The sequence below is a fragment of the Odontesthes bonariensis genome, chromosome 7 (assembly GCF_027942865.1).
Source record: "Odontesthes bonariensis isolate fOdoBon6 chromosome 7, fOdoBon6.hap1, whole genome shotgun sequence".
NCBI lineage: Eukaryota > Metazoa > Chordata > Actinopteri > Atheriniformes > Atherinopsidae > Odontesthes > Odontesthes bonariensis.
Genome location: NC_134512.1, coordinates 26,875,924 through 27,164,281, shown reverse-complemented (window position 1 = coordinate 27,164,281; position 288,358 = coordinate 26,875,924). Strand labels below are relative to the sequence as shown.

General features: G+C 39.5%; 1 protein-coding gene across 2 annotated transcripts; it reads left to right on the top strand.

Annotated features, from left to right (window-relative positions):
- The first annotated feature begins 99,849 nt into the window (after nt 1–99,849).
- lingo1a (leucine rich repeat and Ig domain containing 1a) lies at nt 99,850–247,150 on the top strand. Of its 2 annotated transcripts, XM_075470366.1 has the most exons (3): nt 99,850–100,176; nt 175,979–176,124; nt 242,984–247,150. In XM_075470366.1, the coding sequence occupies exon 3, from the start codon at nt 242,996–242,998 to the stop codon at nt 244,841–244,843; it is 1,848 nt and encodes a 615-aa protein (XP_075326481.1). In that variant the 5' UTR covers nt 99,850–100,176; nt 175,979–176,124; nt 242,984–242,995; the 3' UTR covers nt 244,844–247,150. The 2 variants fall into 2 exon arrangements, with proteins under 2 accessions (XP_075326481.1, XP_075326480.1); XM_075470365.1 differs by lacking the exons at nt 99,850–100,176; nt 175,979–176,124 and adding an exon at nt 219,514–220,112.
- Nucleotides 247,151–288,358: the final 41,208 nt, after the last annotated feature.

The following is a 288,358-nucleotide window of genomic DNA, read 5'->3' as shown; positions in this document are numbered from 1 at the left end:
AAATCCAGTCAATTTTCCCTTCAACCTCCTGATGGAATCAGTAGCCCCTTTCACACTGCCGAATAACCCGCGTTTAATCCGCGAATTTAGCGTGTCCGCTGTTGCGTTCACACTGCCGACCCGGGCTGCCGCGTCAACTCGACTCGCCTTTCGACCCGCGTCGGACCCTAGTCTTTTTGCCGAGCCGAGTTTGGTGTGAACGCAATCGACGCGGGTCGGACGTGGGCGTGGCGTGACGTGAGGAGTTTAAAAGACAGAATGGACAGCTGATTCAGAACAACAGCGACAGGTGAGGACAAGTTTTACTCTGTTTTAGCCTACATCAAGTTCGAGACATTTTTTAATATGGTCAACTGGGGAGACAAGGAGGTCCGCGAGCTCCTCAGCCTCCGAGCAGAGGACGTTATTTACCGCCACATTTCGGGGACTATAGTGCTCTTGTATTCTCCGCATATGTTCTTCGGCGGCATCCCACGTTGTAACCATCCACACCCCGTAAAATAACATCTCCATGAACTGTATATACAATTGCAAAAACGAGTCCTCAAGGTGTATTTAACCCTACCTCCGACGCATGGCTTGTGCCTACGTCATTGTACACGCCCAGCATTTTATGTGTTTCGTGTGACGCTCTGCCACTAGGCAACGCCCTCTGAACTCGGCTTCAGGCGACACGGGTCACCAACACGCCAATCGTTCACATTGCTCGACGCGGGTCGAAGGTGCAATTTGAACCCGCTAAGGGGTCGCAGTGTGAAAGGGGCTAGTGTCTGCATTTGGGTCGTTCTCCTCTCTCCACCACCCACCCTGACATGCATTGCATTTGAATGAAAGATGAACAGATGGTAATGGCTACTACCAAGTTAAAGGTTCCATACTGTGCCTGATTTCAGCATGTTAGAAGAAGATGGCACACTGGAGTGAAGGTATAATGTGTTGTTGCACAAAGATACACAGCCCAATGACCTCAATTTTATCATGAGTGGAGTGGTTTACGGATTTTACGGGCTTTTGCTCACATTTCTGCCCAGACTCATCCAGACAGAAAACGTCAGAGCTTTAAAACCCCATTTCACATGTCTACATGTCCGCTGCAGTGCATCCTGACAGAGCACTGCCAGTATCATAAATCAACAATTTCCATTGAGAGGGAGGAGAGAGGTGCAGGGCCGTGCAGAGACCTTTGGAGGGGCAGATGCTCGAAGTCAAAAGGGGGCAAATGGAGCACAAATTTGAAACACTCCTTTTGTTTTTGTTTTAGCGTCCTCTCCTTACGAGGCATCTCTGCAGAATGAAATATGATTGATAAACTATAATCTAATGCACATAAAACACACACACACACAGTGACATTTCATACTTTTTTCAAGACATACTGTATAGCTAAAAATTTGCTCCATGGTGCTCATTCATAATCTGCCCTTTATTATTCAAAGTGCTGACAATAAAGTAAAAAGTAATGAAATTTAAATGTATTTGTGCTTGACTATCCACTTTGCGCAAGACAGCAAGGTTATAAAAGTTATGTATTTTATATTTATACATATTATATTAAATTTGTGTGTATACAAATGTTATAAAGAAGTTATGATTTGTTTAAATGAGAGGTTGAGAGAATCACAATTCAAATTCTTCTTCTTATTATTGTCATTGACGTTGTATTTTTACTAATATAGTCCAAAATTATGTGAATAAGCATGTAGGCTACATTGCATAGTTTAAGTGAAATAACCTATGCCTCATTGCCTCTAGAAACATACATGTAGGAAAACCACTGCAAATCACTTGACAGTAAAACGATAAATCTCTCTAATGCACTTTGCCCATGACAAAAGAAACATAGAAAGAAAAAGAAGCCATACATACAGGTATAGGTACAGACATACTTTTTCCCCTCAGCACGCTGTGTGTTTAATTAGCAGCTATAACTTATGAGAGTGTGTGCAGAGTCAGACGCACACACACACAGGATGCTGCTCACTTCACTAACTCCGTCAGTCATTTTGCAATAATACACTGTGGCGTGCACAAACAAATACCGCTGCAAAACCTACTCACCGGACCGTCAGTTGTGCTCTCTCCGTCTCTAGCAGTTTAGCAGCAGGGCAAGTCGTCTGGGCACGTCAGGGCAGTTAGGGCACGTCAATGTGGATCATGTGGTCGACCAAGGGTAGATCTAAATTATTATTATTTTTTTATTATTATTATTACAGTATTTTGGGCCACACAGACAGACTTTCACACTGACACTTCCAAAAAAAAAACACCTTTTGACAAAAGGGCACTTTGGCAGAAAGGGCCAAAGGGGCAATTGCTCCAACCCCCTTCTGTTCACAGTTCTACCTCTAAAAACCTCTTCCTTGAATTCATTTATGCTGTGAAAGTGAGCAGCACACCTATGAGTACAGTTACAATTTATGGAACTGTCATTTATCTACTCCTATTAACAGGAGAAGTTCAGGAGAAATTTGAATGAATTCAAATCGACAACAGACAAACATTAGTAGACTCATTAGTGAGGCTTGTGTGATGCAGGCTTTGGGTTTAATCTGTATATAAAGTGGGAAACATCCAGTCACAAGTGGTCACTACAGACATATGTGGAGACGCATTGTAATACCAGGTGTAAACTGGTGCACTTCCGCCATGCCTTATTTCCACACATTTGGTCTCTTTTATAATTCTGAGTATGGACTATGCCCCTAGTGTTCAACATGGGGAAAGTTTTTTTTCTTAAAATTTCTGATTGTGCCTCAATTTAATGGTTTCAAGTCTTTCTTGGTGACATACTTTCAAAGTTGAGCTAAGATAACCAAAATTATGTGAAGCTGGGGGGATGTTAGGAATGCCTGCTGTTGTGGGGATGGTGACATGAAAAACAAGAATAATCCCTTGGGTCTACAGTTCCTCAGATGTCAGTGGGGTTTAAAATGTTCTTTATTTGCCAACAAGGGAGCATTTGCTTGTGCTTTGCTTGTAGCTGAGTCATTATGGAGTCAATAGAAACAGCTGCTCTTTCGCCCCAATCTGTTTGTTAGCTAAGGGCTGCTGAGTGTGATCTCATGAGGTCCTATGGGTGAGCAAACTTAAATGGCACATTCATACACACTTAATTTGATTAATGAAAAAAAGGAAAAAAATAAAATATTTCCATTTTCTCACCATTTATTGACATTGAGACAAACCAAAAACATAATTATATTTCAAAATATTAAGAATTTTATGTTAATATTAGTAATATAGACTAAGATTGTAAAGGCAAATATCAATTCTGAGCACACACAAACCGACCGTCAGATAATAGAGGGTTGGATATGAAATACAGATCTTAATATTACTCTATACATCATAGATGTATATTTCCAGTGTCTGTATGATGTTTATAGATACGTTTGTAAAATAATCTGACATTCCCAATATCACTTAACAAAACTGTTAATAGTACTGCAAACCTGACTGAGTTTATCAAACTGTGCATGTTGGGGAACTGGTATTGCTTGATCTGTGCATTATATACTTTAATAGGTCAGCATTCTAGTAGTTTCTCCCAGCTGTACATCTGTCATAGAACTTGAGCGAAACATGGATGAGATTCATGTAAGACAGAGGAGCAGACACTTGTACAGCAGTCTATGTCTGAATCTCTTTTTACCTGCACACCCCCATGAAGAACACAGGAAAAGTCTGACGTATAGTGAAGGAAATAGGACATTAAGCAATACATTGATTTATTTGTATTTTTCTTTATTTTATTTTTTACCAGAATTTAAAATGTAAATCTGCTAGGCAGCATTGGGACCTGAGACCGTCTAAATAAGATCACAGGTGGTAAATTAGCCAAAAGATAAATGACTTAATCTCCATACATTTGCTTCGTCAGTATGTTTTGTTGTTACCACTCACAGAGAGGGGAATTGCCTATGCATATAGTCCAACTTGTGCTGATTAATCGCTGCTCCTATCACAGCATGGTGAGTCTCGATAGGTTTCAGTTTGCTGCCGGTATACGAACATAAAGAGATGCAAACATTGAACAAACATGACTGGTTGGGACTTCTGGCATCTGTCTGTTGATTGCATGTCTGTGTGCTGAGATTCATTAACTGGTTTGGAAAAAGAAAGATGGAGAGCTCTGATTAAACTCACTTCGCCTCTCTTTTCACCCTCTCTCTCGCCACTTCCTTTACTGAACTTTCCTCAAGAAAAATTAAGTCAGGCGCCTTTTAATTGGATTGTTTCTCACTGCATTTCTAATATGTGACTAATTAGAGGAAGACAAAAAGAAGAGGATATTGCCTAGCATTGCACCACGGGTGCAACTGAAGCTTTCTCAGAGACAGTCCAGTGGTCAGCACATACCGAAATAAGACATGAGCAGAAGAGGGCTGTTTACCAGACTCAACTCATCTACACTGATTCAGTTCAGATAGCAGTACATGCAGGAAAAGAAGACCCATCTTTATACAGGAGGCTACTTTGCAGCAGCTTTCAGCTGAATCTCCTTGTTTCTAAAATCTTTTCTGGGCTGACTACGAAGCAAAATGTTTGGGCAGGCGAGGATTTAAAAACCCCAAGAATCTGCCCAGCACGGTCTGCGTGAGATTTATTGAAAAAATATAGTATTTAATTAGGCATAGCCCGATAGATATCTACAAATAAATGGTAACAGATTTCCCAAACAACAGCTGGTGAAAACAAAAAAAAATCCTGTCATACAGGAAAAGAAACCCCATGACAACGAACAGAACTGTCTTATCAGTAAAGTGTTTGCAAAGAGACATATGTCCTTTTTTAAGAAGTTGACACAATTCCCTGAGATCTAGGTGAAATGCCTGTGACATGCTTAGGTTAAATACCAAAAAGATTTAGTACAACGCTACCCATTACAACTATGAATTTACTGCTCATTTTTATTGCAACTATTAAAAAGGGCTGAGTGAGCAACTTGTCTCCACTGCTAACCTCTCTTCCACGTGGTATGTCTTAGTGTAGATCACTCACCTTAATAATGGAGAATACTTGACAGGCAGTTTTACTCTCAAATACTTACATGTCGCCTGTCTGCAGTTCAACTATGGACAGCTAGTCCCGAAAACCCTTCGTTACAAGTGAACTGTCCCAGACTGGACGATGAAGTAATTTAGCAGCCGGCAAGCAAGTCTGCACACCACTTAAACGTCCCTTCATAATTCCTCAGTCACTTATTGGTTTCATTAATCCTGGGCTTCAACATCCCTGAATTTGTATTTAAGTATTTAGGGGTTAATGTTATACTTAGCTTTTAATTGAAATTTGTTTGTGAAATAGCAATGGTGATGCATTTAGTTACATACTGGAAATAAGAATTTCCAACTTCTGAAAAATGATTAATTACCAGCAATAGGAAGTTAAATTTCACAATTTGGATACAGAATATTAAACAAATATTATTGGCTAATTTCTTCCTCAAATGAATTGATGGCTGCCACATCATTGTGAATGCAGAATATTTTTTTTTACTTAGAAAAAAGGTAGGTAGGCTAAATATTTCTAGTATGAGCTGGCAGTGTGACTTAGATATATATACAAAGCCTGCAACTCAGAGCAGCCTACCGGATGAAGTAACGTTTTCAAACATGGGTAGCCTAAAGGGCCAGGTTTGTGTTGAATTGGTATATTTTGGTACATTTGGACTCCCAAAAAGTGCCAAATAAATGCTTTGAAGCAATGAAAAAGACACATTTGCAAAAAGACATTGTGAGCCTTCTATTCCACACATTTTAAGTAGAAGGCATTTGGTCATGGAATTAATAGTATATAATATGTTAGTAAAGGATTTGTGCAAGACATTAAAACATCCATCATACTGAAAGTACTATGAAATTTAAGCCAAATATCAATACATTATTGTGAAATATTATTGCATACTGAGTAAATCTAAAGCTAGATTTTCCTCTTCTTATTGTGCATTCATATAGCAATAATAGTTGTGAAAATCATAAGCATGTGTCGTCTTCACTGCTCCTGGTGAGGTTGTACTAATTTATTCCAGCCTTAGCTTCTGATTCTCTTGAGGGGGTTGGGTCGGCTCTGAATCAGCAGGATGTCGTTCCACCCGAAACCTCGAGCTTAACAAGCTCTCACCTTGACTAACTTCGCGTCACCCCCATCACCACTGGCTTTCATTGGAGAAACGGGGCTGCATTTCACATTACTCCAGCTGGCCCACTGTGTATTGTTGTTTTTGTTCCAGCCCTCATAATTAATTGGCCTTGATGAGTATAGCGATGATTGCTAATTGGTCGGTTAGGGATCTCTTTTACTTCAGTTTTAAACATGGGGATGACACACACCATTTTAAATGATTCAGGCTAAATAGTGTGAGTGTAGTTCCTCTGTGGTAATGATTTGTCTTTGGTTATCCTAAATATTTATTAGTCCTGAAATGTTTAATTCATTGTGGATTGAAATGTTTTGGGTATTTTTGCTTGGAAAATGGAGTCTGGGCTACTCCAATCTGGTCTTGAATGCCCAACATAGGGAACAAAAAAAAAAAAGTGGAAAAACTCAACAGATGGAGATATTTCCTCATGCATGTGCTGGATACTGGAGCTAATCATGTTTCATGTCCAGTCTCACCCAGTCTTGCTCCGTGCATTGCATGAATATAAATGCTGAGAAGGCCAAGTTGGTTCTGATTTGGGTTTTAAGACTGCAAGATCAAATGGACATTTGAGAGTTCCCCTTGAATATTTTCACTTCTGAGATACACTTTAGTCATTTCCTGGTTAGGATTAGACAACAGTTAAAATTAGGGATGATTAAGAATGGCGCTGTGAGGGTTAGAGAACGATCATGGTGAGAGCTAAACATTTCTACAACAGCTTCAGGGACACCCCCTTTTGCTGATTGCCTGAAATTTTGTCACTCGCTGGTTAGCTTTAGGTCATAACATTTGGTTCCGGTTATGAATCAAAGTATTTGGATAGTGTTAGAAAATAATCATGGTTCGTACAATAGTACAGTGCTTTTTTACAACATACAATCCATGCTCTTTAATATTCATGAAATTGATACTTATTGTCAGGATCTGGGTGTTTTTTGTAGTGTGTTATTTCTGCCATTACCCCCAACTCTTCTACGCAGTGACTTAGTTATTGGTATTATTTTTATTCGGTGCTCTTTGTGTTTTCTGTATTAGATCAGTCTTTGTTTCATCTTAGTCCTGTTCTCTTAGTATTCAGTTATGTTTAATTAATCCTTGTTCATTCTGGGTTAGGGTTAGGGTTAGTGTGCTTTCCTTCGCCCCCTGTGCCATCTCTCTCTCCTCAGTCCATCTCCTGCCCTCTGCTCTCTTCATTCTCACCTGCAACCTGTTTGTAATTAGCCACCAGCTCCTGCTTCAGTAATCACCTCCCCAGTATATATGGCTTTGTAGTTCCACCACTCCTTGCCGGATCCTCATCTGAATTTCTCATCCCATTTCCTCATCTGAGTTCCTCGTCTTATTCGTCTCACTCCCGTCCTATGTCCCTGGTCCATGGTTTTCCTCGTCAGTCCTGTCCCGCAAGTATTTCAGTCGGGTTTTGTTATTTTCTTAGTTTTATGTTTAGTTTAGTTTTTCAGTGTTCCAGCTTTGCTGCGCTTTTTGTTTATATTTAAAAATAAATCCTTTAACTTCATTTCTGGGTCTTGTCCGTGTTTGCACCTGGGTCCTCCCTTACAGCACCATGACACATATCTTTATTTATTTATTTTTTACAGCAAGCTCACTCTCACTGGTGGCAGATTTACAAAAGTTAAACAAAATAATAAGAACAATGACTAAAATCATATTTACATTTCATAGCATGGGAGAGATAAAATTGTAATCAAAGGTACACATTAAATGAGTTTGTCAATTATGAAATATATTGAAACTGAAGTGGCTGGATTAGGCATTTAACCACAAGATATTAATAGATTTTTAGACTTATTTCATATTAAATTTGAACTTTCAGTTTCAACAGCTGTTTAATGTTTAATTGCATTTTACAACGTTTTCTGTATCTTAGTAAGGGGTTAGTAGTAAGAGTTAGGAAGAGAAATATTTGACTAGATTGGGGGAAAAAAATTACTTTTATGTTGATTTTATACTGTTCACCAAATTTCAAAAATCTGTGTTTTCAATTCTTTGCATTTGCTAAAGAGACCAGAGTGGATTTTTTTTTCAAAAATACCCCACATCTATAGGGCACAAGGGGATTGAATGGTTTTAAAGACTGAGGACGAAAACGAAGTGAATACAAATCAGTCTCACTGCAAAACTTGTAAAAGTTCACAGCTAAAATGTGTTGGCTTCATAACAAAGGCTAAAAAACTTCAAATTCACTACAATTTCAAGGTGTGAAAATCATTACATACCTACATTTGCCTTTACAAAAGTGAAATGCCTACATTTTGCATTGCATGAAATTGCAGGAAAAGCCACGCTTTCAACTTTTATCATCCACCAAGCACCAATGTGGGGAATAGTGGCATTAATTTGTCAACTGGCATGCAATGTACAAGTCCAAGTCTCACCTGAGACAACTTTTTCTGAAGTTCTTTCATTATTTCCGCTTTGCCATCACTTGAGAGGTTTTGAACTTGAGGCTTCTCAAAACAATATGCATTTAAAAGAGTAATACATTTGCATCACAAAATCGTCCCTCCAGAAAAAGTCAGACCTCACATCACTTGGCGTTATTTTGCCTCCCTTCATATCAATGCTTACAGCCACCTAGCGATAGCCGCACCTGTTACGGTGTTTACTGTTCGGAAGCAGGGGACTGCTCAGTCTGCACTTCGGTCTGCACAGTTTACACAGCCCGTAGTGATATAAGGGTAGAGAGAAATAGCGTGAAACAGGCTAGAGTTACCACTCTTTCCCGGGTTTGAGTTACCTCCCTTTGTGAAACGGAAAACTCAGTTTCCCTGATTTCAAGGCAAGGCAAGGCAATTTTATTTACAGAGCACAATTCGTACACAAGGTAATTCAAAGTGCTTTACAGCTACATAAAATCACAAGAAGGCAATAAAATCATTAAAAAAATAAAAATAAAATGAAATAAAAAATGAAAAACCCATTAAAAATAATCATTAATTAATTAATTTAAAAGTGAAGAGTGCAGATAAAATACTTTCAGGTGTCATATGCACAGCTAAATAGAACTGTTTTCAGCCTGGATTTAAACAGGGTTTATAAACTCAGAGTTTTCACTAAACCTGCTTTGTGAAACGGAAAAAAAAAAAAAAATAAATACACCAGAAATGATCCTTTAAATGTAATGCGCTGCTCTGCGGTCATCTGATTCCGTCATGTCTGGTGTCTCTTTGAAGCTTTCAGTCTTGAGCACAATGTATTGGCACATATTTGATAATTCCCTGTGTATCAGCAACCAAACCTGATATTAAGAAGGGGTACCTTAAGCCAAGCCCAAAATCTCATTGGCTTATTTCAATTCTGAACTATGCAGTTTCAACACATGCATCACTTAAGACCTTCCTGTTAGCTTCAAGCAGAATTTTTAAGAAAAAATGCTGACTGAAGCATGTCTTAACTATTCCCAGAGAAGAGGACAACTGTCCTCTGAAAGAGGACACAGAAGAAAACAAGCTAAGGGACTGGTTGAAGACTGGTTAATCTTGACCAAAAGTGTGTCATAAAGTTTTTCACTCATACAACGTGTACGTAAATAACTATTGCTCAACACAGCAGATCACAGTGTAAGTTTGAGTGAACTTGTGAATTAAGCAATTTGCCCTAGAGCAAGACGGTGTTTCAAATCAGTATTTGTCCACAGAATTTAGGATTCTGAAGCCGTTTGCATCTTGAGCATTACCTCTGTAACATAAATCAGAGCAGAACACGTGTTTATACACCTACATCCTTAACTCATTGGCTGCCAGCCATTTTCAGTTCAGAGAGACCCATACTGCCAAGTGTTTTACAGTATTTTGACTGATTTTCCAAGACCCACAGAAAAGTGTCTTATGACTATGTACACACCGAAATTACCAAACGAAAGAGTAGACTCTCTTCTTTCACCAGGAAAAGAAAGTTTGTTTCTACCATTTTCAGTCCTTTAGTAATAGACAGTAGAACATAGGTTGGTTTCACCAAAAACAGCTGTTTGACCAAAAAAACGGAGAAAACAAGCTTCTTTTTTTGTGTGCAAAGTGGCACTGCTGCCACCTTGCGGGTAATTTTGCCAGTATATTCTCTGTTTAGTGTTTACAAGCCTAAGATTTAGTGACAAACTCCGCTAGATTGTCCCCCAGCCCGCTCCGTTAAAAAACGCAATTGACGTCTATAGACGTCTTTGGCAGTGTTTTTTTTTTTAAATTGACGTCTATAGACGTCAATGGCACCGAAAGAGTTAAGATGTGAATATGTGTTTATGCAGGCCCAAAATCAATTTAGAATCACCAATTAACCTAACATGCCTGTTTTTAAACCCACGCATGCACCATAAAGGCCGTGCTGTGTTCTTCATTTTCAACTTTGATGTGTTATACATGTTCTACATTGTTGTTTCTATTCATTACATTATGGTGTTATGCCTTGAAATGGTGGCTTCTAACAAAAATTTCACAACCCAAATGTTTAAAGGCCTTTTTCTTAAATATTCTTTTACTAATAAAAATCAGAAATCTCCACTGCAGTAGCTCTTATAGAACACTAAACTTTCCAGTTTTATTCCTATCTACACACTAAAGATGTTTTTACTGCGGGGTTTGTTGATATCTAATTTATAGGCTCATTTATAGCACTTTACACCAGAAATATGGTGATTATAGATGTTTTTATGAATGTTGACATGGTTTTCTCATTTGTGAAGAGATTAATAGAGACGTGCAAAATCTTTTCTGGAAAAACAAAAAAGTCTTCTTTATCGCGTTAACAGATTACAACAAGATTTTTAAAAATGCTTTGCCCACTGAAATGTATGCAAATGAAGCACCTTTTTGGATATATGATACATCATTGGCATACAGAAAAAATAATTGTCTGAATGTTAGTAATAAATTGATCAAGTTTCATGGTGATAGTTATATTTTTTTCCCTCATCCTCTGTGGTGCCCCACCACTGAGTCAGTCAATTATTGTCACATGGTTTAAGCCCCACTGACATATCGCTTTAAGAGACTAGCAGCAGGTCCTCTGTATATTTTCCTACTGTGGGAAGTGAACATGAAACACAAATTATGACTGATTGCTTTGCCCAAAAGACTCCAAAGGAAATTCTTGACCTGTTTCCTGTTGGCCCTTCAGCATTGGAATCTTTTTCAAAGAATAAAAACGGGAGAAAGTTAACTTCGTTACACGACCTGTCTGTGTCTAAGCTGTACTTTCTTGTTAGATCTTGTTAGATGAGATAGAACTAGGGCTGGGCAATGATTACATTTTTTTATCTAATTAATCACATGATTTCCCTGAATAATCACGATTAATCGCATTTCCAAATCCAAAAATGAATTCAAAAGTAGTGTATAGCTTTTAGCATTCAGTTTTATTTTAAATGTGCTGCCATATGAATGAAAGTGCCATAACATTTGTTGTGCAAACACACTTTTAACATCAGCATTTTTATGTAGTTTTTCTGTAGAAGCCTCGCTCTACTATGTGTGTTCTTGAATGACTTGCTGGTATCAAGTGTGTGTTTTGCCTTTAAGTGATATTTTAGACTGGAACTACTATGGTGATAAGACAAGTCAACTTGGCAGAGTTTACAGATGACTTTGGTTCTGTCAACTCCGCCGTCAGGAAGAACTTTAAAATAAAAATGGCCGAGTAATAGTTCCGTACCCTTCTCCATGTTTGGTGGACAGCAACAGACTTTTACAAAATAAAAGCCTTTGAGCAACAGACTTTTCCAATAATAAAATAAATAATAAAACCTGTGCTAATGCGCGATAAAATATTTATCGCCGTTAAATAATCAATGAGTTAATGTGATAATGATAAGTTCACTCGCCTAGCCCTAGATAGAACACACGTCTCTAAACAAAGTAAGATCAGAGCACGTCAATGAAATCAACAAACATTTTATGTCATGATAAAAATAATTTTTAAATGTACTTATAAGCATACTTACTTACAGAATCATAGAGCATACATCAAAACATACTTTTACCTATTTGATCCAATTGATTTCATACTAATACTGTAGCTTGAAATACAGCATATTGTTAGTGCAGATAATCTTTTCCCTACCCAGCTACTGTCAGACTCAACCTTGTATTTTGACATCCTTAACTTTGCCCATACCAGCTAACACTCCCAAGCACTGGCTTGCTTCAGATAAAGCACTTACGTTTTCTTCACTTGTCATGACTTAGATTGCTGGGGATAATTTAAATACCCTAGAATCTTGTACTCAAGCCTGTGTAAGTATTATATTTGGGGAATCTTTCTCCCTATTAGCATACTTTAGCCACCAGCTTGATGATGTGACATTTCACTTGTTTTACCTCGTCAGTCTGTCCGTCCTTAATCTATCCTTCACATTGCTGCGTTACTAGATAAACTGTGAGGGGAAGGCATTTTGTGTGGCGGCAGAGGACAGATGTTGCCCAGTGTGAAACTGACAGTTTGCAGCATCCAGAGGCAACATAATTTAGTTGGTGCCGAGTCAGATGGCAAAGAGCTGTGAATTTCCTCAGGGTTAGAGGCTTATTCAAGATGCCAGGACATCTTTTTGTTGTCTGAGCTATGGGAATATTGAACATGCTGTCGGAATAAAAAAATGTATACCTTCATCTTTTTGCAAAAGAGAAACAAAGTTATTATTTTCTGATATAGAGATCTTTCCAATTCCAAACAATTCCACCACTGACAGAGAAATAAGTAAATATTGTGACCTATGATCCTCCAGTGTGTCTGCCAAATGATTAAGCCCTAATCAACCCGTCCTTTGTTGATGAGGTTGGCACCCCAGCATTGTAAACACAGTATGTGAATTATTGATGGAAATAAATGCACTCAAACCCATTTTGGATAACCAGAATATTTTAAAAAGATGTAAGTTACTAACAACAGACTGCTCTCATGACCAGCAGAAGTCATTTTTCTGTCAAAGAAATCTAATATTCTCTAATATTGGAATGCAGAACTTCTAGAAACAACAGACTCTTTAAACTTCTTTTCTTTTCTTTTCTTTTTTTTGCATCTTAAGAACTCACAGCATGACAGATTGTACACCACGTTTTAATGTATGTAAGGTGTTCTTTTCCTTATAAGCTTTATTTCCTTATAAGGGTTTATTTAAGAAACCCATGCACTATATTCCAAAAGAGGCCCTGCTTTGGTTTCCTCTCTCCACTGAACATTATCCCAGGAAGACTTATCTGTGAGAGACTGGCTTACCTTCAAATGAATAGAGTATATTCGTGAGGCTATTAGTCACCTTTCTGGCTCCTCTAGCCTAAGTTATGCAGACTATCCAAGTTAGGATATTCAAACTTTCATAATTATTTTGAACCCCAATTGTACAAATCCACAGAAATTAGATCAATCCTATCAATTCTCTCTTTGGAGAGCTCTGGCATCAATTAGAAGGATGGCATGGGAGACAAGTCACACTATAACAGTAATCACTGGAGGTGTATCTCTGTAATTACTGGTCTGACAATGATGTAATAAATACACATCACCAACCAAATGTACAATTACCCACTCAGCAAAAGATACAACCCATTCTCTGCTGCACAATCTAAACATGATGATCACAAAACCAGTAATTAATGTGTTTCTGAATTAGCAGGTGAAGACAAAAAAGCAAAAGACATTAAATTGACAAAAGAAAAGGAAACATAAACATTTTGGTTGTACAGCAGGGTAGGGTGAGGATTAGAGTACTGATCAGAATTGTAATTTGTAAATGATTAAAGCCGCTGCCAGTTGCGATATGAGTTTTATTTGTTGAAATCTGCATATGTGGCTTTAAAAAAACACGTCAAAATTAGAATAATTAAACATAAGTGACAGATAGGCTATGCAAAATGTGAATTTAAAATCCAGATTCAGTTGCAGGAGAATATTTCTGATAATGTGTAGGTGAAAGTAATGTCCGCCACTACCCACTGCAGTAGCACAACTGATCCTTTTATAAAGGATTAACCACCCATAGTTATCGTATACACTGTACATCTCTGAGATTGTACATACAGCTCTCTTTTTTTGAAAATCTCCTTTGCACCACCTCCACTGTGAGTGGATGTTTGTGAATTCCATCAAATAACTACAGCTGCAGCCCAGGGTTTACAATACAGAGAGACCTTGATAACCTCATACTTTATGTAGGCTACTGACAGACTTGAGCTTTGTACTCTTTTTTTTTTTTTTTCCTCTCAAAACCAGGGGAGTCCCTGTGGATACAGCCTTCCAACCGAAGATACATTTTGATAATTCAATGATTGTTCTCACGATAAAACAGGAAAAACTTCAATTACCTTTGGTATAATTTTGGTCTATTGACAATCCACATCAATGAATATTTCATTGACTTTTTTTTCTCCCAAAACATCTTAAGAATGAAATATATATTGTTTAAGATTTTGAATAAGTTCAATTACATATCCAGTTGTAACAATAATCAGGACAAGTAAAGAGTGTTAATATTCTATGAGGTTTTCAGCAATTTCAGTTCCTCTGATCACTTACTTCAAATAATTTCATTTACATCTTATTATCTGGTACCTCTGATATCATAAAGATAATAAATATGATATTTAACCGTAAACAGCTTAGTCAATTTTAGGGTCTCGGTAGCAGCAGGGAGGGAGAGATGCCTGGGCCTCCATGTCTCCAGTCACCTCCTCCACCTCCTCCTGGGGTTCATCAGCTGCTCTCAGGCCAACTGGGAGATATAATCCCTCCAGCGAGTTATAGATCGACCTTGCAACCTCCCCCTTGAATTGAGAGCTTTGCCTTACGGCTAAGCTCCCTGTTCACAGCTGGGGTATGGTCGAGCTTTTTTTTTTTGTCAATTTGACCCACCAGCAGACACAGAAACAATAACAACCACAGCAATGTTACTCTAATCACCAAGAGCTATTTCTTAAAGATACCTGAAACTATTGCTGTAGTTTACCTTATGTACAGTATAGTATGATACATTTTAGCAGGTATTTTTTTGTCATAAACTGCAATTAATTCATTAATTATTTTTACCATTATTTTACAAGCCTACTAATGATTGAATTGACCTTATTAGGAATCACAGCTATGTATTTTAACTGATTATAGGGAACTTAGACAAGAAATCCACATAGTATAGTCTGCACATAGCAGATAAGTCACGTGATATGTGTAAAATTAGTAGTTATCACAATCACAGTAATCCCAATCTTTAATGAAAGCAATTAGAAAATTGTTTGATTGAGGATACTATTGTTTTCCTGTGTGCTCAGTTCCCAGCCTGCTATTTGCTGTAAAGATCTTCTTGTTCTGATTAATGGTATTCGGACACACACGCCTTAAAGCACAACACAGAGCACTTGGAGACACTCTTTCATCAAATCAGACTCAGAAATATTGTTTGAGATTTTTGTGGCCTACGGTGACAGATTCTCAGGTAATCATGCGTGATTTATTGCCGACAGTTGTTTAATATATTGTAGCTCACAGGGATCCTGTACAAGGGCGATTAACTTAGATGTGGAACATACAGTATGTATTAACATGACAGCCTGTGCAGCCCAGTGAAACAGGACTGGATATTCTGTAGCAGTAAAATCCCCACAGAGCACCTCAGCTGCTCTGCAGATACTGTATAGTCTAATGGGCTATGGTTAAAATTCTGGGTCACTTCTCTGCCAAGGTTGACGCGAAACAATGATCACCAGAGGCTTAAGTCACAAGAGCACCAACAAGGGCTCAATAATAAACACTAATAAATCTCAGATGGTCTGTGCTGATTTAGAATAGATTTTTAGTTAGATTTTTTTTTTCTTCTATGCACATGGAAACTTTACCGGCATTTTTAGATACTTAGCCACCCAGGTATATTATGACCCATTTTAACAATGGCAGGGGGACGGACATTTAGACAGTTTGACCTGACTTACTTTTCAATGAATTCTAAGACCCACTCCAGGTGAGAATTCATGATACACGAAATGATGGAGGCACAGGAGAATATTCTGTCCAGTCTCAACAGAGTTTCCAGGGAAAACATTTCAGTGTTATTGGGGTCTACTTTCTTTGGTATTCAGAGTAACATTACATCATTCTTAAGCCTTTAAATCCCATTACTGTATGTTTCTTCCTTTGTGATGTTATCTGTCCTTTTAGTTTCATAGGCCACCTTTTAACGAGTGATAACAATGCTCTGGGGGGGAAGCTTGGAGCCGAGGTTTTTAATCCACAGCAAACCAGTGGAAAACCCTTCCAAACAGTGTTCTTAGGTTGATTAAGAAATTAAACTAACAAGAAAACAAGAGCAAATCAGAAAGGCATTGACGACGGTTAACACCGAGTTAAATCAGCCCGAAAGCAATCAGACCTAATTCCACTTGTAGTTAAGAGAGTAAAGACGGAGAACGCAACACTGATGAACCATCAATTATCAAGTAACTTGAAAAAGGTCAGCAGCCTGGCATTGCCCCCTGCACTTGAGTTTGCAGTCAATGGCAGTGAGATGATTGACTTGAGCCTTATAATGTAGTTTACTGTTATTTTACACTGCTTGGCCAAAAAAAGACAAAGAAAGAAAGAAATTTGTTTGGATAAGCTGACGCAATGTCTGTCCAGACTTGTGTTAATTTTTCATGAGCATCTTGTACTGATGATGGGAAAGTATTTGTTAAGTCCATCCCGAACATTCTCACTGCGGTTAAGGTCTGGACTCTGTACTTCTTTATGGCCCTGTCACACTGTTGCGTATGGCACTAGCGTATGCCAGCGTATGAAAATTATCACTCATACGCTGGTATACGCTGACATACGCTAGGGGAACGTTAGGCATAGGTTGTATACGTTTCAAGCACGCTGGCATACGTTGGCATACGCTGAGGCAGAAATAAATTTTTGAACATGCTCAAAACTTTTGTGCGTATGGTTAATACGCTAAGCATACGCTTGGCATACGCTGAATACGCTAGAGGTACGCTAGAGGTACGATATAGGTACGTTACTGATAGGTCAAGAACGCTGGACATAAGTTGCTATACATTGGCATGAAGGTGTACCGTACAGCTAGCGTATTTATAGCGAGATGGAGGCGGCAACTGACATATCTGAGGCAACCGGCGACGGGAGCGGTCAGGAGGAGGAGTTGGGGATCTTGATCGCTCAGAAGCATGTAACTCATCAGCCGCAGGTGCATCAGGCATTTCAGCAGGTTTGGGTGAGAATAATTCTTGTGCTTCTTTGCCTTTTCCTCGACCTCGGCCTCGGCCCAGGGCCCGGGCAAACTACGATTGCTTCTTGGGAGGCATGATCGAGATGAATGTCTCGAGAGATGTTGATAGCGCGTCGTCTACTGCAATAATGGAGCAATGTGGAAAGGCTGCTGATATAGGCGCGTTGAAACGTACGCTGGGCATGCGCAGTTCATATGCTACTCATATGCTAGTCATACGCAGAGTACGCTGGTTATACGTTGTTCATACGCTGGCCATACGCTGTCAATACGCTGAACATAAGCTACTCATACGCTACTCATAGGTTCAATACGGTAAGTATACGCACAATTCTTTATTTTCAAGGACTTTTCGTGCATATGAAAATTATATTATTAATTTTCATACGCAACTCATACGCTTCTCTCATACGCAACAGTGTGACAGGGCCATTAGATGTGTGTGAAAATGTTGTCTTACGCTCCCTGAACCACTGTGTAAAAATTGGAGCCCAATCAATCCTGCCATTGTCATCTTGGAATACACCTGTGCCCTGAGGGAAGAAAACAATCTATTAGTGGAAAAACCTGCCCATTCAGTGTATTCAGGTCACTTGACCTAATTCTTTGGAACATAATGATGATGTTGCTGAACCTAAACTTGACCTCTTCTTTTTTGTTGATTTTTTTTTTTTCCAGGCCTTGTACAAGAGCATTGAGTACACTTGTAATATCACTTAATTGGGCAATGACAGAAAATAAAATGACTCAATAGCTGAAGTTGAACAAGATTAAATTAGAGTAGATCTACTTTAGTAAAAATAGAGGCTGCACATGGAAACTTAATGCATCAAAACTTAGTATACCCGTTATTACTGAGATTGAAATATGTGTCCTAGTTTATTCCTTTATTTTCTTACATACAAGAAAATGTGTCTATGTATGTATGTTTTTATGTATTCATATATGTGTGTGTGTATTTTTTAAGAACAGACAACTTTGAAACTGCCTTAGCCTTTGAATCTTATTAAAAATGCCCTCAAGCTTTTCAATTGGATTCAAGTAAGGCTTTCCAAAAGTAATGGCTTTCAGTTTTTTTTCCTGTTTTGGAAATTTTGGAATAACCAGTCCTCCAATCAGTATGGGCATACAGGTCATTTGTTTATACTTGTAAATTTGACCCATAATGGCATCCAGTAAATCAATGGCCATGCAAGAAGAAATGATGGAAGCCCAACTCAAATCAGTGTTTCTGCATTAGAGCAGATGTCAATCTCAAGTCTTTCATTTAAGAATCCAAAAACTCCTCAAAGGAGGAAGGGGGGTGGGGGGTTAAAGATCAAAACTGCTTGGGCGGGGCTAGAAAACTATCATGGTAAGGACTTGAATACATGGAGGCTATTTTTACCCTCCACATGAAGTTGCTGTCATAACCACCATAAGTAACATATCCTTAAACGTAACTACTATAGGCCCTATATGAAAACATCTCCATGGGCACGTTTTGGGTGGAACGGGTGGGCACGTTGGAACGATTACTTTCAGGGTGTGAATCATTCTTACTTTAATCAATTTTGTGATTATTATTCCAGTTAGGTTAAGTATGAAAATGCTATTTTTGTTCCAACAGCCCAAATCTCCAAATGAACAGAAATAATCAAGAGAAAATGCATTCACAAATTTAAAAGATTGATCTGTGAAAGTTTAGGATTTTTACATGAAAATTGTCTAAAAATGGTTATTAAAAAAAGGACATTCTATGTCAAAGTAAAGCTTAAATTGGTTTCAGTTCAATTACCATGTGATGAAACATCTTACAGTGTTTTATAAGCCTTGTGACAAAAGTATCAAGCGTCAAAAGTAATTAAATTTCCCCCAAAGCAAATTGTCATTGTTCTGCCTCAGAAGAGTCCTCAATGTAAGGGCTTATTTTTGAAATGTCCCTTCTGAAGGGACACGATTCCATACAGTTCTCACTCTCTCAGGCTTCCCGGTTCCATGTTTCATCGTTAATGTCAATCAACAGACACTACTGCTTCTCTTGTACAGTGTACTGTATCAGTTCATTGATGATTTCTTGTGTGTAATTCCTGCTTCACTTGTTCAAGAAAAACATTGTGACAGGGTCTCCAGCTGTCAGCTGACATCAAAAAATTTCTTTAGAGCCGTTCGAACAATTTTAGGGTGCTGTAAAGAATTATGTTTCAAACATTCCAATAATTAGGGAAAACGCAGTAAAGAGTTTAGGTAGGTGGTACCAGGCCGACATGAATGATGGAGAGCAGGCAGTGCAGTTTCGGAAAGATGTTGCTGAGGGACTGGATAGAATAGATAAATCGGAGCTTCCAGGAAAGTTGAAGCTGTGGTGTCTGCAGTTTGGATTGTTTCCTAGGTTGATGTGGCCACTGTCTGTGTATGAGATTCCATTATCTGTTGTAGAAAAAATGGAAAGATTAGTTAGTTTTTATATTAGGAAGTGGCTAGGTGTTCCTAGATGCTTAAGTACTGTGGCACTGTATGGGAAGGGCATACTCCAGCTCCCAGTATCTAGTCTAGTAGAGGAGTTTAAATGTACTAAAGTTAGGACAGCGCTCCTGTTAGCTGGGAGTAAAGATTTGGTAGTTAGTAAGGTGGTTACAGTGGAATCCAAAAAAAAAGAAAAGATGGTTGTTGTGGTTTGAGGAGCAGTGTTGGCTAGCATTAGGGGGGTGACTCTGGGACGACAGTGGTCATTGTCTTGCCTCCTGGAGGTGTCGTGGGCCCAACTAGACAAAACACTGATGAAAAGAGGTTCCCACCTGATGACCCCAATGACATGTTGGTCAGCACTGCTCACTGATCTATATAGGGAGTATAGGGAATTATTCACTGAGTCTGTTCCATTTTTTTTCTTTAGCACAAGTTTCTTGTGTTTACCTTAAATCTAATTCTTTGCCTCTTACACATCACCAGTGAAATTGTAGTTGCACTGTTTCCTCGTGGTTCGTAAATATTCTAAGACTCGTGACATTTCCGAGAGAAAATACAATGGTACAATGTTATAAACTTACATGATTTGGCAAAAGGGCTGACGAAATTTAAGTTATTGCCACAGTAAAAAAAAACGTCACGCCGACATTTCTTTTGTGTTATGTATATTCACTGATTCTTATAAAATGATTATGATTTCCAAGAAATCCGAGAAGCCGAATTGGTCTGCGGTGTGTAACAAATGTGCCTTAAGTGTGAATTCTCCACTTGGCCAGCCTGTCTGGCCAGCCTGGATATTTTTAGCGGTGAGCTAAGGGAGCTGTGCTTGTGTGTCTCGAACCAAGGACCTTTCAGTCCATGACATGTTGACAGCATGTTGGGCATGGCTTATGACTGGCTGCAGAATATCCAGCGACCCCAAGTGCTCCTCTGCTGTCAGGTTTGGAGTTCTGCCTCCAGGCTGTCTGGAAGTCCGGAGTCTTAATGTCCTCACAAAGCTCTACCGTTTCTCACCAACTCCAAGGAAGAAGTGCAGCCCTATTATTTGCCATTTTGTTTCACCCATCGGTCAAATTCATCCAAGGCGGAATGTGCTTTACTTGGCTTTCAATAGTCATGTACACTTGTGTGTTCTTTTTTTTTTTTTTTTTTGATATCTGCAGTGTTTTTATAGATGAAAGAAATCAGAATTCTTCAAAGGAAGATTAAAGTAATTTGCGACTTCCATCAGCAAGAGGCCTCCACATGTAAGGTCAATCTGCATCGTCTCTATTCGCCTTAGAACAACCACTGAAATTAATACAAGATGTCGAGTGAGTTTTTCCTATCACACACACACACGCGCATGCTACTTAATTATACGTGTAGCTCATCAGAACTCCAAAGAGGTAATACTATACATGGAAATGCAAAACACTACACATTCTGGCTTCAGAGCAAGACTTCACAGCTCCTACAATTGAAATTTCCTGTGAAGGTATTAACTGGGTCACTGGGATGTGTTCCGTCACTCAGCTGAGGAAGATATACCGTGAAAGATGAAATTTCGTCATCAAAAAGATTTTAGGCTTTACTACAAAATCAGAAAAATGTGAAAAGAAGATATAAGCCCAGGTAATACAAGAGGAAAAATTGCACGTCGGCATAAGAAATCTCACAAAGTGACATTATGTTGATCATCAACTACCTGAAAGAAGACTTTGTGCTTCTGGAATTCTGATTCAATCTATTGACAGTGCAGAATGTGCAAGACGACACAAAGAAGGAAAAAAAGAGGCTCCAAATGTTGACTTTTTTATTTTTTATTTTTATTTTTTGATTATAATTTTTTATTTGCACTGTTAGAAGAATACGTACAAGCAAGATATGGATTAATAGTGCACACAAGAATAAACAAAAACAAAACAAAGGCAGATCAAATAAAAGGGAGGAAAAAAAAACAACAAACTAGCAGGGACATCATACCAATAGATTTCAACTGGTTAGAACGTCCTTAATTCTTGAGCAAAGTCCCTTCCATGCATTTACTGTAGATAAACTGGCGTTGTTCAGTCGAGCTGTGGTCTCCTCCAATAATGCAATGTCCAGTAAAAATGTTGACTTTTTTAAATTTTCTATTGCCGTCAAAGCAGCGCCTAGTAAAGGGGACACTATTTTGGATGCTCTCTGGCACCAGTATACATCCACAAGTCTCCCACTAAGTGTGAATGTCCGCAGGCAATCTCTCCATCTGGCAGTACTCTCCACACCAGACTGTCCCAGTCACTGCCCGTCTCTCTGTCTCTCCACGTTGCAACCCAAAGACATGCAGAGGGCAACAACTTCCCTCTTATCCAGCACCACCCACCCCAGTCTCTGCACCATCCTCTGTCCTCTGGGTCCTCGGGCTCTTTGATAGCCTCACAGGTGACATATGGGAGTCTGATTAGCATATGGCTGTGGGTTACTGCATTCCAGAGCCCACAGCGGGACCCGGTGAGGAAGGCTGCGGGGAGGGATGTAATTGATTCAGAACACTTTCTCCCTAAAGCAAGGCAGATGACAAAGGGAGCCTGAGAGAGTTGGGATATCTTTAAGGTACCTGAATTGGACTTTGTGATTCTTGAAGTGTCACAGGAATAAGATTTAGATTTAAGTGTTCATACGGTCTGTGTTTTAAACATGTATTTATTTTGATATTATATGACTTCATTTATTTGGCCCCGGCAGGTTTGATCTTGCATTCTCGCCATACACTGTACATTTTTTTCTGTGAATTCAGAGTAAAGAGGACAGCGCACAGTGAGTATGCCTCATCTAGGAAGGCAAAATTAAATGAACATTATATCCTTAAAGGCAGGGTAGGGGATCTTTTTCTGGAACATTTTTTAACATATTGCTTGAAATACTCTTCACACCCCCATTGCAACCAATTAATTAAAAGTTTTGACACAAATATGAAAAGTTTTAGTGGCCTCTAGAACGTACAATCTAGGAAAAACACTATCCAATCATTGTGAACGGTCCGTTCACAATGATTGGATTCTGATGCCGTCTATCAAACTGCAATCTGCTCCTCCCTCCCCCTCCTCCCCCCCGTGCGCGTACCCTGCTCCGTGAACGAATTACACGTCCAGAAGCTTGGCAGGAAGCTAAACTAGAGCCAGCTTGGCTAGCACCTAGCATTATTAAACGTATAGTTAGCATAAACTAACTACTAAATACTAAATACGGCAACGATCGATGCTTGCTGTCAGAACAGCGCTCGTGCACCTTCGTGCTCGTGCGCGTTCATGTACTCTAGAGGCGTGCCTTCGGGGGGAAAGTGAAGAAAAGGGTTGGGACTTTTTACCGGTGTATTTTCAAAATGCAGCTTCGCTAGTCTCAAAATCCAGGATCTCCTACCCTACCTTTAAGCACCTCTCGAAAGGCCACTCAAGAAGCAGGGTAATAAACCTGTTTTTAAATCTTTTATGCTGATTTAAAAAAAAAAGAAAAAAAAAGTGATGGCAATCAAATCTAATACTTCACTTCAAAAGGCAACAGATTGCATCTCGAGACAGGTTGTGCAATCACTTATCTTTGTCAAATGCCACCTTATAACAGCCGTCTCTCTCTTGTGGTCTTAAATCCTTTATCTTGGCAGAAAAAAACTCCAAATCACTTTTTTAAATGATGTCCCAATACAAAGAGTGGGTAAAAGGCCACTGCAAATGCAAGCAGGGCTTTTTTCAAACCAGAGTTTCTCACAAGCTCCTCTACGGTCGCCGGAGGCTTACATTAACTTTTAAAAGAAATTCTAAATAAAAATCGAGACTGCATTACACATTGATGTGTAAATGTGTTCAAATATAAGGATTAAAAAAAACACAGAATCACATTCATCCTATAAAAAACTTCTTTGTGTAAATGTGTGTAAAGGTAGCAACCATCACAGTCTCTTTTGTCATAGCCTTTTTAGATACATCATTAATAGATAACTCACATAAAATGTAGTTTGTGGCTTGATTGTGTGGATCATAAAAAATGTGCTCATTGCCAGGCAGAACCGGCAGTAAAGCGTTGCTCCTCTCAGAATGTGTTGTGTAAGATCTTTTATTGCTAAGCTGACATTGTCAAAGCAACGCGCCTTCATCTCCTGGGAAACTTACAGGGCCAGGACACGACTGTCTCTCTGAATTAATGGCCCTCTGTTTGAGTGAAAACTAGAACAGCGGCATAATTAAAATCCACTTTATATTCTACAATGACTCCCTTGCATTATCAGGTGAGCGGCGACTTGACGCTAGCTGCCCTGAGGTGAGTCCTTTCGTACAATTCCAATGGAATCCAACTGTAGTGAGATGTAGTAACAGCCTTCACATTTTACTGTGATACTCTGTATTTGTCCTGTTCCTGTAGCTCATGTGTAGTATGCCAGTTAAATCATTCATCACAAATTCAGTCAGTCATTCAAGGTTGTTGTTAGACATGTCATAAAAGGCCTAAAAATTGACATTCTTCAGAAACCAACAGACACGGAAATCAATATCCTGATATTATTAGAGGACAAAGCAGCAATTATTTTCTTCTAACATGGCTGCAATGAAGATATTTTATTCTGTGTTTTTTTTTTACCTATATTCAGCGCCTGTTTTGCCTTCAGATATGCATATACATCATCCATATTTGACTTCATTCTTACATTTATTATTCTCACTTCATTAAATAAACCTTTAACTTGTTCATGCAGCTGTAAAATGGTTTTGTTCAAACACACCAAAGTACTTTGATTCAAAGAGAGTTCCTCAACTCCAGACACCAGCAAATGCTGTTGTGGAAAAGGGTTGAACAGGTTGAACAGAAAAGGGTTGTACTCGCACTTCAAACCCCCTCGAGCCTCAAATGCCAGTTCATGGAGTAGGTAAAAGCTGTTAATTACCTGAGAATAGTGATAGGCTGCCCTCTGCCTTTCCTCTGAACTGCTGACACAGTGTGCAAGAAGCCCCAGCACGGCTTGTTAGCAAAGACATCCGAAGCCCCGGATCATGATTGTGGTACATGTTCTTTTCTGTTCTTCCCCCAATTGGCCCACACTGAGAAGCATCGGTAAAGACATATTTGCTGGTTTCTCCACCTTTCACTGTTACAACATCAAAAACAAAGGAGGTCTTAAAGATAATCTGCTGTGCAAGTTAAATACGACCTTGTCGGTTGGTGCCAATCACAGGGATTTCTTCCTGTCTGCACCAGTGAATTCCAACAAATTAGGTCAGGTCCTACAATACAGGGTTAGCACAGAATCATGAGGAGGTTAAATCCTCAATGGGCTGTATGCATTAAATAGTTAGCCAGGTGGGTCACTTCCTCTCTCCGGGTTGTTGTGCCTGGTTTGTCAAGTTTGTGAGCATACATAAAAGACAAGTGGTTAAAATTCCAACCAATCAAGAGCATGAGCTGAACACCGTTGTAATAATTAGTTTTCATACATTTGCCTTGGACCAAGAAACCAAGTAAAAACTGATTTTTGCAATAATTATTGCATTCCGTAGCTCAATTTTGGGCACAAAAGTATTTGATATTGCATTACATCAAATATCTACAGAGGCTTTTAGCTGTTCATGACCCAGCGTATAAAAGTCATTAACAGAAACCTAAAATATTAAAACAAACTGTGGGGGATTTTATCTTTATCTTCATTGGTCTGTAACATTCAGTCCTAAAAGCTATCTTCTCCATCATTGAATCCTTGTTTGAAACTGAGACTGACAGTAATGTCAGGACAGCTGTGACAGATGAGAACAGGCATGGATATCGTTGCACGAGTACAAGCTAACTTGCTAATAGCTAACATTATATGGAAAGTTACCTTCATGATAGTGAATGAAACTCAGAGTCTGAAGCTTTTCTCCTTTTTGAACACTAACAGTTGAAAGGATTCTTGAATCATGCAGCTTCCTTTGGTAACTGTGAGTCCTGATAAGTTACAGAGAAAGGTGTGTATAGACAAAGCACTAGAGGTGATCGAGCTGTGGTATCAATCAGTGTGACGAGCTGTGGTCACCCTTATCTGTTTTTTTTTCTGGTCAGTAAATCTCTTTGTGTCTTTACCCTCATGGCTTTTGCACACCTTCCGCCCCCTCTGGCAGTGCATGAGGTCATTAGAGCTTGATGGCTGTGTTGCAGAAAAGACAGGCCCCAGACTGCTGCTCTCCCTGAATGACTGACCTTCTTTGCTTCCCTGACTCTTGTTATTTCTGTCTCTATCACTCTCCCTTAGACATTCCATCCCCTGCACCTGTATCCTGTCCACCTCCTGTACGCTTCATCTCCTCCACCCACCTCTGTCTCTGACTCTGTTTGTGACTTTCTATCTCCTAAACTTCCTTTCAGACTCTCTGTCATCACCCGTATGTTTCATTGCTGGACCATGTTCGGCAGCAACAAACATCCCTGTGGACCAAAGTGCGTTATCTTGCCTCCTAATGATCTTGTTTAGCGTGGCGAGTCAGTTATGTTTTGTAGTACTGCTGGTACCAAAAACGATCCCCAGCTGTGTGTAAGTAAAAAATTATTAAATTAATTATTCTTATGTTGTGTGAATCGATAATGTCCACACAGATAACCTTTATAACTGACAAAGAGTAAAACGGTAAATCAGTGTTTAAAACTGCATTAACAATGTGTTTGCAAGGCACAATTTTACAGATAATTGCAAAGTTGATCTGTTTTTGTTTACAAAAAAAGATGAATTCAGTTGTGACTGAACACGAAGAACCACTCCATTGATTTCCCATTTTGTAAGGACAGAAACATGCTCATGTCAAAGGCACCCAACCATATATCCATTTGCTGAAACCACTTTCTGTGTTGAGGAGCACTCGGGGCTCCCTGTACACGAGTGAGAGGCATACCCTGGATACCGGGGTAGCGATTACGAACTAGTATAGAGATATGTACATATTGACAACCAAATTCACGCACACAATTGCAGCATTTAAGTTTCCAAGCCACCTAGTTCTGTACTCAGCTCGACATATTCCACATTCTTCACTATTTTTTGATTGCATGCTTAAAATGTTCAACGAACCAGATCACCATTGGCCTCCCTTCTCTTTTCACTTTGGATCTGCAAAACTTTAACTTCAAGCCCAATCGTATCTCTTCAATATCCGAGAAAAAAACAAAACAAAAAGAAAACGTGGAAAATGTTTCCGTGCAATTTTTCATTCAATTACCATTTGTGGGGTGAAAATAAAAAATAAAATGTTTTCTTTTCAGTTTGAGAAATCACTCAATAGAAAAAGAAATTGAAAAAAGTAACATGTTCTCACTTTAAGCACTTCCTACAATACTGTGAGCATCACATTGATCCACATTGGTCTCACGGCAAAAAGTGAGATAGTCACAGAAATTGAATCTTAACCAATGTCAACAAACACAATTTTTATATTCTGCAGTGAAACAGTGTCAAAGCCTTTTGTGAAATAGTCACATATTGACTATTGCATCTTTCACATCATAGACCCTCTAATATTGTATCACATGAGAATGTGCTGTACAGAGGTACCAATTGATTTTGGTACCAATACATTATTTTAAAAATCATGCTGGATGCCGTGATAGAATTTTTTTATTTTTAATTTTCTTCATCAGCAGGTATGAAGAGCTTTCTGGAATGTGACTTTTTCATATTTTTCTGTGAGATTGGGCTTGATTATCAGCTCATCACTTCCTGCTACCTCTCTTGGCTGGTGCATCATTATAAGCCACCTTGATCTTATAGATATATAATAACCAACAGGTGCACAGTCGTAACACTGAATCTGTACATTGGTCAGGTCGCAATACGTCCGCTCTGTCATCAGGTCTAAATTATTTAAAGTTAAGCCACATTAACCTGCATAAGGAGGAAATGATTCTTTCGGTACCAAGATTAATTTTAGCTATTTCCTTTATGCATCACAAACAGCAAGCCGCTGATAGATTACCTGTGCATTACAGCTGTGTGAATCGCGTCCTTACTGTTAGTTACTGATGAGTCATTGTTCCTTCACTAAACAGGTTCTGTGCGGCTGAACGCACATCCCATTGTAGCTAATCCCTGCTGTGAAAAGAGAGCAGAAAACTGGCACGATGGTTGCACTCTCAAATTTACTGTGCTGGCAGAAGGACTGTTGATTTGTGGAGTTATTTTCTGTAAGAAGCCACAGAAAGGTCAAGTGCTGTCAAAACATTATGTTAGGCAGCAATACTGCATATCTAGAGGAAGCTCTGGTATATCAGTATCAAAGGTCTTTTGCATGATGCCTGTGCTGCTGCTGAATCATCGCTATAATAGTAAGCAGGCTTGTCTCCACGGTAAGAGGCAGCGCAGAGCTTGAAAGCCTCATTTGTGCCAACAAGCCACTCACGCTCGATGCCCCATGAATTATGGCTCAGCTAAAGAGGTCATTAGTTTTCTGTCCTTTAGATAATTCAGAAATTTGTGAGGAATGTTATACAGTCACACCAATGCCGCAACATTCTTCTGTGTAGTTTAAACATTTTGACCAGAATCTAAAAGTGTGACATTACTAGAAAACACCACTTAGGAGACAAATGTAGCACGCAAGCCATTTATATTTCATACAAAGTCATTTATAATACTGGCGATGACTGGTAGAAAAATACCCCACGTTTCCTTCCATCTGTCTCTGTTCGCATTGTAATATTCCACGCTTGAATCGCTTCTTTTGAGGTTCTCTGGCACCAGCATCTAGTGAGTAACCCTATAGGCAGACAGACATTGAGCACTTGACTTCCCATCACGCTCATCTGCAGATTTGTGTCACTGGAATATAATCAGCCAGACTTGCAGGAATGGATTTTCACTCAGCCAATTCTTAGCTTGTTCTTTGCAACCAAGGCCGACATTGGTAAACATCTTGCAAACTACAGAGTAATTAGTTGAAAGATCAAATTAGCAATTGTTTTGTCAATCCTTCAAAGCTACACGATCTGCTTGTGTGGATTGTTGTAAGAGGGCATGATGATGAATAAAAACATACTATGAATGTATACATTCTCAAAGTATGAATCTTGAAAAGATTCTATGAAAGATCTGAAATATGAAAGCTTTTGAAGAGACATGCTCTAAACACGTGATTCGGTGGTGTTGATTGATTGGGAGGTTATGATTCTAAAAGGATCAGAACCACTGCTAAAAACCGCCATCGTGAAAACATATCATGACGCATGTTTTGGAATGATGGAGTTTCAACCCAGCAGTGCATGTCCATCCTTCCTGGACCCTTTCATCATCCTCAAATTCATGTGTTAATCAAAATGTAGACCAAAAACGACATTACAGAGGAGCATAGCCATGGTCAAAGTTCCAACCACTTTTCCAAAGTTAAATTTAAAGATTGTTTAAGCATTTTTAAGGTGCATTGTCAAGCTTTTCCAGCACCTTACAGTTGCCTTCATCCTTAAACAGGCTGCAAAGTAAAGGCTGAAAGTAAAAATGAATTGCACCTGCAAAATTTCATAGGTAAGTGTCCCTCAGTAAAATCACCTAAACTGCTTGGCTCTAGCCCATCCTGGCTAAAAAAAAATGTTTTCCTCATCCTCATCATCTCTGGAGTTTGTATCTACAGAGCTTCGAGGAATCTTACCCATAGAGTTGCCAGTCTTTTACTGTAAAATGAGCTGACTGGGATGCCCTCCTGAAAAAATATAAATTAAAAAATAAAAATAAGAAATGTGGTTGTGTTGTCAAAATGTATATACTTGTAAGACGCATATGTATGTATATATGTCTTTTTTGGTTGTGAATATTGCCCTCTCTTCCAGTTAAAAACAAAATTTGTAATATTTCACACTATTGAATTTTCCACCCCTTAAAATGACTTTTCAAAAGTTGCTAAATAACGCCACGGACACCGTTTTTCTATCAGTATATTATGACATTATCAATGATTGGTTTTTCAATATAATATTGTTGAATAACTGTGTGAGAATAACTATGAGTCATATGTAACTACTCACACACTTCATCGAGCATTATCAACCTTTAGTTTTCTGGAAAAGGCTGACAAAGCGATGACATCAACCAAATCATGACCAGACAAAACATTTGATCAATGATAACCTGATTGGACGAAACCTTTCATCGTACCCCCTATTGGAGGATAAAGAATGTGCATTTCTTGGTGCATATTACCTGTTTAAGGGTTAATTGCATATTCATACACGTATGTATATGTTTAAATTATTTTCTTTCTTATCACAATAAATCAGATGTCATTGTACAATTACGGATAAGATTTATATCCTGGTAGTATTCAGCAACAGCTCGCCTGCATCACTGGCTACTATAACTACACTAGAGCGCTTTTGTCCATATTAGCATTTGGTTCCTCCATCCGGCGCCCCACAGTTCGATGAACAGACAGCTTACCACTGAAGGTGTCATGTCTAAGAACGTTAAGTTATGTTTAGTTTTTGTCTTGAGTCTATGTTGTCTCGTGGCTTCCTGTTTTATTTTGACATTTAACTCTCCTCTTGTTTCGGGTACAGGGCCAGAGTGGGACTTATTTCCAGCCCTGCCTCAGACCAGCCCACTTTAGATCACAACCTGTTATTAAAATCATGTAATCATAACCTTACTTATTAAGTCTACAATAGCGCACTGTTCTGTAAAGCCTTGTGATTTAGTGTATTTTTCTAAAATATTAAAAATATTAAAAATGGTCATAGTTCAGGTCAGTTTCATTAATGTAGTGCTGAACCATCTATCATCTCAGGGGCCTTTTCATATTGAGTAGGTCTACACCATACTTTTCATGATATTAATTCTAATAATTTCCACTCAGTGAGTAATCCTACCTGCCCTCTCTGGACTTGTGGGCTCATGGCTGGTGCTTGCTGCTTTATCTTGCTTCTGACTCCGAGGGGATACAAGGCAAAGTTTCCCAGTTATGTGGCATTGAATCATACTATTATTTAAATGATATAACGTTGTGTTATATGCCACAACGCCACACAATTCATTGACTTGATAATTAACGAACTTGAACGGTGGTTTGCAGGCAGAGTTCAACATATTGCCTCACCCGTTTCATCGCCCTCATTTGACGTTACAAACCGGGAGCTCGTTTTCCTGAAAAAATTGCCTACTTTTGCATTTAGCTGCGTCTGTTTCCAGAGCTTTCCTCTTTTTAATTCTAGCCTTCTCTGCGCCACCCTTTCTCTTTCTACTTTCCATATTTCAAACACCACTGATCGAGTGAACCGACGTGTTACGTCAGTAAAAAAAAACCCAAAAAAACCCGAGAGCTGCCAGTGGCGGAGGCGGCCCAGGGACAGCGGTAGCAGCGTATGTAATCAACCCACTGCCATGCCTGAACACCGGCCCACCGGTCCTCCCGATTAGCCACTCTGGGCCCGTTCAGGTAACTTGCCCCTTCCCCTTGTGTTTCCCATTGGTCTGATTGTCTGCCCCGCTCTGATGGTTTCCACCTGTTTCCCATTCCCTCGTGTGTGTGTGTGTGTGTGTGTGCGCGTGTGAGTATATATAGTTTGTTTTCCCTTTGTCCTGTGCCAGTTCGTCTTGTCTTATTAAGTCAGAGAACCTACGCCAGCCCATGCAACGTTTCATGTTGAATCAGGCTTTGTATTCTTTGTTACTGAACTTTGTTCATTTCCATAGTCCTGACTCATGTTATTTTAATACTTAGTCTTCCTCAAAGGAATGATTTTCCGTTTACACTTTATCATTAAAGATTATTTATTTGTACTTTGTCCTCTGAGTTGTGCACTTAGGTTCAAGTCCTAGTTCAGTCGTGACAGAAGGATCTGAGCAAATGCTCTTAGTAGTGTAGTTAAGCTTAATAGTTTAAGTTATCTGGGTAAACTGGCCCTTTAAATTTTAGGAGGAGAGGTACCACTGTGAATTTTAGTGGAAAAGATTCACTTCAGTGAAGCCTGGAGTCCCACAACACAACAGACCCAAAACAATTCATTTCCAATCATCAGCACAAATCTGCTGTCTGTGCTGTTCACAAAAGGATTTTATCATCTTTATTTATGATTTAGGAAGCTTTAAAATCTCCTTCCATGTGTAATGATTATTTACCTCTCTGCACCATACATTCCACACAGCAGAAGGTGTTTGTTTAGTCACTGTTCCCAGGTACATGGCTATCATGTCCAGCATGCTGGTTTAATAACTTGAAGTTGTATCCTAAAGAGTCTGTCCTCTTCGCATAAAACTGACCAAACAGAAAAACTAAAACCAAAGCAAGAAAAAAGAAGTGTTTAGTAAAGGGGTCAGATTTGAACTAAAGACTAAAACTGTCCCCACAGCTGTGACAGAGCTCAGGACTCAAACTAAGGACAGTGGCAGAGTAGCAAATGATTTAACACAAAACTGTCACTCTGTGTGACAGCTCACCTGTTTGATGAGCACAGAAGTACAAATTGTGATTTACAGCTTGGTCCCGAGCACTCCTGTCTGTGTGTCAAATCAAGTTTTGTTCTAAATAGCTAATAGATTAAATTACCATGTTGTGCCATCAGCATAAATGCACACAACTCTCTTGCTTTGGGGACACTCATATGGATCATGCTGTTGCAGCAGGAGAACAGCTGGAAGCTATAAACATAACATTATCATTATGTTAATGTTTTGGCAATAGCGAATCTTTGTTGGCAAGTGTTTGTCACACGGTAGAATTTTTGTCTTGTTTTGCATGCTTATTTGCTGTTAAATTCTTAATAATTTCAATTCGATGTTGCATGAATTGTCTTTTCCTTCTTTTTTGTTTTACCATGATGTACATTTGGAACCTAGTGAAAGAAAGACAACTGACCTAGATGACTGACAGTTCAACTAACTAGTCCAAAAGCAGTACCTATCCGTAGCTTGAAAGATTCAAGTTAGAAGTGCACTCTTAAACCAGGGGAAAGGCTACCAGTTTACTTGGGATCAACTTCTGCTCCTGACTGCCTGGATATTGGTGGAGGAGAAGTTAGACACAGCAGGTTCTACTTTTCTAAGATGTGGTCAAGTGCCAGGGATTTCTGGGGCGCAACTGTAAAGATTAGTATCTCTGCCATTTCGTCTGTTGAGACTGGAGCCTGTGTGAAGTGATCTGGCCAATGTCTCTCCTCTGGGGCTGACAGGGAAAGCACAGGATGCTTCTGTAGCCTGCACTGGACTGTTTTCAAGCTTTCAGTTTGTAACATTGTTCTATTCTTTTTTTAAAGCGGCCGACATTTCTTAACCCCGACCCCCCCACCCTGAGAAGTGAGCAGTGTAAGAAATTGCAAATACCTGTTTGTTTTTTCGTTTATACATATAATTCATACATCTGGCCTCTGGTTCAAGTAAAAAATTAACATGTAACATGAAAAACATTAATTTCAAATCTTTTACAAAATTCCCTTATTGTCCCTGCGTGAAAAGCTGCCACTCATTTCTGATAACTATACAGAGGGCTGCTCAAGGATTTGGTCCTTTTTCTTCAATAATGATGTATACTTGGCATATTGGCCACTGCTCATTAAAAAGCTAACTCCCAGGATTTCCCAAGTATAAAAGAAAAAGCTGACTGATCACACTTTTAACGACATGTGCTCAGGGTGTCAAGCAAGGCTCGAGCAGATCTATGTTCATTTTATGTGAAAGGCATAAGAAAATGGGGTCTCAGTCAGGAAGGGATTTATTATGAAAGTGAGGCATTGATGGTTTCAAGCAGTTCCAAGCCCTTTAATGAGAGTCCAGATAACAATAAACACTTGTTTGGAACCTATGCAATAGGTCAGCAAAAGCAATGTAAATCTTTGTATATAAAAATATAAATAAAGATGAAATGCCCCTTTAATTTATAAGCCATCACATGTTTTCAGTTTTTCATAACCCTGCATCGGATTTTGAGCCAGAACAAATGTAAAATAAGATAAATAAATTAAACGCCAACAAATTGGAAATCCTCAAATTGCCAGACAGTAACGGTAGAGTATTAATCCAGAGCGTTGGACATGTCTGATAGAGCTTTGAGCTTTGGCTGTGTAGGACAAAAACTCGCCCAGTTGTCGGAGAGACTAAGTGCTACGGCAACACTGCTGGTCATCGATTGCCAGCAATAAGGTGGGTGCGGGTGATGCGAGCGGCACATGCCCTTTCCTGCTGAGGATTGTGCATTCCCTTCGTGTTTGGCTGTATGTGAGTGCGTATTTGTGAGAGTAAATGGAAATATATTTGAAGCTCTAACAAGAAATGAGGAGTACAATCATCCTTGCTTGTATAGAACATTGTTGCAGCTGAAGTGCTGCACTGATGCTTGATTTCAACATGCTTTTTCCTCTTGGCCTGTTGTCCATCTTGATCTTGTTGTGGCTGGTTGACTCCCGTAGAGACCAACCAGCCAGAAAATGTATTCACTCCTTGGCAGTGTAAGGTGTCTGGACGAACTGGATATTTAGTCCTCATGCCGATCCCTGCAATTTAGATTTTCAAACATGTGCAGCTTTCCTAATACTTCAAATCTGTAACCTTCAAACAATAACAAATAACACATATCTCTGAGTACATGTGCTTTGTTAGTCAGTCAGCAAATGGAGAAAAAAGATGGTGAAGTGCCAATGGACCATGTCTTTTCAATTCAATTCAATTCAAAAATACTTTATTTATCCCAGAGGGAAATTAAATGTTGATGTAGCTCAATTAAATCAAGGAGTTATTATAGATGCTGATGGCTGTGGGCAGGAATGATTTCCTGTAGCGGTCCGTTTTGCATCCAAACTGAAGAAGCCTTTGACTGAAGAGACTCTGTTTTCCGATAACAGTCTCATGGAGAGGATGTTCAGGGTTGTCCATAATTCTCTTGATTTTATGCAAAATCCTTCTTTGCATTATTGTCTCCAGAGGTTCCACAGTCGTCCCCAGAACAGAACCAGCCTTCCTTATCAGGTTGTTGAGTCTTTTTAGGTCCCTGGTTCTGATGCTGCTGCCCCAACAGATGACGCAAGAGGAAATGACGCTCTCAACAACAGACTTGTAGAAGATCTGCAACATCTTGTTGCAAACCTTGAAGGACCTTAGCTTCCTCAAGAAGTACAGTCTGCTCTGTCCTTTCTTGTAGATTGCTTCACTGTTGTGTCTCCAGTCCAGTCTGTTGTCCACATGAACACCAACAGACCCGGCGGCAGAGACAAGCTATTGGACGGGCATTTAAATGAGTAGGGGGGGCCCCCTACCGGGGGGTCTGGGGGTCCTCCCCCATAAAATTTGGTATTTCTTAGATGCAATTTTCTGCATTTTAACCGAATTGTGGGCCCCGTTTCAGCCCAATAAGGAACTGTCCTTTTGTTACTAAATACGTAATGATTCCATTATTTCAAGGGACAGTTGGCAACTCGTTTAGGCAGCCCTGGCAAACACATCACGCTTCCTTTAAAGTAGGCATTCGGAGACATCTCGAATAGCCTGCACAGTTTAATCCACTCTGTATAATCATCGGTGCATAAACTGAACGCAAAGCCCAGATCACGTTTGCCCCTTTCTAGTCGCCATTAATACTATACACACAACGAGCAAACAGGAGCGCAACAACAACAGCAACGCCCATGCACGGCCACAGTGAATTCAGACTGGCGCTGAGCCGACATCAGAATGCATTTGAACATGTAGTTCAGGGTCGGACTGGGAAAAAAAATCGGCCCTGGCAATTTTCCCCGGGACCAGCCCCCCCTCAGTATTAATTAGTATCTCCAATCTAATTAAATAAAAATAAAAAACGAGCACAGACCGCTCAGTCAATGGCATGTACCCATAGAAAAAATACACACCCAACACACAACCTGACTATCGGCTAACAACCATGATCAGTAACCCACACAAACCCAGACACATAATGGCTCGGCGGCCAGCAATCGGATAAACCAATGAAGTGAATCAATCCTGTGAAAGAATGAAAACAAGTGAATGAAACCTGCACTCACTCATTATGAAGTTAACTCTGCCAGCCCCATAATCTTGCCCCTGCTCAGCCAACTCCTTGACGTCGGGTATGGTTGGTAACGTTACGGCGGCTAGCATTAGCAACTAGGCTGCTAGGCATGCTAAATCGGTAAGCATTAGGCTACTGAAGAAAGCTAGTCTTTTTAGTTACATTATATTATCATCTTTCTTCTCGGCTATAAGTTAACCTTTGTTTACGGCCACTGGCCCTAACCTGACGCGTTAGCTTAGCTGTCAAATCACCGGAAGTTTTCACCGGAAGTACTGGCGCACACACAAAAGCTCTCTCCAGACATATCTTTCTTTCATTCCGCCCAGATGAAATTTAATGCCACTCTTTGAAAATCAGAGAAATTTAAGACATTTTAAGACCTTAAAAAAAGTATTTTTTATTTAAGACTTTTAGATCGTGTCCCCTCATGCACTGCAGTGTTTGAGGCAATCTCCGGTCAAACGTCAAAGTGAACCCAGGGGGGGCACACCGGCGTGGATGGGGGGGCAATGCCCGCGAGTGCCCCCCCGTGGCGCCGGCGCTGAACACCAAGGTATTTATATTCCTCAACCACCTCCACTTCTTCTCCCATGATGGAAACAGGGTTTGATCTGACCCTGTTTCTCCTGAAATCTACAATCATCTCCTTTGTTTTGTTAACATTCAAGATGAGATGATTGTTCCCACACCATGCCACAAAGCGGTCCACCAGCTCTCTGTACTCAGCTTCTTGTCCATCTCTGATACACCCGACAACTGCAGAGTCATCTGAATATTTCTGTAGATGACAGGAGTCTGACTTGTACTGGAAGTCTGAAGTGTACAGAGTGAAAAGGAATGGTGAGAGTACAGTCCCCTGTGGTGCTCCTGTGCTGCTGATCACCTGGTTAGACACACAATTCTTTAGTCTGACAAACTGTGGTCTGTTTGTCAGGTAGTCATTAATCCAGGTGATTGTTGAGGCCTCCACCTGAGTCTTCTGGAGTTTATGACGAAGCAGATCAGGCTGGATTGTGTTAAATGCACTAGAGAAATCAAAGAACATGATCCTCACAGTGCTGCCTGCTTTGTCCAGATGACAGTGGGTTTGTTGAAGCAGGTGTATGATAGCGTCTTCAACTCCAACTCCATGGCGATAAGCAAACTGCAGGGGGTCCTGATATGTGCTGGTTTGCTTACACAGGTGGGTCAACAGGAGTCTCTCCAGGACCTTCATGATGTGGGATGTCAGGGCAACAGGTCTGTAGTCATTGATGTCTGAAGGGTGAGTTTTCTTTGGTACCAGAACCAGACAGGATGTCTTCCACAACAGTGGTACCTTCTCTTGGGTCAAGCTAAGGTTGAAAAGGTGTTGCAGAATCCCACAGAGCTGCTCTGCACAGGCCTTCAGGACTCGGGGGCTGACACCATCTGGACCTGCAGCCTTGTTCCGGTTCAGTCTCTCCAACTGCCTCTTCACCTGACTTCTAGAAACAGAAAAGTGGGAGGGGGAGGCAAAGGGGACAGCAGCATCTCCTGATTGGGTTGAAGACAAACTAGTGGAAGCAGAAGAATCCATGACTGAGGTGGAGGTGGAGATGTTACAGGAAAGCTGTGAGTCAGAGGAGGGTGGGATGTCTCTTTGGCTGGGAACAGGAGGGGAGGATGGTGAGCTTGTTCCTGAACTGAACCTGTTGAAGAATGTGTTCAGCTCATTTGCTCTGTCCAGACTTCCATCCATCCGATCCTCCCTCTGCTTGAGGCCTGTGATCTTCTTCATTCCTGACCACACATCTCTGATATTGTTCCTCTGCAGTTTACTCTCAAGTTTCTTTCTATACACCTCCTTGCTCTCTCTGATCTTGACTTTGAGCTGCTTCTGTATACTCCTCAGTAACTCCCTGTCTCGCTCCCTAAAGGCTCTTTTTTTCTTGTTCAATAGTTCCTTTAGCTCACTGGTGATCCAGGGTTTGTTATTAGGGAAGCATCTCACTGTTCTGGTGGGGATGGTGTTGTCCACACAGAAGTTTATATAGTCAGTCACACACTCAGTCATGGCATTAATCTCCTCTCCATGTGGCTTACAAAGAGAAATCCAATCGGTTGCATCAAAACAACCCTGTAAGGCTTCTTCAGGTTCATGTGACCACTTTCTAACAGTCTTTTTTGTGACAGGTAGTCTCTGGACAAGGGGTTTATATGCTGAACAGAGAAAAACAAGGTTGTGATCTGATTTACCCAGGGGAGGTCTTGATTTCGAAATGTATGAATCCTTGACGTTTGTGTAAAACAAATCCAATGTCTTGTTTTCTCTGGTAGAGCAGCTGACAAACTGTTGAAAAGTTGGCAGTGTAGCAGAGAGTGAAGCATGATTAAAATCACCTGATATTGCCACAAAAGAATTGGGGTGTTGTGCCTGTATCTTAGCAACAACGGAACTGATGACATCACATGCAGTGTCGGCAACAGCTGAGGGTGGAATGTAAACAGCCACCAAAACAACACTGGTGAACTCTCTTGGCAAATAATATGGACGAAAACTTACTGCCAATAGTTCAATGTCAGGACAGCAGAGACGACTCTTCACAGTAACATGTCCTGGGTGACACCATCTGTTGTTGACAAGCACTGCCAATCCACCCCCTTTCCTTTTCCTGCTACTCTTTAAATCTCGATCTGCTCGTACAGTCAGGAAGCCCGGCAGAGAGACGCTGGAGTTGGGGATATGATCCTGTAGCCATGTCTCAGTAAAACACATAATACTACATTCCCGATATTCTTGCTGAGTCCTTGTCAAGGTTAGAAGTTCATCCAACTTGTTAGCTAATGATCTTACATTGCCCATGATGACGGATGGCAGAGATGGTTTGAACTTCTTCTTTCTTTCTCTCCTCTTTGCTCCTGCTCTGCATCCACGACGCCTCCTTTTCAATTCCAGTGGGATTTCTGGCTTCAGTTGTCGAATTATTTCTGCTTTTCCAATGTTAATCAGCTGCTCCCTGTTGTAAACCACCTTGTTGCTATGGTTATGCATCATAACAAAAGAGTAAAATATACAAAAGTATTGGGAAAAATTAATCCAGCTGCACAGCATCCAAGGCAGGAAGGAACAGTTGTCCAAAAAATGCAATTTCTTCCAAGAAATAACAGGAATGAAATTTAGAAAAAAGAAAAATCTCAATGTGAGGTACAGAGCTACTCCAACGTGCTGCCACCTTCAGCAGCGCATTCTAGCGTATTTCAGTGTATTTTCAATTTGATAGCTGTAGTTGACCATCTGTTAATATATTTTGGAGTGTTGCTTGAGCTCATAAACTTTAACAAAGTGATTCTCTGCTATTTTCACCAAACCCAACTGAAAACAAAAAAAAAATAATTCATTACTTCCTCGTCTCTTAGTCCTTAAAGGTGATAGAGAAAGGTTGAATGGGGCATTAATCCTTGTTCTGTGATGTGATATGTAGCCCAAAAAAAATTGGTTGGGTCTGTAATGGCTCAGAACCTCCCTAAAAGGCTCTCTGAAACAGCTATGTTACTATGCTGGGTTTAGAATGCGTCGTTTGCCCTTATTGGCGTCGTTTCAGAGCTTATCTGGCAACCTCATTATGAAATGCAGGTAGGTGTTGGCGCTATTCGGTTGCCGTTGCTTGATTGGCTGCCCTTGCTTTCACTGAAAACAGAGCTATAGAATAATACACTGACTGAAAAGAAAGCTCATCAGAATCAGAATTCGTTTTATTGCCATTGTTAGTGAACAGTGTTCACTAACTAGGAATTTGCTGCTGCGTAAGGTGCAAACATGTAACATAGGATATAATAATAAAAAATAAAGAATAAAAATACATGAATATAAAATGTACAAGGTGTGTACAACAATACACAGTATCCAATATACAGAGCAACAACAGTGCAGCTTCATTAGTGCAATTTTAATGATGGTAAAGTGACTGGGGCAGGTTATGAGGTGATTATGAAGTGTTCATAAGTTCAACTGCAAGAGGGAAAAAACTGTTTTTGTGACGGGAGGTTCTGGTCCGAATGGACCGAAGCCTCCTGCCCGAGGGGAGTGGTGCAAATAGAGAAGGGTCAGCTGTGATCTGACCTGCTCGCCCCATAGTCCTGGAGACGTGCAGGTCATGGATAGATGGGAGGCTGCAGCCGATCACCTTCTCAGCGGAGCGCACAGCTGCAGTCTGTGTCTGTCCCTGTCGGAACTGACCCTCTACTGATCAAAATTCCGACTGAAGCCTGCTCGGAATCGTGCAAGGTTTGTGAAACTGTACTCCGTGAAATGCGCAGAGCAAAGGAAAAGTCGGCGGTTGTATGTACTGGGGATGCTGTTAAAAATAAATAAAAGCCATTGATCGCGAACATTGCTTTCCGGGATCGTAGTCCGCTTTCACAGCCTTGGAAGGCACACCAGTTTCTGTTTCTTGCCGAAGGGGCGTGTCTGAAACGGGGTGACTGTGGATTTGGGTGTGTGTGTGTGTGTGTGTGTGTGGGGGGGGGGGGGGGGTTGCTGAAAAAGTGACGTCACTTTTTCACAAAAACGGATTGACACTTTTTCTGGGGGATATTCAAAAAAGGGGAGTACTTGAAACAGAGGTTCTGACACTTGCTGGCACTTCATGTGTACTCCCCACAGCGGGAAGACTCAGAACTAACGTGAAACGTGAAAAAGATGATTTAGATTCTCTATCCCCTTTTAAGGAAAAGACAAAAACATTGGAGCCCATCGAGAAGAATGTAATTTTAACTATCAGAGTAGGTATCTTGCTCATAACTGTCCTAAACTGCACGCATACACAGCAAAGTGTAACAAACTCACGCTTGGTCAGGGCATCACTTCCTATTGGGGTTAGCAGGAAAACAAGAACAAAAATATACGACAGGTATCTTTGTTCATCTTTGGGGCTGATCGCAGAGCTGCCTGCAAACGTGACAGTCTCGCCTGTTACCATTCAAATCCAGCTCCACAGTTAATCTGATGGGGGGGAAATGACTCAGCATGTAGTTCCAGGGAGTGATAATCTGAGAGGAACCAAAGAAACTTTACTTTTACATATGGGCCATACTGTGTAGATTAAATGAGTGTTTACCACATCTTTCACAGAACCAGTTAAATAACAGCCTTCTAATTTATTAAAAGACATGCAGTGAGATCTAAAACTCACAATGTGTAATTTAAATGTGTTATGTGGAGCTTTACACATATTTCTCCTTTTGTAAATATCTGCATTAAAGTGTAATTAGTGGGAAGTGTAAGTACTGGGTTACTCTCTGACGCTTCAGCTCTGAGCTTTTCTTGAATTCCCAGCGTTAATGTCCATCCCTTAATTGACTTACCTACTTACTGTAAGTAATGCGCGCATGGTTGGACTCCCAAGGGCAAACAACCCTGTAGTTAAACGTAAATCACCATCTCTGCTTTATTTCAGCATGGTCTGTAAAGGAAATCCCACTCCTGTACACTGCACAGTAAATGTATATTTATGGGCTCAAGCAATAGGCGCTCTTCACGTTCAGTGTTTTGGTAACCATAGCAACAAGACTTTTGCTGCTTGCTTCTACAAAATGGTGACCGAGGCTGAGTTAATAACACTGGATATTCTAGATTGTTCCAGCATCACTTCAAAGCTCGCTGCCTTCACACTGATCAGTTTAAAGGCTCTGATGAACTGCTGTCACAGCCTCAGTCTTTACTTTCCCTCTGGATATTGAGCACATCCTATACTGTAAAATGCATACAATGGGGCCTCTAAAGAGAAATTCCTATTCAATTTGTCAAAATCTATGAAGCATTTAAGGTGCACTCTTGTGACAATTCAGTCTAGGCTAAAGTAAAGGCACTGTACACCCCTTAGGGAAGCACAGCAATCGGCTGGCTGACGAAGGAGAAACTCTCCTTGCCAGCATAGCTTCTGGCTTTAACCCAATGTGTGTAACTGACAGTGAGTGTCTATGGGTGGTATGTCAATAAGGGATCTTTCATTCTAAACATTAGTAACTCTTTTTGTTGTGTTCTAGATTATGCTGCTGCTCCATTCGATCTGTTGTCATTGGGCCAACACAAGCCAGGTCTTGGACTCCAGTCCATGTCTGGTTTGAAGCGTTTACACTCTTAAAAGGCCAAAAACAGCAGACGACCCCATCCAGCATGTCTGTCTCCAGCAGTCCAGTGAGGAAGCAGCTGGAAATACAAAGAAGGCTGCAGGTCCAGATGGTGTTAGCCCCAGAATCCTGAAGGCCTGTGCGGGGCAGCTATTTGGGATTGTACAGCACCTCTTCAACTTTATCTTTAAAATCCCATGCATTTGCCTTGTTGTGGAGAAAAATGAGTCGGACGCGCCGTGGTCAGCCTCTTATGGGGAATTTATTGAACAGACCGTCACAGAGACATGTACATTTCAGAATGCCCGGAAATTCCCTTTGACCTCAGTTTGTGACAATCTTTTATACACTCCTGAATAATTCAATGCGTACGTGGCCCAAACCCAATCTCTCTTCGCACCTGCTGTCCGAGGCCGGCGCCTCATTTTCGCCATTATCTAGACAGAGCTCATCCTAACCTCAAACAATATGCATGATTCGGACAACAACAAGGCACAATGTGTTATTAGGACAAGGTGTCAGAGCCTAAAGTGACCTTGGGAGACCTTTATTGCCTCACCTCAGTCGGCAAGTGATCACCTTTCAAGACCCTATAGTTTGCTAATCTACCTAGGGTTGTTGTTGTAAATGCCATCATGTACCTGGTTCAGCAAGCCCACTCTCATCTGGACAAAGAAAGCAACACAGTGAGGATCATGTTCTTTGATTTCTCCAGTGCTTTAAACACAATTCAGCCTGCGCTGTACTCTCCCTGTTTATCTTCACTCTGTACATCTCAGCCTCCCATTACAACTCAGAGTGCTGTTATCTCCAGATATACTCAGATGGCTGCAGTTGTTGGGTGTATCAGTGATGATAAAGAGGCTGAGTACAGGAACTGGTGTAAGAACAATCACCTCATCTTGAACACAAACAAAACAAAAGAGATGATTGTGAATTTTAGTAGGACCAGGAATAAGCTAAACACTGCCTCCATCCAAGTTGAAAAGGTGGAGGTGGTTGAGAAGATACCTGGGAGTCTACCTGGACAGGAAATGCAACACAGAGGCTGTCTTCAAGAAGGAACAGAACAGACTGTACTTCTTAATTTAGCTTAGGTTCTTAAATGTCTGCACCAAGATGCTGGATATCTTCTACAAGTCTGTGATGGAGAGTGCAATCTGCAAACTTAACAAACTGACAAAGAAGGCTGGCTGTGCGCTGGAGACTGTTTTGGAGCTGATTGTACAAAGAGCAATGCTGGACAAGTTAATAAACATCAAGAGCAACTGCTCACTGTTTAAATAAGATGGTGCTGAAACAACAAAGTGTGTTCAGCAAGAGACTTCATCAGCTCCTCTGCAACACAGAACGATACAGGAGGTCGTTCCTGCCATCGGTAATCACTGTGCATTATGGAAGCTTGAAATCACAATAACTTCCATTTGGGATAAATCAAATAATTTTCCATTTATCTTCATGAAAATCACTTTATGATACAGTAACCACAGCAGGTACAAATAAAGGTAACAATATAAAAAAAATTACAATATTGAGGCAACTCACCTAAAAAGCCTCCAGCAACCCACTGATTCATATTGTCCAGACAAAACATGTTTGTTTTCATTGACAAAAGTCCAGACCGTCCAGTTCAGTAGAATTTATCCTTAAGAATTGTTTCTTCAATAATGTCTGAGAGATTGCTGTTGCATAATTTCCAATGAGCCAAATGCGCCTTATTGTTTAATATGTTCTCTCCTATGAATAGAGTTTTGCAGCAAACTTCCTTAATATGTGATTTCAAAACATGGCCAGTGTTGTCAACTTTTTATTTACCATCAACTTGAGCTTATAGAAGCTTCCATGTGTCTACAAGCCAAGAGACATACCTTTAGTAGAACTTCAGCTGCATAAAACATTCATTATTTGTTCTTTTGTTATCAAACTCGGGCTAGTACAAGGTTAGACTCAAATTTACAGAGATGTGCTTTTTTTTCAGATTTGACAAGATCTGAAAGCCAAATACATATTTTTAATATCATGCATTTACCACTTTTATTAACGATCATATTCTGAATGAAGCACTGCAGACCCACTCAAAAGTCTTGAGAACGTAAGTATTTTTTTTTTTTTTTAAAGTTTACGTGTAAAAGCCAACTTTTTGACTGAAACCAGGAGAATATTAAAGGAAAACAGCAGCTTTGATAAATATAGTCATGGGCTGTGTTCGAAACCGGATACTACATACTACATACTTGCATACGGCATACTCATCGATCAGTCAGTATGCAGAGCGTTTACCCACAATGCATTTTGCTCATACCCGAGTCGAAATCAGCCGGCCTGAAGCTGATTTCGCTAAAGCTCTAAACTCTGTAAACTTTAGCAACATTTGAAACATTTTCAGGCGAGAAAGTAGTTGTTTAGATCCCCAACGTGTTGAAAACCTGCCAAAATACCGTTTTTTACAATTTTGTTCCGACGAATTCGGTGCTACTAAAGCTAGCCGCAGTGAGCAACGCACTTCCGGTTATTTTCACAAAATAAAATACCCATTGCCTTTTATCATAGGGAAAGCCATTACGATACAATTGGTGCTTTTGTTTTGAAAACAGGAAGTGAACCTACCCTCGTTATAGCTAGCTTGAAACTGCCGTTTTGACAGGAAATGACGATTGGCGACGTCAAGTTACGATGCATCTTGGGTAGTTTGAGTATGAGCAGTAACCTCATGATGCACACCCAACATTTCGGCGAATCTAGTATACATTCGGGAAAAAAAGTCAGTATGAGTAGTAGGAGTAGTAGGAGAAGTATGCGGTTTCGAACACAGCCATGGTGTGATGTAGAGTGACTGTCAGTCACCACATTCAGGGGGTTGTGGGAAAATGCAGGGGAGTGCTCCCTTAACTAAGGACTCATCCATCATGGTTGACAATACAAGCTGGGTTTCCTCTGGAGTTCTTACAAATTGTACAGAATTTACTCAGTGTGAGGGTTATATACGTCCTAAATCAGTATCTAACAACAGTGCTGCTGATTTAAATTTCTGATTGAAAAACATACCTCCATTTATGCTTCATTTCAATGGGGGGCAGCTGTTAACAATTCTGGTCAATTTTACAGGCTTAAAGAAGAGTAAGAGATTCCTTCCTTACTACATATTAAACTTTAATTTGTCCTCCAGGAGTGCACCAAAGGTGGTTGATAATAACTTCTGATTGTGTCATTTTAGTCACAGGGTGCCAATAAGGTTTGTATTGTACTCTGCTGAACTGAAGTGTCATGGGGTTATTGTGCAAAAGGGTAAATGCAATCACTCTTCTCCTTTTTCGCACTGCCACAGTCTCCCAGTAATTTTCATTAACAAAAACAAATGATAATCAGAGAAAATAAACAGGAATATTTGCTTGTACAACTCCTAGAAGTGGTAACAGCTCTTGTTTTCTTCATATCAAGTATCGTTATTTAATTTGGATAAACATCAAGATACAGTAGATCTTAAGGAGGCAAATTAAGAATAAAAGATGTTCCTGGACTGTTGAGACAAACAGTGGGCCATGTTAGAGATCTTATCATTTAATTGAGGTGGTATTAAATATCAGCATACAAGGTTTACCTTATCATCCATAATAAAGTTAGACAAAATGCCAGGACTTTGACTCCCAACAGTGCCAGGATCAGCCAATTCTTACAGCAGCCTTAAATGATGACGAGACAAAAATGTAAGTGAACAATCTGTTCCTCCGGCTGATTAAGAAGCTGCCTACTGTGAGCAGCCAGGTGTTTTTGTGTCCTAAAATATGCTTGCTATAATCCCCACAGCATTCACTCTATATGTTGTTAAATATGTAATGATAGTCTAAAGATAATGCGGTCATTTGCAATGTTTTCTTTTTTCCATTTTACACGAATTATATCTAAAATATTAAAGTTGCTCTCTGAAACATCCTTTCAGTTGTGAGTTTTAATATGAATAAATGACACGTTCAGACAAAAAGTACATAACAATAAATAATGGCTTATTGATAGCCGGATTGCATATTGAAAGCTAGTATTAAAAATGCAAAGTCAGACTGTTGACATCGCTTTTTGTGAGTCTGAATATAAGACATGTTGTTCTCAGGGCCTAACTTAATAAGGCTTCATATTGCTGAGAAGAGCAAGGACTGCTCACTGGCTCAAAGGCATCGGTTTGGTTCCCTCCAGAGCCAGCCTGCAGAAAATATAAACATCGAGTCAGTGATATGCATACAAGTTCTTATTTCTCTGGATGGACACGCTCCTTCTATGGTTTGCAGCGTCATTAATGAAAAAGGCTATTTCTCAAAGGTCTCAACTCAGCCACTGGGTCAACTCACAACTTTGCAACCGTGCAGGATAATATGGGTGATCACATTTGTCTGTGTGCCTTCTACTTTAAAAAGAAGATGTAATTATTATGATTTACAGCCAGAAAATATGGCCAGAAACACTAAAAAGTAAAAGCACACTACACATTCTGAAGAGCAATGTCAAACACAGCCAACTGAGCCTGATTCCATTTATAATGAAATCGTCCAGCATCATGCAGTACTAACCTTTATATTGATCCCAGTCTATTAAGTAAAGGTAAATATATGATATACAAAAATATAATTATTTCTTTCATAAATGGCCTGCATGAAGGCCTTACCTGAAGCGGAGTGTCTACTTTCTTGACTTTACGCATGCAAAGTCAGTGATTAAATCTGAAAAGTCCATTCCAAGCAATGCACATAGTAACCTGGGTTCAATCTTCACTCTTGTAAGTTAAGAGCAGAATCTGTCACCCCCGGTGCTACACGGAACACGAGTGCAACGAACACGCTTTGAAATGCACAGCAGTCTGTAGCTCAGTTTCTGTGAAGATTTGCAGCGTCTCCTCTGGTAAAAGGTTTGGCTCTACTGGCACAAAATTCTTGAACTGAAAAAGTTAATCTCCAAAGACTTTGTCCATGTCACCTGAATATGTGGAGAAGAGAGCAGCAGCGCATTTACACACACCTTCAAAGTCCGTGTCGGAATAGATCAGCGCACCTGCTGCGTGTCAGGGTGACAGAGCCTGCTTTTCACATCCTAAATGGCCTTTTCAAACTGAGAAATTGATCTTAAAGTGGTGCCACAAGCAAATACAGTTTGAGTTTGTGTCACACTTTAACGAAATACAAAAAAAAAGATGGGAGAGGCTTTTTTTCCCGGCTTTCTTCTGCCCAGTGGGTTTATCCTCAAAGTAAAACATGTGGTAAATGAATGTCATTCCAGTCATAATGTTAAAGGAGGTAATTGTTGCAAACTGAATATTTCAAAATACCAAATGCACATCTTAAACATTTTCATGAAAAAAAATAAAATAAGAATACACACTCAAGGCCTTTCCAAGAGCTCTGCTTTTGTTGGTTTTTAATTAAATTCTTTTTTAATGTGGAGCCAGCTGAGATGTTTTTTGATGCTGCAGCAATAACACAAGCAGAAAATATGAGTTATATCTACAAGGTTAATGCAGTAGGTTTTTCAATGTTGACATGGTTTTGTAGTGATTGATTGGAGTTTGTTACACTTGTATCTTTTACTTCAATTCAGACTGTGAAAATGATTATAACCTTTTTGTTTTTTATTGGGGTTATGTGTAGTAAACAACTGAACAACCAGGATAACAAGTCAAAAATCCATCCAAATTATATAGTGGTTTGAGCTCATGACATTATAGATACAGTTATTTCACACACCAACTGTAATGCTGTGGTATTTTGCATTAGTCCTTACAGCCAAACCGGCTGGTGAACATGTAGGTTCCTCTCAATTCATGATGTTTTTGTCTTATTTGGAACAACTCTTGAATGTTGTGGGGCAATGAATGGTTTCTTGCTCTACACATACAAAATGTTTTCAACCAAAGGATGTCCCAAATATAAAAATCGATTGTAGTTTCTTTGTTCAAACCCCTAGTGAAAGGGTTGAAGTTGAGTTTAATGTGCCAAGTTTTTTCCCCTGTTTCAAGCAGCAGTCATCTTAGATCCACCATCAGGAATGCTCCAAACTCAGCGCTGAGCGCATTGACTGGTCTCTACTCTCGGTAAAGCAGTAACTAAGCGGAAATGCTTTCTTTTTGGGAAATATCAGTTAGTTTAGTTATTATTTCCTGTTTTTTTTTTTTTTAACAAATAAACTGTTTACATGTCATAACTGACATAAATTAAAAAAAATACCAGGAATGGCCAAAAATAGTCATGACCCCAGGCAAAAAATGTCTCCACTCCACCTTATTTAATACAGTATTATTTTTTACTTTAAATGTGACTCTTTGTACAAATAGAAAAAAAAGAATGGAAAAACAGTCTCAAATAGTATAACATCAAATGAAGACCGAGATTGTGGGATTAGCAGGATCAGATGGTGTTTTTGTGTTTGCATGGTGAATGGTTCACACTTTTATGCAGGCACAGCAGTGAACTTATCATTAATGCTGGGTACACTGATGGGTATATTGTTCATAAAGATGTTTGGAGGTCATTTCTGAGTTTGAAAAGAGGTTATTTTACCAGCTAACAATTCCGTCAAATGTTGAAATTCTGACCCCCTGCGTAGTCATTTCTACACCATTACATAAAAGGGGTTGAACCGCAATCAAATTTAAACATGACCTTTAATTTGCATGATTGGGAGGCTTCCATGTTCTTGTTGAACTTAACTTGGGACAACTGACAATAATGCTTATCAAATGATGGAGAGGCTCATTTAAATGGACGCTCACAATACAAATCAGAAGAAACACAAATCCACACACACCAGTAACAATGCCTATAATGGGGGAGAACAAAGTCAGGGTGCTCTGTTCAACTTTTTCCACATTCATTTATTGTTTTTTGCCCATGCAATGTTCACTTGTTTTCCCACTCTTTTATTACCCTTGTGTTCGGTGGGCCCAAACACTGTTTGTTGCTTAAATGTGCTGTGGGATGCAAAGGGAACACTCATTAAAAATGTGGTTGTCATTCACAGAAAAAGAGCCAAGGCCAGCAAGCCTCAGGTTGAAAAAGTAATTAATTCAATCTTCTTTTTTTTTCTGTAGAAAAACACTGAAAACAGGTCAGCGAGACCCTAGCACCATAGAAGAATTAAATAAAATACAAGAAAGACTTCAGACAGCAAATTATGGACTGCACCTTTAAATTTCAATTTGTCTTTAAGGATGGAGCAGTTCCATTCAGATGCCTTGTCTCACTCAGCAGGAAACATAAAAAACAGTTATCAGGAGGGGGCTTTGCAATTCATTTAAGGCAAACCTTTTAGTGACACACTTGGTATTTCTCATCTCATTATTGTGGCTGATTATAATTCATAGGCTTTATTAAATGTCATAGAAAGGCCAGGGATTGTTATGCAAATTTTAAAAATAAATGTGTTCTTTCATTCAGATTTATTTTTTTTCAATCTCTTTTGCTGGCTGAAAAAAATGAAACACAAATAACAACTGGACAGTTTGGTTAAAATGAGAAGACTTTCCTCATACACTATTATCTGTTAAATGCTCGGCTGTATGAATGGAATATAGATGGTGCTCAGCACAATGTGGTCAGCCTCCCACTGTCGATACTGAATGCAAACATCAAACTGTGCAATCTGAAATTCGGCTCGATGCATCTCAAATTTAATGGCATAGCTTAACGGTTACACGATGTGTAAAGTGGAGGGTCAGGGTGCATGTGGGGAAACTGAGTGACCGCCGCTCAGACCAGTGTGGACAGCCACATAGATCTGTCATCAAAGTTAACCAGCCATGAGAAGATTCTGTCAGACTCTACTCCAACAGCAAGACAGGGAGTCTAGATTAGCGTTGACAGTCACGTCCTTTTTCCTTTTCTTTCATCTCTATTTTCCAATTTATTTTCAGCCCAGTCTCACCAGAAAAACGTGTAGTACATGTTTGTCCCCTCGGTCAAACCGTTGCAGTCTGTCACAATCCATGGTTGTGAATTCTAAGATGGTAACGTATCCCTGGGCTGTTGTCTTCTGTCAGGCAGGGTTCACAAACCATGACATATGAGTGAAAAATTGTGGAAGCAATAATCCGTTAGTTTTTTATAAATGATCAAACCATGAACTTTGTAACATCTACGCCGAACCACACGCATTAGTTCTAGCTCTTACCATGTACTTTCAAAACGTAAAACCTACTTAGGAAAAGGCAGAGAGGGCAGTAACTGCTGAAAACATTGTGCAGAACCAACCTTGAACTGGTGATGTCTTGCACTTGTTACAAGCATCCATTTAAAAGCACCTTCCATAAAATGTTTTGCTTGGTTCAAATCCTCCTTTTTTAACCTTTCAGTGTCGTGGGTGAAAACATACACAATGAAAATACAAACTCTCAAGCTAGTTACATACAACTGGAGGCTAATAAAAAAAATCTTAATTTTACATGGAATAATTGATGATGAAATGTTCACTCTTCTCACCAGACGATGCATAAAAGGTTTCTTTATATGATATCCCTTCATTAAAAGGTGATTAGAAACTAGTACAATTACCACCTCAAGATTTAAAAAGGCACTTACTTAGAAAACAGGACACGAGACGTGTTTCATCCAAAAATACATTTTATTTCCCAGATATTACCTTAGGCCAGTGGTTCCCAACCTTTTTTGGCCTGAGTACCCCTCACACATACAACGCGTGCGATGATTCTCCAAAAGTAGAGCAACACAGTGGTTATTACATGAAAATCATTTTATTTAATATCCTTAACTTGAACATAAAATTCTCAGGCTTTCTCTCTCTTTTTTTTAACCTCAGTTGAATTCAACATAAGAATAAAAAACATTTTCTTGAAATATGAATAATTAACCAAAATAGCATAAATACTAAATCAAAATAATCTTCCTTTGTTATCTAACTTAAACAAGTATAATTTCTCTTTTTTTTTAAAGAATACATGAACATAACTCATTTCTCTCTCTTTTTAAGAATACATGAACAGGCCTAACTCATGTAACATTCATCACAAAACTGGAGTCTCCTTCATAAACAGTCCTCCATAAAAGTGTGACGCCTTAATAAATAATTTTTATTTTTTATTTAAACTCCCCGTGCGCCGCGTACCCCCTGCAGTACCTCCGCGTACCACTAGGGGTACGCGTACCACAGTTTGGGAACCACTCCCTTAGCCTTACCAGTGGGGAGGCAGGTTAAGGGATAGAAGGCATCTCAAAGTACCCCACAGCCCACGCACCACACCCTCAAGCACACAGCTGTGCAACAGGAAATCCAAAGGTGCAAAACACACACCACACGGGACGGAGACGTCGCCACCAGCAAAACCCCGACCTTATAAAAGAACGAGGATAACAGGGAGCCCTTCACGCTACTGATCAACACTAAACACTGTGGTGGTCAACAGCTCAGGAAAGGCCTCCCGCCAACAGTGAAACAAACAAATTAAAAGAAATGTAGACAAAATAATATGTCGATTAAATCACATAAGACACCAGACAATCTGTTAAAGAGACAACTGAGTGCCGGGGTAGATTACATTTCTCTTTCCAAAGGTTTAAAATCAAATCATTCTCCACCCTCAAACAGGCCCAGGATACAGATCAGGCAGTGACTGATCTGATGGTAATTAAATGCTTACAATAAGCAAATTTTACAGAGCGACTAAATTAACAAAACATCACGGACACTCATACCTGCAAGAGCAACGGAAGTCAGATAACAGGGCGTGCGCTCATCACTGGAGGGGAGCTCAAAGCATGACAGATACGTAAACTGCCATCTAGCGTTTATGTAGCAGAGACCTGATTGGTCAGCAATTACAGCAATCAGGAAACTCAATACATTTCCTGCCAAATTTTTATCCATTCTATTCTATTTCCTTATGAGAGAACAAAGAGAAAAGTGAGAAATTGTGAATGAAAGTAATATAAAAAATTCCCAGGACTGTGGAAAAGTTTGTGAGGAGCAGGTTATGCAACTGCAAGTGACTGATCCGAAGACTGGGTGGCTTTCAGCTTTTCAGTTTTCCAGTCATATCAACTCTGTATTACACAAAGCCCAGTGTATTTATGGCCGTTACCAGTAGCATTAAACCATTGTGCAGGGTGTAGCCGCGCTGTAGAACCGCAGCAGTAAACAGGTTGGTGGTGTTACTTCTCACACACAACCCCGACTCAGATGCCACGTTCCCGCTGTGAAGCTGCCGCATTGAGGAGAAAACAGAAAACTTGGACTTCATTAGCAAGACGCTTAGACATCAAGTTTTCCTGAAATGCAGTATTGTCAATTGTGCCTTTTTTAAAACGTTTTATTCTGGTGAGACACTTCCCATCATTTTAACACTGTCCCAGCACTGAAACAAACAGCTGCATCAGTGCTGATAACATGTGGCTTCTTACAAAGCTGCGTACTAATATGAGCACTTACCCCGCACAGAAAGGCTGTGGGGTAAAAATATCTGGAAATGTAACTGGAGGTAAGGCATCTGGGTCATATATACATGCCTTTTTCAGGACTTCCTAAGCATCTATGCTTTCCACTGTGCTCTTTGTTTTTTTTCACACGCCTGGAGGCATTTTGTCTCTATTGGCGCTTCTTTTTTCCAAACTGATTTAGACCACAGTGAGATGGTAGGTACACTTTACAGAAGCATATCTGTAAGCAAATTCTGTGCTTTTTTGGGGGTCCAGGCTTTACACTGCGATGTCGCTCTGGGTTGTGATATTGCCTGCTTTTGTTAGCTTGAATATTTGATGTAAGTGTGTTATAAAAAGTCACTCTTTTTTCGCAACTTGATGGTTTGATAAAATCAAACTTGATAAATATTATTTTAAGTCTTCAGTCTAGTCGCATGCAAATAGTTGAGCTTAATCTAAAAAAATACCGTCAACATTAAATCAAATCAAATTTATTTATGTAGCACATTTCATGTACAAACAATTCAAAGTGCTTTACATAAAATAAAAGCATTGCCGTATTCAGCAACGTGCTTCTTTTTTTTGTTTATTTTCTTACCAATCCCACACATATCTTTGGACAAAGGCTGCGATCTTTTTCCATGAAGCTTTCTCCATTTAGCTTTAGATTAGTGAATAGCGACCCTGCGAGATCTTCATACCACAGTCTTTTTATGTTCAGATTGTCAAAAATGCTTTTTTTTTTTTCAGTTCAAAGTCTTTTCAAATTCTTCTAGAGTGTGAGAGGCTTGAAATGCTGTGTTTTAACATTTGCAGCTCAATCATGATACTTAAACATGCTGAAAGCGTGTACATATTCGTTATTGCATATGTACAGTTTTCAGTTCAACCATCTCCATCTACCCACTTCCACAAAATGAAAAGTGATAAATCTGACAAACAGCTTTTTTAACATCTGTTTTTACCTTGATATGATCCACCATTTTCCTTTAGTGAAGGAGAAAAAAAAAAGGAAAACAACATATGACTTCACTCACTTACATAACAAGGATGCATATTGAAGCAGATATTACATAATGCTTTCACTATTGTGTTCTAATTGTAATTTTGGCATTTGAGGCAGTGCCAAGTTCACTGGTTGAACACAGTTCTTGATAATTAGGCCTGCGGAAACTGAAGAGGCAGGGATGACTAATCTGCTCCTGATCTGATACTTGATTAAAAGCAAGGCGGGGGCTAATTCAGTGGCCTTTAATTCCGGCGGCAGGCTCATTACCCTTAAGGGGGGCGCCAGAAGTCACAAAGGTTTACAGGCATTGTTTGACTGGCAAAGAATGATAATGTTCCAATGGTATGTTTTTTTTTTCCCTTCTTAGCATTATCATGAAAGCTTAATAGTGCCCTGTTGAACTATGAAAGCTTTGGTAGATTTCCATTCAGTGCAAGGTATTGTAAAGGTCTTAGTATTGCTTTTAACAACCAGCTGCCTCTTAATGGCTAAGGTGGGGATAAACAGCAAAATAAAACTCTTGGAAAAATGTTACGATAACATCAAAGAGAGATTTAGCTGTGACCGTGGCTGTAAAAGCCTAATATACAAACAGGGAGCCTGAAAGTAGCATCTGGTGCATTAATACTGACCACCACACAAGTCTTCTCGAGAGAAGTGCAGTAACAGGTATCAACAAATTCCGTAAGCCGATTCAAACTGTATTCCTTGACCTTTGCTAAACTACTTTGAGCTTCATCTCTTTGCTTGATGAAATAAATACACCATCCTAATGTGTAAAAGATTTAGAAATGTGACACAAGCAGAAATGCAGACAATCTAGTTCATGCTGAATAGTAATTCACCACTCATATGTGTGAGATCATTCATCTAAGAAAATGCTAAACAGTAGCTCCTTGTCAATTTTGTCCTCATGACTGTGATGCTGCATTAAAGCCATTCTACAGCTGTCTCAGCTTTAAATTACCATTGGATTTGTGATGATGGCAGTAATTAGCAAACCGCACAGATGCCAAAACGTGTATGCAATGGGTGCATTGAAAAGCATCATGAAAATTATTCTCAGCCAGATGTTAGCTTCTCCTAAATTGGCTGATACGCTCATGTATCCCCACGAGGAGCTACATTGTTGATAACCCAACAGATGAGTGCGAAAAATAGCTTGTAAGTAGAGGATTCTGGCACCAGGTAACCATCAAAATGACCTTCTTTCAAACAGGAGCCTGCAGAAAGATACTTGTAATGCACTTACTGTCGAAGAACTATCAGGCAACATTTTTACATGGAGTAAGTTTCTGTTATAGCTGTTGAGAAAATGTCCTGGATATACAAGCCAGCAAAGCTTTTATTAGCATTTATTAGTCGACTATTTTTTTCTTTTTTATCCTGATCAAGCTATTCTTTCACCAGGAAGCTGATCTGGATCGTCAACTCAGTGATTATTTTAAATTCCTAAACTTCTCTGAACACCACAGAATCACGTTTCCATCAATGATTAAGTTGAGCTGCAATACACCATTGCAAGAAGTTCTTAGTACCTAAAATGTTAGAAACAGATTAAAACGGTGTTGTCTTGTGGTATCTGGCACCAAAGAGTTGAAAGTGGACTGAGGGCCCTTTGGGTGATAGGGTATTGATTGAGCTTGTTCCGATGTAACCTGTGAAATGCTGGTTCACATTTGGACCTGGAATTCTAGAGGCCAACACCTTGGTCACTTTGTTCTGTTCTTTGAGACATTCCCAGCTTGTTTTTGTAGCTTGGCAGATATGTCATCCTGCTTGGACTGTGCTGTGTGAGCGATAGTTCTGTTAAAGTCCACATTAACATTTTCCAGCGGATCATTGCATTGTAATGGGATGATCGATGTTGAAAGAACGGAGGAGAACAGAAATAAGTAATTTTGTGCACTGAAAGATAGCAGACATCTAGAGGACTCAATGTCATTCAGAATTCAAGAAACACATTTCACAGTTTTTATTGTAAATACTGAAGAATAAATTGACATTATTTCTGCTGTTGTCAGTTATATGTCAGCCATCACCTCACTAAAAAAAGGCTCCACCTCCATACAAATCACAATTTATCTGCTGGATACGTCTCGCTTGAACTTTTGTCTTTCACTCATTTCATCTGTACACAGAGTCGCTTTGGGTCACCAGTAATGAGTCTGAATTACCATTTACTGTGGACCGCAGCACCTGATGCCATATATTTGAATGAGTACAAGCAACTATGAGTAATTCTTTTGTCCACATGTATAGGGCTTTTTTTTTTTTTTTGTAGTTATGATAAAGAATTAAAAAAAATAAGGTCTGACAAAAAAACAAACAGCAAAACCCACATTTCATTTTAGAATTCTTGGAATACACGAATCTATCAATCATCCATCAAAATCTAAATAAGTATCAGGTACGCTATATTCTGGCCTAGATTGGGAACAGCTATGTATCTGATTGTCATCATAACCTTTGTGCAGGTGAGGTAAGCACTTGCTTCATTTGGAGGAGACATGCTCTGCTGTTTACAGATAGCTCTTGTAAGAGACACGCTGTCATATTCCAGAATAACACTGTAACAGCTGTTGGTCTTCGATATCTAAAATGTTAATGGTTAGGGTTATATATAGTGACAATAACAATTGTTGGGGTAAGGTATTAAAAACTAAATCATGAGGAAAATATATATTTTGTACTTGGACTATATTATATCATAGGCTGTATGAATTAGGCAACAGATAACAATTCCATAGCCCTAAAGGCCGGCGCACACCTTTACGATGTCATCGTTGCATCGTTTGTAGGGTGGTCGGCATAACCATTCGGACCGTATTTGACACGCTTGCACGTCCACGCACACACTTGCGAACCTACGATTTTTTTGACCGAATGTTTTCACATGACCGAAATAGGAAGCCACAAATCACGTGACTTTCAAACTGAAAATGGCGATCGATTTTCCCCGGCTTGCATTATTTATCATAATTCTACTGCGTCGATTACGCCGTAATCGTGCCATTGAGACAGGGCTGGACTGGGACCAAAAAATGGCCCGGGCATTTTTGGCCATGGCGGCCCACCATGAATATCACTTTCTGTGAAAAATGCAATTAAATCCTAACACAAATGTATTCATTTAAATAAATCTCCTCACCTTACAAAAGCATTTTTTTTATTAAATCCCTCTTCTCTGCCACTCTGTCAATCACTGTGTCAGTATCAAGGGACACAAGAACATCTTTCACAGTGGCCATCAACATAAAGGCTTCCAGTTTGCTGGCAGAAAGGGAACTCCTCAGTCTGTGTTTGATGTAGCGGAGGATTGAAAATGACCGAAAATGACCGAGGCAGGAATATTAATTTCGTATTTGTCCGGTTTCCTACCAATCCATTTCAGCAAAGCAATGTTTCACTAATATTACATGGGCAACTGTAACCTGTAACACCTGCAAAAAATATAGTTATCACAAGCTAAAATAACACTGATATCACTTTTTTTTTTTTTTTTTTTTACATTAATAAAAAAAAAAAAAAAAAAAAAAAAAAAACGAGATCACCGGCCCTCGAGGGGCGTCGGCCCACCGGGAAAATGCCCGGTATGCCAGACTGTCAGTCCAGCCCTGCTCCTTCCTGATGTAGGCTACGGATCGATCAGTGTCAGAATGTGATCAAAAGTTTCGGGCTGCATGCGGAGAAACCTGCGAAAGCCCTCCTTATCCTCATGCCGGAGTTCATGCTGGAGATTTCTGACAACACCAAGTGTCTCCCGCCTTCGTAACCAACTTTGTGACCACAACTTTCTCTTCTCCCTGTTCTCTACATTCATGAGAAAATCTATTTCTCCGGAGGAGCGGTTGTCAATCACCCTTCGCTTTCTAGCAACCGGTAAGGAGTTTATCATATTATGGAAAAATCATAATGAATTCAGATACATTATTGCATGGAGCCATGATTATTGTAATACGATATTACACTGACGGCTAAGGAGTTGAGACATCTATTACATCTCCCTGAGCTGACGAATCCTTGTTGTTATGCAATTTGAATATGCATTTTACTATATAAGAATAATGCAGGAAAGACTGATTTTGTACTGACTGATATAGTTTCTTAGTACCAGTAGTGTGAGAAGACTTGTTTAAACGTTATATAGCACTCTGATGTGGGGTTTTCATAAGTATTAATAGCATTTAGATCTATAGGATCTTTGATTGAACTGGAGAACATACTTATTCATTACAATGACATAAAATATCTCTCTCTCTCTCTCTCTCTTTGGTGTATTTCAGGTGAATCATTTCGAAGTCTATCCTTTCTGTACAGAGTTGGAGAGCGCACAATATCAGAAATTGTAAAGGAAACCACTGTTGCTATTGTGGACTGCATGAAGGAACAATATCTGAAGGTAAACTTTTACACTGATAACATTTTATTCAGACTCACAAACATCAAAACATTTTAATGTTACCAATCCTGAAACTGGACTAGAAAAAGACACTAGTACAAATATGCAAATTAACATAAATATGTAGTGTTAGACACAGATTTCTAACTCAAATATTGCAACAATATCAGAAATGATAAGGGAAACCACTGTTGCCATTACTTCTTTCAACATTGACATGTATTTCAAACTCCCATATTGACTTTTCCCCTTCAAATTAACTATAGTGAAAATGGAGTAGAACAGCATGTATTAAACATAAAAACTTAATTCTTATCCTTTTCAAAACTGGACTTGCAAAAATCAGTACCTTACCCTATCAAAAACAAAAATTGACCTTCTGAAAATGTATACATGAGTATAAACAAGACTAGTATAGGGAGATTTTTTTTTTAACTTAAAAACTTCTTCACTTTATCAAAAATATAGTATCTGCTTTGCAAGTCATAATGAACCATCTATTGCACAAGCTCGCACAGCTGTTAGCACCTGAGATGAAAAATAAAAAGTTTTTTTTTAGTTTAATAAAGATTAAAGAAAGAAGATAAAGAACAAAGAATTATCCATCAACCATTCTAAAGTAACATGATCAGGATAGTATTGCCATTTAATGATTCAACATGTGTAAAAAAACACCCGAATTTGTTGGATCATTCTGTGAGTATGACTGCATCATTTGCTGGGTATGGGGAGCTTGGTAATGTTGGCCAGGCAGCACGCCCATTTGGGCCTTGAATATTACATTTTGCACCTCATGCTTGACAATATTTCTGGTTGTTTTGTCCATTTGTTTCATGCTTGTGTGGATATATTTACAAAAATATGATGCATCATCATCTTCCTCCTTTGGGGGATCACCTGCTGCAACTGAAGCATTCAGAGAACCTGATAATGTTTGTAACAACTGAAGCTCGCATTCGTCACGCTTCTTTTTTATCTACTTTGGATTTAGGGGCCTTCGTTTTGGTTCAAGTGGCCGTTTTGTTGAGCAAGTGGGTTTGGGTGTACCTGTGGATGAAGCTCTATTGTGGCCTACTAGACACATCAGATGATGCATCAGTAGCAGCATCATCCACATCTCAATTCTCTTCTTCTTCATCATCAATGTCAACGTCATCATTGTGACCATTAGAAAACACCAAAAGCAGAAATCCAAAATAGACAGCAAAATTGCAGCGTGACTCTTTAAATAACTACTTCAGTAATGTTGGTGCCATTCCATGACAAAAAGAAATGATTGCATAACTCAATTCCTGATTTAAAATGCATAGGCTACATATAGTATCTTGGATAAACTTTTCTTTTTATGTATTTCTAGGTTTAATTTAATCTTAGCCTGCATGATGATTTGCGAACTGACATTTATTAAAATCTTCTTTAAAATGTATACATACATCAAGTGTTGATGTGGTCTGTCTGATGGTGATAAAAGGTCTGAGAAACTGCATTTTTTCGAGGATCCATGCTTCTTTCCTGGTGAGTTTCTTGCTCTCACTGCCTGATGGTGATGCTTTCTGCAGCTTTGCAAACTGTGTGTGGAGACTCGCCATCCTCACTTTAATTCTCTGGACTGGAAAATTAATATTTCATTGGAGATTAACAGCAGATCAGACAGTGCATGAATAAACAAGTTATATATGAAATCAGACATACCTGGCATATTCAGCATTGTCGATATTTCGGAGAGTGCACATGCCCGCCGGTCGCGCTTACTGTAATCCATACACGCTGTGTCATACAGACAAGGCCATGACGACCATGTTGTTATCAATTCTTCCTCCAGCTCGGGAGTCGATGCACGCTCACTGGAGGCAGCCATGTTTGTGTCGTAGTCGTCCAACGTGACTAAGTGCGCTATTCTCATTGGCTGTTTAAATAATCCTGCGCGATGACATCGGAACAGAGACCCCACACACATACGATTGTATTCGGCACAAGGAAAATCTGTACGGAAATATCAAACATGTTTGATTTGATCCGAATGAAACGACAAACGACAAAATCGTTTGTCGGCTGCTACCGCACACCTTTACGATTCCCATGCGAAGTCATCGGGCCGACAAAATCGTACACGAATCGTAAAGGTGTGCGCCGTCCTTTACTGTGATACTTCTACAGTTTTGTTTTGTGTACCACCATAGCATTTACAGTTTCTGGAGTGAGACTGAGTGCCTCTTGGTCAAGTCAAGGTTTTTCTTTCATCTGTTCCTCACGAGGTCTTGGAATTAGATAAATACATCCTTAAAGTAAAACAAAACATGACATATTACACTGTCATTGTCTATTTTTTAACAACGAACAAGCCTAAATGCAGAAGCAGTTTATGGAAAGCAAAGAAGTCCACCGACAGCTTCCATAAGAATAAAGGGGCTAAGAAGAAGACAGGTGCCGCTACTCAAAAAGTGTCAGCACCTCTATAAAAGCAGCTGATCTGAGCCGTGTGCTGACACTCAAACTATTTGCTCTCCAGTATTCTACAGTGTAAAAGACAAGTGGAAAACATTCAAGACAGTTAATCAGTCGAGACTGTTAATCTTCCCAGGAAGGGATAATCGGCCAAAAATAAATTAAACACAGCACATCAGCACAGACTCTTCACACAAACTGTCGAGCGCGGTGGTGGAAGGCCGATGAGTTTGGCTCGTTGTGCAGCCACAGGTCTGGACAGCCTGCTGTCGTTGAGTTGACCGTGAACTCCTCTGTACACCAAAGTATTCTAGGGTCAAATGTGTTCCTATAAGCTACTGATTCATCAGCTTAGTTTTTTTACACACTGTTTCTGCATTTTGGCGTGTGTCATATTATTATGACACCCACTCTTTAGTGTGGAAGTCTTTAACTTTGGTGTGGTGTAGATAACACTTTAATACTGTATTTGTGTTCCAGGCCTCATTTTTAAATTTCCAGCAGACTACTACGAATGTTAGTGCTGCTGTTTTCAAAATGTTTGTAACCATGTAACCTTGTGAAACATTACAAAATCCTTAGCATCTTTCACTCATGCTTGGTACAGCACACATTTGCAAAGCCATTTGGGCACGAGAGATTCGACTACATCATTTTTAATAATGATGGACATGGACTGACTGCAGTTCTTGTCTGATGAACACGGACATGGACTGACTGCAGTCTCTTTACATCTATTCCAGTGACTATATTCCCTGTTTATCAGTGACCCATGTCGGCCTGACATGAAAAAGCAATTTGATGGTAGTTAAAAAACCAAGCAGTCAAAAGTTGAAGATTAAATCCAATGACTGCTTGAACATGGCCATATCTCCCAGCTCTCCGAATAATCTTTGATGTCTAAGCCCCTTTTTTGGGTACAAAGAGGAATTCCGAACAGTCTCAGAACTCTGCTGTTTACTTCAATATGGTGATAGGGAGAGGGAGTAAATTATTTTAGGGGGAAAAAAGCCCGTAAGCAACACTTTTCTGGAAAGTCAATTCAAGTGGAACTAAAAAAAATGACTGATCAAACGGAGAATAAAGGTTGTGGTGCAAGACATTGAAAAAGATAGCCACAAGTTAAACCTAATTAAATGCTGCTTTTCTTCTAGCTAACAATTTTTCCCCAAAACGTTCCAAGAATGTTTGGGTTTTTTTGGTTTAAGCAATATGGTTAAGATTTGGTTGTTATATGGTTCACCGATAACATTAGTTGTATAGTTGTATGATGGTGGGGAACCTTAGCAGAATGTTACAGCATGTTTTTCAAGCTACATTAACCTTTACATTGCAGTCAAACTTTGAAAAAAAGAATGTTTGGTTTTCTAAACCTTAGGGAAATACAAATTTTTGCCTTCACAGTGTGCCCTATCAGAGCGCTCATTTTGCCAGAGGTAAACTTCCACTCCTGCATGCCGGAGCTGTTTTAGCTAAACTTGTTCATATTTGTACAAGGTTCCAGAAACATTGCCTCACAATTGTATTCAGAAATGCCCAAAAAATTCTACCAATTAAGAATCTTGTGTAAAAAGCACAATGCAACCCCTAAACGTTTAAGTAATGTTTTTACTTCTGCATTACCTTTTCAAAACTTTAGTTTCTGGTTCTTTTTCATTCAATCCACAGGCTAAGTCCTGCACTTGCTGGGTTAAAGCCTTTCCAAAGAGAACATCTTTCTTGGAATCCCCTCGAATGTTTAATATTATTAGCAGCATTTCTGTTGTTAGGCTGAGGGAAAACAAATCCTTGGCATGGTGAACTCAGCTTCAAACTCCCTCAGAGAGACCAAGGTAAGGCTGCAGTTCCTGCTTACTTGCCTTCAGTGTCTTTGTCAGCATAACAAGCTCTGACATTCAACTTTACTCCTTCAGCTGACATGATAGCTGTGTCACTGTGATTAGCTTTGACCTCCAGTGGTTCAGACCCCTTGTTACAACTGGTTATGAGTACAAGAATCTCAACTGTTACAGCCAGCTGTAAGTGGCAGGTTACAAACACATTCAACTGTCAGTCTTAGCAGCTCAGGATAAATGACCTACCGATAAGTCTCCATTTGAATTCAACCGGTTAACAGATTGTCAGTTAGCCACCTGGGTCAAAACTACCTGGTGATAATTGAGAACTTATTTTTTCTAGTTTTTACAAATGTTTTGATAGCCTAAGATGATTCTGTTACTCCCCCCGAGCACATAATTTGAAATGGATATGTTGTCATTTTCCAGGCTAAATTAGTGTTTACTTTGCTGAACAAGTTGTGAGTCTGCACTTTGCTTTTCCATCTTATTAAATTATCTTTTTCCTTTGGCCTCACACCAGGAACTACTGCTAGATTTTCCTTGGCACAAATTTGCAAAATAGTTTTCAGTGTGTCAAAGTGTATCACAAAATCATTAATCTAATCTTGTGAACAGATGCTGAACATATGGTACTGTGAAAAAGTCTTAAACCACTCCTCATTTCTTTGTGTTTTGCTTCCATGGAGCCAGATTTTCTTGAAATCTTAAAAAAGTATTGTCTCTTTAGGCGTTTTGCTACTAGCAGCCTGTCGCAAAGATTCGTTCATTTGTTGCCATTTCTTTTGTTGCATCTGTGAAAAATATCAAAGATAACACAGTTTGACAGGCATGAAATGATGTTTTTTGCACAAAGAAGGTGATTCCCAAAGAGCAATTCCCTGGAATTCTGCCAAGCCTAGGAATAGTGTGCTGTGTGTCCTTATACATGTTAGAAAACTGAATGATCACACCAGAGTGGATGACCAGTCTGTATGTGGTCAGGTATAGTATATGACGTGGAGTCACTCCTTTTTATTCATGGCATTACCCAACAAACTTGATACCTGCCAAGGCTGCAAAACAAATCTGTCCTCCATATAAGTTTGACATTATTCATGGCCTTTTCCCGCTGAACCTGTTGCCTCCGTGACCCAACTTCGGAAAAGGGAAAGACAATGGATGGATGGATTATTCGTGGAGAACCATTCCTTTCCATTCTTACTTATAAATCAAAACCAAATGTTTTTCATATAAAGCCGCTATACTATTTTATATATGGACAGGGCTGTTACTGGCCCAGTTGTGTGATAGCAACTGGACTTTCATTGCAGCACCTGAGAGCAGAAAGAAGAACGGGTGCACACAGCAGACCACAGTGCTGCATCCAACTAAGCGGAGATAAGTTGTGGCAAAGCCAGGGCTGGACTGGCTATCTGGCCGTTCGGGCATATCCCGAACGGCCCTCCCGGGATTTGGGCCCTCCGGGCCCTCCGAGGGCTGTAAATAAAATATACATATATATATTATATTTTTTATTGACTGCGACGGTAAAAAATTGACACGTTGGGGCCCATTGGATGTTTCTCCTGAGGCACAGAGCACTAGTCCAATGAGAATGCCTAACGTTGTCAAAGGCCCGCCCCTCCCTACAGGGCCACTTGACCCAAGTCATCATCATCATCATTATAACCCCAAGTTTAGCTGACTTGGCTATATTCGGCTAAAGCTCTGGTGGATAAAGAGGACGCGAAATGGAGAAACAAAAGAGTGGCCATGACAAGCGTAAGGAAAAGAGAAAACTAAAAGACGACGCAGTAAAATGCGCTAAAATCACTGACATGTTTAAAAGTACAAGCTCGAGCTCAGGTTTGGTTAGTGGGGCCGCCGGTACATCAACGAGCGCACAGGTGGTGGAGAATGAACAGGAGGAGGAGTTGGAGGAGATGGTTGTTCCAGCTGGGGAACCAGAGGAGGAGGAGACGGAGATAGGAGACGTGATCCAGCAGGGACAGATTGAGGTTAGAATTCATCTCAACACACCCGCTAGCTAGCCAATGCAGTGTAGCTATTGGGTGCTTCGGTGTTTCGTTTCCCATTGCCTCAAAGTTTGAAACCGAGACCAAGTTGTTATCCTGACTTCAGCAAATCAGTCACAAACATACCCATTTGGTTTATTTTCATGCATTCTCTTGTAATGTTGCGTAAGCATATATAAATCTTCCATTTCTCTTGACCAGGCTGTCAGCTGTCACAAGGACGACCTGTGCTGTAATTGCTAGTGCGTGTTAGTTATGGCATCCCCCCTTTCACTTTCTCAAATCCAACACATTTCTTATTTCTACTCTACTGCTTGTCGTGTCTTGTTGTGCAACTATGATTTTAGAAAGAATGTATTTTGTATTATTTTCCTTCTGTAATGGCATGCCACGTCATTATCAAGACATCTCGTACTATCTTAAGTCTTTGTATGGTAGAGGGATAGGCAAGAAGCCGACTAGCCGTGGTGTGCTACTGTTCGGGAATCGCTGATAGCTACGCCACAGACCTAGATGGTGAGCTACGCGCTCACTCAAATTTATTGCATGACCTGCTGTAAAAACATGGTAGATTAACTTTGTTGTTGGCAATGTGTATCTGATATTTTAATAGTGTCTTTATGAGTTGAATTTTCCTGTGGTGGTCACGGCGGATAGGCTATCCTACCATGCAAACACGTTTTGTTCTGGTGGAAAGAATTAAAGCAATGGATGTTTCAATTTCTTCATGGTTGAGGCAACGCTGTTTGATTTCAAGGCGTATTGTACACGGAACTTCCACAAGTTATGTTGGAAGCCTAAGCAATAAGAAGCGGTCACTTGGTTTTGCTGTGGTGAAAAAAATCACGTGTCCGAGAAAAAAAAACACACAGACATAAGCACTATCTTAGGCTCTTTTGATCAGTCTCAAGCTGCATTACAGTTTATGCCTGGGGGGCGGGGGTTAACATTCCATTCAGTAAGCTCACTGACAGTATCTGTGGACTGGAGCAATTTTGAGCAATAAATAAAATAATTTAACCCAGGAAATTATTACTACATGTTTAATTTGATTCAGTAAGACTTAGAACATACAATAGTGTGTGTGTGGTGCTGATGCTCATTTTCTATACAGTGTTGTGTGTGTTGGTGAAATATTGCAATCTTCTTTAGTATATGCTTGCAGACATCGTATGTGTGTGTGTGTGTGTGTGTGTGTGTGTGTGTGTGTGTGTGTGTATGTATGTATGTATATATATATATATATATATATAAATATATATATATATATATACATACATATATATACACTGGGCCCTCAGTGATCAAAAAGTGCCCGGGCCCTTTTCAGATGCCAGTCCAGCCCTGGGCAAAGCTACCAAACTGAGAGAAACACCCAATAATGATGGAATTTGAAAATGTCAACATTTGATTGTCGAAGCTTTAAGAATGCACAGCAGTTCTGGGGGAAAAGAGGTGACGTCTACGATGTCCATCAGATCCCACCTGAGAGTGTGTTCTAAAGCTGGTGCTGCCACTGACTAGCCATTAGCGCTTGGCAGCCTTGCCTTCAGCATTTCAATGTAAAACTGACATTTAGAAGAGAGCAGATGACGCTATTGACACTTGGATAGGCAGTAATTAGTTCCCCTTTTAGCATTCATTGTGTGAGGCGTTTCATCACTAAATGTCAATTATCATGGCAGCTCTATTCAGAAAGTAACCTTCAGTTATCACTGTAAGCATTAAAGGGAAGGGTGCCTTTAAGATTAAGCTGACTTTATCCCCATGCTGACAGGTCTCTTTGACTGCTCTTAGTGATATGGAATATTGTAACATTCAGATGTCAGTGGGGATTATACCTGCAGCAGGTGTTAACTGTGAAATGGTATCAATGCCTTTGAAAGAAATGTATCGAAAAATATGCAAATTTAATAGTTAGACAGTACAGCTAAAGGACAATGACCAAAATAAAATATGGGTTTCTGCCCTGAAAGGTAGGTATGTGTCTTTATTCTTCTTTAAACACTTCCATGTGGTTTTTCAAAGCGGTTCACTGGAAGTTTGAACTGGCCAAGTTTTCCATGGATTCATGCTTTATCTGTTGCCTCTGTCTCTTTGTGTAATTCAGACTGAACAGTGTTAAGATAATGGATTTTTGTGGGCCATACCATTACATGGGTATGTCACTACAATAAAAGAAATTGTACCACAGAATTTATCTTTAAAGTCATCAAACAACAACTGTGAGCTTTAAAGGCTCTTTTGAAGGCACTAGTTTGAGTTCGACTTGGTAAAAAGTGACGAAAACATTAGCGGCCGCTACACTCTGCGTGGGGAGAAAGTTTTTATCTACAGTGAAAAATTCCACCTCAATTCGGAGCAAGCACCGAGCAAGCTGGCACAGGAAAGTGAAACTCAATGAGAAACCCCTGGATCCCCCCACTGACATGACCGCTGCGGCTACCACATCCAATTCCACCGGGCAAACCTCCAATGACCCCTTCTCCTGCTAAACAGGTACGAATAGACTTAAGAGCACTTCATTTGATTAAATTCTATATGATGGAATATGCAGAAACAATAGAATTAGGCTGAAAGGTCTATTGCCTTATAGCGTACTCTTGTTTTTGAAAAATAACTAAGTAATTATTAAAGCAAATAATTACTTTTGAAAATAAGTCATCAGTAAAGTAACTGGATTATTTTCTTTGAGAAGTAATCAGTAACTAATTACTGTTTCCAAGTAACTTGACCAACACTGGTCAGTACAAAGGAAAAACATGTCCATTAACACTTGGGATACTCAGATATTTTAGTTCTCACCTAATATATCCCATCTGAAGACGCATGTTTTTAGACAGTGGAAGGAAGCCGGAATACCCGGAGAGGAACCACCCACGCACGCATTGGGAGAACATGGAACCTCCACACAGGAAGGCCCTGGCCATGATTTCAACTAACCCTGCCCAAATTAACTGTTTGTTAACCGAAAGAAAAATGTACAGTTTTGATTGAGCAGATACAAAAATGTCCATTTTTGTATGTCAAGCTTATTATTTCTCACTTTTTTTCTGGTAAGGATGAGAAAATGTAGTGTGTCTCAGGAAGTGTCTCTTATCCACTGAGCCGAGAACTGTTAAATTTGCTCTTAAAGTTTTAAAGCTGTTGTTGACTTTTTTTTTTTTTTGCTTTAAGTTATACAAAATAATCTACAGCTTAATGGAAACATATTTCAATTGATCTAGTATCTGCAGTAGGACTGCAAGTCATTTTTTAATCCCTACAGTAGGTTGAATAAGAGTTTCCTTCGCGGTAAAGTGGCGGCAGCTGCAAACACTGCTCTTTTTGCACAGTGGTTGTGCCACAGAGCTACAGTTACAGCTTGACTTGGCCATTTAAGTTTACCACCGTTCTTGTCCAAGTATACTTGCACAGGAGGTGCTTGAAATGGCTGACGTGTAGAAGCCAAAATCCTTAGTGATTGATAGCTGACAGCAGTTCATTCTGGGCAGAAACTTCTACTGTATATCTGGCATCAGGACACCAGTGTACGAGTCAGTTGGACCAACAGTGACGTAGTACTGACTGTGCACTGTTAGTCTTCTTTAAATAGTTAATCTTTTCCCCCTCCCTTTCTGGCAAAGTAAAACATACTTCGATAACCTTGTGTGATATAGCCATGAGACCAGCTGATCTTTTGCGTTACGCTCTTATTTTGGTCCTTTATCAGTAAGCAACCACCTCCATCTTTGTTGAACTCTGATATGTGGTGGCAAACACAACAGCATTATGGCAAAACATTAGTAATTATTAGCTAATGTTGCTATCTCACCTACACATCTTCTCGCTTCTCAACTAGTTCTCCTCAAACCACAAATATTTCTCCTGAACCTTGTCCCTTCCTGGTCTTTTTGATGCCCATAAGGCTCATGATTACATTTTAAGACAATGGGTTTGGCCATGTACAATGATGAATTCTTCAGTCTCAAAAGTCTGTGTGGATCTATGTTTTATTCTATTGATAAACTTGTCCCATCTTGGCTGCCCTCCTTCTTGCTGTAAATATCACAATTATGTCACAGAATATGTGCCAGTTGTTAAATCCCCAAATCCCAAAACAGATTTGGCATTTACAAGTTCAAGTAATCATACTAAAAGTGCGATTTATAAACCATACGATAAGTGATGGAGCTTAATCTAGTCTTACAACCTAATTTCAATTAACTTCAGTACTTTGTCTATGCGCTTAAAATACAGGCAAAAACAGAGCTGAAACTAAAACAGCGATAACAATCCTAGTGCTTTGTAAAGTCATTCTACTTAAAGCAGTTTTTGATGAATAATCAGGCTGCTTAGATTTAAGTGGAGACCCCGCTATAAAGCAGAGGTGAGCCAATCTTTCAAAGCCTACACACTCATTTAGGGCGTATTCACACCTACCTCGTTTGGTCCAGACCAAACGACCAAACGGACCAGATTTCCGTTGGTTCGGACCTTTTGGGATGGTCTGAATACAAACCACTGAACTCTGGTCCGGACCAAACAAGCGGACCGAGACCGAGCTGAAAGGTCGGACTCGGTCCGGATCAAACGAACCCTGGTGCGGATCTTTTGGAGGTGTGAAAGCAGACCGGACCTAATCCCAGACTTTTTGCTTTTTTGTACCTCGGGAGCATCCGTCGTTTGTCTGCTGCTAGGTAACAGAACAGAGCGTTGTTCTTCTAATTACTAGACCGGCTGTGGTAAAGCTAACGAAAGACCGAAAATAATATTTCTAGACCGAAAATGAGTAGGGGACAAACGTGGGCCGAAGAGGAGACCCGTGCTCTTGTGGACGTTTGGGCAGATGCCCACATATCATATACGTTGAAAAAACATATAGTTTTGATTATATTAAAAGCAATAACGGCACGGAAAGCGTCCATGACTACATTCACTTTTGAACTTAGCACTTTGTGTCGATTCTGACCAATAGCCGAACGACTTCAGGGCGCGTGGCTTTGATGACATATTTTGGTCCGTTTACTGAAATGTACAGTCTGAAAGCGAACCGCACCAAAATGAAAAAAAAAAGGTTCGGACCAAAGCAAGTGAACTATCGGACTTTCCTGGTCTGAATACGCCCTTACAATCACAAACCAATCAAGTCTAAAATTGGAACACAAGTAAAGTTTCATTCCATCCAACTATCCAACAATAGACCACAGGGAATCTTATGAACCTGGAAAGGAATTAGTCAAAACCAATTATCCATTCATCTGGATCCATTAATATATTCTTTGTTGAGTTGTATTTGTGCTTGTAATTGTGTCTTCGTTCATATTTGTGCTACACAAACCAATATTGAAGCTCAGGAAGACATCAATTGAAATGACTCAATGCATCCCTGTGGAAACACGTGCGTACACACAGTGGAATCCCAGAGGTTGACATGGCTGTGGCGCAGTAGTATGAACACTGGGGCCACTTTGACCAGCCCTCGTGGTGAAGCCCTCTGCATGACCTTCTTACTTCAGTAAAAATTTGTGCAGCTCCCTCAGACTTTCTGCTCTACTCAGTCAGAGGTTTCTGCTTTGGAATCAAGTCTGGTCTCAACACTTTGAATGTAAACACAACTGGACAACTGAAATCAAACGGTTGCTTCACATGAGTATCTTCTTATGCTCAAGCCTAAGCTGTATTTGATGTAAACAAAAATAGTCCATGAATATCTTATTGGATGGATCATTTTAGGGTCCTCGTGTCATTAAAAAGGGACGTTTAAAAGATCCACTTCAAGCTCCATCGTTAATAAAGGTAAACAAAATATTGCTGTTGTTTTCCTGCACGGAATATATAGAAAGAATACATTTTTATGTGTTTTCCAACATGGAACTGGAAAAGAATTCTGCTGGGGATTGATGCGAATGGTAGGAATAAGAATATGTCAACAGAGAGGCTCACTTTTGCTGGAGTATGAATATGTATTATTAGTAAAACAGCAGCAGCTAAATAAGGCAATCGCCTGGAGGTAAAATGAAGTAGTGAGGCTAATAAATGAGGAGCACTTCAAGAAGAAAGTTGACAAATAACATCTAATAACCATGCAATACACACGTTGATGCTTTGACATGTCCCAGATACATCTCATCACATCATGTTAAGTGTGGATATAAATGTGGTGAGCTATCCTCACTCAAATGAGGTAATATCATGCAGAGTTGTGTGAGAGCCTTCATTACTATGATATTACTAGTTCCTGGTGGCAAACTGATAACAAAAAGTAGAAAATGAGGATAGTGGTGTTGCCATCATGCCTGTAATGATGTCTCATTCATACAGAAATACCACTGCTATCTCTTCTATGAAAAACTAACAGCACACATAACTGAAAATAAGAAAGATCCGTGTGTTGAGACATATTGACAAAAAAGAGGGAACAGAATACACAATGTATCACAATACTTGAGTCACAAATGCAGTATACTGAGCAAAGGACTTGAGCCATTGCCCATTCTTTAAAACATTTTAGATAGATATTTAAACTTATAAATGGAAATACAGTAACCAAGGACAGTTTGTACAATTCTAATGAGCTTTAAAGTCAACATTTGGTATGAGCACCTTTATTCTATAACACAGCCTGAACCCTCTTAGACAAGCTTTCTTGTCATTTCTTAAAATACTCTTCAGGAATAGTTATTCAGGCTTCTTGAAGGACATTCCAAAGCTCTTCTTTGAATATTGGCTTCCTTTTGTTCTGTTCTCTGCCGAGAGGTTCCTACACGGCTTCAATAACGTTGAAGTCTGGGCTCTGGGGAGGATTCATCACTTCGTAGGACCCGTTGCCTCTGATTCTCCGTCAAGTTTTTCAGCCTTTTCTCCCTGTTTCTTATCCTTAAGAATAGCTTATTGACAGCCACCTTCGATGGAGACCATTTCTGACGAGGCTTCAGTGAACAGTAGATGGATCACCTCATGGTCCAGATGCATCGCTCAGGTCTTTGCTGGATTTCTCCCATTTCTTAAGAACACTTATGGTCACTTTCAGGTTCATCTGCAGTATCATGTTTTTTTTTTGTTTTTTTTAGACCTGTCACTTCTTCTTTTACCCTCCACTTGTCCATTTTCCTAAACGTTTGTAAGGGCAGACTGCACACCATGCTGAGATATGCCAAGTTTTCAGCTTATAACTCTTACTTTTGGAATTAGCTTGTTTGGTGAAAAAAAAAAGCTGTCTGTCTGGGTCATCTTTTACATAGATGCAACTACATAAATGAGAATAAATTATGCATTTTTGTGATAGGCTGCGAGTAACAAAGTGCAAAAAGATATAATCTAAAATCGGTTCTTTGCTAAGTTGTCATCCCTGGTTCATTCCTCGATTTAGGGGCATTTTTTGTGCCTACCTGATTCATAATTCAGTGTTACGTGACTCACAAAAAACAAAAACAAATTCCTCTGAGAAGGGTCAGGTAAAAGGACTGGACTGAAAATGAGTTAAAAAGCAGCAATTGCCTAAAGAAAGCCTGAAGAACAATTGCTCAAGAAACTTAAAATAAAAGATGCCAAGAAAGTTTGACCCTTTGAATGCAAAATATGAAGAACAGAGGGGTAACTGTTGCACAGTTCTGTGCATCCAACAAAAACTGTTAAAGTAAATGATAATTTTTCAATGTCAAAAGTTCATTTTGTGATTACCCAGCTGAGAAACATATTTTACAAACATGCAATAGAATTGTCTGATTTCCAATTCAAACCTCGCTTTGTTGCTGTTGCTCCCATCCGTCAACCATTGCTCTCCACTGAGTTAACACTGGAATGTAACAGATTGCATGCACTCAAAAACCTATCAAGTTTACATGTGTTTTTGATCACACATCATAGGAATAAGCATTAAGATCACTGAGACCCAGTATATGATTAAATTTTCATCACATAACACGATTACACTACAATCTTGAAGCCGCTACGAACCATCTTAAAACATGCACAAGCTGTTTTCAATGAGGCTATTGAGGCACTAACAGTAGGATGGGGTCTTAAGTTTTTCATGATCACTTCAACATTTATGACTTTTCATTTACAATATTCATGGGGTCACACAACTTAAAGTCCACAAGAAAAAAACTGAACAGATGGAGGAAAGTTTTTCAGCAGGTAGCCCCATCTTATGAGCCTGAAAGGACTGGTGGACGCTGATAGCTGGCTGACAGGGTGAAAATGGCTTTTTCTAGTAATTTGACATCTTGACATTTTCTGTCAAGAGATCGTAAGAGATTGAGATGACTTTTTGTCTGTTTGGTACATAAGTGCTAGATTATTTAATACCATTACAAAAAAGCTGGAGTAAAGAGTCTGATATTATGTCGATAAATTGAAGATTTATCTATGCTACGTACATAATAAGGCAGGGGTGTCTGTAGCTTGAGAAAACATTCGGGGCTGTAGCCCAGACATGAAAATAATTTTTAACGGGGGTCCGGGGGTTTCTCCCGGGAAAAAAAATTAAAAAAGGGGGTGTTAAAATGAAAATTTATCACACTTCATGACCAGCTGCTACACAATTAAGAAACTGATATTATGCCTTTAATTTAGTAGTAGGCTCTACTATCTATGTCTTTGCGGTGTGCATAGACAACGCTGTGTATATTCATACCCTTGTCTCTACTAGGTATTTTATGTAGTGTCATGCTGGACATTTCTGATGTGTGTTCGGCGAGTTTCTTTTAGCTATAGCCCTTATCCATCAGATTCTAAAGCGAATTAGCTTTGTTTTGTAGCGAAGTAAGGTGCGCCTTGTTGGCTTTTAATCAACAGGACGATTATAGCGAAATATTCTTTTACATTCATCATGACATATCAAATTGCTTTCTTTTTCCTTTTAAATTGGCATTAGGAAAACAAAACAACTTCCCCTTAAATATATGTCTATATATATCGGCATAAAATAAAAGACTCAATACACACAAGTTCCAAAATATCACACCATTAACAACCTCAGTTCACTCTCATAGACTTTTATATCACCACAACTTTCTTTAGCACACCGAGAAACAACAGAAAAATAGCCTCAGAGCAGCTAAAAAGACAAGTTTCTCACCGTTGCTCTCTGTATTTCAAAGTACGCCGAGCTTGCAGCGGCTCTACAGATGACAGGTGAGTGGTTAGCCTATTAGCCACAGAGCTTGCAGCGGCTCTACAGGTGAGTGTTAGCACAGATTCTATAATACTACAGATTCGCAACTCACGGTGCATTTCCGGTTTCCAACGAAGCGATTTTGGTTGCAGTTCCACCCTCTTTCCACGTGGGGCGCTCAATTTTTGGAGACCAGAATGAATGGAGTCCTATGGAGCTATACGCCCTAGCGTGCCCTTATCTCAAGATATAATTTTTTCTCTAGTAATTCGAATGTTGTGTTCGAAAGAGGATGTTTAGAAAATACCCATGGCTGAGTTTTAGATTTTTAGAGCCACTCATTTGCTTAAAAAAAAAGGATTTTAAGTGTATATGACGTCATACATAGCTTACGACCGGAGATTTACGGCAACAATCCTGCTTGTTGTTGGTCTCAAAGGCAGCAGCGTTTTCAAGGAAGAGCTGTAGTAAGAGAGAATCTGTGGTAACATCACAGATTCTTAGGCTGTGGTAATATAAGCGGAAAAAGTCCATCTTAATTCTGTTGTCGCTTGGTATGGAGCCAGCCGTCAAGCGGTGCCTCTGGTTGTAATTCATTCTTTCGCCGGTCGACCAGCTGTCATTAGCACAATGCTAGCGCTTTGTGGACAACAAGAAGCCAACCTGTAAGAAATCAAAGGGATATATGTACTCGTTCAGTAGATTTTTGACTTGAAACCCATGTTGAGCTCTCAGAAACTACATTCAAATCTGAGCGCTCTTGAGGAGACTTAGGTGAAACTGACCATTTGTAGCATCTAGCTCTATTGGGCCCAATTCATTCTGGTCTCCACCGACGCGCCCACTGGAATTCTGGTGGAACTGCAGCCAAAAAGCCAGTACAATGGGGCTCAATAGTAAGTGGCAAGGCTGTTAGATAGATAGGCTGTGGTGTTAGCCTGTTAGACACAGAGCTAGCATTAGCATGGACGACGGTAAGCGTTAACAAGCCTTTATTTTGATAACTGACTCGTCTTACCGACGTACTTGTCTCCGGACTTCCAATCGGTATGTGCTCTGACTTTCTTTCAGTGTAACTCGGGATTTTTCTCCTTTTTCTGTCCTTTTCACAAGTAGCTGCGCTGGTTAAGGTCAGAAAATAACGTAAAAATCGCGCGCCTGCAGTTCACCTTCGAGCTGAGAGGCTGAACGTGGCCTGCGTAGCCCCTGATTGGCTGTTGAGGCACTCCCCACGTGGGGTCATACAAACTGTGCGGTGCATTCAAATGCAACAGGAACATTAAACTTTACCGATGCAAACATAAAATAAATCCTCTCCCGCTTCTTTTATTGGTCTCTGTCAGTCCAGAGAGATTCGGGGTTGAAGCCCCGAATGACCAGGTATCTCGACGCCCCTGTAATAAGGAATATGCATAAATTCTCAAACCACCCAAAGATAAACCTAAACAAAGCCACAACACATTTTATTAAACCTAAAATTCTTTTTAGAACCAAACTCATGAGGGAATGGTTTGATATTTCAGTACATACAGCCTAAAATCTGGCAGCGCAGACACATCTAATAGTCCGTTGTCTTGCTAGATAATGAGCCCAAGAATAAACGTGAATCAAAACACCATAAACATGGAAACATAGCAGATTTTTTTTTCTTTTTCATCAAGATTCATCTGAGTGAATTAAAATTCAACCACTGGCCAGGCCTAGACCCCCCACCCTGCCCCTCTATTCATTGTTCATGATGAAGAGTACTTCTTTGGTTTTTCAATGAAGGCTATATCTCTAAAATAGCTGTAATACCGCTGCTGTGTCATTGAATGCACAATGCACCTTTGTGTGTGACACTGCCATTTTCATTTCAGTCCGTACTCTGAAAGTACTTGTTTTCGGACATAAACCATAACTGGAGTGCATTTCCACATGGAGCTGTAAGGCAATTCTTTTTCATTATTCCTTGCTCACATGTTTCCTATGTGAGCACAGTGCAAACATTTAGAAGGCCCTGTATAAAAGGTCTGTTACTGTTCATATAACAAGGAAACAACAATCTGATTTCCACAACATTTTTATTTCCATCTTTTACATTTTTGAACCAACTAAGAAGCACAACGGCCAGTTTGGACAGCTTGGATGGCAGCACCTTTTGCACCCTGCTACACTGTGAGTGATCTCCTTGTAAAATACCAGCCTCTCTCCTTATTTTTTCAAGGTGCATTCACTTTAATTCATCACGCTTATATTCTCATTTTGGATTACCATATAGAAGATTTGATGTAATTTTACGACGCTTTTTTCTTTAATGCAGGCTAATGAAATATCTAATAGCTAATAAAAATCTTTCATGATTTTATTTCTTCTTCTTCTTTATTCACTCTCATAAATTGCTGTTGTGAAGTGAAATGAGTGGGTGTGTTTGTCAGAAAATATGGTTGTATGCAGATAAATTACAGTTATCTACTTTCATTTGGTATCTATTCATTCACATTTCAATGAAGCATCAAGAAAAGTCAGCTCAAGACTTCAAGGGGAAAATAACAAAGTTCAGTACAAGTCCAATTATTTACACTCCAATGCAATTCCAATTATGTATATAGTTCAGTCCAGTTTATTGTAATCCAATTCAATTTATGCTAGGGATGGAAATTCAACTTTCTGTTGATTGTGACATAAAGAGAGGTGTTGTAAACCCACTGTAAACTAGCAGCAGCTCATCACAAAGTCCTTTGCTTCTTTTGGAGATTAATAGACTTTCCTTCAAATAGCTTAGAATTTAGCAAAATTCTTGTACTGTCCAACTACAATGACTTAAAAAAAATTCTATCCATTAACTTTCAAAGATGTTGAAGGCAGGCCATGGCAGAGCCTACTGAAGTACTGAATTGTGCATTTTAAGGTGTGTGAAACTCAAGTCAAAGTCAAAGTGAACTTTACTGTCAACCAGACCATACAACAAGCAGTGCACAGCTGAGTGATTTCTATGTTGCACCTGTTACATGAAGGTAAGTGCACACAAGGCAACAACAACAAGTAGACTCGGTAAACCGCATGGACAGAGTTGGATATTTCTATACAAACATATAGTAGTAAATTTAGCATGAGATAGAATATTAACATCTTACTAGTGATGAAGATAACATGCAAGTGGTGGCATTAATTAGCAGCATATCATCAGTGATATAAAGTGCACAGTGACGGCGTGGGTAAGAGCAAATCAACAGCTTCTGTGTTGTTAAAGCGGTCAATAGTTCACTTATTTTGTGTGTGTACGTATGTGGTACTCTGTGGGCCTCTCTGTGGCCCTTTACCCTAAATTTTCCAATGTGCCCTCATAACTGATGTCCTGGCCACACCGACAGTAAATGCTGACAGGAGACACTGAACACGTCATCATACAGTGCGTGTTAATTAACAGGTGCTCATTTGGAGGTTGGAGGGAGGCACAGCAAAGCAAGTGATGTTAAAATGCAACATTTTTTTCTTGCCAGAAAAGTTTGCCGATATTCCCATGGCTTTTCCGTCCTGACAGTGCAAATGTTCATTTGTGAACTTCTGATGCCAGTTTCTTTAGAGTCTACTAAATCCTCGGGCCTCTTGGCTTTCTCTAAACCCCGTGACTTGGCTCAGGAGGTTTCCCAGCTCTATACATACCTCGATTTGTCCTCTTCTATTCCCCGTAAACTGGCATTTCTGAGTAACATTAGACATGGAAATGCCTACCTGAAAACACTTTACTATCTTCTTACAACCTTCCCCTGCTCTGTGGGGTGCAAGGGAAGCTGCTTAGAGGAGCCCACGGCTGCTGATTATTTGGACAGGGTTTAAGTGGTGAGATTATTCATAAAGCTTTGAAATGTGCTCCTGGCCCATTTTAACTCTCATCCTGAACAAGACACAACACTAACAACATAATTAAAGTGAGAGAACCTGGTAAAAGCTGTAATCTCTTGGAAAGCCCAAACTTGTGCTTGGTGCTTCGTTTCCTTCTTTCACTCTTTTTATTGAGCAAAGCAAAAATCCTGCTGCTTTCAGAGATCAGATAATCGGCTTAACCAGTTGCAACAACAAAAAAACGATATTATGACATTATGTATATTTGGCATTGTTGTTGTCATTAACTTGTGTTTCCCGGTCTCAACAGCTATCCTTTGAACGCTGTTACAGTGTTTGTTGTCCCCTCTTTTCTGTCCTCTCAAACCCCAGCTGGTCGAGGCGGATGGTCACCCTTTCTGAGTCTGGTTCTGCCAGAGGTTTCTTCCTGTGAAAAAGTCACGTCTAATAGTTTTATCATGTTTTATGTTCCCAGTTTGTCTTTAATTTTTGCCATGTTTTCCTCAGTTTCTCCTGCCCTTCCATCAGTTTCACCCACATCACCTGTGTTTCTCCCCTCAGCTGCACTCAATCACTAATCACCCTCCTCAGGATTTAGTCTCCAGGTTTTTTCATGTTCATTGCCAGATGTTATCAGGTTTGTCCTTGGTGTCCATGTCAGGTTTATCTTTCATAGTCAGGTTTTTGTTTGATTCAAGTTTTGTTTTGTCAGGTTCAGTTTAGGTTTTTGTATTCCGGCTCAGCCGCGCTTTTATTTGGATTATTTAAATAAATCAAGTGTTTTCATTTTGAAATATCTGCATCCGGGTCCTCCTTCACCACCATGCCACACACCGTTCTGACGTTGTTGGCTCTATGTGAATTATGGTCTGGATAATGATTACAATGAATTTAAATGGAGCACCGCAGTAGTTCTGGCAGACTACGTAGTCAACGCGCCCTTTGCCTATTGGCTGATGCCGACCCAACCGTTATGGCTGTCCACAAACCAACTGCGCTTATGGTAATCAGCTGCTGCTCGCAATTGGCTGCTGGCATTTGGGGCGCTTCATTTAAACTACCAAATTTGTTTTGATGTCACTGCTCTTTTTGCTTCTGCTGCACGTCATAGCTCAGATCGATGCGAGTATTACTATTATTACTGCTGCTTACTTTGTCATCTGGCATGGATCCCCGCCTGCCAGCGGAGTCGGAGAGTCGGCCAGAGAATTCGGAGGATTCGGCTGAGATGGACGCCGTGGAGGACACCCAACCTTCAACCGTTCAGCCGAGTCGAGGTCGAGGACGAAGCCGCGGCCGGGCTCCTGCCAACCCACCCGTACAGCCTGCAGCTCCCGAACGGAAAAGCGCACAAAAACGGAAACATCCATCCCAGCCATCGCCAGCCGGGACCGCCAAACGCGCCTCCTCTCCACTCCAGAAGCAGTCAGCCACGACCACCTCTTCCGACCACGTACTCCTCGCGCTTTCCAACATTCAGTCCTCCATCGCGTCCTTTAACACCAAGATCCAGGCGTTGGAAAACCGTCCGAGCCACAAACAGCCAGTTCCCGTCTTGCTGCCCACTCCCGTTGCGTCGCCGGATCCGTTCCCACAACCAGTTCCTGCTCTGACTGCCGCGCCATCTTCCTCAGCCTACTCTCAACCAGAACCGCTGGTCTCCGACATCATTCCGCGGAGATCTCTGGCGACAGCAGTACCCGTGTCCTTAGGTGCTCCTTTCTTCACCCCCTCTGCTGCCATCTCGCACCTGCTAAGGAGCCAAATACTCGCAGGTAATGACGTGAACCTAAATCAAAATCAAATCAAATTTATTTATATAGCACATTTCATGTACAAACAGTTCAAAGTGCTTTACATAAAATAAAAGCACTGCAGCAGGGAGTGCAAGAAGCATTAAAAATACATAAAAGAATATAAAAAGAAACAAATAAAATCATTTAAATGAATTTAAAAACAGGCAACAGTCTAGATAAGTTAAAAGATATTTCATGCATAGACACATGAGAACAGAAATGTCTTTAACCTGGATTTAAAAATGTCTACATTTGCTGAAAGTTTAATCTCCACTGGCAGTTTGTTCCACTTGTTAGCAGCATAACAGCTAAATGCTGCTTCTCCATGTTTAGTCTGGACTCTGGACTGAACCAGCTGACCTGAGTCCTTGGATCTAAGAGCTCTGCTGGGTTTATATTCTCTGAACACATCACAGATGTATTTTGGGCCTAAACCGTTCTGGGATTTGTAAACCATCAGCAGGCTTTTAAAATCTATTCTGTGACTGACTGGAAGCCAGTGTAAAGATTTTAAAACTGGTGTGATGTGTTCAGATCTCTTAGTCCGGGTTAAAACTCTAGCAGCAGCGTTCTGGATGAGCTGCAGATGTTTAATGCTCTTTTTGGGAAGTCCAGTTAAAAGAGCATTACAGTAATCGAGTCTACTGGAGATGAATGCATGGATGAGTTTCTCCTGGTCTTTTTGGGAGAGGAAACCTTTAATTCTGTTGATGTTTCTGAGGTGGTAAAAAGCTGCCTTGGTGACAGCTTTGATGTGGCTGCTGAAAGTCAGATCTGAGTCTATCAACACTCCGAGGTTACGAACCTGGTCAGTGATTGTAAGGTTCCGAGTCTCAAGATATTTACCAACGCTGACCCTCTTCTCTTTGCTACCAAACAGAATGATCTCAGTTTTGTCTTCATTTAATTGTAGAAAATTCTCTCTCATCCAGGTGTTTACTTCCTCCAGACACTGACACAGTACGTCTGCTGGGCTGCAGTCGTCCGGTGACAGAGACACATAAAGTTGTGTATCGTCTGCATAACTGTGATAATTGATGTTAAAGTTCTGCAATATCTGACCCAAAGGGAGCATATACAAGTTAAACAGAAGAGGTCCAAGAATTGACCCCTGGGGGACTCCACAAGTCATGGCCACTCGCTCAGATTCATAGCTGCCAATTGTAACAAAATAACTCCGGCCTTCTAAGTAGGACCTGAACCAGTTAAGGACCGCTCCAGAAAGTCCAACCCAGTTTTCCAGCCTGTGCAACAGGATTCTGTGATCTACAGTATCAAACGCAGCGCTGAGGTCCAACAGGACCAGGACTGAAACATTACCAGAATCAGTATTCAACCTGATGTCGTTTAACACTTTGACCAGAGCTGTTTCAGTGCTGTGATGACGTCTGAAGCCTGATTGAAAGTTATCAAGACTTCCACTTTCATTCAGAAAGTCGTTGAGCTGGTTAAATACAACTTTCTCAATAATCTTAGATATAAAAGAGAGATTAGAGACAGGTCTGTAGTTGTTCATCATAGAGGCGTCTAGAGTTCTCTTCTTTAGGAGTGGCTTAATGGCAGCTGTCTTTAGTGACTTGGGAAAAATGCCTGATGCCAGTGAGCTGTTAACTATTTGTAGGAGATCACTTTCTACTGAGGTAAAAACAGTTTTTAAAAAGTCGGATGGTATTATGTCCAGAGAACAAGTTGTTGATTTCAGATGCCGAACTGTTTCCACTAGGATTTTTAAATTAACAATATTAAATTGTGACATAACGTCAGAGTTATTTCTAGGTTTTAGACACAGATTAGTTTTCTTGTTTTTCTGTGTTGCGTGAATGTTTTGTCTAATTGTTTTGATTTTTTGGCTAAAAAAGTTGGCAAATTCGTTGCATTTCTCAGTGGAAAGGAGGTCTGGGTTTGACTGTTTAGGAGGATTTGTGAGTTTTTCAACCATAGCAAACAGAGTTTGAGAATTGTTGACATTCTTATTAATCATTTCAGATAAATGCAGCTGTCTGGCCTTGCACAGCTCATTGTTATAACTACGCAGGCTTTGTTTGTACAGCTCATAGTAAATCTGAAGCTTTGTTTTCCTCCATTTACGTTCAGCTTTCCTGCATTCTCTTTTCAGGTTTTTGACCGTAGTGGTGTTTCTCCATGGTGTTTTCTGTTTGATCAAGGTGCTCTTGATTCTTATCGGTGCAACAGCTTCCATTACATTAAAAATTTTCAAGTTAAAATGATCCAGCATTCCTTCAACCGACTCTGCACTCATTGTTGGTAACATAGCTATGGCCTCCCTAAACTGAGCACTTGTTTTCTCATTGATGTGCCTCTTCTTAACTGAGAAGCTGGTTGTTTGAACATTCTGAGTAATATGTAAATCAAATAAAATACAAAAATGGTCAGACAAGGCCAAATCAGTAACAACAACAGAAGAAATATCAACACCTTTAGAAATGACCAGGTCCAGAATGTGACCTCGAAGGTGAGTTGGTTCTGTTACATGTTGCCACAAACCAAACATGTCCAGCACAGAAGAAAATTCTTTGGCATTACCATCCGTCATATTATCTATGTGAATGTTAAAATCCCCGGTCAAGATGAAATGGTTAAAATCAGTTGAAATAACAGACAATAATTCAGAAAAATCATCAATAAAACTTGCACAGTATCCTGGAGATCTGTAAATGATTAAGAACAGGATTTTAGGAACACCCTTTAAAATAAAACTCAGATATTCAAAAGAAGTGAAATCACCAAATGAGATCTCTTTACACTGGAATGTATCTTTAAATAAACCAGCTTCACCCCCACCTTTCCTACCATTTCGGCATTTATCCATAAAACTAAAGTTTGGGGGAGCTGCTTCATTAAGAACAGTAGCGCTTGTGCTCTCTGTTAACCATGTTTCTGTCAGAAAAAGAAAATCTAAATTATGTGAAATTATGAAGTCATTAACTAACAGTGACTTATTGGACAGAGATCTAATATTAAGTAAGGCTAGCTTTGTGGAGTTTACACTGGTCTCTGTTGTATTCTGAGTTGTACGTGGTACCGTTAACAAATTAGATAGATTCACCCTGGAAGTTGACTGTTTTCGATTCCTTCTTTTACTAACTAAAACAGGAAGCCTATTGGGTCCCAGCTTGTTCTCAGAACAGCTGTCAGAAGTCGGACTTCTATAGCAGGGACCCTGAACACATCATGGCATGGTATCTTTGTTTTGAACAGTACTATCTTTGTTTTGAACTCTGGATGTTGTGCTGCTCCTTGAACACCCTGCACATCCCCTTTTGTCCTGCTCTGCCAGGACAGATGATGTAAGAGGAGGAGGAGGGGGTGCCCTGCGTTTCTCGGTTGATGGTGGTCGCTGGAGTCCTGGCTGGGATAGAGACATCCTTTGGAGACCTTGGGTGATGTGGAGTAAAGAGTCTAATCAAAATTATGCTGGGCTCCGAGTTGTGCGATAGACGCACTGTTGATTGTGGCGATGTATCAGTGACTCTCAAGGACGGTGATCCCAGGCTGTCAAAATCCTTGACCCTGGCCGAGTTCAATGTGGCTTTCGGTGTATACCGTAATGTGATCTGCGAGGTTTACCCTTCGCGTAGAGCCGAACTGGACACATACCTTGCTAATATTTCCGATCTGGCCTTGTCCTATGGAGGACTATTGTTTTACGATTACCACAAGTCGTTTTCGGCTAAGGCAGCGATGTTTATCCAGCGCTTTAATCAGCGGCTGGATTGGTCCGTAATCGATCCTAGCCTCATCAGCAGGCACCTTACTGGCCATCAAACAATTGCCTGTTTGCTCTGCGGCTCCCATGCGCACTCTACCCACCTCTGCGCAAAGGCTGCGCAGCCCAAGCCGAAACCTGGCACGAGCAGTGCGTCTGATCAACAGGTGACTGCCCCCTCAAGCACCCCGTTATGTTACAACTTTAACGAGAATGTTTGCAAGTTTTATAATTGCCGTTATCTCCATGTCTGTAGCTACTGCGGGGACAGCCATCCCAAATCGGTTTGTCCAAGTCGCACACGCTTCATAAAAAAGGAGCGGAAATAAAACCGTCTACCCCAGTCAACGTTCCGAGGCTGGGGAGGGCGTTGAGAAACCATCCCAATCGCTGCTTCGTCAATTATTTAATCACTGGACTTGTCCACGGTTTCTTTGCAGGTGTCTCCGCAATGCCCAATGTATCCCTCATGTGCAAAAATCTATTGTCTGCCTCTAATGAACCGGAAGTAGTTGATGCCTTGATCGAGAAGGAAGTGAGCAAAGGGTTCATGATCGGGCCTTTTGATGACGCACCATTTCCATTATTTAGGATAAATCCCATCGGCATAGCCACCCGGAAATATTCGGGGAAAAAATGCTTAATTATTGATTTATCCGTGCCTCAAGATGTTCCAGAACAAAGCATCAACAGCCTTATCCCGGCAGCCCCATTTTCCCTGTTTTACAGCACTGTTGATGATGGCATTAAATTAATTAAATTGGCAGGTCGAGGAGCCTGGCTCGCGAAGGCAGACATAACGGATGTCTTTAAGGTCATACCATTGCATCCGTCCCAGTGGCATTTGTTCGGTATACAATGGAAAGGTAAAATGTATTTTTCAGTGAGGCTAACTTTTGGCTGTAGGAGTAGTCCAAAAATCTTCGACACGCTATCGGAAGCATTATGTTGGATACTACTCAATAACGATAAACTGCCATTCGTGCTCCATCTGCTGGATGATTTTTTACTAGTCAATTTTCCTTCAGCCAAGCCCGACCGTTGCATTACGGCACTTAGGCGCTCATTCGAGAGCTTGGGTATCCCGCTGTCTCAGGAAAAAACTGTCGGCCCTCTAATTGTGATCAAATTTCTAGGCATAACCCTCGATTCAAACCTCATGCAAGCCTCGTTGCCTTCCGAGAAATTGCAGCGCATCAGACAAATCATGCTGGAGGCGCAGCATTCTAATATCGTTACAAAACGGGACCTCCTTTCGCTACTGGGCCATCTTAACTTTGCGATGCGTATCATTCCCCAAGGGCGCTCCTTTATCTCCAGGCTTCTCGACCACGCTAAATCGTTTAAGGTCTTACAGGATGTTGTCATTATGGATGGATGGATAGTTTTCTTCTGCGATAACGAAGCCACGGTTAATATTATCAACAAAGGGCGATCCTCAGTGCCATTTATCAATAGATTCATCCGACGCCTAACCTGGTTGTCAATCGAGGGACATTTCTATTTCCGAGCAGCGCATTTACCCGGATTAAATAACGAAATCGCCGATGCTTTATCTCGTTTCCAATTTCAGAGATTCCGCCTCCTGTGTCCAGAAGCAGCACCTTACGGTCAGGAATGTCCTCCTTTCAGCCTGACTGTCCTCGATTAAACCCCAGGATATTACCTTATTTGCAAACAGCGGCCCAATACATGCGTAATGGCCTGAACACATCCACATTAAAATCTTATGACTCTGCATGGTCTCACTTTAGCTCCTTTTGCGCCGCACTGTCTACAGTGCCCATTCCTGCAAATATAGCTTGTGTTAGTGCTTTCATTGTACACTGCTTCGAGTCCGAAAAATGCAGCCCTCCTCCATCAAATGCACAGTAGCCGGCATACAATTCCACCTGCGCTGCACGGACCCATCTGCCATCAGCCTACTGGAGAACCCTTTGATTCGGCTCCTGCTCAACGGGCTCAAGAAACAGAATCCTCAAGGCAATGACCGCCGCCTCCCTATGACACTTTCTCTATTGAAAAAAATTATATCACGGTTGAGGGAAGGGTGTTTTTGTCGCTATTCTGATTTGCTGTTAGAAACCATGTTACTCACCGCTTTTTACGGGTTTCTTAGGGGTGGTGAATTTTGCACACGCACAATCAATTTTAACCCTGCTCACGACCTGACTATTTCCGATGTTGGAATCAATTCTCACCATTTTACTCTATTTCTTAAGCGTTCCAAAACTGATAGAGAAGGGAATGGCGCCTGTATTTTTGTGTCTGAAACTAACGATGGGTTTTGTCCCCTGTATTCCATGTCTGCATACATGAGGAGCCGTCCCGGGGCTGGACAGCTGGAGCCGCTGTTCCTCACACCAGAGGGGAAGCCTGCTTCCAGAGCCTGGTTTGCCACTCATCTCCGCCTGCTCTGCCAGTATTGCGGGCTGTCACCTGAGCGCTACACAGCCCATTCGCTGCGCATAGGGGCTGCGACTACTGCTGCAGCCACCACTCCAATCTCCACCCTGAAAGCCATGGGCCAATGGTCTTCCTCTGCTTATGAACGCTATCTCCGACCTGACGCACGCGCTATTCTAGACGCTCAAAAGGCCATGAGCGCTGCTTCCTAATTATGCTGCTGTTTCGCTGCTGGTGGTTAAATAGTCTGTAACGCTGGTGACTTATGCTTGCCCCAATAAAGTACTCGCATCACATTTCAGTCGTGTTCATGTGGGCCCACGGCAGTTCCACCTTTTTAACGTCTAGCATAGTCGCGGTTTAATAATAATATTTGTAATACTACTACAAATCATAATAGTTCACACGTTTGGTAGCCTAATATTTCGTTTTGAGGGGGGTTGTAGGATACCCTGGTTCCAACTAATCCAATTGGCTGTTCTGCGTTCCAGTATGGTCTGTTTGGGGGGTATGTTGCCTTTACAGCAAATGGAAGGCACTCCACCTGCTGCTGTTCCCTGTCTTGGCTTCCATGGAGCTCATGGAAAAGTCGGGAACTTCCTCCGAACAGAGCCATACCGCCAAACACAAATTGTATGCATTCAGAAATAAAGCTTCTGAAATTTATCTCTGTTCTTCGTCTCGTTTTTGACTAGAGTGGTTCTGACAGAACTTCAATTGGACTGTATAATCTAAGTGCCTTGAGATGACATTTTTTTTGTAATTTAGCGCTATATAAATAAAACGGAATTTAATTGAATTGAAAACGTTTTACAAGGATGCCTGTGTGTCAAACTGTGTGTCAATCAATCAAATGTCTTTTAGTTGGAGTTGGATTTTCTAAGAAAAAGTTTTTCATTCTTAATATTTTTTTCTGTATGAATTATTTATATATATATATATATATATATATATATATATATAAATACAAAAAGTTAAGAAAAAAAACATTAAAGTTTTAAAATGACATCATTTTTTGAGCTAGGTGACTCACCATTCTGAGGAAATAAGCACGTTTATCAGAAGCACTTTCCAGTTTTCCCCTTGAGCACAAATTTACGTGCACATTCTCACACACACACACACACACTGCAAGGAACCATGCAAGGTGCTGGCTCACCCATCAGAAGCAATTTAAACCACTTTGACATGTGTAATTGCCCCCTGTCTCACAAGAAGACGTGTAATAGGTATGTTAGTCCAAAATATAGAAGTGTCTAAATAAAGATTCAGAAACTGTGAGATTCTGTTTTTACATTGCCTGCTGTTTTGCATAAGGGAACGTTCAGGCAATCACATGTAAGCATGCATTTTTAATACTGAGCCCTTATTAACTGCGACTTAGAATAAAGTAAGGCAGAACTGTAAAAAGTTGTTAGACGTGTATTGGGTCGGATGGTATTCAAACTCGGTTGTCTGCGGAGTCACGCCACCACTCACCCCACCTTACCTTCACAAAGCATTCTGGAACATCTGCTACAGTTTCACATGATGCAAAACGTATGTCTGTTGCAATTTGCAATAGAAAACGAAAGACGATTGTGGTTGGAGAAGGTGGAAGATTTTTGAGGGCTTGGAAATTTAACAATTAGACTGTTTTTGAGCAAGCTTTGAAGTACAGAAAAACAGATTGTTGAGAGGCTGAAATACCTTAAAGGCTCTGAAACTGTACAGTATGTCGACATCTCTTCTTAAGATGGTCAAAAATCTTGCAGAAATGGTCAGGATCTGGATTTGGCAGGGGCTGAACAGTAGTCACTCACAGGTTAGTGAATGCTGGTGAGAAAATCCAAAATTTATGTCAAGCAATGAGTGTGTGCCAAAGTAAAAGATGCAGTCACACTCAACTTTAAAAGGTAGAGCACGGTAACAAACTCCTTTCAGTTCCTTGCAGCTGGCCAACGGTAGCACAGCTGCAGGAAGCACAGAAAAATAGACTCAAATGAGGGACTGATCAGACACTGATACAAATACAAACTGTATGAACACCGGGATGCAACTGAGGAACAACAATAATACTTGCTTTACAAACCACGGTTGGAAGAGGAGCAATCAATACACAGCCTGAAGCAAATAAAACAAACAGGAAAGCAGCAGTGGCTGATCTGAGAGACAAGCATGAATATGAAACGCTATATTGGACAAAGGGAACAAAAATGTATCCTGTAGCCAAAACCTCTCTTTCTGGTCTAATTCATCACAGCCTGGGCTTCTTGGACTGGATAGTTTAAGATGTTCCTTGTTTTTGAGAACCAGTATGTGCAAGGTTTGTCCTCTGTCACTCTTGAATGCCACCTGTGGTCTCTGTGATCCCCAAAGGTCTGACATGTCTGCCACGCACACTCGCATGGGCTGTGTCTACTGGAAAACAGTCCTGCGGTGAATGGTGCCAAAAAAACGGCTCTAATGGGCCCCAGGATAATGATTACTTTGAGTGATGGCATAATGAGGGCTTTATAAATATGCATGGGTCACAAGGGGTAGTAATATTGTGGATTATTAAAACTGTAGGGTAAGAGGTCAGGCTAATGAGAGGGAGCTGAGGGGGGATGCACACCCACTGACACAGGAATTAGGCAGGCCAGATGTCAGAAGTGTAGGCTGTTTTCACACTGCGGAGCAGCAAAGGTGCGCATGCCGAAGTCACCTGGGCCGTCCAAAATAAAGCGGCTGTTTTTGTTATTTCTAAAATCATTTTGAATGAAAAAAATCGCCTCAGAAGATTCCAGAAGGCTGTGGTTTTATGGGGATTTAGTTAGATACACTTGCGAGCTGTCCACATATACATACACAGCTACAAGAGATGAACAGATCATGAAATATGAATAAGGTAAATAGTTGGCAGCGACTTGCATTTTTAAACAGACTGCATGTACAATGTAAGATGCCCGAAAACGCTTGTCACCTCTGTGTTTACTGTTTCAGGGAGCTTTTCAAGGAGCTGCTGAAAAAATGAAAATGTATTTGGACTTTTTAGAAGCAGCAACGCAGAACAGTTGATTTTCTGATAGCTGATACATAAGACTCGACCATGAAACTGTACGATACTGTATTCTGCAGCCTGCGTGATGCGGTTCAAAAGAGCAAGATGTGGCTTCAAGAAAATGAGCAGTATCACGACCAGTATTTCTATTTTAACTATGAATGACATACACTATTCGTTTCCCTTGCCTTCAGAGACATGGCAGATAATTTTTGACCACTTAAGGAGATATTAGCCTGAGATCTCTTAGTCAAGCACCATTTATGCAATCTCTTTAATCCTACTTTACATAGAGAAGGACATCCAGAGTCTGCTGGTGTCACCGTTGAGGTCTAACAGAGGCAGGCATTGTATTTTCCACATTTCATGGCACCAAAAGAGGTTTATGATCTATTTTGATTTCTTTCTGATATCACCTTTCATTTGATATGAATCAATTAGTTTTTTTTTCTTTTAAATGAGAGTTTTAAGTTTAATTTAGTAAGATTTCGGCAATGTTGATGAGACATTTTTTGCTCTTTCTAAAGACGTTCTTATTTCAGTGTCCTTTTGCACTTCAAAGTTATCTTTGACCAGGATCTCTCCTTTAACTCGCATGTTAAAACGGCTTCTTTGACCATCTTCATTTACTTGTGTAATGTTGCCAAATTTAGGAACATGAATAAATAAATAACCCAAATTAGAGGCAGAGATCATATTTTTCCAATTTTGTCTTCTCTTCATTGGCGCCCGTAAACTCTAGGATTTAATTTGATTTAAAGTAAATTCCTTAATGACCAAGCTTCATTAAACTGTGAAGACTTTATAGATCCACATTTCCTCAACAAAGCAGTTTTGCTCTCAGCCCTCGTGGTTCCTGGAGATTCTAAAAGTAGAAAGGGAGGCAGAGTCTTCAGTTATCAGGCCTTTCTCATGCGGAACCAGCTCTTAGTTTGGGCTCAGACGCCAAGGCCCCCCACCTTTAGGATTAGGCTCAGATCTTTCCTTTACGATAACGCTTTCTGTGAGACTGGCTCAGATGACACCGAACCATCCTCTGAGTTCTGCTGCTATGGCCCCAGACTGCTGCAGACCTCTCATGATGAACTTTTCCTCATCCGGCGCTTAACTTTTTGCTCTCTGCGTGTGTACTTTTGTTGTCATTATTATGTTTTTCTTTACTTCCCCATGACATGTATCGCAGGCCTAAAGCATTTGTGTTTGTTTGTGTCTCAGTCTTTTCTTCTCATCCACCCCAACCGGTCAGGCAGAGGGCCATCCTTCCTGAGTCTGAACCAGTTGGAGGTCTCTTCCTGTTAAATTCGACTTTTCATCCCCGCTGTCACCCTCCAGCCCATGCATGCATGCTCAGGATTGGGGATTTTAATCTTACTAAAGGTTTCATGCATTTGTTAGTTTTCCTTTGCTAGGCAATTTTTTTTTTCATGAATTGACATTTAATGAAAACAATCTATATTAAACTCAGATGACTGAATTTGATTATAATGAACTGGATTGAATTGGAATTTAATGAGATTAAAATTAATTGGGTTCTGTTTGGATTTAATTGGCCTTGTTTGCTCTCTGTTCAGAGTGACTTTAGAGTGTTTAAAGTGGGGCTATATATTGAATGTGTAATGGACAGCAGTATTTGCTGCTGCTGGCTTTCAGGCCATTTCCATGCCTCAGGAAGCAGAGGGATGAATGAAGTGGAAAGGATTTTTACTCGGAATTGATGCAGGGGAATCAGACATGAGGCTGTCAGGGAATGAAGTGGAGGAGGGCCAGACAGTAGAACCCAAAGGTGAAAGTTCAGAGTCAAGATATCTCATCTTTTGAGGAACCTGAGCAAGAAAAAGGTGAGGGCAGCCAACGTCCATTTGTTTGCAATCTATTTACCTTGCTAGCTCGAGTAAATGATTATGTATTTGCATTGTAATGGACCTCTCTTTTTTTTCAACCCCGTTGTTCAGTGGAACGCTTTAACAGGACAATTCTGGTTACAATTACTCTCATTTTCTATTAGATTTTATGTTCACTGATTACTTTAACCAGCACATACATGACCAAAACAAACAAACAAAAAAGAAGAAAATCAAGAGTAAAAAAAATCAGAAGATGTCACTCATCTTAACATACACACTACAAACAACATGAATTCAAAAATAAATGTATATTAGAACATGTTTATTACAATCATATTACTTAGATTATGAAAAAAAAGGAATACTTGTGTCTGATGTCTAGTTTTTCTTTAGAGTTCTCCTTTGTCAGAAGTGGACCAACAGCATGCTGATAAAGTTAAGCCATCATCCAGCCTCAGTCTGCTGTGGGTGTCTCCACTTTTGGAACAATGCGTGCAGCAGTTATTCACTCCCTTTAATCACAGTGTCAATTAGCTGATTAGCGTCAGCTCATGAGGGGAACGAAGGAAACAAACACCGACAAGCTGGGAGTTAAAAACATCACAAAATAGTTAAAAAAAACTCTGACTCTTGAGTATATTAACCATCTTTCAGGTGATTGGTCTCTTCCTCTCTGACTCAAAAAACTGCTGCTCTGTTCACATTTAGTGTTCAAGTTCACAAACTTTTTTGGTTCTTATACCATGAACTGAATACAATCAGGCAGAACTTCCTTGTTTTATTGGTGGTGTATAGTTTAGTACTCGCTGTTGTTTACTATATTGTTTACACTTGCATTGCATTCTACAATGTGCGTGGTTCTTGGTTTCCTTCTCTCTATCAGAATATGAGCCTGTCTTTACGTGGGTACATGCAGACAAAATGATTAAATCACTAACATGCCTACTTTTGTTTCACTCTCCAAAAGAACGGAATGCTAAACACAAGGTTTCAGATTCTGTTGACTCACAGTCCAAAGAGTGGACACACCTTAATATCCTCTACTTCATTACTTCAGTGGCCATACAAAATGAAAGCAACAATTCTCCACATTGACTCGGGCTTGAATTTAGGACATTTTGCTTGCTGGCTCGTTTGACTGAGTATCAAACTGCACCAACTGCTAACTTGGGCATGTAATTTGCTGCTCTACTGCTTGATGGGATTTGAGTAATTTGCTGGATTATACACAACATTCCCATTGTCAGTGAGACTTATGCTGATTATAGCATTGGAACTGTCGCGCCTCGCCCTCAGTTCAATCCCTATTTTTCTTTTTTTTCCCCACAAATATGGTAATGATAACGTTAACAAAAGTAGAACAAAGATAGTTTTTAAAGGTAAGACAGCCAAAAGCATGTGCTGGCTTGTTCTGTTTCCTGAGCAAACTGCTGAGTGAGCACTGACGAGTGGTACAAATTCAAGTGTATTCGGCAATTTTTAAATGGGGTGCTTTTATTTTTGTTAAGGTATAGTCACCCAAGATGTATTTTAACTTTAAAGGCGACATACTGTATTTACTGTACCCTTTTTTTCCCAAAAAGGGTGACATTATAGACACCCTAGACAAACATCAAACAGAGTTAAAGCGATACTCCGGAGTAGATTCAACCTGGGGTCATTTGAACCGTGATATCCAGCCAAGTAGCCCACCTGCAGTTTTTTTCGATATTGGCTGAACATCAGCTGAGTTACTGAGTTATCCCGAATACTGTCACACCCAGAGAATGGAGGACGCAGATGCAGGAGGTTTTAATTCCAAGACTTTTATTTGGAGGACAGCAGATCAACCAGTTCCTCGTGAGAGAAGCTAAATGGGCTATGAAATATTAATCTAGGAATATACTTTCCAAAAGTGGAGAAGTATATCTATATAAAAATTATCCAACTCAAAATCACTCCACTAGCGGAGGAGAAAACAAAAGACCATGAAACTTTACTTATTAACTAAATGTCACTCCTACTGAGGAGGAAAAGAAAAAGCCTCTCCTAAAAATCGGAGGAAATAAGCTGTAAACGTTTAACAAACAAAAAGGCCACTCCACCCAGGAGGGAAAACAAAAAAGACTATAAACAAAATAAACACTGTATTTCTTACAGGATCTATATTATCAAACTTACTCTGGGAAAAAACAAAATCACTCTCACGAGGATAATTACCACTGGGAACCAGGAAACACGGGAACTCGGAAACGGGCTTGGCAAAACGCTAGGATGATGCACTATAAGGAGACAGATACAACACACTGGCACAAGACAGGGGAGACGCAGACTCTTAAGCACACAGGGGTAATGGGGAACAGGTGGAATCATTCATACCACAATCAGACTGGAACACGAGAGGAAGAGCAAGTGACCTGGAACGAGAGGGGAGTTAGTCTTTCAAAATAAAACAGGAAATGACAAAACAATACATGAAACGAGACAAAAACCCAACTTAACCTCACCACGATGTGACAAATAGCTGTACAAGGGTTAATGGATCCTGGCACTATCTCCAAAATGACCACACTAAAATCACATGCCATGACACCAAACTTCTACAGTAGTACAAATATGGTCTGTACTCACAAAACGATGCATTTGGAAATTTGAAACTAGTCCAGGAGTTTATTATTATCAACACAAGCCTGATAGCTTTTCTGCTGCTAAAGCTGCGTCGACGTCACTTCAGGGAGCTGGGAGCTTCAAAGTAAGATGAGGGTTGATCTACTGTAGACAACAAAGTATATGCTATATTCTACATGTTTTTTTATAAATTTTTATGTTGTAGAGTTGTGAAATTATTTTATCAATGGAGAAATTGAGTAGTTCAAATGACCCCAGGTTGAATCTACTCCGGAGTATCGCTTTAAAGCAATATTTGCGCATTTAATTTTTAAGTGAACTGTAAACCTGCAGAAGAGAAGTTTGCTGTGGATAACAAATGGAAAAGCAAGAGCAAATAAGCTTTGACTTAGCACATACGAGGTAGAAGCGAATGCAGTGTGATCTGGAGTTGATGATGGGCGGAGTTAAGGATTTGGAAGTTGGGCAACTGTAACCTGAAATCTCACTGAATGACATATCATGCAGGAGTTTTTTAGGAGTCACTTTAGACATTCAAAAAAGGCTCTCATGCACAGAAGAAGAGATTCTGTTTTTCATTTTGTGCCAGCTTTAAAGAATACATTTCATGGTTTCTTTGTTTGATGAAATAAACTCAAAAAAAGTCCATATTTCATGTGCCGATGCCCAACATATCTTCAGGCTCATGATTCCTTCTGTAAATGTGCAGACTTCTTTTTGACTCCCACTTTCAGGTACACATTCTGGCAGCATTGCAGAGAATGTACATTTTATTGAGCACAAGCTTTTTGTAATGCAGTTGAAGCAATTTGCGTGCTTACATACACACATTAGTTCCACAGTTCCCATGTAAGCTTGCGGATCTACTGGGAAATTTGGGGTCTGAACACTTCTGGTGGGTCAGAAAGGAGTTGAGAAGGAAGAAAAGCTTTCATGCATGGAGCTACAATTTTGTGCCTGCAGTACCCTGGGGACCAAACTGCAAATGCTAAACAAGGACACAAGCAAATGCCTGGATTGCAGTAAAAGCTGGGACTGTCTCATGTGTGGATGGAGGAAAACGTCCAGGTTTCGCTGGAGGTACCATTTAATAATTCATGACTGCGTATGATTGGCTGCAAGCAGCCACCCTTTTCCATAAGCCAGCAGAAGAGTCTGTTTACTTCCCAGAGAGAAAGTGCAGGTGCAACATTTCTTTGCTGTTGATTTTCATTTTTCTCAAACTTCAAGGACGGTAAGAAAGAAAAAAAAGAAAAGAACTGTGCGTAGGTCTTTCTGTGGCAGTGTGTATGTGGATATCCTCCTGAAGTCAAACATAACCACCGACTCCATGTCAAAGTTTAGCACAGTACCGACTTAAAGGGTTAGTTCGCCATTTTGCACAATAAGCCCTGTTTTTAGGTTGTCTGGGGTGAATTATAGATGTTCTGATCACAATTTGGACATTTGGTGCTGAACGGAGCATTTAGGTATCCACTGCTGCAGCCCCCCCACCTTTGCATTGAGTCAATGACCACTCAAGCAAACAATCATAAAACGGCATTAAACTTTCGTTTGCAGAGACATGAAACTCACCGTGTGGTCTGTGGTGGACAGCGATACGTTGGCTCGAAAATCACCGCGAAATACGCTTCCAGAGAAGTTATATTACCATTATTGTCCGTCTTCATTGATTTGTATTGTACACAAACAACGCACTATCGCCACCTAGTGGCTGGATGTCTTGCTGCTGCTATTCAACGGTGTCCGGAAAAAATAGGTCCACCAAATGCTAAAACAACTGTTAGAAGGCACATTTCGCTGCGATTTTCGGGTCAATTTCGGGTCAATGTCGATAAATTGACCCGAAAATCGCAGCGAAATGTGCCTTCTAACAGTTGTTTTAGCATTTGGTGGACCTATTTTTCCGGACACCGTTGAATAGCAGCAGCAAGACATCCAGCCACTAGGTGGCGATAGTGCGTTGTTTGTGTACAATACAAATCAATGAAGACGGACAATAATGGTAATATAACTTCTCTGGAAGCGTATTTCGCGGTGATTTTCGAGCCAACGTATCGCTGTCCACCACAGACCACACGGTGAGTTTCATGTCTCTGCAAACGAAAGTTTAATGCCGTTTTATGATTGTTTGCTTGAGTGGTCATTGACTCAATGCAAAGGTGGGGGGGCTGCAGCAGTGGATACCTAAATGCTCCGTTCAGCACCAAATGTCCAAATTGTGATCAGAACATCTATAATTCACCCCAGACAACCTAAAAACAGGGCTTAATGTGCAAAATGGCGAACTAACCCTTTAAGACATATATAAGGTAGATATGGTTTCCACATTATACTGACTTTCTCAGAAAGGAAGCTTACTAAGACAGTGTACAATCTCTCATTGTTGTTTTAGATTATTTTAAGATAAGATTTTCTCTCTTCAGTAGAGGGAAGTATGGAACTGCTGACCATGGGCAAAAGTTTCATTTCGATGTTGGAGGGGAAAACACACAGAAAAAGAAAGTCTCAAGAGCATTTGGTGGCAGAAAGGTTAACTTCATTCAATGTTCCTTGTGCAGAGATTTTAAGAGCCAGGCTTTCTCCCTGACAATGACCCACCCATCTCCCCCTGACTAAATATAAAGGGTGCCTCTTTGAACAGAATTATGAGGCTTGCCAAACTGAGAACTACAAAACACATTAGTAAGCAAAGCAGCAAGTTGACTGTCTTTACACTTTTACCTGTTTAAATCTGAAAGAACTTCATATTCTTAATAATAGGTGAAAAAGCTACATGTATATGGTGATATATATATACATATATATGTATTTGTTTTTAATCTATCAAAAATAGTCATTAGTCCCGAGTAATAAACAGACAGTACCTAAACTTCAACAGACCATATTATATTATGTGGTAAATATTGATCACAAATATTTTTCCCCAATGTTCATAACAGAGAACATGAGAACAAAACAAAAAGAATAAACAAAGGCTATTTTCAAAAAGCTGAATATTTAGGGTAAGTCAATCTAAAGATGAGCTTATAGTGGGAAAGATAATTGTCTTTCCATGGGGTCACACAAAAACTGTCTGATTTCTATCAATAATTATTTGCCTAAAAAAGAATAGCTCGCTTTAAGGTTACAACTATTAGAGAGTAGTTGCTGTTTATTGCTGCTTGTTTTTTTTTTTTCCATAATGGCTCACATCTCCCTACAGGTTCTTCAGTAAGTTATCATTTTCTACATTTTAGTCCTTTCCTCTGAACTTTAGTGAAGTACAAAGCATTAACTGTGAGTTCACTCCTGATTTGTTTTTCTCACTTGCTCTTTAGTAGCGATGCATTATTTTTTAGTATTGTATTGTATAGGGTTGTAAATTGTTTAAATGAAATCTGCTCACCTTAAGAAGTCCTGCAGAAATGTGTGTTACTGTTTTCAAAGACAACATTTAAACTTGGCCATTTATGCCCATTTCAGTAAGTGGTGGAGTGACAAGTGGTGGAGCTTGTGAGTGAATGAGCAAAGAGAATAGTGACTGTGAGAACAAAGCGGTGACTCAGGCTTCAGGGCTCTTATACACAAAACTTAAGAACCAACGGCAATGAGAGGTTCCCTGTTTGGTCTCCTTTCATCATCAGCGTCTGAACAAATAAAAACAGCACACGAACACAGCCCAATGTCTGAAAACTCTCTTGAGTTCCGATGATCAGTTTGTCTTTAGTTTCTTCACTCCATACGGACATGCAAGTGACAAATGAAAATAGATTTTGCGTGGTTTGTTAAATTTGCCCGTTTGCTCTGTGTCGTTACAGCCGCATCCCCCCTCGTGTGCCCCTTTGCTACATCAGACACTTGCGGTGAAATGGCGAAGAGGTGCACACATACAAAATAAAAGAGGGACAGGCATTCACAGGCAGTCCAGATGTGTCCATCTGTTTTCTACACTCACTTAACCCAGTTCAGGGTCGTGGGGTTGGGGTTAGAGCCTATCCCAACTGCCACTGGGTAGAGGGAGGGGCTAAACCCTGGACAGGTCACCGGTCCATCACAGGGCTCCAAATGCGTCCCATGGCCAATTGTCTGCCTTTTTAAGTTGACCCGAACAAAAGATGTTGTTTATGACTGCACAGCTTTTGATCTGTGAGTCCACAGGAGAGTTTTCAGGTTTGTCTTGGCCCATCTTTAATCAACTTTGGCCCAGAGAATGCGGCATCATTTCGGAATCTTGGTCATAGAGATATGTTTTTTTTTTTTTTTTCTCTGTAAAGTTTTAACTCGCATCTTTAGATGCAGCAACAGACCGCGTTCACTGACTAAAGTTCCTGAAAACGTGTTCCTGGACCCATGCAGTCATTTCCATAACTCAAGTTAATGCAGTGCAGCATGAAGGACCAGACACCACTACCATTCAGATTTAGTTTTTTAGTGCTGCATTCTGGGAATATTTCTTTTACATTATGTACCACAGATGATGAAATCTGAAAAAAAATTAACATATCCATTTGTAAATGTTATTCTTGATTGCTTAACCATTTGCCTTCTTAGTCTTATTATACAAATCTTTATATATACGTGTTAAATAACTGCCATTTTTTTGCTGACCTTTTTGAAATGTGTTTTTTTTCAGACAGAAATAAACACATGGATGGATAAATGAATACAACCAAGAATCTGCATGTTTAAACATGTTACATCTAAAATGTTTTGAAATATATTTTTCCATTTGTTAATGACACAGCATCTCTTATTCAGAAATGGTGTTGTACAACACATCCTCACAAAGCTGCCATCGCGGCTTTCTGTTGGCTTTGGAAATTTTAAGCATTTTTGATGATGCAACGGTGACAGTAACTTCAATGGGATCACACTGTTTCAAAGTATCATGTCTCATCCTGAGAGGAAAAACCAGGAAATCTAAGAGCCCCTCTTCCTCTCAGGGCAGAGGGCCTCTTAGAGTTTTAAAGACATCTACCTTAACCCAATCCTCAATTTAATGGCTTCCTTCTCAACTGTGCTTCGAGAAGTTTCGTGAAATTTGGCTCAGCAGTCTTTGAATAATCTTACTGACAAGCAGGCACACAAACAAATGGCGATGATCACTTCCCTCCGCCTCAGCTCTTGCCTTGGTGGAGGAATAAATCTTTTCACGCTGTATTAATCAGTTTCTGTCAGGTTTGTGTATAAAAGACAGTCGTGTTCATCCTGTTAGGCCGACCAAGAGCATCAACCACTGAAGGGCTCCAACTGACATGCATGGCTTTACTGAGGAATGAGATATCCTCAGAGCTCTACCCACCAGCCTCCCATCCATACACCACTGATTCTTAATCCTGTCTGTAAGCCGTTCACAGTGGGGTGTCCTGACCGCTTTTGCCACCCATACTCTTAACCCCTGCCTCGAAGGGTACGCTGGTTTAGAGAATGAATCATCAGCGTAGGATTATAGGGAGTGAGTCATACCAGCCAAGGGATGCCCGCTGCACTTTTAAAAAAATGTGTTGGCGGGAAGATTCTGCAATATACGAGGTGGTTTGGACACAACTGTAGGAAGCGTTAATGTTCTGGTAAGGAGCTAAGGATAAATTCAACATGATCATCTTTGCTCTTTGCAGGATACATGCCAAAGTACATACCTTCCAGAAAAGTAGGAACATTTAAAAAAAAAAACACAATTCAAATCTTAATCTGCAGTCTTATTTAACAGTCCATCTTAACTAACTTTATTCATTGTATTTAGGAATAAAAAAAAAAACACTTGGGATTTGATGTCAGCAACACACTCAACATAAATTGGAGTAGAGGCATGTTTACCATTGTATTGCAACACCCTTCCTTTAGATTAAACCTTTTTTTAATCTATTTGTTGTACATTTTCAGTGGAAGACTGTAGGCAAAGTCAAGCAGTCTGTATGACGAACAAGGTTTGGCATTGTTCTACTTAAATACCGTGGACCTCCAAGGAAAAGAAGTCACCTTGATGGTAGCGTATTATGTCTCTTCAAAATTCCAGTGTAAGCTTTTTCATCAATGACGCCGTGGGCACTGATGTACCGTCATTCCATCATAGATGCTGGATTTTTTTCACCTTTTCACTGATAACAGCCTGGATAAGCTTACTGATCTGTGGCAAGCAGAACCAGTTCCCCAATAAACAGCTAAAAGATAGACATATCTGACAACAGAACATCTTCTTTCTGTTCATCAAAGATGAGCTTGTACCAAAAGAGCAAGACACCATTTTATGGCCATAGTTGACATATGGTTTCCTCTTTGTGTAATACAGTTTCAGATTACATTTCTCGAGCATCAGACTGTTTTGATTGAAAAAGCCCATGTGGCTTTATTTATCACAGTAGAATGTCTGTCTCTCAAGCAGTACTGCCAGAGGGTTTAAAAGTCACTACCACCCAGCAGCAGTTACCTTTCTTGGCCATCATGTACTATTATTTTGCAAGATTCCCTGACATTGTGCTCAGTAGGCTTTTGCTTGGAAGGACGAAGCCTTTGGTGGATGCTTCTCTTACACTCAATCCTGCCACCCTCACCTGTCTTCAGTTAATCTGCTTATTTTTTAAATCTTCCGGAACTTTGTTACTTGTATATTTCACCAGATTTTCTGACTGTGTTGCTGGCATCAGATTTCAAATATGTTAATATTTTCTAAAAACAATAAAGCTAATCAGTAAATACACTGAATACCATTTTTTTTTATGACTTGTGTCTATTAAATAAAGTTTTGAGCGAAAATGTACCAAAACACACATTCAAGGTTTTATGGCATTTTCTAACATTTCGAAACTTCTCTTGTAATGACGTATGTACAAAGTTACAGACCACGAATGTACATCAAAGGGTGTCTGGATTTTCTGTGATTGTCAAAGATTTTACGCCATGTCCACAGTATATGTCCACAGACCAAATATCAGATTGTGGTCACGTGTTGCAAGCAAGTTTAGGTCCATGTGACCCCGATGAAGGGGACTCATTGTAGCCAGTAGATCCCACAGTGATACGAGCTGTTGTGATAACAACACAGTTAGCTGATATTTTATCATCGCATTCACTCTCCCACTCGGGATGTGTTAAGATACTGGTTACAGACTCATTGTTTCAAGCCCCCCTTTGCTTATCCTCTCAGTTTGTTTATCTGTTTGACTTTGTGCACAAGGAAGCAACATTACTCATCGCTCGGACACACAAACAGATCTGATTGTAACACCCTCTGTGGTTTTCCCTTTCATCCCCATATTTGGCTGTGTAACATGACCCACAGTCAGTTCACATGGAGACATAGGGAAATAATTTCATCAGCTCCCGCTGTTAGGTATGTGCATCTTACACTGCAATTCAGATTGAGGGACAAGTAAGGAGGAATGGAGAGACTCTCTCCTCCCCTCCCCTCCCCTCTCCTCTCCCAGTCCCTCATCACATACTGCAGCTCCTCCCTCCACCTTGCTCTTCTCCAGATCCCCTGCCTTCCTTGATGTGCCTCTTTCTCTCCATCTGCATCCCTCCTTCCTTGTCCCTTCAATCCTTCCTCGCTGAGACTAACAGCGGATGCACCCTCCCCATGTGTGTGGTTTTCTGTGTGAACCGTGTGTACCAGTGCGTGTACCAGTGCGTGCACACGTGTGATTTCGCAGCTGACGGAAAGGACTCATGAAGTGCCCTGGACTTGAATGACAGATCTATCTCCTTTTGCATATTTACCACATTTTTTTTTAACATCATTCGAAATTCCTCCTATTAGAGAATCTCATTTTTCTCCTCTTGGGGCAGCATCTAAATGGAATCTTCAGTCCTTTCTCCAGTATATTGGATTTAATGAGCAGCCACTGTGAATGGAAGCAGGCAGTTTCTGGATTTCCTTTAGTACAACTCTGGTAAGGTATCTTCCCTTCTCTCTTTCCCCCTTTTCACTCTCTTTCTGCGTATCTGTCTGAATTCTTGCACTTACCACCTGATTCACTTCTCAAAACAATTTGACAGGAGAATGCAGTACACACTATTGAATTCTTAGGGCAGTCAAACGAAGCAGAGTGGGCTATTTAAAGAAGGACATGAACTTGGACATGTAAGACAGTGCAGGGAAAAGGCAGTGAATAAAACCGTGTGCACACACCGGCTGTGTTGGTCATGCTGAGAGAGGGCGGTGGGGGGGGTAAACTATTGATCTGCTGTTATTTTCAGCTCTCGTCCTTTACAGACAACTTTGCCTGCTCTACGTATGAATGATTGTGTTAGTTTTGGCTGTGTGAATGCTGACAGGAAGCTCCTTTGTCATGACGAGGAGGTACATTCGGATAGGTGTGTGTCCCAAACATGCCAAGGTGTGTGTCTGCTGTGTTCACAGCAGTGGAAAAAAAAAAAAAGTGTGAATTTGGGTTTGTACGCCGTATGTATGTGCACAGTGTGCTTATGTAGGTGTGATGCAACAAAGTGATAGGATTCCTTTTTTGGACGCTTGCCTCCTGTACCGACACGTAATCTCATGGAGGCATTCGTGGCTTGACTTGGGGTGCAGAGTTGCAGCGTCTCTCTGCTAATTTGGTCTTCTGACAAAACAGCTTTTCCTTGCCAAGAGATAATTAAAGCACTGATTTTGATAGCTGATATGAAATTATTTTAGACTTTTTGTTTTGCAGATTTATAAGTCTGTTCATTGTGCATGCATTATGTTAACCACACTTGAATAAAGATGCCATTTTTGTTTGAAATTTGTCAGTTGGATGCATTGGTAGTTTGGTCTCCTCCACATTCCGGACGAGCCTCTTTCCTTTTCTTTTCTGCTGTCTGGTTTGTCTTTACTCTTGTCTTTATGAGCTCTACAGGGAAATGGGTATGGGTGAAAGATTTGGCATCTAAGAGAAAACCAGAGTGGAGTGAGTTAAAACTGGTCTTGGAAAGTAGAGAACAAATGATTGAAAACACAGCAATGAAAGATTGAAATGAAACCGGATACAGAGGAGATTGAGAAGGAGAGGGTGTGATCTAATACACCTCAGAAAGAGCTTTTAGACGGCCAAACCTCTTCCGAGGCCCTGGCTTTTGGCAGAGGGTCAGTTTACCCGCACATCCAGGCTCTCTGAGGGAAAACATGCGATAGATACCGCAGGCCAAAAGCTGCATCAAGCAGCAGCCCAGCTGCATTTCCTGCAAGGGACATCAATATTTATCTCATTTCCCCTTTCAGAGAAGAAGCCGCGATAACACCAAGAGATGGGAAAATAATAAAAGATAAATCAAATTACCCACCTTGGGTAGACCGTCATATTCTGTTTCATTCATAATACCTTCCCAAACCTAAGCCAAAGTGGGCTGATACTGCTACATATCAAAATACAGGTGACGCACAGAAACTCGTGTTTTCACTGAGTTGAATGAGGAGCTAGAGTTATATTTATAGTAGTAATAACATGCAACTGTAACACAAACAGCCTCAAAGCCCCCCCCCCCCTTAAGTCTTGCAATCTTTTAAAAAGGTATTTTTTTTCATAAATCATTCAATGATTAAAAAGAAAGCACACAACTCGACTTAAAAGAACCATATTTAAATAACCATATTTTATTCGTACCTTTAGGCACTTTGTTACTAGCAGCCAATTAAAAAAAAAACAGTCTGTTCCCATTTCCTTTGTTGGATGTATGAAAAAAGCCAAACACAGTTTGACAGACCAACAAGGGGATTCACAAAGAGCTGTTAGCTGAAAACTTGGCAAATCTCAGCATGGTGTGCAGTCTTTTAAAAAAATTTAATCTAAAAAACTATCTACAACAGAGATATCCTTGAAAAAAGATCCAGCAAGGACCTGACACAGGACCTGAGAGCTGCATCTGCTGGACCTTCAGTTGATCCATCTACTCTTCACTGAAGCCTCATCAGGGATGGTCTCCATTCCTGGGTGGCTGTCAAGAAGTCATTCTTAAGGAAGGGAAACAGGGAGAAAAGGCTGTTTATACCAAATGACACCAGAAGTGTACCGAAAATCAATTGCAACGGAACTTATGGAGGGATGAATCCTCCCCAGAGCCCAGACCTCAACATTACTGAAGCAGTGTGGGATCATCTTGACAGAGAACGGAACAAAAGGCAGCCAACATCCAAAGAAGAGCTTTGAAATGTCCTTCAAGAAGCCTAGAGAACTATTCCTGACGACTACTTAAAGAAAGGGGGTTTCAGGCTCTGTTGAAGAATAATGGTGGTCATACCAAATACTGACTTTCGAGCTTGCTATAATTGCACAAGCTCTCTTCTTGCCTTATATAGTTTATTTACATTCCCTCTTTTCCTGGTGATATATAAAGAAAGGAGGGGTGGCTTAAGGCTTTTGCACCGCACTGTTTATGCAGCCAGATTGTCTCGAATGCCGACTGTTATATTGTTGTGTCTAATTAGCATGTTACATATAGTCACTGGTTTAATCATTGGTTCGCTGAAGAAGTAAGGATGATAAAATGTGTTGATAAAGGATCAGAATGGATCCCTCTACCCTGGTTTACCCAGGATGTCCTGGTTGGTGTCTTTCCTTGATTCTGGGCTGGTCCCTTTTCCTGTTGCCCTTGGGGTTGGGGGGGCAATCCAGAGCACGGAGGTGCATGGCACTGGCCCAACACACCAGCCCCAGCTGTGATCCAGCCTGTCACTGGTTGATGCTGGGTAAGTAAAGATCAACATCACTGCTTTATATGTGGCTGCTGGAAGGCTTTATCTTTCGGTGGATAAGGGGGTTACCACAACACAAACGGCCACACATCCATCTATACGTACTACAGTACACCTTACACACACACCTGTAATGGTCTGTTTTTCTGTCTATTGTCTTTATGTGTCCTGTCCTTTTTGTGTTCCACTGTCGGCGATTCAAGTCCTCTGACGAAATCAAGGTTTTTTTAATCAATTAAGCTTGTTAGATTAGATGGTCAAAGAGGGCTGGTGAAGGACACGCTCACCAGCACTTGCACCTATGCACAAGAAAAAAATGCAAGATTAAATTGCATATATAAGAAAATTTGTTTCTTACTAGACCTTTGCATCAACCATTGATATATATGCAGACCGTGAAAAAAAGAAGAAAAAAAACCCAGAAAGACTGTATCTGATTTCAAACTCAGAACTTATTCATCACGATTTGAATCAGTAGTATTCTGCTAATTTACTGGTTTAATTGGTGATCTTTAAGCGACATCTTCCACTTTCTCACTCACAGACATACCATGTGGCTAGTCATTTTTTGCCTGGGCTGCAGTAAAAGCTTGTCATACAGAAGTTGACTTGTAATCACCACTGACTCGCACTGCCCATGAACGCCTCTCGTCTGACATCAAAGAAACACTGATACCACCCATCACCCAATAAGAAATGAACAACCAATTTCTCCTCATCTTCTAAATCAGCTATTCTCGAGGCCGCTATAGCGAAAAATGGTTATTACTGATGTGGTGTCATGATTTACCACCATGCATGAAATGAAGTTGGTAAATTAGTTCCAGTATTTCACAGCTAATGGTGTCCGTAGTGTTGGGCTTGCATTGTAAAGTTCTGCCGACTGAAGCTTCTCATACCAGCATTATCACTGGAGAAACTGTAAAAAAAAGAACACCAAATAGCTTTTTTTGTAGAGCTCTAATGTACTGGTCATCTTTCATTTAGTTATTCCAAATCAGAACAACGACAGTTTTATTGGCAAATGTAAATCTCTTTATATGAAGACTAAAACTAAATTGAATTAAACAAGCTTTAACACACTTGACAGTGGCGGAAAGGGGATAGAAATGCTGCAGGTTAGTTTGGTAAAGGTATGCTAATTGCTTTTAATATATCTAAAATCATACATAACTCACAGCCAAGATGTTAGTGAACAGAATAAATCTATGAAATTGTACTGGGGCGTCATCACTACTCAAATGACATCTCTTTATTGCAAAGGCCTGCTGGACAGTGTGAGAATCTGGTTTATGTTCAATGAAGCTTTAAAACATTATACTGCAATTATTTTTTCATGTGAAAATATTTGTTATCCACTCATTCACTACACTGCCACTAAATTAAAGGTCCATTTTTCAATAAGTGTGCGACTATTTCATTCAATCTCGAAACAGATTTATTCCGTACTTCATGATTGCCATCTGTAACATTCATGGACACCTCCGTCAATCCAAACACGGATAATTCTATACTTTTATTGTAGATTCTCTGTTACATTCAGAAGCATTTGCAGATTGTAGATATTAGACAATATCACGTAGGACCAGAACCCTGTTTGAAACTCGATCAGTTTAAACAGTGAACATGTTCTTACTCCCCTTTTGAGTAGCTCTTAAAAGGGAACTGCGGTATTTTCAACATTAGGCCTCTTTTCTAAGTCGTCTGCAATGTTTTAGAACCCCCCTCACCGCTTTTTTGATGTTTACTGCTGTCTCCGGTATTTGCCTAATTTTGATTCTTCTCAACCTGCTTCAGAATGGCAAGTCATGCGCATGTCCAAAAAGGTCCGTAAAAGCACCATAAACGTCCGTTTTCAAAATAATCAACTCACCGGAGTGGTTACTGGTGTGCACTGGTAATCCATATCAAATTTCGTTGTGAAAAGTTGCTTCTGTCGTGTTTTATTTGGCAGCTCGTTCATGCTCGCACTATTTTCTTAGCGGTGGCGGAGTAATATCAACGAACATCCAGTACAAAATGTCAAATAAAACATGACAGAAGCAACTTTTTGCACCGAAATTTGATATGGATTACCAGTGCACACCAGTAACCACTCCGGTGAGTTGATGATTTTGAAAACGGACGTTTATTGTGCTTTTACGGACCTTTCTAGACATGCACCGTACTTGCCATTCTGAAGCAGGTTGAAAAGAATCAAAATTAGGCAAATACCGGAGACAGCAGTAAACATCAAAAAAGCGGTGAGGGGGGTTCTAAAACATTGCAGACGACTCAGAAAAGAGGCTTAATGTTGAAAATACCGCAGTTCCCCTTTAACTTACCAACCTCCACTGAATTATATCCTGATTCTCCAAACTTAGAGACCTTTCAACAGCGTCCACTGCAGGTAAGACAATGGCAACTGATAAATACTTCACAAAACCCTGCTTAAAATACATTGAAATAGCCCCTCAATGTTTTTGCACACAAGGAAACATTTGTTGAAACGTTTATAGATGTGAAAATTTAACATTGTTCGAAATAGAATTGATCATTTTGGTTTTACCGCAGTTAAATAAGTAATATTTAATCAAATTAGATACAATAGATTGAAAGATTTCTAACATTATTAAGTTGTTTTTGCCCATCAAATAATCCTCCACAACCCTAAATGCACATGGCATTACATTTGGGATTAGCCAAACATTACTGTGGTCTCCTGCAGTTGGGAAAAAGGACATTACTCACCAGTTGTTTGTGAAGGACAAGGAAGCAATATTTGTTCACTTCTCCCTTCTGGGTGAGCAAATTTAAATGCTGTAAATTGGAGGATTTATGAATAATTCAGGAACTGCTTTTATCTTGTGTATTTGGATGCATTACTAGGCCAACACAGTGGTGAGTCTTGTGTGCTTCAAACTCAAGAAAGGATTCATCCCTCCCTGACCCTTTGTTGTTTGACAAAATCATATCAATATTCCTCCTCACTTGGCCTAGTTTTCATTCGAGGTGCACTGGCTTTTTGCAGACTTTGTTCAAAGAGCACATCAAATGTCACAGAGGCATTTTTGTTGCTCCTTAAGATGAAATGAACAAAGGTTCGTGAATCTGCATTAATAACTTCATCATTTGAAGCACTTGAAAAATGAATAAGAATGGTTGGACCCCGTTCAGCAGGTGAAACATCTCCGATGCCACAGTATAGATTAAAGGGAACTTTGGGCCATGCAGTGCAACAGTTTTTAGAATTACAATGAGTGGCCTGTACTGTAAAACACATGCTTGGATGAGTATGTAAATTACATGTTCCTCTTAGCTTTATATGTTATATTCCTTTCTTTTAAGTGATATCACAGAATACAGAATGTCCAATATATAGATCTGAATCATTCAGAAGATGCAGTCTGGTGCTAAAGTCACATGTCCTAAATTTGGATGAAAGACTTTTACCCATGCATGAACATCTGTCACAGTCTAACTATTGTCACTTGACTTCACTACATTCTATGTTGTAAGGAACAACAATTACAATATACATGATTAGTTTGTAGTTAGATCAATGTTTTTCAGCCTGTGGATTTCAGTAGGGTCATGATTAAATAATGAACAACCATTGAACAACAAGTATTTGCATTTTTGGCAATCCTGTAATGATTAATTTGGAGAGACAAAGTAAGCTACAGCACCTAGGCACACATGGCGAAAAAAAATCTGAGAGGCAACAAAGAGAAGCTTCTTGTGGTCCAGAGGAATTAAAAACAAGTCGCATTCAGTGAAAGGATTACATTTTTTTAAAAGAAAGTAATTAGCAACAAGGACAAACATAACGCACCGATGGAGTGGCCATGGGCAGTTGGTTATGTATTTTTTAAAAAGGAGAAGCAAACCTGGAGAGTAAAAGATTTAGCAAAGGGACAATGGCTTATCTTTGAGATAAAAAAAACAAAACAAAACACATACACATGTATAAATATATATAATCAATATCCTGTATTTATGCAATGAACTACCATCTGCTATTTTTCTAAACAATAATGCATCAAAAACAGAATGTTAATGGATTTGGACATAAATTAGAAGAAGGCCTTATGTACTATAAATCTGACAAGTCGCACCAAATTTCCATTAGTTTATATAAAATGGCCATTATTTGGTATAATTGTATGTCATAGAGGATTAAAGAAATCTAACCTCAAAAAGGTAATTCCCTACATTATCTTCAGCCATGGACCTTTTTCTGGAAAAAATATTGTCTTATTTGACAAGCTACCACAAGTTCTTGAGGTCTTAATGAGATGTCACTGACATGCTCGTTCCATTTCCTCTGTGCTACTAAAGTTTTTAGTGGCAAACATCAGGAAGTGTTCCATATGTTTGTTTTAGGAAGGTCTACCACCCCTGTACTGATGGTGCTTTCATCAACAAATGGGAAATTGGAATTTGTCATTTTCAGCTGGTATAAAATAGAATGCAAATTAGAGGTCTGATTTCCGTGTTGGGGCATAAAACGTTAAACAAAGAACCTGTAAACCATTCATTCCTTAAGTGAACTATAAAACAAATAATGACATTTGATTTTGGTATCAAAGGCATAAAACAAGAGCAGAAACGTCTCACTTCTGGGGTGATAAAGAGTAAAGAGGCTGGATTTGCTTTTGTTGAGTTACAATTGTCTTCAGACAACGTAATATGTACTTTCAAACAGAAAAAAGTAACTTTTTCATTCATATGTCCCTATCAATTCATAGCTCTGGTGAATTTCCAGAGCTGCAAAATGCTGGCTTTAATTTGTAAATGGAGGAAAGGCGCTGCTTTTAGTGCTGTATACTGCACTGTCTGCTTCCTCCTGTCACTCCACATCGTTATCAATCATCAGTTATATATGACAGGGACACAGCACTATATAACCACGACCAGCCAGATGATGTTGGGTGACTGTGCAGAAAGAAGTTCGGAACCATGAACAAATTGTACTGTAAAGTCAAAATTTTAGCTAACTTCAATCAATCTTGGCTGCAATAAGTGAACCAGTGAACCCTACCTTGCTTTGTGGTTAAACTGTGAGAGACATCCAAAGCATGCTGTTTGGGCTTTGACTGAATCACCTCAAAAGATGGTCCACAGACATGAGATCCTCTTTTGTTCTTTTGTTTCTAATTTTTTTTTATGTGCTGAAAAAGAAAAAAAAAAAAACATCCTTTATGTTGTCAATATAATCACAAATGTGATTATGAGATATACAAAACCAAAATAAATAAATACATGGTGCTAACAAAACCAAAATGTACTATTACTTTATGTACAAAGATTGTGATGTTTTTTGCTTTGTGGTTGTTTCACACTCTTCAATGACACAATGTTGAAGAAGCTGCTGTGTTTGACAAATGATCCACATTTCCTACGAAGGAATTTCCCACTGGAATGAGCTATTTGATGATTTTTAATCACTTTAGGTGGATAATTCAACACGGAAAAGCAAATTCTGCTGCTGAGCGATCGGGATATTTTTAAACCAAACACTGCACACGGTTCCATTTAGAGTTACAGCTCACAGTATCGCAATTTAGAATCATCTATGGCGTGACCAAAAAAAAAAGGTGGACAAACATATGACATGATAATCAGATCAAATGTTCGGAATAATCTAATCCCTTCTCCTTAACAAAGCCTGGCCACCGTTTTAGAAATATGCCCTGTGCTCAGTAATTACTCTGACACAACACCTAGTTCCTTTTGTCAATCATAATGTGCAGACTGTTTCTTGAAATCACCCCGAATAGCGTTTGTTTATGCTTCATGGGATCAATGTGCACCTAGAAAACGGAGTCACATAAGCCAGCACTGCTTGTGTTCATTAGAGTCACACTGGGAGAAGGAAGCTCAGATTTCTTCCTTTCATGTTGCACAGTTTTGGTACTAAACCACGGCCCATGAGGCTGCTTCCCGCAGAGAATGTTACTGAGAGGATATGCATGCACTGATGACATACACCTGAGAAAAAAGGTTTATTTGATACAGTTCTTTGAATTATAGCTTCTGTGTTGCATCTGAGATCGTACTAGTTTGTGTTGAATGTGTCAGTCAGTTTTGTTTGCAATATCATTGACATTTTGTCTGACCCACTAGTTTGGTCAAAAGGATTTGAGACAGTTAATACGAGCAGCTGAATGAAAGGTCAAATCGTGATTCTGGTTTGAGGCTCAATAGATTCTTTTTTATTCTTGGCACATGTTGCAACTTTGGTGGTAGCGAATTTAGTGTTTCTGTGTGTGTCTGCTAACAACAAACATTTTACTATCTAGGAGTTAAAATCAGTGTAGATTCTTAGTCATTCAGGTCATGCTAATCATAAGAGTTTTAGTAAGGGCAACTGGACTTTTTTTTTTTTGTTCTATTTTAGTTGCCAATTAAGGCACAATTTCTTTCAATTTAATATCAGTTCCTCTGAGTATGAGTGAATGTGAGATTTCCATAACTGATGAGAGACATAGATCAAAAATAAGTATTTGGCTTAGAATATTTTTTCAGTCTCCACGCATGATATTGTAGACATTTTCTGGTCTTGACGTGTGACACCATCTGTATGCAATATCTTGATATTTGCACATAACCTCTGAAAATCAGTGGGTCAGCATGCTGATAACTTAAAAATACAGGCTCCTAGGCTGACTTTTTGGTGGTGAAATTGGTCTCATTTCGTCCACACACGCACACTCACAGTTGGAGGTAAATTTAAAAAATGATAATATCTGTGGCTGAGACCTCTCCCTCAACCCCCTCCTAGTGTGTTTTACTCTGATGCCCTGGAAACACACTTCCTTAGAAATTTGTCTCCATGATTAATATCCAAAAAAGCAGTGACACTCACCGCTTGCTTGGGAGCATGCTAAAGAGATATAATTAAAACGACGAAAACAGTATTTATTTGTTTTAGATTCATTTCAGGCTTAAACGAGCTAGTCTGTTACATAAGCACAGCTGGCTGAGAAGGGCCTATTTCACGAGCTTCATTTCTGGATAATTTCCCAGTCCTGACTGTACTGAAGTCTACACTGTGATGAGTGTAAGAAGAGAGTGAAAACACAGGGTAAAGCAAGCTGCCGATATCTCTAATTGTCATGGATGATTCACCAGGCGGTTTATTTTTGGATCACAGTGTCAGGAGAAAGCTCCGTGTGAAAGTACTTGAGGGATATGCGTTTAATCAATATGGAACATGTTTTACCTCAGTTTTTAACTGATCACAAAACATACAAGGCATTGCACTGCGGGTACGACATAAGATCTAGAGTGTAAGAATCAGCATGACATCAAGGCCATAGGCAGCACAACAAGGGTCCATCAGAGTAGCACAAAAACGTTTAATTGTTTTTCTATTTCTGCATAAATACGGCCTATATTATGATTGGATTTTTTTTAACAGAAGTACTACAAGATGATAACACATTTGGATAAATGAGAAAAATAATAAACTTGATTGTTAATCTGTCGAGCTAAAATATCCGTTATTGTAAGTGAGTGACCCTCTAAAGATAGCATGAGTCACCACGTTTTCAAATATGGTAAGCATGTTTGAAAATAATTGCTTAGGTCAGAAATCCTGATTCAGTGATAGAATGACATATCTGTTTAAGATAATCCTATCTCTAATATCATAATGTTGTATCACCCCTATTACGGTGCATTACCCTTGAACTGACCTTAAATATCATCTATGTTTTTGACATCGTACTTGGATAACATTTTGAGGAACAACATAAGCTCCTTGTTTAGATTGATGATCAATAAGGGCAAGAATGTTTTGATTAATTTTGTAAGGATTAAAGTTGAAACGCAGCACGGAGGGCTACGTCCCTGCAGAATATCAGAGATATGCCTTTTGAATTAAAGGCCCAAACACTTTGCACTGCTGTTGTCAGGAGTGTGCACATACGTACTGGAACTACACACTGTTGACTGAATTTGTGAAAAGCCAAGTTGAAGCGCTGCATCATCGAGGTATGTGGACTCCACACCTACTCAGAGAACTCTATTACTCCTGTAATAACTCTAGTTTCTCTCAATTGAACGCTTGGTTGGTAGCCAATCAGTGGATTGATTTTGTGCTGCACAACGTAGATGGACATCTGAGGATCACCACCAACACCTGCCTCTGCAGTTACTATGTTTAACCTGGTATTTCCACAAACTTTCACAGGCAAAAGTGGGGGATGAGCTGTGAACTGCTGGCACTGCTGATCATAGCAACATTTACAATCTCCCTCTCTAACCAAAAACATATGAAATAATTGGATACTGAAGCGCGTGTTTGTGATTTTGTTTAGCCAACTTAAAATTCTGATTTCTTCCTCACAAGGTCTTAACTAATCATTAGTATTTTTGTTAGAACTGCACACTCATCTTGCTTAGCCATATTTCAAACGTGATATTTTATTTTTGTGTACACACATCTTTCAGTAATACTGAACACTGTTCTTTTTAGCAAATTGAGTCCTTATGCAAACTCCTGTATGTTTTTTTTTAGCAGGGATATCCTGGCAGAAATGTAATATATTATGCATACATATGTGTTGTTTCTGTGGAATGTCAAGGAAAATTTGATTTCTAAGGTTTTCTTTACTTTGGAGCAAGTTTTTACGAACAGCTGACACATCTTCCTCTATCAGATTATGTCTACCATATATATATGTTTCTATGATAGTGAAAGCACGGGCTTCATACATGCATATTATCATTACTGTTATTCTTTTGAATCTCGACCTATATTTCTCTTTATAATGATATTCTGGAGCAACGTTTAAATGAATCATACATAGCTAAGATTAAGAATTTACTGTAAATTGTGAACTTTGCATTTTTAGTGTATCTGGGATTGCCTATTATCTTTGAGTGCTGAATGTAGGGACCCATGTGGAGCCTGTTCAGTAGGAGTCTGTGAATATCACGGCTTTGTGTAATGCTCTTTAGTTCTTATTTCTCCTGTGCTGCTGAACATGCAAGAATATGCCACACTTACAAAGATGTGATGACCTGAAGGCCATCCAGTTGCTGAGGTCTGAAAAATGTGTTTTTCTCCATATTTCAGCCAGTGAATACCAATTGAGTTTGTGCTCCTGTCTATGATCTGGGTAACTACTGCTGCGATAGACAAAGCCAGCAGCCGAACAGACTTACAGACAGCTTTTTAAAATAAAATGATCAGATACCGAAACTATTTTAAATAATTCAGACCCAAATAATAATAAAATAATTTAAATACCAATAATCTTGACAATGGAACTCATTTTGCATACATACAAATTCATATTTAGGATGTTTTTTTTTCAAACAAGAACAGAGCTCTGACTGGTTTTTGAAAAGTGTCAGTGGTCTAGGTCTCTGGACATAAATTAAATATCCACGCAGTTGGTTTTATTCAACGTGTGTGATTGGGTCTCTATTTTTGGATTGTGTTATTGCTCAAAAGCATCTTGATTTAACATCTCCACTCTTGTCACAGTTTTTGGTTATTCTTGCCCGGGCAACTAGCAGCTGGTGTACACCTTTATTTATAAATACAAAATACATCTGTGATATGTTCAGAGAATATAAACCCAGCAAAGCTCTTAGATCCAAGAACTCAGGTCAGCTGGTTCAGTCCAGAGTCCAGACTAAACATGGAGAAGCAGCATTTAGCTGTTATGCTGCAAACAAGTGGAACAAACTGCCAGTGGAGATTAAACTTTCACCAAATGTAGACATTTTTAAATCCAGGTTAAAAACATTTCTTTTCTCATGTGTATGCATGAAATCTGCACGTTATCTTTTAATTTATCTGGACTGTTGCTCGTTTTTAAATTCATTTAAATCATTTTAATTGTTTCTCTTTATATTCTTTTATGTATTTTTAATGCTTCTTCCACTCCCTGCTGCAATGCTTTTATTTCATGTGAAGCACTTTGAATTGTTTTGTACATGAAATGTGCTATACAAATAAATTTGATTTGATTTGATATTGTTTGCGCATGGACTTGGTTCAGTCATTGCACCTGTGTCCAAAATGAGAGTAGATGCATTTTCAGCTCAGTTGGTCAGTCACCGCTTCTTAGCTCTGGTATTTATCATTCTCTTGTATGATACATTCAACTCAGTGATGTTTTAACAGTATATGAAAGATTTTATTTGCTAGTAATTTGCCAAACCAGAAATACTAAAGCAGACTACAAAATTTGAAGACAAAGAATCATGACTAGTCTGTCATATCCACTCTCACGAGATACTTTCTTTCCTTTAGAAGAGGCTCTTGAGAGATTGTCTTGATTGTTTATGTAGTCTGTGCTTGATACCAAGTGGCTAAATTATAACTACTAAAAGAGGGCTATTTCATCAACAGTCTTGTACCAGAGACACTCAACACTCATTTTTTTCTGTGATTTGTATTTGTCTAACACAGCCAGTTCTGAAAACACGTTTGGTTGTGCACCATGGCACATGTAGCTAGCATGTGTTTGTAAATGAGTGGCATCACCACCTGGGACAAGTGATGTACACAGCATGGTGTTAACGCTGCATTCCTCCTCCTCACCTGCCTCAGCAGGGAGCAAAGGCTGTCAGGAGATGCAGAAAGAAGATTTAAATGGAGTAGGTTCAGGAAATGGAAAGCTCCCTGCATGTGCAGTCTTCAGCTTTAATGACCATAATTGGGCCAGGCCCAGGTGAGCTTTCCACACTTGTGCCAAATTGGAAAAAGACCCTCAGAGCAGCAATCCAAGTGGCACTGGTGAACTGGCAGCGATCAGTCTGTGAAGGGGTTTGGGAAAGTACTATAACAGGCTGAGCTTCTTGGGGTTCAGCAAGGTTTTATACTGCAGATGTCAAATGTTGAAGATCAAGCTTAAAAAGGAATGACTTACAACTACATTATGATTGTTTATCTGTTCACATTCATGATAAAAGCAGGCAAATCAATCAGCAGTAATGGATCCTTGATTCTTTTTTTCAACCACTGCAGATGAAGTTTAAAGGAGACATATTTTGCCCTTTTCTGACAAGCTGACACAATTTCCTGATGTCTTCTCAAAATATATAATGAAATATATTTATATTGTGCTTTTCTAGTCTAGTTGACCGCTCAAACTGCAAGCCACATTCACCCATTCACCATACTCAAGGACTCCAGGTTCATACAACATTATAGGCTATGCAGTGTTTTTTTTTTTTCTTATCACACACATTCATGCACCAATGGACACATCAGAGGCAACGCAGAGTTCAGTGTCATGTCCAAGGACACTTCAACATGGGGTCCAGGGAATTCCATGATCAAACCACTGACCTTCAGATAAGCCAACAATCGCTCTCCATCCTTAACAACAGCCTCATCTATGACACACTTTGGTCAAAGTAACATGTAGAGAAACTGCACCACCTACTATTTTAATGCATTCATTTGCATCTCTAGATCTATTATTGGCTCTAATAGCCCTAACATAAAGGCAGAGAGACAGAAATTGGAAACTCAAACCTGCTGTTGAAACCTTTTGGCCTCCATAAATGGGGCACCCGCTCAACCAACTGTGCCACCCGGCACCCTAGAAATGCCCCATATACAAGTGTACCACACATTAGTGTACCTAAAGAAAAAAAAAAAAAGAACAGCAAAACCTCAGTTGAATAGATTTCATTCAACAGTCCTTTAGGGTTACAAAGTTGATGTTGAAGAAGGCCACAGCATATTGGTATTCTGTGAGGCTACCTGTTCAGCTCTCAAAACCAAAGCCGACATTTAATTTGCAACCAAAATGAAGTGAACTTTGTGTGAAGCAGGTCATTTTACTGCTGTAATGGAAGTGCCCTCTCTTTGCTCTTAATCTGACTTGCACTGTATGAGAGGACACAGCCATGCATTGGTGTCTGTGTGTGTATGGGAAAGAGTGTGTGTCGTACAACCCTTTCTAATTCAGACACTGTCCTAAAATATGCATATAATTTCCACTTTTTGGTCACTTTTATCCAAAGTGTCTGGCAGTAATGTAAGCGAAGACTTCAAATGAGGAATCAATGGGAACCCAAGTCTTTAAAGACAACTTGAAGCCACATTCAGATGGTGTCTTGGCTCAGCGATTTGAACCGTATCCTCAGTTCAAACAGAATGATGCTGGGACATAAGTGCAAAGAAATTGTCACGGTGGGAGAAGAGAGTGGATGAAACCCAATAAGTGTAAAAAGAGAAGAAGGAGGAGAGAAAGAAATAACACCGTCGTTTTATGTAGCAGCTTTCAAAGTGGAGAAGCTGCAGCGTTTCTGCAGCAGAGACCACGAGGGTTCCTTTCAGTGACTGATATGAGAAATACTGACAAAAAGCTTCCATTTGGATTACAGATCCTCATGCCCTATAATATTCCAGATGGGAAAAATGTCAGCCCAGTCTCAGCAGAAAACATCTACATGTTCAAAACATAGTAGTCCAGGGTTAGAAAATGTTAGATTACTGTGTTTAGGTAGATAGCTTTGTTGTGTAGGGAAACGGGAGTTAAGTGCGGGAAGTCGCAACATATGGGAATTAAACCGTGCAGTCTGTGGCAATGTATGGTTTTCTAACTCTATCTGTGTAGTTTGTAAGATATAAACCTTACAGTGCACTTCTAACTTCAAATGCCAACCATTTGAGGGTGGAAGCAAAGCAGAGAAGTGAAAGGACTGTGGAAAATATAGTGCAAGACAGGATTTGAGCTTCCAATCTCTCACTTGTAATACAACATGATGATGTAACTAAATTAAATCAATGCTTTCTCTGAAAACTCATTCTTGGGAAAATAACACACATTTTTACAAATTGAGTTTTAGATGCACTGCATATTATGATTTGTCAAAAATAATCACTGTTATTTGGTAAGTATAACCCAGTGTTGCTGTTCTGGAATCTGTTTTATTCTATCTCTGCTCTATTTGTTTCTAGAAATCATTGATAATGACATGTTCCTCTGATGACCTTAAATTTGACAGCCAGATTAAATCTGTGGTCAAATCCAGTTTTTTCCAGTTGAGGCAGCTGGCCAAAATTAAACCAGTCCTTCAAAAACAGCACTTTGAAATAGTAATCCACGCCTTTGTGACCACCCGGCTGGATTACTGCAACGCACTTTATATGGGGGTTAGCGGGTCCTCCATTGCTCGTCTTCAACTGGTCCAAAATGCTGCTGCTCGTCTTTTAACCAGCACACGAAAGTATGAGCACATTTCACCCATTTTAGCCTCACTCCACTGGTTGCCTGTCCATTTTAGAATTCATTTTAAAACTCTTTTATTTGCTTTTAAAGCCTTGCATGGCCTTGCCCCACATTACCTTTCTGAGCTGCTCCACCCATACACTCCCAGCCGCTCTCTCAGGTCAGCTGACCAGCTGCTCCTGACCGAGCCCAGAGCCAGGCTAAAATCTAGAGGGCAACAAGCTTTTGGCGTTACAGCTCCAAAACTTTGGAACAATTTGCCCCTTCACGTCAGACAGGCCCCGTCACTGTCTCTTTTTAAGTAGATGTGTTATGTGTGCATTATATCTTTATGTATTTTATTTTATTTTATTTTGGATTTGATTTAGTTTTTTAATGTGTTTTTTTCTGGCTGTACAGCACTTTGGAAACCTTGTGTTTGTTTAAAATGTGCTATATAAATAAAGTGGATTGGATTGGATTGGATGCAGAGTTCCTTGAGGACATTTTGGATCTGACCCAGCTGATGGTGTTTGTTCTCTCATGGCCTTTTTATCAGATTGGACAAGTATTCCTCCAGACAGTTGTTATTTTAAAGCAGAGGTCCATTCATTTAAAAAATAAATAAATAGATAGAATAAGAAAAGAAAAGAAAAGAAAAAAGTAGATAATAATTTTGAAGTGTATATGAAACTGATGTACATCCTTGAAACCTTTGATCTGTATGTATCGTACCAATTTCTGTCGATAATCAGGGTCTGATTCTCACAGCAGTGGGAAGGAAACACAATAACACGCAGCAATGCTGTACATACAGTCATGTTTCTGCACATGTTCTTCCATCTGGGGGTTTCTGAGAAGATGGAAAGCTAGCAAAATACACACACATACACATGCGCATTTAGTCTCCTTGTATAACAAGCTCAATCTGAAACATGCAACGATACATTTTGTGTAAATTCTACATGTGCAGTTTGCATGTCATTTTTCACATTGCTCTCTCTGTATCCAATATTGTTTTCTTATTATTTCAGTAGACTGTGAGCCACACCGCAGTTTTGTCTGTGACACAAGTCAGGACAGTGTTGGGCGTTAATTTATTGGCTTAAACATCAGTTACAGTCAGAGGTGTAAGTATCCAATTTATAATTATTTAATTATTCTGGTGATTGGTGTCGGATTGGATTCAAATGACTGCAAATTAATGTTTTTAAGGATAAAGATGTAGAAAGCAATAAACTTGCATATCTGCAGTCCAATTCGATGTGGATACCAGCTTTCCTCTGAGCCAGTATAGCGCTCTGCATTTTTTGTTTACACTAAATCAACTATTCTTTCGACTTTTTGCAGCTGCAGTGGCCCAATTTCCTGGTAAAAATCATCAAAGTTTCATCTCATCTCACTGGTGCTGCAAACAGATGGACTGTCTTCCACCATGGGGAGCCAGTTTAGCACACCACCAGTGTTTTCCCATCTCTGTGTTGATTTGGTTGCTAAAGAGGATGCGCTTTTAGCTGCCTGTCTCTGCTAATACCATGCATCAGGTGCTTTTTGTCGTTCTCAGTTATCTCAGTGAAATTGCAGCTGTTAGATGTGTACATTTTGACAACGCAGACAAAACCGCTGAGGGTTCTTTTGTAAATCAAGTGTTCTTCCTGTTGCTATTTTTCATTGCTCTCACCAGTCAGTATGGTTACACGCAGGTATTCTTCTAGACTGCCTTTTCACCGAGCCTTGTTTAAGGCCCTGTCACACTGTTGCGTATGAGAGAAGCGTATGAGTTGCGTATGAAAATTAATCATACGCACGAAAAGTCCTTGAAAATAAAGAATGACTAGCGTATGAGTAGCATATGAACTGCGCATGCCGAGCGTACGTTTCAACGCGCCTATTGAGAATGAGGAGTCACGTGACTCCGGTCGGCCGGTCGGCCATGTTGGCAGAAGACGCTATTGGTTGCCAGGGGCAACGCCATTAACTCAGCAGCCTTTCCACATTGCTCCATTATTGCAGTAGACGACGCGCTATCAACATCTCTCGAGACATTCATCTCGATCATGCCTCCCAAGAAGCAATCGTCGATTGCCCGGGCCCTGGGCCAAGGAAAAGGCAAAAAAACACAAGAATCATTCTCACCCAAACCTGCTGAAATGCCTGATGCACCTGCGGCTGATGAGTTACATGCTTCTGAGCGATCAAGATCCCCAACTCCTCCTCCTGACCGCTCCCATGAATCATCGGTTGCCTGCCGCCTCCATCTCCGCCCGTCTGGCGGAGATGGAGGCGGCAGACGGGCGGAGGCTATAAATACGCTAGCTGTACGGTACACCTTCATGCCAACATATGGCAATTTATGTCCAGCGTTCTCGACCTATCAGTAACGTACCTATATCGTACCTCTAGCGTATTCAGCGTATGTCTAGCGTATTAACCATACGCACAAAAGTTTTGAGCATGTTCAAAAATTTATTCCTGCCTCAACGTATGCCAACATATGCCAACGTATGCCAGCGTGCTTGAAACGTATACAACCTATGCCTAACGTTCCCCTGGCGTATGTCAGCGTATACCAGCGTATGAGTGATAATTTTCATACGATAGTGCCATACACAACAGTGTGACAGGGCCATAGCTCTGACTTTGACTCTTGACTCATTGCATCAATATATTTTCACAACTTAGTTGATGTGACCCAAACCATTCACTGGAACCAGTGGTGGAATGTAACGGAGTATTTTTACTTCGTTACTGTACTTAAGTAAATTTTTCCGTATTTGTACTTTACTTAAGTAAAAATAATAATGCATACTTTCGACTTTTACTCCATTACATTTTGCAGCTATTATCTATACTTTCTACTCCACTACATTTCTACAATATGTGTTGTTACTCGTTACATTTTATAAATGCAGTTTCGCCATAACGTTGCCTACACAAAAATAAGTTTAAACCAATCAGGTGGCTCTGTCAGCTTCAATGTTGCTTATAGTTTTTACTAACAGTGACTTCTGTAGAGGCTAAGTATTACCAGTAGCTATACCTGCATTCTCCATCAAAATGGCCTAGACATTGAAAGACAACCAATAGCGCGAGTACTTCTACTTTTAATACTTAAAGTAAATTTAAAAGTCAGTACTTATGACTTTTACTTAAAGCAATACTATGTAACATTCCTACTATAAAATAACAGCTTGAAAAAAATTGTGCGGCTAGAATGAGTTTTAATATTACGATTGGCCTGCGCTATGTAACTTTGCTGGACCGGCCCGGGAGCTGAGCGGAAGTACTTCGACTTGCTTTCTGGCACACCTACCGCAAAAACAAATAGACCCCACTCACGCTCCCTGGTACATTTGATTACTCTTACCTTCTCGGTCGACATAGCTTGCACCTTCTGACTCCTCGCCGGTTCGTCAACAAACGTGAAACATGAAAGCAAAAGGGTGTTGTATTTACGACAGTGTAACCGTACATTACTTCCAAGCCTGTAGGGGGAGCTCCATAATGGGCTTTTTGAGAAGTTACATTGTATCGCTTTAAGTACTACACTTCAGTACTTCCTCCACCACTGACTGGAATGCAATGAGTCAAATTCAGGTCTGTGTTGGGAGTATTTAGTCTATTTTTATTAGCAAATTGATTGCAGTGCAAATAAAATAAAAATCATTAATATTTGTGTAAACTGAGATCGAATCTTGACGTTATCATATGTATATCATAAACACAATACTGATGCTTTACCCACACGTGGAAAGACAACTGTGGTGGGATCAGTTGTCGTTGCTGAAAGAAAAGTTTCTGCATACAGAAGTATTTAGCTGGTGAGGGGTATTGTATGACAGCGAACGCTTTTGGATTGTCAGGACGAGTGATTTGGGCAGTGATAATGGTACCACAGGGTACACTTTGTACACGTTAAGCTATCACAGTTGAGCTGTTGCGCCGCTTGTCTTCGTGTGTTTCTCCGTGGCCAAAGATTTTTTTTGTAAATTGTGCCGTGTTGATCCTGATTTTGTTCTTCCTCTTTCTTTTTGGCAAACATGATGGAAAAAGTCTGTGAAAAATACTCGTGTTGGTGTTTACTTTGTGTGTTGACATCTGATGCGAAAGGATTTATGACACCACTGAGTCCTGATAAAACTGCTGCGTGTTATTTTTTAAAAGCGAGCCTGGACTCATTCCATCATGTTTATTTAAAAAGCTTAAAAAAAGACTTACATCAGCTCATTTGTGGGATTGCTTGAAAGCCCTTGCAAAGATGTTTCACTTCTGAGTTTGGACTTTCTTCATCGGACTAACACACTGAGCTGTTTTTTCCCAAATGGTCATGTAACGTCACGAAGCCTCAGTTCTTCCAAGATTTTACAAGGTGGTTAAAAAGACATCTGACCTTTTCATGTCCATGTCATTTCAGGTATATAACAACTTATTGTATTTAAAGCGGCACTATGCAACTTTCAGTAATACGGGGTTTGTTTACCATGCAATACACACCCCAAAGCTGTAGGGGGAGCTCCGTAGAAAATAAGGCGACAGTCTAGCCATATTATATATTACTACTCTAGAAGCTAACCGCATTCAATTTAGCCGTCGACAGCTAATGGAGAGAGGTGTGTCTTATCAGGCTCCCTGGCTCGGCTCAGAGCCCTTTACGACCTGCCGTGAAGCAGTAGTTCTCGGCTCTCGTGTGTCGCGAGACTTCCAGAGGTAAACAAAGCACGCGGCGCCATAGGCAAAGTTGCAAGCGCTGTTTCGGGCTAGGGCCACCAGATGGAGATGGAAATGTCACCGTTTTCATCAGAACGGGTCAGCCAAGCAATCTGATGATTGCCAAGCAATTTTATGACCATGAAAAAGTTGCATAGTGCCGCTTTAAGTTGCAATTGTGGCTCTGGCAGTTGCATTTTGAAATACCTTATATAAACTAAGTTATTTCCACAGGGCATAAGATGTTAGATCATTAACATAAGTTTGCTTATGTGTCCTCAGATGTTTAATTGTCGGGTTCTTGTCATCCTCCACACAATTTGACATAAAATTCACGTCTACGCTGATATTTTCAAAGCCAATGAGACATGAAAAGACTGTTAAAGGATCTCTGTGTCTTTTCAGTAGAATAAGTACATTTAGTTTGATGGAACACAAGGTTCAAACAGGGTTGTTACTCAGTCTTAACTCCCTCACTGGAGCAGTGGTCACACAGTAACCAGTGTCCCATCTGATATAATGTAGTAACAGTAAACTAACAGTAGATTTTTGTCAGTTGCATTTGCAGTATAAGAATCCTCCCCTGCTGAGTAGTTAATAGTGTTTAGTAGGAAGACCAGATTTGGGCAGTGAGTTCTCACCAAACATGTGCGTTTTGGTTTTATCGACGTGTTTACAGTAAAAAACAAAACAAAAAAAAACCTTGAATCTACATTTGACACTTCAGGAGCACAGTATGTTGGAATCTTTCCCCCACTGGGACTTTTGGCCTGGTTCCCTCTGATATGCCTCCCTGGCTCTTGTACTCCATGCTTGTATGCCACAGGTACTGACACAAGCAGCTCACTAAATATATATTTGTTTGGAGGGATAAATCATAGTGCCCCCAATGTATTTGAGATCACAAATGTTATCTCTTTTAAAAAAATGCAACTTTGCATCTAAAATACTAAAGGACCATTACAGTTACAACAGTTCATACAACAGTTATTACAAATATTACAGCTTCTTTCCAGTGAAAAATGTTTAGCTCAACACAGTCTCAGATAGATAGATAGATAGATAGATTGATAGATGGATGACTTTACTCATCCCCTAAGGGAAATTAGGTCATCATAGCAGTCCGTTATATTTGAATACAATGAAATACAGTTAAATAAAATACTGAGGTAGAAAAAATATAAAATAAAAACACAGAATGGGACAAATATTAGAATATGAATATGTAAATATAATGTGCAAAAATATAAGAATATTGTATAAATATGATATATAATATCAATATGGTTTATATGAGCACATATCACATATGATATGAAGTAAGACTTTTTTTGTTTTTTTTCACATGCTTTTCTTCCCGTCTTGATGAAACATACGACGGAAATGGCAGTTTCTGCTTCTGCCTGAATTACTCACAGCTTGAGGTGGCTCTGAGCAATCTGTTACCTGGAATATACGATGAAACAAAAATAACTTAGAGCACAAACAAAACTTGGGAGCGGAGGTCTGGAGGACAAATTCAGATCAATGGTGAGTTGTTTGCAGCTGCATCTCAACGGTATGATTGGAAATAAAATCTCCCCATCCGTTCAATGTATATAACTTTGGAAAACCAAAAGAAGAAAAAAAGAAATAAATGTCTTCACAGCATGTTAAAAGTAGAAATCCTGTCCAATTTAAGCTCACAAGACAAAGACAGCATGAACTCATCCATGAATTTACTTTGTTTCTACTGTGTCTGTTTTTAACTGTTTAAAACCCTCACCAAGGCTGTTTCTCTGTATGTGGCACAGGTGCGTGCCAGTCATTGTGTGAAACTGGGTTGTACAGGCAATAAAAATGTTGGAAGAATGTGAAGCTCTCACAGTCTCTCTCTGAAAAACAGCTACAGCCTTGTTGAATAGATATGTTGATGGCACAACTGTGGTAAAGATGGGATTTAAAGGTGCCATGGCATGAAAATAAATTGAGGCTTTTATATATTTTTATAGGCTTTAGTTTTTTCCCCAAAATACTGCCTTGGTGCAGAATTACAGCCAGTCCCAAAAATGAGCTTTCCTTAGGATCCTCAGAATGAGCTGTTTAGGGTCTGCAGCTTTAAATGCAAATTAGGAGGAGAAAGGCGGGCCAAAGATTGCTCTGGTTTGCAAAGATGCAAGTAGCGCTAGTCATTTCAATCAGGGGAAAGGCAGATATCGTGCGCGCCATAACACCAACAGCAGGACGGCTATCAAAACAACAAATAAGTACACAACACTCGCTTTACAGTAAATGAGGTGTCCACTTGCATACCTCATGCTATTTACCGTTACATTAGCGACAGTGACTGAGCTATTAGCTGCAGAGCTAACTCCACAGACAGACTGACCGTTTTGACTCTGGAACCATGAATTAATCATTAATGCACTGAATTTGCGGATTCATTGTTCTTCAGGAAGCTTGAAGTAGGGGGTTTTGGTCTAAAATGAGCGAGCTAACCATCTCATGGGCATGCAAACACCTCCAACAGCCCAGTTGGCAGAGATAAGAGCTTGCTAACATGACACACGCATACCTGATGCTATTAGCTGCATAGCAAACGATACAGACACTTTCTTGCGGTAACAAACCATGTAACTTTACTGTACATACAGGAAAGCAACACAATTATAGAGCGTTAAATTACTTACTTGTCCGAGGTCTGTAGTTGGGCAAAAGAGAGTTGGTGCTGATCCAGGGTTAATTTTCAGACGTTCGACAAGGCCAGCTCGGTATTGGCCCAAGTTCTGGAAACATTCGTCTGTGAAATATTTGGCGAACACAAACACAAATCTCTTCGGTTCTGTCGTCACTTTCCCAGAAAAAACTAAATCTGTCCACTGGCTCTTTAGAGGGTCTGATGCAGGAGCTCTAAACAGATTTTTTTACATCCATGTACAGAGCAATGAGCTGGCCAAAGAGCTGTGGGCAGGGAAAGGCAGTTTTGGCATAGCCATATATGGGCTCTGGGGGGAAATAACCTCAACGTCATATGAGGCGCCCACGTCATAAGAGGCAGCTTTCCCGATCAGGCCAACTGCATGGTCACATTACCAAAGGCGGAGAATAATTTCCAGTGCATGGTTTAGGTCTATTGTCATTTTTAGCCACTGGGGGACCGCAGGTAGGCTAGGGGAACTCATATTAATGTTAAACAACCTTAAAAAGTGAAAATTTCATGCCATGGCTCCTTTAAAGTCTTTATTTTGAAACATTCCAAATGGTTCAGCAAAGTTTAAAAGTGTCCGAAATGCAATACCACTGATGGCTCCAACAACTCATAAACACCAAGTCATTGAACTGATCCCAATAATCATTATTATGTTTTTAGCTTGTTTCTTTCCCCCAGATTAACATGCTGATAGTCATTTTTACATTAATTCCATAGTTAAATAGATAGCAGGCCTCAAAATACACTTTTTCCAACTCCTGCACTTTAGGCAAATATTGTCACCTCTGGCACTTAAAGACCAAAATGGTCAACAATCCACATGCTTTTTCTAACATTGAATTAAAGATGCATGTTCTTCATTAAAACGGCACTATATTGTTGTTATTATAGTTTATGAGCATATACCTAGAGAAAGACACCTTCCAGCACTGATTAGTAAATATAACTATGCAAATAGGCTAAGTTTAGATGTGAAACTTTAAACACTATACCTTTAAATATCAGCAGGCAGACATAATTTTTAATAAGCATGTAGTTTTGCTGGGATTATGGCTTAGTTTCAAGCATAGCTGTGCCTGAGCAACACCTGAAGGAGCGACTAACCTTTCTGCAGACTGTTTTTCTTTAGACTTAATTCATTCCCCCGTGTGTGAGTATTTTACAGTAGAAGTACACACCTGACAGTGTAGAGATTAGAAGGTTTTGACCACGAGGTATGAATGCAAAAATATGCATGTCCCATGAATACTTATGAAGGACACGTTGAGAAATCTTATAAATTATCAAGAGAAAAAAAAAAACATTCCACATTGGTTTGAGCGGGCCTGAAGATTTCTATTCACTGTTTGTTAAACATGAATGTTTTGCCAGTGTCTCTTCTTGTGATTATTAATTCAGTATGTGATAAGGGAGAAGGAAGGAATGATAGACTAATGGGATGCAGACTTTATTGACTGGAGGACACCATCACTTATCGCTGCTGTACTCTATGGTGTGTGTGATGAGCGATGCCGCTTTTCGCCACCACTATGACCAGAAGTCAGCTTCCGCCTGCCTTGGTCTCCCTGACGCTACGCTGGTGGTTGGTTTCATAGTGCTCTCTCCTTATTTATTTATGTATTTCTACTATGTTCACCTCTCACAGCACGGGCCGCTATTCGAGAGGAGAACCACCACCACCAAGGCTAAATTGATTACTTTTTTTATCCAGTTAATGCTTATCAGTGACCCCTATCTGACTTATTGATTCACGGCCATGTGACCACCGCCTTCCAGTATTTCCCCTTGATATGCTAACAGCTGAGGGTTATTTGGTGCATGATGAGAATTCTTACTACTAAAGGTGTTTGAAAGCATATGTTGTCAAAGAGATCTAATTGGAATTCATGGCCGTTCAGTTAGTTTGTTTGTAGTGAAGTCCGTCCCTCAGGTCTTGGCTGCTCTGCAGACTGCAAACCAGGAGATTTTAAAAAGTGCAGATTTCACAAACTTTTTGGCAGAGAAGCTAGATTATTAAGTCTGTCTTGTTTTTATTTTTATTTTTGAAATGCTGTTTGCACTATATGCAGGAGCTTATTCTAATCTGTTCACTTGAGGCCAAAGAAAAAATAATGAATTACCTGCATACTTGACTGGAAGTCTTGATTATGGTGGACTTATGGCAGAATGGAGGAATTTTGGTAGACTGTGGTGTATTTACCAGTGTTGAGACGCGGATGAGTACTTTGGCTGGAGTGACACACGCGCCCGGCTGTACTGAGATTGTAATCGGTCCTCCTGGAAGTGGAGCCAGGGTGGTGTCTCCCAAGTCCTGCTGCCTGGTTTCCTGGACAGCCTTTAGGTTCATCTGTCAGACAGCTCTCTGTGGGCCTTTCTCTCATGGTGTCGAGTAGGCCGTTTGTCTTTTCTCACTTCTCCATCGCACTTAAGTGACAGAGATTCAGCACTGATGTCAGCAAGAGGACGCCTCAAAAACGGACAGAGAAAGTACTGTCAAGAGTAATTTAGAAAATGTGGCAGTGGTTTTGATTGGTTTTGTTTTTTTAATCATATAAATATAAGGTGACTCTTTGAGATGGTCTGATTTGAGCCACAAAAATATTTGGCAAATATTGACAAAAATCCTACTGATTGCTTATGGGACCCAGCTCCACCACAAAAACTTCAGTTAATTCAGCAGTATGAGGGAGGCTGGGTAGCTCAACCAGTTGAGTGGGCATGTACAGAGGTTCAAAATTGTCGCCCGAGTCATGGCCTGCGGCCCTTTGCTGCATGTCACCCCCTCTGCCTGCTAAACGACAGGCTTTGTCTTCACCTTCAGGCAACAGGAGTGTTTTTTCTCGGCGATCAGATACAATGTTTTGACTTCAGGTTTAGTTTTAGCATTTGGTAAACAATGGAGCACATCTATTTTCCCCATTCTTTTATCTGAAAGCATTTTCCGATTTACACGTGCGTAATACATTTGTAAGTAACAGTATTGACAGCAATTTGATGACAAAAACTACGATGTTATGGGTTTTTGAAAACGAAATGAAAAGCTGTTGAAATGCAGATTTCAGATGAGAGTACAGAATGATTGGAGAGTGTTACTTGTTTGTTGGTGTCTGTTTTGGGCAGGATTGCATTCTCATTCAACCCCCCCACCCCTTGATCTGGGTTTGGTACGTGGGCGTCTTCAAAGACAGATTTGATGATGGGGGCCGTGGTTCGGCGTCAGTGACTCCAAGTTCAACCCATCTTTTCTTTACTCCAAGGATATTTTACCAGCAGTTGTGTATTCTCCTCTGGGCCATCTAAAACTCTGTCCATCTGTTTAACTTCTATCTGTCAAATCGGTTGATCAATAAACTCCATTAAGTGGCCTGCGATTTGTCTCATTCTGCTGGCCCAGATTGTGACAACTGGCCTCTCAAAAGTAAGACTTTGACTGCCCATAAGTAGTCCACAAAAACCCCATTTCGAAAAATATCCCCTTCATTATTCAAGTCAAAAGTCAAATTTTTTGTCAGTTCGGCTACATGTACTATTAGTATTGACAACTAAAGGCAACAAGGCATAAGCCAGGTTTAAACATACAGAACTCTGAAGTAATTGTTAGTATAGATAACAGTGTATCTGTTATCATCTCTACCACATAAAAGGAAGAAAGTGCTTATTAACCAGAATGATTTTCCAAATGTACTCATTAGAATATCTACATCATTTATCCATTACTAAAATAATGTCCTGACAGTTAACAACCATAGGTGACTATACAATAAATACCTTCAGTACCTACACACACCTGCCTATAAGTGATCACGTTATTGGTCATTGTTATAATTGCTGGGTGTATTATTTGTTCGGCAACGTGATTTGATGAGCAGATTTTGGCCAGTTCCTGTTAATAAGTCTTCATTAAAATGACATTTGCGTTTATGCTAACTTAAAGTGAGTTTCGCTTTAAAGATACTGAATAATTGTCGTGTTTGGTTTCTCATATTCGACCATGTGATCCGTCCTGCAGCTGCTCTCAGAACACAGTATGTTGTCCTGCTGCGTTCAGTGTATTACCCATATATTCACAGCAGACTACCTTTAGAGACAGAGAAATTGAGGCTTCGGTCAAATCGCACAACAATAATTGTAAAGCTTTCGGCATCCTTATTTGATAAAGTATTCTTTCAAGCTAGAGTGTGAAATTTTGGCCCCATTTGTCCAGCAGTATATGTCATTTTCACAGAAAGGTTCCCTGTTTTGTGGTCACTTTCAATTTGGGCTTAATATTGATTGGTACCCTTGACCAAACAACCAGTCTAACCCCTTCAATCAGCTAGACATCCAGTAATTGCTTTGTCATTTCTCCCCGGAATGTTTACACTCAGCAGGTTTCCTTCATTTCAGTCAGGGCACAATAAATCAACAAATCAGAGTCCACCATTTTGATTGCTTCCCTCATAATAATATCTGCCTCAAAAATACTGTTGGAGAGCAACAAGACAGACATTATTCGCCATGTGGCATATATTACTTGTAAGCAAAAGCTCACTATTTCATGAAGTCCAAATATTATTTTTCTTTTCAATGAATACACAGTTTTTTTGACTGTTTTTGGGGATTTTTTCCCCCCCTCTCTTTTAAAATCACATTTTTTCACGATATGCGTGAAATGTGGGACAATTTAGCACATGTGAAGTACATTTAGAGGCATTGTTGCATTCAAAATAAAAGGAGATAGATGGCAGTGATGAAGTAGGTCATTGATTTTTTTTCATCCTTTAATTACATCTACCTAAGTCATTTGGAAGTATCATCAAAACATCAAGTTGAAGTGACTGCTTTAAGGGCCTGGTGAGAGGTTCAGGATTAAAAATCTGGACATGTGTTTCTTTGTCCTCAGCATTTCCCGGGCTCAGTTGACGGGTCTTAGCACAAAAGGCAGACAATTAGTCGCACCTCATTCAACCGACTGACTCAAGGTTATTTGACTAATTATGTGCAGGTAGGCATACTTATGCAAATCTGACCATGTGAATGGTGGCTCTCTCAGAGCGGCAGAAAGGTCAGTGTTTGTCATCTCTGCCTAACAACGGTCCGGGGCAAAGGTGGTTGAATGATGTTCCGCAAGAGAGAATAAAGTCACATACTGGACGGATCCCTTGCCGTGTTTCAAATACAGAGGTCACGGTCAGTTTATGTAGGAAGATGAGAGCTGATGGGCAATTATGGTGCATATTTACGAGTATTGTCTTCCAATGAGACTCCTTTAATCAATTTAACATGTCTATTTGTCTTCATTTACTTTGTCTGATAGATGTAAAGAGCTAGCTCGTTATTTTCACCTACAGTTAAGCCTGAAATCACCCAATTAGATCAACACATGCAATCTGTTGATTTCCTGAGCATGCCAGCTTTTTACGATTCGCATTGTATAAATGCAATAACATTGGAATTGGAGTGAGTTGGATTAAATTGGGTTGTAATAAAATTAATTTAACTGGGTCAAATACAATTCAGTGGAATCAAACATAATTTAATTTGATTTAATATAATTTAACTTAATTGGACTAAATTAAAATTTGATTTATATTGTACTTGAACTGATTTGGAGCTATATAAAGAGACTAGAGTAATTCGATTCCAACTATTCAGGCCTTAGCACCGTATCCCTTTAATGTCTGCACTGAGAGGAAAAAAAACAAAGTAATGTCAGTAATTATCAGAATCAATGTTTATCCTTCACAATTGCTTATGAAGACATGTAATAGTAAAAGCATCAATTTCAAAAACCGAAGGCATGATATTTACTTAGTTTTAGAGATTGTTTAGGTTGGTGTATTTCCTTTTGATAAGATACAGTTTAGTCACTGAAAAATGTCCTCTATCAAATGGTAGAACAGGACACTAAATGGATTCAAACTTTTACTTTATGTACACAGCTACATACCTTAACTGCACTATTACTCAACACCAGCCTTTTGCAACACACAAACACCAAAATGACCAAGCGCTGTCTGATGCACGTCTTATGTCTAATTAGTGCAGGAAGATGTTTTTTTATTTAAAACATGTAGCCTTTATTATATGGATATACTGGTTGGATGCGCACAAACATTACCGAAGTGTAGGAATACATACTGTAGGTTTGAGTTATTTATCACAGAATTCTTAATAACATATTCATAGTATTATCAATGGAATACATATATCTGTATACAGTATATACACATGCTTACAACTAATGTAACACCATTATTGGAATATTTTCTGAGTTAAAAAAAAAGGTCATAAGTCAAAGATTGGTGCCCACTAAGATAAAGAAGTGCTGCTGTGACAAAATGTGCATGTCCAGGAAGCAGAAAATTGTACGCAAAATCAATCCCTCACAATACTAAAACTTAAACTAACAGTTTTGAGCATCTTCTTCCTTTCATCAGCATATTCACATAAGCACCTTTTTCACTGGACTTCTGTACAACAGAATTCACACTGCCTCACTTTAAAACTTAAAACAAGCAGATATATACATATTCCTTTAGATGCCTTTATTAATCTTTCTAAATTCAACAAATTGACATTTTATCCTAATTCATTTTACAAGTTTGATTTACAGCTACAAACTTTAGTTTAGATATGAGAGTTATTTTCTAAGCTCAAAATTGTACTGATCCTAATTACAGCGCACACAGTCTTTCTTGCTGATAAATGGTTACTTCTCAGTGGAATAATTTTCAAAAAGATATATATTTGAAAATGAACATCAAGCAAAGGTAAGCATCTTCCGTATTATTAGACTTTAATCAATGTTCCTCTTCTGCAGTGAATTTGTAGCAACAATGAGGTGGTATTCTTCCTCAATGCATATTGAGGCAAGGCATAACTAATGCATAAGAGTCTCATAGTGGTTACTCTCCTGCAGTAACTTACAGCCTTTGACATTGTCAAAGAAGGGACATATATTTTTATCAGCCCTAAAAACAAAAAGTACAACAGGTATCAATGGGAGTTCCAATTTTTTTGTTAAGTTTGGTACTCAGCCAATGTTAAAATAACAGGGCATAAAGTATTCTCAAAATACAAAAATAATTATTATGACATGAGCTCAACTTATAGCCAAGCGGATATTTCTTCATCTATGTTTCTTAATAAGGTCACATATTATGAGAGCATTATGGGGGGGCAGCACGGTGGTTGGCGCTGTTGCCTCACGGTAAGGTGGTTCCTGGTTTGAATCCCAGCTGGGGCCCTTCTGTGTGGAGTTTGCATGTTCTCTCCAGGTACTCCAGCTTCCTCCCACCGCCCAAAAACATGCATCTATGGTTAATTTGCAATTCTCAATTGACCCTAGGAGTGAATGTGAGCATGCATGGTTGTTTTTCTCGTTCGTCTCTGTGTGGCTCTGTGATGGAATGGCGAGTACCCCGCCTCTCGCCCAATGACAGCAGGGATAGACTTCAGCTCCCCCGCCACCCTAAATGGGATTAAGCGGTATAGAAAATGGATGGATGGACTGTACAAGTAAAGAAAAAGCCCTTGTTGCTCTCTTAAGGCCCAGGGACTCAGATATAAGAAGGACAATAAGATGCCATAAATCAATCAGAGTACAAAGGGATTTGTGTTATGCACCATACTAGAACTGTGCTCCTTCCTTGCAGTTTCGCTCTTTTAATCCAGCCAGTCCTTGCTACTGTGCTCCTTTATTGCTAGTTTGATTACACCTGAAAACACTGTGTTAATTTAGTCTCCCAGACACAGACATCAGCTTTTGAATTTTTGAGCAACCGTTGACTCACAATGTCTGCATTACCCCTCATCAAATTTTGCTTGTGCATATTCCTACTCCTCTCAGGCTTCTACCAACTGCTGTCTTTGACAAAAACAAGTGATGCCATGGCACTGTGAGCAGTCTTCCATTAATTTGGACTCTCTCTGCCTTTGTACAACTGGTTTCACTGTTCAATCAGTGCCTTGAATAGTAGCATAATAGTAGAGGTCTCTTATAAAGTAGCTACACATGGCCCTACGAGCCAGCACTGGCTTTCAAAGATTTTGCTGGTATAACATGACTATTTCATTCTTCAAATTGCTTTCTCATCCCCTTGGTTTTTGAGATTCACTGTTATTGAAGTTTGAACATCATGATCGCTGTGAAAACATTGAGAAATAAGTATTACTATTGGTAAGAACATGTATTTGGTTAATGTAATAGCTCATGGGATAATGCTCATTATTAATGTGCTATAAAGAACTGTACCATTATCACCAGAAATTTGATTAGATTGTTTGAATACTGCTAAAATTATTTGTATGTATTTTTTTTCTTTTTTGAGCCAAATTGATTTATAAAGTTTACTTACTTATGTAAATACTTTCACATGTATGTAAATGATTTCTTTTCCCACAATAGCCTTGTGTGAGTAGGAAGTCTTTGTAAGAGTGGTTTTATTTTCTTGATTACTTCCTTTACTTTTGTGTCTTTTTGAAATTACAGCACTTCACCTGAAAACTCGTGCTGTGTGAAAATATAAATCTATTTCCTTTGTTCTTCTCTTGTTTCCATGGCATCATGATAATGAACGAAGCACAGGTTGCTGGCTCTCATAAAAAAAAACACCCAAGGAAGTACCCGACCCTTTCATTATAAATGACATGTATAGTTGCAGTATATATTATATATTATATTTTGAATATGATCAGAAATACAGTTAAAAATAAAACAGATTGCAAGTTATAGAGTGCATTCTCTGTGCAACAAAAGCGAGCAAGCCAATGATTGCAGCACGAAAAACCCCACAAAAATCTGTTTTCAAACTAAGAGCAATTCCATGAAAGATTGAAAAAGGTTTCATAAAAGTGCCTGCATAGTTCTCTCAGGTTTAGAAGAAATTAAGAGATAAGAATAAGATGAGAATAGGTACAAATACAGCCACCTCTGATGGCCTGCTGCTTTATGCACGGGACATTGCCTCTCAGGTCGACTCTTCAACGTCTAAGGCTGAGATTTGCATAAAACCGCCTGCCGTTTGACTGGAAAAGCATCAGCTACTGAACATATGCTGCTGCAGCTGTGGTACAAAGCTATCGAAAAAGCTTTACCTCCTGTGACAAAAAACCCTGACATACCTGTGTAATTTAGACCAAAATTCTGAGGTTCTGTTGAAGGCGGAGTAAAACAACCCCTCCACCACAGCAACAGGAAATCTGTGGAGAAGAGTGATACTGCACATTAAATTAGTTATTACTAAGATATGATTACAGGACCCCTGCATTACAGGCGTGACTGCGAACAAAGTTTTTTTTTTCTTACACCTCTCCAGCTTTTGAATTAAATGCACCTAATCAATTAAAAACTCTCCTCCCTAACTTTTGCGCTCTGAAGGAAAACTCCTTTCCTCTTCCTGGAAATAATATCAGTAGTTTTCTAACTGCAAAAGGAGATTTGCATCAACAGCCACCCCACCTGTCATTCTATGAATTGCGAAAGAAAGCTGATAAGACGACTGAGCCACAAGTGCAGGTATGTGTGCAGTTAAGGCGCTTTTTTAAATGTGTTTTAAAGTAACATCTTGGTAGAGCTTTGCCCTTGTTCCAGGTTAAAGACCTGGGGTCCGTTTCACGTAGCAGGTTCAACCAACTCTGAGTCTATTCCTGATCTCTGAGTTGATCTACTCTGAGATAGAAATCCCTGAATTTTCGGTTCCAGAAACGCTGATTTGAGTGAGGTTAATCAACTCTGAGTAAGTTCACCTTGAGTTTAGCGCGTGCACCACAACTTTAAAAAGCCAGCATCAATGGAGCCCCGATTCGACGAGTCACCTTGGCAACGGGGAAGAGGAGGGGCTACGGTTTTCACCAACCTCGAATTGGAAATCTTAATGCGCTCATAAGGCGAGTTTCAATACGTTTTTAGAAATAAGTGCAACACCGTTGCAGCAGCAAAAGTGTAAGTTTAAATGTAGTCCTTTGCAATCACAATAATATTACAGGGAAACTGCTTGAATGGTAGCTCATTCATTTATTTCATTTAGGTGCAATCCCGCAGTAGCCTGATTAACATTGACTTTCAAATCTCTTCGAGATTCTGGTCTGACCAAGACCATAACAAATACAATTCGAAATGGCCTGGTCAACCCGCCTCCCTCGGGTTGCTACTGGTTGTGGCCAGAAAAGGCTGTGCCTAAGCTTAAGCCAATCACACCACTCTTTCCTCTGACGTATGATTTAGCTACCAGCGGGGCTAACTGGTAGATTAAACTCTTACCAAAGCCAGTATCAAGGCAAAACGTCTTTCTTGTCAAGAAATGATTCAAGGGCTGTTCTTTGCTCGATTTTTAACGAGAATCTCCCGTCAAACACTTTCATTACAGCATCTACAGCAGTGTCAAAAGCTTGACGCTGCTCCATGTTGATATTGAATGAAGCGCTTCCGTGTACAATCCATGGGTTGAGTGGCAGTTCAACCACGTCACTACCTTGATCACGCCTCTACCCTGGGCCGTTGGCGCTGCTCAAAGTTGATTGCTTCCCGACAAAGTGGGTGGAGTTCCCATTTTTTCGGGAACTCGAATCCACCTGAATGAGCAGTTTGCCTGAGTAAGTGTAGCAGAGCCGAAGGTGTTGCGTCACTGCGAGGGCGGAGCCTGGGTAATCCCGCAGGGGAGAAGCGCTCTTGGCAGCAGTTTAAGATGAAATATAAAAACATTGTTCAAACAGGTGAGACCTCGGCATGGAGGTTCCTCATTTTGATCATGTTTTACACTGTAAAATAAATATTAAGTGGCTATTTGACTGTGCAGTTATTTTATTCCCAACATAATGCTGTTTTCACACACATAAACTATGTCTTCTCATCTATATCATCCATCCATCCATTATCTATACACCGCTGAATCCGTCAGTCGGGTCGCGGGGGGGCTGGAGCCTATCCCAGCGGTCAATGGGCAAGAGGCAGGGTACACCCTGGACAGGCCGCCAGTCCATCGCAGGGCCACATAGAGACAAACGAGACAAACAACCATACACACTCACAGTCACTCAGAAGGACAATTTAGAGTCATCATCTATATCATGTTCTGTTAAATAATTAAGCCTATTTAAACTTACACAGACTTCTACTGAGCCAACAGAAAGAAGGCAGATGCCCATAAAACGGGTGGTGCCCAGCACCGCCACCTCTTACGGGAGGGCAGTGGCTGAGGGAATCCCCGGAGGGAATCCACCCCCAAGACACGAGTGCCTTTATAAAATATAATAGGCCTATAAATGTCTTTTTTAAGCCTATTCATACAAATATTTATTTGTCTTTTATGTCTTTTTTTTCTTTTGTCCCAACACATTCTGATGGTCCCGCTCAAAAAGATAATTGTCTGTAAATGCAAAAATCTATGCTGATAACCATCTCTGACGAATATTTATTTCTCTGCGCAATAATGCTGCACCTTCATCCACGGGATCGTTATCAAAAGGACATGTTCGTGAAAAAAGTCGCCTCCTACTGTGCCTAATGGACTTATAGAAGTAGAAGAACTCGCTCTGCTGAATGAATGAATGAATGAGGAAATCAAATGGCGTGTGTGGCTGAAAGAGGGCGGAGACAGAAAGAAACTCAAGGTTTCTTGAATAAAACCTGGTCCCGACCAGGTTAGGTTCAGAGAGTCTGTTACTCCGGTAACTGACCGTGAGGTTACCTCTCTTTGTGAAACAGGCTAGAGTTACCCCTCTTTCTCGGGGTTGAGTTACCTCTCTTACCTCAGGGTTTCCCTCATTTCAGGGTTAACCTACTCAGAGTTTTCACTAAACCTGCTACGTGAAACGGACCTCAGTAAAGGCATCTAAAATCAATAAAGTGCATGTAAATAATACTCATCGGGTTGTGATATGTCTTCCATACGTCTCTAATTGACAATCTCTGTCATCAATCTGCAATAACGACAGCTGTAAACTTCATTTAATGTTACAAATCTGACCCAAGGACACCATCGAGTCCTATTGGGTCAGGGAGGAGTGAAAATGTTGATACAGCACTTGCAGCTCCCATGAATCACGGTCGCATGCTGACATGCCGTGAAATCAATACGAAGTCAAATATTAAGAGCCAGCAATCAGCAGCCTCATGAATAGAAGGTTGGGCACCATCCTTTTACATAATTCTGTTGACACACAGTGGCACCCACAGCTAAAAGGGCATGTTAGATTTAGTGTAGCAATTTTATGCTGTGAGGAAAGACCTCGGTTATAGCTCAGTGTAAAGTTTTTCAGAGAGAAAGCAGCAATGTGGCACAACACATCTGCTCTCATAGCTATGTACACAGGAATCTCCTGAAAAACATAAACATATACAATTTTACACAAGCAGGAGACCAAGTCTTCAGATGTAAGACTACAAACATTGTGGAGTTATGTCATATAACATTAAGTAATGTGCTATGTCATGAAGAAAGGGAACACCAAACCGATGTATGGATTTAATCTAAAAAAAAAAAAAAACTGGTTGAAAAAGGGTCAAATCAGTTTGACACTAACATCTTAATGGACATATCACATCACCACCTTCACTTACAGCTATCTCTCTGTTTCATGGTGTTAAAACACGTTTTTCAATTTGTTTTTCACCTTCAGTGAACAAAAGGGTGAGCTTTCAAGCAGATTTGAATGATTTCTTCCATATTCTTCTCCGTCAGCCTTCATGAAAATCAGTATTTAGAGAGTCTAAGGTTATTTGAAAAAAGATCTGTTCACAGATTTCCATTGGGAGAAATATGCAATTATCAATGAATTTACTATCCTTTCAAATGAAGTGCAGCATGCGTAAAATAGTTATATGTGGTTAAGTATTTTCCAGGCTTCCACTCACAATTAAACAACAGAGCGGATTATTTCTAGATTGATTAAATATAACCACCCTGCCTTCACCAACTCTTTGAAAGCAGGGACTGTGCCCTCTTCAAAAACTATTTGTTAAGGTATTAATAGTTAAACAAGAGTTTAGTTGGGTTTCAAAACAAGCTGATTTCCATGATTTCCATTAGCTAATCTTATCAAGCTGGGATTGGCAAGTTATTTATTATTTAACTTATTTAACAAAGGCTAAAGCAGCATCATTCAACTTTTTTTCATTGATTATGATGTTGTGAAAGAGGCTGAAAACACGCCATTGTGGTAATGAAAACTAATAACGGCTAATGCTAGCAAATGTTTGCAAGGTTTACAAAAAAAACAAAACAGGGAGCAGCAGGGAGCACAATAACTCTATGATGAATTGTGGTTGGCTATGTTGAAATGAAGTTAAAGAGAACATTAACTTTAACCACAATGATAAACTTTTAAACAAAAAAGTAGGCAGCTTGTTGTATACAGGTGGCATGTTACATCATTTTTAAGGAAGTAACCGCTCACTGTGGCAGGAGGCTATGCAAAAACCAGCTGGCAGACTGGAAAAACTTTTTTAATTAATCGATTCATCAACCTCTTTTAAAATTCAGACATCAATAATGAGACTATGAGTACACGGTGGTGGTAACGATGGTGGAAACAGAACCTGCCCATAAAATAACAATAATGTTGTGCCATAAGTATCACTTCCAATCATTTCCACGAAAAAAAAAAAAAAAAGAATCGCTGTACAAAACTTCAGATCCATAAGTTGGTGAGTTTCACATCAGTAGTAATGAGAAGGGCTAACACAAGAAAGAAAGAAATTTTTTTTTTTGCCAATCTTAATTAAAGTGGCAGCAGCGAACAGCTTCTTGTTGAAATCTCAAAACCAATTTCCTATGTAGCTTCCTGCTACGAAACACAGCATGGTGTTTCTCAAATATGTTCTCAAAAGGCACAAAGGCAGAATTGGCACCGTACCAGCAATTATACCGGCACCATCCTGATGGGGGAAAAAAAAAAGATGTCCTCCAGGGCAATTTCCAGTTGTCTGGAGTGTAACTAAGCGGTGATAATCAGAGAATCGACTGAATCGCCTTATTAATGGGGATATTGAGTTTCTTTCATCCTCGTCTCACAGAAATAGTGAAATGAACAAAACCTGACACTGTCTTACATTGTGGAGACACAAGATGATATTTGAATAACACTCTACTGACTGAAGTGTATTAAGGGGACATATTCATTTCATGCGTATCGGACCACCTTGTTTGGTTACGAGGTTGCTTCTGTAAAAATGTTGGAGATTCATTCATTACAGATGAGCAGAAACTATGTAATATAAAGTATATCACCCCAAGTAAGAGTCGGGACTCAGAAGAACAGTGAATATGAAGACCAATACCAACAAATAAAACTTGGAACTAAATAACAAACCAGAGAGCTTTATGGCAGGAAATCCAAAATGTCCCTGTGCTGGAACACACGGGAAGGACCAGGCAAATAATAAAATAAATAAAGCCGCATGTGCACAGAGAGGGTCAGTTGACTGATAGAACACAGGTCGGGGGCGGTCACCTAACAAGAAAGATACACAAACGAATCAAACAGGAATGAGCATAGAGATTAGAAAAATGTACATTTAGGAGAAAGATTTGCAAAAGGACGTCGCATTTCAAAGTAACTAAAACCAAGACACTTCATCATCTGAGCGAGGGAACAGTTCATCCACTCTCTCAATGGCGCCCGCATATCATTTCAAAGCATTAAATCATACTGCTAATGTAATGCACTGTTTAAAACCACACAGATCAATAGATAAGAACTAGATATTCACCGAGTCTCTGTGTGCTTTGTGCTGATTTCTACTGAGACAGTTTTGTTTTTTGTCGTTGCTTTGGTGTGTTTATATCTTTGGACTAATTGACACACATATGTCAATCAGAGTGACTGACATATGTGTGTCGTGTGCCTGCATTTGACAGGAGTGAAGATACCCACGTTTGCTTCAGCGTGCCTTACTTGAAAAAATCATTTTGACAACAGCCATATCCCGTCTGCAGCTCGAGAGAATCTGCGAGAACACTGCGATAATGAGAGGGAGTGGGAGGGAAGGAGGAACAGTGAGAATTACGTCTCGTCTCAGATGTTGTGCCATCTCTTTATCATCCCGCCATTTCCTCTCCTCCTCCCGTCTCCCTCCTTCTCTCCTCTCTGACTTACACTTTCTTCTCTCTCAAAAAGGTCTTTCATCCTGTTCCAACCTTGCGTCTACTCACTGCGGCTGAGACTCTCCGTCTCTCCTTTTCCACCATTTCCTTCCTTGCTTCCTCTCAGATAGTCGATAATTTAGCTTTTTAGAACATGTTCAGATTAAGGCATTTTAAGAGTGTGTCATTTTGGCAAAAAAATTTCCCGCTGACTTCCCTGTTTATCAAGACTTGGCAAGACTTTATGTTACAACTGCAAATCTATTGTTCGGGGCTTAGGGGTTTGAGAATCTTACTCGCTGTGGCTTTTAAGAGGTTTCAGTAATAGCTCAGGAGCTACTGATGAAAGGGTGTAAAAAAAAAAAAAAACACAACATAAAAAGTACACTCTCTGAAAGCTTGAAAGGTGGCACCAAAAAGTTTCTTTGCAGTTTCTCCTTCAGAGATGATCCGCTATTGATACACAGCTGGGTGCTGACAGGCAAATGTAACACGGGCTTGTAAATTTTTTCACGTATAGAAGACGTTAATGCTCATGTTGACGCGAGTATCACAATCTACTTTTAAGCTTTCAAAATATGCTCGATAGCACCAGTGGTTAAGCTACTCTCAGAGTTTATGGTTTTCATGTGACATGTTACCCCTGAGATGGAATCTTCATATTCATTCAGACTCATATCAGCTTTACGTCAGAGTACCCACAGTAATGAAAAGAATTGAATATATATATTGAAAATGAGTGCCTTATTTGATATACAGTAATATAAAACATTCTACATTCATTTAAATACTGCATGTAACGGCGCATTTTAAAGTCCCACTTCAGCATGCTTTATCCACCACAGACTCATGAGTTTTTGCCTCAAAAGATTATTAAAACAATGAAAAAATGAAATTTCTTAAATATGACTACCTTTTTCTCACATTCAGTGACAGGAGAGTCTGTCAGTTCTAATATCAAGGTAATTCAGCCCTACATGATTCAACAAATAACCAATTCTAAAGAAGGGAAAGAGGGAGAAATTAAAGAAGGTTGGATGTATTAATTTTTTAACCCCTTTCGATGGAAATCTTACATTAAAAGATCATTTTAGCTTCTGGTTTGACTAAGTTATCAGCTAATGTTAGTTAAGCTCAGCTAACACTAACGTCGCATTACCTTCTGGCGAGATCAGTCAGTGGGCTAAATTACAATAAGACTGAGTTGCTCCTTATTTGAGCAAGGGTAAATATCCTTGGATATATGGCGGTGAATGAATCGACGTCGGAAAGAAACAAACAATGCGATGGAGAATGCGCCGTTGTGCATCGCGTTTGTGCAATAAGCATGCTCATCACAAACGAAATGTAGAGGGACGACTACAACAGTAATATCGTCTCCTTTGACTTCCGGGTCACGACCCCGGGAAAAAATCTCGAGCATTCGCAGAACGCAAAGTCCAATCCTTTCAACCGAGTTATCTTGGGGTCTTAATCCGATCGCGAGTAATCCAATCCGATCCAATTTCTTGTCCGATTAAGGTGTATACATGAACTTAATAACTCAGTCTTATTGTAATTTAGCCAATAATCTGATCCTTTCAGTGCCATGTAACCCCACTGAGTGTAACACGAGACTCACCGCTTAGAGCAGAAGTTGCAAAGGAGAGGTGGACAGAAAAATACATTCAAAATTAATCTTACCAGTTGATGAACATTCTTACTTAGTATAGTGGTAAAACCCAACTATTTTTGGGTTGAATTTTCAAAGCAGCTGTTGAAACGATGAAGACTTAGAATCAAGTTCTCTCTGGTGTTTTTGGAAATGGGACATTGTGATGTCACTAAAGTAAACAAAATCCACCTCTGTTGTGTCTTAACATCTTTGGTAAAACAGAATCTATAATTTCATGTCATTACGGACATAAACAGACCATGTCAGGTCAGCCAGATGGGCTACTAGACTAAGACATACAAAGTAGCTTTTCCCCTTTGATTCATCTGTCCTCTCCGCCTAGCTTGTGCTAACTCTGCACACCTTGTGCCAGCATCCCATTTCAGAGTTTCCTTACCGTGGATGGAAATAATCTGTAAAGCTCCACCCAGCAAGTAGTCGGGTTTTTTTTGCTTTTTCCAATTTTCTTTATGGAGCAAACATGCTCACTGACCTTTTCTTTCTAAGATTTCAAATTGCGCAACCAACAACAACAAAAAAAAGTCTTTTAGATGTCTGCAAAAGGTGCCCCCGGAAGTTGGCCATATGTTGTTGTGTCGGGTTCCCTTTGCGGGAGTTTCAAAATCAGAAAAGTTCGAGGGTAACCTGGGTGAGTGCTTTTATGGGTTTACATGTAAAAACACCAATAAATGCATATGTCCAAAGAAACCCATAAAAGTCCTGATAGACTCGTTAAAGAAGAATATATTAGCAGGACCAAAAGAGGATGTTCTCTTAACGTCCAATTAACGTCTCATTCCAAGAGACCGTCTTTTAAGTCAGTAACATGCTGCTAATGTCCTGCTCAGATTGTTGTAGTGGGAACTGGTAGCGGCTCTGGTGGACATCGTAAATATCATACGGACATCCTGGGGACGTGCCTTTTGCTGGGGTTTCAAATGAGAAATCCCCAGTTACAGAAGACGGTTAGTTAAAACCCACAGTTAAAATCTGTGTGTTTACAATACAATTGTTTACAATTGTTTTTTTCATTTTATGAACCTTGATAGTGATCGCTTATTACGATTTCAAACGGTTTCCACATGGTAGCTTAGGCTAAACTGGTAAGCGTACAAAGCCACCCTTAAGACATCTTAGTAAATTGAATTATGGTCACTGGAAAACAAGCTTACACACACAGCTCCTACATGTTATTGCCTTATGGTGGATGTTTTCAAGGCTATTGTGTGGGCATGTTACCCCCTGCAGTCATAGAGACGCATTATCCTCCCACTGGAACTACCTGGTAAATCCAATTTTCACCCTTTTTTTTTCTTTTTGTTTACTCTGTTTTGGTCTTTACAAATTCCTGCACAAACACCTGGATCTTACCCAAAATGTTTGAATATCTTCGGCAGAACTCTTCATTTCTCAGTCATCTTGTGCTGATATATACGGTAACTGCAATAGCAATGCATTTTACTTCATATACAGAACCTGAGATTCAATGTGCTTTCAATCAAGACACAAATGAAAGAAAACAAAGGTAAACCATGAGAAATAAAAGCAACACAGACATAGGTAGCGCATTGGTGAAATACAGAATTTCAGTCACTAAAGCATGCACCCAAAGTTTATCAAGCACACAACACAAAATTAAAAGCCCCAAATATTAACAGAATCAAATAGCAACACACGGCAAAATATTCAAAATGGTTCATTACAAACATACCAGAGCACACACACACACACACACACACATACAAAAAAGAGTGATAGTGGAAAGTTGGAAAGTTCCTAACAGCCTGCCGCTGGGAGCTGACTGAGCAGTGAGACTGAACCATAGATTTAAACACAGTTGAATCAAAACAATACACTAAAAGAAGCTAAAACTCTTAAAATGCTCTGTGGGCATTACTACGAGCAACCAGATATCTAAATCCTTTAATGAGAAACTCAGTGGTAAACATTTGCCAATAATGTCAATGAAAACAACAAACTGAAATCCAAGACTAACACTAGTATTTACAACAGAGTGTATGAAGTATAGCAAATTCACTAACAGTATTAATATAATTATAGTTTATTTTGAGATTAATAATGTGCTGCTTGTTTGGAAGTGTTTGATTTTAAGTTCCAGAGGCAGAATTGCGTACCATACACCTCGGCATTTTCAGCTGGAGACATCAATAGCTCAACGCAGTCATTGAGTTAGAGCATTGTAATCACAATATAATGAACACTCTGTCAGCATTTGAACTAAAGTGTGTCTGGAGCTAATTAAAGTTTAATCGACAAAGGTGAACATATTGGTGAGTATCAAAGTGCCTGAGCGTTCTGGCAATTTGAGACTCTCTGTGGTACACAGAGCAGTAGATGAGCAGCTACAGTTGTTTAAACTCTGCATTAGAACAGGAGAGAACATATGCAAAGGAGGTTAATATGTACCCCAGTTCTTTTAGGTCGACTAAAAACACAGTGAAAAACAGCTCTCACTTCATCAGCAGGTAAATATTGACATTTCATGCTCTCCTATTCATGTGACAATGGAAATATTTAAATGGTGAGGCACGGATTAATACTCAAAAAGGCAGTTTAACAGTTTGATAAATTTTATGAAAATGAGTTTGAATACTAGTCTGCATACTCTTTTTATTCAGAGCATTCGAAAGCATGTCGGGGGCAGCCAATCAGAACTGTATGATAACTTCTCTTAGAGCGATATAACCTTTTAATTAGAATTGTGCTCGTGTGAACATCACTTAGTTTTGACGACACAGTTTTAAATATGGGGAGACTATTGCAAAAGATCAAAGCTCCTAGCATTTCCATCACAAATGTATGCAAAAACTAACATGGACATATGCCTGCTTTAAAGTAGGCACTCTTATTGCTTTGATGGCTGTGAGCAATCCTTATGTTAATTTATAATTAAGATGAACCTTTGCTTGAAAATGATACTACATCCCTGGGGTTCTCTGTAAAGTATAAGAAATATTTAATTTAGTATATTCTGTCATCGTAGTCCTATGATTTCAAGCAAAAAGTGTACAGAGGTATGTTTGTAATTTGATGCTTAAAATGATTTTGTTTTGCTGCAACAAAATAGTGCAACACGAAACCCACAGGCTGACTTGTGGATCGCATGAAATGTTCTAAAAAGCGTAATTGATGCAAGTAGTATCGGCACCTTTTCTCAGGAGAGAATATTGTGGCTGCAATTGCAGACATTAAAAACGGCAGCTGGTTTGTACCATGATGCATTTGAAATTGAATCTTGTATCATTTTTGTGTAATTGTTCAATCGCTTCACATTCCACTGTCTAGACGTGAGGGAAAAGTAAACACAAAGCTGTCCAACAGAAGCAGGTCTAGTGAAAATGAACCGACCTTACTTATATTTGTTTATCCTGAATCACCATCATTCTTTTCCCATTTGTTCTGTTTGCTTCAATGTTATAATATAGACTGTACTCTCTTTTGTTTTGTATTTGATTTAGAAAATCAGAAATGTGTTGCCTATCTAGTCACTGTGCTTGAGCTTGACAGATCTTGACAAGAAATGTCTGGGATGTGTCAAGTTTCCCTTGGTTTGATCACTGCATTCAGTTTGATTTAGACTTAATTCTTACATGCAAAGACTTCAAACTCGGTAAACTTTCACTTATTCAACAGTAGCAGTTCATTATAACAAATGCAACGGAAAAATTCTTGGTGCCTCACATCACAGTCTGTCATGATCCGTGGGTTTTTCTGTTTTGAATTTTCTTATATTCTGGGTTTATGTTCTCGCGTTCCTTGTTGGGCTTCTTTTACTTCCTGTTTTATTTTGAAGAGATTTCCCCATGTCTATTCTGTTGAGTTTTTCCTCCTCTCCTTGACACACCTGTGTTGCTTTGCTGATTTCCACACCGGTTTTCCATTCCCTCGTTACTCCCTCTGTATGTATATACTCCTGGTTTTCAGTTGTCTTTGTCAGATCCTGTCATGCTGTTTCTTTTCACATCCCCATTGAGGTGCCGTTTGTTTCCTTGTTGTTTTTTTCAGTCATCAGTTAACAGGTCTGAAGAGAGCATCTGATGGCTACGTCTGGCTCTTCTCCATCCTGCATTTGGGTCAGCTTAATCCACTGACCCTCGCTCAGTATATTGTTTCAGATTCCCATGACAGACATATGTTAGGAATCGCACAAAGCCATTTCATTTGCCTGACCCCAGATGCCGTAAATACATGTTACTTTCCAGCCCAGTCTTCCATTTTGGGAACCCAGAAAGGTGAACAGTGGAGAGGAGGGGAAGTTTAGTCTGCACAGATTCAAAAGACTCCTCCACCAGTCAATTCACACTGTGTGAAAAGCTGTGCCCTTAATAAACAATGTGCAATAATCACCTTTCAGTAAGTAATGGCATGTCGCTGCGATAAACTATTACCATATTGACTAAGTTGGGTTTGGTCACAGTCACTCTATGACGGTGTGCAAAGTAGGACAACATAACCATCACATGTCATTGTACACTGCAAAATATGAAGGATTTTTAAAAAAAATTTAAAAGCACATTTTTTAAAGTATGTTGATTTTTAAAACCACCACCTATATGTGCATCTTTTGTTGCCAATACTGAAAGTTGCAAACAATGTGATTCAGTCTGCCTTCAATAGGTAGTGCAAAATACGTAAAAGTGTGCGTACATGAATGTTAAGAGACAACCACTTGTTTCATGCTTTCTGTCAAATACAGCAGCATCAGAAGTAAGTTTAATAGTAGCCGTGTCCAATCAAAAAAAAAATTACATTGAGTAATCTGTTTCATTGTCTTTTTAATCAGGCAAACCTTGCACGATTACACAGTACAGATGTCTCGTGTTAACCTAATTGGTCTAGGTTTTTATGATGTGATAAATAACCTGATGAATAAGGGCTGTACAAACTCAAAACTAATGGAATGGGTTGCCTTGCCTCTAAGAAATGGATAAAACGTTAGTGTTACCCTCGTGTGGCAAAGATGGATTGTGCCACAGCTTAGGGAGGAGGGCTTTGATTTGGCAGGGCTTGGATATGCAGCTGAGGAAATTCACTTGGACAAGCTGGTATTGAAAGTCAATGACTGATGTTACACGTTTCATAATTGATCAGATCTAGCAGGTTCATGGTTGGTACAAGTCACTGGAGAATTTGACATTGTTTGGCCAAATGAGGTTTCTTTTACACAGGCCCAGAGGATGTGTAAAAAAAGTTCACATTGCCCTAACGTCAAAGAAATGAAGCAGACTTAGAGGGAAGGGAATGAAGCAGCCATCCAGCTGTAACTGCTAAGGCAGTGAAGCAGCTGAAAAAAAGATGAAAGCAAGATAGTTAGCATCAGTGACATCACAGCAGGGGGAGAATTGCGTCAGTATCTTCAAACAGACCTAATAAAATACCAAAGGAGGGCTGGCTGCCTATCTTGTGATAATTGAGTGGGCCTCTGAGAATCCGTTGACAGAGAGCTTGTAATCACAGCTGTCCATAGTTTTGTCCCACAAAGCCATTCAATTCAAGCCTGCAGCTTATCAGAGAGATAAAATTGCTTCCTAAATTAACTGTTTTCTTTCACAAAAGCACTATTCAGAATCAGAAACTTTATTTTGTTTCTGAGTAAGACATAAACATCACCGAACAATTATCACAAAATGAATAAGATAACATCAGAAAAAAACATCCCACTGACAATGACAAACCCAGTGTCACAGTAAAGTCGTGAAGATTTAATCTGTTGATTTGCGTCCACATCGTCATCATTTTCCGTCTTTTTTTTTTTATTTTTTATGCTACCGACACAAATGTAACTCCACAGAGGAACACAGAGCCACAGGATTTCATGAAATATCCTAAAAAAAAAAATGTCTAAAATGACTATCGGAACGATTTTACACCTTTTAAATGTGGACTTTACATTTGGTGGCAGAAAAGTTTAGAGCTGAACAACAAAGTTCCACTCCTTATCCAAAAACTGATGTTTTAGGGTAACTTTATCTTGACACGTCATTTTAGGATTCGGTTGTTGTTTCTCAGTATTTTCAGTCACTGATTTGTTTCTGTTTTTTTCACATTACAAGCTACTTGGTTAAGTCTTATGATGATAAAACTTATAAACATTAGGCGTTAAAAACTACATGGATTTAGGTTTAGAGAACATCATGACTTGGGTTAAAACAAAACTTTGTTTTACTGGATTACTGACTGCTGGGTAAGGCTTTCATAAAGCCAGGCTGAAAAATAAGAAAATATATATTATTGAACATAATATCAAAATATAGAATATTGCAGTGATTGAAGGGGTATTGAAGCAATGATAATATTGTTTTAATATACTGAAGTTTTAATGTTTTTTTTTACATAGTTATAACAAAAAACTAGTAGCCCTCTAAAGGTTTAAAGGGATAGTTCGCCTCTTTTGACACGAAGCTGTATGACATCCCATACTAGCAATATCTTTTATGAACATTAATTTATACTATAATATGAGGGTTGATGTTGTTTTAATTTAACTCTCTTCCTGACAGTAAATATAACCCAGATAGCAAACGGACTCCGGACCGGATCCGTTCCGGATTTAGGGTAGGCTCAGGAGTCCACTTGCACACCGGAATGGATCCGGAACAGATCCAGATCACGGATCCGGGTCGGATCCGCCCCCGGACCCTATCCGCCACACCCTGTGTGGAGGCGGGGCGACCGGTTGATCAGGACGCCGAATCTGCCCGGCTTGAGGGCGGATCCGCCCCAGAGTCCACTGCTATCTAGGAAGTATATTCCCAAGGTTGCACTTCAGTATTCCTTTGGTAAGAGCTTGTGTGATTGTGTTAGAACTAAGCTTCAAGGTTAAAACCAAAGGGACCCTATTTGTTTTGGTATCTAAACTGACCCAGCATGAATAATATTCAATTTTTAAAAAATGTGTTTCAGTACGCAATGCAACAACAGAAATGTCTTGTCTTTAATCCTTATTAAACAGGCAACTTGGCTAAGAGCATATTCTTGTTTACAGCAATGGCCCAAGGGAGCTGTTGCAAGAATTCAAAGCCCTACACACATAAACATTCTCTTCTAGGAACTGACCAGTACAGTTAAGCTATTTTATCACTGGTGGGTGCTGAAATGTTCATTAACACAACTGTTTGTATCATCCTTTAAGTTAACTTTTCCTTATATACTTCTAGTCACTGATGTTACACTCATATCCCACGTAGGCAGGTAGCGTACTACCTACTGGAGCTAGTAACCTCAGTCACCCACATGAAAGGCAGCAATCTTACCACTACACTATACAGCTGCCATACCTGTTAGCTCTACTTTGATGAATGATGCTTCACATCATTCAACCTGGTAGGATAGGATGGGATGGTAACTAAGGTAAATAAAAGCTAGAGGGATTGTGGTACCTGCTGCATCCCTTTTCCTACAACTCTGTGAGCTTTGAAAAGAGGACATGAGGTAATAGTAGGAAAGTAAGGATGTGAAGTGTTTTATCTTCCGTTCTTTAAAAGCCTGCTTTACTCCTTTTAATGTTTAGATTGAACAAAGAATAACTGACAAGAAACAGCCTTAAAATGTCTGTGTCCCATTCTAAAACAAGATTATTATCAACCCGAGGTCCTGAATCACAGCAAAGCTACATTATACTTCGTTTGCTGCAGATAAGGTTTACTTTAGCTTGCTTTCCCTACCAAGAAGGTTGAAGTATCGTCAGATATGTAACACAAGACATGATAGGGGTTTGATGTTTTGTTGAAGGACACTTGAGCTTATGAGGGTATGCATATTGTAGCGTTTATACACGTGAAAATGGATTAATATGCTGGATATCAATAAAGAAGGGGGCACCACCTTTCATATGATTATGAAATCCTTTGATTTCATTTCGTTACAGTCCTGGAAGGAGAGACTATTAAAAGTTATAAGGAAAATCTCCACTGAAGCTAAGTTCTGTCTGAAGGGATATCCGACACTTAAGAATTGATGTGACGCTCTGATCATTTACAAGAACATTTATTTAAACAGTACTTCAAGATTATATGCAAACGGTTGATGAAAAGGACAGTAACAGGGATAATTTGCAGTCTTTACAATAAAATAACGGTTAAGAGAGAGGTGTAACTAGGTTGGGTATGCCTAATGGAACGGGAAATCCTGTAAAGGTTGGTGAGTCTGATACAGGTTGACAAGTCTGGCCTTCGCTACCCTGAGTTCAGTATTGGTTAATTAATCTTGACAGCACCTTAAGGCTCTAGCATGGCTGCTGCATCTGCTCGTGCGAGCGGTGTTGATGACGTCACGATTTCGTGCCCGCCATGTATAGTGGCGCAAGTCGTTGCACCAGTAGTTGCAATTTTCTCCGTCACAGAGGTGGCGCTGCTGGCTACTCTACCGCTACTCTACAACGGATACAGGTCGTTTAGGCCATTGGCGTTTAGGCCGCAGTCGTTTAGGCCCCCCTGCAGTCGTTTAGGCCGACAGAGGTGTCGTTTAGGCCAGGCTACCTGAGCAGCTGAAATCTTTATTACTGTACATTCGTAGCCTGATTAACATAGACTTTCAAATCTCTTCGAGATTCTGGTCTGACCAAGACCATAACGAATACAATTCGAAATGGCCTGGTCAACCCGCCTCCCTCGGGTTGCTACTGGTTGTGGCCAGAAAAGGCTGTGCCTAAGCTTAAGCCAATCACACCACTCTTTCCTCTGACGTATGCTTTAGCTACCAGCGGGGCTAACTGGTAGATTAAACTCTTACCAAAGCCAGTATCAAGGCAAAACGTCTTTCTTGTCAAGAAATGATTCAAGGGCTGTTCTTTGCTCGATTTTTAACGAGAATCTCCCGTCGAACACTTTCATTACAGCATCTACAGCAGTGTCAAAAGCTTGACGCTGCTCCATGTTGATATTGAATGAAGCGCTTCCGTGTACAATCCATGGGTTGAGTGGCAGTTCAACCACGTCACTACCTTGAACACGCCTCTACCCTGGGCCGTTGGCGCTGCTCAAAGTTGATTGCTTCCCGACAAAGTGGGTGGAGTTCCCATTTTTTCGGGAACTCGAATCCACCTGAATGAGCAGTTTGCCTGAGTAAGTGTAGCAGAGCCGAAGGTGTTGCGTCACTGCGAGGGCGGAGCCTGGGTAGTACATTCGTTATTATAAGATATAAGTCAGCTCTACTTGTCTGTCTGGGTAGCCTACATAACTATGGTAAATTATTTAATAACCAACTTTAGTGTGGAAACGTTTTTTTTATTTAATAAATGGTGATTTATAAATTCATAAAATTGTGGAAATAATCATCCGCATTGCCACATTCATTGGACAATAATGCTGTATAATACAAATTCGGTTAGCTTAACAATGCTAAATCGCGATCATGCTAACGAGCAGAAACGGACATTTTAAAGAGTGTAAATACACACCAGGAGCAAGAAAACACTATCAGAAAGGTAAGTAACATGTACACATTCATTTCAAATCAGTATGAACATAACTTACATCGTCAGTGACTGCCGCACCGGTGTAAACATGTCGAGTGGTGAACGTGAAGAAAGGAAGAGGAACTGCACAAACCGTCTTCAAAATAAAACGCCCACTTCAAATAATAACGAATGTACAATAATAAAGATTTCAGCTGCAGGTGGCCTGGCCTAAACGACTCCTATGTTGGCCTAAACGACTGCAGGGGGGCCTAAACGACTGCGGCCTAAACGCCAATGGCCTAAACGACCTGCTCCCCTCTACAACCACGAAAGTGGAGAAGAAAACAATGCCGCTGTCAAAAGCAAGAATACTGTAATTAATGATACTGCTGCAGTTTTCGGATCATTTTAAGTTTTTAGTTCAGTTAATAGAGGTGAAGGTTTGAAGCCCCCGGCATCAACAGAGTCTCTGCCCTCTTCTTTGCCTTCACATATCTGTCCCGTAGCTTCTTCCACACATTCTTACAGAACTCTCCCTCTTTCCCCAAAGTTCTCCCAATCTCTGTGCACCAGTTTTGGGAGTTTACGTGCTCCCTGTGCTGTTTCTCTGCAGTTTCGTACAGCTGCCTGTACAAACGCACCTCCTCACTGAGCCTGGTCTCACATCGGTCCATCCGGTTCGTTGTTCTCGGCGCCGCCAAGTTACAAAAATCGACTGGTGCACGACAACGCGCTGCGCCGTCTTTTCAAGGGAAGCGCCATGCCTGAAACGTCATTTTGACGTCACGGTCCACCACCGCCGTGACAGACGCGGCAACCATGCTAGCGCCTTTACACGGCCAACACAGCACTACATCTGAGAAGAAGATATGAGACCTTACTTGGAGGCAGAGACCCGGAGCACGTGACGTTAGCTCTTCTGGACAACAGGCTGTTAGCGGAGACTGGCGCGTTTCCTTGGCAACCAACCGTCTGAAGTTGGAAGGAGAGTTGTGACTCCCTCAGATCCTCCAACTGGTATTCGGTCAGAAAAAGGCCAACTTCTTTTCTCTGCGTGAAGGTGGTCTGAGACTGGGCCCGATGCTGTCCAAAATTAAACAAACCAACCACGAGTATCTGGACCAGACTTAATAACAAAAAGGGAAACTAGGCGAGCAGAAATGAGAGTTGGTTTCAAGTTTAGCGAAGTCAAAATGCACGTGGTGATAGTGCAAACATCAGGAATATAGTTACTTCAAGCTAAGAGTTCCAATTAAAGAAAAACGAAGAGAGCTAAGAGAAAAAAAATTTAAGCCAAGAGGGCGAATGTGGGCCGCGCCTTCCCTTTTAAGCATGAAGCCGGGGGTACGACGCTCCAGGTTTAAACCAATCAACGCTTAGTGACATCTGAGCAGAGTGGCCTGCGGGGAATGTTGGAATGTTTGGCCAATATTCTATTAAGGTGGATTCTCTCTCTTAAGCACGTAATAACATCACATTCACCAATTAGATCATATGATGTCCATAACACAAACAATAATAATAAAATAAGAATTATGCATGAAAACAAACATGAGAACAAAACAGTAATTGGCACTGAATATCTAGATATAACATAAAGAGAAAAGACACAACAGTGTGACAGTGTAAACAAAGCTTTACCTGAGATCATTTCTAATGGCCGAAGGCAGATGTAACTTTGGTTATTATATGTACATTTTAATCCAACTGGATATCACTTGTAGGCATTAAAACATTAGTCTTTCTAATTACGGGGTGATATCGTTAGAGTGTCCGTTATCCATGTCCTCTAGGTGGCACTATGGCTCCATGGAAGGATTTCTGAGATAATAATGTTTTGGCAACTTCTGTAGTGAGGCACGTACAAAGTTATGGAACGTCTTAAAATGATGAGTATGGTGTCCCAGACTGAGTTTCCACACTGTTCAGCAGTTATAGCACCAGTTTCTTGTTGTTTTATTAATCCATGTGAATCGGTTGCTGAGAGTTCTTTGTTAAATCCCAAAGGGTGGAATTTGGGTCTGGAGTCTCTGGAGTCTATCCTTGTAGGTGTCACGTTAAATTTACACCTCATAGATAACACCAGGCTGGTTGTCCTGGGACGGATGCTCCCCCACTTTGCCGAACAAAAGGGTAAGTCTTTGCATACTCCCAGCAGGTCGCTTTGGGGCATACATCTGGCATTTTACATCTTCAAATAATCCTTAGGAAAGCAAAGAAAGTTATTCCACAGGCTTTCTCAGATCGTAAATACCTTTAGCTGGTCTGGTTTTGGAAGAGGGGAGGAAGACAAAGGGGGTTTGAGTGTTTGCTCTCTCTTTCTCCAGGTTCTGAACACGCTACAATATGCATTTATGCTGTCTCCTATTATGGAACACCGGCCATCTTTTCACAAAACCACTAAAGTTATTAGGAGAATGTCCATCTTATTTCTCTGTGGCTATAGTTGTTAACTGAGAGTTGGAGAAATTCTTGTTAGGACGAATATAAACTTCTTATTTATGAGTGATTCATAAACACAAAATGTAAAGACCCCTTTTTAGAAAATCTTTGGTTTGCTGCCTGTTAATGGATTTGTTGGGCTGTGCTTTGGCATAACAGTGGTGTTTTATGAACAAAACAGTGCTATGCTAGATGAATGCCAATACTAAAAGTCACAGAAGCGTTTTTAAAAAAAGATGATGAGATATTTAATCCTGGACCATAGAGTTATTTCCAAAATTTGAAAGTACATGTCTGTAGTCTTGAAGGTCCCTTTTGGTATTGTAAATATAATCACACATGAAAACTTATTAGAGGCTGAGAACCTGTGTGGTCTCTTTTCTTTGCTATGGGAAGGTTATTTGTATGGGATTGCATACTTTCTTAAGTTGACAGAGAATCAGCTGCATTATTTGAGTGAGATATTGATCAGTTGCTCTAGTTTTTGTTCAATGGTGGCCGTCTGTTTTTGATTAAGAAGAAAAGCCTTTCGTTAAACCTGTCCAAAGGGGTATACTTTTGGAAGTTCTGCTATTGTGCTTATGCCATAACAGATGTTCCAGTGCAGCTGGAATCTGCGGTCTATACTTTGATCAATCACTCTTTGCAAATGGTCACAACACACTTTTACCTTTGGTAATAATCACTTTGCTTGTGAATTATCAAAGTGCAAAAAGGTTGCTGAATATACTCTTTTATCCGTGATAAGGCTCTATTTTGCTGTCTTCTTTCACTAGACACGGCAGCAGACAACAGTTCAGGACAGAAAGAAGACAGCTGATCTGTATCTGAACTGTACGTGAACTTCAGTTTAGTCAATAAATCTGAATATTAATTTGTAAAGTTCTGTTTTGATTCAGAAGTGTTGTTTTCACTCGCAACATGCTGAGATATGCATGTAAACACAGCTGCTGTCATATTCCTTTCTCACTTTCATTATTATAATACCATTCAAACAATAACAGCTGGGTATAATAGAGAAAGTGTGCAATGTATAGCACTTGTAAAAGTGAAATAATAAAATAGCTTGTGAGTGGAAAATAACACTAGAAAAGAGCTATAAGAATCCATTTACTGTATGGCTGTAATGCAATTAGTGTGACTGTACATTCAGACTTTAATTAAGTAAACGTCATTTTAGGGTGTGATCACAAATCCTGAACTCAATCTCATGGGTTTATTTCAAGTAGCACAACTTCTTTGGTGTATTTTGTTTGGTGCATTTCAAAGCTTATGTTGATATGGAATTCATATATATTTTTAGCATGTTTTTTACAGTATGTTGTGTAGAGACGACTGAGCAAGAAACTTTGAATACCAGAATAGAGGATCATTTTTGGTCAGCTTACTATCTGCAGCCTTCATAATTTTGAGGATAGTCAATTCTTCTTCTTCTTGAGTAGAACAATATGCTGTCTGAAGCTTGTAGGGTAATCTCCATGTGTTGTCAATGGTTGGAAAAAAAATACTATGCTCTTTACATACAGGTATTTTCACCTTATTGTAACTATAGCATTTCAAGTGTATTATATCAACTAATGTTGACTCAGACTGTTTTAATAATCCATGGTTGTCTACTCACCTGTATGTTCTTGGACGCTATTGAATGAGGATCTAATCAAACAAATTTTCAACACCCTCAAGCCCGTCTCGACGGTCAAAGTGGCTTCCCCTTTTCTCTCCATCGTCCTCTACCCTCCTTTCCATGGTGATTGGATTCTTTTTGGCTTTAATGATATTGGCTCCCAGATGGAATATGCTTTATCAGTGAACAGGAAATTAGTTTTGACTGTAGACAGGAAGTAAGAGAGAAAATTTAGGTCATCACTTCTTGCTGGTAAACAAACCAGAAAAATACATAAACCGCAATACCATCACTCTTTCACTTCTCATGAAGGTTAACGTCATTGAACAGGTTTTAGACAGTGAGCTGAAAGTACTGCTTTTTAATTTTTGAGAGCTGTGCATTTACTGGGATCCACAGACTGCTTTACAGTTGATAACAGCTTGAGGGAGTTTAAAAAAAAAAGATAATTTTGAATCCATTAAGGATGGCCATTAGGAGACCCGTGAAGGATGATAGTGTCATAATTTAGAGCAACAGGGTGGTTCGTAATTTACCAAGCAATAATTGCTCTGCAGATAATATCTAATTCTATGTTTCAGTGTTTTTTCATTTGTATACATTGTCAACTAAATTTGCCATTATAGTTTCCTGTAATAGTGTGATACGGGTCCAATAGTAAAACATGTCATGGGATGTTTAGATTGCATCATCTTCTGATGAGTTTTTAATAGATTTTAAAATACAAAGTTAGCCAAATACTATATAAATGAGTCAACAGAACCTGGGTTAATTAATTACAAGGAAATAGTTAACAAATATGGAAATATGTATATGGAAATGTAAAAGTAGTACATATGGTAGTACATATGGACAACTTATATTTTTATACATTACATATTTTTTTTTATGAATTATGTCTTGGTTTTGGGTTAAGACTTTGAAAACCGGAAGAAATCTATAGCAGGATGTCACTCCATCACTGCCATAATCCATGAAGACAAGCCACTCGCATAAGGCAACTTTTATGCTTCAGACCTTCTTTTCTTTTCTTTTTTTTTTACATTTTTGAAAAATTTAGTTGACCTTCTATTCACAAACAGTACAAAAACAAACAAAAATAATGACACTAGCTAAAGGAGAGCAATGAATGACCAAATTTAAAGCACTTTGCTTGCCCAGCAGCAACATAAGACTCATCTTTAACAAACCACAATCCTCTCAGCACAAAAGTTGCTAGTAAAAATGCCACCGTCTGATAAATGATGGCTCCTTGCATAGGGCTGAATTCCAATTACTTCTCTGTGGCTTCTTTACTGGGGCCTGTACCCATACAACTTTTAAAGGACAGAAAGGTGAATACAAAACAGCCTCTGGGATTCTCTGCAGCCTGCTTCATCCGGCTTTTGATCTCTGAAACCTTGAGTGAACACCTAGCTGTTACAGGTACGGGCTGTTTGTGCAGGTTGTGTTGTTATGTATTGTAAAATAGGATCAGACTAGGGAGCCTGAACAGGTTTGAAACTCTTACTGTCAACTTCTGACAGGCAAGCCTTTTTGGCTGTGGTGTGATGTGAATGTGTTCAATGCACTCCCGTGACAGCACATACGACATTTTTAGATCACCAGCAAGTGTTTAGAAGTCTGTAGAAAACTCAGAAAAGTGACGTACAGAGCCCATTTACATTCTCATTATTCCTTACTGGTCTCTGGCTACATAACTAAAGACTCATTAGAGCAGTGGTGAACTAATGACAAGGGTGTTTTGGAAAACTGCCTGCTGCGACAATAATGTGGAGAGCTGCGCTTTGTCCTTGGCTGTGACACTCTTTACTCTGTTTTGCTGGGTGACACAGGGCTGTCAGTCATTGTTTACAGGCTCATATATTACAGGCCCTATAATGTTACAATGTGATGTCTTGAAGTCAACGAGCCTCGTTAAATAAAGATTTCTCTTAAAAGATGGAGAAGATTAATATTTGAAAAATAAGTAAAGTTTTTCGCTTCAATTTATGTTTTCAATTGGACAAGAGGTATTGATGACAACTGTATTCCTTATTTAAAGGCTAAAAAAAGCTAACTGTTCTTTTTTACTTTTTTTTATTTTACACGTCTTGCATTACAAGCATGCAGCATATAGCTTGGACCCTAAATTCACATTGATGTTCATTATCAAGGTGCTCTCTCCTTCTAGTACCGGAGTCTGTCTTTAATTTCTCCAGTCATATTGTTCTAAGAATCCAGCAGCATTATGATACCATTTTACGGCTGCGTTGACAGCCATGTCTGTCTGTGTGGCTTGTTGACATTAGAAATCAGTCTGGTAAATGACTGAGAAAGCCTATCAAGTCCTTCCACAATGGCAGAGGCTGCCCTTCTTTGATATGTCAATCAGGTTGACAGACAGTGCTTATCTCCCAGTGAGAGAAATGGACCGAGCCCCGTGTCCCTCTGTCACTTCACCCACGCAGGCAAAGCTCACGGTCTTCCAGGAGTTCATCAGTTTCACATTACAGATAAGGCTGTTGAGATGGAAAGAGAGAAATCCGAGTGGGGCGGTCTCCTGTTCAACCCATAGTGCTTTGAACTTAAGACCTCTGTGGACACCCCATCTGAGATGTGATCAGATTTGATTTATTCAATTCAGCATGATTTTTCATGTTCAATCAAATGGAAAAAGTCAGCAAACATTCACAGACTGAGAAGTATTTAACAGCAAAGCACAGTAGTTTGTCATGTTAAATTAATTATTATTATTTTTAATTATACATAGACATATTTAGAATTTCCCTCACGGGCGATGAATAAAGTATTTTCTATTCTCTGTAAAGGCTCACAAACTTTTCCAGAAGTTCTCATGCTACTAGGATAAGTGCCACCACAAGGAGTTAAACACAAATGTGTATAACTGTACAATTAGCCTGACTGTTAGAATTAGAAGTTACCAATATTCAGTGTCAAGTCAACGGCCAATGAGACCTTGTGGATTGGGTAATACGTTATGTCACGGAAAAATACGTAGATGTTTTACAATAAAAGATGTGTGGGAGCTAGATTTTCCTGTTGCAATGTAACAATGACGACACTTGCCACACTGTCATATCGACAACAGTCCCAGATCTTCAAGCGACACGTCGCTGGTTCAAATTCTGTCTAGCACAATCTTTTGCTAAATCCACATTACTTAGTCTTTTCTGTTTCTATGCCTACCAAAACGTTGTCATCTCGCTGTGCACGTGGACGAATGCTCCCATTTCACGATTTCTGGTAAGATGGGGCTGCAGTTGCAATGGTAGATGGTCCGTTGGTTCAAGTATTTTACATGAGGGAAGATCTGAGGTCCTTGGTTTTATTTACTGTACTTGACAGCTTTCTATTTATTGTACTTTTCACTCCTCCAGTTAAAGGTGGGGTAGGGGATCTTTTTCTGGAACATTTTTTTACATATTGCTTGAAATACTCTTCACACCCTCATTGCAACCAATTAATTAAAAGTTTTGACACAAATATGAAAAGTTTTAGTGGCCTCTAGAACGTACAATCTAGGAAAAACAGTATCCAATCATTGTGAACGGTCCGTTCACAATGATTGGATACTGATGCCGTCTATCAAACTGCAATCTGCTCCTCCCTCCCCCTCCCCCTCCTTCCCCCTGTGCGCGTACCCTGCTCCGTGAACGAAGCTTGGCAGGAAGCTAAACTAGAGCCAGCTTGGCTAGCACCTAGCATTATTATTAAACGTATAGTTAACATATACTAAATACTAAATACGGCAACGATCGATGCGTGCTGTCAGAACAGCGCTCATGCACCTTCGTGCTCGTGCGTGTTCATGTACTCTAGAGGCGTGCCTTCGGGGGGAAAGTGAAGAAAAGGGTTGGGACTTTTTACCTGTGTATTTTCAAACTGCAGCTTCGCTGGACTCAAAATCCAGGATCTCCTACCCTACCTTTAAGTTAGTTAGATGTTTGAAATTTTCAAATTTTTTGTATTATGACCAATCCTTTTATTTCTTAAAACAGATAAACACATTACTTTCCCTCTGACAATTGTTTGTCACAATTTGCAGCAAACTGTTGAAAAAAACTCATTTTAAATGTATAAAGTTGTTCTCTAAATCCACCTACCTGACATGCTGCTTCTGCAGTGGGGTATCAGTTGCAATGCAGCAATGTCATAATCTACTGTTAACCACGTGTGTGGATATATGCGACCTAGCAATTACACAGACCGACACACACAATGCCGCCTACGAGTAAGAAAGTTCCCAGCTCCCATCTCAGCTAAGTTCACATGTTTTTCCCATGCATGCGTGGGTTCTATCAAGATACTTCTTCCTCCAACAGATTCTGAATTACCCCTAGGAGTGAATGCCAGTGTGCATGACTTCTTTGTCTGTGTGTTGGCCATGACATGGACCAGCAACCTGTCCAGGGTGCACCCTGCTTCTGGCTAAATGGCAGCTCAGATAGGCTTCAGCCCCCTCTCGAACCCTGATAAGGCTGAAGCAGGTGTGATATGGAAAGTGCATTAAAGAATGATCTGTACTTTCACATAAGTAGAGACTATGCACAACTGTTTGGTACCACACATGATAAAATACATATCTATGGTCTTACGTTACCTGAGAAGCTATATTAGTTGACAATTTAAGTCAAAAACAATGTCCTGTGCTCCAGCGAACAGTTCTTTAGTATCACAAGTACATTTGTCACAACTCCAGGCTAAGAAAGATATTCATTTTGAGATATGCAATGAGAACTGCACACTCATAATTCAGTCAACACTGACATTATTTTGGCCAAAGATGAGGCCTTCCTTAGTTATATCGAAATTTAAAAAAAAAAAGAAATAAAATACTAGATTACTCAGCCATTGAGAGAGACTGTACGGAAATGTGTAGGCATCATATTTTAATTATCCAAATTATTTTAATTGTAATTTTGATCCCACGCCAGTCAGGAGTTGGACGCCTTACAAAATCACAAATTTGCATTAGTCATTTATTTCAAGAAGCCTAAAATGACACCCTGTTTCACTTTGTCCCACTTTTGCTCGTGAAATACGTTTTGGCAGCATTTCTTTCTTTTTCTTTTTCTGTTAGTCATGCACTAAATCTCCGGAAGTTTCACACCAAAATTCACACCATCTGCTGTTCGTTAGTCTAACTCTTATTTGCTTTCTTGTCCTTGGGCCATTCCTATATCTATTTATCAATTACAGTTCCTGCGCAAACATTTTAATTTACTTTTCTTTCTTTATTTTTTGCCTCAGGTGCAAAATAGGAACCATAAGAAGTAATCTACTGAGCATTGGTGGGAAAATGCTGAGAGAAAATGTGCCATGCGATGTAGTTCACCATAAAATCATAATTGAAGGGCATGGGAAGGTTTGATGTGTCTCTTTTTAAAAGTTTTTTTTTTTTAATAATAGACCGGATCAGGCCAGAAATGGAAACAGAAGCCAAGAATGGCTTTAGACATGGAGTGATGGCACTTGTGATGCTGACTCGGCAGAAATCTCTGTATGCTGCTGACCTTTTTTGATGAGGATGGTTCAAGGTTAGGCCCTGTGTGGAACATCACAGCAACATCTGGCCACCAGATAAAACACAACATCCTTCATAGTGATATTTCTCTGCAGCAGTAAGGACATGTAATTTAGACAGCAGCAGCTGCTGAGATGCTGGAGAAGAATCACGAGACCGTTTCGTAAACACGTGCAAAGACACAAGCTGAAGGTGACGTATATTTGGTGCTAGTATTTGCTGACTAACAACTGTTTATACCTCTACACCTTCTCTGGTTCTGTGCAAAATAACTTGGGAAACTGAATTGAATCTAATCGGTTTTCTGTGGGTGTTTGATTTGCTAGAATATGAAGCAATAATTTTATGATGTATGTTTTGTGTTGTCATGACACTTAACCTTAAAATCTTGTTGAATGACAATTCTTCACAGCTCATTGGTTGTTGTTATTTGCCTTTTCTGACTTACAACATGATGATCATTTCAATAGTTTTCTAGTTTAAGAGCACAGGTGATTACAGCATTCAAGCTACTCTAAGTCTGAAATAATGGCCTGGTGTTACAATAAGTCTCCTTGCTCTACTGGTATCACTATTGACATTCATGACTTGGCTTCAGGCCCGTGGGTCAACATGAACAGTGCACAGTTCAGCTGTCAAGTCATCCATCAGAGCAAAACATTTTGAGCACACGCATCCCAAGTGTGTGCTTTAATGAATTATGCACCTTAATGGAGCAATCAGGTTCTCCCAAGATATATATTTTCCCAAAGCTGCATACCCCCACTTTTCTCAGAATGCCTTTTGGTTTATCTAATTCCCTGCAGTCAAAGTCAGTTATGGAAAATACAGTATAACCAACTGTATATTAAGTGTCCATCTTCTATGGCTGTTAAAGAGCCCATACTGTTTTACTGAAAAAAATTAGTTTCATATACTGAACACTGAATTTGACCCATCACCTGACCTTATATTCTGTAAGAAATACAGTATATTTTAGAATAATTTATGGTGCAATCAATCAGTCAATTTAAAAAAAAAAAAAAGACTTTTTCAAGAACAGAGTAAGCTGATGGATCAGGACATGATAGAAAATGAAAATGCAAGTTATTTTATATTATTGAAACATTTTAGCTTGTAGATTATCAGTTTGTGGAATTAACTGACGCTACGACACATCACAATATGCTTGGGACAATTAAGCCTGGCTAAACAATATTGAACCTCAAAGCCTTGACAGTGCCCTGTGATGGACTGGTGAACCATCCAGGGTGTACCCTGCCTCTCGCCCAATGACAGCTGGGAGAGGCTGCCCTGCACTGTCATGTAGTTGTTGATGTGACCTGTGAGGGGTTGTTATGTCTAAGGCTGTCATAATTGGACTGAGATTCCATTCCCTCCTGTAGTAAAATTCCTTGAAATATTAGAAAGAAAGTTTATTTTCAGGTTACTGTAAGAACAACTAAATCCATTCAGTAAAGTTCTTAAAATGATTATTGTCTATCTACAGGAAAGGACAAACCAAATCGGCCATTGCAGTAAGTGATAATATTTATCAATTCTGGGACATGACAAAGAAAAAAAAAAAGTTTGTAGTTTGTCTGGATAAAGCACTGCCATTATAATACTTCCAAACACAGTCACGGGACATGCAATGTGAATCTATAAATGTAATTATTTTACAAATGACTCATGTTGTTTTTGCAAATTTTCTGTAGTGACTAACTCACTGTTCCGGGAAATATTTTGAAAGCAGATATCTAGTATACAGGGTGTTAATTGGCTATTAGCCTTCAAAATCTGAGCAATTTATCAGGCAGTGGATGAAGCCATTTCTCTTTTTTACACTTCCCAATAATCATTTGAAAAAAGTGTGCCAATGAAATTGAGAGACGTGTGATTTACTAATTATATTACTGAATATACACAAATTATGCACATGGATAATACAGCGCGTCTTTGGATTTAAGGGTGAGCGCTGTGCATTTTAAACTCATTATGTAGTAATTAATTTAGTTAATTCAAGATGTCCAGTATCATTGTAATTCTTTTTCTGTTTAACCATATGGAAAACAATTTCTTGAGCCAATTAAGTAAACAGTTCACAACCCAATGAATTTCTGTGCTAACGTATTATGTGACAAACTTGAAAGGCTACAGACTCTTTTATGGCTGTGGACTAATTTTTATCTCAGACAGAATGATTCATGAAATCATTTTTGTATTATTGTCTGGGTTACATTGCTTCTTAATTATATTATCATTATGCACTGAAGATTAATTTGGTTGTGAGCAGCAAATTATGTGTTGTATTATCTATAAATTGGCACAGAGTGGTGGAAAAGTGGCGACATGACAGAGCAAGTCAAATGTTGATGGCCCTTTAACGCTGAAAACACAGACAGACCTAATGCAAATTCAAATCAGCAAAAAGATGAACTCTGCAATTACGAGTATATGAAGAAAACTTTTTTTTTTAACTGTCCTACTTAATGAGTAATTGATTAATTGTTTACCCATTAATCAAAGTGAACCTGCCAAGTGCCTCTTATTGGTCCCAGTTAAAGTGCTTCCTCTCAATTAGAAAATGGCACAAACATGGCTGCCAGCATTTTTAGCATCTTTTTTCCCCAATGACTCCTAAAGCCTGACAGCCACCCAAACTTTGGTCAGTTCCCCAAATAACCTTGATTGTGATGTGCTTTTTAAATTAAGTCGGAGTTCTTTTTGAGGCTAGTAGAGGGCAGGCGTTGTGAACCATGAAAACAAGTACTCAGGGAGAATATAATTACTTTTGCAGGTCAAAAGGTTTTTATATTCTCACGGGAGGTTAACTTTGGTTATCTGGACTGTGCTTTTGCACTGAGCTTGTGTGTTGCATAAAGCAGCTAAAGCAGTTGTGAAGGAGTAGGCACATGGAGCTGATGAGGATTAGAAAGTTAATTTAAAAACATCGTCTGGAATTCTGATTTTAATGATTCTCCAGTTCTTTGATAACAGCATTTTTTTTCTGAGCAAATGGACCAAACTCTGGGTGTTTGGTTGATTTGTGAGTGCGCTGCGAGCATGCTGCCAAATGGACAGATGAGTTATTAATTCCCTGATCATTTTTGGTGACTGGTAATTCATCTTATGTTCAACATGAACCCTGGAATGGAAGTAATTCACAGTACTATTACAGAGACAAGATTGTAACTGAATGTTTTGATTAATGACAGGTAACCCGGTTGTGTTCTGCACAAGTAGGACACAAGCACAACACACCTAATAATTTTCTGACTGTTGGACGAAAACGTGGTGACACACATACAATACATGTAACCATGGTAACCAGAATTTGGTTTAATGATGCTTAGGATGATCTGTTGTGCTTTCATCTTGATCTACCTCGTGCAGTATGTAATAGCTCCTGGACCAGATGTCTACATAAGTCAGACTGATTTTTTTTTTTTTTTTTACATGCATTGAAAGATGTCTCCGTGGGGAACTGAGATATAAAGACATGGTAATTCAACCATTTTGGAGCCTTTTTTTTTTTTTTTCAAACTGTGAAGTTTTGTGCAGCGAACCAATGTTGCTCCTACACACTGTCATGAAACCAGGTTAGTGGGCTCTTTGTAGTGAATCAGAAGAGCCAGCTCGCATAAAGTGAGAGCCGACTCCAAGTCTTTTTCCATTCGCTGCTTAGGTTTCACTTTCAGTGCTCAGTCCCAGCTCTGGTTACGACAGAGCTTTGTTATGATTGGCCAGCATGCGGTATTCACGTGAGAATTAAGGAGTTTGGTTCTGGTTTTGGTTCTGTTCTGTGGATTTGTTTGAAATTTTTTTGGTTCATTTGTCCAATAAAAAAGTTTAATTGAGGACATTATTAATGTTAGCTTGAGTTTGGTTCTGTTCTGTGGATTTGTTTGAAGTTTATTGTTAATTTGTGCAATAAAAAAGTTTAATTGAGGACATTATTAATGTTAGCTTGAGTTTGGTTCTGTTCTGTGGATTTGTTTGAAGTTTATTGTTAATTTGTGCAATAAAAAAGTTTAATTAAAATAAACATAAGTAAAAGTGGTTTTGTCCCAGAATAAATGCAAAGAATTAGGCAATTATAAGGTCTCTCATAAAAACACTGAAAGCAAAAGGGTTTTCAACACATAAACCATGATTTTTTTTTTTTTTTTTTTGCAAAGTTAAGGTCAAATATAGGCTACAAAAGATCCTAAATAAAGAGCCGTTCGGGAGTCGAAAGAGCCGGCTCTTCTTTGGGAGCCGAGTCAAAAGAGCCGGCTCTCGGAAAAGAGCCGAACTTCCCATCACTAGCTGGTATAATGCAGACGGAAAGAGGCAGTTCATCTGATTTTAGCAAAAGTATGAGTCTTACTCAGATGCTAATGCCAAAGTGTAATTCCAAAAAAATAGGGTGGTCGATAGGTTTCACCTTAAAAAATTCAAATTACAGTAATATTTGGAATTGTTCGGGATGTTGGTTGTGCACATCGTTTAAAATTAATGCCATGCACACAATAGTTCAAATGGAAGGGAAGTGTAGGGGAAAATATAATCTTCAATTTCCTTAATTTAGGGTTAAATCATCTATATTTCCACACTTTTCACTAATCTTCTATATTCTTAACATCAACCAGTTATTAGCCTCCTTTAATATCTATGTTTATTATTTGCATCCAGGAAATTTGGAAGTTGTGATGGTTTGAGCTTGCTGGTGTGCCCTCTTTTAGTAACAGGAGTGGAACACCAGGAATTATGTGAGAAATTAGAATGACTGGAGTGAGTTGCCTGTCATGAGTCACTTGGTTGTGGTGTGTTCTGAGTTCTAGGCGGGGTGGAGCAGGCATCCAGGAACTCCTGTCTGCACACCTGTTGTCCATCTGCCTCCATTACTGGCTGGCTTTTTCAGGAGCAGCAGGAGTTCCAGTCTCTGCCAGATTGTCTCACAGTTTCCTGTGGTAATCAAGGTCGATTTTGAGTTCTTGGCGTACTGAGTATTACTCTAAATTACAAACCTGCTTTTGTATTTTTCCAGTTGTTTTCTCCTTGAGGTGTTGCCCTTGTTTTGTGGACCTCCAGTCTCCCCTGTTACTCTTTTGCTGCCGCCTTCCGCACCTGCCTGCCCGCCACACAACAATCCCTGATCAGCCACACCACAGCCTTGGACTACCCCATCCCTCAGTTCACTCCGTCTGGATTTCTCTTTAAGCCACTACATTCTAAGTTTTGATTTCCACGGAACCCCTGAACCGCCTTTGTTGTCACTCTTTTTCTCCCCGTTGAGCACCTGAACTGGATACAAACCTCTTTGGACACACACGCCAGCCACTACTCTTAATAAACAGGTTTTTGATCTTCCAACTCAGTCTCAATCTGCATTTGGGTTCTTTTAGTGTGTACGGCCCTTTTTCGGGCTAAAGTTGCCCACGTGTGTGCAAGGTTAAAAGTATATTCGCTACCTAAATTGCCGGCTGAGATTCAAAGCCAAAATGGCTAAACATGCCATTCTAGACACCAACGCTTTTGTCTCTTTTCTGATTCTGCGATGCCATTGAATGACACGCAGAGACGTACTGAGACAACATAATGACGGGGTATTTCTTTTTAAGGCATTATGGTGGAACTGACGAGGTAAGATCCCTAAAACGTCTTGTACATTTGACTTGGACATTTGCACTCTCACATGTAGCTCCTCCAGACGATGTATAGACAATTTCAGTCTGCGCAGGTGTGAAAATTACAGTTTCCCTGCAATTTTCAGTTAACTGTAGCAGTCTCGAAATTTTCACTTCAATGTGACAGAGCTAACTGCGGGAAAATGACAACCCGAAAAACAGAATGTCAAGGCTGATGGTACTCTAATAACCTGAGCTGCTGGACTTGTGACGGTTGTCTGGCAGGACTCCATAGCTTTCAGCTTCCTCCTTACCTTTATACTTATTTGAAAAAGGACAAATTTGAGAAGAGACAAGAAAATTGGCAAAGTCTGGGACTGAAAAGGTTTAAAAACATGTTCATATTCACTTTGATGTAATAGATTGGATGAAAATAATTCAAACAAACAAGAGCTCAGCGCCTCAGCTATTGTAGTAAAGATTTTAATTTAGCGTTTTTTATTCCAGGATACAATGAATACATGAATTCTTTTTTTTTTTTTTTTTTAAATAAGAAAAACAATGGTCATGCTTTCACAGACAAATTTTCTGTCGAGTAACTAAATGAAAAAAAAAATTGGCTTACAAATCATTTTGCAGTCTACAAAATTAGGTTTTTTTTCAGTTGTCTGACACTATTACATGTATGTACATTATACAGTATTGTGCACTTTGATAAGACAAATAAATTCAAACATTTTGGCAAATAAGCTGAATGATGCAATAAGCTACATTTTACATCAGTCCATCCATCCATCTTTTCATCCATTTTCTATACCCGCTGTTCCAATTTAGGGTTGCTGGGGGCCTGGAATCTATCCCAGCTGTCATTGGGCGAGAGGCGTTAGTCCATCACAGGGCCACACAGACAAACAAGACACACAACCATGCACCCTCAAACTCACTCCTAGGAACAATTTAGAGTCATCAATTAAGCTAACATAGGTGTTTTTGGCAGAGGGAGGAAGTCGGAGCACCTGGAGAGAATCCACACATACATGGGGAGAACATGCAAACTCTACATCAGTCCAATGAATATGAATCTATACAACCTAGAAAAACTAGCTTACGTTGTTATATAGAAGTGCAAAAGGTAGCTTTGCTCTTTTTTTTTCAATACCAAGGATGGAAATACTGTCATCTGAAACGCTAAGCACATCATCGGGTTCAAAGGTTTTACGTGTAAGACAGCTAGAAGAAATATGTGTACGACCCTTTTTCAGGCGTGACAGCACAATCTGGCCATTCAGAAAATGGACCCAAGAGATCCCCTTAATACAGCTCTTTCAAAACAGGGAGAGTTACTTGGAGAACATGAAGAGGCCTTGCGTTTTTTGGGAGAGCAACAGGTCACCAGTAACCAGCGGATGGAAGAGATGTTTAAAGTGATCCGAGATATTAACACACGTTTATCTGTTTCCACTCCAGTTTCTGTTCAGCACCAGCCTCCGAATCCACCGACACCAGCGAGCCAAGCGACCCCTCCGGAACCAGTCTTTCGCGACGCAGCCTTCCCGTCCCCCCACATGTTTTCTGGTGATGTGCATAAGTGTGGAGGTTTTCTCCTTGAGTCCCCTTTAGCCATTTCATGCTCCCCTCGTTCGTTTACCACCGATTCTTCCAAGATATCCTACATAGTCGCACTCCTAAGTGGCAGGGCCTTTGACTGGGCACTAGCCTACTTTAATTTATGCCAGATTAAGTCCACGCCTTTTCCCATCCTTTTAGAGGAGTTCCGCAAGATTGATCATCAATGCCCAGACCGGGTGGCCACCTGTGATGCTTCAGGGAGTGCTAATTAATGCATTAAATGACCAGTTAAAGGACTAGTTAGCCCCTAGGGAGGAACCCACCACTTTCAAAGACCTTGTTTCTACGATCATACGTATTGAAAATAGTTTAGCAGAACATCGAAGGGAGAGGGAATCTCAACCTGTTTGTACCTGGGTGAAGGATGTTCCGCGAGTTAGGACCCCAGCCGCTATGGTACATACTTTGCCTGCTTTGCCTCGTACTGAGGAGACTACTGAACCCATGCAGGAGGGGGTAGCGAGAATGATTCCAGAGGAGCGTGGGCGGCGGATCAGGGAGAGGCTTTGTATTTACAGTGGCTTACCTAGACATTTTATCCAAGTTTGTCCCATTCGGCCAAAAGCGGGAGCCCACCAGTAGATTCCAGGTTACTGGTGGGTGGTACTCAGAGACAAGAACCATCGCGTCTCACATTACCGGTCACATTACTAACCAAGAGACTAGCACACAACCATCAAGCAATGGTAGATTTGAGGGCTGATCAAAACTTAATTGATCCAGGTTTGGCAAACCATCTTGACTTATCGCTGATACCTTTAGCTGACACCCTCATGTGAAGGCCTTGGATGGTAAGATCCTCGCCACCATTACTCAAAAGACCCTTCCAGTAACTATTATAGTGTCGGGCAATCACAGGGAGGTCATTGACTTCTTCTTGTTACCGTTAGCCAGTGCTCCTATTATTCTAGGCTATCCATGGCTAGCCTTACACAATCCAGACATACACTGGGCTAAGAGTCGGCTAGAGAGCTGGAGTCTTTTTTGCCTATCCAACTGTTTGAGATGAGTCCTTCAGTCTTCCAGTGGTCCTACTGTCAAGAGCCTCACTCCTCCCGCAAATCTGTCAATAGTACCCCCGGAGTATCACGGTGTGGGCACTGTTTTTTAGCAAACGCAAAGCCTTATCATTACCACCTCACCGCCCTTATGACTTTTCAATCAACTTCCTTCCTGGAGCCCCACTGCCAGGGAGACTGTATAACCTCTCCTGGCCTGAACGGGAGGCTATGGAGAGTTACATCCAGGACTCATTGGTGTCAGGCATCACTAGGCCATATTCATCCCCAGTAGGAGCAGGATTTTTCTTCGTCCAGAAGAAGGACAAGACTCTCCGGCCCTGCATTGATTATCGAGATCTAAGCCAGGTTACTGTAAAGAATAAGTGCCCTTTGCCCCTAATATTGTCTGCTTTTGAACCCATCCAGGGATCCACGGTTTTCACTAAACTGGATCTACGCAATGCATACCACTTGGTGAGGATACGAGAGGGAGATCAGAATCAGAATCAGAAAAGATTTTAATGTGCAAAGTAATGCGTAATTGCTCAACAATGGCAGCTTTGGCACGAGAAAACATTGCCAATAGAAGAGTTCGGAGGGAGCTTGTCTTCAGGGACCATGCTGACCTGCTGGCCAAACATCTAAATGCAATATACAGCAAAGAGCCAATTTCCTGATATAATCGAGGCAATTGGCTGCACTCTCATTGCCAGGGTAGCATCAGAAAATGAATCTGACTTTGCAAATCTGAAGCATTTTCATTCTATCAACATGCAAGTTATCTGTGATGCGCAAATATGTCTCAAAAATTTGGGGTTGGCTCCATGATCCGTGGGTCTCCTTCTATGGCTGCAACGCTCCGCCGACGCGCAGCAACCCTTCTTTATACATAAACTTTGATGTCAGACCATTTTTTCTTTATTTCAGCTCCGATGTTCAAAACCTGCTGCGTTTACAGCCTTAGTCACAGACTCCCACTCAATGTATATATATTTTTTAAGACTGACCACCAAATAAAATATTTTTTGTCTTGCCCTTTTTGACGTTCCTGGTGGAAAGCATGCCACATATTTATATTCATTTGCATCATCATTAATGGGAGGTAACAAGGTGGTCCAAGTGGCAAGTGCAGCTGTGCTCAATTTCAAGTCAAATGGGATGTATCAAGGAAAGGTGTGGAGGAACATGCACAGATTCACACATCTTAAAAATGTCCATGTTTTTTGCTCCTTTAATATAAGTCTACCGTTTTATTACCTAGAATATCAAACCACTCCATTAAGTTAGTTGTTTGATAACTCCAGCAAACAAATGAATTAGCAGCATGAGAAAAATTAGTCAAAAGTCCTTAGTGGAAAACAATTTAGATAGGGAAGTCTGAAGGACCATCATTGAGGTTGGAACTGTGTTCCCCACAGTGAAAGCCACTGTAAGGTACCCTCCCAAGGATCCCTGTTAGTTACTAAAGCCACTACATGTTCTACTGGGTGCCTGGGGGGGACGTGTACCAGGCGGGTGATGCCTTCGCCTGTCAGATGGCTTGTGGTGAGAGCTAATCCTGTTGAAAATAGAAATGTTTTCTGCCTTGAGATGGAGGGAGGGGGTGGCAGAGGGATGTGACCGGCTCCAAGGAGTCAGTCATCCATGTGCACAAGGAGAGATAGCCTAATCTTGTCACAGACACGGGGGGGAAATGAAAGTCCCCACATATCAGTTGCAAATACTTCTGCTTACGGATATGATTTTTTTAAAATATGCTTGTACACGACAGAAATTTTAGACTTTTTTTTTTCTTTGCTCACAGTTATTCTGCTGTTGATCCATGATTCACTTATGCATATGTTTACATGACTGTATGTTATTTATTATATAATACCCGAACCCTTGAAATCACTTTTTTTCACGCTTACTGGAAGGAGCTTTACATAAGTGCCCCATCATCTATCATGTGCTAGTTTTTCCTTTCTTTCGGTGCACGATTCTCCATTAGAAATGTTTAAATGTTAAATGCTGTGCAGATGGTGTTTATCAGTGACTCATCTTCTATCCCCCTGTAGCCTGTTTTCTTTACGGGGCTCACTCACTTGTAAAGCTAAATGAAATGTGCTTTCTCTTCGAGCTGTGATTATCTCAAGGTTGTGGAAGGAGAAGGTGCTGATTTGCAGTTACAGTACATCTCACAGACATCGTGTTTTTTTTCTCCTTTTGAATGCATGGGTGGCAGTAGTGGTGGTAACAGTGATATTCTGAGCGATTTAGTAAAGAGTGGCAGGAATAACTTTCTGAAGCCAGGGATAAACAATTTTAAAGTGGGGGAAACAAAGGGCCTAAAACCCTGATCAGGCACGGCTTCACTTTTGAAATACCCAGCAGCTATTAACACAGATCCACGGTTATCATCCAAGACAGACCAGGCATATTATAGTTATCCAGCAAATAATGTTGTCAAGATTTCAAGAATATGTAGATTCTTTTATGAGAATATTATAACTGATTATTTGCCTTCATGGTACAGGAGTTAATCTTCATTATCTTTTCTCATGAACTGTCGATTGTTGATTCAGCCCACAAATCTTAATGAGAGGTTATTAACAACACAAGCTTATCTTTTATGCATTGATATGGAGATTGTGTATCAAATCTTCCCAGCATTCCTACATGAGGCTGTCTTCCGACCAAAGACAATCCCATGGGGTGTTATGTGCTGCTGGGACACACGTGATTATTTGTGAAGAATATGATTTTGCTGATAGTTGTGAGAGCAACTGCAAGTGAATAGTAAAAATGGCGTCTGTGAGGGTGATGGTCGCCTTGTAAAAACAATGTTTTTCAGTCCTAATAATGATAGTTTTCTAACCCAAACCAAGTAGTTTAGATTTCTATCCCCCGTTATTAACTGAATCTAACTCAGAAGTTAAAAAAAGAGTGTTTGATGGTCTTGAGCATGCAAACCTGCTCAGATTTGGCAACTTGCATATAAGTCACGTTTCCCTCCAAATATTTGCATGGATGATACTTTACAGGACACTGTTAAGGCTTGTATTTAAGGGTGTGAATGAACGACAGATGTGGTTGTTTTGTTGCCTGGACTTTTATTAACAAGCTAATCCGACTAATCTTTATATATACAGTATATATCTATATAGTAACATAAATTTGTTCTATGCTTGTATGCAGATGTTCAATATATTTCATCAGATGTGCTGAAATTAGTCGGAATGACGCATATTCATGTTGTTATCTTGTTGCTTTTTTTTCAACGTTTTTTTCGTGTCATTTTAGTGGCTAATGCTTAATAATAATAGTTGATAGACTAGATAACACCATACAATTTGCCAGTAACAGCTCTTGAGAGTCAGAGAAAAACTAGAATCAATTGCACAAGGTTATGTTAGAAAATGTCTTCCTCTGGTGATTTGTAAATCGTTTAGGTCATTCAGTTCCATTTACATTGAGCTGTATTTCTATTTTAATGGTGGTATTTCCTGCTTTTCATATCTTTTTTTAGTTTGTATAGTCTACATGTGCTTAAATTTGTATTGGTATATATATGACAACTTTGTGTCAAGAAAACAATCTGAAACCAAACTTAATGAATTCAAACTAATTGCTTTCCCAGTAGAGAGGCAGATGAGATGTAGAACATCTTGCCGATGAAGAAAAAGATGTCTCTGTTATTGCCAACAATTCTGCAGACAAATTACACCAGCACAGATGTTCCAAAACTTTGCACTGGATCCAAGGTCTGACTTTTTCCCAGCCAGAAAAAAATCAAAGGGAAGCTACCTCCCTTCTGATTTAAATGCATCAGCCAGTTCTATACGTGTGTGTCAGAGAGTGGAAGATCAAATGTTTGCCAAGTCATTTGGCCGTTGCTTGCTGATGGAGTATTTGCAAAGGTTTTATACTGACTTTATGCAATAGATTCAACATTTTTGATGTAATGCATTCACGTCTATAGACAAAATGTGTCATGAGGCGATCCTACTGGTATCTAATCAAAAATGTTATTGGGAGCATGAATATTAATAATATCACCAGCAGCGCTGTCTTTATTTATATCATGTAATGAAGGAACAAATTAACTTCAGCATCCGCAACCTCCAAAGATCTCTTTCGCATTTTCAAATTCTGATCGTCTCTCATCCGCAGAGAAGGAAATGGAGCACGTGGTTGTAACTGGCAGCAAGTTGAGTCTTTAACATCCAACAGAAAGTCTGCAAAACTGTTGTACTATTCTGGCAGGCGCTTCTTTATTCGGATGATGTTTAAACCTCCTGTTGTCTTGCGGGTCAAAAGTGACCCACTACCATGTTTAGCTAGGGCAAGGCAAGGCAAGGCATCTTTATTTATATAGCGCATTTCATACCACAGGCAACTCAATGTGCTTTACATAAAGACGAGGCATTCAAAAGAACAGCATAAAGCAGCATAAAAACAAGCAATTTAAAGAGAAAAAAAAATAGAATAAAAATTAAAGCAATCAAAGAAGAGGGGAATAAGAAAAATATAAACTCAACCATAAGCACACCGAAAGAGAAATGTTTTTAACCTGGATTTAAAAGTGCTTATAGTTGTGGCTGATTTCAGTTCTGCTGGTAGTTTGTTCCAGTTGTGTGCAGCATAACAGCTAAAAGCTGCTTCACCGTGTCTAGTTTGAACTCTGGGCTCCACTATCTGACCTGAGTCAGTAGATCTCAGAGCTCTGCTGGGTTTATACTCTGCTAGCATGTCATTCATGTATTCTGGACCTAAACCGTTCCGTGATTTGTAGACGAGCAGCAGAACTTTAGAATCTATTCTGTATCTGACCGGGAGCCAATGTAAAGACTTGAGAACTGGGGTGATGTGATGTGATCTCTTTGTTCTGGTTAAAACTCGGGCTGCAGCATTCTGAATGAGCTGCAGCTGTTTGAGACTCTTTTGGGGGAGTCCAGTCAGAAGACCATTACAGTAGTCAAGTCTGTTAGAGATGAAAGCATGAATCAGCTTCTCCTGATCTGTTTGGGACATGAAACCCTTAATTCTGGATATGTTCTTAAGTTGATAAAAGGCTGATTTGGTGACTGATTTGATATGATTGTTGAAGGTCAGGTCTGAGTCTATCAGCACGCCGAGGTTCCGGACATGGTCTTTAGTTTCTAGAGACTCAAGATGTTTACTGACAGCAAACCTCTTCTCTTTGTTGCCAAACACAGTGACCTCAGTTTTTCCTTGATTTAACTGAAGGAAATTTTGGTTCATCCACTTTTTGACTTGCTCTAAGCAGTCGCACAATGACTCTATAGGACTGCAGTCATCTGGAGACAGTGTGAGATATATCTGTGTGTCATCTGCATAGCTGTGGTAGTTGACTTCAGAGTTCTTCAGAATTTGACCCAGAGGCAGCATGTATAGGGTGAACAGAAGGGGTCCAAGAACTGACCCCTGAGGAACTCCACATGTCATAGCCACTCGATCAGATTGATTACTTCCAATAGTCACAAAATAACTCCGCTCCTCCAAGTAGGACCTGAACCATTCTAGGACTGTCCCGCTGAGTCCTGCCCAGGTTTCCAACCTAGCTGTAGAAAAAATACCTCAAACTATCTTTTTCCAACTTGAAATATTATAACTTTTCCTAAAGGGACCCCATCATTAGAAAAAGTCATACTTTATTTTTGTTTATGTTTCCATGTGTGCTGTACACCACTAGGGTACAAAGATTGTCTTATGGGTAATTTTTGACCCGTGAATTATAAAAACATTTAAACACCAGAAAAAGGTTCACTGTTTTTTTCCCTTTCAATATAATTAATTCTGAAGTAATTACTTCACATTTATATAATAGCAATAATAAACTTTTATTATGTAAAAGAAAACTGAGAAAACAAGATAACTGTTGGTCCAACTGACAGTTGGTTTGTGGTAAAAAAACAAAAAAAGAAGTGTAATCCTGAAAACTGGTGATTGTCTTTTTGTATTGTGTAACAAAAAATAGATGATAAAAAATGTATTGAATTGAGTTGAATAGATTAATAACAGGTGGTTTCATCATACAAAATAGATTTTGGATTTAAAATTCAATTAAGTTGCTTTATTTTGGGGCTTTGGTAGGGCGGGTCATTTTTTACCCATAGGACAAGGGGAGTAAACAGAATGTTAAGACTGCACAAGGGTTAAATTAGCAGCTAACTTTGCAGTATTCATTTTTGTTTTTTATAGATCACTTTAGCTTTTTCAGTTGTGTTGGTTTTTATGGCCCATAACTTTATAGTTGGTTCTGCACTTGGTCTCAGCATCTACAGGCTGCTGCTTTCAATGAATAGCTCTTAACTAATTCTGCTCCATACCTTCAAAGCCATCCATAACCTTTCTCCCCCATACCTCTCTGATCTCCTCCACGTCCCTTCCCGGACACTTAGGTCAACCTCTTCTATCAGCCTCATTGTCCCTCCTGCCCGTTTGTCCACCATGGGGGCCAGAGCCTTCAGCCGCTCTGCCCCCCCATCTCTGGACCCCCCCCCAGCATCAGGAACATTGACTCATTCTCCACTTTCAAATCCCATCTGAAAACCCACCTTTGTAAACAGGCCTACTCCCTCTAACTCTCCTTGCTCTTAGTGATTTTAATTATTTTTTTGTCATTGTTTTTGTAAGGTGACCTTGAGTGCCATGAAAGGCGCCTGTTGATAAAATGTATTATTATTATTTAACTAAGCATAAAGCATCTTCCAGCATCCGCAACGTGTTCAATCAAAGAAATAATTGTGATAATAACAGAAAATATTTAAAAATCTAGTTTTGATAATCAATGTAGAAATAACGAGATCCTATGTTTAAATGAAATCATCAATACATCATCGTAAGCCGTTCTATTACAAGTGAAAATCCTGCATTATAAAAAACAATATTATCAGTAGTTTGAACGGTATATTGTTATGTGTGACATCATTAGATTATTAACAGTGAAGCGTCAGGTTGTTGTCTCAGAGCTATGCAGAATTTTTAATGAGGTGATAAATAAGAAAAATCAACATTCTGATACTCGAATCTGTTGTCGGTATTCATTCACAATTGTTTTTTTTTTTTTTTTTGTGAACTTTCGTTTCGTTTGTAAATTTACAGAATAGAAACTTTGCAGGGTGGGTAGAGGGGAATATCACAAACTGGTGGAGCTGTCAACAACTCATGCATATCTGAAATGCGACCCTGACTACACAATGGTTTTTGTGAGACCAAAAAGATTTGGAATCCACTGATATAATCTTTAAGAGTGTGCTGTACTTGGAAAAAAGAGATGTTCTCCAATGTAAAATAAAAAAAGATTTTCGAGTAGTAGATCGAGTGGAATAGAGGGAATTGAATTTGAATTCAATTGTATTTAGTTGAAAAAAAAAATCAAATACTCAAGTGAAGGATGAGTACCTCTAAATGGTACAGTCCAGGACTTGAGAAAACACACTTATATCTTGTCTGAGCTATCTAAGACGAGTGAGCTGGGATGTGTGGTGAGGAGTTTTGTTTAGCAGCGTACCTGCTTGGGGGAAAAACTGTTCATCTTTGTGGCAGTCCAGGGTTGAATGTACCTTTATCTTCTTCCTGAGTGCAGGGGGTCAAACAAGTGATGGGTTGGATGTGACTGGTCCCTGATGATGCTGTGAGATTGGTGCAGGCAGCGGGACGTGCAGGTTGTGGTGATGTGTTGCAGCTGGGTCCCTGTGATCCTCTCAGCATTCCTTATTACACTGTGCAGTGTTTGCCTTTGTGCAACCCGGTGAATCACACTGACACGGTCTGTTTGCACACTTTGGATGGCACAGTGATAGAAGTTCATCAGAAGTTTCTTTGCTATGTTGGGTTTCTGCAATTTCCTAAGGGAAAATAGGTGGTGCTGAGCTTTTCAAATGACTGGAGGCAGATTTGCAGCTCCAGGACTTCAGTCTAAAGGACATAGAAAATTGGCAACTTTCTCCACTGCCTTGTTATTCATAAAAATAGTGGTTAAGCTGTCCCCATTTGACACTTTTTGAGACTGTCTTACAAAGAACCCCACGGGCTGTTTGCTCATGTGGGAAATAATGACCCATGATTATGTTCAAATACTATGCAACCTCAAGTGGATGTGTGAGAAACAGAATGTGAATTGTCGAAATGGTAAGGAAGGTTCCAGTTTGTCCTCCATAGAATAAAGATATTCTTTTCAAAAGATCCCAACAAAAAAAATAAGGGCACAATCTGAGTCTTTTGTGGAGTTGAGTCTTTGTTTGTTTTGCAGTCAGAATGTTTCCTTTTTTTTTAAGGTCCCTCATTACATCTTTAAACTACTGTAAAACTAACTTTCAGTTGCACAGTAACAGATTTGTGGCTTTTCCTTCTCAAGTAGGAACTTCCCACATGTCAAACTTGATAATGTCCATTTAATCTATGACATTGCTTTCTTTTTTTTTCTGTTTTCAAACACACTGCTTGACATTTTAACATGGAGGTTTCCGTTAAGATTTCTCCTTTTGTTTGGTTCTCGCAGGAGGCCGATCAACTGAAGAGGGAATGCTGCAAGGCTATGTGGATTAGGTGGAGACAGTACCCAGCTCACACCTTCAGCCTCTCGCCTTCTGCACAGTAAGCAGATCCAGCGGCTCTTTGGAATCAGCAGGCCAGCAATTACTGCCTGTGAGTAATATTCAGGTGAATTATGAGACATTCCTGCTGATCAGCACACAGTGCACTGAATGCAGACTTCAGTGGTGAAATTGTCTCTGCCTTCATATCACTAAAGTGCTCTGGATTTGTAGGCCTTATCATGAAACCAGCCAAAAATGAGCTTAGAAAAGAGCATCATGAGAAAAAAATGCATGACATTTTTACATGCAGTGCTGTGGGGATGCAGTATAGAAACAAAACAAAGTTATCATAGTGCTGAATTTAGAAAAGACATTTGACTGCTATAATGTTATGCAACATGATATGCTAATTAATTACACTTTCTTTTTCCAATTCAAATATTTTTTTCTGATGGAACTTTGGTCTATAGATATGTAAATAATATCTGTGGATAGTTCTAAATTCTGATAGATTCTACCACCATCTTCTATAACTGGCTGTCAGCGTTGAATGTGTGCCGTGGCAATGCCCCTAAATTTATGATTCACCTTTCATTTGACTGAGAATGTGAAGCTAAATTGTGTGCTGAACAAAGCATAAATTACCTTCATTTTCTCTGGGATTTCTGTACGGCCACCATTCTTCATCGGTGTGCCTGCCTTACTCAATCAAGACGGGAAAAAGTTATTTGTTGCTGTTCCGACATAAAATCCTTTCGAACAACACTTTCTCCTAAGAACTTTTCTTCTTTGTTTTGTTTTCATTATCATTCATTCGAACCGATTTTCCCATCAAAGGCCATGTATTTTGCTTCCTGAATGAATGTTTTTTGTGAAATCCCTCTAACCAACCACAGTTATCCATAACTACTTTGTTTTAGGATCGGAGAAATACCGTGGATTTACAGGAACAACAATCTTTCCCAAACCCGAGCACTTAATACTGCTGGTGTCTAAAAATTGGACTAAAACTGAAGTCACTCTACAGTAAATGGATGTTATGCTAAACAATCGTTTGTGGCAGAAAAAAATGCTCCGAATTTTTGCTGGCTGCGTTCACTACAAAATTCCTCCCGTTTGTTAAAGTCCCCCATTACTAGAAACTTGCTTATCAAGTCTTCTTTAACGTGTTACGAGCAAAATTCGTCATCAAAGCTGTGGCTAGGGATTTGTGCTTCAAATCTACAGAGCACCACCTACAGCCTCAGAAAGGCAAGTTTAAAATACAGTATACACCATGTTCTAAATGAAATACTGGAAGAGATATCATAAATACTGGATGGGGGGGCTGGACTGCTCATTGCATGCCAATGAGCAACTGATGAAATGAAAAGCTAGTCTGCCATGACAAGAAGTTCACACAAGCAAGTGGGAAAGCCACATGGTGTGTTATCTCTTTGAATTCCTGCAATTCCTGCACTCACGCCACCGGGCAGTTACCTTCCACTGGCTCATTCCTCAAGAGGGCCGTGTGGACGCATCGACTCCCCACCGCTTTGTCTCGGTCAGTGAGATTGGGGCAGCCCTGCTGGTGTTTTGCTAAAAATGAAGCAGGTGCTGCCATGACTCAAGCCAATGAGTCTTGCGCTCAGTGAGAGCGAGTCAGCAGCCCCGAAAATCAGTTTATTGCTATTTGGTCCTGAGAGTATGAGCATAGCAGAGCTATTTTTTTGCCGATGGCAAACGCACATCAGGTTTCAGAAGAGACTGCAGAACTGGTGGGCGGAGATTTGGGCAGGGACACATTTGCATATTCACTGAATAAACAATCTTGCAGAGCTATACCCCATGCCACATTAAGAGCTTTGTTGAGAGGTTTTTTTTTTCATGGCAGATGCTTCCAATTGTACAAATTCAGAAACCAAGATGAAATGTTCAAGGGATTTATAACTTGAATGAGAATCTAATTAACAATGTTTGTGAATTGCTTTAACAAAAGAAGCTAACTGGTCAGTTTTATTTCATATCTGTGTATTTGCTATTATAATGTAGTTGTTTAGAATCATATTTACTAGAGGACTGCATTGGCTGGAAATACAGTCCTCTTTTTTTCAGGAGATTTTTAATACGCATTAGACATGTAACACTTTCTGAAAACAGAAAGATGAATTATTAATCAGAATTAAACTGTTCTTTAAACCCACTGCTATACAAGCGTCTGTGTTGACTTAAACTATGGCAGACATACAGTATATATATCCAACATCTGCCTAAGGTTTAATGTAGTGACACATAGCTGTTGTGAGATCCATCAAACCACGCTGGTTAAATGAATGAGTGCATTTGGTAAGATTATTACTCATGTCTGATCATGTGAAGATGCTATACGTTGATCACACTTCACATGACAGGTTAAACTGCTTACCTCTACAAATTGATTATAACCCTTGGAAAGCAACTGTAACTCTATCATTATCATATACTCATATATACATATATAAACCGACATCTGCATATGAGCATGCAAATTCTGGGGTCAAGGAACTAGACTTTGGTACCAGAAGCTCAAGTATTTCCATTTTGTGGTCGTGACCATTCATATCACTGAGCTTGGGTTGCATTTATGCAATTATTTTGGCCCAAAAAAATTTAACTAGAACCCATCACCTGATAACCATTTAGCTTTTTTATTAGCTATGTTTTTAAAAAAATAACCTTAATTTAAACTCTTACTGCATATCTCTTACTAATCATCCTAACATCTGGTGGCCTGAAACTGGATTGCCTGAAACATTGGCTTTCGTCCTGAAAGGCAAAGAGATGGTCGATGGATTTCCAGACTGTCATCATCATCAATCGCAAATTATTAAGGAAAAAATATAAAAGATGAAATGAAAAAGAGATTCAGCTCACTGTGAAATGCAGGCCAGTCACCTCATGATTCTGTACACATGCCTGTCTCTTTTAATGTGATCCATTATCATAGGCACTCACTTTTCATCATTACCCTACTTTCACCAGATCATTGCTTTGTCACAGCTCATCCTGATGACTTTACTGCATATTAGGTCTGCTTTGACATACTTCTTTCATTTGATTCTTTTTTTTTTGCTGTAGATTGAAAGGATATTTACTGAAATATGTTTTCTCCAATAAGCTTATTCCATCTTAGGTCCTGTCACATCAAGTGGAAGTAAGGACTAAGTAGAAAAAAATATTAGATCTCTTGGCTTCGTGTACCTCGGTCATATGTCCAGTGGACTGTAACTATCTCCCCGCAGACAACCAGATATCTCAAGCTTTTCAAGGGAGGAGCACTGAAGGAAGTACAATCGCTTCAGCTCCTCTGGGCCAATTGCTCCAAAATGGCCAATTTCCTGTCTAGGGTGTGTGTTTTCACATTTTTATCATCCCCTGCCGTAGTTATCTAGTTGCACTTAGGGCCATCAGTCATCGATGCTGTGTTTAGAGGAAGCCGGTGCGCAGTAAAACTGACGGACGGCCTTCCGCATGACTGAAGATGTATGAGGCATGCAGGCAAGCTAGTGAGGCTTGTTTTTTTTCTTATTGTATTTTCAGCATTGCCATAAAGTGACAACAGGGAAAATGGTGTTACTTACCATCCCCAAGACTGAATTAAGTATTACTGATGCAGTGACTCAAGCTTTGGTTTGACTTCCTTACATGTTTTTCCCCTTTCTTTTGTCTATGGCTGTTGTGGGGTTCGTGTCTAGTTTTCAGATACTTTTAAAAATGCAGTTTAAAACAGATGTATTGACAATATCTTAAGCGCAGTACAGAGATTTTAAGTGGAACGTCATGTGCATATTATGAACAGATATCATGTTCAATTTTGATCATCTACCTTGAATGAGCATGATCAGGAGGAAAATAATTCTTTTTTTTTTTTTTTTTTGGGGGGGGGGTATGACACCAAATGCAGTAGTTAATTTGTTCATCTCTAATAAGCTGTGCCCAGTCTGCTCTGTACTTACTTTCCAAAATATCTTACATTTAGATTAAGCCATTGAACAAAGGGATAGCATATTGCTATCCTACTACTATGGGACATTTTTTTTTTTTAAATTTATTTGTTAAATCCCACCTAAAAAAATATAAGTTATTGTAACTGATGGCCTATCTTTTCCAGTCAAGTACAGGAAAAAAAATATATCACCTTGTAATTTGCATTAAAAGAAAAACAAAAAAAACCTGCACAAGCCTAAATATGCAGATGAGTCAGCAGTTAAAACGGAGTGCTTGCCAACCATAAAAAGCTGTTGTATCTGGCTGATTGAAAGGAAACATATCCTCAACAAGAGAGCTGTCACTAGAAACAGTTAAGAATGGCAAAAATTCCATTGAAAAAAAACTAATTCAACACGCAGTGTCGCGAATATGTTGTTTTTTTTCCCAGTCAGCTGTGTCTGTAATGTGGAGAAAGTACAAACAAAACGGGAAGGTTGTAAAAGGGAAACATACAGTTCGAGCATGGAAAATGTCAGTTTCAGGACAGAAAACTTGAAGCAATTTGCTTTGCTTTTTACTTAACAAAAGAAATGAAAAGAAAGACGAGTGAATGTTTGTGACCAAACTCTAAATACAAAACAGCTGAGGGAAAAATTATTCACAAACAGAGAGGCCTAACATAAACCATCATGGACACCCTAATCGGAGACAACAAGGTTACAGTGGGATAAAGAGAAGAAGTCATGGATTGTGGACTTGTTTGGTGCAGGTCCTATGAAACGTATAAAGACAACAACAGTGAAGATGAAGAAGAAAACAAGCAAATCATTAATGTTTAATGTCAGGTCGGGACCAGGGGAGATAGCAGTCATTGCCTTTATAATAAATGTCATTTTAAGAGGTCATTTTTTTCAGGATGATAATGCATCTTTCCTCTGTGCAAAGAGTGTTCAGACTTTTCTTCCAGAATAACAACTCGATGACATGCCCAGTAAAGGGCCTGGATCTCCATCCAAATGAAACTTATGGCAGGAAAACGAACAAAAGAAAGGTCCATGACATTCCTGCTAACTGATCTGACAACTCCTATACAAGCTGGAACCTGCCTGATGAAGAATGCTGTTTTTCATTTGGAGGAACAACAAAGAACCGACAATGATTGCATGTTTTTTTTTTTTTTTTTACTCATTACTTGATCTAAAAGAATTTAGCCATCAATTACAGCAATTTTATTTTATTTTTTTGTTTGTGTTAAGTGCGGAATAAAATAACTTTGTGAGATATGATAGCTTTTTTTTGTTACTAAATAGAAAAGTCGACTGAAGATGCCTCTAAGAAGGGTGATTCTATGTCTTTGTCGGGGGCTGCACAATCACAAAGCTTACTTTGAGCCTAACCTGGTTTTCACTATGTGCTACATCTCACTGATCTTCGTCAGTTATGAACAGTTTACGTCTATAGACACCTTAGAAGCTAATAAAATCCCACATCTCAAATTCTTCTCAACGCTTGATTTTAAATCACAACAAAAATGTGCGGAAAAGCAGACACAATACCTATCAGAGGAGTAAGGTCAACCACTCTCAGTATCATTCTTATCCGCCATGTCAAAAGCTGCTCCACTTTGCCATCAGAATGGATTTTGTATTCCACCGCAAAGGATAACAATGTACAGCATCAGACATGGATTCATCCTTTGCATGAAAACAATGAAGGGACGCCTCTCAGCGAGCTTTAATAAGAAATGTTCCTGTTCAATCTTGCACTCCACCATGCATACAAAGCCCCCACGACTTGACCTTTGAATTATGAATATTCTTCACTGCATATTAAAAACCTGCATCCACGTCTACAAGGCGGAGGGAGAATGTAAAGTAAAACATCCTGAGATGCACTGAAATGCCATTTAAATTGATGTCTGCGAGTCCCTGTCCATCAGTTTTTATGTTTATAACTGAAAATTGTCCTTGACTCGCTCTACATGATAAATCCTGCGACGAGATCGTTGCCGGCCCGCTCACAGGAAGACATCCACATTCATGCTCTCAACAGTATGTTGGTAAAATTCAGCCATGTTTTTTTCATTGCAGTGATTGCACTTCAGACATCTCACCCTGTCAAATTCCGAATGCAAGATTTATCCGTGCACTCATTAGACACTGCGGCTCTCACCGTTTTTAAATTCATGAATTTTCTACTCAAAGAAAAGTTGAACGAGGCAGTTGGTTTATTTCAGCTCTGTAATTTCTTTGTCATGCCTTTGAGCAGGGTGTAATTTTTTTTTGTCTAATTAGAGACTATATCGCATCATTCTGATTACACCAAGGGACACTTTTGTGCCAGATGTTTAAAATCAAATAAAGTACAGGGGAATTTCTGCTTGTATGTTTTAGAAATCCAAACTCTATTTAAGCTGTCAAAACAAAATAGACTACAAAAGATACCAGTTTTGAGAATACACGCAAAAAAATCTTTTTTAACTCTTTGATGACGAGAAAAAAAGCCTTTTTGTCAAGTAATCTAAATTGAAGTGTACTTTGGCTGATCGTAAAGATTAAAGCAGTTTTTTTTGTCTGAGGGATTAAGATGTAGAATGAATTACCTGCACAACACAAACAGAACCCTCACTGGGATCATTTTGGATTGAAACTGACAGTCCACAAATGAGCTGCCACCACTCCTTTTATGCTTTTACTGTTTTGTAGTTTATTTAGCAGTTGTGTCCCTTATTGCTTGGCCCTGATGAGCATTATACCTGTATATATTTATTGTTTCTCTATTTTCTTGAGCTGCCCCACCAATTAACGCTTCTCGGTCAATCGGCAGTCGCAGCATCCGGCAAATAGTCATCAATTTGTTTCATTTTCATGATAGACTTTTAAGGATTCCCCACACAATGTTAGCTGCATGCAACATTTCCTTTCGGCCCCAAATGTATTATGATTTCATTGTGTGTTTGTGCTTGTATTTCAAATTGACCATTAAGTATTTCCTGCTGAGTTTTATGTAATGGAAAGGGACTGGCACTGTATTTCAGCTCCGGCTGAAACTGCTATATTGTGAGACATTTGGCACTTTTGCCTATACAAAAGAAAAAACATGAAATAAAAATACAAATTGCATGTCCCTATATGGAACATGGAAGTAACACTTTTGAACAGCTTCAATTGCTCAAACAAAATAATAATGAACTATTTTCAAGATTAAATTTGTTTTTAAAGAAATATTCTAATTTGAGAATAGCTAATCAGGCCCAAAGAATGTAGGTGCTAAAACCTTATAAATAAGCCCTAAATTTTAAGGTTTCTTAATCATATTGATGAATCTAACCATCCATCCATTTTCTATACCCGCTTAATCCAATTCAGGCTCATACAGGGGCTGGAGCCTATCCCAGCTGGCGAGATGCAGGGTGCACCCTGGACAGGTCGGCAGTCCATCGCAGATGATTTATTTTATCTTAAATCTCAAATGAATAGATAATTAGATAAATAAACAACATGTCTGACCTTTCTTTTTTGAATTGGTTGTTTTTATTTACATTTACAGTGTTTTTAGATATTTGCACTTTTTTTTTTTTTCAGCTGACAGCAGCCATCCAAACTTAGAATCCTGCTGGTTTTTCCATGCATAAGGACTTGCACTGAAACCTGATGTTCATTCGCCATCATCAGTGGGGGATTTCATGATCCTGTACTTGTCTTGTTATACAACTCCCCAAAATGGAAATAATTATATTTTTTTTATCAATTCTGGGACAATAATAATAGAGCCCACGGCAGCAGTTTATCAGTTTTGGTGATGAAATATCAACCGTTGTTGATATAACATGTTATGTTATAGTGTTATAGTGTTGCCACAGAAAACTATTGTTTTGTCTTTACATTAACTCCAAAGTAATCCGCTATATCTACTGCTGTATTGAGCTGACTTGATCAATGAGGGAGGCATGGCTGTTTGTCAGAAGTACAGTTCTCCTTTGTCTGGGTTACAACAAATGTTGTAAACACAAGGTAATGTAAGCATGTAACCAAAGGCAACTTGTATCTGGCCTTGAACAGACCCAGAAAAACATAAAAAATGTTAACCCTGTAACAAATAAAAATCTTTTCATTCATGACTTCGCCTCAGGCACTGCATATGCCAGGGTCACCATTTGTCATTTGTGTCCCATTACTCCAGCAGCTAAACTTCAGCATCATGTACGCTTTCAGGGATACATACTACCTGCTACCAGGGGTTTTCATTATCCCAATCTTTAACGGAGACAACGGGTTAAAAAGCAATATTGGTCTTAAAATTCAGATGCGGCATGTACTGTTAAAAAGTCAGAGGTTCACAGTTTTCATGTAATTCAACATATTTAACTGTAGCATAGACACCTGGCCATGAGGGAACGTGGGATTTTTAAAAAAATGTCATGTGGAAATAGCATCAGTGACATTCAGCAAAGGCGTTAAACCAACTCAGAAGTGTGTGAAAAGGCAAGAAAGTTCCTATTTGCACTATCAAGTAAAGTGCCAATATGTGGCATGTTCTCTAAGACATATATGAGAGCTCTGCTCAAAGACACGAGCTGGACTGTATCTCATCAACAAATGTGCGCCAGAATTATTCAACAAGGAAAAGAAAAGAGTCAAACAAGAACTATTGAACACATATTCTGCTAAAAATAAAGTGAGTTCCTGATCTTTTGTTGAGTATATTTAGTTAAAAGTAGCTAAACAATGCCACATTAAACATTATTTGTTTCGATTAAGAATGGAAAATGAATATGAAAAATGTTAAGAACTGTATCAGACTGCATCAAATTGAACCAAATCGGTCTATTTAAAGATTGTATCGTCCCTTAATCGTATCATACCCTTATGTTGCACATTCCATATTGAATCGTCTTATAAGGGAGAGATAAACACTCTTTTTATTTATTCCAACCCAAATGTCACCCAGCTATTCAGAGCTCATCTTAAATTCAGAGGTTCTTGGTTCGAACAACTTTGCTAGTGAAATTTTAAAAGTCCATTTTTAAAAGATAATTTAGGGAGAGGTCACTTTGTCCAAGGTTTAAGCTTTTGGATGAGTCTTTTGTTCTCACAGAACTGAATATCAGTAAGTTTCTTTGCCTTTCAGCTCGACCTACTTCTGAAAAATGATTTAAAAAAAAAGTACCTCCTTGCACAGTATTTTCCCTTTCTGTCAAAAGCCGCAGATTGAAGTTCAAAAGGGGCCTTGTTTTGCCTCCCCCCCTTTTTTTTTAAATCATAAAGCTCAGGCAAAATAGATCTCTTTCAGCAAAATGTGTTTGTGGAAGATTTCCCTTAATCCTTTTCTGCTAAGTGCAAAACAAGAATCCAAGGTCAGCTTTCTAAAGGATGCAGGGGCTATGCGTCTGTCAAGTCAGAGATGTAGCTTTGTGGTAGGTAAGTTTTCTGCGACTGCAATACCTCACAGAGACCACATATGACTGCATATTTGTTGATAAGCATGAAGACCCACAAAATGAAAATATGCTCCAAGGCACCACCCATGCACTGCTTTAGAATGTGTGTTTTGCTATGCATGCACTGTGGTTTTAAAAGTGAGTTGCATTTTTCCAGTGAAACTGTCATTGTGTGTTAAAGACATGTGAGAGTTCTGTCGGTGTATCCTGGTGAAGTCTGAAATATAGCACAGAGGAATAATCAGCCAAGCAGGCTCCGATGCTGTAAAAAAAGGAAAGCTGCGTGAGATTTCTGCATTGCACAGGTACCTTTAATACTGAGACCTGCCTGTAATGTGCTTGTAGGAAAATATTTACTTACTGTTGCTTTTGCCATGGGCTGTTGCCATGGATACAAGTGGAGCAATAATTTAAACAATGTTTGCATATAGACTTTGAAGACACAAAGCAGCTCATCTGTAATAAAAGCATAGATGGAATTTGAAGTATCATCAGAGGGAAAGTTGGCACATTCATCGTCGCTGAGCTGGAAAACATGTTTAGATATATTACACTTTCCAACATTTTAAATTATTTGTGTATATGTGTGTATGTTACATATGCCTCATTATTTGAGCGATGTCCCAGGGAATTAATCTCTATTGCATATTATTTAGGCTTTCATGGTCCCCTAAACAGAAATCCAATGATCATTTATCTTGAATATAAAATGGCTTTTGTAATTATTTCCACGTGGACCTCATTCAGAAGAACCGACAACAGGACGTGAATGAATTCTCTTAAATTAATAAACTTCCACAGTGGGGATGCCAGTCTTTCCTTTAATTTTTTTCTTGTTACATCACAACTTCAGAGTTTAAGGAGCGCAAAAGTGCTGCTGGGCTAAACAGAGTAAAGCCATCAAATATTGTAAATTCTGGCAGTTTGTTGGATTAAAGTTTAGAGTTCCTAAACAGATTTTGAGCTCAAGGGAGAGCAGCAGCCTCCTGCTGTAAAGGTTTAGTCTTATCTCCTGTATGCTGTTGTGGTGATACTCTGCTTTTAAAGTGATTGCAAAGGATCAGTGCATGAAGGTCATCACCCCTCGTACTAAAGGGGACACTCACTATCAAAGATTATAAAAAGAGTACCCAAGGTTAGCTGTAATGGTTTTGAGCTGATTCTACATCAAACATTGATGTGATTAACGTACAAGGGGTAGCTTTCATGGCTACTTCACCATGAAAAAGGAATATGAAAGGTAACTGGAACAAATTGTGAAGTTACAATGAATAGATTTGAAGAGCAAAAAATAACAAATAATTAAATGAGTCTTCTGTTTGCAAAAATCTTGCATGACTGTATGTCCAAAATAGATTGAGTACTTCATGGTTCTGTTCAGTAATTCTTATAAGAGTAATTTTTATTGAGTGTTGTTTACAAGCCCTTCTTGACACATGGTTTACATTATGGTCATTTTGTCTTTGACATTGGGCTGATGTGTTTATCGGGCTTGATTTACTCTAATTGAGTGTGCTGGATTTTTAGTTCCTCCTTCAAGGTCTATGACACTTGTGCTGGGTGTAGCAGGCGAAGGACACATGGCTGTTGTAAGTTTGATCTGGCTCATTAACCTTTAGCGATGGGTGAGTATTCCTGATTTTATAGGTCACCATGCTGTTTATGAATGGGCAGTGAGTCATCATCTTGATTGTAGCCTGTGATGAGATCATTTAAATGTGCCCGTAGGCTTCTCGCATCCAAATACTGAGCTTCCCAAAATTAATTCATGTGTGTTTTTTGTTCATGCAGGCTCATGATTACGTTTAAAGAATATGAGACCTCAAGTAATTTTGAGAGCAATGACTTTTAGTCCTCAGCGCGATTGTTGTCTAACCCTACCTAAGTAGCTTTGATTTATAATACTAGTAACATGATGTTATTTCCTAAAACAAACCAGAAATTGACATAAATTTTGCCATGCAGCATTGTGTTTTCATGTTTCACTATGACAGTGATGTAAAATTGTAAAAAGAATGTGAGTCAGCCCTAGCTATGGTCATTTTTGACCCAAACCAAGTGAGGTTACAGTCGGAAGCTTTTTGTAAGGGTTTGTAGTGTTATTGACTGAACACATGTTGGTCTCAATTTCACGTCGCCCAAAGGCTCATGATTGAAAGCACAGCTTTTATCTGCTCCGACCTCACCTTCCTACATCCCTTATAAGGACTTTGTGGCTTGTTAAATAACAGATCGAGAGAGATGACAGATGATGGAGAGTTGTATTTCCTTCCAGCCGCTTGTTGGGGTAGGACTGTTTTAGTTAGAGATCTAGTTGGGGGATATTGTAGGCTTTTTGTACATAATGGTAAGCTACTGCAAGAATAAAAAAAAATGCTCTCTTCTTCTGTGTTTTTTTTGTTATATTTTGTTATATTTTTGTTAGCTTCATTTAATGGTGCATGATAGAACCCCAGAAATCTTCGAATGATATAGCTCCAGTGACAAAGGCAGCAGTGACCCTAGAAAAACTGGTTGATCATAAAAAATTTATTTCGTCCAGTATACATTCTACATTAACTACATTCCCTTTTTAATTTTCTTCTACAGGTATATCCTTCACACAAACATAACCTCATAACCTCTTAAAAAAATAAATAAAGTGTACCTTTGTCTCTACAGTCTGTTCAAAGACATCAAAAGTATATGAAAGTAACCTCTGTATTTACTGTGAGGACCATTCCTTTTTTTTTCCTCGTTAAATTATTTGCACTATGATAATATACACAATTTCTCAAATAAACATTACATTCTTTCTGTGCTATATGGTATAGTTTTTTGTCTTACACATTCAAATTTTTTTTATCTTAACCTTCCCCCAATGCTGCACTTAGAAAATTCAACAAAATCACATTTTCATTGACCAAAGGCAAATATGCATAGCATAAATACATTGAGGTTAGTTTTTTTTTATATAATTAATTATTTTTGGATGTACACAAATCAAAAACCTATAATAATAACTTGTTGAATGAGCATAAAAAAAACAAAACCACAGGAGAAATTTTCTAATACATTGGTTTCTTTAAAAAATTTGGAAATTTTGTTTCATCAAATGAGTATGCTTTGTTTGGGTTAACATAATCTACAGTAGTTAATTAAAACCGCTCCAGTGCGCGCTGAAGGTCTTTGCTAACAGAAGCCAACAGAACCACATCATCCACAAAAAGCTGAGGTCCTCAAAGCAGATGCCCAACCTCTCCACATCTGCACCTTGAGATCCTGTCCATGAAAATGACAGAATTGGTGACATGCACTGTAAACCAGTTCGACTTAGTGCCAAGAATGGGGACACAGCTCTTGCTTTGCTTATACGTAAAAGTGGCTCCGGTACCCCATACTCCCTCAGCACAGCCCACAGAATCCCTCTGGGAACACAAACCTCGTCCACCCCTGGCAAAACATTTAACTGCCTCAATGACTTCTGCTAAGGTGTTGGACGAGTCTTCCCCCAATTCTTCAGACTCTGCCTCCTCAATGGAGGATATGCTAGCAGTATTGTGGAGATCCTCAAAGTGCTCCACCGCCCAACAATATATTTTCATTTCGGGTCAGCAGATCTCCACCCAGGTCAAGCCCAACCTGGGTAAGTCAAGTTCCTCCCACACACAAGTTTTAGCTTAAGCAACCACCAATGCTGCAGCCCTATTAGCTACTTTATACCTGTCAGCTGTTTCAGTTGACTGTTGGGACAGCCAAGTTGGATTAAGTGGGTATAGAAAATGGATGGACGGATGCTGTCTCATTTGTATCTGCGCTGGCTCTCGATAGACAGGCGACCTGTACAGATACCCTGCCTCTCACCAATGGTAGCTGGGATAGGCTCCAACCCCCCACTGAATAGGATAAAGCAGGTATGGAAAATTGATGGATGATAAACAATAGGCTTGACCTAAGTTTCTTGACCCCATATTTGTTATCCTGTGTTTGTTTTTTGTTTTTATTGAAAGGTTATAAGAGAAAATGATCCTCAGGTTAATTGACATTTGTGTTTTTGTGTTCCTAAATGCTCTTTGAATTGCTGCTGTATTTCTATGTTTCTCTTGCATTATTTCTGAGGCACGATCTCTTGCCTCCATGGTATAAATTATGCCGTTTGTAGAGATTCACCACACACACCTTCCTTTGAACATCATACTTACTCCTCCAGTGTATCACCCCCATGCATACGTCTTACCTTTCCATATGTATTGCATAAACATTAGCTGTACCATTTACATCTTATAGAAAGGAAAGTGAAAGAAAAGTAGTCACCATAAGATCCTAATAATCATAGAAATGAAAGTCTATCTAAATGTCAACTTTCCTAGATTCATAAAGGTATTATTTTCCAGACAGAACTGAAAATGAACTGAGCAGCTCTAGAGTTTGTGTCCATATGGTGCATGATCGTACATTCATTTATCACATGCTGTATATGCACTTTGTTTGTTACACCATGCAAGTCTCTATGTAATTGAGGGGGTGGGTTGTCTGTGTGTGGGTGAGCATGACAAGGTTTGACTACAGTATGTGCAGAATGTTTCTGCTTGAAATAGAACGTCATCGTCAGTATCTGATTACGTTAAGTCAACAACAGTTTTCTCTTTTAGATGCAGTTTGGTGGTAATAATGCTTTATGTGACACTTTCTTTCACATCAAAAATGTGTTACTGTAGAAAATAGCATGGCTCATGATTTCTGCTATGGCTACTACCGGGGTAAAAAAACAACGGTAATTGATGGTAAAGCACATTTTCTCTCAAAGTAGTTTCTCCAACAAATCGTTGTTTATCCATCCATCCATTTTCTATACCCGCTGAATCCGTCAGTCGGGTGGGGCGGGGGGGCTGGAGCCTATCCCAGGGGTCATCGGGCGAGAGACAGGGTACATCCTGGACAGGCCGCCAGTCGATCACAGGGCCACACAGAGACAAACGAGACAAACAACCACACACATGCTCATACTCACTCCTAAGGACTATTTTAGAGACACCAATTAACCTAACATGCATGTTTTTGGACAGTGGGAGGAAGCCGGAGTACCCGGAGAGAACCCTCGTTGTTTATCATAAAGGCATAAAACATCTAATTTTTGGTGGTGATGGAATCTGAGATGCCCGGGTTTGCTACATTAACCTAACCATGTGAAAAATGCATACAATATATGATGTTTCTGAAGTGAGTCAACACTGCAGAAAATGCTGTCAGCTGTATTCAATCTGGTTTTCTAATAAGTCTTGATTTTCTCCAGGTGACTAATCCATTTCACTTTACATAAAATGTGCACAACATACATTTGGCATTGAGAAAAAGAAATTAACGTGACATTTTGCAACAGACTTACCAAAACGTATACATTTCAAAGGAGAAGGATGTATATTCATCATTTCATTCTCATTGTGCTTGAAGTCATTTTCTGACAAGAAACGGTTGTTCACAAGAAACACACTGAGCCAAAACTTTTCTATTAGTTTAGTCAAGAATAATGATAGATATTAAACCTAAAAAAAATCCAAACTCTGCTTTTTGTCATGGAAAAGTCACAAAAGCTGTTCTTTATCATTTAGATTGATCAAATTCCTCACATTTTGCAATCTGTTCAAATTTGATCAGAATTCCCTTTTAAGAGCACAAAATCAATTTTAAGTGCACCTATATGAAGAAGAGTGGATGTAATATGTACAGTATTGTTACCGGTCTTCTAGGCAACCTGTGTGGGTTGTGGGAGCAGCTTCTTTCCTTCTTTCTGGAGTGTGTTAATATCCAGAAGGGTAGTGTATGCCGAGAGAGGTGGTTCAGTTACGCATAATCAGCCACAAAGTGTCTAGACAGGTCCAAGTTCCAGCGTAACGGTTATTAGAAAGTTGTATGGCATCTTCATACCCTCATGGAAATAAAGGTCCACTTGTTGCAAAGTTATAACAGTGTCAGCTACACACCAGACTAGAGTGAAACCATTTTTCCTCAGGGCCCCTAAAATAAGCCGACAATTGCCTGTCAGGAACGTCTGGAGCATCTGTGAACATCTGTCTCTTGTACTTTATTCTGTTGCTGAATGTTCAACAGTTCAGTGTGAGAATAAGGAAAAGAGAAGGGGGTGGTTGTCATGAGAGACAAAGCAAACGGCTAACTTAACATGTCACTAATAAGCAACACATTTCACAATAACATGGCCATTTGGAGTAAATGAAGTGAAAAACAAAAGATTCTCATGGTTCAAAAGAGACCAACTCTGTGTGATATCACCAATGCAAACACTGCTTTGCCTATTGTATAAGTATGTACGTACTGGCAGGCAGTTGGAAGTCGCTTTTGGGGTTTGTTCAAGTGCTATATTGTTCATCCAGATGCTCAATGTGAGGAGATGCAACAGGGGGCCTCACCTCTGCTGTTTACTCGTGCCAGTTTGGTGTATGAGAGCCTTAAAACGGAGGTTTCCCTTTGAGGAATAAAAAAACAATGATCTGAAAAGATAAAGGCACTGGTAAGGTCTAATGTTTTCCACTTAACAAAAAGAAAATTGATCCGTCTCAATACCAGGGATGGCTTGTGTGTGAGATGTTTCCTGAATGTACTCTGATGATAACTAAATCCATTGATTCAATGACTAAAAAGGGACTTATTTGTTATTTTTATGGCATTTTACTAAGTTGGATGAGGAATCTAAATTTAAATTCACTTGTGTTAATGGCACTAACTGTAACAGCATCAAAGTGAGACATCATTCAAGTGTTATTGTGTTGATTGTTTCTAATGGGCCTACCTAAAACAGAAACCAAGATATTTTTATTTGCTCTTATTGGAACTGGCACATATTTGACTGAAATATAATATATCCGATTTAAATATAATTACTGATACAACAACTGAGTTTCTCTGAAACTGATTATTCCCATTTACTTTAAATTTTGGGAAATTCCATCCCATGTTTCATTTCAAAAGTACGTGTATTTTTTACTGGTGACAGCTGGTGAAAATGCGATACACTGAGTGAAATTTAAACCATTTCTCTGCGTGTGTCTCACTCACTTACAAACTCAGAGAGAGACAAACAAATAACAGACAATGTTCACCCCAGCGAGCAATGCTTATTGCCTCTTTGAGCAGAAGCCCATTTCCTTTCAGAATGGTAGAAGGGTGGAAATAAGAGACAGTGATCACAGCGGTGTTTCCCCTCAAGGTCAAGAGTAGAAGTTTAAGAGAAACAGAAGTTGAAAAATTGCTTTTTCATCCCTGATGGCAAATATAAATTTGATTCCTCATATATTTTTTTACTGCCAAATTTCACTTTCTGTATGAATAGGATTGGCACTTGCTTCACAAATACACAGCTTCAAATATAAGTTCCTAGCAATGGCATTGCTACAGTGAAGGAAATGCACCAGAGATGAAATGGAAAACCTTGAGCTTCTCTTTATTCAATTTAAAGAATAATATAAATTTTCCATCCATCCATCCATCCATCCATCATCTTCCGCTTGTCCTGGGATCGGGTCGCGGGGGCAGCAGCTTGAGCAGAGAAACCCAGACGTCCCTGTCCCCGGCCACTTCCTCCAGCTCTTCTGGGGGGACCCCGAGGCGTTCTGTCAATCTCCTGCTCCATTCGTCCCTCACTCGTGAACAAGACCCGGAGATACTTGAACTCCTCCACTTGGGGAAGGATCTCCTTCCCGACCCGGAGAGGGCATTCCACCCTTTTCCGGCCGAAGACCATGGTCTCAGATTTGGAGGTGCTGATTCTCATCCCAGCCACTTCACACTCGGCTGCGAACCGCTCCAGTGAGAGTTGGAGGTCACGGCCCGACGACGCCAACAGAACCACATCATCCGCAAACAGCAGAGACCCGATTCTGAGGTCGCCAAAACGGACCCCCTCAACGCCCTGGCTGCGCCTAGAAATTCTGTCCATAAAAATTATGAACAGAATCGGTGACAAAGGGCAGCCCTGACGGAGTCCAACCCTCACAGGAAACATGTCCGACTTACTGCCGGCAATCAGTGTTAATTTCGTCAGCTTTTTTTAATTTAGTCTTAGTCATATTTAGTCGCCTTCCCAATTTAGTCTTAGTCTTAGTCACAATGTCGAAAATCAATTTTAGTCTTAGTCAAATTTTAGTAATTTTAGTCAACACTGTACATAATAGAACTTCTCCACACACTCCTATCAAAAGAACAATAACAAATACCCAAATGAATAAAGAGTAAGCTCTTTCTCTCTAATAAAGGAGTACTGAAATTACTACATCTCCATTTGCCTCTAATTCCCACTATCACAGTCCTAAACACACTTCATCTGACTTATTATTATTAAACACATAAACAACATCACAATGTAACATGGTAACATTACGTAACACTCACTGTAAACATCACACTAATGAGTCGGAGCGGCAACAACAGACATAATAACACGTGACGTGACTACACTCAATCAGAGGCAGGTGAGCTAAATGCTACAACTAGCATACACATGGCGAGTTACACATCAAAGCAACAGAAGCTACGGCTGCAGCAACCTGAATACATTACATAAACAATATATACAGCCATACTCACGTTTCATTTACGCACACACCACTTTAATCAACATTAATCAACAGCTCGATCTTCCCTCTGTCGACTCATCAGAGCACACACCTGTTCTAACCGAGCACCGACAGTTACGCTACATGACCAGCAGGGGGCCGCTCCGCTCTGAACTGACCAACACAATACATCTATAAACGTAACACATCTCAACTTTGGAGCCTTTTCTACATCAAGAAACACTTATATTAACAATTACAAATTACAAATTAATTATAAACAATTACATTTTTTAATGTCCATTCGTCCATGGCTTGTAAATTTCGTCTTGTCTTAGTCTCGTTAACGAAAATAATTTTTTATTCTCGTCATATTTTTATTTTCTGGAAGCAATTTTATGCGTCATCGTCTCGTCATTGTCACGGGAAAAAGGGCCGTTAACACTGCCGGCAATGCGGACCAAACTCTGACACCGGTCATACAGAGACCGAACAGCCCATATCAAGGAGTCCGGCACTCCATACTCCCGGAGCACCCCCCACAAGAGTCCCCGAGGGACATGGTCGAACGCCTTCTCCAAAGTCCACAAAACACATGTAGACCGGTTGGGCGAACTCCCATGCACCCTCCAGGATCCTGCCGAGGGTATAGAGCTGGTCCACTGTTCCACGGCCAATAGAAATTTTGTCTTTGGCAAATTCAAAGCAACTGATGGTTAAAAAGCTGAGTGTATCTGAATGAAGAGTATAATTGGTTCTAAAATTACTAAGTAGAGTTTTACTGAAACCTGGTCAAGTGGGCCAGTGTGACGGAAAGACATTAAGTAGGGCCTATGAGATACCCCCAATTATTCTGCTGACAGCAAAGCATGACAGGTTACAGTGATCGGTTTAATGAGCATAGGTGTCTTGGCACTGTAGATTCAGAAAGTCTGGTGAGGAAAATGATGCAGATAAAATAAATAGCAATCACACAAACAAACATGTGCCTAATTGGGATCAAATATCATATCGATATCATATCAAAATATGTACGCATTACTGAAGCTATTTTCCCAGCTGCTGTAGATTTGTTATATTCATATGATACATTTACTGTTTATAGAGAACGTTATCTTGACAACATTTAGGAAATATGTCATATTTTCATCGCATGTTTAAAAACTGAATCATCGGGGGCCCTTAGCTCGCTTCTGTACTGTTAGATGGTCTTATCATATGTGCAATGGGCCTGTAGCATTCTGTAGCATACAGTAGCACCCGGTATATTTTAACTGAGTGCCTAGTCTCCTAGATTTTGGTCATTTTAAGGAGTTGGTCTTTACAATGTAGTATTGGAGTCACCTAAAAAAAAGTACTGAAACTTTAAATGTAGAAAATTATGTCATCTGCTCCGTCAAATCCAGTTTGTAACAACATGTGTACATCCACGGGTTGCGGATCTGAAATTAAGTAGTGGTGCAACCATTCACATAACATAGTGACAAAAAGCTAACTGTTGATGACAATACTGAATGGCTTTGGCTTATACCATGAATCTGTTTGTCATAGCATATTGGCACCCCTTGATGTGGTAATGCTTGCATCTCACATGCCGTGTTCTTGCCTGAGCTCCAGACTTTCAGTATTTTGTGACACAACATTTCCTCTCTGTAGAGCAGGGGTGGCCAACCGGTCAGAGACTAAGAGCCGCATTTTTTACTGTGTTACCACAAAGAGCCACATCATTTAGAAAAATGACCGAATTCTCTCCGTTACATCTGTCTGTTCTTGACTCGCTCTCGTCTCGGTCACGTGACGCATCAACGCTGATATTAAACCCACGAACCGAACAAAATGAGTCAAAAACAGGCGTGTTTGGAAAGCTTCTTCCCAGTGAGGAGACAGAAGAAGAGGCTGTGACCACCAAGAAAAAGAAAGCTGCATTTTGAAGACATGTTTAAGCGTTACCATAGCGACCAGAGAGCGTTAGGAGGCAGAGAGTCGTTATGTCAGGAGGACACTGCTAATAAAGTTACATACAAGTACACAGTGGATTCAAGTTTATTATTATATTTACTAAATACCACAGAGTCTGTGTTGGTCGTATCATTTTATTTTGTAGGATTTATCCGCCACACCTGAAAGGCCGGTCCGTGAAAATATTGTCTGACATTAAACCGGTCCATGGAGCAAAAACGGTTGGAGACCGCTGCCGTATTGAACTCAAACGAAGCGAACGAGCACATAAAAAAACCCAACACAAACACAAATTTTGATGTGAACGTAAGAGCCGCATGAAACCAGGCAAAGAGCCGCGAATTGGCCACCCCTGCTGTAGAGCATGGAGGTGTAACCGTTGATACCCTTGTATCTGTCCATTACCAGCTAATTCAGCTAGCTGGAATCCTGCTATGTCTTTATGTTGTTTCTCCCTCTTAACAGACCCAATTTTAGGCACAATCTCATTAAAGCACTCATATTGCCACACTGTGCTCCCGTGCTAAAGGGAAAATAATTTCCTCATTACTTTAACCTATTCTGAAGTACGTCACTAGTTAATTTACACAAGGGATATTGTAGACATTGTAGGTCTATGCAATAATGCTGCTGAGATTTCACTTTAAACTTTAAATGCCAAGTTTATTCTCAGAATTATGACTTTATTCTTGAGTTAGTATTTCAACATTATTCTCAACATTTTGACTTAGTTCTTTAAACAGTGCTTCAACTATATTCTCAATAACTTATGCTTGAAATCCAAGCATAAATTTCCTCTCAGTGCCCAATTTGCTTGGTAGGTCTTCCATTATTCTCAATTTTGTAGCTGTCTATCAGAGTCTTCCAAAATTCCTTGTCAAGCAAATATTGCAGTGTGTCCTGTTACATTGACTGATGTTACCTCAAACTAGCTTAAATGCTTAAAGGGCCACGGCAGTGACTATTAAAGCTTATCTTTGCAGTTCATCAGATCTCACACTACAACTTTCAGTTAGACAAAGACACATGACGATAAACTGGGTAAAAATATTGTCTTTATTGAATAAACAAACAGAATTTAATCAAATCATACTTTATTTTTCATCAAACAGGACTCTTTTTTTTCCCTTTTTTCCTCTGAAACCCCCGCCCCCCCGCCCCGTGTCTCATCAGAGAAGCCACCCCTGGAGACATGTTCTAGGGAAAGAAACACTTAACACTATTCCTGACAAGGACGGTCTACTACTGGACTCACCCAATATCCGAGCTAATGTTTGTTTGGAACATGTCAAATGTGCCCCTATTCATTTACCTTCTCGACAGTCCCGGTTTGCCTGCCTGTATGTGCAGTGGGTGTGACAATGCTGCTTTCAATATTGTTACAGCACAATTAGCATTTATTATCATACTGTATCTTTATTTGAAGGTGTTTTATTGATGCATCTATTTTTTGCCCAGACAACTCATGGTCTGGTAACAAATGCCTCATGGCCTTGTGATGGTCTGTGGTCTTGTGATTTAGGACCTGAGATTTAGTGCACCTGCATGCAGAAGATTTATACATACGGTCTCCATGAGTGCTCAATAGCACATGGGATGTCAGAGTCTTCATCATGCCTACTCTAATGTTTAAATGAGTCTTTAATCTCTTAGTTTTTTTACTCAGGAAAACCAATCTACAAATGCAGCTTCACTGAAAGTAGGAACCAGCTGTTTGACAAATAAGCGTCTGTGGCAGCAAGTGGCAGTAACTAATGTGTGGCATGTGAGGAAAACAGCATTGATTATGAAAGAGTCATTTACTCCCTATTGAGAAGCAGTTGTTTGGTGTTGTTTTTGCACAACCTAAAGAATGGTTACTCGATACTGGAGATGCAGGTCACTGCGTGTGAAGGTGCAGCAGATGACATGCGCCACACCAAAGTTTGAGCCAAAGGTGTCAACGTGATCTGGATGAAGGAATCTTTGAAAAGAAAAAGAAAAAAAAGGAAATGAATCATTTGTAAAAAAGCATGTATCGAGGGGATCACATACCAAACCCTCAAAGCAGGGCTCCTAATCTAAACAGCTCTGAGCATATGACAGTAGGAAGGTGAAAGCAATGTTAGATAATGGCACTATCAGGGGAATTAGATTGGAACCCTCAAGACTTCAAAAAGGGTTCCTTACAAAGCCAATTATGCAGCCTGTTTGTCTCAAAGCTCTTTCACACCACAACATTATGTCAATAACCTTAAAGGGGAAGTGCTAAGTAGGACTCAAGGGGCTGTGCAAACTGTCATTGCAAGGTCACATTTAGACCTTCCTGTAATCCAAAAGCTCGTTTACAAAGGTGGCAGCAGTGCTGAATGTGTCCTGCTTTATGTGGAGAGTGGAGATTAATTACAGGGTCAAAGTCGAGATTGGCACGGGCTTTAAAAGCTTAAGTAGGTGAACAGTGCACAGTCACGGACCTCTGGAGTAAACATCTGCACTGCACATGAGCGAGCATCGGGATAAATCACATGCTCAGTCTATTAAATGCATCTGGTTTCAACTTGAGTTTCACGAGCCTGCACAGCAGACGGTTTGTTCCAATCAGCTCAACAACTGTTGGTGTCCACCGATCAAGATCACAGTTACATGAGTTATTATGAATAATTCCACCCACCTATTCTTTTTATAAGCATGCTTTGTTTCATCCTGCTGCGTGCAATTCCTGTATTGTACAAACAAACTACTTCAAAATGAAAAGTTCACTCACACCCACTGATTTAATGCCATACCACAGCGCTTGAAGCCACTTGGTGATGATTAGCAATTAATATGGTGCCAAATCATGGCATACGGTCTTCTTTTGGCTGTGGTGCTACAGTCCTTTCAAACAAATTCACACGATTATGATCGCAATAATTTCAAAATTTGATGAAAAGCAAAAGAGAAGTGTCCGAGCTTGTGATTTCTGAACAACAAAAAATGGCTGCAAACAAGGCTACTTTAAAATTACATTTCTATCTAAAATTGTTTTTTGTACAGTTAAAAACCTAAATGCCGGATTTGACCAAGTGCCGGGAAGAAGAGACGGACCTTCATCTGATGCTTGATCGTCTTTTCATTCACCAGTAAAGTACCCCTGCAGTAGGGCTAAGGTGCATTGGAGAAGGAAAAAATGTTACAAAAACAGAAAACTAAGTAAAGTAAACTATGAAATGTTCTAATCTATCTTTAACTTATAACAATAATTGCACAGCCAACATGCCTATGCCTATGCCTACGGGGCTCTAGCATATGCTGTCTTTCTAGTTCCAAGCTGCAAACTCTACAGACACCACTAGCTGACCTGTAATTCACCAACACGAGCCATATTTATTACAAAACGCTTCTGTTTTGTGAAAAAATATGACTGTGATTCCAGAAGAAGGATCATCTGCCAGTCAGAAGGTTGGTGGTTCAATACCTGGCTTCCCCAGACCACATGTTGAAGTGTCCTTGGGCAAGAAAGGGAACCCCATGTTGTCTCCAATGCGTTCATCATTGGGTGATTGTGTGTGATAGAGAAAAAGCCCTGCATAGGCTCTAATACTGTAAAGACCGAAAGGTGCCGTGCAAGTGTGTGTGAATGGTTGAATGTGGCTTGTGGTGTAACAGCACTACTGATCAAGTAGAATAAGAAAGGTTAGAGTTAATTTACAGTGCATGAGCTTATCAAAAATCCTATTTGTATATGTGTAACAGTCTTCCAAAAGAGCAATCCCACCATACCAATAGAAACTCCATGTCAGTCTCATCAGAAATAGGAACGTTAAGCCACTGATCAGGAAACTGCTTCAAAATGACATCTGGTGATTAAAACTGAATGTTCGTTGCTTGTGTTTTCTTGCAATTTGATATTGTCACCGTTAGCATGCAGCACATGGCAAACATTAATGACTTATGTGTTAGCTAAATCTAGCTTCCAATGACGATTCATTTGACTGTGTACCACATACTTATCAGAAGGCACAGGGTGACAATAAACTGATTTTTCACATTCCCCCATGACTCTCCATTATTAAACAAAGTCTAATGGCATTTTGCAAACTCAGTGTAGTCCTCCAAACTGCAGAGAGCAAAACATTTGTCACTGGAAAGTGAAGGAGCAGATGAGCAGGGAAAAGAAAAAACTTAAAATGTGGAAAATGGAAATAAATGTATATTTCTGAGCTTTTACGAGGGAGTCCTTTCCGAGCTTCTGTCCAATATTTCGGTTTACTCCAAAACAAAAATTGAACGGTTTCAGTTAATATATACTCAATTCAGTTTGACTTAGATTCTGTTTCTAAGGCACAAATCAACAGCAAGAGCCATTACAGTTCAATACAAGTGCAATGAAATGGTGCAATTCATTTTGATCATAAGAAATTTAAATGGAGAAATTTCTCCTTGTTGGACATACCATGATGATCATATCTTTACAGATAGTCAAGATACATTCTTTGATTTCTTTTTGATTCTTTTTGACTACTGGCAACCACGCTTAGGTTCTCTTGGGAGCTGTGAAACTAGTAGATTTATTCTGCCATGAAGGTGGAAAAGAGTTTGATCCAGATTCCTTTCCTTAAAAGTGAAAGATAGCTCTTTGGCCTTGACCAAAGATTGCACTGTCAGAGTGCCCTTCAGTTTATCTCTGGATTTTGAAGATTTCATAGATTCACAGGTCAATGACAAAAGTGTTTTTAGCCGAAAAACATTTTACACCTCTGCTAATGTACGGGGGACACAGCATGTATCATTGCACATGCTATGCTGAGCACACCTTGCCCTATCAATCGTTCAGGAGACCTTTTAATCCTGATACTTCCCTGTGGTACTGGCTTGTCTCCAGCTGGGAGCAGCAAATGTTTATAGGCTTTGGTATCAGTAGGATACTTGTGGTAGCCTGCCTTACCTTTAATACTGGGATTCTTGGCAATATTGTGACGAGTGCCTCTTTAACTTTAGCTGTCAGCTAGACAATTAGTATTAGTGTGAGGCTCCAAAAAAGAGTCAAGCAAAAAAACTGTCCCAGAAGGCTAAAAATGTTGTTCCCAGTGAAAGAGAAATGAAGACTCTTGATCAGCCTGTGAGGTTAAGTTTTAGAGTATTAGTGTTATTTTGTAGAGGTGATTTTTATAGGTATTTTTTTCCTACCAGTGTAGGAGAGAGATAGAATCCCCTGCCAGTGAATTAATGCTAAGTTCAGACTCTGGTAATCGGGGTTTGCAAATGTCTAAAGCAAAAGAGTTCAGTTGAAAACCAACGGCAAAGCGATGATAATGACATGCTGTTTCATGGAAAACCTGACCTTACTAGACAGCAAGCGTAACAAGATACGAAAATGTTGAATAAAAATGATATCTTGGCATGTTTTTCTTCCTGTGGACTGATGTTACAAGATTGGCTGTAAGTGGGTCAGCTTAAGGGCAGTTTTTTTTTTACTTGGCTTCTTCTTTTAACTGAAATATGCTTTTTAATTTTTTTTATGCCTAACAAAGTCATGCAGCTTTCCTTTGTTACCATGTGTAAGATGAATTTAGGAGTAACAATTTTTACTTAAAATGCTACATATTAATGCTATCAAACGTTGAAAACGAGACATTGTATTATATCATGAAAAACAGTAACTCATCTTGAATTTGATGGCAGCAAGACTTCTCAGAAAAGGGACTGTGGCAACAAAAACCGGAAGGGGGTGGTAGCAAAAAGAAGCAACTGGAGGAACATGTTGCTGACAATTAGGTTAATTGGCAACAGGTCAAAACATGATGGAATCTTTCAGAAGTAAAGTTGGGCAGAGGTTCAGATATCTGAAAAAAAATGCTCTCAAAAATTATCGAACAATGTTCCTTAAAATACAAATGCAAAGACTTTGAATATTCACTCAGAGTATGTAAAGTATTAAATATCTGAATATTACAAGAATCTGGACATCTGCATTAGATGCCTGTGGCTATTAGGCCCTCAGGCAGCCATGGATTAAAGACATGCAGATTTCTGAGATGAAAATGACTGCATGGGCGCAAGAAGACTTCCAGAAACCATTGTCCATCAACACAATTTGCCACACTATCGGCAAATGGCAGAATACCAGTATCCAGTGAGGTGAAATCCACCTTCACTGTCTGAGCCGGACCGTGCTCTGGACCACGGTGGACACGTTTTAAACAGTATTTAGGATGAAAAACTTCCGAGTACTGTTACAGTGCCCTGATATGAAGAGCGCAGGCCCCTTCTCATCACAGTAAGGGGGATCGCTCCTGACAGCAGGGTGACAAGAATCTGTAGTTTTCAATCCGTCATATAAAGCTAAACATACATTCCCTTAATAGAAATAATGAAAAGTAAATAATAAGAAAATTGTTTGCTATATTCTCTGGGCCAAAGCTACTTTAAAAGTTTAGCAGTGTTGCTGCTATCAAATTCAATATGAGCTAATCTTTTTAATGAAATAGTAAAATATCTGACTTTCAGCATTTTATATATTTTCCATATTCAATTGTGAATTAATTTTTTTGTTTTTGACATTTGCATATAACCTTGCCCTGGCCTTTGCTTTTTGCATGTACTTAACCTTCAATCATCTTCTCACTTGTCAGAGTCAACCATAATTCTATAATGGTAATGTAACACCACCTCAGTGCTGGAAGAGACACCTGCTATTTTAATAATACCTCTTCTGCGGCTAGAAACGGTTGATATGCACAAGGTCCGCCTACAATGAAAAGCTCTAATATTTAACAGCATGTACTCCTGAACTGATCCTTCAAGAATACACCAATCAGTCAGAACACTAGTACCTCTGACGGGTGTGTTGAAAGCAGTGTTAGAGTCCACCTAAAGATCGCTGCTGCCAGTGTTTTTACTGTTGTTGCTGCTTGGTGTATATACTCGCAGGTATATCATGCACTTGTGTCGGCGTCGGAGTCATACAGCTATGCATCAACAGTCACGATGAAGAAAGGTTTGATCTCTAGGACTGAAGTCTGAAGTGAAAATGTAAGGCAAAATGTTTTTCATTCTCTATGTCATTAATCAAATGCATTTTGCTGCAAAGAAAAGAGAAATGTCATACCTGATGTTTTGCCCTATCTTTATTCAGCAATATACAGTATGTTATTATAGATACAATAAAGTAATAATATGTATTTCAGTTCGAGAAGAACAAACTGAAAAATGGCATAAATATGCAATGTATGCAAACCAAATCCACAGTAAATCTGACATTTATTCACCTCACTTCTCACCAGATGCATACTCACAAACTTTTACTTGTATGTTCATTAGCTACTTAATGTATTCATTCTTTCATTCATTTGTTTATTCAACAAGTGCTTTGACCTCAGAATACGGAGAAATGGAGGCCGGTGCTCTGTTGGGTTTTCTCATAATGTATCTATCAGGTCTGTCCGTCCGTTTCTCTGGTGCATCAACTTAACTTATCTTTGCTCTGCAGTTGTGTTTGTACTTGATCTCTTAAATGTTGCTTTGTGACAAACAACACAGGCTGACATCTAAATGACACAAGAGAAAAGAAATTGATGAAAGCACATTCTGTTTACATCCCCACCGGAAGACAAAATGAATAAGCAAAAGCATCAATCACTCAGTTCATATGCATTGCTCATAAGGACAGCTGATACCCCAGCATGTGGATTGGCAACCCAGTCTAATGGCAAAATCAAAATGGCAATGCAAAGTGAATCGGATTATTCGCGTCCATAGACATGGTTTTTGCTGTTTCTTCGTGCTAAAGCACACAAAAGCAAATCCCTATAGTAATACAGTGCCACAGCATTTCATCAAATGAACATGTATTGACTGTCGTATCACAGTTGAAAGGCGAGATCAGACAGATTGGAGGATGTCAGTGGAAGCCGAGCCTGAACCCTGTCCTGACCACTACTACCATTCAGTAACTTTAATTTGGAACGTTGTTTTTTTTTGATTCAGTTGGTGCTTCCTTGTGCTTCATTGCTTTAATTTGTTTAGTCAGACTCGTTCATTACAAACTGCTTGGTTAAGCGTGTATTAAAATGAGATGGTGAGGGTTATGAAAAGTTCTTGGTTGATGTTGGGTATTTAAAACCAGGTGGCTAAGGTTAGGAAAACATTTTGGCTTGTAATAAAACTTTCCCTTGAATAACATGTTGCATCAAAATGTAATTTTTCTAGATTAGTGGCTTCCCAATCCAGACCCTTAGCTAAAAACACAAAACATGCTGAAACGAGATGTCCTATTGAAATACATTACTCTGATGCCTTGATGAAAATAAATAAATAGACAATAGGCAAGGCAAGGCAAGTTTATTTGTATAGCACAATTCAACAACAAGGGGTTTCAAAGTGCTTTACAGATACATTAAAACAGTTGAAATAAAAAGCATGATTTCAATTTTAAACAAAAAATGAATAAATAAGAACAATAGATCAAATCAGTAGTTAAAATATGATTAAGTTTTGAATCTCAAGCTTCAGATTTGGAGCTTTATTCAAATGCAGCTGAAAATAGGTGTGTCTTCAACCTGGACTTAAATACACAGAGTGTTTCAGCTGTAGCCTATTGTATGCTTTTCCTTGATACTCGGCTGGGCTGAAACAGACAGGTGGACAGCCACATAAACAGTTGTCTTTTTCTTTTTGTAGCTACATTCCACTTTTTACTTTACAGTACACAAAACTTAAATTTGACAAGACATGTTGGAGTTTTTTTCTCTGTTTAATAATGGCCCGCAATTCAAGGCAATTAAAGATGGAAAACATGCCTGGGAAGGTGAATAAACCCAGCAGAGAGTGCTCTTATTTCTGTTAATGATGGTGCGCTTAATCACTGGTTTATCTAATAAGTGACTTTAGGTGGGGTCCCCTTACCAGAAATTGCTTTCTACAACATATAATTAAGTAGTGATACTCCCATCCGCAACAGTGAGCACCACCAGGTATAATTGTCCTTCCTTCTGACATTGGGGCTGGGTGTCATCATGAGCTTCTTGCATGATTTAATCTTTTGACCCGTTTGACCTTTTGACAAATCCTGTACTTAAAATCTAAGCAGCCACTTCTGCATTTTCAATTTATATTATTTTTTTCTCACAAAAACGCTTATAATGAATTCAGTCATTTCCCTATCTCCTATTCAGTTGGACACACAAACACTGTCAACAAAGAACAAACACCACAAGGGAACGGACATGTTGCTGAGAGCTACACACCAAGAAATGGCCACAATCCTGGAAAGAATAATGGCACCCGGTGGAGGGCAAGCATTTCCCCACCTAATAATTACCCCAGAAATGGAATGGAAATAATAAGATTCTGCTAGCACAATGCAGTGGCCTGTCCAAATGCAATACATGTCGTATCCAACCTCTCTACAGTTTGCTTGCCTTGCTGTCTATATCCAAACATTTATGTATTTGGCACTTGCCTCTCCAGGAAAGGCAGGTCGCAGAGGTTAAATGGTTTTATTTGCTATTGCCTGTTTGGTCTGCTGATCTCCATGCTCCTGTGAAATTGCTGTTGTATTATAGCTGTATCTGTCCACTGAAAGAAATCTACAATGAAAGACAACAGCTGTGAAAACAGATTTTACTCAGGTGCTTTTCACTTTTGAGCATTATTACACATGCACGCCAATACAATAAAGAATGGCTCATGCTGAGGACTTGGGGGAGGACAGGAGGACAAAATTCACCCAACAGTTCACCAACAGTTATGAAACTCCTCTGTTCACATCAGCTACCTCCAGCCTTTATCCATTCATTCAAAGTCTTCTCCTATTCCGAAAGCCTAAAGTTGAGAAAGCATTGAAACTTGTGTCAAATGCTGAGTAAATTTATGCTCTATATTAGACCCCCACCTCTGATTTGCGTATAGGCACAGATGTTTAAGAAGATCATTATTCTGTTGAGATCAATTCTATTATATTGAATTGGGCTGAATGGAATGGCTGAATTAGAATATAATTTGGTTGAAATTGATTAAATTTGGTGATAATTGGATTGAACCGGACTGTATTTAAACATGTTAGAATGAACTGTACTGAATTAGATTATATCTGGATTGAATTGGACTATATTTAAGGCGTAAGCAAGGAAGCTGCAAATCCTGTCTAACCACGGAGTCAGGAGGAGCAGTATAGTTTTTCATCCACATTACGTAAAATTTACCAGATCGTTTCCCTTGAGGAGCTGCTGAGGGAGTTAAAGGAGTTTGAAAATCCAGTGCACGTGTGTTTTGTGGAATTGGAGAATAGTTATGACTGTCTCCCTTGGAGAATTCTTTAGGGGGTGTACAGGAAATATGGGGCAATGGGCTGTGTTGCGGGCTATTAGGTCTCTGTATAACCAAAGCAAGAGCGGTGTCCTCATCCTTGGCACAAATTCAAGCTCGTTTATGATTGGTTTTGGACTTTGCCAGGGCTTGCCCTCATCACTAATGTCTGTGGTGTTCATGGACAGGATGTCCAGGCATAGTTTGGGAGAGTAGGGGATATGGTTTGACAAACTAAGGGCTTCATCTCTACTCTTTGTGGATGATGTTCTTCTGTTAGTCCTTTTTCAAGCCATGACTTCCAATACAATGTGCAGCAGTTTGCAGCAGGGATGAGAGTCATCCCCTCCAAAGTCCCATAGAGTTCTTCCTATAGGTAGAGTGTGGATCTTTGTCTTGAGAAGTTTTAGTATCTTGGGATCTTGTTCACGAGTGATGGTAGGATGGGGGTTCGTTAGCAGTAATGAGAACATTGCTCCAGGCTGCTGTGGTAAAAAGGGAAAAAGTCAAAGGGCGAGGCTTTCTGTTCACTGGTTCATCTATGTTTCAATCGCCACCTGTGGTCATACGATTTGGATAGGAACTGAAAGAATGAGATTGCAGATACAAGAAATGCTGAAATTATTTTCCTTCTCAGTATGATAGGGCAGAAGTTTGATGCTGCTCCTCGAAATCAAAATGCATCAATTGAAGTGTTTCGGGCATCAGATTGAGATAAAATATCCCTTGTGGCCTGGAAATACCTTGGAAATCCATGCTAGGGAGATGGATGCCTGGGTTTTCCTCCTGGACCTGTTGAATCCACCAACAGATATTTAATAAGGGGAATTAAATAGATTCATGGACTGTATTTGTTTTAATTGAAATTAATTGGATTGTAATTTCACAGAATTAGTGTATTCGGTTAGATATAATTAGAATTAAATAGGTTTGATGTAATTCTATTAAAACTGAATTGGACTCCGTATTATTGAACTTCAATTTAACTTGTTTACTTTAACTGTGTAGTGCCCTGATATTGCTTTTGTTTTTAACTGGCATTATATAAATGAAATGAATGTAATGTAATTTAACTGGAGTGAAACTGAATCAAAAACAACAACAAAACAATGGTCATAATGTAATAATGTATTTCAACACTATAGCTTATATAGTATTCTTAAAAGCACTGGTCTCACCTTTAGAGATCGCAAATTATTTAGAATGAGAATGAGTTTATGAATAAATAAACCCCTCATGGTTAAAAAAGGAAAACTCTTGCTGTCAGTTGTACAATTTCAACTGGTTTGCATTTGAAACACATCCAGCTAATTTTGACAGATGCAGCTCCGTTTGAGTGCATTTCTGAAAGACTTTGGATCACACTGGGTTGTCCATGCTGGAACGAACTTGTTGTAAATCAAACAAGAAAGAACTGTGGATTTAGTTTTTTATTTGATTCATTGTGGTTAATAAGCCATACAACATGTGGTGCAGTGCTGAACTCTGATAGCAATTGGCACACTTTTAGCAAGGTCAGACAAATACACTGAAGGAATTCAAATTACTTTCCTGAATAATAATGAAGACGCAGCTCAGATGAGTAAACTCCAATTTAATTAAAGAATTAGAAATTTTCTATTTTTCATCATTATTAATTAAAAATTGGCAAAACCCCTATAACGGCACTCTAGGGAATTATGCTTATTCCAAATACAGTCTCATTTTATCATCTGTGTTCCATTGATTGCTGTGATGCTCACACCAGTGTTTGCAGTAAACTCTAAAAATTAATTTAAGGCCAATCAAATAGAAGTATTTGTTTTTTGGGGGGTCAACAGTGCTAGCTCTCAGAGTAGAAATAATGAAAAAGGAACATTCTTGGCCCACCTTTTTCAAATGAGGCATCAAAGGCAAACCATTAGCTTTGTGCAAAGTCAGGTATTTTTGCTTCAAAGTGATGAGGTTAGAAAAATAAGCTGTCTGTCATTTAGCTTCGAATGGAAATGTTCTGCAAAGAGAGGAGATGATGTTTAAAAAGTAATAGATTCTTCATGTCTTTGTGGAGTTCTTATGTACAACAAATGATAAACAATTTTAGCGTGTTAAAGACAGTTTTTTAAGAGGGAAATATGAATTTGGTATGATACCAGTGTGACAGGACTTTCCATTCCAGTTATTTAGTAATGTTGATTTAACAATGACATATATACATCAGTACATCCAGAATGTGTTTGGAGCATACCTGATAGTGAGATAATTATGCCTAACTGATAAATACTGGATGAGTGGGTTTGGCAAATGAGAGGAACACACAGCAGAGAATAACACTGATGGAGTCCCATAGGGGTAGTTATAAAATGTGGCTGAATAAGGAGTTATTTTTGCAGTTACAGAGGGATTTCAGCTGTATTTCTGCAATTAATCAAAAGGAATACTCAATAGATTGTAGCTGAATGCCTCTAATTTTTTTTGACAGTGCTGTCGTTGCTCTGATATAGTTCAAAGGAAATGTTAAACAGGGGATGTTTGAAAGATATGTCATCATGGTAAGCAATATCTTAACATGTTTATATAAAGATTTTCCGTGAAGTTGCCCCTTTTTATTTCTGTTATTTAAGCTAAAAATATAAATAAATTCAGCTTCTATAATTTTCCATGACTCATGTATTTTGGTGGCACCATTAAATGCATGAATACTATTAAGGCAGGCACTGGAAAATAAGCCAGAGGCATTGGGCTTCCATAAGCATTTTCATTTATATGACATCAGCAAATATAAAACATGGGGGGATTTTATCATACCATACTGTAAAACCTTTCAGAAACCTTTAGAATTTTCTGTATTTTATGAATATCACCCATATGTTCTGAAAGCAATTAAAGATAATCCATTACCACATATGAGAATAAACCATTACACTCGGTCATTTATTTATTGGGGAGACTTTATCATGTGTCTGCAAATACCAAAGTATCTGGTGTGTCCTCAATATATAGCAATAACATGAACAAAATGTTTCTTAATTGATAATCTGTCCGGGACAATAGCAGGGAGGAATTTCAGTTCATTCTTCTTTACAGAAAAGCTATCATTCCTGGATGATAGGGAGGTGTCAACACACTAACTGCTTGCTTCAGATCCCTTCGTATACTCTCCATTGGGTTTGTGTGACAACTTTTTTTTACTTGGCCATCCATAAACATTTACTTTAGCAATTCTTTGGTAAAGCAGCTTATGTGCATAGGGTCACTGCATGACCCACTTTTTCTTGAGATTTAGTCCTGAAATTTTCCCTCTGAAAGACCGGCATTATTCAGATTTCATTCTTCTATAATTGATGACACTCTTTCCTGGTCCAAATGCAGTACGCATCTGGCTAAGCCTTTGAACAATTTTTGTATGGTTACATCCAGCTACAAAACTCCCTTTTGATTTGTTCAGGTGATCCTTACAGAGAAATTGCTTTCTCCTTGCATTCCTGTCATGTCCACCATCATTGTTCATGGTACACCTCATGGTGGATTTGTTAACATAAGTATTTTCCAGGCTGAGAGAGGCCTTTTGTTGCTTAGATGTTAGATCTTAGGTTCTTTTGTAACACAAGCTATTACTCGCTTTCTTTATTACTGCTTGTTGACCACTTAAAGAGAGGATAATAGGGGACTTTATATAATATATGATAATACATAATCTCTCTGAGAGTGCATTTGTGGAGTACAAAATCTTTACAGATGGTTTTGTAACTTTATTTTTCTAATCTGATCAACATCTACTCTTTTTCTGAAATCCTAAAAAAAACTTCTAAACTCTAATTTCACCTCCAAAGGATTGGATAAAGTGGGTACAGAAAATTGATGGATGGATAAACTGCCATTCTTTTTTTTAATCATTGACAAGAATGGCATATATTTGTATAGTTTCGATCTCTTTTTTTTTTTACTTTTAGACCAGTCAGTTTGAACTTCTGATGACGTCTTCGATCTTTTCTTTGAACAAAAACAGGAACATCTGTAAGGTTTACACATTTCAAGGCACCATTATATACCATGCGACTCAGTTCAAAGATGTGAAAAGGAAAAATGCTTGTCGCAATTCCCAGTTTTTAAGACTGGACTTTCCATGTTGCTCTAAATTTAATTGTATCACATAAAATGTCTTTGCTACAAGATGGATGGTTGTACGATATACACAGAAGTACAGTGAAGACCTAAACTTAATATCTGTTCATTTACAGGCAGTCAGGGGCTGAAGAGAAAATGAGATTAGGCCTTCTGCAGCATGCAATCACTCAAAGGATCGACATGGATTGGGCTGTCAACAATTTGCTAAAGCCATGGTGGCAACTATAAAGTGATTGAAATCTCTCTCCGCTTTGAATAGTGTGGTACTAGGGAAGGAGAGGGGGAGGGGGGGCAGTGACGACCCCAAAATCTCTTGAAAAAGTGATTACTTTACCAGTGTACACTACTCCCAATAGCATGCCCCACCCTCCTTTGCTGTCTGAAAAACAAAGAGATGGGATTTGGTTCAGGTTCAGATTGGCTTTGTGTGCGTGTGTATTTGTGTGTTCATGTGTCCACACATTTGTTGGGAGTTTCATGTGCATTTCTGTGTTGCACAAAGTCCAAGGGGTTGCAACATCTTTTACAAGGAGCTCTCATGTCAGGAAGCCATTGTCTGTGCGCCAAGATGACAGGCGAGAAGCCCTGGCAATGGATGGTGCCCTGGAGTTGAAAAAAATAAATAAAAATGGAGCCATTGTTTCAGAGGCCATGAGCAGAATATCTGCTGGAGTCTGAGGCCAAAGCGCAGCTCGTAATAACCTGTCTATAGGGAAACACATTTGTCACATTTGTCTTGTTGGCAAAATGAAATCCCAAATGGCTCTTTCTGCAGGATAAAAAAGCATCTACTGTAGTTGACCACTAAATATATCTATATATTACAGAGCCAACAACATGCTGAAACCTCAACTTTGTATGGGTACGCTCACACATTTCAATAACTTTCTCCAACATTTTGAGTTTTAAGAATACCAATTATGAATACTGGACTGCATTTAAAGTCTTAGTACAGCAGAAATAAATCTACTTTCTTAGTTTGTGGCATCATAGACAAACATGTTCTTCGCCACCCAGTTAACAAGAATCAATTAAATAAAATTCAGGGTATGGAGTTCATTTTACCCGAAGCAAGCTGCTTTGACATTAAGAGATTCCATATTTCCCCTTCCAGTGCAACTTATTTACACTTTCGTGGCAGTTATGTGCAAGCTTCCGAAAACTTAAAGACTTAAATGAAATCAGAGTAACGTGAACAGGCCAGCGGGGGTGTGAGAGGTTAAGTCTAGCAGCTACATCAGTGTATTGGTGTTTCCGTTAATTCCGGCCATCTCGTATAAAAAGTTTGGTCAAGTACCAGACAAATCAGATCTGTGCCAGCCCTAAGCTCTCTAACGCTACAGCTCTGCACAAAATCAATTCCTTGGACATTCATCTGGGTAGAATGTTTCAGGGAATAGGAGCCCATATGTGTTCCACTTTATAATCACATGGTATTAGAGACAGAGGGGACAGTCATTAACAGAAAGTCTTCATAGATTCACAATTATAGAGAATTTGCTTTGTCACCCAGTGGACTGTCACAAATGTCACATTTGATCTGCTTTTTCAATAAAATAGGAAACCCAGAACCTTTCTTTCTAACCTCAAGCGGCTCAAAGTTTCTCAAATAAACTTCAAGTACTTCTATACACTTAGTACCCTCTTAAGCATGTTCTATACATTACAATTATATAATGAAGGTGATGACAGGATGAAGTGTGTAGAAAATGTTTATACTATCCCGTAAGCACAGTTCTGCTACTTGTGAAGCTGAAGGACGGCATCATTGTCCTCAAAAAAAAAGAAAGAAAAAAATCATTAAAATTGCTGTGAATATCAGGGATAATGTAGAATACAAGGAGGCAAATTGTGGAGGATTATTTGGTCTCATTTGGGCTTCGGTGATAGATTAACCCCCAGCACTGAAAGACATTGCGTTTTCTTCTAGGGTGGAAGTGACTTTGCCAAGACATTGTGAGATAAGAAGCTAACTGTTATTAGTTTAATGGGAACGATAGTCCGCCTAAAGCAGTGTGTGCAAGTGGCATGGGAGCATCATTTTTCTTTGCAGTCTTCCTCACACAGCACCGGGGTTGAGAAAAAGAGCGAGCAAATCAGACCAGTGTTTTGTGAGAAATCTAAACTACTGAAGACAAAGCGTTGCTTTTATGACCCTTGGCCAGGCAGGTCTAAGTCTAATATGTTCCATTTGGTGTATATAAGCCCTTTCTTATCACTTTGAAACTGGGGTGAGATTTCTATTAATGTCGATTGGGTCGCAAAGTGCAGTATTTATTCTTCATTATACGGCTACAGGCTACACAATACATCTGTTATTAGTTTGGGGTAATAATGATAGCACAGAAATACTTGGTTCAATTAGCAACAAATAACCTACTAAAACTATGAGTCTTTTTTATTTATTTATTTTTTGTGTCCTTTTTTCCAATAGCCCTCAAGTATTGAAACTATTGTGAAAAAGATACCTTATAATATAATTGAGGTGCGGTGGCCTGGAAAAGTTTAGACACTCCTGGTCCAAATTCCCATGAATAACTGAGTGGAGGCTGAACTTACTTCCATAAGGTATAAAGTTAAAGATAGAACATTCTTTTGAGCACTGAATTGAGAATCATGTGATATTTTGTGTTTGCATAAAGCTACTTTTTAAGTGATTGCAGAGGTGGTAAACTGTTCCCCTATACAACAACAAATTCAGTTCAGGTGTGGACCCATCACAGTTTGGATGTGTGTTGCAGCCAGCGGTATGAGAAGCATATCATTGTTAAAGGTAAAGATGAATTTAATCAAATATCAGCTAATTCTCAAAGAAAACAGTCCATCATCTTTGAAATGTGCTGAAGATTAAAACAGGTTGTTTTTTCTTCATATATATATATATATATGTGATCCTTTACGAAGCTCGAAATCCACAAAGGACTGCTTTTCAAAGTTTTACAATCAACCTCACAGCCTTCCAACCCAAACATCATCAAATGCATTTGGATAGACCTCCAAAGAGAAGGGGCATAACTGCAAACAGTTCTTACAGAACTAAAGGCATTTTATAGGAAGAGTGGACAAAAATCCTGCAAACAGGATCTGAAAGACTTTTAATTTACAAGTTGGAATACATGTCAAATGGGGAATTCGCAGTGTATCCAATTTTTTTTTGCTTTAGGACCCTTTTAAAAATCAGGTAAGATCATCAACTTGAAAAATTTCTCCCAGGTTGCCAAATCTTTTGTTGTTGACTTTTTACGAGGTAAACTGTGCAATTGGTTAGCAGCTCGTTGCGCATGTTTCTTTGTTTCTTTGTTTTTGTAACTGCCATGAATATTGTCTCCCAGTGTTCTGTCACTGTCTGAAACAGAGTTCCATTATCTTTATCATTTTAAGTTTTACACTTTAACAACGCTTGTAACTAATACAGATCCCATATCTGAAGACATCACAAAACAAAACCAAAAAACAGCCAAACTCTGTGTGCTGTCTCTGAACTTTTACATTATGAAAAGATATCATCACCATACATGTCTGCTGAATTCTGAGCCTCTTATCAGTGTGGGTAAACACCATATGTCAGTTATGACAAATCCAATTCCTTGCACATTTGATTGCAGTCTGCAAGGCCGTATTACAATGCTTATTCAGGACCTTGGCAATTCAAAACCCATTGAGTGTACTTTCCCCCCTCCAACCCCGCCAAAACCTCTGCTTTCCATTTTAACTGCACCAGTCATTTCACGTAGCAGTACAATAATACAGGTCAGGGCAAATGAGTGACGGTGAGGCTGAGAGTGAGTGACAATGAGTGAGTCCATGTATGTGTGTGAGAGCTAGTGTGGGTCAAATTGTCAAAATGATTTTTTAATATGTTCGGTTTATAAAACTGTCTTTTTTTCATTTTCATTCCTCGTTATACATGCTAGAAAAATGTACTGTATATGTCTTTTTCCACACAAAATTAAAATGACCATTTTCATTTTGACACAGAGATGAGGATGAAATGCGTCATACAGTGAAATGTTTATACATCTGAGTGCTTGGGTTCATTGAGAAAGAACAAGACAGTCAAATAAAACTCAACTGGAAAGTTCAAGAGTTCAGATATGAATATGAATATTCAGTTTAAAGGTCAGAAAGAAAGGCATGTTGCAGGATTGTGGTTAAAAAGGAAAGAGGCTTTTCAGAAGCCAGTGTTTAGAAGGCCACAAGCAGCAGACGGTTTTTACTATCTGTGTCAATGCTGAGGATGTTTTTAAAAACTGTGCTAATCTAACAAGCAGACTTCATCATGACATTTAATGCTTGCTATTCTAATTCTGCTATATCTTTTAGGGAGTTCATACGATGGCCCAACAGCGGAAGAAATATTTGTTGCCATGTGACATTAGCACACAGCCCAGTGTTCTAAGCAAATGTTTAATAATGTATGTATATTTGTCCACATGTCCAAAACATAGTCATGCCACCATGCAGACACAGAAATTGAGATTGTAACATTTTTTTATTGCTTGTTGGATTGTACGGGGCAGATGATGTGATATCTACTTGTAACTTTGCATTCATCTTGTTATCTTTTCTTACGTGGAAACCTCACGAACCACAACTGACAGCAGAGTAGAAAAGTCCATGGACAGTGTTGTCTCTAATGGGGCTCGAACTCAGTTCTGAGACATGACGGTCCATATGATATCACCACTTCCTGATACCCCAAAATGCACATTATTAAAATCACTTTTACAGTTTTATGGAATCCAAAACATAATCACGTTACATTTTACATTAGGCAGACGTAACGTTTTAGGACCCTACAAAATTAATGCATGTAGTGCAAAACATGGGGAATGTTTGAATTAATAAAGGCCGATTGTAAATGTAACGAAAACGTATTGATTGGACCGTTATTGAGCCTTTATTGTTAAACTGTGTCTTGAGCCATGGAACAATGCACTTATCACACATTCTGTGTTGAAACTGTGTCAGAGCACATCAAAGGGCAGTGATACACATCTGCAAGCAAACTTTAAGTAATGTGATATATATATATCTATACAAAATCAACACAGTATTAAGATTTTGGGCCAGTTTCATGATTGCTTTTGATATTCACTCACCAGGCATGGGTATTTTTAGCCCTGTAGGCCTTGAAAATGTTCATTTTATTGAGATAACCAAGCCAGGGTAAGAATAACCCTCTTGCACCTATGAGAAGAAAGGTTTACCTTTTGTCAGAGCTGCTTCTGCCAGTTGACCACTTGTGTTTGCTCTTTACAGAAATGAGAGAAGAATTGGGAAATTATTATCTGAAACATTTTCGCTTTGGGGCTTTTACCTTTTTGCAATAATAAGACAACACGATGTTGCCGTGACTGTGGATGTACTGACTGGAAGACATCAGACAGCACATGAAAGTAGCTCTCTCAGCATATACGGCAAAAAATATTGTTTGCCCATTGCGCTGTAGCCACCTTGTATGCGCATAAGTTTCGACAGTCTTAAATATAAAACATTTATAGAGAAAAAGTTCACAATACAAAAAAAAAAGAGGAATAACTTGGTTTTTTTTGGATAATGTGGTCTTTTTGGAAAAAATTATATCAATGGCAGGGGATTTCTACACTCTAATACCTGAATTGACCTATTGGACAATTTAGCAGCAAGTCTGGATCCAGTTTCTTCATATGTCCTTAATTCTGTGCAAAATCATACACTCACTCACTAATCTCAACTGACTACAGGGAGTTGTATGTAGAGGATTATATAGTGGACTTGTTTTCATAAAGAAAGGATGCTTTTGGTAACTGCTTTGCTGATTTTCACTGGATTACGTCACTGCTGTAGCACAATTCAAAACACTTGGTCAAATACCAGTATGCCTTCTTTGATGTAACCAGTATGTTTGAATTATCATTTTTATCTGTGATTAAAATTTAAATAAAAAAATGCCTTGAGCTTTTTATGTTGGAAAATTCAGCTATTTTCTGCAACCACAAATCTGTCATTATATACGGAGTACTTCTTACCACTTTAATATACACTGTCAATGTTTAACTTAATTCCATATTGCTAAGAGAATGGTAAACATAATTTGAATTTCTAAAAAAGGAAACAGGAAATTACTTCAATTTTTATGACAATTTGTATGTTTTTTGGAGATGCTACACATCTGCTTAACTAGAAGCCCTTTTTTTCCCTTTTTAACTTTGGCACAATACATTATTAGATTTGCTGCGTCGGAGGCCATCAGTTCACACTTATCATTCACTGTGCATAGCGGGATACTTTAAATACTCCATATACATAGAATCTCACAATACATTTGGACAGTCCTACAAAATGGCGACCCTACTATGTAGCTCACTGTGCCGTGACTAGTGAGTGATTTAAGAGCTTATGTTGTGCACCCATCTGCCTCAGTCTGTAGCTGTCCATGGTGCTGAACAGGAAAGAAAGTGGGTCTACCGCTGTGTTTCTCTGTCTTGAATTAGAGTGTTTGACACGATAGCTTTTAATCTCTACTTGCTTATAGTAAGGGAGAGAGCTCTGTTTAAAAAATATATGCTATAGAACAAAAAGTGTGTTCTGTGTTCAAATCTGCAGGTCAGCTGGTACCCTTCTGTGCGGAGTCTACATGTTCTAACTGAGCCTACCTGGGTTTTCCCCATGTTCTATAACTTCCTCCCACAATGCAAAGATATGCATGTTAGATTAAATAGTGACTCTAAACTGGTTGTAACATTGGTTGTAAATGGTTGTCTTTCTCCCTGTTAGTGGCCTTGTGAATGGTCTGGTGACCAAAACAGGGAGTACTCCGCCCCTCGCCTAATCTCAGCTCATCCTGATAACTGTGATTTGTATAAAATCTCTTCTGGTTAGATACCGTATGCAGCTACACATATACAATAATTGTGTCACTGTGAAAGAAAAAAAAAGCATGAATGTGACTGTATACACGTATATATCTCTGCCACTAGTGAGTCATTCATACAATGAAAGACACAATTACAACTTTACTCTTTAGCTTTAATTTGCTTATATTTGTCCATACAGTTGAACTACACTCATGGCAGCTGTGCAACATGAACAATACTTCTGAAGAGCAGGGAGAGTGATTCAATCATAACAAGCTTTTATTTCATTGTCATATAATCATAGACCTATTTATCTTTCAGAGTCATGAGTGTCCATGTGACAGAAACCCCTAACGCCCAACAGAACAATAGACTGAGGACAAGCATGGGGGCTACTGTTGAGGAACACAACAAAACAAATCCATTATTAATGCAATGCTCTCAAAGCCCATGGCGTCATAGGTATCCATTGTTGTACTTATGCTGCTTGCAGCTTTTAGCGTGTCAGAGATGGAGACGAGGCAGGCAGGGATGAGGACCAAAAACTTAGTCTCTCTCTTATTTCCTGTGAAGCAAATCCTGCCAAAGCTAATTTCATCTGTTTTTGGTCATATTCTAAGGGTTTTGTTCATCTAGCAACACTACAAGCAAATCTGTTCAGCACTGCAGATATATAGATGATGGTTGATATATTCATTTTACTCCTAAAGGATCACAGACCAGCTGGAGGGGGGACATACAGACTCAGTTGGGATATGTTGTCAAACTTCATAAATCCAAACTTTTATCAAGCATTTATTCTTTAATGTCGTTTTCATAGGGGAGCATAATGTCAGCTGTCGTAAAGCCTAAAGAAGCTGTCGAGGTACTTTTGCAGCAGAGTTTAGATCCAGTCAGTTCTAGTGTGCTGATCTGGAAAGAAAAAGCCTCCCTCCTTCCCTCCCTCAAGGAATGGTTTCACAGCCAGGGGTACAAGGTGCGAGGGTGCCTTGGCCATGCGTGAACTGATGCTGATGACATTCGCATGTAGCTGTGATGCCTGAATGGCTTAAGCTGCCCTAGGGGTCTGAACAGAAAGGTTTGAGGATGCAAGAAGGACATAAACACATTTTAAGAATGCTGGACAAATATTTTAGTAGCATTTTCTGTGTTGTTGGACTATGACGGATGCTATGAGTGACAACAGTGTTAGACAATGCAGACTATAGTTGAGCCATGAAATTTGGATTTTAAAATTTGTAAGTCTGCCTTTACCCTCATAACAAGAAATCAATTGAATGATTTTGTTTCTAATCAGCAAAAGTTGTACAAAATCCAGCTTTATCAGCTGAGATCGAATGACAGTTATGTGATAAATGACTATCATCTGTGCAATACCAACACATTATTGATATTTCATACTCTTAATATCATGATTATCATCAATATATTGCAACATCCAGTCCAAATGATCATGTCACACGTGGAATGGAATCCCTATTGCCTTTCAAATATTAAACAGACAAATTATTTTTAATACTAAACTCTTAACACTTTCAGTAGATTTTCTGCTCTCCCTGCAGCAGTATATCTGTGATTCAGAACTGAGACCTCCACCACTCTTAAGCTGAGGCTTGTGTGAGCAGATACCTTCAAGGAAGCCACTGACTGTCTTTTCTCCCACTGTCTTAACTAATCAATGTGCGTCAATGGCAGTGTTTACGATGGAGAGATGTCACTCAGATTATTGGAAACCAAACAATGTTAAAATGCATTTGAAACTGACTAAATTTGCTTCCATATGCTTGAGTTTATCTCAAAAGGACACGGTGACATTTAATGAAACCTTTAATGACACTTTGAAAAAGAATAATCTTTTTTTTTTTCATTTTGGCAGCACATTAAAGATAGTTAAATTAGAGGAGTGGAATGAATAATGGAATGGCGCATGGGACCACCTTTAGCAAACAAAGGAGAAATAAAAGAATCAGATATGTGTTCTACAACATTCTACAGGGAACCGCCTTATAGACGAGGCTGTCTGTTGTGAATGCTTGGGTGTGTGTTTGTCCGCTGTTATCTGAGGCCCACAGTGCCATCAGGCCCTCAAAAGAGGAACTGCTACTTTCTCACCGCCCACCCCGGCGCCCCTCCGCCCTCCCTCAAATTCAGCCTCGGAGACTTAAATCAGATTCTACTCCTTTATTTAAACCTGTTTTTCAGCATGTCGTCTGTGATACACGGCACGTTGCAAAAGTAACGCGAGCTTTTGGAAAGCGTGCCGTGCGCCTTGCGCAAATCCACGCAGATAAAGACAGGTTAACAAATAAATCAATCAACCAGCGGTCTGAATAAATAAACCAGCAAATGGACGGGCTGCTTGGTTGTTAAACACACTGGCAAACACGGCACAAGGACCCACACGAGCCAGCAGTTCCCCCCCTCCACACACATACACACACATGTACACACACTTCAGTAGGACACTGGGAAGAGTGCGTTCCGCTGATCATCTCCGTCCCTCCTTCCAGCAAGCGGATTGCTTCTGCCTCTGACGACAGCCAGTCACACAGCGCTGCTGAGAGTGTAAGGCTGAGAGGAGACTGCATCAAGGAGCTGCGCGCAGGCATCGGGAGCCGTGCGTGGGAGTTGTTCACCGTCTCTACCTGCCATCTGCATTCCCTCTTTATTCTCAGCCCTCATCGGACGGGTTCGGGCGCACTGGGAGTCCCATAGCCGAGGGAGGATAGCGCGCGCGCGCGCGTTTCGAGTGCGGGTTGGCTGTTGTCTCAGAACCGCGGTGCCGTCGCTGTGAAGAAATTCGCAGGAAATCAGCAATAAAGTGGCTGACTGGCGCCTGCCCACCCCCTCCGACTTCGTTTTTTTCCTTTAATGAAAGCTGTCTTTCAAGGCGGTGGACTTGAGATAGTGCGTCTCAATTTGAATGTTGCTGGCTGGGAGTTGCCGTCGCGGAGAAATGCGAAAGTATGCTTGGAAGCAGTGAAGGCTACAGCAGGTGAGTAGATAAAGATAAAGATTTTGTTATTGTTTTAAGGTGCTCCTTTTCACGTAAGTGTTTGTGCTAATGTCAGTGCGCTTTCCAGTGGCAAGGAGCCAAGATTATAGAGCTGTACATTTCCATAATGCAGCCAGACCTTATGTTCAATGTCCGGGCTACTTTGAAGAAAATATCCCTATGTGGATTCTATTGTGGCTATGTTAAAACTCATCAGAACTCACCGCAATGTCAAATCAGAAAAAAAAGGCTTCAAGCCTGCGATGGTCAAAGCAGAAAAGAAGACACGCAAACGAAGACTTGAGTGTGGTTAGGCGTCCTCTGCAGGTACAAGCACATCAAATCCGAGCGGCTTGAAATTGATTTATAGATTGATTATCACTTCGCATTTCGACAGCGTCATCTTTTTTTCCCCCTGACCATTTCTTTCTTTCTATGCGATCGAAAGCTTACAGCTTTAATCAAATTTAATTGTCCCGCGAATGTGAGTGTATGTCTTGCGCGTATGTGTGCGGGAAGGGGAGTGAAAATGTTATCTTAATCCAGCCTTTATTTGTCCAGATATAGGATGACATTTCTCACTGGTTTCCAAGTGCGAGGCGGTCGTGATCCTCTCCCGCATGCCATTTTATTCATCTGCAAAAAAAAAAAAAAAGATGGCTATCTGTTAAATGGGCAGCGAAAGAAAAAAAGAAGCGGGGTTCTGTTGTCAGGCATTTTAGAAAAAAAAAATCCTCAAAATCGACTTGGGACTCTTTGTTTTCAACAAGACTACAGTTAGGCTCTATATATAGCATCAGCTGCGACAATATGGGACACAGGATGAAACTTGTGCGTTCATGGTGCCACTCTCCCTCTGCTGTTTGTTAGTCGAAACAAGCAGCATTGGTAGGGAATATATAATACACAACATAACATTAGCCCCAGAATTTGTCCTTCCTAACTGTGAAGCACTGCCTCTTGCAACGTGTTTAATATTGTACATATTGCACAGAAAAAACTAGTGCAGCTGAGTATTGGTGTGTGTGAGGCTGTGCTTGCAGACATTCATAAAGTGCTGGCTCTATTGGTTATAAATAACTGGAGGGAGAGGACAGGCAGATAGAGCAGCAGCATCTTCCTGTCACTTTGAGCAGCAGCAGCACAACAGCCTCTCTGGCTTTATCTGGATCCTGTTTGATAGATAGAGGATACACTTAGAGATTTCACACACAGGCAGGGGCAAGGGTGTGGCACAGTGGGCCTCGCGGGTTGTCTGTCAGGGGTTCATTGTTTTTCTCACGTGCTCCCATCAATTATAAAGAGATTCTTTTGCTCTTCTTTCTCGGAGTGTTGAACTCTAGTGACTTTCAAGTGACCCTATCAAACTGAGAGCTTTCTTTAATCCGCCGCTGTTGCTGGCCACTTCAGGCTGTAAATCCTGTTTTCAGGTTTTCCTGGCGATTTCTTCAGTGATTGGGACTCAGCCGGCTCAATCTTGGCTGCTTTGCAACAGCCGAGAGACCGCCCAAGTGCGTGATCCGCTTTGTCCGCGCGCCCCAGCCTGCCTTCATTAAATAAATGTGTTGCAGCTGACCTTGGCTACCTTCAGTCATCAGTAGGATTCACCTTTTCGCCCCGCAGTAAGCTACGGCATATTACAAATGCCCCTCCTATTCCTCAGCATTATGCTGCTCTTGACATGCTATATTGAATTACAGTTCCTTGATCAATGTTTGCAATAACCCAAACCTCTACATAGTGGCCAATTTAATGCAGAGCATCAGATATCACAGGAAAACCGTGCTCCTTATGAGAGCATTATATTTCAGGGAGGTATGCTTACTATCTTAGTGTGTTTGTAATCGAATCAAATGTGGACAGGATGGAGGAGGAAAACAATAAGATCAGCCTTAGAGTGTGTGCTGCATTAATGATTCATGGAAGAAATCAGCTTCACCGTGGATCTGACAGCAGTCGAGACAGAGTGGGTGGCGATGGTGTGGACCACGATGATCGAGCATGGTGACTGATCACAGACTTGCCTTCTCACTGTGCTCTAGATGACCAGCAGTGGCATTAGAGAGTGGGCTAATACTGGCTTATGACGTGTTCTCATGTCTCCTAGAGACACTCATCCTGGGTGTAAAGCTGACACCTACTGCATTGACAAGGTGTTTATTAGCTCCCAGTTGTGAGGCCACGATGCCTACATAATGTTAGTATGACACAACGCTGTGAGTTTCCACACGGGACAGCAATTATGTTGTTTTTACAAGACCCAGGCACCATTCCACTTGATGCCACTGTCTTGATTCGGCTCTGACTGGGTGGCATGCGCATGGAAGGTATGTGGTAGGATCATAGTGGCTGTTTGATGGGAGGCAGAGGGAAGATCTTGTTGGCAGTTTTTCTTGGTGGGTGTCATTTAAAACAGATGAGGAAGAAGGACAGCTGCATGTGTTGTCAAAAGTTACCTGCTTGGCATTGGAGAATTGCCAAGGTGGGAGAGACTCGCAAAGTAATGGAAATGCATGAAATGGCAAAATGCTGTGTATTTCTTCTGTTTTATATAACAGCTGGTTGTCTTGCACTGAATGCGTACATCCACAGATGTACAGTATAGTACTGTGCAGTCTCGAGCCACCCATTAACTCAATATGTTGCCAGAAAAAGAGCAATGTGTGCAGTAATTTATCAAAGCAAGTGCAAACATAAATGCAAATACACCATATAAGTAAAAAACTGAATTTGTACAATTCTAATGAGCTTGAAAGTCAATATTTGGTATGACCACCTTTATTCTTCAACACAGTCTGAACCCTTAAAGGCAAGATTTCTCAAAATGTCTATGTAGTCTTCAGGAATAGTTCTCCCAAAGCTCTTCTTTGGATGTTGGCTGCGTTTTGTTCTGTTCTAGGTCCTGATGATCCCACACTGTTTCAATAATGTTGAAGTCTGGGCTCTGGGGAGGATTCATCAATCCATAGGATCTTTTTCTCCCTGTTTCCCTTCCGTAACAATGACCTCTTGACGGCCACCCTGGAGACCATTCCTGAAGAGGATTTTGTGAACAGTCGATGGATCAACTGATCTCTCTGATTCCGTGTTGAATATCTGCTGATTTATTTTTGTTTCCTATTTCTGTGGGACATCAATTTAAGTTACTGTTCATCTGCTGTAGATAGTTGTTACACAGTAACATAGTGCCTAGTTTGGATTTAAAACTGGTTCTTCGGAAAGTCATCTGTAAACAAGGGTTTTTTGCTAAGGTGACTTTCTAACGCGTTCATGATTCATAGATCAGAGTTAAATAGTTTAATTAAATAATAATAATAATGATGAAAAAAAGCAATATCCAAAGAATAACTTTTAAATATATTCAGAAAGACAATTGTTGCTTAAAACTACTTCAAAAATATTGCAAGAAGGTCTGGCTGCTTCAGAGCAAAATATCAGGAAATTATCGGCGGCACAGAACTGTACTTACTGTATGCATCGCTCATCAAAATGTGGTTTAGTTTAACTGCGCTGGTGCATACGTTGGACATTTTACGCAATTGCAGTTCTTGCAAAGGTGTGACTTAACGAATAGTTGGTTTCTGGGTAGCCAAGAATCAAAAAGCTCACGTTTTAGGCTTAAAACAAATGTGCTACTCGAACAAAGCTCTTTCGGATGTCTGTTCATGTTGACATATCACTCAGTATGTGTGCAGCATATCTTTGGTGTGATGGTATGCAACCCATGCACTGTCCTTCACTCGGCCTTTGTTATTGTGATTGCTGCTGTCAAAAAAATAAATAGATAAAAGAAAATCTCATTTGTAATTATAATTTCATTGCCCTTAATCCTATAATGTTGGACACATCAACATAATTATTGTGTACACTAATCCAGACTGCAGCTGCAACATTTATGCTAAACAGTAAAAGAGTGCTCTCCGCGGTTAAGCCTTGTGATATAATGAAGAGCTACAGAAAATATCCCCATCCTTCCGTGCAGTGTTTTTTGTTTTTTTTAGTCTATGTAACTGCATGACACTTCCTCCAAGGCTCATCCTAATTAAAAGCAGCAATGCATAGAGAAAACTTGTGAAATAAAAAGAAAACACCAGCAGTTGATTGTTATAACTGTATGAGCATTTCGGATGCTTGCTTTAACTGAAATGTATAACTGAAGTGTCGAGCCTTGTCAGAAGCAGATCAGAACATGCCCAAATGCATTCAGATTAGTCTGTCGGGTCAACTTACATTTACGGGATTAATGCGCGAAACTCGCTCAAACAAGTGCAGCTAGTCCTAATGTTTTTCAGTTCTGCATCAACACGTGTGAAAAATCAACCTGTCCACCGGGAGTGCAACAGCACGTGTACTTGTCCTGAAACAGCTATGGAAAGCAAAGGTCTATTTATCCACCTGCTCATGTGTGACTTCCACCCGCAATATTTTAGCTGTGCCATTGAGTCAGCATGTGTCCTTTAAGAATTAACGATATTAGCTAGGAAAATCTACCACTAATATTGAGACCCATTGTACGGGAACACTGTGGTTTTACCTGTTGGCTGCAGCAGAAAATAGACAAAGAGAAGTGAATCAGACAAAACCAGTATGTGGAAAAGCTCAGAACATGCAGCATCACCAGAATGTGTTGAAACAGAAACGGACTAGAAAATCAGCTCTCGTCCTTGCATCATTGCTGCAGCTTCTCTCCTGCACATAAGCACAAAAGCAATAACCAATGCTACTTTAAAGAAATTTTTATCGCTGCAGTTATGCAACCACCCTTCAATAACATACTTAATCCACAAAGACCTGAGGCGCCCACTAACCACGTGGACTGATATTTCCATAGGTTGCCTTACTGTCATCTTGTTTTAAATGATCAAACTGATACAGGCCTGCTGCAGTTCTGTCCCTGCGTTGCATAAAGCGGTTCTTGTTTGGGCATAATCAACTGCTCAGAACTGGCAAATTAACTTCCATCTTACGCTACAGCATCACTGACATTTTGTATTACCTTTCATTTTCTGATTAATAACAGGTCAGAGTTTGAGTACCTTAATAGTGACGGGGAAAAAATGATGCTATGTTAGTATAGGCGTCAACTCGCTGACAATCCGTTAAAAATGCCCAACTTCAACTCTAAACAAAATTACATCCAAATAGAGTATTCATGAAATGGATACAAAGTTGCTGGGCTTGAAGGAGTATTATTTTCTGAACCATTTGTCAGCCTTTAGATGTTGCGTCATTAAAAAAGGCACCTATGACGGACAAGGTGATGGGTCAAGGGGGGTTGGCAAAATGTTATTGTGCTCACAGAAGCTCCTCACTCAGCCTCTGGAGAGAACATTTGTATTCACTGCACAGGGACTAATGAGTGTCTATGCTGGCACTTCTGTTGCCAGGAAGATTTACTCATTCATGTTTTAGATGACTGCGTTAATGACACTCTGCTAAGCTGCTAGTGGGCTGTAAATCATATCGACCGAGGCATTTGATGGCCTCTGACTGGCAGCTTTGCACGGGAGGCTGTAGCCAACACACTTCAGTGGAAGTCACTCAAGTTAGGTTCATCGGGCCAAAACACAATCTGTAATTTCTATCCTTTACAGCTTGTAGCCATATGTTGTACATATGGTACAAGTATGTGGTTATATTGAATATTGTACAAACTTAAAGGGCACAGACAGCAATTGTTCTGTTTTACTAATGTATGGTGGATAACCTAAATCACCAAATGCAATGTTTTTTTGAGGTTTTCAATTTCATGTCCATTGTAACTTAGTGCAATAGTCCTGAGCCACCCCTCTTCTCTTTCTTTATATTTTGCTTCCGAGCAGCGTGGCATTTTTGTAATCTGTAACTGATATTTAGCAACAGTTCATCAGGCTTCCTGAAAGTCTTTCAAATTTTTTTCTGGGGCATAAGAAACTTTTTTTTCTTGCTTTTTTTTTTTCACTCAAGCATGAAAAGGGCACCTTAGGAATGAACTAGTGTTATTCCTACTTCTAACTGATTACTTTGTACACGACCAACTTGTTGCTTGAAGTCTGTTGCAAAGGAGAAAAATTTGTTCCCATTAACTTAGTTACATCAACTAAAAATATCAAAGTTAACAGTTTCGCAGACATGAAATTTAATTTTCTACAGCACCAAGGTGATTCTCATCCAAAAACTTGGCACGTCTCTGCATTGCATGCAGTGTGTCCTCAAAAGAATTTAGGAAACTGCAGTGTATCGTTTTTCCAATATGTGCACGTATATAAATCATTTCCTCCCCAAATTTATTGGCAGTATTTGAAGAAATTAGGGTTGGCTTAAGACTTTTGAACAGTGCTGCGTAACTAAAGGCTGAATAAATCATTTCACAGTGGGGGTAATAATGTGGGGAAACATGACAATATGCCGCATCTTTCTGGCTGAAAGCATCTATTCAAAACGTACTATTCAGTTGTGACTGCTGTGGGGCAACAGCAGCTCCTCTTATACAGCCACACTTATATGGAACATATGATATTTTCCATAAGTGGGAACAAGATTTGTGTTTGTTTGCCACCTCCCTGGTGTAATGGGTGTTAAAATACCCCATTGAGATTCAGAGTTCACACAGTTCAGCGTTTGGGTGCAGCACGAGTGCTCTCGACTCTCTTGCCTCTGTCTAGTGGGCTGAGTGAGGATCTACGTACAAGTGGCGTTGTCACTTAGTGTGAGCTGCAGTTGCTGAAAACATGAATATGTCTTTTTTTTATTCATTAACCAGGTGTGGGATTCTAAAATCTGCCAGTATGGGGTTAAACTAAACAACATACAGTCTCATTCAAACTGTGTCAATGAGTTTGACCGATGTCCAAACTTGTTGTTTGCTGTTGCTATTTCACGGCACTTTAAAAGTTCCATTAAAAGCCACTAATCCCATTAGAATTCATTAAGAACATAGACACCCCTGTTCAAATGCTGCCAAAGTATAGAAAGACAGTCCACCATGATACTGGGATTAGAGTGTTCTCAGATAATTCACATATTCTAATGTGCTTCAAGCCCATTATCCCTTCCTTTGGTTAGATCAGTGCAGTCGCTTTTTATCCACTGACAGTCACTTCCCATTCATCATGTAATTCAAGACAACACGGGCCTTGCTTTGACGTATAAGGGAGCAAAGGCTTTTAGTTCCCTAAAAGCTCTCTTTCCACATCTCTTCGGCGCTCTCCTTCCATGTCTCTCTTTCTTGGTTCAACTTCCCTAAAAGCTCTCACTGTCTGTCTTCTCTGGCTCCCTTCCTCCCACCCTCACTCTGGCTTTCTTTCCGTCACCCACTCGCTGTCAACGCAGAGTGAACCAGAGAGGGAGAGGAATGACAGAACGCTGCAACAAAGAACTGCTAATACTGTTGATGGAGGAGAGCGAAAGTGCCGGGAGGAAACAGGGGGTCGGATTTCAGGTTATTGACCGAACTGGGTGGCATGTAGAGATGTTAGTTTGCCCGACATGAAGAAGCAGCAATTATCCCAGCAAAAGTTAGACATGAAGCAGAGCTGTCTTGCGTCTGCATGTGTTTACATCCATGCCAGGGACCATTTTGTAATCAGAATAATTTACACGTGGGAGGAAATGCAATTTTCTTTTCGCGTATTCTTAGGTGGATGAGACACCACAGACTAAACTATTGTCTCTTTTTTTTTTTTTTTTAATGTCTGACATGTCAGAGTCCTGTAAAGAAAATGTATTCAGTGATTTCATGCTTTATGTGCATTTCTAAACAGGTGATATGTCTTTGATGACATTTTTTGTTATTACGTTAGTCATATCCTGCTTTACACTATAAAGTTGTTTTTTTTGCTGTTGACATTATTTTCTGATTTATGGAGTGATCGGAGAGCAAAAGAGATCCAAATCTCTACTGTGAAAATCTTTGACTCTTATACATGTTAACATGATAAAACAAGATGTCTGGACCTCACATTTTTAAACATAGAGATGGAAATCAGCACATACTAATAAGACAATGCCCTGTTTGCATACTCTAACACAGAATCTTAAAGAATAATTGTCCAAATCATCTTGGAAGTTTCATTGTAATATCTATTACCCTGTTCACCTGTAGTATCTTGTGAACAGGACATATTTGATTCAATCAGCCTGGCTCTGTCTTTTGTCATATATGTTCTGATATGAAGCTGATTTTCATCAATTACCTCTGCTAACTTCAGTGACACCCAGTCACATATTATGAGGGGGGGTTTGAGGCTGCCATCGAAGATGAGGAAATTAAATGGCATTTGACCTTGTAGGATGTTGGTGTGTGACGTGCTGCCACGGAAGAGGGGATGGGAGAGAGATCAGGTCTGATGTGGGGTGAGAGGAAGGTCCACACAGTTTAACCCCTCATAACTAATTTAGCAGGGGATTGAAAGGTGTAGAGATGGGCAAATTTATCATGAGGATGAAACGAGTCTGTGCCAGACAGAAAAGAAAAAAAGCTGCTTTTTGCAATGACAACACTCGCTATACAGTCATTTTTGCTTATGACATTAAGAAATGAGCTCTGTAAATTGTTGAAGCTGGTTTTATGGCGTAAAAAGAAACCCCAGGAGTTATCTCCTTCCATAACACAATCCCTCCTCACCCTGGTTCTGAACTTGCGGTACATATGCAAATGTAAAATAAATAATTCAGCTCCTTTGCATTTGCCTGTGCTTACTTCTGCCATGCTGGCAATAATGAGTATAACAGTGATAAAAAAAATGTGTAGTGTATCCTCCATTTGCTACATGCAGCTGGTCCGTCAGCCTCAGACCAGGCTTATAGGGCGGATGATAGACCGAGCGTCTTTATTCCGGGTGTTTGAGCATCACTGTCCCTGCTGTTATGCAATGAAGATATGCAATGACAGCAAAAACTAAAAATTCATTTTGATACTGATGAATCTATCATGTTCTACAAGAAAAGCTAAAAAAATAGTCAGCCTCGTCATTGGTTTTCTTTTTTTAAATCGTATTTCATAAAGTCTTAAAGCACCAAAGTTTTCTGATAAATAAAACGGATAAAAATTGCAACAAGATCCACACATTGTTTGAGATGTTTGTGTGAAAAATAGCTGTGAAAGTTAACTCATTAAGTGACTAAAGTTCCAATTGTAGCATGAAATTGTTGATTTATTTGCAATGCGAATTTTGTTCCATAGCTTTCAGGTAGGAGAGAGCTTGTTTGTTAATCTGCTTTTCCTGTTACCTTGTCTGTAGATCAGCTCTATGAATAAGAGTGTGTTAGATAATCCAGACAGAGAAAAAAAACTAAAAACCTTCTTTCAGCACCATCATTTGCATTTACGCACTGCTGTTGTACATCTCGCCAGCAAATGTCATACAAGCTACATCATAACGACAAAAAAAACATCAAGACAACAAGCGCATCGTCTGTCTGTCTACTTCAATATAGAAAATACTCTGTCTGCAGGCAGACAAAAAAAAAAGACAGACGCTTTCTTTAATTAAGTGGCGAGATGGCCTTCTGAGCTCTAGATTGAGATTGGATGGGCTTTGATATGAGCTGCACTCGTAATATAATGAGGTTTCTTTTTGTTTGTTTTTTAGCATTAACACATTAATCCACACTCGGGCTCGGCAGTATACGAACTTTTTACTCAAAACTGTCTTTTTTTCGACGAGATATCAAATCAGACGATTAGAACATGTTTTAGTAAAGTCATGCCGGTCTCCACAATCATCACCAGTCACCTCCGCTTTCCTTCTGTTTGTCAGCAGCAAGGTGAGCTGCATACTTGTTTACGTCTCTTCATTGTTGCCAACTTAGTTACTTTGTCTGCCTTTTTTTTTTCCCCTTTAAAAAGTAATGAGCATTTTGAATGTAGCATCAGGTTGGACAAACATTGACTAAATCCCGATGAAAAGTGTCGCTGGAACAGCCCCGTGAGTGCAAGCACTCACTTTTCCTCCTTTACCCCTCTCTGTCCTACAGAGGAGATGAAGCCTGGCTGGGATCTGTGCGTGTGAAATTACGTCCTGAGATATATAAATGCAGATGTTGTCAAAGGCGATCTAGTAAGACGTTGCATCTGAGTTAGCATTTAGTCCTGACAGGTGTTAATTCAGTCATTGTGCTGAAACCGAAAAGTTGTAAATGTGAACAGCATTATAAAGAATTCCTTTGGATTAAAACACAGTATATGAGAGCACGGATAAAAGGAGAGAAACAAACTGACACTGGTTGACAGTAAGAATCCAAATTCTTAGCATTGTAAGGTACGTAATCATTATTATATTCACAAGTATTCATGAAAAATGCTCGCACGTACCATGACTCTCCATTCTGTCGGAGGTATAGTTAATTGGTGATGTTGCTCAGCCTTAATCCACTCTTTATATTTTAGCTTCTCACAATAAAGGCTGTTTTATCTTTTTTTTTTTTGGCAGCAAAACTAAAAAGGATGCATTTCAAATAAGTTGTTCCGCTACTTTTTCTTAGGGGCACATGTTGACAAGGGATTTGTGGCACCTTTTCCAACGCTAAACCCATCTGGCATCCCTGTCCAGGGTCACCTTGTCATTGATCTCTGTGTATCATATGTAATACCTAGATTGTCTTTCTAAAAAGAAGATGCTACTCCTCTTTAGCTCTACTCGGATTATCATAGTGGTGGTTCTCTTGTTTTCACCATCTTCATGACCTCCTCTGTTACTACGGAGAGACAAATATAGGGAATGGGAAGATGCAAGAACAGCTTAGAAAAGTAATTTTGCCTTTAATTGCTTGACTCTCCCATGAGTGCGGTAGCTTAAGCACTCCAAAACTGTTGTTGTTTTCCTGCACGTAATCTTTGATTATATGAAGGTCAGCATTTTTTCTCTAAGCTTCTTATGAGAGAATTTGGAGCAGGTGGATTGCTCAGATAGATGAGACTGCGCCCCCCGTGCTGGAGTTTCAAGTGAGAGTGAAGTACCCGCATCTTCCATCCACTTTGCTTGCTTCACTTCACCTCAACCGACTTCAACCATCATGCTTATCTCATAAACGATTGTCTTTTTCCCCCCTCTCTTTTGTTTCTGCTTAGACCTCATTTCCCAGCCTATATCAATACCGTCATTATGTGGGGTTTTATCAGGCTAATTAAGGCTTCATCTTTCTGGGCAATCTCTCAGAGGACATGGATTAAGCTCCCCTATCTCCATGCTGGAGCCACAGTGGGGTCAGCCAGGCCTGATTGACTCCCTGTGGATTGTTAAGGCGAAAAAGCAAAAAAAGAGAGACATTTTCAGTTTTTTCTGGCAGAGAGAAGAAATATATATATATAAACTTAGATGGTAGATGCAGAAATCAAAGAATTAATTGATGAGCGGTGGTGCAGGTTTTTGGGGAAAAAATTAAGAATTCTCAGTCAAACATATCAACGCTGCATCATCAGAGTGCCCTGCTGTGTTTTTGCTTTGATTGACTTCTCTGCACCTTCGGCAAAAGCATATAAACTTGCTACTGCATGTCACAAATCCCACTGTAACTTGGAGAAGGTAAACTATTTTCACTGCTCATTTCGAGCCTATTTTATCTGGAGCGAGCCATTTGAATTGATGGCCGATTTACAGTTTGTCTATGCAAACCAAATGATGCCAGCTGATTGTTCGCATGAGTCAATGCGAACAATCAGCTGGTTAGTTCTGGTTGGAACAGCAATCTAGAGTCTGATTGCTGGTGCAGCTCCTTATGAAATTCGAACGCATTGTTGTTCTGGGTCCAGCTCTGGAAAACAACAGATGGAAGTCTGGTTCAACTCACATTATTAGATGTACATTGTGAGAGGGAAAGATTAGTAACACCAAGTAAGGTACTGTTTTGGACTTTTTTTCGCTCTGTTACAAGGATTGAACATTTTTGTTTCGTTATGGTCTATAAATGCAGTCTACCCTAAAGCCTTTGCTAAATGATGCTCCGACGGTATTTTGATTTGGTGGAGATGAATCCTAAATGAGCACATACTGTATATAAGGGTTTGTGTCTATGTGTTTGAATTCTCAAACAATAAAAAAAGAAAACTGTGTGCGAGGAATTTAATGTATGAAAGAAGTGTAATGTATTGTTTCAAGATGACTTTTTTTTTTCTCGGATCCTGCAGTTTGTCATCTTGCTGAAGGTGCGGTTACTATGGGCTTTGATGAAATATCGTCCTGTCTGTCTCTCGAGGTTCGGCTTTGCGGAAAGATGTAGGCGATTTAAAAAAAAACAGAAAAATATTACGGCTATGCCAAGGTTGCTCTAGGAAGTTGTTCTATTACTTATTTGAGTCATGTTTACACATAATAGCAAGATGTGCATGTAGAGGTGGGAGGAAAGCCTTGGGAGACTGACGCCGTGACTGCTGGTTTCAACTGTTCAATGCTACATTCTCGCTTAAGCAGGAATAACTGTTGCAATCGCAGTTTCATCGTGAGACACATTTGCATTAGGCGTTTCGGCTACTAAACTAAAGTAAATTGATAGCAAAACTCCATCTTCGGCCGAATATAAGGCAAATAGAGAGAGTTATGTGGATTCTTTAAAGATTTTTCAAAGAAAACTGTATAGATAATAAAATACTAAAAGCAAAGCAGCACAGGATCATGAGGATGACAACAATAGTGATACACTGATCAGGATGAATAATAACACCAGCCTAATACTGTGTTGGTTCCCTTTAGTGCATCCAAACTAGCTCTAACTGGGCTCATTCCTTCGGGGATGTCCTGTGGCTTCAGCGGGACATTGGCAGTGGACAGTCCTGTGGGTAGAGGGCTGGTGTGTCCATTGATATGTGGGGATTTTTGAGGCCAGGTGAAAACAGTGGGCTCTCTGTTGTGGTCCTTGAGCCTTTCCTGGACAGTTTTTCCTTGATGGAGCAGCTGCTATCAAGGGGTGCCATTGCCATGGAGTTGTTTTTTTTTTTTTTTTAAATGACTTGTCAGTGTTTCTGATGTTGTGGTTGATCGTTGCATTTTAAAGTGAAAGAGTATGATGTTGACATTTTCTGATATTTCTTTACTCAAATTTTGTTGCATTGTTTCATTTATTTTTGAGCGAGAAATGCACAGGATTCGCTTCTCATTTTTTAGTGGATAAAAAAAGGATAAATGAAAATATCCAACTTATGAGGACTGTGTATTTAGTTCAAATATCACCACAACCAAGAGTGAAAACACAAGTAGTGGTATTGATTTAGAGGTCACTGTCCTCAAAATAATATTGTAGTTAAAAAAAAAAGGTGACGGTGGATCAAAACCTGAAAGTTTAAAATCGAACGACTCTCTATCCTTTTACATATACACATAAACATAATTAATGGTTATTGTTAGATGTGTACAAACCTGCTTATCTTGCAGTTCGAAAAAAGCAACAATAACTTGTAGTAATTATAAAACTCCTCGAGAATAGTTTGATTTACAGATAAGTTCATGGTCGACCAGCAAACTGCCAAAACATCTGCTTTTATAGAGGTTGTCCCGGTTGCTGATGATCAGTTAATGAGGTGTGTTTGATTCGCAGCACCTGGCTGTTACCTACCGTCTTAATTCTTCTGGAAGCATTAAAAATGTACTTATATAGCATAGTGCAAAGTCATATGGAAACTGTACCGTATCACATCGCAACATCTTTACCATTTTGTCTTTACAGTGCAAACTCCATTTCACCCTGACAAGTGTTTCTGGGTAATTATTGTCAGGAAATAAATCCTGACTTGCAGTAATGAATGTCACAAACAACCCCAGCATTGCTGCAGCTCCCTTTGCCAGTGTTTTGTCTCTAATTCATTTGCCACTACAGCATGCAACAGCAGTATCATCCAGTGCCTGATCCCAGTGCACCGGTGTGGCATTTTCTGCATCAGGGTTGACTCTTTATCAACTAATTACAGCTCATTTCCCTCTAAAAAGGCCTCAGTGTGAGCTGCAGTCCCAGCTAAGCAAAGGGGACATTTTCTTCGCCACACTTGGAGGAAAGCCTTTAGATGCCAGTCAGAATTAAAGTCTATATGGCTCGGAGCCTCTCCACACTGTGTCCATCACACGTCCAAGCAGCAGATGAGATAAAGTCTTAATTATTCAGTATGAAATGAAGGCATATTTCCATGTTAACTTTAATTAAGGGACTACTTCAGCTCACTGTGTAGGTGCTGCTATTACACATGTATCCTATAGATATATGTGGAGGTGTTAATATAGTGGTTATTCCATACGACATCTTTTGGCACTGCCAAATTCACTCTTAATCTAAGGGTACATTTATCTGGAGGAGGTGAAGTGAAGGTTCTTATGCTGAATTTTATGATTTAGATGTCTTCACCTTTTAAGTACGGAGCCCTCTCTCCCTATTCGCACACACATGGCATTACATAACGACTCTATACATTTGCATAAGTACTGTCATTCATGAATTAAATCTGACACCGTGTCTTGGGGGATATCTTGTGCAAAAGAAAAGGTAAGGGCTCGATTTAGCAGCATAATGTTAATTCATCGCTCATGAATGAATAATTCTTTGTAACAATGTGCATTATTCAAATAGATTTGGATACTCTAAAAGTATGGGATCGAGTAGAATGGATTTTTATCGGTTTCAAATTGTATGTGTCCTCCAGTTCACCCTTGTGGTCAACTGAGTTGGGTCATGGGAGGTACATGGTTTGCAAATAAATGTTACACACTTCTTATGTTTTCATTTCTTGTGCAATGCTAACCAAGAAACCTGCAATCCGTTTCAAATTGACTGATCTAAATTAGGGTTTATTCCAGTTAGAGTTAGAGAGGTCATTCACAAATCAGAAGGTTGGTGGTTCGATCCCATTTTCTCCAATTTTATTGGGTTTGTGTGTGTGTGTGTATGACAGAGAACTCTATGTATAGAGTAAAAAACCTTGTGTGATTGGATGATTGTGTACAACAGTGTTTTGAGCCTGTAATGAAAAAAATTTGGAGTGGTCATCAAAAGTCTGGGGAAGCATTTTGTCAATGTAACCCAATAACATTGTTCTTGGACAGCGCTGTATTTTCACGTTGATATTTGAGTTTAAAAGAATAAGATCGTGAGGCTTCTACACATAATCTGTTGAAGCTTCTCTCAGTTCGGTAGTAACAACCCTGAATGCTCTAATTACCACTTACGCCACCGTTGCCTTTACTTTCCACATCATTTGACCTCCATCTTACAGCCCTCAAAGAGTTTTGAGGGTATTTTAAAGGAAGTGTTTGCTCAGGATCTATTTTGCATTTGAAGATTGTATAGCAGCGCTCGGCTGACGAATTAATTCGAAATAATCTTTAGCAAGCTCAAGTCTCTTGCAGTCGATTTTAGTTTTGGAAGTGAACTTTGTTTGCAACTAATTTATGTTCCCTATGTGGCCACACACTGTTACCCCAATACACACCTGCAAAGGTTGTACAACAGTGATGATGATTGATTATGCCGCTTTGTTAGTATCATGATATAATCATATCATATCCTCACATCTAAGAACAGGCTAATCTTTGACATATTTGCTCGTTAAATTTAGTTCACCGTTTAACCATTTACTGTTACAAACTTGGTCTCTGTCATGTGAAACTGAATCAATAATTTAAGTATTGAAAAATTGTCAGTGTGCTGTAGCAGCTGATATGAGTGTTAAGACCTCGTTTCCCTTTTTTTCAATGAAACAAAGGTTCACTTTTTTTTTTTTCATTCACCACTGCGACAAGAGAAGCTGACTGCAAAGAAAAATCATTCTCTCTGGCCCATTGCTTAAAGCAGACTTTCCAAAAGCCCCTCCTGGGGTCTTATTAGTGCTGGTGTGTCAGCCTTCCGAACTCAACCAAGCCCACACTCGAAAACACTCATCCAACATCAGTATCCAATATGAAATCTAAAGCCCTGTGACCTTCAATGGTTATTGTTTCTCCTACTTTTATTGCCATGGCTGTCTTGCTGTGTTTTTTTTTCAGTTTTGCCTCTGGAACTCTGAAGGTTGGCACCTCCTGCGGTGCTGGGAGGACAATTCACGTCTAACCTCCCCGACATAACTGCCTCAAACCTCAGAGGCTCTGACAGCAAGTTGTCCCTAACCCTGAAGATCAGGTCTCATAGTGGGGGTCCGCAGCATTAGAGGACAAAGCAATATACAGACAAGCAGAAATTTCACTTTTATCTGTGCGTTTGTGTGTGTTTATGTGTATGAGTGAGGGACCAATGAAGCATTTTCTCTCTGTGTTTGTGAAAGAAAAGAGCATCTCTCTGCAGGGGAGCTCAGCGTCTCACCACCTAACTGCTACGCATACATTATTACTTTCTTCTGCTGCTGAATCTTCCAAATGTGTCGCAGCTGTTAAAATAAATACATCTTATGCTTACCAACTCAGTAGCTGCAAGATGACAGTATTTTCCTCTATTCTTTTGTCTACTTGACTCCTTCCGATTTATATTAAAAGCGAGTTCAAAGTTCCCATTTCTTGTTTGTCCTCAGAAATTGCTGCAGTCACATTTCCCATAAGTGAACATGTTACAAGGATGATCCTCTAAAATTTCATCCTGTGCTTTTATCAGGTCATTGCTGTGATTTAAAGCAGCTGAGGGCATATTAGCATGCTGATATTGTTAAACTTTAAACAAGGCTGTGCCAAAGTGTGCTCTCGCAGAGCTGCTGCTGTCATGCCGCCGCCTTAAATCAATTTAACTATCAAGAGAAACACAAAACGGACGAAAAATGCAAATGTCTGTGGGGTTGTTTTACAGTCTGTAATTTCATTTTAGTCATTCATTTCCACGCACTATATTTTATAGTTGCACTAATAGTTCAATCATTTCTAGCTTGATTGACACGCTTCACAAAAATATGAAATAAAAATTGTTAACCTTAACATAAAAGACACTTCAGACCAATTTTGTATTATATTGCTTCACCTTATTATTATCTCTAATTAGAGGAAAATGCATAGTTTGCTTTTATAACTATGAGATGAATATGTGTTACAACTGTATGTGGTTTCATTAAACTGAGTGATTATACTTTTTTTTTTTCGGTCATCCAAGCTGCATTGCATTTATGCAATGTTTTATAAGCTGAATGGTCATAGGAAGATGGACAGTGAATGTATGAACATGAACAGCATTCGTATCCAAGATAGAGACCTTACCGCCCACACTTAGTGAACTATTAGAATGGGTTTAAAAGCAAGATAACCATGGGACATTTACTGAGTAACAAATACAAACCATAATTCTGTCAGCATCATCATTTTTCTTTTATGTAGGTAATTAAACAAATGGTGAAAAACTCATGGCTAAAATATTTTTCAAACACAGAGAATTTAAATGAATCTGAACTTCAGTGGAAGTCTCACCTGTCTTTGGTCAGAATTTTTCCTTGTTAGCATAACACCTTTTTTTTTTTTCTAATTCCGGATCTACTTCTCAGGAGTCCAGCATTCTACTGAGTTCTTTGAAAGCACCTCTCCTTAAGAGAAATAAAATAATGGTGGTTCTTTGTACCTTATTGACTCCATAATGATGCAACATCCAATAGGGCACAGACTTCCATACATAACAATCAAACATAAAAGCACCAAATTAGGAGCCCGCATGAATTTAATTGATTTAAATGTAATGAAACGCTCATTTCACAACCACAGTAATTACGAAACTGTTCTGCACACACACTATTACCCACTTGAAAATGATGGAGCTTCGATATGATTAGCTGTTTGCTCTATTTAAGAAACCTATAGATATTTTATTTGAATACATCTAATATTATTTTAAGATTGAGATTTTAAATACTGAAGCTAGGTGACAAAAAATGGACAGAATTTAACTACCTTTGAATCAGGTTGAAGATGATCTCTGTTTAAAGTTGAAGTTATCGTTTTCATAATGGATTTTTTTGCTCAATAAATAGTCATTTAGCACAAACTAATTAATCCTGACCAGACCTTTTTTTTTAAAGGATCTCAGGGTCATATACAGTTATAATTAGGGACACCAATGTTTGTGAAGGTTAAAATGTTTAGCTTCTTCAAAGACTTTTTTAGGTCTGCCACAAACTTCCTTACCAGTATCAGATATTTTTGTGGCCTCCACCGTTTCCATATCTATTCAGTCATTTAGCAGACATTTTAATCCAAAGAGGTACAAGTGAGGAAAAACAGTCAAGCTCCTGTGTAATAAGAAATCTTGAGCAGAAAGAGCTAGCGGTCTATTTAAAGAACAGAGACAAGCTGAGGAAGTGAGTGCAAGTTAGGGGTGTTATTGCTTAAGAGGTGTTAAAAGAGGAGGTATTATGAGAAGAGATTAGCCTTCAAGAGACTGTAGGAAGTACAGATGGATACCTCTGCTCTGTTATTGGCAGCTCGTTCCACTATCATGGAACCACAAATTAGAAAAGTCTGGACTTGGACTGCCTTGTGCCAAAGGATGAAAGCAGCAGACGTCATTTCTGAGAGGAACGCTATGTTCTGGAGGGAGCATAAGTCTTTATGTGAGATAGCTGGTTGCAGGCCCTGAAGTTACTCTGTAGGCCAACCAAACTGCAGAAACTGGATGCAGACCCTAGTCTCTGTAGTGAAAGCTTTGTTTGCCCACCCTCTACTACTCTGATGATGGTCTTATAAAGAGAAGAAGAGTAAATATTACAAATCTGATCATTCTAATTGTACTTTTGCTTTTATTCAAAGCTTTTTGCTCTAAATATCTGTTCTCACTTACAAATGTGGTTAAAACAGACATCAGTGGCCAGAGCACCTTAGCGGAAACAAAACAAAAAAAAATTACACCTTTGGGAGGTGAAGTTCAGGAGGGACATGTAGACAGGTTTCCCAGCACAGTTTAGACAGCATAGCAGCTGGTCACTGTTATGATTCTGCACCTTGTTGCACCAACCAGCTTCTTCACCTGGATTAGGGCTACGCTGTCCATCTGTTGGCCATCGGCTTACATCTAAGCCCTGCCATTCCACAGCCCCACATTCAGCCAGAAATCCCTGCAGGCGGCTTAGCTCCTCAATGACAGAAGGGTATTCTTTCTTTTGAAACTCAGCTTGGCAACACTACAGCAGTGCGAAAATGATCTTACTTAGGGAGCTAAAGGTGGTTAAGATGGATTTAGCCAAAGTATGGTTGTCAATATAAATTTTATGTGTTACAACAGGAAGCTGCTATTCAGTGTAGATAATTGAACCAATGAGCATCTCGATGAGCAGATAAAATTATGCCTAATTCATGATTTCAGTAGCTGGTAACTGTTTCTTCTTTTAACATATAGACATTATTTTTAATGAAAAATAGTTGCTGGAAAAGGCTTACATTTGATACAAAGAAAATGCATAATGCCAAGTATGATTCTAATTCTTTATGCCCCCTTAAAGAAAAGATTGAGGACGAGGGTGCACATTCCCCTCGAAAAGACCATCAATGCCTTGTACATGGCCGAACAAATAAAAGTCCACTGCGAGGTTTTACCATTAAAGATTAGCCCGGCAGCTGACTAAGCAGTTGGCCAAGGAATGGGCATTAAAGGCTTTTAACACTTTGTGCTGCAGATAACGTCAGCATCATCTCATGGATTTTCCTAGAAGCTTACAGGTATTTAACAATGGTATTTTACAAGGCTCAGGGCTGATGTCTTGTGACAGGTAAACTGAAGCTTTGTGCAACAGATGATTCTTCTCCCTGCTTACGTTTGCTTGTACTCATTGTGATGAATTCAATAGTGACAGACAGCTGAAACAGCTAATCAACAACATGCAACAAGTGGGCATATACCCTGTTAAAAAAATAACTAAAATTGTTAAGAAAAGTGGATAAACAGGCTGATTTTTTTTTTTTTTTTTTTTTTTTTAAGATGATGTTGTAATGTTGCACTGCGAGAAATCAGTGGAACCGCTGTGATTCAAAATCCCAATCATGCTTCCCTCTTCTGTGGGACATTCACAGTTTACAATTCAGCAATAAAGGGTAAAGAAATTGCCTTTTTTTGCCACTAATTGGAAACTAACTTCAGCATCGTCCTTTGACAGAGCCATAACTTACTAGTCCATTTGTTTATTGTAGGGTCTACCCCTTTGTTGCTCCAGTGTAATAGGAGCATGGAGCACCATCCTCCGTCGAAATGAAGCAATGTCTTCGATATCCCAGTGGATGCTGGCATAAAAGTGTTAATCTTACCATTCACTGATACAGTCTTCGACCAATGGGTCCTCATTTTTTGAGCACTTATTTCTCCAATATATTCTTTCTTTTGAGAACCAAACCCCCCCCTGCTTCACCTCAATTAATATAATTCTCTGGGAGCTCAATGGAGTGCTGATTGGAATGAAGAACTGCATTCAGATTGCATGTCTGTGAGGTAATGATAACAGCAGATCATTAACAAAACAGTGCTGCTAATGTCTACCCATGGATGCCATTCTTCGTCTTAATGTGTCCATGTCTGTCCATGTTTCCCGATACATTTGCTGCTCCGGCCATGTGCCATCAATTTCCAAGCTTGTCTGTCCTGAATAACAGAAAATAAAAATCAGTAAAAAATAAAACCGGGACACATATTTGAACAAATGATTGTAAAACATTTCATAAAAAATGAGGCGCATTATGAATGAGTAATTGAGTCCAGTGTGACTTAATGATTTCTAAAAGGGTGCAAGGACTTGTTCAGATGCCATCTGCAGTTCATAACCTGCTGAAGCTGCATTCATGGACCTTTACCAACAAGGGATTATGACCGGATCATTTTTCTGATTGCATTTTAGTGTCAGTGGTAATTGAGTTGGACATAAGAGCATCTCATATCCACTATATAATAGCCACATGATAGAGTTCTACAGATTGAGTTGAGCCCATAATAAGGCCTATTCTTCTTTGTAGGTGTCTTCGCATGCCATACTACACTCACACATACAGCACTCTATCTCCCTGCACTCGGCAATGACTCGATCAATGGAGTTAAGGAATAAGAATGATCACATATGGCTGAGGGCAGAATGAAGCACACCAGGCTCTGTTAGGTCTCTGATCTCAGACAAAACCTCTCCGCCTATTTTGACATCACTTGATTACAGATGGTATCATCAAATCCCCAATCTGAACTTTGACCTCTGATAGAACAGAATGAAATTGAACAAAGTAAATCTAATCCATAAACCCTCTCACCCTTATGTCCAGTTGACTATTGGTTCTCTGAGTTATTTGCAATGGCCATTATGGCAGTAGCATGTCACCACATAATTAACTGTCAACCATGATAACAGATTTTTTTTTTCTCTATACTCTCAGTCCGTTATATGTAATATGGTCTAGTAATTCTGCAGAAGCATAAAAAATATATGGAGCATCCTTCTGTGAATCAGGTAGAAACGCATCATAACCAGTTAGAATTTGATTTGAAGCCAAAATTCAAAATAACAGGTGACACTTCATACCACTGGTAAAATTCAGTGACAACAGCCAACACACATTGACGGGAGTCTCCTACAGACATGTTTTTAGATGAGTGCAAATTAGATGTGAAGTTTTGTATTCATTTTTTCTTCCCCGGAACATTTCATCTCTTTACTCAAGCATAGGCCTTTCAGTTGTGCTTGAATACAGGGAATAATGTCTTTTAAGTGATTAGTAAATGTTTAATTAAGACTTGGGTAATACCACACCGCTTATATAAGTAACATTTCACCCACTTTACACAACTGTGTACCTTATTTGATAATGTTTGGCTTCTATTTTATTCAGTAATGTTTTCACATAAAAAAAAAAAACAGAATTCTGCTATAATTAAATGAATCAAGCTAATTAATAGCAAAGCTAGTTAATTGCATTTCTGGGCATTAAAATTAGGTATTGCTTGTTGTTTTGCACTTTAGCCTTATATTCATCTCTATGAATCCAATTCCCTGGTGGCCTGTGGTCTGTATTTTATCCTAAAAGATTGCGTGAGTTGTGTGTCAACCACCTCACATACATCACATTGCCACCATCCATCTTTGATCCCGTTTTCTTGCTACTGCTGTGCCACCTCCTACTGTTAACTGGTGCAGCAACTTCAGACTTGGAAAAGGGGGAAAAGAATGTGGGGTGAAAAAAGACTTCATGGTACGACAACAAATCACAGATGTGCTCAGCATATTTGTCTGACACAGCATGACGTGGATTATCGAAAAATGCCTTTAATTCCACTTGAAGTTGTGTCTCGTCAGTTCATATCATAATAATAGCACTGACTTTGAGTTTCTGCAAGGTGAGCTATGGAAGTGATGTTCAGCATTCTGCCGCAGACTCAATGGGAGTGTAGAGCAAGATGTATGTAGATTACCAGAATGATTTAGCTTTTGAATTTGTTGCTAAGATCAGTTCTGTATTGTGGGAGAGAAATGTCATGACATGGCCTAATTACACCGTGTGCCTTGTAGGTCTTGTCGAAGGCTGTGCATTTAACAGCAGCTGCTGTCATTTTGCATACCTTTGAAACTCTTGCAGACAAATGAATGATGCAAAATTCAAAACTGTCAGCACTCTCAATTATGCAAGCACACACCTATTCCTCGTAACCTCTGTTCATCTTACGTCTGCTCATGAATATTACAGCAGGTGTCATACTACCTGCCATGTTTTCTGCATTGGTGTCACTTGAGAATGGCATTCATTTAGCACTTATGATCATTGGGCGAACCGGCTGCCTGAACAATAATACACAGTACAAAGGGACATGTTTAAAGTGCAAGTTCAAATCATATAAACGCATAATTTTTTTTAGCCGGTGTGCTTAAACGGTTGACAGTCAGCACTGAATATACTAAAAAAAAAAAGCAATGGCAGTCTGTGCTGTTAAGTTTAAATCATTATTGTTCAACTATCTAACAAGACATTTGTCATGTCTCTGCTTCTCTTCAGGTAACCGATAAGATGGCGGCCAGGGAAGCGACTGGGCACAGCTACCTGGTGGCTTGCTGGCAGCCCATTCTGATCCTGATGTTGGGCACCGTGCTGTCTGGTTCCACCACAGGCTGTCCCTCCCGCTGCGAGTGCAATGTTCAAGAGCGCTCTGTGATGTGCCACCGTAAGAAGCTTATGACAGTTCCCGAGGGCATTCCTGCAGATACAAGACTGCTGGACCTTGGCAAGAACCGCATCAGAACCATTAACCCAGATGAGTTTGCTAACTTTCCTAATCTCGAACACCTAGACTTGAGTGAGAACACGATCTCAACGATTGAACCTGGAGCATTCAACAGCCTTTATGGCTTGCGGACACTGGGATTGCGAAGCAACAAGCTTAAGCTTATCCAACTGGGTGTTTTCACAGGCCTGAGCAATCTCACAGAGCTGGACATAAGTGAGAACAAGATTGTCATCCTGTTGGACTACATGTTTCAGGATTTGTACAACCTTCGGTCTTTAGAGGTGGGTGATAATGACCTGGTTTTCATCTCCCACAGGGCTTTTCATGGCCTTAGTAGTCTTGAGCACTTGAGTCTGGAAAAGTGCAATTTGTCCTCTGTGCCCACCGAGGCTTTCACCCACCTCCACAGTTTGATCACCCTCAGGCTTCGCCACTTGAATATCAATGTGATACGGGATTACTCTTTTAAACGGCTCTATCGGCTCAAAGTGCTGGAGATAGCCAATTGGCCATACTTGGATACGATGACCCCAAATTGTTTGTATGGATTAAATCTCACCTCTTTGACCATTGCCAATGCCAACCTGACCACAATTCCTTATGTAGCCCTGCGGCACTTGGTTTATTTGCGCTTTCTTAATCTTTCTTACAACCCTATTCATACTATTGAGGGGAATAAGCTCCATGATCTTTTGCGTCTGCAGGAATTTCACCTGGTTGGGGGCAGACTGGCAATGATTGAGCCCTACTCTTTCCGCGGTCTAAACTACCTGAAAATTTTAAATGTGTCTGGGAACACGCTGAGCACTTTAGAGGAGTCAGCTTTCCACTCAGTTGGCAACCTGGAAACCCTTGCATTGTATGATAATCCCCTGGCCTGTGACTGCCGACTCTTGTGGGTTTTCCGACGGCGCTGGAGGCTGAACTTCAACAAGCAGCAGCCCACCTGCGCCTCACCTGAATTTGTCCAAGGCAAAGAGTTCAAAGACTTCCCTGATATTCTGCAGACAAACTACTTCACGTGCCGCAAGTCCAGGATAAAGGATCGCAAACCCCAGCAAAAATTTGTTGATGAGGGAGCCATTGTTCATTTTGCTTGCCAAGCAGATGGAGATCCTGCTCCAGTAATAATGTGGCTTTCTCCGCAGAAAAAGTTTATTACAACCAAGACGATTGGAAGGATCTCTGTGTTGGCAGATGGTACCCTTGAGGTGCGTTATGCCCAGATTCAAGATAATGGTACTTACGTGTGTATAGCTAGCAACGCAGGCGGAAATGACACCTCTCTTGCTCACCTGCACATTCATAGCTACTCGCCTGACTGGCCACATCAACCCAACAAGACTTTTGCCTTCATATCCAACCAGCCCACAGAGACTGGTGCTAACGGTACAAGGGCCAATGTCCCTTTTCCGTTTGATATAAAGACATTGATTATTGCGACCACAATGGGTTTCATTTCTTTTCTTGGTGTCGTCCTGTTTTGCCTGGTGCTGCTGTTCCTTTGGAGCAGAGGTAAAGGCAACACCAAGCACAACATTGAGATTGAGTATGTGCCACGGAAATCGGACGCTGGCATGAGCAGCAGCACAGTGGATGCTCCTCGCAAGTTTAACATGAAAATGATTTAATGAAGCTGTGGTGTAACTAAAAAATAACACAAGCAGGAAACGAAGACTTTTTCTTTCCTCTCTTGCAAACCTGTGGATCATGGTCTGTTAACATAGAGTAATGTTTTTCTTTCCTGACTGATGGACTTGACAGGAGAGCAGTTCCTGACTTTTTAAAGTGGGAGGGATTGTAACCAGACCCAGTGTTTACAGGGCATCAGTGGTTTCTACAAGGCCTAAGGGGGCATTGAAAGTCAGATTTGTCATGAGAAAATTCATATTCTTTTGGATATTTAGTGTGAAAAATATATCAGAAAAGGAAAAAAAACACTTCAAACAGGCAGAATACAAGGGGCAGATCATATTTGGATCATTGATGTTTTTACTGTAATTTTTTTTTTATTTCCTTTTTTCTTTGTTTTGTTTTCTTAAGGTTAGATGTCCTGTTATGAATGTGATTAGTATGAGTTGATGAGCACATTTATAAAAGCTGATGCATTTCAAATAATTCTCCATTACAGTACAAATGTCTTACTTTGTTGATGCAGTGCGTTTCATATGGTCTTTTTTTTTTTAAACTTTTCTTACAGTCACATGTTGTTCTGCGTATTTGTGTTACAACACCTAAACATACTTTCTTTCAAGGGTGCTTCACACAAATGAAGGGAAATAAAAAAAACATAGATTCTATGCCGCAATAGGACATTCTAGGAAATTCAAAAAGCATAATGTAAAACATCATTTGAATGTGATGGCAGATAATTCGTAACCAAGAAAGTCCAATGCTGTAAAACGGATAACATTGTTAAATACCCAAATGATGACGACAAAAAGTTTTGCTTTGAAAATTCATTAAATGGGTGACATCAGTGCATCTTGTATTACCAATACCAAGTCTTAGTGCTACACTGTACAAAACAGCCGAAAAGTGTGTTAGATGAATTGCATTTTAGAAGACAATGTTTAGAAATGAAAAGTAGTATTAAATCATGCTGTTAAGAAAGAAAAGTGACATGTTGTTGATTTGATGCTTTGCGCTAACAATAGATACAACAACCAGACTACCGTTAAAAAAACAAAAAACGAAGAAACAGTTAGGTGTTCACACCTTGTGATAATGTGCTGGTTGACCTGTAGACTTCAGGTCAAATGTTTGGCTGTTGGGTCAGGCTGTTTCAGGTTTTGCTAAATTAAAAATATTGGAGGATTGGAGGAGGCCGGTTGAAAAATTAAAAGCAGCATTATGGTTAATTAATTCATAACTGATAGAAAGAGCGTGTTCAGTAGTCCACTTCCTCCTCATTACAAGTCAGGTGGGTACAGATTTGAGTAAATACTGACCCTAGAATCATTTGTACCTTGATGTTATAAGCACTTATTCCCAACCTTTTAAATTACATTCCAACTACAATTATGTAATAGCATTTTTTGTGCTCAACACAAGTGCGAGGCATTAAAAGTTCCAGTGCTCACATTTTTGGACACAATGTGCTCTTCAAGCTGATGAACATTTCTGTCATTATTTGTTCCTTTTCTTATGATCATTATTTTTGTTTCGTTACTGAATTAATGCTTTTTTCATGACAGTGCCCCCCTCTCCCATTAAAGCCATGAAAGTGTTACCTTTCTGGATCATTTACAGGTTTGCTTCTCCCCAGAAATGTGCATTGTTTGTCAGGTGGGGGGAAAGAACTGCTGCATATTACGCTCCCAGTCGGCTCTGCATATAAAATCTGAGGTTACAGCCTTAACTTTTCAAGTACACACTGTGGACAGCTGGGCTTGGCAAATGTGTGTGAGGATAAAGTTATTTATGATGGACGACATTACGGATAACACAGTAATGGCTGGGAAGTGTGGACAGAATATGCAGATGGTTGGAGTGACACAGATGGTTTCACCCATGGAGCAATCGAAAGCAGCGTTGGTGTAATCCGTTTTGCATAAAGGACAAAAAGAAGAAAAAAAAAACAAAGAAAAGAAAACTTTAAAAAAAAAAACTGGATATGGCTCACGGTTCTCCCTCTTGCTGATTATGAATGCTTGTTCAAAGTGTGGCTACTGTATCTAGCCTTTTTTGGTCCCGAGTGATCCAGGAATTCTGTTTTCCGATTTCCGTTATTCATTCTTTTTCATTTTGACCCTGGACTATATTTGCTCATGTATAGTCCAAGACAACTTTTTACAAAAAAAAGATACGAAAAAAAGAAATCTATGGAAAATACATTCAAATTGTTCTGTGCAATAAAGGTAATATGCAGATTTTTTTTTTTGATTTTTTTTTTTTTTTTTAATTAACAAAATTTTGTTGATGTTGAATTGTTGAGAATATGGTATGTTGTATTAAACAATCTATGGATTTTTTAAAACATGTGCCGCTTCTACCTTAATTTCAAGTATTCTAGCAAACGACATGTTGGTCCCATTGCCTTATATGGCAGCTGTGAGTGTGGGTGGGCTCTGGGTCAAGGACACAGGGAATACCTTTACAGCTTCATAAGATAATTTACTTAGAGGCCACTGGAAGCTTATCACAATATCCTCTTTTTTTCAAACATATGATATCCTGTGAGTATTTCCAAACCAAGCAAAATTTAAAGACTGATCGAGCAGTCCAAGGTTCAAATTCTTCATATCGGTGTCCAAATAAGAAAGTTAATGTTGGATTTCTGTGATTGAAGACCTCATTAAATCATGATGCAAACGGCAAGGTAATTTAACAAGAGTTTTAGCACTAATTACTTGTTTACAGGAAAAATGATTTAATTTGTTCACTTGCCTTGCCTCCTAACATTAATTAACCACCATTAGTAATGGATCACAGGCTTTATGATATGTATAGGGAACATTATCCATTTGCTTTTCTCACATTTACACACATATTCCTGGTTGTAAGTAAGAATGACATGACAGCAGTTTTAAATTGAAAGCAATGTTTATTCTGAGACGTCTCTTAGCTCAACATGAGCAACCGTGGTTATTCTTTAGAGGTTATGGAAAATGACCATGGATACTTTTTGGACAGTCCAGCTTCATAAAGCATAGTGCTGCTCTGCACTGCACGGAGTCGGGATCTCTGTCCCATTCCTTTTTATACCACATCCTTGCTGACTTGGTGAGAAATCCATGGGGATTTTTTGGCTTTTTTTTTTCTTCCTTCTTCTGAAGCTGCACCAAAAGCATGCTCATTTATCTTCTGACTTGAAAACCGACAGGCTGAATAGAAGAGGGGGGAATATATTTTTTAGCTCTAGGAGCCCAGAGGAGTAATGGAGACATTCATGGTTTTCTTTCCTCAGATATTACATCTGTGGTTAAAGTTCTAGGTCATGAGCAGGCTGATGAATTCCTACACCGAGCAAGAAGTTGCCTCTCCTGAGCTCAGCATGAAAGTGCAGACATATCTCTGGGTGTTCCTTGAGCTCATTGAAATCTTTATGCTTTGCAACATCTGGGAGATAGAACATGAAAACAAACAAAAAGTTGGACTGTGTTGCTGGCGGTGCTTCTGTCACACATCACACATCAGAAGCTTAAGAGGCCTGCAGTACTGTATTAAGTGTGTCATTTAACATTTATTTTTACAAGTGGAAGATAAACTCATAGCAGGTCTTTTGATAGTCAAATCTGTATCAAAGGAACATATTTAAAATATATTGTGAATTCATCTTCATATTCATTGTTATTAAAACCTTACACTGATTCCAGGATTTCTTATTAATCTGTTCTATCACAAACTAATATTATTGCGTGACTAATCTAACACGCATAAATACATGGAATATCAAGAATACTTTACATTTGAACTTAGATCGACTAAAGCAAACTTAAATGGATTGCACTTTAATCACTCTATATAGGGAAGAGCCTCGATGCTGCATATCTCTAAGCACGTCACAACTGTGCGTTATGATGATTCAAAGAACTGTGATACGACTATAAAACAGTTATTGTATTTATACGTAGTTTTTAATTTACTCCTGTACTTTCACAGCAAAGTATAAGTAAAAATCCATAATTGGTTTATTTTCAGTTTCTTTTTCACTGCTCTTATCTGGGGCATAAGAAACTATCTCCAATCATCTTTGATGAAGCACAGAATTTCTGTGGCATAAAACTTGTGTGGCAATGTAAGGCAATTTGTAGAGCACAATTCGTACACAAGGCAATTCAAAGTGCTTTACAGCTACATCAAATCACAAGAAGGCAAATAAAATCCTTCCCTAAAAAAAAAAAATCATTAATTATTCAATTAGAAGCGAAGAGTGCAGATAAAATACTTTCAGGTGTCATATGCACAGCTAAATAAAACTGTTTTCAGCCTGGATTTAAACATTGTCAGAGTTGAGGCCTGTCTCCCATCTTCTGGGAGACTGTTCCAGATGTTAGGAGCATAAAACTGAAACGCAGCCTCACCTTGTTTAGTCCTGACTCTGGGCACCAGCAGGAACCTCCCTGAGGTTCTCAGAGTCCAAGTTGGTTCATATGGCTCTAACATGTCAGAGATGTACTTTGGCCCTAGACCATGTAGAGACTTGTACACAAGCAGAGCTGTTTTAAAGTCTATTCTCTGAGCGACAGGAAGCCAGTGCAGAGACCTGAGTACTGGACTAATATGGTCGTATTTCCTGGTTCTAGTCAGGACTCGAGCAGCAGCATTCTGGATGTACTGCAGCTGTCTTACAGCCCGTTTAGAGAGCCCAGTGAGCAGGCCATTACAGTAGTCTAACCTGCTGGAGACAAACGCATGGATCAGTCTTTCTAAGTCTGGTTTAGACTCTATTCCTTTGATTCTGGCAATGTTTTTTAGATGGTAAAAAGCTGCTGATGCTATTGATTTAATGTGGCTGTTAAATCGCCTGTTAGAGCTATCCCACCTGCTTTCTATAATGATTTCATGACCTCTGTTTTGGTCTGGTTGTAGAATGTGGGGCTCACCGTGTAAATAGAATATCTTCAAGATGCAATGTTGTAGTGCAAAACATTGTGCAAAAGCCCTGTCTCTATTGCTGAATATGGAAGCAAATCAGTGTCAATCAAATTTGTGATAGAGTTTGTAAATTGCTTTACAAATTTTGAGTTTGAATGAAACTTTGACTGACTTTTTTCTGTTAGGTGTAACTTCTCATCATAGCATACCAGCATCTCTTTTTACCTGTTCCTCACACTACGAGCAAATTAGTTCTACAACCCCACACGTTGTCAGGATTGGTTCCTCCAATGTTCTACAGGGAACATGGGGCCCTGAGTCTGTAGGTGGCGCTCTAAACTTTTAAAGCAGAAATATTCTGCTACAACATAATGGCTAATTTTGCAGTCTTTAAAAAAAACATCTCATTTTGCTCATGATATCACATGAAAAATATTTTATGGACATGTTAATGGGGTTAAGAAACACTTTTTTTTTTTTTTTAGGGTGACTTAACTCTTATCTAAAAGGTAAAAATTCTATATCATATGCAAGCTTTGATGTCACTCAAGAATAGAAGGGTCTGTCATGATTTTTTTCTGTCAAGTTCATCTATTTCTGTCATCTCAGGCAAAGTTCAGCGTGCACTGTACAAAGGGGAAGGAGTGGAGGATAACGTTACCAGTTTGAGACATGTCAGATGTTCTCAGACTGACATGTTGAGACTGTTGAGAGGCTCTAATTACACAGGGTGCAAAATTACAAGAAAAGTGAATAATTCAGATTACTGTTTGGATGCAAACTATTCACCAAACACCTCATTCGTTTCAGCACAAGTTTTTGTGTACATTGTTTCTATTCCATCCTAAAGTTGAACTATCCTATACAGTTTTTGATGTAGTTGAAGAGATTGGTGCAACCTCACACTTATGAGGTATTGAAATTATTTCCAACCATGGCAATGAGGTGTTTTTTTGTGTTTTCCACACATCCAACAGGACTGTTGCATGTCCCATTAACCATCCCATGGGGTGTTTTTTCGAAGCAGGTATGTATCACCTATAATTGCGTTTGAAGAATATACAACCTCGGGTGGTTGTGAGAGCAACTGCATGTGAAATATGAAAATATATACATGTCACGTCGGAAATTTTTTTTATTTACTACTAACCATGATCGCTTCCTAAACCTAAGTATGTGATGTTATTGGCTCATCCCAACCAGAGGGTGACAAAGTTTAATCGTAACATGATGTGTTTACATGTAACCAAGGCCACCAGCAAAAGGGCTTTCATGAGATTGAATGCACCTCCTCCTTCCTTTTGAGGATTTTGTGGCTAAATATAATTCGTACTCCCCTCCTGCCGCTTGAGACATGATTAATTTACAGGATGCCATCATAGGTCATATAAAGGGTACATTTGAATTGGAGGATTTGTTACATGCATTGTTTTCAGTTATGATACAACCGACCACAGCACACTTCGACAAGTTCCTAATTTTGGCTCCAGCCTCTGGGCCCAGCTTTTTCTGGCACCCCGCAGGAAAGTGGACACACAACACCTAGGTGAGTCTGTCTTATTTTAGTGAGGGTGAGAGTCAAAGTCGCAGTGTCCTTTTGTTCAGGATGAAGCAACAATGTATTGGCTTCTGGGAGCTGCTGAGGGAATTTTTCTTTCCAACACTGTTCGCTAAACTCGACATGGCAGTTTATAATGGGGCAGACTCCCTCTGACTGAAGGATAAGGTCAAGCAGAAAGCCTGGTTTATTCCACGATTAGTTGTGACATCGCTTTAGTAGTGAAGACCCCTCCTCCTCTCGCACATCCTCAACAATGGATGATTTTTAGGTGAAAATGACTTCCTGTTTACTACAGGGTCCTCACCAGTAAATCAGCTATGAAAGAGAAAATTGCACTCGTTTAGAGAGTCATTTCTGAAATAAATGGGCATTTCTTTTACCTTCTATAAGAATATATATACCCATACACTATTGCTTTGTGGCCCACATATATTTCTAACAAGATTTTCAAAATATTCGTATTTTATTTCATATCTCTCAAGTTAAAATTGTGGGTCATACTTTGATCCTGCTGGGTTCAAAGGTTTATGTCTGGTGTGGCTCCCATGAGAGGACTTTGATGTAGAGCAGAGAATCCTGTAGAGTCAATAAACACATCCCCAAATCCTGCTGCTTGAAAAAATAAAAATAAAAATCCTGATCCCCATCTGCCTCCGTTTTTCACATTTGTCTGCTCTGCTATTGTTTTACTGTTTTGGCCGGCTCGTGGCCTTCAAGCATGGACCAGGATGGCATCCAAGAAGACGATCTGTCGAGGCCCATTTTGGCCAGCATCATATGCCACAGCCCACATCTCTGCAGGCGACTCAATCTACCCTTCTTATTTATTCACCAGCTCCATGAAAGAATCATGAGATCCCAATTTAAAAAAAAAAAAAAAAAAAAGCAGCAGCAGCCAAAACAACTGTCTGCTATTAAAACCATCTTTTTGGCAGATTGCTAAAATGGACTGACGGCTGGTAAATGTCTCCACTGAACAGATCATGGCGGCCTTTATGGGACAGCAGATTGTTGGAAGGCAGATGTATTAGCAAGGTGATCTGGGCAATAATTATCCAGTTAAATAGGTAAGGAGCCATTCCATCCCATAATGCTGTTCTATTTCCAATTCTGCAGCTCAAGTCCTGAATATGCCACTGTGAAATAATTGAGAGCTTGGTTGGTATTTCACCTTGAAGTAACCATTCTGCAAATAATTTGGCCCCTGCCTACATGCCTCAAGGACAGCGGGCTGCTGAAATTTGATGGGGTGGCTGAGGCAGGTGCCGCTGAGAGATAGACGATGCGATCAGATGAAAACAGCACAGCCAGGCCGCTGCTCCCATTTGTCAGCATTGTTCCAAGATATCTGCAGGTGAGTGTGGGTTTCATTTTTCATTATTTTCTCCATCTGCCTTCTGATATTGTTTTTTTGTCTGTCTGGGTAGCTTTTCAGAGGGCCAAGCATCATGTTATCTCGGTGACGCTAAAGGTTCATAGTGTCCATGGATGCCAGAAGAAAAGATTAAACCTCTGCTATAATTCATCATTTCATTAATATTTATGAAGTCACGGCTCAGATTTGGCTTTTTAACGCTGTATACTGAGCCTCTTATTGCAACTCAATAGCATCTCCTGTTAAACAGCCATTTTTTTCTCTGGCCTGTGGAGTGATGTGTAATATCAGAACGGTGACCTTTCAGACATCTAATTTAATCAAGATTTCCTTTGCAAAGACAAGTAACTTCCCATCAGGCTATGGCTGTATTTCAGTATAACAAGCCAAACATGTGCAGTGCATTTAAAGCAAAGAGATACTGCACAAGACTCCGTATGCTGTCCTTAGCTAAACGTCTTATCTTCTGGCATTTCCACCAAAGCATGCTTTTCAGGTTCAGGATAATCAGTTCAGTGTCTTAAGCAGCTAACTGATCAGGCAGAGGTATTCACTGACCTGGATGTTCACTAACAAATGTTCCCAAATGTGTTGCAGTTCAAAAGTGAGAGTAAGTAAGAGTTTCTCTGATCCTTATAAAAAAAAAAGGGATTATTCAGTTAACCTTGTACATTCATAACCATTGCATTAAAATGTTTTACCCCTCCCCCCTTTAAAAAAAAAAAAAAACTATATAATTTCCCCCCCATGACAAAAGCAAAAAGTTAATTGTGGTATTTAATTAATTACTCTATTTATTCAGGTTCAAATTTGAAATCATTGCTAGTCATACATCAGAATTGAGGATGTTAACTTTTGTTCATTTTCTTCATTGGAAGCCTTTAAACCTATTCCTAAATGAAAAATGTTTTTAATTTCATAGAGACTGTCACCTGGAATTCCCTGTTGGAGGAGTAGATTGTAGCTCGATTGATTTAAAACAAAAAGGTTCCACCTGAGGGTGGAATCTGAAATAGGTGTAATTGTAGCCTAATTAAAAAACAAACAAAACAATTTCTTCCTTTTCATTACTGAATTCAATACTTTATTGCTTAACAGCATGTCTGAAACCACTAATGCCCTTTTCATATTATTTACGTCTTGATTTTATGACACTTTGAGCCTTTCTGTAATATTCTCACGACTTTTGCAATTTTTGTCCTCTTGCCTCTTTTTCAACAAATGCACTGATGCTTCTCCTTGCAGCAGCACAGAGAGGAAAACGCTCGTCTGTGGAGGAGATGCCTCAAAAGATGACTCATTCAAAGCAATATTACGGTTTATTGTGATCATCAATAGCATTCATCGAATTAATATCCATCCATTTAGGATGATTTGGATGTTTTTGTGAACACCATCAAACAATTGTAACTGCAAGTGTCAACCCTTTTCATGGAAAACCTCATGGTGTTGATGTCTCACAATGGAGACAAAGACACACATTTCTTTTCCAGGTATGTGTATGAGTTACATACAGTCGCCATCTTATTTTCCATCTGATACAAGTTGCCTTTGCTTTAAATCAGTATGTTTATCCTCATGATTTATTTCTGAGTATTTCTATGCAAAGGAAACTGTCCAAACATCTTGGTTGTGGCAGTACAACAATGAAAATAAATACCACAGAATATAAACACCATTTTTCAGGAACTTGATTATTTTTTTTTTTTTCATTTTTGGAAGGTTGAGAGGAGTCCTTTTCTGTTATTCTTCTGTACATCTTATCTGCATTGGAAAACACAATATTTGTACACAATAGACCCTATCTTTTAAGTAGGAACATGGGAAATGTTTTCTCTTGTTTGCCAAAGTTTCACAAACTAGTACTGCTGTCGTGTGTCAAAGTAAACACACTGAACTGACTTTGTAAGATTTCTGTAGACAGGCGAACATGAACCTTGTGGAAAAAAAACGAGTTGTTGTGTCAGTCTGACCAAAACCAGACCTTTTGAAATTCTTGTTAACATGTTAATATATCCCAAATAGTTTGAAATCGAGCATCTCAAAACAACATAAAGACTAACACACCCAGATAATGGGGTGGCGGTCTGAGGCTATGTAAACACGTAGCCGGGTATTTTTAAAACCGAATGTTTCCCCCCCTCCGTTTATAAAATAATTTGTATCCACGTTACCTCGTTTTCGAAAAAAAAACCCTTCCACACATAACCGAACATCTGCGTTTTCAATCACATTCATAAGCATCCAAACCTGTAGATGGCATTATTTCCCCAAATCATTTGCTGTTTTGCGTAATCTGCCCTCGTCAGCTAAATAATAAAGTGTGCACGCATCTTTTTTTGAGCACACTGACAGGTGATCGCATGACAGTGGACTGCCCCTCGATATGAGGACGTAATAATTCCGACAGCGACAGGAGTGAGGACCGGGACATGCGGAAATTGTCACGCCATTCCTCTGGGAGTACGACTTGCATCTCAAAGTTTTCCCACCAGCTGGCAGTGCGTCCCGGTCTGATCCAAAACCGGCGTCGACGATTTCGGCGATGAACATGCCTACGTGGAGTTGTTATGAGGGGGTAAATCACCGACCGCAATGTTGCCCATCGCCTGTGCTCTTGGAGCAGTAGTTGGGTGTGTAAAATCAAGGCAGTAAACAGCGCCTGCACAATAATAACCACCACAGTTCTCAAGGCATCCATGCTTCTTCAGTAAACAAAGGTCGCACGTTTGACGTCAGAGCAGATTTGTTGTAGTTTTGGTGCATATTGTGATGTGCGAAAACGTAAAACTCCGGTTATCTCTGTCTACACGCAAATGCATAAACAGAGTTTTCAAAAATCTTCACTTTGGCCGGAGTTTTTAAAAATATTCGTTTATGATGCGTTTTCATGCGTTTTCATGTAAATGACAGGTCCAAACGTAGAAAAATATATTCGTTTTAGCAGATACCCGGCTACGTGTGGATGGGGCCTGAATCACACAGTATACTTTCAACTAGCAAGAAAAAAAGGAATTCTTTTTTTTTTCAAGTAATTTATTCAACAATCAAAGTAATTATATGTTCACCTGGGCCCCAAAGCATAGCCTTATTAATTTTTTATTCATGACGTTTAGCTAACATATAAAAACATATATCAAGTGAAGTTCTTCACATGTAAGAGAAATACCATTTCTGATATAAATAGAATAGAATAGAATAGAATAGAAAAATACTAATACTAATTCAAATTAGTCAAGTAGCTCAACATTTTTTTAAATATTTACAATGATTGTATTAACAACAATAATAATACCAATTCTAGTAAAAAAATACTACTACTAACTAATAATAATAATAAATGACTAAATAAACAAATAAAATAAAATAAAATCAATCAATCAATTTGAGTAGAAGTCAGCAGTCACTGTTATAAAGCCTTATGGCTGTGGCAACAAAGGACCTTCTGAACCTCTCAGTCCTGCAGCGCAGAGAGATGAGCCTCTCATGCAGCTGCTCCTCTGTCCTGTCAGGATGCTGTGGAGAGGATATTTATTATTCTCCAAAAGAGAATACAATTTCCTCCTCATCCGTTTCTCCACCACAACACTGTGAAAGTCCAGCCTTCTGCCTACAACAGAACCAGCCTTTTTCACCAGTTTGTCTAGGCGCCTACAGTTTCTGTCTGTCGTGCAACTCCCCCAGCAGACAGCAGCATAGAACAGTGCACTGTCAATGATAGTGTGATAAAACATGCATGTCATATCACTGCAGACATTGAAGGACTTGAGCCGTCTCAGGAAAAAGAGACGGCTCTAGCCCCTCCTGTACACTGCGTCTATGTTGGCAGACCACTCCAGTTTATTATCCAGCACCACCCCCAGGTATTTGCAGGTCTGAACAGTCTCTAGCTCCCCTTCATCAATGCAGACTGACTGGTATGGAGTTTTAGATCTCCTGAAGTCCACCACCAGCTCTTTGGTCTTGGTGGTGTTCAGGAGCAAACAGTTCTTTTTGGTCCAGTCAGTAAAGGCCTCCACAAGGTCCCTGTACTCCTTCTCCTGTCCACCATGCACACATGCCACAACAGCCGTATCATTAGAATACTTCTGAATGTGGCAGGACTCTGAGTTGTACCTGAAGTCCGATGTGTGCAGGGTGAAAAGAAAAGGAGCCAAAACAGTACTGCATTCCAGTGTTCCAGAAACACATTTCTCCATCCTGACATACTGTGGTCTGGCAGACAAATAGTCTGTAATCCATGATGTCAGGGAGGGGGCCACACAAATACCTAGAAGCTTGTCTTTCAGTATGTGAGGCTGTATGGTGTTGAAGGCACTGGAGAAGTCAGAGAACATGATTCTCACATATGAACCTATGTGGCCATAGAAGAACCATATAAACATATGAAAATCATTGTCTATTCTCATAAAAGTTTGCATACTGTATTAAGAATCACTTATTGAAAGCACCATAATTGCTGTATAGAGCATGCTTTATTACAGTGAAAAACATCCTGAGGTAGATACAGATTTTCTATAAAGATGACTGTGCAGCAGTACAGAGGATCATTCCATATTCAAAATTTCCGAAGGGAAATGTTCAGGTCGACTTAACAACACAACAAGAGACTGGGATCAATCCATTTGTGCTCGAAGACACCCCCAATCCCATAGAGTAAAATAGTGTAGACGTCAGAAACCAGTTGAATGCCTCAGAAATGACTTTCTCTTTGCAAAGCCTTGGGGAAGAGCAATACAACAATGGCAAAGCGCCACACAGCTGTAGAGATATTACAAATCCAAGCTGTTTTGGCTTTTTCAACAATCCCACAGCAGGAGCCCACAGAAGATTCTTCTCATTCAGTGGGACAAAAATCACCCAGCTTTGCTCAGCTTTCAATTATTAAAAAGGAGTCACGAGGAGAAAGAGGAGGGTGAGAAAATTCTGCTTCTCTCCAATTACACCACAGAGAAAAACCCTTGAGATGTCTAAGTTGTCATAGATCCAGAGTGCTATGATTTTAACTTTCATTGAATGTCTATGGAATTCCGTTTTCTTTCTACCGAAACTACATCATTACCACAGCTCATGTATCCCACTAAAAGTGTATCCATCAAATGACAGATACAACACTGAGCTGTTGCATTTCACAAATTAACCAAAAGAGGATTTCCCATTATTACTTCAGCATGAGCTTTTAGAAAGAGACATACCCATCCAAAAGTCATTATGATAACATGTAGCGAACTAAATCCATACGCAGCCCACAGGTATTAGTGCCAGCTGAAACATGATGTGAGCTATTAAAAACTTTATCATTCGCTAAAACATAAAGGCAGCCGGAAGGGAAGTGGGGCAAATTTTAAAAAGTCAAAGGTTTTGAAAGTAAAAAAAAAAACAAGAAAAAGGCAAATAAACAAAAGGAGAATAAAAGCTTAAAACCCTTAGGCAGTTAAAGAACTTGTACATATGTTAGTGTGAGTTAGTTGTGCTGAAAGTTTTGCACAGTATTATTGTCGATGTAAGGAAATAGGTGAAGAATATCAACTGCTTACAGCAGGAACTAGTCTTGCATGAAATGATAATGCCCACATGAGCAACCCATAACTTTGAATTAGACATCACATAGTGAATTATACTTGATGCAAATTGGAGCTGAGTTTGCATCATTTACAAAATGTGAAGAAGAGGGTAATGGAAACTGTGACCACTGTCATATGTTCAGTTGAGGTGGTTTTTGCCTGTGAAAAAACTTAGCGACTCATATAAGACTTGGCAAAGTTTAAACAGCTGTTTCATGACTGAGGCTACGTGCCCACGACAATGGTAACGACAGATAAACGCAGAACATTTTGACAGATGTGCCTATCTTGCACACGGCGACAGCGTTTTTAGGAGTTCAAAACGGAGAAAACACAAACGCCCTCCAGAGTGGAGATCTTGAAAACGATCCAACCTCTCGTCGCCGTAGGAACAGTTCAAAACGCAGAAGTGGGTTTTTTGCACACGTTAAGTGGGTAGTTCTCCATGAACGACTCCCATATCTCACTATATTTATTTTGGACACTCTCCCAATCCACATTATCCACTGCCTTCCTGGCTTTGTAGTTCAGTGTCGTGTTCAGGAGCAACTGGACCTCATCATCTGTCCAAACAAAGTTTGAAGGCGTACTGTTGTTGCCGCCGCGCTTCGCCATTTTCTTCCAACTGACGCGGAGGAAGTAGCCACAAAACAGGCATTTCTCATATTTATTAATATACAACAATATAACTCGTGTAACAATACCAAAGGTATTGTTGCTACTGCCACCTACATCCGGGGCGTGCATACTACATCGGCAAACTGCGAGTTTTATACGTTTTCCCTGTTCCCATGGATAGACAGATATCCACCCCCAAGCGCTCGTGAGAACGCAGATAAATTGTGGAGGAAAAAAACGGACATCTGCGTTTATGCTTCAGAGCGTTGTCGTGGGCACGTAGCCTGAACCTGCACAGAGTAAACTCATGTGACTGACCAGTATGATATGATACAATCTCCCAGATATTCCCAGAGATTAAAGTCGTGATTAAACTTGTGAATGTCCACCACAATTATTGTGACTGTTTTTTTGTTTTTGGTTTTTTTTGGGGGGGGTGTCAGTAAGGACAACGACTTCTTTTCTGAATAATGACAAATTGGGTTTTTCTGCAGAACCAGAGGCTGCAGTTTCAGTGCCGTAGTATCATTACACTTGTTTTTCTTGATAGCTACTTCATGAAGAGTAGCAATAGTAAGAGAAAGATAACATTTGACTGCAAGAGAATGACACTGTACTTTTACCCTAACCATTTTGGCATGTTAGCACTGTGAAATGGCACACAAAAAGTTTGAAATGTGTATAAGTGACCGATGAAAGGTCCCAAAAGTGACATTCTGTTCAAACTCAATTCCACAGGATCATTTTGAAAATGAGGGTCCTGAAATTGTGGTTCTGAGACTCTATTGCAGAAAACAGTATTGCACAAAAATTGTGACACTACACAAACTCGGTTATTAGCTACAAACCACTTGTAGTGGGGCTCTCGAACGGAGCCCTGGCCAGACCCTGCTGTGACTTCCTGAGATTAGGCCTCCGAGGTGGTGGTTCTCTGCTAGACCAGGCCAGCTGCTGTTCTGTTTTGCTTTTGTTCCTGTATATTTTGTTTGCCGAGTTTAGCCTAGCTTTGCAGTCTGTTTAGATGTGCCTCTTTATTGAATTAAATTCTTTTGTTTTTTATTGATAACTGCTTTTTCATTGTGTAATTTGAATATTTGGTTAATCCAACCAGATTACTTCTATTTTTTGGTTCATTGGTTCAATTACTGCTTGTGTTGTTTTGATTTATTTTGGCTGGTTTTGATTATTTTGTGTTAGCTCTATTCTTTCAAGAGTGGAGTGCTGGATTGTGGGGTCCCCTCACGTTGTTGCATGAGAGTTGAAGCACTGGAACTCCAATATGATGTGATGTCAGCATTGCTGTGTAACATTGCTGTGAGTTGTGGTATGTCTCAAACAGTCTAGTCTGCCTCTGCTTCTGTTTTCTTCAGGTTTTAGGGCTAACATTTTTAATATGATAATTCTACAAAGGCTTTATTTGAATCATTGTATCAATAAATACATACTTTTAACCGACCTTTCCTTTCAGCTATCTTCATTTGTTTTTGTTTTTTTCTCCCAGCAGCACCAGTCCTGGTTGACTTGTTTTGGTTGAAATAAAAATCCTAATTTTATTGTAAAACACATCTCTGCCTCCTCAGTGTTAACTTGTGTCCCTTAGTCAGGTGTTGTCGACTGGCTACTGACTATTTGTACGTTGCATGTCTCTGTTGTGTTTTTCTTCGGTTTGAGTGCAGTCTGATTGGCAAATATGCAGGGAGAGGAAAATGGCAAAATGCAGGAAGGTAGTTTGGTGCTTTCTGTACCAACTGTAGTTTAAAGCAATACATGTAACTTCTCGAAAAGCCCGTTATGGAGCTCCCCCTAAAGGCTTGGAGGTAATGTACGGTTAAGACACTGTCGAAAATCTCTTTCTCTTCCTTGCTTCATCAGTCAACGTCTTCTTCTGTTTCTTCGGTGCATCTGCCATGATGATCGTACTGACAATGTTGCGCTAGCTTAGCCTTATACCTGGGAGCGTGAGAGGGGTCTATTTGTTTTTGCGGTAGGTGTGCCAGAAAGCAAGTTGAAGTACTTCCGCTCAGCTCCCGGTCCGGTCCCGGGCCGGTCCAGCAAAATTACATAGCGCAGTTTTTCCAAATCAGACCCCCGAAGGGCATAGGAGACAGGCCAATCGTAATATTAAAACTCATTCTAGCCGCAAATTTTTTTCAAACTGTTATTTTAAGGTAGAAATGTTACGTAGTATTGCTTTAAATGTGATGTAAAATGTCCTATGTTAAAGCAGACCTATTAGAATAACAGTAAATACAGAGAAAAACTAAAGGGAGTTTTTACCATTGAAATGGGTCAGTAACCAGAAGTCAAATAAGTTTGTATCCACGAAATTCATTTACATAGCAGACAGTGAAAACTGCAGAGGATTTCCGGAGAAAGACAAAAACAACTTTGACAGGTTGTTTCTGCTCAAGCACAATACGACCCTCTCACCAGTGTATTCACTCACTTCACTTCAAAGAATAACTGGCCCTGTTTGCTCTCTCGCCTAATTGCTTTTTTTTCTTTCTTCTTTCCCCTCTTTTTGTGTGGAGTTTCCTTCTTTAAAAAGAACATCTTTACCAGTGAGACGAGCCAAATTCTTTTTCATGGCTTTTCTTTGCATCAAGCTGCTTTGTGCTTTGTGGAAGGCATCTTTCTACACCAATGCACAGAGATGCGCATGGTTTGTTTTGCGTAGTCTCTTGTTGCCCAGAAAGGAGGAGCCAGAGCTTTTATTTTTTTTCCTCTTATCCAGGAACAGACCAACAAATCTAATTAAGTAGAGTGCACTGACATCTATGAGCACTAAACTCGCAAAAAACTCAAGAAACTTTTTGTTTAGGTCAGTGGTGCTCCTTACACTTTACATTTAACACCAGGAACCACCTGGTGTTGTTAATTAAAGTGACAGTTTTTGTAAAAAAAAAAAGTCTAAAGATTTGATAGTAACAGCTGCTGATAAGCATAGAGCACTTCTTTAAACAACTGGGATTCAGCATGACTACGATTTATGCATTCATGATAGGCAGAATGAAATTCAGTATGAATAGTACGTATACTATGTATATTTCTGCAATAAATAAAAGTAAAAACATGTGGTATTTTTCCTTATTTAGTGTGTATCCAGATCACGTAAAATCCTCTAAGGCCGCCTATGTTATTTGCTACTAGTTCCTCACTATAGTTCCTCCTTCAGGCTTCTTCAGGCTCAGTTGTTTCTGCAAATCTGGTCAGTAAAGTATGGATGAGTAAGCGTTTGTTCGTCTACAACACACACCGTGTGAGAATCAAAGTGTTCCGGAAAAACTGGAGCTTACTGATGATGCTGAACATGACACCAGATATGTAACTTTTCACCAAATACAGTGTGCGAGCAGCCAGTGCTAAAGACAGTAAATAATGTGTTTATGTTTGCTGATTGTCTTTAAGGACCCATGGGGCGGATGCATCATACAAACAAATCTTCTGATCCAACTCAACAAGGATTTCTTTTAAATTTCAATCTCAAACACATTGTTTGTCATCTTCAATCATTTTATGATGGTGTGCTGGGGGCTGGTGGGTGTCGTGTTACACTGATCCGCCTCTCATTTTATGTCAGTTTCCTGGAAGATATAAGTCATAGCGTTAGTGGCACTTTGAGACGATCATTCAAAATCTTTTGGCAATGTGAAAATGAAAATGAAGATTTCTTTGTGTTCCTTAATCCCATATATCTAGTTCTGACAGGATTTGTGACACAGCGCTGCAGAGACCAAGAGCTCCTGGGGCAAATTTACCTGAGGACTATTTTCTTGACATATGAAAGAGCAACTCAGAAGACTCAAACCTCTGTGATTTCTGGAGACAAGAAAGCAGTATCAGCTGAGGGCTCGTGGCACTTTAAGGTAAAAACTGATGTGTAACATTACAGCTTGACACGACTATAACAGAAGGAAACTGAGCTGTACACTAGAAAAATAAGAATATGAATAAAAAAAGGAAGTGATGGTGCACGTATTTGTGCATATAAGAGAGGCCTAGAATCACAGGCACGGAGAGGATACAGCCCGAACCCAGGAACAGCACGTAGCAAAGAGATCCAAAAGAAAAGAAGAGATTTTCTGCAGTTGCGCAGTGTTAAAGTACTGTATTTTGGTGAGAGGACTTCTTCATTTTAGCATCATATTTGGTTTATTTTTGCAGAGGATTCAGGACTTGTTAGCCTGAGATCCAGATAAAGGAGATTTGGTAGCTATTATGAGTTTGCCTGCTTTAAGACAAGCCATTATATTTTCCTCATCCTAGCCAAAGCCTAACCCTAACAAATTATTTTTCTCAGGTCTAAATCTTACTAAACAGTTTCCAATGAATAAACCTAACCAATAATTGTTTTCCAGTGTCAGAATGAAATCGGAAAGAATCTCACGAGAGTTGTTGCGCGCTCCTGTGATCTCGGTCATATAACACTCAATCCTGCTGCTTTAAGTCAGTTTTTCTCCCATCTTGGGGTTACAACAAAATCGAACATGTTTTATTTCATTGTAAATCCTTAATCTTTGTTTTATGCAAACTGTGTCATTCAGAGACGAATTCTGCGTATTCAACCAATACATGTGTTGCTGTCACTTCCAAACAGGATGCAGGGAAAGCTGTGGCTGAGAGCAACCATGACGATGAGGCAAAAAAAAACCAAAAAAACCCACAACAGTTCATATGAATCAGGAGGAAGGGCATTATATCAACAGCATAAATGTCTCTACGATGTTTCATCTGCACTTAGAAATGCTGGGGCTAAAAGCTATTTATCAGTCATTTTCATTATTCTTAAGAATTTCCAGCAAGAGCAAGGTGGGCAATAATCTAAGTTAAATATAGTTGTGATCTCGCAATTAGTGACCCTGCAAGATCTGAAGTCTAAGTCTGTGACTTTAAACTCTGTGACTCAGACATGAGTCTTTTAAAAATCTTTTTTCAAGTTAATCCAAAGTTGTCTTGTGTATGGGAAGCTTTAAATTAAAACTTTTCCTTATTTTCTTCGGGCTTACTTATCAGCTTGTTGATACTAATGGCAAGTTAGCGGGCAGATAAGAATAGCTCACAGCTACCATGAACTTAGTGACAGGGAAAACTGGCTAATTTAGACTAACTTAGACTTTTTTCTAACCCTTTACTTGGTGGTGTAAGTGTATTTCGATATACAGTATATATTTAACTTTAATAAGTTCTCTGCAGCCAATGACATCCGATGTAGATTTATTTTAACACGTCAGAAAACTTCCATCCTTCAGGGTGTTCATGGCTATTATAGAGGTTGATTACAATGAATCATTTCTCTCAGTGGATATTTTTCTCTGCAGTCTTATCAAAACAAAACACTGCAGCAAACTTCATTTTCTGCATTTCCATAAATGAAACAAGACATTTCCTTGCCTTAAGCACCACCTTATACGCAGGCCCAACAGTCTAATGAATTTATGAGGAATGGACCTTGTTTCCTGCCAGATATGCAGAGCCTGACTTTGCCATTAAAGATAATTAAACATGCTCAAAGAAATTAGTTACGGGGAGCTACCGGGAAAGGTCTGATTGCTTAGAATTTATGTTTCAGAAGTTTAATTCGAAAACTAATCTGTGCAAGGTAAATGCTTTTGCTCTGAACTTTAGGCCGAATAATAAATACTGAGTTCTGCCATCAACTTTGTTGTCCACCAAAAATGTCCCTGTGATAAGATAGTGGGAACGTGACAGTAATTGAAAAAGAGGGTTAATATAAATAGTTAAATTGACCACAATGTGGAAATGGTATTAGGACAATGCTTACCAACGATATCTATGGCCTCCAGTAATTAATGTCTTTTTTTCCTTTAATTTAAAGCACTTAAACTGGAAGTGTTATTCCAACACAAGAACCAAGAAAGGAAGCAACAGTAGCCTATTCCTAAAAAGGTGTGAGGAGAATACTCACATGTTGACAAGGTGAAACACAAAAAACTCCTGCAAGTCATTTGAAGCTTTTTACTGAATATCCGCATTGCACTTTCGTCAATCTTGCCATCACAGCACGGTTGCCAAGCAACCAGAGAGTGCACAAGGACTATATCAACAGTTTAATCAATTCTAGAAATTAGCTTAGCATAACTTTCTCTATTTTATTCAAAAAGCTGTAGTTCAGTTCTGTAACACCAAATGCAATGAGGGGAAAACGGGATTTATCTTGTTTTCTGATATCACATTTTTTTATCCTATGACTTACAGTTTCAGTTCACTAATGAAGACTGATGTGAAAATTGGACAAAACATGAAAAATGCACATCTCTGAAGGCTTAGTTGTGACATTTATCCACGTCATATACGGTAGCAGCAAATAAAGCGCCAGGAAACATAACACTGCAACGACCAAAGATTGATAAGGGCACATTGATCATCTTTGCCGGACCATTACGCCCGTTTACTTACTCTGGTAGATTTGTGAAAGAAAAGCTACACAATGCACGCATTCATTGTCTGCACCTATTTGTAATCCATACACAAGGAGCACATGTGATTTACCCTGATGTATCCTAGAATAAACATATTTGTGGCATATTTTTCCTCATTGCAGTGCAACAAAGCATTTGATTAGCACTAATAACAGGCCAACATTTCGACTGAATAAAAATCCACTGGCGTCAAAGAAACGGCTGAGGAGTGTGTGTAGGTGGTTGTTTACATAAGAGATGCTTGCAGTGAGGAATGGATGAGCCTTTCAGTTTGCATTGTGGGCTGGGGGAGTAAATGGGTGGGTTTAGAGCAGGAAATAAGAAATGAGCAAAAACTATGAATTAAGTTTACTTTCTCTGCCAAATACGAAAATCTTCATCAAATTCAGATATTTATGTTTGGAGAACGACTTGTTTAGAAATGCAGTCAGACCACAAATGGACCAAATGAAATCTATAAAACTTGTGTAGAACAGAGAGAGGATTTATCAAAAACAGAGATGATCACAGGACAAGGGAACATCGAGCAGCTCACTTTTTTACTCTCCACTATTTTATTCACTCACATTTAAAACCTTTTCTTATTTTACATTTAATCTATTCTCTTCTCAGTATTTTACACAAGAAAGGAGAATAACAATAGGAATAAGAAAGGCTCTCTTATTCATTTCAGTGTTGGGTGTGATTATGAACTTTTGTTATTTAATTTAAATAGATGGCATAGTATCATCAGTGCATATATAGTCCCAACCAGGCACTTGAGGGGAAGGGCTGCCCTTATCTTTCTGGTCCAGCATCTGTGAGCACTGGCTGCTACCCCTCACTCTTTCTCATCCCCTTCTAAGCTCTGATCATTGTGGCCTGCAGGAACCACCACATCTCACATGCAGGAGGATCCAAAGTTTGCACGACTTTCCCCTGTCAGCCGAACGCATGGTGAGATCACCATGAGCCCATTAGCTGATTTCTTTTCAAAGAAAGCGAGTTAACATGGGTTAACATGGTGTATAACTCTGCAACTATGATGCAACCAGTTTTCTTCTTCCAAACAGCACCACGAGGATCTACACGGCAAAGACTGGATATTCACTGGACACCGGAGAGTTTCCAGCTCTTTCATCAGAGTTAACAACATCTGAACGGAAAGAGGGATGTAGAAGGACCGTGGTAATAAACACAGTGGGCAATAGAGTTAAGTAATAGATGCACACAGCAAAGTGTAATTCTGATGAACTATATTGTACTTGTCCTATATTGATTTGTTTCCTCTGAAGTTTTCTTTTGTGATCACGTTTAACTATGAGTTTATTTGTTTGGATGATGTTAGTTAATGCTTAAAGGAATAGTTTTGACTTTTGACATGAAGCTGTATGACATCCCATATGAACAATATAATTTATTAAATTGACTTACCCCCCCTGCTGCGTCCTGTGAGCCGAGTTCCAGCCTCGTTTTGGCATTGATGAAGGTAGTCCGGCTAGTTGGCTGGGGCCACAAAAATGAAGCGTTTTGCTTCTCAAAACAATATGCGTTCAAAAGAGTAATACATTTGCATCACAAAATCGTTCAACAGAAAAAGTCAGACCTCAAAATCGCTTGGCGCTATTTTCTCTACCTTCATATCAATGCGTTCAGCCACCTGCCGATAGCCGCACCTGTTACGGTGTTTACTGCTCGGAAGCAGGGGACTGCTCGGTCTGCAAGGTTTACACAGCCCGTAGTGATACGGAGGTAGAGAGAAAATAGCACCAAGCGATTGTGAGGTCTGACTTTGTCAAAAGAGGCGAACTATCCCGAACTATCCCTTTGAGACAAGATCTGGCATGGGAAGCATCAGTCCCCCTGTTAACTTGGCACCTTAAAACACATTGTCTGTGCACACTGCTGGATTGGCTATTTAAACTACAACCAGACACACATAAAGGGAATTAAAGATCCCACTCCAAGCATAATGTGTCTGTCATGTACCTCATTTACTGAAACTTGTTCTTGTGAACACACTCCGCTGGTCAAACATGTGAGCTTTCTAAATGTCACAGTCATCTAGTCTCATGAAGCCTTACCATTACAAATTGCAAAAAAAAAAAGTAATAAATGACCTCCTATTGTTTTGTTTTTTTCCAAGTTCTTCTTCTTAACCTTGATGGAAAATGCCACGGGGTTAAAGAAAAATGGTCTGCAAAATGCATAAGGACAATGGAAGACAACTTCAGTGCAATGAGAATCCAACCAGACTCACACTGAGCTGTGTTATGGGTCTGCAGCACTGAAACTTCAGCTGCTCAATAAATATTCTACAAAAAGTGCTTTAGAAACAGCTTCGATTGTAATCCTGTGGTCTTGTTACATGAAGGTTATCTCATAATAATCATGTTAGAGATAATGCTGAATATTTCCTTTTTGTTTGTGTTAAGGTTAATGAATAAAAAAAGAAAAGAAATATTCACAAACGTAGAGTATGGAGTTGTCACAGACTGCTCACGCTCACCCTCCTCCACACAAATCACAGTTAGTACAACTGGATGAAAATAATTCAGCATGGCTTCATTCCTTGCAATCAATTCCTTGTTGGAAGGAATTATCTGCTCTCTTTCACGAAGAGTGGTCCAGTGTTCCCGAAGCTAAAAGAAGTAATACATAAAGCACTACATTTCCTTTTTTTACCATTTAGAAAATTCAAACCAGTTCTTATCACGGTTGCTGCTTAATACTTCAGGATCATTTAATTCACTTCCATTAGGAATCCTCCCAAGTTAAAAAAGACTATTTGACCAGGCCCATAGTTTTTTTTCTTCCCACTCATGCACATGGTCGTCTGGTATTATAGCGTGTGTATGATGGTGTTTATTAGTTTTGTTAAAATTAATTTGAATGATTGTTACTAAACTTGAATAAGCTACTGAGGTGTCTGATACTCAAGACAGTGGAGAAGGGCCTTTTCTGACTTCACTGAGTACATATCCTTGGGACGCGTCGCTGGTGGGGGCCACTGAGTGCAGGTGTTTCAACTAGACATAGCATATAGTCAAATAAGGAGATTCGGAGGAAAAATACATTCCAAAGGCATGTAGTCCATGGACATTGTCTCTTGGCAAGATGCCTGGAGAAGAGAAGGACCTTGAGCATTTCCCATAAAATAACGTTTCCCCCCGGAAAAAGCAGAGAGATTCCATTCGAACAATTGAGCCACTCTCTCCAGACTTGATGCATCTTTTCTGTAAATTCGAGACGGACCTGATGACTGCAATAAAGGTTTCTATGTTCGATTAAGTCCGTGTCAGCAGAGTTCTTCATCACTCATCTCCACATCGGCTCGGCGACCATCCCTCATATTTACTACACTACATTTAGATCATTTGAAGGAAAAGTTATTTGGGATAATTATGAGGAACAGCCAAAATATATTTACTTTTTACCCTTTTAGGTGATTGGCATATTTTGTGCGAAAGAAAACAGATTAGCATTAGCAAGTTTCTCTCAGTTTCTAAAAGCTGTCGTTTGGTTTTTAAATACCTAATTCAAGGAGAAGAAAATGGAATACCATCGTTTGACAGTGCCATTTCTGGTATGCAGCTCGATTGTATTGAGAGAAAAGTTAAATGTTCAATTTAAATTTCTCCTGTACAAATATTAGCAGTAAACCTGTGCTCACAGAATATGTCCCCAGATGGAGAGGAGGTGGTCTGTATTTCTCCAGTATGTGATCTACAGTATATGGCTAGTGCTGCAAATAGGTCAGACTGCGCTGCCGCATGCTGACCTCTGTCCACTGTTTAAAGCAGCCACAATGCACGCATGAGAGTTAAAACTGCTTCTTGGAGCAATAGAAATCTTTGGCAAGATCTGTTGAATCACATATATTTTCTCACATACCATTAGACACTGCCGTGTGTGTGATGTTTATCTGATGTAATGGCAGCAGATTGGGGAAAAAGGCAAGCTATCAAAAGCAGTGTGATGCTCTACTGGGAAACCTTGGGAATGGGATTCAATTGGATGTTACATTGACACATATCACCAAACATAACCATGGATATACATACTAACACCCCCCACCCACCAACACTCTCATGGCAATGGTATTTCCTGATAGCTGTGAAAACTATTTCAACAGGATAACGCTCCCTGCCACACTGGCATGTTGGTTCAGGAATGAGGAAAATAACAAAGAATTACATAAAAGATTTCTTGCCTGATACCATATGAGATTTTTAGAGGCCTGGTGAGGTTCTAGCTTACGGAAGACAGAGACCTCATGCCACCTAAAACAACTATGCATATATGATATTGTGGTGGGCGACGCAGTGGTGCACTGCTTAGCATAGTTGCCTTACAGCAAGACGTTTCCTGGTTTGAACCTCATCTGTAAGCTTTCTGTGTGGAGTTTCAGTGCTCTGCCTCTGCCTGTGTGGGTTTTCCTGCAGGTACAGAGATATCTGTTTTGGTCATTCTATTCAGCGTTTGTTTGTACCCACCACATGCTGCTGTGCAGCAGGGAAAAAACACTTTACTTCACAGAATAGGGCGTACAAGCAGTGCACTAAAGAGCTTCGGTCGTGGCTCAAGGGTTGAACATTGATCTGCGCCCTCTGTTGATCCCCTGCAAACACACATTTGCATGTTATGGTGTCATTCTGCCACTTGGGGACAATCTTTGTAACTGAGCTGGTCTGAGCTGTGGGCTACTTTTAGTTGTTGCTAGCGTAGTCGTTGTACCTGTAGCTTCACTCTGCTCCGGAAAAGAAAGAAGTTAAAGTGGACAAAAATTTGCTTTGTGATGGATTGAATCTAAGTGTGAAGATAATGAAGATTGTCCCTGCAGCTGACGTCACTGTTTTTCTCCTGTGTTTCTTTGCCGTCATTGTTTTTTTGGAGCTCCGTCCTATTTGTTATCAAATCGGTTGTTGTCAGCCCTTCCCAGTTCTTGTCAGCTTCAGCTAACTGTCCACCAGTTAGCATTCGATACATTTATAGTGTTATCTCTGAAGCTTTGAGAGCGCTAAGGCATTGAGGACCAAACAAGACACAAGACAAGCTTGTGACACGAGATTGTGCATTCAGATAGCAACATACACAGAAATACTAAAGAAACAGGCCAGAGACAAAGTAGCAAAACAGCTGGAATGGGATTGTTCTCTGTTATTGGTGCACTACAGTTACAAGGGGGAAATCCTAGGTAGGGCCCTGTGCCCCTAGCTGTACCTGCTGGATTTCTCCTTATTACCAACTGCAAATGTTCTTCTTCTGGTTGCTCCTGCTGGATTTTTTACTATTAGCCTACTGCTCACTCTGAACATCCTCACTGTCAATATAATTGGATTAGTGCCTTCTCCGGTCCTTGGTTTTAAAGCGTTGAACATGTTCAAGACAGAGATACTCATCCAGGTGTGAGATCCGCACTGTTTCACTTTTGAATTGTGAAATGGACTTTAATCCACTCCTCAGCTTCATTTGTTGACCCTAACCCTAACCTATCATTTTGATTTAAGCTACTCAAGTGCCAAGTCCTGTACTGGCATTTGTAGACTGCCCCCTTCATGACAAGGGGATCCCAATCCCAAAGCTGACTTATCCCCAGCCATGGTCTTAACTTTTTACGTCACGCATAATGTCTTAGCACATGGAATACCATATGGATATGTTTAAAAGGCTCCCAACTCGATTTGAGTCTTTAATTATGCACTATTTAACACACTGACTCCCAAGTCACGTAAAACTACGTTTTTACTGCTCATGCGTTGGCTCCCAAACCGTAAAAATACGTTTTTACGTTTTTTTAATGGATTCTGAATCTATACATTCTAATGCACATTCTGTGTGATTTTTGTAACTATGTGATGAACAGAACTGACATAGATGGCAGTCAAAAACTGGTGTCATCATCTGGACATTTTGATCATTACACCAATGGCTTTTCGTCAACTCAAGAACAATTTTGATAACGCTGCATTGATTGTTGTGCATTTCCGCATTTTGTCCAATCGCACGTGTCGGTTTCCAGAGGGTGGCGGTAAAGTAACATACACAAACAACAAGAAGGAGAAGAAGACACGCGATAAGTCAGGAGGCGGTCTTATGAACAGGTTAGCTTAGCTTAGCGTTGCAACGTGCTGCGATCACGCTTGGAGGGAAAGGGAAGCCGATATCTCAGTTTGTTGTTGATTTTGGTGGATACCCGCCTTGGTTTAGCTAAGGATAGCTCGCTAATGGCGGCACCTAGAGACACGCAGTTTTGACCCACAAAGAGTTTAAAGTCTCAGCTTTCAAACGAGCCATAACATGTTTCAGTGGCCCTATCACATAATATGCTGTGACTGTACAAAAAACGTCAAAAAATGGTTTAGAACGCCGGGATTCTACAACATAATTCTGTAAAAACCGCTGGTAGTCAATGTGTTAAGTGCCTGGAATTAAAAAGGCTACAATGGACAAGAAACTAAGACTAACGGTTTCCTTCCTTACAGTTACTTTTGTTCAGATTAAAGAGTCTTGAATTTACAAGATGATGAATAAAATGTGCTTCTACAAAGTATTCTAATTGTAACTTTTAATCATTTTGTCACAACTATCAGTGCAGACATGGATATAGACGGAAACATTCTATCACCTTTACCATTTAAGATAAAGAAAAAATAAATTTTGAAAAAGCCAACGTGTTTTTTATTTGGATAACAACAAAAAACAAAAACATGGAAATCAATATATTCAACTGTACTGTATGGTTGCGATGTTGTACACACGCAAACATGGGCATTCTGCCATAAACTATTGGTAACAGCTTCTTATGTATCATCCACTCCACTGAGTGTTCAGTTTCTGTTAAAACTGATTAATTGTCCAGATGAGGAAGGCCATATGTTCCCTTTGCAGTACTGTTGTAGAACTGCATTGTAATCTTAGACATTTTAACACAGTGGCTTGTTAGGTTTATGGATCAAAAATGTATTCCTCAGAGAAAGCTAAGCAACTTAGACTTTGTGATGAAAGCCTAAGCTTTATTGAATATTTCTTCATGCTCAGTTTAGATCAGTTTCACTCGCTTCATTTTATTTTTATTTTTTCAGCTAAGCCCCTAATAAGGCAGATGGTCAGATAGTTTGTGAGCCGAATGTGTCCCGACGCATGCTGAGCAGAGGGATGCACAATTCAAATCAGAGTTGGTAGAAAACCCTAAATTACATTACATTTTCTTCAAACAATATTTGTCAAAGCATAACTGTTCTAAATGCTTCAAAGATTGGTTTGAATTCCACATTCTGGCCAGTCAATTTGCTGAGGTTTTTAGAAATATCAGAAAATGAACAGAAACCAGAGAAATCCATGTTAAATAAACAACTATCAAAAATGAAAAGGAAATGTTTATCTTTTTTTAAAAGTTTCTGGTTGTTCCAAGGTGTTTGGCTTTTTGAACATGAAATACATTTGTTTCGCGGGTGAATGAAATCTTTTAGCGTCAACAGCCCGAGCGAGCAGACTTTGTATTTTGTGTGATAACTTCCTGGATGAAAAAGTGCTTTCATGGAGCAAAATACCAGGTGTTGCAGAATAACTGAAAGTGTGGCTTTTTAACGAGTAAATGTGCATCAGTAAATCTTAATTTTTGATGAATACGGATGTAAAGGTGCAGAAGTCATTTTACCAACTGCAGACACATTCGAGAGCAGGAGGAGAAAGGCTTCCCATGGGTATTTCAGTTTCCTTGTTACTTGTTAGTGGTGTTAAGGAGGACTGGGCTCATTATTTCCACTTTATACTTTGTAGACATTACTGTATATCTACAGGGTGGTAATTGGGAATTCATCTTCAAACGCAAATAGCAGAATATCCAGTGATGCATTGAGCCTTTTCCCTTTCTTTTTTTTTCTGTGCTGTTTGTGAGTACAATGAGAAATGGCTGAAAAAAATCCGAAAACACTTTTCTTTTTTTCTCTCTCTGTGAGTAATAGAACAAGAAACAAAAAGTTGTGATGAAATTAAATCTGAAGAGACAGTGAAAAAAAAATAGTGGTTGACAGAACACAGATATTCTAGGCAACGTGATGCATTTGGTTTTTTGAGTTGTCTTAACTTAAATTCACTGTGGTTGAGTGTACAAAGATTTTTAAGTTCTGCCAACCCAAGTTTTTGGAGTGTTGCATTGAAATTTTGAGTTCTACAAACAAAGGCTTTTGAGTTTCACATGTTAATATTGAGTTCTACCAACACAGTTTTTTGAGTTTCACCTTTAAGCTCTGAGTTCTACCAACACAGTTTTATGAGTTTTACATATAGATTCCAGGAGTTCTACCAACTCAGGTTTTTTAGTTCTACCAATCCCCCTCACCACTCCCCATCATTCAACACACAACAAATGAATTGAATACAATTTTTTTTTATTTTTCCAACATCAATGGGCTGCTGGAACAATGATGTCTGCATGAAAAGATAGTCTGGATGGCCTCAAAGGTGTACCTCATCTTCTCTGGATAGCTTATGTCCGTTGCATACATTAGGCCAAACAGGTAGGCGAAGGCAGCAGCGAGGTCAGGTAGGTCGTTTTTTATAACTGCCCCTTCCAAGACGACATTGATTTCAGTCACTGGTGGGGATGCGGTGCCATCATCATCATCATAGACAGTAAGGATGGCAACTGCCACTCCTCCAACCACCTCTTCCTCAGGGTCTGTGTTCTGTGGGAAAAAACAGACACAGCAACTTTTTTAGTGATACCGACACCCCATAACATATGCGGTCAACACATAAGCTAATTTAGTTGTTTACAGTTACATTTAGGGCAAGACTACCAGCCAATATGTATCCAGCTTCTGGGGAGATATGAAAGAGGCACTGCAAATCTATTAATCACACCGAATTGCTCTGGACTGACTTACCATGCACTTTATAAAGAACTCTGATGCATCCTCTCTCACAAAAATGGGAAGGCCTCTCAATGCTGTCGTCCTTCTATGGCGCACAATGTCTCTCGTCTGTGAACACGTGCATACAACCATGGACAGACACACACACAGACACATACTGTAATGCAGCAAGATAACTCTCAAATTAAGAATCTCTGTTTATAAACATCGAATGTCATGTGATTTTGATTATTTAAGGTTATTTTTCTTTTTTACATACAGTTTAGTTTGAGGAACATTACCCACCTCTTCATCAAGTGTATTCAGTAACTTTTCCAAATCTTGACCAAAAGCTGCCTTCCTGGCTCGGTAAAGTTTTATCAGGCGGGACGTATACTTGTCAAGAGATGCATTCCAAGTTTCATGGAGGTTTTTGCTGGTGACTCTATAAAATTATTCAGATATCTTGACACACAAAAAAAAAAACAGTCTATAATTATAATATCCATACCAGGACTTAAAGCTGCAGTCGGCAGGTTTTCAAAATTGCGAGTCTAAAGTCGGAAAATTCGAACTGATTCAACTTTCAGGTCCCTCCCCCAACCTCTAACAAGCTCCGATTCGCCCCCCAAACCCCTCCCCCTCTGTGGACGAGGTTGTGCACGTGAGTTCACACCAGTGTGAGCGCACACGAGCTGGGGCAGACTCACGCTCAGCAGCGTGTGCACAAGCTGTGATTGACAGGTAGGATTCCTCCACCCTAACTTGATTGGTTAAAAACAGCCGGGAGCGCTCGGTTTTTGTAAGCATGATTACAGGCTTCAGAGGGAGCTACAGATTTCGTTATTTTTCCTAAACAGCCTATTTAATATTCTACTTCCAGAATCCCATGACAGTTCAAGCTAATATGACTAAAAAAAATTTGCCGACCGCAGCTTTAATATGGTATAGTCATGCCAGTCTAAAGCTGCCAATGCATTACAAGACTTTAATCTCATCATTTGAATGAAAAGACTAGCCTACATTTTCAAATGATAGTGTATCAGAACATTAAGCATATAGTACACAGGAATAACTGTTTCAGTACACAAATACACATGGGAAAACCATACACACAAAACAAAGGAAAACATTACCTCCTCAGGAAAAAAAGGTTGGGCGAATGTTGGTTTTGAAATTGCATCTTAGAATAGGGCATTGTACAGTCTCACGATTTCTCAAATGGTTTGATAGGTGGTTCCAAAAAATCTTTTCATTGCAAATCTCTTTAAAATCACAGAGTTCACATTTAAATGTTGAATTTGGTGAATTTACAGTTGCTGTGTGTGATCTTGATAAGTGTGACCTTAATGCGCCAGAAGTTTTGAACACACACACACAATCTGTGTAAATGCAAGGCCAATGTGCACCTTTTCCGTGACCGTGATGAAGGCGACAGTGCTTCAAAAGGACGTCCTGCGAGGAGCAAGAAAACTTTCACAATTTGCACTGCATGAACTCCCTTCCTGAAACAGAATCATACACAAATCATTAGAATATATCTTGCTTAAAGCATAGGCATTGTTTCAAACTAATCCTTAACTGCCTTAAAAAACTATTGAAGCAATCAATATATTTTTACATGTCATTAAGGACTTCATACAGGTGCAACAATTATTCAAGTGCAGATTATGTTTAGATATTTATTTTCCATAAATGACTGAACAGTCAAATTAAAAGTAAACCAGTAAATTCAAAACCACTGCAGCATTAATAATGTGAGAGAAAAAATATATCAGTCAATATTAGTACTGAATGCCCTGTATGTAGGTTACCCCACAACCTAGCCCTTGCCTAGCCTCATGCTACTTCTCCCTCCACAACCAATATTAGCGCTACTGTCGCTATCGCTAGCTACTACTGCTTGATTGTTAAGCAGACATAGTTCTTTCTGCAACACACGCGGTCCTTATACAACATGTGTATAGAGTACATTCAATTAAGTTGAATATTTTAGCAATTTGCTGCTACTGACTGTGAACATCACGTTAAAAAATTAGCATTAAGTTAGCTAACTAAAATCAGCTAATAACTTTGCTAATTTGGTTGAAATACGTTAAATATACGACGCTGGTTGGTTCAGCGACCAAATCTATCTTCAATTCTTTACCTTAAGCATTCTATTAAGTCATATTTTAGACAAATAACAATAATTACCTGATATGAATACCTCACGTCTGGCAATCCTCTCAACTTGGAGGGAAAAAGGTAGAACGGTCGTGGAGACCACATGGAGACGGGAAGGAAACCCCGTAGTAGGATGAACATGAACATGAACATACAGTTGAGGAAACTTAATTTTTTTGTGTTAGAATCTTTCTAATCTTGTTAGAAAGTTGAGGGAAACAAAAAAATCTTGTTTTGGTGAATCAAATGTCCTTGTTGACCAAATTCTGAGAATATGAGTTGGGCAAACATTAATTAATTTGTTAGATGACACAATTGTATTTCTGAATTAGCTTACAATACAATTGTGTGTAAGTACAACAACTGTAATTTCCTTTTTTTACAGTGATAGAAGTAATCAGTTTGTCAATGGGTTTTTCTTGGGGTTGACAGAAACAATCAACAACAAACTTGAGTTGCTCGAATTTGAAAACCATACATATTGTCCCCCTGATGGCTGACTGATTCATTGAAAGCTGTTGGCATGACGGGAGGATTTATATTGACTTTGAGGCAGACAAGTAGATATATGGGGTTCATACAAGTTATTCTGAAAGATTTTAAGAATACTTGTGTTGCAGTGGAATGTGGATAAATGAGCATTTGCATGTATCTCAGAGAGATAGCTTGCTAAAACAGCTAACTGAATGATGCTAAAATAATCCTTTATTCTTGAGTGAGCTCATGTTTTTAGCTTGCCACAGCCATCTTGTTTGTAGTGAGTGAGTAACTCGCAGTAAATCTTGGTGTTGTCTACAGGATGGAAATCATGATGTGTATTGAGCAAGAACTCTTCCCATCCCTGAAACACCCCATCGCTCTGTGCTATGGTGTCTACTCTTTGTGGATGTATGATTATTCATCAAACAAATCTTTCTCACCATACTGACAGGTGCGTATTTCTCTCTCTTGTTTAAAAGCAAAGAAGAAACCCCACTCCCATATACGATCTGACCACGGTCGCATTTCTGACAGGATGCTATCAGGGCACTCAGTCTAAATATCATTGCAGCAAACTGCAGCTCAAGTCAGTAAGTACATTTGTCCTCTTTAGAAAACTACACATTAATTGAATCTTTTACATTATTTTCTTTTCTATCTTTGACCTTTGGTCAAATCTATGATGAGTTGTGAAAAGACAAGCTGTGCATACTTTGTGTGTGTCCCAAAGTTTTTTACAGTTCATGGGTTTCCAAGGTGCTACTGCTCTTTTCTTTTCTCACCAAGGAATCATGCCGGAGGCAATGCTTTTAAATGTGACAGGAAAGGTGTGTGTTTCTCACTGTCCTAAGTGATCTGGGACGCCATATCTTTCACTAATTTTTGTAAAACTGCGGATTGGAAGTCAACCTGGGTGTGACAAGAAGCATTCCTTTTGGAAACAGATAGTTTCAACATAGACAACAACATAGTTTAGCTGACATTGCACGGAACAAACTTGTATGAACACGGTGGCTTCAAAAGAAACTGCACAGCGGCTGTCTGGGGTTTAAGTATGTCTGATCAAAAGAAATATCCCAGTTTGCAGCACGGGCTACTGCTCAAAATTCTAAAGAGTATTAACTGATTAAAGAGAGGCACATGATTTGAATGTGCTTGTTAAGGTGGGTTTCACATGAGACAACTGCCTGTCTCCAGTCAAGTAATAAAAATTAATGATCACCAAGAAATACTTCCTTGGTAAAATGTGTAGCCTGAGAAAATTCTTCAGACATAAAGTGGCCAAGCTCAGGAGCAGTAATCATTATAGCATGCTTGGCGTGCTCTTTCCAAACCACTAGGAAACGGATGATGCTTTTTTTTCTCCAAGTAAAAACACAACCAAAGGATTATCACATTTCTAAAGCTTTCTTTTAAGACACAGAATGGAGGAGTGGTTGTGTCTTGCAAATAGCAGTGTTTGCCTACACAGCTGTTATAGATTTTAAAGATATGACGCAGGAAAAATTACATTATTTATTTGCCAGTATTCAGATTGGCTGGAGGTAACCTGCAGGCCGTGCCTCCAGCCAATCGGAAAACACGAGGTCATGCATGATGCAAATTTTACGTGAATCCTTATTTGACACACCGCTTGAAGACTTCATACAATCTAACAAAATGTTGCTGTGTAACATGTAACGGGTATGTTTCAAAGTTGGCCCATTATTCATCAAAATTGTTTTTAAAAGTGACCATAATACAAGATATTTAGTATTGTTTTATATTATGATGTAAATAACATATAAATAACAATGATATGTGAGTCTATTTGATTAAGTGAACTGACACACCAAACTGCGTGATGGCATCAGTCTCATTCTTAAAAAGCCTTGTGGAATAAGGCTTGTCTCAGTATTTTTCCTATTTTGTTGCATTACAACCTGGAATTAAAACTACAACTAAATTTTTTAGGGATTTTATGCAATGCATGAAGACTTAATGGTCAAAATAAATTAAGTCAAATTTGAGGGTGAAGTTAAAAAATAACTGTCGGGTATACCTTTAGAAGTTACATATCAGTTCAGTTAAGTACATTTATGTACAATTTAAATGTAATACGAGATCAGTGCGGTAGACCCTGCAAAGGTATAGCCATTTTCTTTAACCCTTTTGTCCTGAGGTGAGGGAGTTTGACTAAGTGAAAGGACAGTAACACATAAGGGGAGGAGGCACAAACGTCTGGCCTGGTATAAGAGAGTAGTTGCTGACCCTGGAGAAAAACCAATGTCCTCCAAAGCAATTCTCCAATTCCCCTTACTGATATTCTTAGACTCTGTTTTCAGCCTTTGGTGTCCATCTTTCTTCACCTGCCATGTGGCTTGGACACAGTGACAGAAGGTATCTCGTGAAAGAAAGAAAGTCTACTTTTTGAATTTCAAAAGTAGGTAAAGAAATAAAAAAATTGACAAAACCATCCGACTTTTTAAAAACTGTTTTTACCTCAGTAGAAAGTGATCTCCTACAAATAGTTAACAGCTCACTGGCATCAGGCATTTTTCCCAAGTCACTAAAGACAGCTGCCATTAAGCCACTTCTAAAGAAGAGAACTCTAGATGCCTCTATGATGAACAACTACAGACCTGTCTCTAATCTCTCTTTTATATCTAAGATTATTGAGAAAGTTGTATTTAACCAGCTCAACGACTTTCTGAATGAAAGTGGAAGTCTTGATAACTTTCAATCAGGCTTCAGACGTCATCACAGCACTGAAACAGCTCTGGTCAATGTGTTCAACAGTACGCCAAACCTGTTATAAGTGATCTGGGGGTAAAAGTGGACGCGTACCTCAAGTTTGACAGCCAGATTAAAGCTGTGGTTAAAACAAGCTTCTTCCAATTGAGACAGTTGGCAAAAATAAAACCCTTTCTTCCAAGACAGCACTTAGAAACAGTAATCCATGCCTTTGTAACCACTAGGCTTGATTACTGCAATGCACTTTTTATGGGGGTTAGTGGGTCCTCAATCGCACGCCTTCAACTGGTACAAAACGCAGCTGCACGACTTTTAACTGGCACTAGGAAATTTGAGCACATTACGCCGATTTTAGCGTATCTCCATTGGCTTCCCGTCAATTTTAGAATTAATTTTAAAATTCTTTTATTTGCTTTTAAAGCCATGAATGGCCTTGCACCAGTGTACCTCTCTGAGCTTCTGCAGCCCTACGCACCCAGTCGAACCCTCAAGTCAGCTGATCAGCTGCTCCTGAGGGTTCCTAAAACAAGGCGGAAGCTCAGGGGGGACCGAGCATTTTCTGTTGCTGCCCCTAGGCTCTGGAATGAGCTGCCACTGCACATTAGGCAGGCCCCTTCCTTGTCCTGTTTTAAAAGTCGTCTTAAAACACACCTCTTTTCTTTGGCTTTTACCACCGTCTAGGTTGTTTATTTTATGTGCACAGTTTTGTTTTATGATGTTTTTATTGTGTTTATTTTAATGTACAGCACTTTGGTAACCTTTGCGTTTATTTAAAATGTGCTTTATAAATAAAATTAATTGATTGATTGATTGATTGAACAACATCAGGTTGAATACTGATTCTGGTTTGATACGTTTGATGTGTTTGATACTGTAGATCACAGAATCCTGTTGCACAGGCTGGAAAACTGGGTTGGACTTTCTGGAGCGGTCCTTAACTGGTTCAGGTCCTACTTAGAAGGCCGGAGTTATTATGTTACAATTGGCAGCTATGAATCTGAGCAAGTGGCCATGACTTGTGGAGTCCCCCAGGGGTCAATTCTTGGACCTCTTCTGTTTAACTTGTATGTGCTCCCTTTGGGTCAGATATTGCAGAACTTTAACATCAATTATCACAGTTTTGCAGACGATACACAACTTGTGTCTCCGTCACCGGACGACTGCAGCCCAGCAGACATACTGTTTCAGTGTCTGGAGGAAGTAAACACTGGATGAGAGAGAATTTTCTACAATTAAATGAAGACAAAACTGAGATCATTCTGTTTGGTAGCAAAGAGAAGAGGGTCAGCTTTGGTAAATATCTTGAGACTCGGGACCTTACAATCACTGACCAAGTTCGTAACCTCGGAGTGTTGATAGACTCAGATCTGACTTTCAGCAGCCACATCAAAGCTGTCACCAAGGCAGCTTTTTACTTACTCAGAAACATCAACAGAATTAAAGGTTTCCTCTCCCAAAAAGACCAGGAGAAACTCATCCATGTATTCATCTCCAGTAGACCCGATTACTGTAATGCTCTTTTAACTGGACTTCCCAAAAAGAGCATTAAACATCTGCAGCTCATCCAGAACGCTGCTGCTAGAGTTTTAACCCGGACTAAGAGATCTGAACACATCACACCAGTTTTAAAATCTTTACACTGGGTTCCAGTCAGTCACAGAATAGATTTTTAAAGCCTGCTGATGGTTTACAAATCCCAGAACGGTTTAGGCCCAAAATACATTTGTGATATGTTCAGAGAATATAAACCCAGCAGAGCTCTTAGATCCAAGGACTCAGGTCAGCTGGTCCAGTCCAGAGTCCAGACTAAACATGGAGAAGCAGCATTTAGCTGTTATGCTGCAAACAAGTGGAACAAACTGCCAGTGGAGATTAAACTTTCACCAAATGTAGACATTTTTAAATCCAGGTTAAAAACATTTATTTTCTCATGTGTATATGCATGAAATCTGCACAATATATTTTAATTTATCTGGACTGTTGCTTGTTTTTAAATTAATTAAAATTATTTCATTTATTTCTCTTTATATTCTTTTATGTATTTTTAATGCTTCTTCCACTCCCTGCTGCAATGCTTTTATTTTATGTAAAGCACTTTGAATTGTTTTGTATATGAAATGTGCTATACAAATAAATTTGATTTGATTTGATTTATCCAACACTGTTAGCATCAGACAGTTAGGATGACACATGGCCCAATGTTGGAGACTCTCCAGTGGAAAGGCTAGTAAGTCGTGCAGAGATCATTATCCAGTTTTTGACCAGACAAGGTGGGTCCTCTTGGTACTGTTTACAAATCCCTATCCCTATCTATTGTCAATATGGCAAAGACTGGAGGAGGATGTAATAAGAACTGTCTGTGTCACCCTGTTGCAGCGTAGGAGGACTCAGAGCACCAGCTTATGCCAGACCGAGGATTACTACCTCCACTCCATACACACACTAATTCAAAGCTCGAAAGCTCTCTATAAGATTAAAAAGCATTTTCTGTGTCATCATGAGCCAGATTGTCATGTGCTCTTTTCTGTTTTTTTTTTAATTTGTTTTTTTTTATCTTATTTTGCTGACCAGATTCTTCTCAGATCAAAATGTATGGCTCATCATTCGTTTCTGTGTTTTAAAAGATGACTCAGAGCCAACAGTGCATCAAAGATTGACAGTAGAGACTAAGAGATGTGAACTGAATCAAAAGCAGTTGAGCCTAGAAAGATGGATTAGTTGTATATTGCAGAGTTGATGGTGATCCTGGAATCATAAAAATGTATAACTGTAAAACTGAGACACATTTAATTGTCGGATGTTATTATCTCAAGTGAGTGGATCTTATTCTGTACTGTGGTATGCATGTTTGATGCATAATTTGAATTGCTTAGTAACTTCCTAGCTTCTCTGTTAGCTCAGCTGCAAAACCTACAGTGTTCCTTTTGGCAACTGTAGTTTCTGGAAAACACTCAGAGCGACTAACTTTTAAGCTTTCACTCTTTTGTGTCTCAGATGATGTGTTTGTCTGTACGTAATTAACTCATTTTAGACATTTTATGCAATACATATAATGCACCGTATATGGCAAACAGTAGTGGCGATGGACCCCGGAAACTTGGCCCCCTGAGCTTTTATACTTGTTACTTCCCTCACATGTAGCAGTTCAACAGCAAAAAATAAATAAATAACAATTTGCCTCTTAAGAATTAAAGACATTGTTCGAAAGGTCAACAGAGAAACAATAAATCAAAGAAACAAATCCTCATGACCAATTATCGCACGTTCACACAAGTTGCACACATGCTCAGGTGCTGAATCTTGTCAACAGATTGGACTGACAAACAACAAAATATACAAAATGAACTCGGTTACAGATAAGTTGCCACAGCATGAGAGCGCACATGCCAGCACTAGTGACCAGTTACCCATGATCACAAAGCAGGAGTGAGATTGTAATATGGGGTAAGAAATCGGTCAAAAAGGAACGTGCATCCGTGCAAGTAATCCGTGCATATTTGGGAAATGTGTGCGTCTTTGGTTGTAGTTGAACATAAAATAAATATGTGCAATCTCTAAAAATGAGTCCATCTGTTTTTATAATGGGTTGTGTTTTGATATTTGTCAAAATACGAATTGAAAAGTTACGACATCAAAAAATACATACACGAATCGAAAAGTTACGAATCAAAAAGTTACGAATTCAAAAGTTACGAATTCAAAAGTTACGAATACGAATTTCTCAAGTGCAGGAAAGGGGACAAAAATACGTCATCGCTGACGTCATCACGTCACAGGCAGACTGGCCCACGCCCACTCCTCCCCCCCAATCACCAGCCCACACCTGAGTGACATGACCTGCGGTCCAGTGATTGACAGAGAGAGGAGGAAACAAGCCAGTCCGTGTGCTTTTACCTTAATTCTGGGTCGTTACAATATTTTGACTTTGACCACAGTGCGGACTCTATATTACTCTATATTTACTATACTATACTCGTAAATATTTACTGGATTGCGTTTGTGATTTAAAGCATGACACAACAAGGGACTTCAGCAGCGGATGAACCTGTAAGTTAAAGATATTTTCCCATTATTTTTTGTGTATGAAATGCGCTGTGAATAAACTTGGCTTGTGAATAAACTCGGCACGTTTATCTAGGTAGGTGAGGTAGTTCATGGTGGTAACCACTTAAATCCTACATAAGAGGGGAAATTGTGACAAGTAATGGTAGGATTAAGTTGACAATTGCATGCGAAATCAAATGTATAGGCTATCCTAATAAACTACGATTGCTGAACAGGAGGACGACGTACAGCTTTAAGTTTATTCACAGCGCATTTCATACACAAAAAATAATGGGAAAATATCTTTAACTTACAGGTTCATCCGCTGCTTAAGCCCCTTGTTGTGTCATGCTTTAAATCACAAACGCAATCCAGTATATATATATATATAGTATATAGTATAGTATAGTAAATATAGAGTAATATAGAGTCCGCACTGTGGTCAAAGTCAAAATATGTTCTAGTATCACCGGGCGCGCTGATGGGGTGATCGAATTTTCTTCTGCTGGTGATGCCTGTGATGTGATGACGTCAGCGATGACGTATTTTTGTCCCCTTTCCTGCACTTGAGAAATTCGTATTCGTAACTTTTGAATTCGTAACTTTTTGATTCGTAACTTTTCGATTCGTGTATGTATTTTTTGATGTCGTAACTTTTCAATTCGTATTTTGACAAATATCAAAACACAACCCATTATAAAAACAGATGGACTCATTTTTAGAGATTGCACATATTTATGTAATGCTCAACTACAACCAAAGACGCACACATTTCCCAAATATGTGCGGATTACTTGCACGGATGCACGTTCCTTTTTGACCGATTTCTTACCCCATATTGTAAGGAGACAACTGATTTTAGATTGTAACAGCAGCCTTATACATATCAGATCAGAATCAAATTTAACATAGGCAATCAGAATAAGAACGGCTGGCTAAGCAGCCTGCGACATCTTTAATTACCATTTGTCCATGTATAACTGATTATGGCTAAACTTCCATCCATCCATCCATCCATCCATTCGCTTCATCCAATTCAGGGTTGCGGGTGGGCTAGAGGCTATCCCAGATGTCATTGATGGAGAGGCGGGGTACACCCTGGACAGGTCGCCAGTCCATCACAGGGCCACATAGACACAAATGAGACGAACAACCGTCCACACTCACAATCACTCCTAGGGTCAATTTACAGTCTGGATAAACTTCCTAAGAAGGAAAACCCCTCTCTGCCCAGGATCTCTCGCACCAGGCAGCATTACAGAGCCTATCATCCAAGGATACCATGCACAGCTGAATTGCTCCTTAAAATCTTTGCATTTCTGCACTAAATTCCACTAATGTGTCGGCGTCTTTTAGCAATTTCATCCACCATCCCATCCAGAATGAATGCAGAAAAAGGCATGGCCATGATATCCTCCAACAAACACCTGGTTAGCTAGCTCTTCTTTCAGTTTCGCTGAGCAGTCATCCAGTTCAAATTTGTTGAAATGGATTCAGATAGCTTGCGATTTGTGGTCCCAGAGCAGGCAGAACTTCATCACATAATGTGTGATTACACAGCCCAACCATTTAGGGACTGTCTAGATCCTTTGTTGAATTACCATAGTGTTGCCTTCTGTAACGCTACAGTGAACTCACCAATCACAGAGCTGAAGGCATTCCCTCATTTTCCTAGCAACACAGAGCTGAAACTTTTCTGAAAGCATGACAAACTGGCTTCTTTCAGTTAATTCTTCAAACTTCGGCACAAACTAAATGCACCAGTTCACAGAGTTTATTTCTTCAGAAACATTTGGTTTAGTTGCAATTAATAATCCAATCAACGGAGGATGTTTAACTAATAATTTTTGGAATACATCAAGCCCTCTCGATGGGCTTAGAGTGTCCTGACACATTCCCTCTGATGAGAAAGAGACATTCTTTCCATACTGAATAAGGCTTTGCTTTTGGACAGATTCCCCAAAATTATCGATGCCTTAGTGCCTCCAGATTCACATGTACATGTCTGTGAGCACGGAGGAGGAGGAGTGTGTTTATTTGGCAGCTGAGTAGCAAAAAAAACAGTAATCCTTTTCAAGAAAGAAGTACCCACCTTTGACTAAATTATAAAATAGGTGCATTCCTACACTCCATCTGAAATGGTTAGAGCTTCCCCTGAGCTTGTTGTTCAGAAATTCAATCTCGGAGCACTCAGAGTGGGGAGGATTAACTGATTCAGGGGCTGCAGGCAAATGCCATCTTGCTTTATCTTTAACCATTTTCCTAGTGAAAGATTGGTATAGACAGTCATTGAAAACTGTCTTTTATGTAATCAGTACTACACAGTACATGCACTATCTCAGAAAAGGTCATGCATTCATTTTTTGAAAGCAAGTGAAGAACGACAGAGAGGTAGTATCGGGAATTTTTACTTCAATTTACTTAACATCTGTTCAGCACTTTTTCATCCGAATTTAGGGCCATGCATGGAGTTCTCTGATTTGATTACATCTGATGATATCATGATTTTTTGATCATGTCATAATGAAATCAAATAGTCAACACTTAAACTGTGTGATTTAAGATCGAATGTCAGCAGATCTGGAGAAAAAAAAGACGATGGATATATAATTGTAGACTAGAATTGTAGATATAATTGTACAGAAATGAATACTTAACCCTTTTGCACAGTGACCATACATATTTTTGTTATTTATTCTCAGTAAAAATAAGTCTTTCTGTTTCAAATGTAGAACTGTAATTTTGACTAATCAAATGTAATCATTGTATCACTTTCTTATGTACTGCTGCATTCAAAAGCTTTTGGATGGGTTTTTCCTTAAATATTTTAAAAATTATTTTCCTTTAAAATGCATTTATTTACTGTATGTTTTTTTTATGCAGTTTTTGCTGTTTGGATAATAGGGCATACCAACTGATCTTTCTTCAACTTCACAACCCATCTCTTAACCTGTTGTCTTTTTTCTTTTTAATTACATCTCCCTGGTATGGATACTGTATTGCACGATTCTCACTGGTACTTATGGCACTTCTTAAGGAAAAACCTCTGTATGCCAACGAGACAGTTGTTTTCAAGTAGAAGCAGCTGATGGAGCTTTCCAAAGCCCCACTACTGCCAAGAGTTTCACCCTGAATAAATTCATGATGATATCAGAGGAAGTTGGGAATGTAGGGCTGGAGAAAAATGAAGGGCAAGGAGGAGGAAGTTTAAATAATTTTTTCCCTCAGTCATCATGGCAAATACAATCGATGAGTTTGGAGTACACAATGCAAATATCAGGAATGTAGTATTGTTTCACTTAGAAATATACTCCTCCAGCCATGTCTGACTAAAACCTCTCTACCTGACTGTTAGACTGCAGACAGAAAGGCAAGATTATAAGAGGAGGGATGGTAGTGCTTGTGAACAACAGTCCTGGCCAGTTCATTTGAAGGCACATTTCTGTACGGTCGATGTTGTAGTGTTAGCTACGAGTTTCCATCCATATTATCTGTAAAGTGGAAGCACTGTGGAGGAACAACTTACACAACCTTCAAAATAAAGAGTGTACTTAAAAACATGTAGTGATCTAAAACATAAATGAAAGACTTGAAAAAAGTATGTATTTATATAATCTACCATCATTATATTGACTTTTCACAGGTCTTCAGAGATGGGACTAAAATCAATTCAATCTTAACAAGGACAGAAGCGATCGGCCCCGTTGGCATGGGACACTATAAAACGTATGGACACTCATTAACATAGAAATCCCTGAGAAAAACCCGGAGCAACTCAAATGGCTCAGTCCTGAGGAGAGGAACGGCGTCGACAGAACAATGCTAATTTGTATACCCACTTCAGATTTGGATGCAGCGTTAGATGATTGACTGGCAGCGTTTATGCAGTGCCGGGATTCTTAGTCAGAGCGTCCTGTCATCCTCTGTGATTCTCTCCTCCTCTTTTCCCGGTTAATAATGCTGCACGTTATTTCCCATGCAGTTAGAGCGTGAAATCAATTTAAGAACAGAAGAGTGTGAGAACAAAATGAACTGGAGAGAAATGTCTGAATTTCAATATTTTCTCATTCAATGAAGTGTTCATGTGCTCTGTGATTTAATCAACAGTGAGCATGGAAGGGATGTGTCGAGGTAGAGAAATCTTCTTGCGATATATATGTATATCTATAGATATATATATCTATAGATATATATATATAGATATACATATATACTAAATTTGATGTTGTGTTGTTTGTTAAACAGAGCAGAGTTGCCTCTGTCAAGCACTGATAGAATGAGTAACAGACCTGGGATGCAACATGGTGGAGGTGGGTCAAACTGTCAAGTCACTGAGCTGTAGCATTGTACTCTGACCATAAATAAACCACCTTGACAAGACAGCGTCATTCATCAACATTAGGCTCTTATGACGTAAAACTAGATAGCTGAGCCAACAGTCATTTACACGTAAACATCTTTGCTGAGATGCTGAAATAAATCGTCTGTATTTGCACCGGTCCTTTTAAAATAAGCATTGTTTTATTTAATGAAAATTTGAAGCCCTCAAAGCTGGAGTTAAAAGCTAAATAGGGCTTTAGAGTCCAGGATTATTAATAAAGCCTCCCTGCAATGCATGCCTTTAGATGAGCTTATCTCTGTGGTTAATCCTCGGTTGAGTATTCTCGCTTATTTAAAACTATAAATAGAATTAGAAATATTACCAGTGACAGTAAATTGCTGCATATGGGTGTCCAAAAGACAGTGCTGTACGTATTATGTCACAGCTGTTATTGTGCAACCATAACT

Coding starts and splice junctions, on each gene's coding strand:
- lingo1a (XM_075470366.1), top strand. CDS start 242,996: ATGGCGGCCAGGGAAGCGACTGGGCACAGCTACCTGGTGGCTTGCTGG.